This window comes from Symphalangus syndactylus, chromosome 1 (genome assembly GCF_028878055.3).
Source record: "Symphalangus syndactylus isolate Jambi chromosome 1, NHGRI_mSymSyn1-v2.1_pri, whole genome shotgun sequence".
In the NCBI taxonomy this organism is placed as follows: domain Eukaryota; kingdom Metazoa; phylum Chordata; class Mammalia; order Primates; family Hylobatidae; genus Symphalangus; species Symphalangus syndactylus.
In genome coordinates this window covers 63,465,245-63,737,500 of record NC_072423.2, presented here as the reverse complement: position 1 = coordinate 63,737,500, position 272,256 = coordinate 63,465,245, and the positions used below count along the sequence as shown (strand labels likewise).

The 272,256-nt window shown below is 46.4% G+C and overlaps 2 protein-coding genes across 20 annotated transcripts in view; both read left to right on the top strand.

Moving 5' to 3' along the window:
- The window catches only part of RBBP8 (RB binding protein 8, endonuclease), a 96,636-nt gene extending 77,979 nt beyond the window's left edge, over positions 1–18,657 (top strand). For 6 of the 15 annotated variants that reach the window (XM_055236345.2, XM_055236337.1, XM_063614959.1 and 3 more), the window contains 3 exons: positions 8,184–8,280; positions 14,337–14,478; positions 18,317–18,657. In XM_055236345.2, coding sequence (XP_055092320.1) covers positions 8,184–8,280; positions 14,337–14,478; positions 18,317–18,421 — 344 coding nt within the window. In that variant the 3' untranslated portion in view covers positions 18,422–18,657. Of the gene's footprint in view, positions 1–1,614; positions 2,003–4,114; positions 4,440–8,183; positions 8,281–14,336; positions 14,479–18,316 lie in introns of those variants that run through there. The other 9 variants (XM_063615020.1, XM_063615043.1, XM_055236353.2 and 6 more) reach the window with 5 other exon arrangements.
- A 127,000-nt stretch (positions 18,658–145,657) lies between these two features.
- Positions 145,658–270,545, top strand: CABLES1 (Cdk5 and Abl enzyme substrate 1). 5 transcript variants are annotated; one of them, XM_055236376.2, is made up of 10 exons: positions 145,658–146,776; positions 199,853–199,924; positions 205,386–205,478; positions 224,849–224,926; positions 244,754–244,850; positions 246,042–246,198; positions 247,280–247,383; positions 263,079–263,185; positions 263,869–264,076; positions 267,318–270,545. In XM_055236376.2, exons 1-10 carry the CDS (start codon positions 145,938–145,940, stop codon positions 267,456–267,458), a joined length of 1,896 nt encoding a protein of 631 aa, XP_055092351.2. In that variant the 5' UTR covers positions 145,658–145,937; the 3' UTR covers positions 267,459–270,545. The 5 variants fall into 5 exon arrangements, with proteins under 5 accessions (XP_055092351.2, XP_055092342.2, XP_055092385.1 ...); XM_055236410.2 differs by lacking the exon at positions 145,658–146,776 and adding an exon at positions 161,735–161,755; XM_055236396.2 differs by lacking the exon at positions 145,658–146,776 and adding an exon at positions 195,223–195,242.
- Positions 270,546–272,256: the final 1,711 nt, after the last annotated feature.

Below are 272,256 nucleotides of genomic sequence, written 5' to 3'. Positions count from 1 at the left end.
TTAGGTGGACAGAGTTAGGAAAAAGGTTTTTTGTATCACTTTGATTTTTTTTTTTTTTTTGAGACGGAGTCTCACTCTGTCGCCCAGGCTGGAGCACAGTGGCACAATCTCGGCTCACTGCAAGCTCTGCCTCCCGGGTTCACGCCATTCTCCTGCCTCAGCCTCCTGAGTAGCTGGGACTACAGGCGCCCACCACCACGCCCGGCTAATTTTTTGTGTTTTTAATAGAGACAGGGTTTCACCGTGTTAGCCAGGATGGTCTCGATCTCTTGACCTCATGATCCACCCACCTCGGCCTCCCAAAGTGCTGGGATTACAGGCATGAGCCACCTCACCTGGCCATATCACTTAGATTTTTTAAGGTAAACTATACTTCATACTGATCGCTCTAACTCAAATTCAGGACCACAGGATATTTATGTAAACTTCTCTATCTAACGTCTGTATTTACTTTCCCACCTACTGAAAATCTGACTTCTCAGTGCCACCAACATAATTCCTTAATTTATTTTATTCCACAATACACATAAAGCAGTTTCAGAATAATACCATCAATAATATAATTAATGAAAATAGTTTGAAAACTTTTTGTATGCTCTTTTGTCCTTAAAATATATTCTATTAGAAATGTACAGTCAAATCACTGTGTTTTTTTTAAAAGTCATTTGGGATAATTATTTTTTGCAGTTATGCCACCAACTCAGTACCCAGGTTTATTTTGCTTTTGATTTTTTAGGAATTGGGTTTTTTTCTTTTCATATTTAATTCTTTTAAAAGTATATAAAGTATAATGTATTTTATATATATATAATATATATATAATGTATTTTATATATATAATATATATAATGTATTTTATATATATATAATATATATAATATAATGTATATGGTAGACACAAAGTATGTACATTGTACCAGACTACAAGTGTATTCAGATAAATCTCACTTCTATTCTTGGCCTCTATATCTTACAGCTCCCTATCCCTATAGGTAAACATTTGTTTAAAATTTATGATTTTTCTTCTATCCTAAAAACTAGAAGCAAATACATGTATATATAGTCATGCTCTCCATGACTCATATAGACTATTATATATACTTTGCTCTACTTTGCTTTTTTAGATGGAGTCTCACTGTGTCACCAGGCTAGGGTGCAGGGGCGCCATCTCGGCTCACTACAACCTCCACCTCCTGGGTTCAAGCGATTCTCCTGCCTCAGCCTCCTGAGTAGCTGGGACTACAGGCATGCGCCACCACACCCAGCTAATTTTTGTATTTTTAGTGGAGACAGGGTTTCACCATGTTGGCCAGGATGGTCTCGATCTCTTGACCTTGTGATCCGCCCGCCTTGGCCTCCCAAAGTTCTGGGATTACAGGCATGAGCCACGGCGCCCGGCCTGCTTTTTTTATTTAACTATAGATCCTGGAAATCACTCAAGTTGTATATAGTGATATTCCTCATTTCTTTTTAGCTCCATAGTACTTCATTATGTGACTCTAACGTAGTTTATACCCTAGCAATGGACACTTGGGTTGTTGACAGTTAAGCCTAGTAGACACAGTGCTGCAGTGAATAACCTTGCACATTCTCTTTTCATATTTTTGCCTGTAGATCATGGAGATAGATTCCTAGAAGTAGGACTGCAGAGTAACAACTGTCATTTTCCAGGTGGCTCATGCCTGTAATCCCAGCACTTTGGAAGGCTTTGGCGGAAGAATCGCTTGAGCCCAGGAGTTTGAGACCAGCCTGGGCAACACAGTGAGACCTCGTCTCTACAAAAAATTAAAAAGTAGCTAGGTGTGATGGTGTGTGCCTATAGTCCCAGCTACTCAGGAAGCTTAGGTGAGAAGATCACTTGAGCCCAGGAAGTCAAGGCTGCAGTAAGCTATGATCACACCACTGCACTCCAGCCTGGGCAACAGTGAGACCCTGTCTCAAAAAAAAAAAAAAAAAAACTGTCATTTTAAATGTTTCATATTAAAGGTTCACTAGTTTTTTAGAAAATATGTATGAGTAGTTTTATTTATTCTGAAGCAATTAGATAGCTGGAGAATAAGAGGTGAATGGAAGTGTGGGGATGGAGGCATGGAGATGCTAAAATTCTCAGTTACATTGTTGCTTTTCCCACTGAGAATACTAACACTGCAAACCTGGGAAGATGGATTGTGTAGCATCAGGGACAAGAAGCTTGTTTAAGTGATGCTTTGAGGTCTACTACAGATGCCATTCTACTAGGAGATTCCCTACGTCATGATAAGACACTACAGAAGTGGAGTAGTTAATATTCAGAGGAAAGGATATGGCCAAAATGTGATCTGCATAATCTTAGGATTCCATAAACTCTTTGAAAGAAAATATAGTTGTGGCAATATTTTTTGTGTGTACTTTCTTGGTTTCCCTTTTCTAATTCACAGATCACACCAGAGTTAAGGGTTCTTGAGTTGAAACAAAAAAGGACTTAGAAATAGAGTGACTAAAACTTTTCTTTTTGAGGGAACATGCTTGCCAACTAGAGGGGCATATGTGTGATCTTTTTATTACACTTCCATTTAAGGTATACATTCTATTTCACAGTGCTTTATTGCACTTTGCAGATACTGTGTTTTTTACAAATTGAAGGTATGTGGCAACCCTGTTTGAACAAATCTGTCAGTGGCATTTTTCCAACAACGTGCTTACTTAATGTATCTGTGTCACATTTTAGTAATTCTCACAATATTTCAAACTTTTTCATTATTGTATCTGTTAACGGTGTTCTGTGATCTGTGGTCTTTGATGCTATTTTTTTTTTTCGAGACAGAGTCTCGCTCTGTCGCCCAGGCTGGAGTGCAGTGGCGCCATCTCGTCTCACTGCAAGCTCTGCCTCCCGGGTTCATGCCATTCTCCTGCCTCAGCCTCCTGTGTAGCTGGGACTACAGGTGCCCGCCACCACGCCTAGCTAATTTTTTTGTATTTTTTTAGTAGAGATGGGGTTTCAACATGTTAGCCAGGATGGTCTCGATCTCCTGACATCATGATCTGCCTGCCTAGGCCTCCCAAAGTGCTGAGATTACAGGCGTGAGCCACCATGCCCGGCCTGATGCTATTATTATAATTGTTTTGGGTCGTCATGAACGATGCCCATATAAGACAGCAAACTCAATCAATGAATGTCGTGTGTGTTCTGGCTGCTCCACCAACCGACCATTTTCCCATCTCTCCTTCTCTTCTTGGGCCTCCCTATTCCCTGAGACACAGCAACATTGAAATTAGGCCAGTTAAGAACCCCGCAATGGAAGCAGGCATGGTGGCTCATGCCTGTAATTCCAGAACTTTGGGAGGCCGTGATGAGCAAATCGAGACCAGCCTGGGCAACATGGAAAAACCCCATCTCTACAAAAAATACAAAAAAAAAAATAGCTGAGCATGGTGGCACACGCCTGTAGTTCCAACTATTATACTGGGGGAGGCTGAGGTAGGAGGATCGCTTGAGCCTAGGAGGTCGAGACTATAGTGAGCTGTGATCGCACCACTGCACTCCAGCCTGGGAGACAAAGTGAGATGCTGTCTCAAAAAAAAAAAAAAACAACTATGATGCCCTCTAAATATACAAGTGAAAGGAAGAGTTGCACATCTCTTACTTTTAAATCAAATGCTAGAAATGATTAAGCTTAATGAGGAAGATATTTCAAAAACCAAGATAGGTAAAAAGCTAGGCCTTTTACACCAGTTGGCCAAGTTGCAAATGCAAAAGAAAGTTCTTGAAGAAAATCACAAGTGCTACTCCAGTGAACACATCAATGGTAAGAAAGTGAAACAGACTTACTGCTGACATGGAGGAAATTTCAGTGGTCTAGATTGAAGATCAAACCAGCCACCACATTCCTTTAAGCCAGTGCCTAATCCAGAGCAAGCCTCTAACTCTATTTAGTTTGAGGAAGCTGCAGAAGAAAAGTTTGAAACTAGCAGAGGTTGGTTCATGAGGTTTAAGGAAAGAAGCCATGTCCATAATATAAAAGTGCAAAGCAAACAGCAAGTACTGATAGAGAAGCTGTAGCAGCAAATGATCTAGAATATCTGGCTGAGATCAGTGATGATGGTGGCTGAACTAAACAACAGATTTTCATTGTAGATGAAACAGCCTTCTATTGGAAGAAGATGCCATCTATGACTTTGATAACTAGAGAGGAGAAACCAGTGCCTGGCTTCAGAGCTTCAAAGGACAGGTTGACTCTTGTTTGGGTTAATGCAGCTGGTGACTTCAAGTTGAAGCCAGTGCTCATTTACCATTCTGAAAATCCTAGGACCCTGAAGAATTATGCTACATCTACCGTGCCTGTGCTTTAGAAATAGAACAACAAAGCCTGGATGACAGCACATCTGTTTACAGCATGGCTTACTAAATATTTTAAACCTATTGATCAGAAAAAAAAAAAAAAAAAGACATCCTTTCAAAATATTGTAATCATCCAACAGTTGTTTTTTCTTTTTTTCCCCACCATACAAATAGAGCTGATTCACTGAGACAGTGATACTATAGTAGAGAAAGAGTGTAATAATTGCAGAGTTAGTCAAGTGGGAGGACTGGAGTTGTTATTATTTAAATCACTTTCCCCTAAAATGTGGAAGCTATGGTTTTTTAAGGATAGTTTGGCAGAGGGGGAGCTGGGAACGGGGAATGGAGATTGGTTGGGTTGGGGATGAAATTATAGGGGGTCAAAGGTGTCTTTTTGCACTGAGTCAGTTTTTGGATGGGATCACAAGATCAACTGAACCAGTTTTTTGGTATGGGTTACCAGCGCAGGTGAGCCCACCTGGTCCGTCAGAATGTAGGGTCTGAAAAATACCTCACACCCTAAGGTTTTATAATAGTAATATCATTTGTATGTAGGAGCAATTGAGGTTAGAAATCCCATGACCTCTGTCTGCATGACTCCATTCCTGAGCCATAATTTTAACCTCTTGACTGATTTGCTGGTTTTGCATTAGATGGTTTAAGTCTCTGAGCAAGAAGGAGGAGTTAGTTTTGGGAAGGAGCTGATAATCATCTTTGTTTTAAAATAAACCTTGTGGCTAATTTGTTAGTTTTACAAAGGTGGTTTCAGTCCCTGAGCAAGGACAGGGCTGATTTCCAGAAGGGGCTGTTATCATTTTTGTTTTAAAGTTAAACTAAATTTTTCTCATAGTTAACTTGGCCTATGCCCAAAAATAAATAAACACAGCTTAAAGGTTAAAAGCAAGATAAAGTCAGCTAGGTCAGATTTTTTCCGCTGTCATAATTTTTGCAAAGGTGACTTCAATACTACTGTTCATTGACAAAGCACGTTGTCACCCAAGAGCTCTGATGGAGATGTACAGGGAGATGAATTTTTTATGTATTTATTTATTTTGAGACAGAGTCTCACTCTGTCACCCAGGCTGGAGTGCAGTGGTGTGATCTTGGCTCATTGCAACCTCCGCCTCCCGAGTTCAAGTGATTCTCGTGCCTCAGCCTCCCGAGTAGCTGGGATTACAGGCATGTGCCACCACGCCTGGCTAATTTTTTTTTTTTTTTTTGTATTTTTAGTAGAGACGGTGTTTCACCATGTTGGCCAGGCTGGATGAATATTGTTTTCATGCCTGCTAACACAGTATCGTTCTGCAGACTGGATCAAGTAGTAGTTTGACTTTCAAGTTCTCTTATTTAAGAAATACAGTTTGTAAGGCTACCCCTGCCATTGATGGTGATTCCTGTGATGGGCAAAGTAAACTGAAAACCTTCTGGAAAGGATTCACCATTCCAGATGACATTGAAAACATTCATGAGGCCAGGACTTCAAGACCAACCTGGGCAACATAGTAAGACCTCATCTCTACTAAAAAGCAAAAATTAGCTGGGCCTTGTGGCTTGCACCTGTAGTCCTAGCTAACTCAGGAAGCTGAGGCAGGGGGATTACTTGAGCCCAGGAGTTCAGGCTGCATTAAGCTATGCTCATGCCACTTCACTCCAGCCTGGGCAACAAAGCAAGAACCTGTCTTAAACTAAATAATAATGAATAAAATAAAATTTTGTGCTTCTTGATTGCTTTTTCTTCCCAACATACTCCATAGCATATTAATCCATACCTAGTGGCTTTGACCCTCCTAGGTTTCCGTGATTCACAGTAGGATCTTACTCATTTAAAGATAACCACAAATGATAATTATGCCTAATATTTTGAAGAACTCATGGTAGGTGGAGCAGCATAAGGTAATTTTTCTTTTTTCTGTTTTTGTTTGTTTGTTTGTTTTGTTTTGTTTTGTTTTGAGACAGGATCTCACTTTGTTACCCAGGCTGAAGTGCAATGGCACAATCATTATTCACTGCAGCCTCAGACTCCTGGGCTCAGGCAGTCCTCTCACCTCAGCCTCCTGAGTACCTGGGACTATAGGTGTGTGCCACCACACCCAGCTAATTTTTTATTTTTATTTTTTGTAGAGACAGGGGTTTTGATATGTTGCCCAGGCTGGTCTCAAACCCCTGGTGTTGGTCTCAAGCAACCCTTTTGCCCCAGTCTCCCTAAGTGCTGGGATTATAGGCATGAGCCTCTACACCTGGCCAGTAATGTTTCTCATAAATAGGATGGCAAGTGGCATACAAACAGATGAATCTGTTCTCTGCGCAGAAGAAGTTAGTCCTGAAATCTGGGTTCTTAGTACTGGAAAACAGTTGTTGTTTTTTTTTTTTAATGTTATACAATGCCAATTTATGAGTTTCATAATACAGTGTTCATTTTTAAATAGGTTATTATATTTTACCTCCTAACCTAATTATTATTTTCAGCCAGTGAAAGGCAGAAATAAGTAATAGTAATTGCCTTTCAGTATAATCCCACTTGTATATTTTTGCCTTTATTGTCTGTTATTTTGAGGTCTTATTCATAAAATCTTTTCCCAGACCATTGTCCTAAGACATTTCCCGTATATTTTTTTTCTAGTAGTTTCATAGTTTTGGGTCTTACATTTAGGTCTTTGACTCATTTTGAGTTGATTTTTATATTGAGTGAGAAATAGGGGCCTATTTTCATTCTTCTGCAAGTGGATATCCAGTTTTACCAGCACCATTTATTAAATAGACTATCCTTTCCCCAATGAAGGTGCGTGGCTCCTATGTAAAAAAATCATTTGCCTATAGAGGCATTCATTAATTTCTGGTACTCTGTTCCATTGCTCTATGTGTCTGTTTTTACGCCAGTACCATGCTGTTTTGGTAACTGTAGCTTTGTATATTTTGAAGTCTGATAGTATGCTGCCACCAGCTTGGTTTTTTTTTTTTTTTTGCTTTTTTTCTTTTTTTGAGACAGAGTCTCACCCAGGCTAGAGTGCAGTGGCGTAGTCTCGGCTCGCTGCAACCGTTGCCTCCCGGGTTCAAGTGGTTCTTGTGCCTCAGCCTCCTGAGTAGCTGGGATTACAGGCCTGTGCTACCACACCCAACTAATTTTTGTATTTTTAATATAGACATGGTTTTGTCACGTTGGCCAGGCTGGTCTTGAACTCCTGACCTCAAGTAAGCCACTGCGCCCATCCAGCTTTGTCCTTTTTTGCTCAGGATTGCTTTGGCTATTGGTATATCTTTATTGGTTTCAGCCTAATTTTAGGATTTTTTTTTATATTTCTGTGAAAGCCTGGGCACAGTGGCTCACGCCTGTAATCCTAGCACTTTGGGAGGCTGAGGTGGGCAGATCACCTGAGGTTAGGAGTTCAAGACTAGCCTGACCAACATGGTGAAACCCCGTCTCTACCAAAAATAAAAAATTAGCCTGGCGTGGTGGTACAGGCCTGTAATCCCAGCTACTCAGAAGGCTGAGGCACAAGAATCGCTTGAACCCAGGAAGTGGAGGTTGCAGTGAGCCAAGATCATGTCATTGCACTCGAGCCTGGCCAACAGAGCAAGACTCTGTCTCTAAATAAATAAATATTTCTGTGAAGAACATTATTGGTATTTTGATGGGGATTACACTGAATTTGCAGATCACTTTGGATAGTAAATAGTTCTAATTTTTTAGTTAGAAAAAATACCCATAAAAATACTTAGTGTATAGTAAGCACTTAATAAGTATTTGATGAAGCAATATTTTTCTAACGTACTGAATAAGCATTTCAAATAAAAATGAATGAATGTTTTTGGGATTATTTCTCCTCTGAACTCTAAGCTTTGTTAATTTAATTCATTTTTCCCCCAGAGAGACTAGCTTGCAAAATTTTCCTCATATTGAGGTGGTTCGGAAAAAAGAGGAGAGAAGAAAACTGCTTGGGCACACATGTAAGGAATGTGAAATTGTAAGTACTAATGTAGATACTAATTTTTTTTTTTTTTTTTTATTATAGGGTTTTAGGGTACATGTGCACAATGTGCAGGTTTGTTACATATGTATCCATGTGCCATGTTGATTTCCTGCACCCATTAACTTGTCATTTAGCATTAGGTGTATCTCCTAATGCTGTCCCTCCCCCCTCCCCCCACCCCACAACAGTCCCCGGAGTGTGATGTTCCCCTTTCTGTGTCCATGAGTTCTCATTGTTCAATTCCCACCTATGAGTGAGAACATGCGGTACTAATTTTTTTTAAGTACGGCTTTATAGATAATAAATGCATGATTTTAAAATCACATATACAAACCATATTGGTTATAGAAACCTCTTATTTGAGCCAGCATAACAGAAGGAGTAAAGAGTATTCTGGGTCGGGTGCGGTGGCTCATGCCTCTAATCTCAGCATTTTGGGAGGCCAAGGAGGGCAGATCACTTGAGGCCAGAAGATCGAGATCAGCCTGGCCAACATGGCGAAACCCCGTCTCTACTGAAAATACAAAAATAAGCTGGGTGTGGTGGTGCACACCTGTAATTCCAGCTACTCAGGAGGCTGAGGCAGGAGAGTCGCTTGAACCCGGGAGGTGGAGGTTTCAGTGAGCCAAGAACATGCCATTGCGCTCCAGCCTGGGCAACAAGAGCGAAACTTCATCTCAAAAAAAAAAAAAATGCCAGGTGCAGTGGCTCACACCTATAATCCCAGCACTTTGGGAGGCCAAGGCGGGCAGATCACAAGGTCAGGAGATCTAGACCATCCTGGCTAACACGGTGAAACCCCATCTCTACTAAAAACACATAAAAAAAAGCCAGGCATGGTGGTGGGCGCCTGTAGTCCCAGCTACTCGGGAGGCTGAGGTAGAAGAATGGCGTGAACCCAGGAGGCAGAGCTTGCAGTGAGCCGAGATTGCGCCACTGCACTCCAGCCTGGGCGAGAGAGCGAGACTCCGTCTCAAAAAAAAAAAAAAAAAATTATTTTTACCAACATTCTCAGGAAATTAGGTATACTCATAATTTTTGAAAAATAATTGGTACCAATATAAGTTCTATTTTTTTTTTTTTTTTTTTTGATACGGAGTCTCGCCCTGTTGCCCAGGCTGGAATGTAGTGGCGTGATCTTGGCTTACTGCAACCTCCGCCTCCCGGGTTCAAGCAATTTTCCTGCCTCAGGTTCCCGGGTAGCTGGGATTACAGGCACCTACCACCATGCATGACTAATTTTTGTATTTTTATTAGAGACAGGGTTTCACTATTTGGCCAGGCTGGTCTCGAACTCCTGACCTCAATTGATCCACCTGCCTTGGCCTCCCAAAATTCTAGGATTACAGACGTGAACCACCACGCTGGCCAAGTTCTTTTTTTTTTTCGAGATGGAGTTTTGCTCTTGTTGCCTAGGCTGGAGCACAATGGCACAATCTCAGCTCACCACAACCTCCATTTCCCAGGTTCAGATGATTCTCCTGCCTCTGCCTCTGCCTCCCAAGTAGCTGGGATTACAGGCATGCACCACCCATGCCCGGCTAATTTTGTATTTTTAGTAGAGACGGTTTCACCATGTTGGTCAGACTGGCCTCAAACTCCCGACCTCAGGTGATCCGCCCACCTTGGCCTCCCAAAGTACTGGGATTACTGTTGTGAGCCACCGCACCAAACATTTTTCTTCCTAAACAAGCTATAATGAATAAACACTTATATTTTTCCTTTTATACATTGGCTGTCTTGGATGTTGAAGTAGATGGTACAGACATCCCTTTGTATCTGTGGGAAACTGGCTTCAGGACCTACTGTGGATACCAAAATCACGGATGCTCAAGTCCCTGATATAAAATGGCATAGTATTTGCTATAACCTATGTACATGCTTTCATATGCTTTAAATTACCTCTAATTATTTATAATCCCTATTACAATGTAAATGCTTTGTAAATAGTTGTTATACTGTATTGTATAGGGAATGACAAGAAAAGTAGTCTGTACATGTTCAATACAGATGAAGGTTTTTTTCCTGAATATTTTTGATCCACAGCTGGTTGAATCCATGAATGTAGAACCCAAGGATATGAAGGGCCAACTGTACTGATTGTCCTTTTACTAAATAGTCCCAGGCAGGTTCTGTTTTGACCTGGAACATGCTGTTTTTATTTCTTCCCTTGTTGTCCATTAGCTCTCAGATGCCTGCCCCCAGCAATTTACTTCCCCTTTTAAATTTCGTTTTTAACATATGGGCTAGAAAATTTAATAACCAAACACATTAAAATTATATGTGAAAGTATGACTAGATTGTAATGCAGGTAAGCATTGGGTAAAAATATGCTCTTATGTACTAACAATGGGAATATAAATTGGGATCACTATTTTGAAAAGCGGTTTGGCAATACAAGCAAAAGCCTGTAATGTGAGTTTGTGAGTTTTCATTACACAAGTTGCATATATCATGATTTCTTAAAGAATATGGTCCACGTTGAGTAAATCCCTGGTTTTTAGTTATAACCATAATTCTATGATCTAGAGCTAATCCTACTAGTTAGAAAAAAGCTCTTTTGCTAGAAACACTGTTAAGTTGCATTCATTCTCAATAATCATTTCCTGTGCTTTCTGTTATCCAATCTCTGAAAACCATTATTGTATACATTTTCATTTTTCTAATTAATTTACATAGGAAGGTAAATATGTTCTGTTACTCCATCATGACCAGAAGTAGAAGTGCCAGTCCCATGTACTTAAATACTAACCATATGCTTACAGTTCTTAAATTTATCCCATTGCCTGTTCTGCAAGTGGAGTGTGCAATACTCATGTGGATCTGCGATAGTGATCTCAAATTTCACACATCCAAAAACAAACATACAATATCTGCCCTCAATTCCCAGACCTCACTGCTGAGTCTTCTATATGTCCTGAGATCTTACAGTTATTCACTACTTTTTTCTTTCACATCTCAATAACTTTTGTACCAACAAACCCCATTGACTCTTCCTTCAAACTATATCCCATATCCATCCACTTACTATCACCACCACTAATGCCCTGGACCAAGGCAACATTTTATAATTTTTTTTTTTTTTTTTTTTTGAGATGGAGTCTCACTCTGTTGCCCAGGCTGGAGCACAGTGGTGCGATTTCGGCTCAGTGCAAGCTCCGCCTCCTGGGTTCATGCCATTCTCCCGCCTCAGCCTCCCGAGTAGCTGGGACTGCAGGCGCCCGCCACCACGCCTGGCTAATTTTTTTGTATTTTCAGTAGAGACGGGGTTTCACTGTGTTAGCCAGGATGGTCTCAATCTCCTGACCTCGTGATCCGCCCACCTCGGCCTCCCAAAGTGCTGGGATTACAGGTGTGAGCCACTGCGCCCGGCCAACATTTTATAATCGTAATAGCTTCTAAGTGCTCTCCTGGTCATTTTCTTTTTTTTTTTTTTACTCTAAAACTTTTATTTTGGCTGGGCACAGTGGCTCACACCTCTAATTCCAGCACTTTGGGAGGCCGAGGCGGGTGGATCACCTGAGGTCAGGAGTTCGAGACCAGCCTGGCCAACATGGTAAAACCCCGTCTCTACTAATAATACAAGTATTAGCTGAGCGTGGTTGTTCATGCCTGTAATCCCAGCTACTCGGGAGGCTGAGGCAGGAGAATCACTTGAACCCAGGAGGCAGAGGTTGCAGTGAGCCAAGATCGCTCCATTGCACTCCAGCCTGGCCGACAAGAGTAAAACTCCATCTCAATAAATAAATAAATAAATAAATAAATAAATGAATAAATAAATAAAACTTTATTTTTTAGAGCAGTTATAGGTTCACAGCAAAGTTGTACAGAAAGTACATACAGTTCCCATGTACCTCTGTCCCCATTCTCTTACTTTTCATTCTTGTCTCTTAACAATGTATTTTCAGCTCAGCAATGAATGGCCTTTTTTTTAATAATCTTTTTATTTATTTATTTATTTTTTTTTTTTTTTTTTTGAGACGGAGTCTTGCTCTGTCGCCCAGGCTGGAGTGTGGTGGCGCAATCTCGGCTCACTGCAAGCTCCGCCTCCCAAGTTCACGTCATTCTCCTGCCTCAGCCTCTCCGAGTAGCTGGGACTACAGGCGCCTGCCACCACACCCGGCTAATTTTTTGTATTTTTAGTAGAGACGGGGTTTCACCGTGGTCTCGATCTCCTGACCTCGTGATTCGCCCGCCTCGGCCTCCCAAAGTGCTGGGATTACAAGCGTGAGCCACCGCACCCGGCCTTTAATAATCTTTTTAGAATAAAAGTTAAATCATGTCATTCCCAGAATCCTTCAATGTCCTCCCATCCCACTAAGAAAAAGAATCTAAAGTCCTTATCAAGGACAATAAACTCTGGCTCTGCACTTCCTCTCTGATTTCTGTTCGACCACTCACCCATTTGCTTGCCATGTTACAATTGCACTGACCGACTACTGTTTCTCAAGTACATTTTAATTCAGTGGCAGTGTTTTTTCCAATAAGCCCTGATTTTCTAAGGTCATCTCATCACATCCCAAAGCCCAGACTAAGGTAACAAAGGCTTATACTTAGGGCAGTGAGAATGATGAAAAAGATACCTGAATGAAGTTGTTTCACAGCTTCTTTAAAGCCTTTAATCTACGTAAAATAGAAAGGTATTAAAAGCTTTTACTTCAAACTTAAATTCTAGTTTTAAGTCTATCACTTTCAATTACCACTTTCATTTTCAGTTTCTCAAGTGTAAAGTGAAGGAATTGGCTGGATTAAATATGTGATTCTGGGTGGCTCACGCCTGTAATCCCAGCACTTTGGGAGGCTGAGACAGGTGGATCACTTGAGGTCAGGAGTTCGAGACCAGCCTGGCCAACATATAGTAAAACCCCGTGTCTACTAAAAATACAAAATTAGCTGGGTGTGGTGGCGCATGCCTATAGTCCCAGCTACTTGGGAAGCTGAGGCAAGAGAATCACTTGAACACAGGAGTGGGAGGTTGCAGTGAGCCAAGATCGTGCCACTGCACCCCAGCCTGGGTGACAGAGCAAGACTCTGTCTCTCAAAAAAAAAGTGATTCTGTCGTCTATGTTCTATTAAACCTTAAACTACTGCTTTGTTTTCATTAAGTCTAGGCCTTAAAAACCTGTACAATTTTTACGTATAATTTTTATCCTTGTGTGCATGAAGTTCAAGTTCTTTGTTTTCACAGTTGCCAAAAAATAGTAGGCTTTTGATCCTAACTGAAATTTTTTTTTTTTTTGAGATGGAGTCTCGCTCTGTCGCCCAGGCTGGAGTGCAGTGGCGCAATCATGGCTCACTGCAAGCTCCGCCTCCCGGGTTCATGCCATTCTCCTGTCTCAGCCTCCGGAGTAGCTGGGACTACAGGCGCCCGCCACAGCGCCCGGCTAATTTTTTGTATTTTTTTAGTAGAGACGGGGTTTCACCGTGGTCTTGATCTCCTGACCTCGTGATCCGCCCACCTCGGCCTCCCAAAGTGCTAGGATTACAGGCGTGAGCCACCACACCCGGCCGATCCTAACTGAAATCTTAAAGGGAGAAGTCATGGAGACTACAACATTCAGATCTAAATTATTTTTTAAAGCCGTAGAGATAGGAAAATTACTTTGAAACGCACGTTATATTCAAATAATAATTAAGAAATATGTAGACCTCTGAATTTTTTTTACTGGCCTAATAAGGATAAAGACTTTGTACCAGTGTATAAATCAGCTGTATCACTAAACACACTGTCAAGTTCAGGTGGCTTTTTTTTTTTAATTGCAAGACTTTATTGATAAAGGAAGCACTTTATTGGTTTACATTGTGATACAAGCTCCTTTTCTCATCAGTGAAGCAGGCACTTCACAGACCAACATCAGCAGTGATTACTGTTAGTAATGAATACTGTCTGTAAGAATTAATCACTAATAGTATCATCAATGAGGATTAAGTTTCCTTAGAATGCTGAATATCTTAGTAAATGGCTTTTTTAGCTTCTAGTTTATAATCAATAAGCATAACACTCCATTTATTATTCTTCAGTGAAAAAACTTACCAGTTTTTATTATTAGTATTATGCAGATATGCCAGCAGAAGAAAGAGAAAAGAAGTTGGCTTCCTGCTCAAGACACCGATTCCGCTACATTCCACCCAACACACCAGAGAATTTTTGGGAAGTTGGTTTTCCTTCCACTCAGACTTGTATGGAAAGAGGTGAGAGTATAGATTGTAACATTTTATAATTAATTTTTTTAAATACTTGGTCAGGCACAGTGGCTCACACCTATAATCCCAACACTTTGAAAGGCCATGGTGGGTGGATCACCTGAGGTCATGAGTTCAAGACCAGCCTGGCCAACATGGTGAAGCCCCATCTCTACTAAAAATACAAAAAATTAGCCAGGTGTGGTGGCACATGCCTGTAGTCCCAGCTACTCAGGAGGCTGAGGCAAGTGAATCACTTGAACCCGGGAGACGGAGGTTGCAGTGAGCCAAGATTGTGCCATTGCACTCCAGCCTGGGCGACAGAGCAAGACTCTGTCTCAAAAATAAAATAAAATAAATTAAAATAAAATAATAAAATAAAATACTGTATATGCCCAAATGTGAACATGCACCTTTTTTTCTGTGATTCTCTTTACCTTTTGCTGCAGGTTGGGTGCTAGTTTTGTGACATAAAAACATTCCAAAAGATAAAAGGACTCTTCAGTAATTTAGTTGGAATTAGAGATTGGTAATATCACTTTAATGTGATTGTGCATATATTAATTCTGGTTTACCAAATTTCAAAAAGCAATTTCTCTTTTATTCTATCATCAAAATGACCTTTTTTTATAGGGCCTCACTCTGTCACCCAGGCTGGAGTGTAGTGGCACGCATAATCATGGCTCACTGATGCCTCCGACTTACGGGCTCAAACTATCATTCTACCTCAGCCTTCCAAGTAGCTAGGACTACAGCCTTGTGCCGCCACACCCAGCACTTTTTTTTTTTTTTTTTCCCCTAGAGAAGGGTCTCACTATGTTGCTCAGGCTGGTCTTGAACTCCTGGCCTCAAGTGGTCCTCCTGCCTTGACCTCCCAAAATGCTGGGATTACAGCCATGAGCTACTGCACCCAGCCAAAATGACTTTAAAAAAGATAAATAACCTAACAAAAACTACCAGCAAAGTTATATTTAAAAAGAGAGAATCTTTTTAAATCTACTACTATGAATTTTGGATTTTAAAACCTCACTTACCCAAAATGCTGGATGTTTATAAGTTGTATCTGAATAAAAAAGATGTTTGTTAGGTTGTTGACATGCAACTAGCTTGTTTAGATATGACACTTACATTTAATATAATTTGAGAATATATTCAGCTTTTAGGCTCTTAATAAAAGGTCATGAGTAGTAATTTTTATTCTATGTTAGCAGCATAATGCTAAAAAGTATAGATCCACACTTTTCTGGTTTTATATTTTCTACCAAAGTTAAGTTAGTGGGGTATGTGATCTGAAGTCTTCATGTCATATAACTGTCTTTGGGATAGCATACTCCCATTTCTGTGCTCAAGCTAGGACTATCAATCTGGACATTAACCACTATTCCAGGCATATAGTAATTCATAGTCACTAAGGTCTAAACTTTATTGTAATCATTGGTTTAAATGAAATAAAATGCTCAAGTCCTTAGCCTTAAAAGAGCTATTTAATTAAGCAGGGTCCATTTCACAGACCCTTTGTTGTGAAAATATCATTCCAGAGGAGCTCGTAAGAGCATTTAATAGCTAGTTTTTATGAAGGGGCCTTTTTTTTTTTTTTTTTTTGAGATGGAGTCTCACTGTGAGGCCCAGGCTGGAGTGCAATGGCACAATCTCAGCTCACTGCAACCTCCATCTCCCAGGTTCAAGCGATTTTCCTGCCCCAGCCTCTTGAATAGCCGTGACTACAGGCACATGCCACCATACCCAGCTATTTTTTTTTTTTTTAGTAGAGACGGGGTTTCACCATACTGGCCAGGCTGGTCTCGAACTCCTGACCTCAAGTGATCCACCCGCCTCAGCCTCCCAAAGTGCTGGGATTACAGGCTCGAGCCACCACACCCAGCCTGAAGGGGCCTCTTTAACTGAAGATTTTATTCTCTATGTTATTGTATTCTTAGACTTTTTTTGTATGTGGCACATATAGTTCAAAACTCATTTGTTATTAAATGAATGTTGGTACAGACATTCAAACATTCTTTTAATAAGACAGTATACTCTTAGTTTTATGAAGAATTTTAATTCAAAATCATCCTAAAACATAAGAGCTAAATATTCCCATTACATGTGTACAGTTTATTATATACCAAGTATACTTGAATGAAGCTGTTCAGAAAAAAGCCATAAGAGAGGAAGAATATTAGCTAAGCAGGGACTTATTTGACCTCTTTATTATTTTTTTGCTATTTTCTCCATGGTCCAAAGACCACCCAGTTACAGATGAAGTCTTACCTTGTGGTTTAAAATACTGAGTTTTAGCTGGTCCAGAGGCAATTAGTTATCTCAGTTGATCATTCAGTTACAGATTGAACTGCTTCTTTTACTCTTTCCCTTCATTCTCACTACTGTACCTGACTCGTCTTAAAAAAAAATACTGAGTTTTATGAAAACGAGATATGTTTTCTAGTAGTGATTGAAAAGTATAGTAGTGTTTAGAATATTTATGATTTGACTTTTTAACTAATTAGTAGCCTTCAGGCTTCAGGCCTGTATTTGTCAGTTACAGATAAACGTCTAAAATTTTTACCCACAAGAAGATAAAATAGCATTAAATAAATGTCAAATGATAAAATTATACCACCTAGAATTTCAGTTCAGCCTTGCCATCTTATAGAAACTATTCTCAGCTGGGCACAGTGTCTTACACCTGTAATCCCAGCACTTTGGGAGGCCAAGATGGGAGGATCCATTGAGCCCAGGAGTTTGAGACCAGCCTGGGCAACAGAGTGAGACCCTGGCTCTAGATGAAATAAATAATAAAATTAGCCAGGTATGGTGGTACATGCCTGTGGTCCCAGCGGTAACTAAGGAGGCTGAGATGGGAGGATTGCTTGATCCCTGGAGATGGAGGTTGCAGTGAGCTGTTACTGCACCACTGCACTCCAGCCTGGGCAACAGAGCAAGACCCTGTTTCAAAAAAACAATTAATTTAATTTAATTTAATTTAATTTAATTTTGAAAAGAAACTGTTCTCAATGAAGAGTTCTGATGATTTAGCTGCACAACAAGGAGGGAGAGACCTTCTTCACTTTTGGAGACGCTCCAGATGTTTAACTGTAAGATAGTTTTTCCAAAAGATGCAGTCTCTGACAGCTTTCACTATATTTCTGCTTTCCCCATTAATAAGCCAGATTGAGTCAACTTTGATGTGATATCTCACTGCCTGGTCGCCAGATAGAATCAGTCTGGATAGAGCCTGTGACTGCACCCCTATGCGTACGGCAGAGCAAATACTTCCCCTGAAGATTACATGCTTAGAGACACCTTAGGAGATCTAACAGTCTGAAGGGTATAGAGGGATTGTCATCTATTGAAATAGCTACTGTAAAAAGTATTTTTTTGATAAGTACCTGAAATTTATAATAGTAGAGTTCATGTTTAGCACTTTGTCCCCCTTTGCAACTACCTATGGGAGGCAGAATAGGAAAGTGTTGAAGAGTTCTGGTTCTGGAATAAGAAAGAGCTTGGGCCAGGTCCCAGCTCCTCTACTTGCTAGCTTTGTGAACTTGAACAAGTAATTTAACTTCCTTGGGTCTCTATTACCTCATCTGTCAAACAGGTATAGTAGAAACTATTTCAAAGGAATGTGAGTTAGATGATGTATGTAACCATTTGGTAAATGTTTGCTGCTATCATTATTATAAATGAGGAAACTGATGCTAAATAGTGAGATCAATCATCAGCATCACACAGCTAATAATCAGAAGAATCGTGTAAACTTACAAAGCATCAAATAAATGTTTACTAGATATAAACTGAAAGAAATGCATGTTGCACATACAGTCTTCTAAGTTTATGATTTGTTTTTAAGGTTATATTAAAGAAGATCTTGATCCTTGTCCTCGTCCAAAAAGACGTCAGCCTTACAACGCAATATTTTCTCCAAAAGGCAAGGAGCAGAAGACATAGAAGTTGAAACAGAAACAGAAGGAGGGAGGACAGTTTTCCTTCTTAGTTATTTAAAGTTGATACTAAACATTGATTTTTTTTGATCTTCTGTAAATGGATTTATAAATCAGTTTTCTATTGAAAATGTTTGTGATATTTTGCTTTTGCACCTTTAAAACAAGAAGGCGCTTTCATTTTGCACTCTAACTTAAGAGTTTTTATTTACTTTATGTAGTGATACCTAATACAATTTTGAAAATACAATAGTTGTAGTCTGTGATTTGTTGCCTTTCAGTTCTTTTCTTTTTACTTCATCTTTCCTTGGTATTGACACTGAGCAGTGACTTCATGTTAGTCATTACAGATTTTTCTTCATCAGTTGCTCTTCTCTAGGTCATACCAGTGTCTAGCATTTAAGTCTTTTTTTTTTTTAACAAAAAAGAAAGACTGTATTTTAATAGCTTTTTAAACTCTCCAGCTTTTGTTGAATTGGAATCAGGTACTACGTTGTCATAAATTCCTTTCAAGGTGACCACAAATACCGACTTTTTTTCCTTTCTCATATATTGTAAACATTATTCTCTGATCCGGTCCTAATTTTCCAGCTCTTCACATGTTTTCTTTTCATCATACTTTTTTTCTTTTTTTTTTTTTTTCCAAGAAGGAGTCTCACTCTGTCGCCAGGCTGGAGTGCAATGGCACAATCTCACTCACTGCAACCTCCGCCTCCCGGGTTCAAGCAATTCTCCTGCTTCAGCCTCCCAAGTAGCTGGCACTACAGGCGTGCGCCACCATGCCCAGCTAATTCTTGTATTTTTAGTAGAGACAGGGTTTCACTGTGTTGGCCAGGATGGTCTCAAATCTCTTGACCTCATGATCCACCTGCCGCGGCCTCCCAAAGTGCTGAGATTGCAGGCATGAGCCGCCATGCCCAGCCATACTTTTTTTTTTTTCTGGTGCAGTTTTGAGGTTAAATATGTTGAGTTCTCTGCCCATTTGTTCAAATTCTATTGTATTATTTCTGTGGATTGACAAATGTTATGAACAATTTGGTTTCAAAATAGATTTTTCTATTTAGCAACTTTCTATTCCTCTAGGACCTAGTATATGAGTCATTAAGATGGCTGACGAGTCTGCCATCTTTTCTAGTGACATTTTGTTTATCAGTGTCTCTTTTGTGTATTTCTTTGATCTATATCTTGACAGTATTACATAAGCAGGAATAAAAGAGACATTGAATGGAATGTCTCGCTCAAATATAAATAACCTTATAAATACAATCTTTACTTCCCAGAGTCCTAAAATCTTCTTGCTTAGTCTGGTCTTCCTTGTTGATCAAGGTTCTCATGAATAAATGGCATTAGTTTGTGTTCTCACAGATAGGATAGGAAAAGGAATTATACATATTGATTATGTACTATATGTCAGACCACTTACGTACCTTGTTTGGCTCTATGATTCTGAATTTTTTATCACGCTATCATCACTTCTGTTCAGCCCTTTTCTTCCCTTCCCAAGTTGTTTATTCTGTTTGATTTTTGTTCTCTGCTGGTAGTCAGATAATCTCCCCAAAATAATAGTTATCATTGATTGGTCACTTACTGTGTGTCAAGAACTGTTTTATACTCTTCACATAGATGATTCTCTTTCGATCCTCAAATAACCCTGTGAACTTATCACTTAATAAATATTGTTAAGCTGCAAAGAAAAAAAATGGATCCAAAAAACAGCAGATTAAACAATAAATTACTGGCTTTATTTTTCTCACCTTAAAAAGTCTAGAGGTCAGCAGTCCATTGCCACTAGTGCAGCTCCATAATGGCCTCAGGGACCCAGATTTCTCCTGGTTTTCTGCTCTTCCATACTTTGTATTGGTGTTCATCCTGGTATCTGTAAAGCAGTCTATGCCACCTCTAGCATCATGTCCATGTTCTGCACAAAACGAAGAAAAAAAGCACATGCCATTTGTTTTTGTCCCCTATAAAAAAAAGTTCCCAGAAAGCCCTACCTCATAACTTTCCTGACTTCTCAGAGGTCAGAATTATCCATCTCATTGCTACCTCTAGTAACTAGTAGGGCTGAAATTAGAACCTATGATTGCCTAATTCCAGAATCTACTAATTCATCTTCACTATAGTATAGTCCTAAAGGCCAGGAGTTTGAGAGACACCTGGATTTGAACAAGGCACCACAGGATATGTGGTTGGAGTTATATACTTCCAATGGATTTTGCTTTTTAAGAGGCAGCCTAAGCAGAAAGAGAGGTAGGGTTTGTCCACTTGATGGTAGCTTCACAGCTATCCATCCCATTTATAGCAGTTTTCATTTACTCTTCAGTTACCCTGTGAAGTTGAGTGAGCTGAGGTCTCTCTCCCATTTTATCTGCTGTGGACCAACTTCTACCTTTAAATGGAGTAAGGAAATAGACACATTTTAAAAACATTTCAGTGGCGGGACACGGTGGCTTATGCCTGTAATCCTAGCACTTTGAGAGGCCAGGGTGGCTGGATCACTTGAGGTCAAATCCTTGAGACCAGCCTGGACAACATGACGAAACCCTGTCTACTAAAAATGCAAAAATTAGCTGGGCATGGTGCATGTGCCTGTAATCCCAGCTACTCAGGAGGCTGAGGCAGGAGAATAGCTTGTATCTGGGAGGCGGAGGCTGCAGTGAGCCAAGATCAGTCACTGCACTCCAGCCTGGGCAACACAGTGAAACTCTGTCTCATAAAACTAAAAAACATTTGAGTTAGATACATTTAAATGCAAAATGGCTGTTTATGACAGTGCACTCAAGCTTTTCTTTAAAAAGATAACGTATATTAAACGGCTTTATACATTTGTAAAGTATTTGTATAATAGACATGTTAGATAATATTTTCATAAGAATGTATGTCATTCACTGGTTACATAGTTATATATAATTTCAGGTTGCCAGCAAGCTTTTTTTTTTTTTGAGATGGAGTCTCTAGCTCTGTCACCCAGGCTGGAGTGACAGTGACAGTCTCAGCTCACTACAGCCTCCACCTCCTGGGTTCAAGCGGTTCTCCTGCCTCAGCCTCCTGAGTAGCTGGGATTACAGACATGCGCCACCACGCCCGGCTAATTTTTGTATTTTTGTAGAGATGGGGTTTCACCATGTTGGCCAGGCTGGTCTCAAACTCTTGACCTCAGGTGATCTGCCTATCTCAGCCTCCCAAAGTACTAAGATTCCAGGCACAAGACACCACACTTGGCCACTAGCAAGCTTTTTAAAGTTAGAGACTATTGATTTAAACTTTGGAAACATGCAGAACCTAAATGTCGCACTTAACATTTGACTGACAGCTTGCCTACCTTTAGTAAAGTGATATTCTGATTAAGCCGTTTGAAACCTAAGATTGTCAAATGGGACAGTCTGAATGAGTTAATCATGGATACCTAAATATGTGTAGAAGACATAATAATGTTACCTTGAGAGAAAAGCCAGATGAAACAGAATATTCCCTAAAACATATGCGGTGAAAAGTTTTCTCAAAGTCCAACTGGGAAGGCTGCTGCCAATAGGCTCAATATATTAGTAACTCAGTTTAAACTGCATCTAGGCCCAGCATGGTGGCACAGGAGCTACTTGGGAGACTGAGGTGGGAGGATCCCTTGAGTCCCGGGAGGTTGAGGCAGCAGTGAGCCAAGATCGCACCAGTGCACTCCAGTCTGGATGACAGAGTGAGACCCTGTCTCAATAAATAACAAAATAGGCCAGGCGCGGTGGCTCACGCCTGTAATCCCAGCACTTTGGGAGGCCAAGGCGGGCAGATCACGAGGTCAGGAAATCGAGACCATCCTGGCTTGATTTAGTAGAGACGGTGAAACCCCGTCTCTACTAAAAGTACAAAAAATTGGCTGGGCGCAGTAGCGGGCGCCTGTAATCCCAGCTACTTGGGAGGCTGAGGCAGGAGAATGGCGTGAACCTGAGAGGGAGAGCTTGCAGTGAGCTGAGATAGCACCATTGCAGTCCAGCCTGGGCGACAGAGCGAGACTCCATCTCAAAAAATAATAATAAAAATAAAAAATAACAAAATAATAAACTGTAACTAGCATGTATTTTTAAATGTATGTAGGGCATTCTTAGACCCTCTGAAAGAAATAACTTTGAAAGAGGGCAAAGATTTCTCCCAAGATTGTCTTTCTTTAAATTTTTTGTGTTTTCTTTTTATAGAGATGAGTTTTCACTATGTTGCCCAGGCTGGTCTTGAACTCCTGAGCTCAAGTGATTCTCCTGCCCCGGCCTCCCAAAGTGCTAGGATTACAGGCATGAGCCACTGTGCCTGGCTCCAAGATGGTCTTTCATTTGTAATTCAGTTACATAAAAAGACTAATGTTACATAAACCAAATAACACTAGTTCATTTATTTAACAAACATTTATTCAGTGCTTTATCTTTACCAGGCATAATACTAAATACAGTGTCAGAATTACACAAAATTTGACAAATATTCTCTAAAAGAGCAAGTTTTTAAAGAAACACCTAAGAATCTTACTTGGTCATCTTTGTCATCTCATAACATCCATGAGTTTAATTTTGAAAAATGCCACTGCAGAAATAAGCATTTGAACTATATCTCAAATTTTACTATCCAACTGTGTATTTTCAGCATATCTAGCAGTTTAAGTGACACCTCAGTCTTTCTCTTTGCCAAGTTGAACTGTTAGAATAGTCCTTAGAAAGCCGAAGTGTTGACTGGGCACAGTGGCTCACGGCTGTAATCCCAGCACTTTGGGAAGCTGAGGCTGGAGGATCACTTGAGCCCAGGAGTTCAAGACTAGCCTGGGCAACATGGCAAGACCTCGTCTCATAAAAAAATAGTAATAGGCCGGGCGCGGTGGCTCACACCTATAATCCCAGCAGTTTGGGAGGCCAAGGCGGGCGAATCACCTGAGGTCGGGAGTTTGAGGACCAACATGGAGAAAACTCGTCTCTCCTAAAAATACAAAATTAGCCAGGTGTGGTGGCACATGCCTGTCATCCCAGCTACTCGGGAGGCTGAGGTAGGAGAACCGCTTGCTTGAACCTGACAGGCGGAGGTTGTAGTGAGCTGAGATCACGCCATTGCACTCCAGCCTGGGTGGGCAACAAGAGCAAACCTCCATCTCAAAATAGTAATAATAATAACCAGGTGTGGTTGTGTGCCTGTAGTCCCAGCTACTCAGGGGGCTAAGGCAGGAGGATCACTTGAGCCTGGGAAGTCGAGGCTGCAGTGAGCCGAGGTTGTGTCACTGCACTCCAGTCTGGGTGACAGAGCAAGATCCTGTCTCACAGAAGAGAAGAGGAAAAGAAAAGAGAAGACAGACAAAAGAAAACTTAAGTGTCCTTACACTTGAATTCTTTGGCATGCACTTAAGCAAAGAATGAAACAGTTGTCTGCTATCACACCAGCAGAGGCCAGAAGAGAGCTATTTTTATTTTGTTTTATTTATTTACTTTTTTTTTGAGACGGAGTCTCACTTTTATAGCCCAGGCTGGAGTGCACTAGTGCGATCTTGGCCCACTGCAACCTCCTCCTCCCAGGTTCAAGCGATTCTCCTGCCTCAGCCTCCTGAGTAGCTGGGACTACACGTGTGTGCCACCACACCTGGCTAATTTTTGTAATTTTAGTAGAAACAGGGTTTCACCATGTTGGCCAGGATGGTCTTGATCTCTTGACCTCATGATCTGCCCACCTCGGCCTCCCAAAGTGCTGGGATTACAAGCGTGAGCCACCACGCCCAGCCTAATTTTTGTATTTTTAGTAGAAACGGGGTTTCACCATGTTCTCCAGGCTGGTCTCAAACTCCTGACCTCAAGTGATCCACTTGCCTCAGCCTCCCAAAGTGCTGGGATTACAGGCATGAGCCACCGTGCCCAGCCACCTGTCCCATTTTTAAAGGATTATTCAAGGTGATGTGAAGGAGAATGAGATAATCAGGGTGTGAAGGTGGGAGCAGGGAGTGAGATCATTGCAGCTGTCCTGTGGAAGATCATGGTTTTTTTTTTTTTTTTTTTTTTTTTGAGACGGAGTCTTTCTCTGTCGCCCAGGCTGGAGTGCAGTGGCGCGATCTCGGCTCACTGCAAGCTCCGCCTCCCGGGTTCACGCCATTCTCCTGTCTCAGCCTCTCCGAGTAGCTGGGACTACAGGCGCCCGCCACCGCGCCCGGCTAATTTTTTGTATTTTTAGTAGAGACGGGGTTTCACCATGGTCTCGATCTCCTGACCTCGTGATCCGCCCGCCTCGGCCTCCCAAAGTGCTGGGATTACAGGCTTGAGCCACCGCGCCCGGCGGAAGATCATGGTTTAAAATGGGAGCAGTTGAAGTGGTTATTTGAAGGTAGAGCATCAGTAGGATTTGCTGGGTGATTTTTTTTTTTTTTTTTGTAACGGAGTCTCGCTCTGTTACCCAGGCTGGAATGCAGTGGCGTGATCTCAGCTCACTGAAATCTCCACCTCCTGGGTTCATGCCATTCTCCTGCCTCAGCCTCCAGAGTACCTGGGATTATAGGCGCCCACCACCATGCCCAGCCAAATTTTTTTTTGTATTTTTAGTAGAGGCAGGGATTCTCCATGTTAGCCAGGATGGTCTCGATCTCCTGACCTCGTGATCCACCCGCCTCGGCCTCCCAAAGTCCTGGGATTACAGGCGTGAGCCACCGCGCCCAGCCTTTTTTTTTAAATAGAGTCTCACTCTGTCACTCAGGCTGGAGTGCAGTGGTACAATCTCAGCCCACTGCAGCTTCTGCCTCCAGGGTTCAAGCAGTTCTCGTGCCTCAGCCTCTCAAGTAGCTCGGACTACAGGCAAATGCCTCCACGCCCAGCTAATTTTTGTATTTTTAGTACAGGTGGGGTTTCACCATGTTGACCAGCTGGTCTGGAATTCCTGACCTCAAGTCATCTGCCTGACTTGGCCTCCCAAAGTGCTAGGATTACAGGTGTGAGCCACCCCACCTGGCCTACTGGGCAATTTTAAAGGGTGTAAAGGAAAATAAAGAATCAAGGATAACTCCCAAGTTTTTCATTTGAGCAGCTAGGTGAATGGAGGAGCAGTGGATTTGAGGTAGAGTGGCAGAAATGCGTTTGTTTAAGACAGATTAAGATTGGGATCCTATCAGACATCCAAGTAGAGACGTTAGGTGTGACCATATGACTTTGAAGTTCAGGGGCAAGGCCACAGTGGGAGATATAAATGGAGGGGGGCGAGTCATCAATTTCTAGCTGCTATTTAAAGCAATGGACCAGCATGAGATCACCAAGTTTTGATTGTAAATAGAGAAGAGATCTGGAAAGCTTGAGTTAGATTAAAGCTATATAGAACTGTAGACATAGAAGAGTCCAGTTGAGGAGGATTACCTGCAATTTAGGCTTCTAGTAACAGAGGTGTAGGGTTATAGGGCTTCAGTTCCTGACAATCCCTTAGGGCAGGGGGCTAGTCACTTGTAAATATATTCTCCTCCTTGGACTTACCTCTCAGGAAGTTTGTATTGATAGGGCGGGGACTGTTGAGAGTTGGAGGGGGGTCAACCTGAGGCATACTGAGCTTGGAGGGCCCTTCGGTCCTGCCAGGGCTACTGTTGAGGCCAGGGGAGAGGTACCCTCCACGGGAGCACAAGTAGCCCTGTTGCCCCTGCTCCAGGTGGGGTCAAGGCTGGGGGCCAGGCAGTGCTACAGGAGCAGCTCCTGCCCCTTTCCACTTTGCCATACCCATCCAACTTCCCAAAAGCCTGTACCCCCGGATGCTCCTGCACCTCAGCTGTCTCCAACAGGGAATACAATGCCCATTTTGCCTTCCTGTGCTCACCACCAAATTTTACCAGCCATTCTCTTGAGGGTCCCCACTTGGGAGGATGAGGTGGTTAGAAAGACATGTAACTTTTCCCATCTTGTGGGGCTGAAGGCAGGGATGCTGGAAAATACCATCTTGCAAAAATACCTTATCAGAGGCACCTAGGTAAGCAGCATAGGGTTAACTGCCATGGGAAGTGCAGCCAGTAGGGGGGTCTGTGAGAAGTCAAGGCAGGGAGGGTTTTAGGCCCCAGTGTATCATCAGAGCTCGACGAACGCAACAGCCTGTTGTCTGGTTTCTGGCAAGATACACCTGTAGGACAGACACCAGACCTGTCTTTCATAAGGAGCTTGAGAGCCTCGGTCCAAACAACCTCCAAACTCCAAGACTTGGTCATATTCAAAGTCCAGATCACTTCAAGGACTCTCTAAAATGTAATGTCCATCAACAAATCGCTGTCCCCTCACTTCTCATGGCTGATATGTTCCTTGAAGGAGTTGGTCGCTTGCAGAGATCCACAGAAACCCAGGTCAGCCAATCCTGGTAGAATGCTAAGGTGACAGTTTCGTCTTTCTGATCCTTCCTGTATTATAGCTGCAACCACAAGGCTTCGCCTCCCATCTTTCTAAAAACACCACGGGAAGAGCTGGTGCTTTTCCAGCTGATGAAGGCTGAAATGACAGAGTAGGACTAGTGGCCAAGGTTCTGTCACATCTGCTGATGCATCTCAACTCCTAACACTCCAGAGGAAGGACTGACACTTCCCAACCACGAAGTGTAAAAGCCATGCAGCCCAAGGGCTAGGGCCCCTTTCCTACATGCTATTTCTTGGCCTTTGTGGATTGTCACAGTCTACACCAGAATGTCATGGACATCAGGGGAAATGCACCCCAACTGCTGCTTCTGTGCCTGTGAGTCTCCACTAAACAACCATTTCAAAAGCCCTGTTGATGTGCTGTCTGCTCGGTCACCTGCTTGGGTGGCAGGTAACAAGGTAAGTTGCAGTCAAGTGCTTCTAACCTAGTAGCCATCTTTCTCCATTGCATAGATATGCTTGTCAACCCACTATGAGCTAGTACATGTTGATATTACTGTTGAACTCTCAAAGAACAACTGCATTTCTTTTCCTTCCAAGTTCTCAAAGAGGACCTCACTGTGGCCCCTAAGTCCTATCAGCTCACTTCACAGGGTTTGTTGGGAATCTCCAAGGATTCTCAGATAAAATCTTCCAGGCAATAAATAATAATAGTGATAAAACCAGGTAGTGGTGCCAGGGTAGTAGATACCTAAAAGGACAAGCTTGGTGACTTCTGCATACATACACACACTACAGCAAAAGAGAGATATGTCTTTTGGAATTGGATTGGACTTAGTTGGTGAAACTAAGAGTGATGCTTCCTGTTTTCTAATGCTTGTTCCTGAAAGAGTTACTTAGGCCATGTTGAATCATCATCACAATCAGGGCCCTTCTCCACTTTCCATGCTACTCTATAAAGGAATAAATAGCTGTATTCAAACACCCTCCCCTATGGAACTGCAATTGCTCTGAGTGGGAGTCAGGCCATGGTGCGTAAACACCAATGGCAAGGACGTCATGTCGGTGCCATTAGTGGTGCATGGTGCATCTGCACAGAGCTGTCCTAAGAGGAGGCAGGGGTTTACTTGATCCTGCATCATAAGGCAGTTTTGTGTGTGGATTTATTAAACTTGCAAAAGGAGCACCCAGGGAAGGTGCAGCAGCCCAACACAGTGCCTTAAACATAGTAGGCTTTAATGAATGTTTCTTGAATAAATATATGATGAATGAGTCTGGGAACAGGGAAAACCGGTCTAGGCTCTGCCAACATGTTTACTGTGTTACCTTGGTCAAATCTCTACCTTTTAGGACTTTAGTTTCCTCATCTGTGAAATGAGAGGCTTGGACTGTGATATGGTTTGGCTATTTATCCTCTCCAAATCACATGTTGAAATGTGATTCCCAGTGTTGAAGGTGAGGCCTAGTGGGAGGAGTTTGGGTCATGGGGGTAGATCTCTCATGAATGGCTTGGTGCTGTCCCTGTGGCAATGAGTTCACACAAGAGCTGATTGTTTTAAAGAACATGGTATCTCTCTCGCTCCCTCTCTCTTGTTCCCTCTCTCACCATGTGATACACATGCTCCCCCTCCACCTTTCACCATGACTGTAAGCTTCCTGAGGCCTTCACCAGAAACAAATGCTGGCACCATTCTTCTTGTATAGTCTGCAGAACCATGAGCCAAATAAACCTCTTTTCTTTATAAATTGCTCAGTCTCAGGTAATCCTTTATAGCAATGCAAAACTAACTAACACAAATGGTAAGAAGGAGTGGGGTCTCCAGCCCACATTTCTCCTCAGCACTGCCCTAGTAGAGCCTCTCTATGAGGACTCTGCCTCTGCAGGAGGCTTCTGCCTGGGCACCCAGGCTTTCCCATACATCCTGTGAATTCTAGGTGGAAGCTGCCAAGCCTCCTTCACTCTTGCATTCTGCACACCTGGAGACTTAACACCACATGGAAGCTGTCAAGGCTTACAGCCTGTGCCCTCTGAAGCAGCAGCCTGAGCTGTACCTGTGGCCCTTTGAGTCATGGCTAGAGCCAGAGCAGCCAGGATGCAGGGATCAGCCTCCCAAAGTGGCAAAGTGCAGTGGTCCCCACAGGCCTGGCTCACAAAACCATTCTTTCCTCCTAGGCTTCTGGGCCTGTGATGGGAGGGGATATCTCCAAGATTTCTGAAACACATCTGAATGCTCTACTTCCCTTTTAATACCAAGTTCCAACTTTAGGTCATTTCTTTGTTCCTGTATCTGATTGTAGGCTGTTAGAAGCAGCCATACCACGTCTTGAATTCTTTGCTGCTTAGAAATTTCTTCTGCCAGATACCTTAAGTCATCACTCTTAACTTCAAACTTCCATGGATCCCTAGCACATGGACACAATGTAGCCAAGTTCTTTGTTAGGGCATAACAAGGGTGACCTTTCCTCTAGTTCTCAGTGGGTTCCGCATTTCCATCTAAGACCTTATCAGCTTGGCTTTCGCTGTCGATATATTTTTTTTTTTTTTGAGATGGAGTCTTGCTCTGTAGCCCTGGCTGGAGTGCAGTGGCGCGCTCTTGGCTCACTGCAAGCTCTGCCTCCCGAGTTCCCACCATCCTCCTGCCTCAGCCTCCTGAGTAGCTGGGACTACAGGCACGCGCCACCACACCCAGCTAATTTTTTGTATTTTTAGAAGAGACGGGGTTTCACCGTGTTAGTCAGGATGGTCTCGATCTCCTGGCCTCGTGATCCACCCACTTCGGCCTCCCAAAGTGCTGGGATTGCAGGCGTGAGCCACCGCGCCCAGCCCACTGTCCATATTTCTATCAGCATTTTGGTCACAATCACTTAACAAGTCTCTAAGAAGTTCCAAACTTTCCATTGGCTTCCTGTCTTCTTCTGAGCTCTCCAAACTCTTCCAACCTTAGCCTGTTATCCATTTCCAAAGCTGCTTCCACATTTTCAAGTATCTTTATAGCAATGCCCCACTCCTCAGGACCAATTTTCTGTTAGTTTGTTTGTGTTGCTATAAAGCAATGCCTGAGGCTGAGTAATTTATAAAGAGAAGAGGTTTATTTGGTTTCTGCTCCTTCAAGCTGTGCAAAAAGCATGGCACCAACATCTACTTCAGGCGAGAGCCTCAGGTACTTTTTTATAGCAATGCAAATGGATCAACACAGACTGCATGATCTTTGAGGTCCCATCTAATTCATCAGCTTCTCACAATTAGATAGCTAGCACTTTTCAGGAGAGTGAACTGGTGAGCAGTTAAAAGCACGGTCTTCAGAGCAAGGCAAACTAAGGCTGCAATTCAAGCTCTGTCACTTAGAGTCTGGCATGGTCAGTGCACCGAAATTCTCTTAGCTTTCCACACCCACAAGTACAAGGTCCTTATGATAATTAAATGAATGATATTGGGGTTTACTACAGTTGCTGATATATAGTAACTGTTCAATAATTGATACTTGTCATCATTATTGGCAGTATTGCAGAGATAATGATGATGAATTACAAAGAAAGTCTCAGAAAAGTCAGAACCTGAGGCGGGCCTTGAAGACTAGATAAGATTTAGAGGGGCTGGGCCGGGTGCTGTGGCTCACGCCTGTAATCCCAGCACTTTGGGAGGCCAGGGTGAGCGGATCACGAGGTCAGTAGTTCGAGACCAGCCTGGCCAACAGGGTGAAACTCTGTCCCTACTAAAAATACAAAAAAATTAGCCAGGCATGGTGGCAGGCACCTGTAATCCCAGCTACTCGGGAGGTTGAGGCAGGAGAATTGCTTGAACCCAGGAGGTGGAGGTTGCAGTGAGCCAAGATCACACCACTACACTCCAACCTGGGCAACAGAGCGAGACTCCGTCTCAAAAAAAAAAAAAAAAAAAAGATTTAGAGGGGCTGGGGAAACAAGGTGGGAGAGGGAGATTTCATAAAAGAAAGGGGTCATATGAACAAAGGCCTGGAGGCAGTAGAACAGGAGGGGTGTTGCAGGTTGTGGTTGAGAACTATAAGGAGAAGACAATTGGCCTAGAGAGGAGACTCTAGTGGGGAAGTCACGACCTGTTAAGGCACACACGGATAGGTAAGTCGGGATCTCTAAGTAATTTGCTCAAAGGCTCCATAAACCAACCCCCTTTCTCAGCCCTGTATCCTCCCTACTTCCTGAATGTTCAAACTGGAGGAGGAATACAGAGAAGGTGTCACTCCTAGGCCATAGAATCATTTAAAATCCTGTTATGTTGGAAGAGTGAATTTTATTCTATAAGCATTAATTGACCACTTATAATTTTCTCATAATGAAGGCAGCAGAGACCAGAGGTAAATGTTGAAAAGTCTCCCCAGGACCAAATGAAAACCAAAAGGCCAAATTTGTACTTTTAGAAGAACACCCACAAAGATTTTTCCAAAACGTGTACAACCCTGTTTCATAATTCGGGGCTTGAAAGAAAAACCAGTTTGACCTTCTGCAGATGTAGCACACAGAACACTGATAGCTCAGCTCGTAGGTGTGCATTTCAGGTACAAGGTGTCTGCTCAGCAGTACTATCTGTCCCCCAAATTTACCTTCCTGTGCACCCCATTTGTTCCAGTCAGGTTAACCTGACACCCCCACTGTATTGTCCAAAGATGTTACTTGCCACACCCTTGCCTCTCTCTCTGCATAGGAAACAGGTAACAAACAGCCTGGCCAAGGTAGTGAAACCCTATCTCTACTAAAAATACAAAAAATTAGCCGGGTGTGGTGGTGGGCGCCTATAGTCCCAGCTACTCAGGAGGCTGAGGCAGCAGAATCACTTGAACCCAGGAGGCGGAGGTTGCAGTTAGCCGAGACTGGGCTGCTGCATTCTAGCCTGACTACAGAGCGAGACTCTGTCAAAAATGTACGACTGTCACTTCAAAGAAAACAACTGGTAGTATTTGTTGACAGAGATAAAATTTGAGCTTTTGGCCGGGCATGGTGGGTCATACCTGTAATCCCAGCACTTTGGGAGGCCAAGGCGGGCAGATCACCTAAGGTCAGGAGTTCGACACCAGCCTGGCCAACATGGCGAAACCCTGTCTCTACTAAAAAATTCAAAAATTAGGCTGGGCGCGGTGGCTCACGCTTGTAATCCCAGCACTTTGGGAGGCCGAGGTGGGCCGATCACGAGGTCAAGAGATCGAGACCACGGTGAAACCCTGTCTCTACTAAAAATACAAAAAATTAGCCGGGCGCGGTGGCGGGCTTCTGTAGTCCCAGCTACTCGGAGAGGCTGAGGCAGGAGAATGGCGTGAACCCGGGAGGCGGAGCTTGCAGTGAGCCAAGATCGCGCCACTGCACTCCAGCCTGAGCGACAGAGCGAGACTCCGTCTCAAAAAAAAAAAAAAAAAAAAATTCAAAAATTAGCTGGGCATGGTGCATGTGCCTGTAATCCCAGCTACTCAGGAGGCTGAGGCAGGAGAATCGCTTGAACCCTGGAGGTGGAGGTAGCAGTGAGCCAAGATCATGCCACTGCACTCCAGCCTGAGTGACAAGAGCCAGACCGTCTGAAAAAAAAAAAAAAAAGAATAAAAATAAAAATAAATTTCAGCTTTTAAGTGAAAATCAGAATTTTGGAAAATTTGTAACTGCTACTGTGAACTTGATAGCTTCCTGATACTTAGACTTTTGTGATGCAATTGGTGATGGTATTAATAAATGTGATTCTTATATAATGAAATGTGTCAATATCTAGAATATCTGTGTACCTCAGTGAACCTCAGTGAACCAATATTCTCCAAATGACCAATGCAAGATGTTACAAATCATGCATGGGTAAAAGATCCAAGTCGCGAGAGGGACCTATGCGTTTCAATGTAACAGAGTTCAAAAAAATTCACTGGTTTTGTTTCAGATTCTACACTGTGACTAACATCCAAGAAAATGTTACTTGTTGAGTATTGATACTGCATCAAAGATTAATATTCAAAGTTATCTGAACAGTTTGTTTTTTGTTTGTTTGTTTTGGTTTTTTTGAGACAGAGTCTCGCTCTGTTGCCCAGGCTGGAGTGCAGTGGTGTGATCTCGGCTCACTGCAAGCTCTGCCTCCCAGGTTCTCGCCATTCTCCTGCCTCAGCCTCCCGAGTAGCTGGGACTACAGATGCCCGCCACCAGGCCCGGCTAATTTTTTGTATTTTTAGTAGAGACGGGGTTTCACCATGTGAGCCAGGATGGCCTCGATCTCCTGACCTCGTGATCTGCCCGTCTCAGCCTCCCAAAGTGCTGGGATTACAGGCGTGAGCCACCACACCCAGCCAACAATTTGTTAAAAGACTGTAAGAGGCCTGATTTTTTTCATGTACTTCATATGAACCAACGTATCAAAACAGATTAAACGCAGACACAGACCTGAGAATCCAACTTTCTATTAAGCCAAACTTTAAAGAGATTCAAACATCTTTTCTCACTAATGTTTTTTATTCTGGGATATATATACTTATTTTTGATAAAATTTGTATATTTTATGTTAAAAGCTAGTGGATTTATTTTTAGATGAATAAATATTCTAAAATTTATCACTTTTAATATCTTTTATTTTTTAAATATTTTAGAGACAGAGTCTCGCTCTGTTGCCCACACTGGGATGAAGTAGCACAGTTGTATCTCACAGCAGCCTCAAACTCCTAGGCTTAAGTGGTCCTCCCACCTCAGCCTCCTGAGTAGCTAAGACTACAGGTGCATGCCACCATGCCCAACTATTTTTTTTTCAATTTTTTTTTTTTTAGAGATGGGGGGTCTCGCTATGTTGCCCAGACTGGTCTCGAACTCCTGGCCTCAGGCAATCCTCCTGCTTCAGCCTCTCAAAGCACTGGGACTATAGGCATGAGCCACTGTGCTTGGCCTTAATTTCTAATATGGAAAATGCCAATTTATATAATTCACATTAACCAAAGCTCTTTAGGATCCTCAATCATCTTTAAATTTCAAGAGGTCACAGCACCAAAAACTTTGAGAGAACTGAAATTGTACTCACAGTGTTACCGGAAAGGGGTCCCTACCCAGACCCCAAGAAAGGGTTCGTAGACCTGCAAGAAAGAATTCGGGGTGAGTCCACTGAGTAAATTAAAAGCAAGTTTATTAAGAAAGTAAAGGAGGCCAGGCACAGTGGCTCACACCTGTAATCCCAGCACTTTGGGAGGCCAAGGCGGATGGATTACCTGAGATCAGGAGTTTGAGACCAACCTGGCCAACATGGTGAAACCCCGTCTCTACTAAAAATACAAAAATTAGATGGGCGTGGTGGCACGTGCCTGTAGTCCCAGCTACTCAGGAGGCTGAGGCATAAGAATCTCTTTAGACCTGGAGGCCAAGTTTGCAGTGAACCGAGATCGCACCACTGCACTCCAGCCTAGGCAACAGAGCAAGATTCCATCTCAAAAAACAAAAACAAAAAGTAGGCTGGGTGCAGTGGCTCTTGCCTGTTATCCCAGTACTTTGGGAGGCCGAGGCAGGTGGATCACAAAGTCAGGAGTTTGAGACCAGCCTGAGCAACATGGTGAAACCCTGACTCTACTAAAAATACAAAAATTAGCCAGGCGTAGTGGCACACGACTGTAGTCCCGCCTACTCAGGCGGCTGAGGCAGGAGAATCGCTTGAACCCCGGAGGCGGAGGTTACAGTGAGCTAAGATTACGCCACTGCACTCCAGCCTGGGCTACAGAGCGAGACGCTGTCTCAAAAAAAAGAAAAAAGTAAAGGATGCCTTGCGCAGTGACTCACACCTGTAATCCCAGCACTTCGGAAGGCCAAGGCAGGCGATCACCTGAGATCAGGAGTTCGAGACCAGCCTGGCCAACGTGGGGAAATCTCATCTCTATCAAAAATACAAAAACAAAAACAACCAAAAAAACTAGCCAGGACTGGTGGCACATGCCTGTAGTCCCAGCCACTCAGGAGGCTGAGGCAGGAGAATCACTTGAACCCGGGAGGTGGAGGTTGCAGTGAGCTGACATCACACTACTGCACTCCAGCCAGGCAACAGACTAAGACTCTGTCTCAAAAAAAAAAGGAAAGGAAAAGAAAGGAATAAAGGAATGGCTACTCCATAGGCAGAACAGCAGCATGGGCTGCTGGACTGACTGTACTTATAGTTACTTCTTGTTTATATGCTAAACAAGGGTTATTTATGAGTTCCAGGAAAGGGGTGGGCAATCCTTGGAACTGAGGTTTCCTCTTCATTTTAGACCCCATAGGATAACTTCCTGACGCTGCCATGGCATTTGTAAACTGTCATGGTGCTGATGGGAGTGTCTTTTAGTATGCTAATGCATTATAATTAGCATATCATGAGCAGCGAGGACAACCAGAGGTCACTTTCATCTCCGACTTGGTTTTGTGGGATGTGGCTGGCTTCTTTACTGCATATGCTGTTTTATCAATAAGGTCTTTGTGACCTGTATCTTATGCTGACCTCTTTTTTTTTTTTTGAGACGGAGTCTTGCTCTGTCGCCCGGGCTGGAGTGCAGTGGCGCAATCTCGGCTCACTGCAAGCTCCGCCTCCCAGGTTCACGCCATTCTCCTGCCTCAGCCTCTCCGAGTAGCTGGGACTACAGGCGCCCGCCACCATGCCCGGCTAATTTTTTGTATTTTTTTTAGTAGAGATGGGGTTTCACCATGGTCTCTATCTCCCAACCTCGTGATCCGCCCGCCTCGGCCTCCCAAAGTGCTGGGATTACAAGCGTGAGCCACTGCACCCGGCCTTGTGCTGACCTCTTATCTCATCCTGTGGCTAAGGACGCCTAACCTCCAGGGAATGCAGCCCAGTAGGTCTCAGCCTTATTCTACCCAGCCCCTATTCAAGAAGCAATTGCTCTGGTTCAAACACCTCTGACAACAAGGTTAACAAGAATTACATGCCAGATTCCGGACAGAAAAATAGGTATAATTAAATGTTAATAAAGCCACACTTTGGTCCACTTCCTGGTAGCTGCTTGCTAACTCAAAATCTCCTAGCACTAGATACTGACCATTTGCATCCCCATTGTTCCTGTAGATAGGATCTCTAATGTCAGACTCATAAGGCTACAAAATCAATGTACAAAAATCACAAGCATTCTTATACACCAATAACAGACAAACAGAGAGCCAAATCATGAGTGAACTCCCATTCACAATTGCTTCAAAGAGAATAAAATACCTAGGAATCCAACTTACAAGGGATGTGAAGGACCTCTTCAAGGAGAACTACAAACCACTGCTCAATGAAATAAAAGAGGATACAAACAAATGGAAGAACCTTCCATGCTCATGGGTTGGAAGAATCAATATCGTGAAAATGGCCATACTGCCCAAGGTAATTTATAGATTCAATGCCATCCCCATCAAGCTACCAATGACTTTCTTCACAGAATTGGAAAAAACTACTTTAAAGTTCATATGGAACCAAAAAAGAGCCCGCATCGCCAAGTCAATCCTAAGCCAAAAGAACAAAGCTGGAGGCATCACGCTACCTGACTTTAAACTATACTACAAGGCTACAGTAACCAAAACAGCATGGTACTGGTACCACAACAGAGACATAGATCAATGGAACAGAACAGAGCCCTCAGAAATGATGCCGCATAGCTACAACTATCTGATCTTTGACAAACCTGACAAAAACAAGAAATGGGGAAAGGATTCCCTATTTAATAAATGGTGCTGGGAAAATTGGCTAGCCATATGTAGAAAGCTGAAACTGGATCCCTTCCTTACACCTTATACAAAAATTAATTCAAGATGGATTAAAGACTTAAATGTTAGACCTAAAACCATAAAAACCCTAGAAGAAAACCTAGGCATTACCATTCAGGACATAGGCATGGGCAAGGACTTCATGTCTAAAACACCAAAAGCAATGGCAATAAAAGCCAAAATTGACAAATGGGACCTAATTAAACTAAAGAGCTTCTGCACAGCAAAAGAAACTACCATCAGAGTGAACAGGCAACCTACAAAACGGGAGAAAATTTTCGCAACCTACTCATCTGACAAAGGGCTAATATCCAGAATCTACAATGAACTCAAACAAATTTACAAGAAAAAAACAAACAACCCCATCAAAAAGTGGGCAAAGGACATGAACAGACACTTCTCTAAAGAAGACATTTATGCAGCCAAAAAACACATGAAAAAATGCTCATCATCACTGGCCATCAGAGAAATGCAAATCAAAACCACAATGAGATACCATCTCACACCAGTTAGAATGGCGATCATTAAAAAGTCAGGAAACAACAGGTCCTGGAGAGGATGTGGAGAAACAGGAATACTTTTACACTGTTGGTGGGACTGTAAACTGGTTCAACCATTGTGGAAGTCAGTGTGGCAATTCCTCAGGGATCTAGAACTAGAAATACCATTTGACCCAGCCATCCCATTACTGGGTATATACCCAAAGGACTATAAATCATGCTGCTATAAAGACACTTGCACACGTATGTTTATTGCGGCACTATTCACAATAGCAAAGACTTGGAACCAACCCAAATGTCCAACAACAATAGACTGGATTAAGAAAATGTGGCACATATACACCATGGAATACTACGCAGCCGTAAAAAATGATGAGTTCATGTCCTTTGTAGGGACATGGAAGAAACTGGAAATCATTCTCAGTAAACTATCGCAAGGACAAAAAACCAAACACCACACGTTCTCACTCATAGGTGGGAATTGAACAATGAGAACACATGGACACAGGAAGGGGAACATCACACTCTGGGGACTGTTGTGGGGTGGAGGGAGTGGGGAGGGATAGTATGAGGAGATATACCTAATGTTAAATGACGAGTTAATGGGTGCAGCACACCAACATGGCACATGTATACATATGTAACAAACCTGCACATTGTGCACGTGTACCCTAAAACGTAAAGTATAAAAAAAAAAAAAAAAAAAAAGAATTGCTTAAGGCCAGGCACAGTAGCTCATGCCTGTAATCCCAGCACTTTGGGAGGCCAAGGTGGTTGGATTGCTTGAGGTCAGAAGTTCAAGACCAGCCTGGCCAACATGGTGAAACCTGGTCTTTACTAAAAATACAAAAATTAATTCCAGCTACTTGGGAGGTTGAGATAGGAGAATCTCTTGAACCTGGGAGGTGGAGGTTGCAGTAAGCTGAGATTGCACCACTGCCCTCCTGCACTCCAGCCTGGGCAACAAAGCAAGACTGTCTAAAAAAAAATGTTTCAGATGTTTTCCAGATCCTGCATTCAATTGGAATGGCTGTTGCCAACCAGTTTGAAGACCCCCTCAGAGGAACTGAATCAGCATAAGAATATAGTTTCTTCATGACCCTGTCCCATGACCTCACCCAGCCCTCTTCAACCAATCAACAATCCCCACACCTCAGCCCCCTACTCATCCAAACCCCTTAAGATCCCTAGCCCCAAACTCCTTGGGGTTTGAGGCTTCCTCCCATCTCCTCACTTGGCTGCCTGATGATTAACCTCTTTCTCTGCAGCAACTTGGTGTCTCAGTGTATTGACTTGTCATGCATTGGGCAAGGAACCTGGTACGGTAACAGAACCACAGGTGTGGTGTTGTGAGAATGCACATTTGACCTATGCTTTATTCCTGGCTCTGCTACTTATCAGCTGTGGCAGACTGCCACAGTCACTACTTGAGACCATCACTACAACAGTTACTACTGTTACTACTTGAGACCCTCATTACAGCAGTTACTGTTTCTGCCTGAGACCCTCATTACAGCAGTTACTACTGTTACTGCCTGAGACCTTCATTATGAGACTGAACGAAGGGACAAATGTAGAAATGATAACAAAAAACAAAACTATTTTAAGGAAAGGCTAGCACGGGGAAGAAGAAGAGAGAAGAAAAGAAGAAAAGGGGTCCCTTGGCCGGGCGTGGTGGCTCATGTCTGTAATCCTAGCACTTTGGGAGGCCAAAGCGGGCGGATCACGGGGTCAGGAGATCGAGACCATCCTGGCTAACATGGTGAAACCCCGTCTCTACTAAAAATACAAAAAATTAGACAGGCATGGCGGCAGGCGCCTGTAGTCCCAGCTACTTGGGAGTCTGAGGCAGGAGAATGGCGTGAACCCGGGAGGCGGAGCTTGCAGTGAGCCAAGATCGCACCACCGCACTCCAGCCTGGGAGACAGTGAGACTCCTTCTCAAAAGAAAAAAAAAGAAAAAGAAAAAGAAAAAAAGAAAGGGCTCCCTGCTTCTAGTGAGCAAAGGCAGCCCCTGAGCTTCTACAGCACTTGGTATTTATTGGGTAACAAGAGCAAGGAGGAGGAGGTAACGATTGGTCAGCTGCTTAATTGATCACAGGTTCATATTGTTACTACTGACAGGCTTTAATTATGCCTAATAAGAAACATTTGTGCCTGGATCGTGACTGCCCTCAGAAGTCCTTCTGGGTGGCATAAGCAGTTTGTCAGTTTGCCAACATTCTGCATTATGAGAAACGGTTTGCTGCTTACTCATATGGCCTCCAGTGGTATACCGAGTTGATCATGACCTTCACTCTTTCGGCCTCCAGCAATCAGCCATGTGACCATGGGCAAGTGGCTGGGCCTCAGTTTTTTTCTTATATGTATAAGGTAGCAAAAATAATACTTCCTTCATAGGCTTGTTGTAAGCATGAGACAAAGCAAAGGAATATGTCTAGTGTCTGTACCTAGTGAAAATGGAAAAGAAAAAGATGAGGAAGAGAACGAAGCAGAGGAGGAGGAAGGAGGAGGAGGAAGAAGGAGGAGGAAAAGGAGAAGATTTAGTGTCTTCCCTATAAAAAGATCTGTTTCCAGAATATAAGAATTCGGTGGCTGGGCGCAGTGGCTCATACTGGTAATCCCAGCACTTTGGGAGGCCAAGGCGGGCAGATCATGAGGTCAGGAGATGGAGACCATCCTGGCTAACATGGTGAAACCCCGTCTCTACTAAAAAACACAAAAAATTAGCCAGGCGTGGTGGTAGGCTCCTGTAGTCCCAGCTACTCAGGAGACTGAGGCAGGAGAATGGCGTGAACCCAGAAGGCGGAGCTTGCAGTGAGCCGGAGCTTGCAGTGAGCCGAGATTGCACCACTGCACACCAGCCTGGGTGATAGAGCGAGACTCCGTCTCAAAAAAAATAAAAATAAATAAAAATAAATAAAGAATTCAGTATTAGTAGATCTAAAGGCATAATCTTTCCAATGCTATAAGGATCATCTATCAGACATTTTCAAGTTTTCTTAGAAAGGAAATCTCAGCCAGCCACGGTGGCTCACACTTGTAATCCCAGCACTCTGGGAGTCCAAGGCGGGTGGATCACTTGAGCCCGGGAGTTCAAGACCAGCATGGCCAACATGGCGAAAACCCATCTCCACCAAAAAATACCAAAAAATTTGCTGTATGCGGTGGTGGGTGCCTGTAGTCCCAGCTACTCAGGAGAGTAGCTCACCAGAGCCTGGGCAGTCGAGGCTGCAGTGAGCAGTGATCACGCCGCTGCACTCCAGCCTGGGTGATAGAGTACAACCTTGTCTCACAGAAAAAAAAAAAAAAAAAAGAAAGAGACAGAGAGAGAGAAAGGGAGGGAGGGAAGGAGGGAAGGAAGGAAGGAAGGAAGGAAGGAAGGAAGGAAGGAAGGAAGGAAGGAAGGAAGGAAGGAAAGAAAGAAATCTCATATAAGACTTCAGGCACTAGAGAGCAATTAAGGGCTGTGAGTCTCAGGGCCACATTAGCAAGAGATCAATTCATCAACCTACAAAGTACTTAATGTTTATTCAATAGAATGACGAATGAGGAAAGACTGTAAAGAAACAGATGTGGAAGCTGAGAGCTGTGGCGTATGCCTGTAATCCCAGCTACTCGAGAGGCTGAGGCAGGAGGATTGCTTGAACCCATGAGTTCAAGTCCAGCCTGGACAATGTAGTAAGACCTTATCTTTTAAATAATCGTATTAAGGAAAAGATATATACGTGAGTGAGTGTATCTGAACACATGTATAGTAAGAACAATGATCTGAAGTCACATGAAGTTCTGAGAAAAACCTGTGGCATTACAGAATAGAACTGAAAGTTTGGCCTGGAGTTTTCCTGGCCTTATGCTTTTTAAGGAAAATGTTGTGTCTATAGCTAATGTTTTGTTCTTGTTTTGAGACAGGGTTTCACTCTGTCGCCCAGGCTGGAGTGCAGTGGTGCCATCTCAGCCCACTGCAACCCCTGCCTCCTGAGTTCAAGTGATTCTCCCACCTCAGCCTCCCGAGTAGCTGGGACTACAGGCATCTGCCACTATACTCAGCTAAATTTTTTTTTTTTTGAGACAGCGTCTCACTCTGTTGCCCCGGCTACAGTACATTGGCACAATCTCGGCTCACTGCAACCTCTGCCTCCCAGGTTCAAGTGATTGTCCTGCCTCAGCCTCCTGAGTAGCTGGGACTACAGGCATGCGTCAGCAAGCCCGGCTAATTTTTGTATTTATAGTAGAGATGGGGTTTCACCATATTGGTCAGGCTGTTCTCGAACTCCTGACCTCGTGATCCGCCCACCTCAGCCTCCCAAAGTGCTGGGATTACAGGCGTGAGCCACCACGCCCAGCTACTCAGCTAATTTTTGTATTTTTTTGGTAGAGAAGGGGTTTCACCATGTTGGCCAGGCTGGTCTCAAACTCCTGACCTCAAGTGATCCGCCTACCTTGGCCTCCCAAAGTGCTGGGATTATAGGCATGAGCCACCACACCTGGCCCTGGTTAATTTTTTTTTTTAACTGAAAATTTTAATGAGATAATTTTAATTCACATGCAATTGTAAGAAATAATACAAAGAGATTCTATAAAACATTTATCCATTTCCTCCAGTGATAACATCTTCCAAAACTATAGCTCAAAATCACAACCAGGATATCAACTTTGATACAATCTTACTCAGAAATCTCCTTTTATTTTTACACATTTGTGTGTATGTATTTAATTCTACACAATTGTATCATGTGTTAGGTATTCACCACAGTCACCTAGCAACCAACAATCTGTTGTCCATTGCTAAAATGTCGCCATTTTGGAAGAGTTGCATAGATTGAATTATACAATATATGGCCTTTTGGGGTTGACTTTTTCCAGTCAGCCTAATTCCTAGAGATTCATCTGAACTGTTGCATGTATTAATAATTTATTCTTTTTTTGTCTTTTTTTGAGATGGAGTCTTGCTCTGTCCCCCAGGCTGGAGTGCAGTGGTGAGATCTTGGCTCACTGCAACCTCTGCCTCCTGGGTTCAAGCGGTTATCCTGCCTCAGCCTCCCGAGTAGCTGGGACCACAGGTGTGCGCCACCATGCCTGGCTGATTTTTGTATTTCTAGTAGAGATGGGGTTTCACCATGCTGGCCAGGCTGGTCTCAAACTCCTGACCTTGTGATCCACCTGCCTCAGCCTCCCAAAGTGCTAGGATTACAGGCGTGAGCCACGGTGCCCAGCCTTTTTTTTTTTTTTTTTTTTTTTGAGACAGAATCTTGCTCCATCGCCCAGGCTAGAGGGCAGTGGCACAATCTCAGCTCACTGCAACCTCTGCCTCCTGGGTTCAAGCTATTCTTCTGTCTCAGCCTCCTGAGTAGCTAGGATTACAGGTGTGTGCCACCATGCCCAGATAATTTTTGTATTTTTAGTAGAGACGGGGTTTTCCCACATTGGCCAGGCTGGTCTCAAACTCCTCACCTCAGGTGATCCGCCTGCCTTGGCCTCCCAAAGTGCTGGGATTACAGGTGTGAGCCACTGCTCCCGGCCAAATAATTCATTCTATTTAATAGCTGAGTAGTACTCCATGATATAGATGTACCACACTTTGCTTAGCTATTCACCTGTTGAAGGATGTCTGACTTCTTTCCAGTTTGGGGAGTTATTACAAATAAAGTTGCAGGCTGGGCACAGTGGCTCATGCCTGTAATCCTAGCTCTTTGGAAGGTGAAGGAGGGAGGAGCCCTCGAGCCCAGGAGTTGGAGACCAGCCTGGGTAACATACTGAGACCCTATCTCTACAAAAAAAAGTTTTTTAATTAGCCAAGTGTGGTGACTCATGCCTATAGTTCCAGCTACCTGGAGGCTGAGGTGGGAGGATTGCTTGAACCCAAGAGGTCAAGGTTGCAGTAAGCTATGACTGCTCCACTGCACTCCAGTCTGGGCAGCAGAGTGAGACCCCGTCTCAAAAAAAGAAAATAAAAACAAAAAACAAACAAACAAAAAATAAAATAAAATTACTATGAACATTCATGTACAAGTCTCGTAAGAACACAAATTACAATCTGTCTCAGATAATTGTCCAAGAATGTAATTGTCCAGTCATATGGTAATGGCATGTTTAGTTTTATAAGAAACTGCCAAACTCTTCTAGAGTGGCTTGACAATTTTATATTCCTACCAACGGTGTATGAGTGATTAATCTCTCCACATCCTTTCCAGCTATTTTGTGTTGTCACTACTTTTTATTTTAGCCATTCTGATAGGGGTGTAGTGTGATCTCATTGTGGGTTGGGTATTTTTTAGATACATATTTTTAAATTTATTTTTAATTTTTGTGGCTACATAGGAGGTGTATATATTTATGGGGTACATGAGATATTTTGATACAGGCATGCCATGCATAATAATCACATCAGGGTAAATGGGGTATCCATCTCCTCAAGCATTTATCCTTTGTGTTACAAACAATCCAATTATACTCTTTTAGTTATTTTTAAATGTGCAATTAAATTATTATTGACTATAGTCTCCCTGATGTGCTGTCAAATACTAGGTCTTATTCATTCTCTCTATTTTTTGTACCAATTAACCATCCCCACCTCCCCTCCAGCACCGCCCCACCTCCCACCCCCGCCGCCTCCACTACCCTTCCCAGCCTCTGGTAACCATCCTTCTGCTCTCTATTTCCATGAATTCCATTGTTTTGATTTTTAGATCCCACAAATAAGTGAGAACACGTGATGTTTGTCTTTTTGTGCCTAGCTTATTTCCTTTAATATATTGATTTCCAGTTCCAACCATGCCGTTGCAAATTACAGGATCTCATTCTTTTTTATGGCTGAATAGTATCCCATTGGGTAAATGTACCACGTTTCCTTTATCCATTTATCTGTTGTTGGATGCTTAGGTTGCTTCCAAATCTTGGCTATTGTGAATAGTGCTGCAATAAACATGAGAGTGCAGATATCTCTGCAATATACGGATTTCTTTTCTTTTAGGTATATTCCTAGCAGTGAGATTGCTGGATCATATGGTAGCTCTACATTTTTAGCTTTTTGAGGAACCTCCAAACTGTTCTCCATAGTGGTCACACTAAGTTACATTCCCACCAACAGTGTGTGAGGGGTTCCTTTCTTCTACATCTCACCAGCATTTGTTATTGCCTGTCTTTTGGATAAAATCCATTTTAACTGAGGTGAAAAGATATGCCTTTGTAGTTTTTTTTGTTTTTTATGGGTGGAGTCTCGCTCTGTCACCCAGGCTGGAGTTCAGTGGCACAATCTCAGTTCACTGCAAGCTCCGTCTCCTGGGTTCACACCATTCTCCTGCCTCAGCCTCCCAAGTACCTGGGACTACAGGTGCCTGCCACCATGCATGGCTAATTTTTTTGTATTTTTGGTAGAGACAGGGTTTCACCATGTTAGCCAGGATGGTCTCGAACTCCTGACCTCATGATCCGCCCGCCTTGGCCTCCCAAAGTGCTGGGATTACAGGTGTGAGCCACCACGCCTGGCCATCTCTTTGTAGTTTTGATTGCATTTCTCTGATAATCAATGATGTTTAGTACCTGTTCATACACTTGTTTGCCATTTGTATGTCTTTTGAGAAATGTCTATTCAGATCTTTTGACCATTTTTCATCAGATTATTAGATTTTTTTTCCTATAGAATTGTTTGAGCTCCTTATATATTCTGGTTATTAATTCCTTGTCAGATGGGGTAGTTTGCAAATATTTTCTCCTATTCTGTGTGTTGTCTCTTCACTTTGTTGATTGTTTCCTTTGCTGTGCAGAAACTTTTTAACTTGATGTAATTCCATTTATCTATTTTTGCTTTGGTTGCCTGTGCTTATGGGGTATTACTCAAAAAATCTTTGCCCACCCCAATGTCCTGGAGAGTTTCCCCAATGTTTTCTTTTAGTAATTTCACAGTTTGAAGCCTTAGAGTTAAGTCTTTGATCTATTTTGACTTGATTTTTGTATATGGTGAGAGATAGGGGTCTAATTTCATTCTTCTGCATGTGGGTATCCAGTTTGCTGAGCATCATTTATTGAAGAGACTGTCTTTTCCCCAGTGTATACTGTTGGCACCTTTGTCAAAAATTAGTTCACTCTAGGTGTGTGGATTTGTTTCTGGGTTCTCTGTTCTGTTCCACTGGTTCATGCGTCTGTTTTTATGCCAGTACCATGCCGTTTTGGTTACTATAGCTCTGTAGTAAAATTTCAAGTCAGGTAATGTGATTTTTCTAGTTTTATTCTTTTTGCTCAGGATACTTTTGGCTATTCTAGGTCTTTTGTGGTTCCATATACATTTCAAGACTGTGCTTTCTATTTCAGTGAAGAATGTCACTGCACTGAATCTCTACATTGCTTTGGGTAGTACAGACATTTTAATAATATTGATTCTTCTAATCTATAAACATGGAATATCCTCCTTCCTTTTTTATTTATTTATTTTTTTGAGACAGAGTCTCACTCTGTTGCCCAGGCTGGAGTGTACTGGTATGATCTCAGCTCACTGCAACCTCCATCTCCTGGGTTCAAGCAATTCTTGTGCCTCAGCCACCCAAGTAGCTGGGATTACAGGTGCACACCACCACGCCTGGCTAATTTTTGTAATTTTTTTTTTTTTGAGACAGAGTCTTGCTCTGTCACCCAGGCTACAGTGCAGTGATGCAATTTCAGCTTACTGCAACCTCTGCCTCCCGGGTTCAAGTGATTCTCCTGCCTCAGCCTCCTGAGTAGCTGGGATTACAGGCACGCGCCACCACACCCAGCTAATTTTTGTATTTTTAGTAAAGATGGGGTTTTGCCATGTTGGTCAGGCTGGTCTTGCACTCTTGACCTCGTGATCTGCCCGCCTTGGCTTCCCAAAGTGCTGGGATTACAGGCGTGAGCCACCACGCCCTGCTGGTTAATTTTTGTAATTTTAGTAAAGATGGAGTTTTGCCATGTTGGCCAGGCGGGTTTCGAACTCCTGGCCTCAAGTAATTGGCCTGGTTTGGCCAAAGTGTTAGGATTCCTCCCTTGAAGTGCCGGCTTCTGGTCTCAACCACAGGCTCCACTTCCCTGCAAGTAGCAACTCTTCTCAAGAAATAAAGACCATTCCAAATGTATAGGTCTCATGGTTTTAAGTCAACAATAGAAAGTAAAGTGTTTCCTTGAATTCCATGAAATTATAGTAAATTTTCAAATCTGAGGAGGCGATTGTGGGAACCCCTGATTTTTAGCCTAGTTAGACAGATGTGTGGGTATTCTGGACATCCAATACTTGCAACTGGCATCCAAGCAGTCCTGGGGAGCAGTCCTGTGGGACTGAACCTTTATTCTTTGGGATCTGCTCTAACTCCAAGTAGTTAATGTCAGAATTGAATGAAATTTGTAGGACACCCGGTTGGTGTCCACAAAGACCTGGAAAATTGCTTTGTGTGGAAAACCCACACATTTGGTGCCAAAAGTGTTGTGAGTAGAGAAACGTTTTTCCTTTACCCCTCCTTCTGGGGCTGGTGTTCACCCCCAGCTGATTCACGCTCATTTCATTGAGCAACGGTGTCAAGCAGGAGTAGGGGCTGCCTCAGGTGAAGACATGGACTAAGGTGGTTTGTTTCAGTCCAGAGCATCTTTCCCTGTTCCACAGTGCTGGTCTTGGGGACCACTTAGGCACAAACTGAGATGATTACTCAGAGTTGATTACTGGCTCCAGCTCTAGTAACTGTGCCCAAAACGTACTCAGCTTTGGCATCTTCCAGAGAGGTCACTTGACCAGGAGATGTGGGCAAGAGTTAAGGAGCAGAATTGCAAATGCCTATAAACAGAGATCTTGGCCAGTAGGAATTACAGAGGGCAGACAGTGTGGAGGTGACTGCTGTGTAAGTATTATTGAGCTTTAGTCAGCATTCATAGTAACTTGTCATCCCTCTACCCCAAGTCTATCAAGGTTCTTAATATCAGCAAAGGCCAGCACTCCACAACCTAGGAAGCCTTTCTAAGCCTGACAAAAGATTTAAAAATTACATTTGGAAGTGCCCTTTACCACAAGCTTTGATTCCACTGTCTGCACACCTTCTGATCTCACACAAAAACATTCATCGCACTGACCTTGTCCTGTTGAATACATCTCTACCATTTGCTCAGAGGAGCCAAAAATGTCTGTTTTCTTCTTCAAAAAACAGAAAAATTTTCCCATGTTTCATTTTATTCTCAGCTTTTTGGGGTAGAAGATAAGCTGACAATGAAAATATGATGATTGGCATGTTATTTTTAAACGAATTTTTAACAGCAAATAATTTGCTCCATCTGGAAAAGGCTGATCACATTTTCAGCAACTAGGCACAAATCAGGATGGATTATTTCCAGTATTTTTTTTAAAAAGCTTATTTAGATCCAATCACACTAGCTGCTCAGTGTCAGTGGCATTTCCTGATCCTGAAGAGGGCCAAGCCCTCGGCCCCAGCCCTCATCCCTTAAGGCCACAGTCTCTCAAAATGTCAAAGTCCTTTTGCTCACCAGACACCTGCTGTAGTTTCTGTCATCCAGTTTCTGGGGCTACTGTGGCTCACGTTGTGGCACTAGTTCACACTGTACTTCACTCCAGCCATTGGCAGAAGCATCAGGCAGTGTCATGGATCAGTCGCTGAAGTTGGCTTCTCTGGGTGCTGTTCCCATAGCACACAGCCTCTTATTTGAGAAACAGGAGCAGAAAGAGACATCAAGTACTTAGGCAAAGCAAGGTTTGGGATAGTTCTGGGACCACGTTTTGATCCATCCAGCTCTCATCTGCCCTATGGGAGCTCCAGAATTAACGGGCTTCATGAAAGAGAAAGAGCGAAAAACTGTTTAAACACCCATGCTCATAGCAGCATTATTCACAATAGCCAAAAGGAAGAAATAACCCAAATGTCTGTTGACAGATGAACGGGTAAACAAAATGAGGGTGCCTCCACACAATAGAATATTATTCAGCCTTAAAAAGGAAGAAAATTCAGGCTGGGCACGGTGGCTCACGCCTGTAATCCCAGCACTTTGGGAGGCTGAGGCGGGTGGATCACGAGGTCAGGAGATCGAGAACCATCCTGGCTAACACGGTGAAACTCCGTCTCTACAAAAAAAAAAAAAAATTAACCGGGCAAGGTTGTGGGCGCCTGTAGTCCCAGCTACTCAAGAGGCTGAGGCAGGAGAATGGCGTGAACCCAGGAGGCGGAGCTTGCAGTGAGCCGAGATCCCTCCCACCACTGCATTCCAGCCTGGGTGACAGAGCAAGACTCTGTCTCAAAAAAAAAAAAAGAAAGAAAAAAGAAAAAGAAAAGGAAGAAAAATCTAACACATGCTACAACATGGATAAACCTTGAGGGGACACCATGCTAAGTGAAATAAGCCAGACACAAAAGGACAAATGTTGTATGATTCCACTTATATGAGATACCTAGAATAGGCAAATTCATAGAGACAGAAAGTAGAACAGAGTAATTACCAGGGGCTAAGGAAAGGGGGTGATATGGTTTGGCTGTGTCCCCACCCAAATTTCACCTTGAATTGTAGCTCCCATAATCCCCACGTGTCATGGGAGGGACCCAGTAGGAGGTAAGTGAATCATGGGGATGGTTTCTCCCCGTGCTGTTCTCGCTATAGTGAGTGAGTCTCACGAGATCTGATGGTTTCATAAAGGGCAGTTCCCCTGCACACACTCTTACCTGCCACCATGTAAGACATGACCTTGCTCCTTCTTCGCCTTCCACCATGATTGTGAGGCCTCCCCCGTCATGTAGAACTGTGAGTCCATTAAACCTCTTTGTAAATTACCCAGTCCCAGGAATTTCTTCATAGCAGTATGAAAATGGATTAATATGGAGGGCATAGGGAGTTACTGTTTAATGAGTACAGAGCTTCAGTCTGAGATGATAAAAAAGTTTTGGAGGTGGATAGTGGTGATGGTTGCACAAAAATGTGAAGGTACTTAATGCCGCTGAAACTGTACACCTAAGAATGGTTAAAATGGGTCGAGTGCAGTGGCTCACGCCTGTAAGCCCAGCACTTCGGGAGGCCAAGGCAGATGGGTCGCCTGAGCTTAGAAGTTCAAGACAGCCTGGACAACATGGTGAAACCCTATTTCTACCAAAAACACACAAAAAAGTAGCCAGGTGTGGTGGCATGCACCTGTGGTCCCAGCTACTCAGGAGGCTGAGGTTGGGGGATCACTTGAGCCTGGGAGGCAGAGGTTGCAGTGAGCCAAGATCATGCCACTGCACTCCAACCTGGGTGAAAGAGTGAGACCCTGTCTCAACAACAGCAAAAACAAGTTAAAATGGTAAATTTTATGTTAAGTATATTTTGCCACAATTTTTTTAAGGGGAGGGAAAATGTGCTTGTGCTTTTCACTGGCCCCAGGTCCTTTTCTAAAGGAAGTCTTCTGGGTGTCACCTTCTGGGTCTCACTTCTGGGTGGCTGAGTGAGGCAATGCTTACTAACCAAACTACCCACTGATGTGCTGGTAAATGCCTAACAACTGGCTCTCCAACAAGAACAAAAAACAACTGCATGGAAATATTGGTACACAAGTTTATTATACATTTTATCAATAAAAAGGATGTCAGTCACACAATTTACAGATGATAAAATATACAACACTCTTTAAAAATTCCACATAGCCAATTGATATTCAGGGAATGATTTAATTGACTTTTGCTGAACTCTTGTACCTGCAGCAACAATGGTTATGACTGACGAACAAATAAAGTTCTGATATGAATGCTGGTTGATATTTTTGTTTAATAAGTAAGACAAAAGTGGCCAGGCGCAGTGGCTCACGCCTGTAGTCCCAACACTTTGGGAGGCCGAGGAGGGCGGATCATGAGGTCAGGAGATCGAGACCATCCCGGCTAACACGGTGAAACCCCGTCTCTACTAAAAATACAAAAAATTAGCCAGGCGTGGTGGCGGGTGCCTGTAGTCCCAGCTACTCAGGAGGCTGAGGCAGAAGAATGGCGTGAACCCAGGAGGCGGAGCTTACAGTGAGTCAAGATCAGGCCACTGCACTCCAGCCTAGGAGACAGAGCGAGACTCCGCCTCAAAAAAAAAAAAAAAAAAAGCAAGACAAAAGTGAAACAAGGACATATGTGAGAAGGTCCACTGTAGAATGCCATAAGCAATATTTTTGATGAGTTGGATTATAGTTTTTAAATATAGTTGTTGAATACTGGAAGAATACTTCACCAATTTCTCTTTATTTCTACTCCCCTGTTCTCAATCTCTTGTGTTATTCACAATGTAACAGCTACTGACTCAACACACTTTCAAGTTTTATCTGCATTATTAATATTCTCTCTGCCATGTTGTTACATTTGGACAATCAATAAAACAATATTTTAAGCCCTGATTTATAGTGTTTGCTGATTTCTATGGTGTAAATACTCCCACCATGGCTGATTTCAGCCTATTAGTGTGAATTCACCTCAAGGTGAAGTCAGGAAGAGACATATGGTAAGGTGCTACCATGTCGCATTTCCATACAGAAGACCGGAGTAACCTTCCAAACATCGATACACAGATAGTAACATATGCTAACATCATTAGGGAATAACGAGGTTTTAGTACTCATTTTGTGTTTTTAATATCCTTTATTCAGTTGTAAGTTTATACAATTTAATTTTTAAAATTATCATGTTTCACATCTGGTTCACAGAATTCTCAAAAATTTAACAATTGACTCTCATAAGCCAGTACACCACGTTTGGCAAACCATGAAACACTCATCTCTTTGTAAGAATTGTGGAAGAGCTCTCTACCTCCAAAGCTATCCCAGAAAGCACAGAAACTGGGGGGTGGAGGGGTGTCCCTTACCAAAGGCATGGAATGAGAAGGAAAAAAAATCCAGAAATAGAAGGAAAAGGAAATTGGGAGGGTCCCATCACACTGGGCTCACGACACTTCTCTAGACTTTTCTTCCTTCTCTACTATCTTCACGCTTCCATGGATCTTGTTCTCCAGTTCTTCTCAGTGTTGCCCCTGTGGCTCTCCTTGGCATTATTGTCATTCATGTGCTTCTTTGTCCCGTTTCTTCTATTCCCATTGCAGTCTTGGCTTTCCTTCCACTTGTTTTGGTGACGCACAACTTTTCAGTCACCATTTTCCATGATTTTCTTCAATTCTCCCTCTCTTCTTTTTTAAAGTTTTTAAAATTTATTTTTATAGAGGCAGTCTTTGCAGTATTGCCCAGGCTAGTCTTGAACTCCTGAGCTCAATCGATCTGCCCACGTCGGCCTCCCCAAGTGCTGGGATTACAGGTGTGAGCCACTGCGCCCAGCCCCTCTTTTCCTTTTCTGGCATAGCAGGGGCTTACGTTGAAAATGGGGCCACAGGAATCCCTCTATCAGAGGATTAAGGGGAAATCCACAGCAGCCTCAGCCTTCTGGGGCCTTTTCTTTCTAGTTTTCTGATGCTCAGTGTTGCCTTTTCATGAACTGAATGATCAGAAAAAAGGGGGAAACTCTACAAGATGTATCTTCAGTTGGATTTTGGGGGGACTGCCCAATAAATGACTTTTCATTAATGAAGAAAACAGCATAGAAGTGGTGGAAAAAGTTAATAAACCCTATGATAAAATGAGGCAATAACAATGCAAATTTCTAGGGGGCTGATTAAGAAACTATGTTTAAAAAAAAAACTCAATAATTTGGTCATCAAATATTTAACAACTCAAGGACCCTTTAAAAGAGAAAAAATTGTTACAGATTCCCTCCCCCTGTCCCTTTTTTTTTTTTTTTTTTTTTCTTTTTTGAGACAGAGTTTCCCTCTCATTGCCCAGGCTGGAGTTCAATGGCACGATCTCAGCTCACTGCAACCTCCGCCTCCCCGGGTCAAGCGATTCTCCTGCCTCAGCCTCACGAGTAGCTGGGATTACAGGCATGCACCCCCACACCCAACTAATTTTGTATTTTCACAAAATATTTTTACAAAAAAAGACGAGGTTTCTCCATGTTGGTCAGGCTGGTCTCCAACTCCTGACGTCAAGTGGTCTGCCCACCTCAGCCTCCCAAAGTACTGGGATTACAGGTGTGAGCCACAGCTCCCGGCCTATAGACCCTTCTTAAAGAAGAAAATGTTTTCCTGTAGACCCTCAGTGTTGCCTTAAATTATTTTTATTATGTTATTTAAAGACTACAGGCTGGGTGCAGTGGCTCACGCCTGTAATCCCAGCACTTTGGGAGGCCGAGGCGGGCAGATCACGAGGTCAGAAGATCGAGACCATCCTGGCTAACACGGTGAAACCCCATCTCTACTAAAAATACAAAAAATTAGCCGGGCGAGGTGGCGGGCACCTGTAGTCCCAGCTACTCGGGAGGCTGAGGCAGGAGAATGGCGTGAACCCTGGGGGGCGGAGCCTGCAGTGAGCCGAAATCGCGCCACTGCACTCCAGCCTGGGCGACAGCGAGACTCCGTCTCAAAAAAAAAAAAAAAAAAAAAGAGTACAAACATAGGGCCGGGCATGGAGGCTCATGCCTGTAATCCCAGCGCTTTGGGGGGGCGAGGCGGGCAGATAACCTGAGGTCAGGAGTTCAAGACCAGCCTGGCCAACATGGTGAAACTCTGTCTCTACTAAAAACACAAAAAATTAGCTGGGCGTGGTGGCAGGCACCTGTAATCTCAGCTACTCGGGAGGCTGAGGCAGGAGAATCACTTGAACCCAGGACACGGAGGTTGCAGTGGGCTGAGATCGTGCCATTGCACTCTAGCCTGGGCAACAAAAGTGAAACTCTGTGTCAGAAAAAAAAAAGAGTACAAACATAAACTAGGCATGAAGCCCATATGTTTATAATCTTCACGTAATTATAAAATATAAACAAAACCACGAAAACAAATAACATTTTAATGAAGAACATTAATTTAATGTGATGAATAATGTTCTTAAAAGCACATTACTGCTGTTGGGTTAAATAGTTGGTTTGTTGAAAAAAGTAACTGATTAATCAATAAGCAAATAAATCTTGTCTTGTTCATTGGTGGAAGTAGATGGCAAATCATGACATCTCTGTTCTCCCCACTCTCCACCAACTCTTCACAACCACAAAAACGTTAGGGAGTGAAGCAAGGAAGTATTCCTCTCTCTTATATTCTCCCATATTTGTCACTATTAAAAACCAAACTAAGTCTGGGCACAGTGACTCACTCCTATAAACCCAGCACTTTGGGAGGCCGAGGTGGGCAGATCATGAGATCAGGAGTTCGAGACCAGCCTGGCCAAAATGGTGAAACCCTGTCTCTACTAAAAATACAAAAATTAACTGGGCATGGTGGTGCGTGCCTGTAGTCCCAACTACTCAGGAGGCTGAGGCAGGAGAATCACTTGCACCCAGGAGGCAGAGGTTGCCGTGAGCCGAGATCGCACCACTGCACTCCCGCCTGGGCAACAGAACAAGACTCCGTGTAAAAAAAAAAAACTAGGCTGGGCAAGGTGGCTAACACCTGTAATCCCAGCACTTTGGGAGGCCGAGGTGGGTGGATCACCTGAGGTCAGAAGTTCAAGACCAGCCTGGTCAACATGGTTAAACCCCATCTCTACTAAAAATACAAAAATTAGCCGGGCATGGTGGCAGGTGCCTATAATCCCAGCTACTTGGGAGTCTGAGGCAGGAGAATCACTTGAACTCAGGAGGTGGAGGTTGCAGTGAGCTGAGATCCTGCCATTACACTCCAGCCTGGGCAACAAGAGTGAAAATCTATCTAAAAAAATAAAATACAATAAAAAACATACTAAAGAAGAGAAACTTCTTAGAAGTTTTTACTAAAGAAGAAAGACTTTTTGCCGGCCAGGCAAGGTGGCTCATACTTGTAATCCCAGCACTTGGGGAGGATGAGATGGGAGGATCACTTAAGGGCAGGAGTTCAAGACCAGCCTGGGCAACAGAGTAAGACCCTGTCTCTACAAATAAAAAAATAAAGTGAAAAAAATTAGCCGGACACAGTGGGTCATGCCTGTAATCCCAGCACTTCAGGAGGCCAAGGCAGGCAGATAGGTTGAGCTCAGGAGTTCGAGACCAGCCTGGGCAACATGAAATCCTGTCTCTACAAAAAATGCAAAAATTAGCTGGGTATAGTGGTGCCTGCCTGTAGTCCCAGGTACTCAGGAGGCTAAGGTGGGGGGATTACTTGAGCCAAGGAAGTCAAGCCTTCAGTGAGCTGAGATTGTGCCACTGCACTACAATCTAGATGACAGAATGAGACCCTGTCTTTAAAAAAAAAAAATTAACCAGGTGTGATGGCTCACATCTGTAGTCCCAGCTACTCAGCTATTCGGGAGGCTGAGGCAGGAGGATCACTTGAGCCCTGGAGTTCAAGGCTGCAGTGCACTATGGCTGTACCACTGCACTGTAGCCTGGGTGACAAAGTGAGATCCTGTCTCAAAAGAAAAAAAAATGAAGAAGAAGGAGAAGGAGAAACAAGAAGAAGAAGAAGAAGAGGAAGAGGAAGAAGAGGAAGAGGAAGGAAAGGGAAGGGGAAAGGGAAGAGGAAGTTGGAGAAGGAGAAGTAGAAGAAGGAGAAAAAACAAAGAAAGCATATTCATCATATAGTTTATAAATGTATTTGGTATTTAATTTTATAGTCTTAAAAGTTGTCCAGGGAAAAAAAAATTTAGCTTTCCTTTCCTTTCACTGATTTTACTTCATGAGCCACCATTTCTGCCTAGCAACAGGAAATGACATCTTACCAATTAAAGGTAACCCAATGTCTCCTGCAGTAAACAGTCAACTAGTGACTCTCTCTCTCCCTCACTATTCTGGAAAATGCCTAAGCTGCAGGGACCCGTGTCTGGCAAGAGGGGGATCTTAATCCACACTCACTGGTTTTCTCCCTGTTGACTTTTTCTGCTATGGACTGGCCCCAGGGGTCTTGACAGCCCAGCCTTCCAGATGAGAGGTCAGCAATCCCGCTGGCCTGTGCACTCCGTGTCTCTGCCCATCTGGCCAATCCTGGAGGCAGACAGGAAGGCACCCTGTGTTCCCAGGCTTCACACAAGTAGAGGGAGGCATGGCGGGTGGAGTGGGAGAGAGACAGAGTCTCTTGGCTTCTCTATGCCTCCACCTGCCCTGCTGTCATTTCTGCCCATTTGACCACACCCTACTCTAGGCAGCCGCCATCCTCTCACAGAGTTGCAGGTGGGAAGTGGGACAGAATCCTCTTGGCCTCACATCATCAGCCTAGTCTGGGAGTTTTACTAAACCCATTCCCCAGTCCCCTTGGGTTCAGCCCAGGAAGCATCTCCTCCAGCAGTTCAACCTTGCTTTTTTCTCCTCCCCCTCACTCCATCCTCAGTCTGGGGGATCTTTCTCCAGATAGGGGCAGAAATTGCTCTTACAGTATCATTCATTCTTTATTTATTTGTTTAGAGACAGGGTCTCGCTGTGTTGCTTAGGTTGGTCTCAAACTCCTGGACTCAAGTGATCCTCTCACCTCAGCCTCCTGGGTAGCTGGGACTACAGACACATACCACCCATGCCCAGTCGGCCTCATTCATTGTTTTGAATCACCTGTTTGTGGAATAAAGCAGTGATATGTTGGCAAATGCTTAAAAATGGACTCTTCGGGAAAAAAGCCCTGTTTCGTCGTGTTTGCCATTTTCACGGCATAAACCTTCCACCATGGTTGATTTCAAGCTACCTCTGTGATGTCACTGGACACTGAACTGGTGCAAACCAGCTTTGGCACACCTTGGATGTTAAAGCCACTGATGATTGAGAGCCAGCGTCAAATTTTGACGGTTCAAATTCATTCTTCTCTCCCTCAAAAACCCAGCTTTTGGCTAGGCGCAGTGGCTCACGCCTGTAATCCCAGTACTTTGGGAGGCTGAGGCGGGTGGATCATTTGAGGTCAGGAGTTTGAGACCAGCCTGGCCAACATGGTGAAACCCTGTCTGTACTAAAAATACAAAAATTAGCCAGGCATGGTGGCGCACAACTGTAATACCAGCTACTCGGGAGGTTGAAGCAGGAGAATCGCTTGAACCCAGGAGGCGGAGGTTGCAGTGAACTGAGATGGCGTCATTGCACTCCAGCCTGGGTAACAGTAGCCAAACGCCATCTCAAAAGAAAACAAACAACCAAAAACCCAGCTCTTACATTGGAAAGTCTTGGCTTTCAAGACTTTTTGCTGGCCGGGCACAGTGGCTCATGCCTGTAATCTCAGCACTTTGGGAGGCCGAGGCTTGCAGATCACCTGAGGTCAGTTCAAGACCAGCCTGGTCAACATGGTGAAACCCCATCTCTACTAAAAATACAAAAAATTGGCTGGGCATGGTGGCGGGCACCTGTAATCCCAGCTCTCGGGAGGCTGAGGCAGGAGAATGGCTTGAACCCGAGAGATGGAGGTTGCAGTGAGCCGAGATCATGCCACTGCACTCTAGCCTGGCGACAGAGCAAGACTCCGTCTCAAAAAAACAAACAAACAAACAAAAAGGCTTTTTGCCTTGCTGTGCATCGAAAGACCCTATTTTAGAACTCAGAGCCAAGAATGTTTTTTTTGAGATGGAACCTCACTATCGCCCAGGCGGGGGTGCAGTGGCGTGATCTCGGCACACTGCAAGCTCTGCCTCCTGGGTTGACGCTATTCTCCCGCCTCAGCCTCCCAAGTAGCTGGGACTACAGGTGCCTGCCACCATGGCCGGCTAATTTTGTTTTTGTATTTTTACTATAGACGGGGCTTCACCGTGTTAGCTAGGATGGTCTCGATCTCCTGACCTTGTGATCTGCCCGCCTTGGCCTTCCAAAGTGCTGGGATTACAGGCATGAGCCACCGTGCTCAGCCACAGAGCCAAGAATTTGTCTCTTTGTTAGCTGTCTCCTAAGAGTAGCACATTTAGAACTCTATCCCTATGTCTCCAGTGGTGGGAGAAGGTAAATGGATACAAGAAAGCCTGGAGAAAAGAAACCTCAATTAATATCTCAAAATATTCTCCACCACTTGCTTGTAACTTTTTTGAATGGTTTGAAATAGCAACTGTACTGTCAATGGAGGCTCCACTAAGAAACCGTTACCCTACTGATACAAACTTATTATAAAATTAAAGGAAGGGTCAAATACTAGGGCCAGTGATGGAGACAGAGTGACAGAGAGAGAGAGAGAGAGAGAGAGAGAGAGAGAGGAGGCAGCAGGTGGAGACTTCCTAAAGAGAGTTACCAAAAGTATGAGAATATTTTGTTCACATTTAACAAATTGATGGTTTCAGTATACGCAGTCACTAAATATAACTGTATGCCTACCCTCATTTGAAGATGTAATAAGACTAAATTCAGGGTCATGAAGAAGAGGAGGCTCTCCTGGCCCCTCAGTTGGGCTCTGCAGCTATGCCAGGCGGATGTGAGAGGGAGGAGAGGGTGTCCAGTCAGTGTTCACTCCTTGTCCCAAGCCCCTCCCCTCCTTCCTGCCCCCTCTGAGATTATGAGAGCAGAGTTTTGTACCCACCACCACCCCCAACTCCTAATCCAGTGGGAGACCCGGGCAGTGCAAGAGTTGGGTGCAGATGCTCTGGTCCTTTGAGACCTAGACTTGAGATGCATAAGACCACAAACTGAACAATGAAAAGGAAGACAATCTTCACTATCAGGACTATCTTTTGATCACTTGGAAACTGTCTTCTTTCCCCTTTTCCCTTACTTTCACAAGTATCTCCAAGTGTCTTTCACTTTAAACAGTGAAGAATAATTCAGAGTGAGAAATTACAAAGACATCAGATTCCAATTAAACTAACTACTGATTGCTTTTGGAGTCCAGGAAAGTACAGCATCAAGGTCAAGGACTTCTCTTTTTACTATTTGTGTGACTTTGCAAAAATTACTTGGCATCTCTTAGTTGCAATTCCCTAATCTGTAAGTGGAAATAATACATTGTAATGTCGATGTAAGAATCAAGTGAAACTTTACGTAAAAGAGAGATTTGCAAACTAGAGTTCTATACAGATGTTTGTTACTGTAACTCCACATGGATCTCCTCAAAGGTAGAGACCACATTTTGTTTAGTAACCACGGCATCTAGCACAGAGCCTAACCCAGGTCTGTCTTCCATGAAGGTCAGTGGGTTGAATTTTAAAAGAGCCACCTGTGTCAGGCAGAGTGCTGTCAAGAAAAGAGAAGTGGCCAGGCATGGTGGCTCACCCCTGTAATCCCAGCACTTTGGGAGGCCAAGGCAGGTGGATCATCTGAGGTCAGGAGTTTGAGACCAGCGTGGCCAACATGGCGAAACCCCGTCGCTACTAAAAATGCAAAAATTAGCCGGGCTTGGTGGCGGGTGCCTGTAATCCCAGCTACTCAGGAGGCTGAGGCAGGAGAATCATTTGAACCTGGGAAGCAGAGGTTGCAGTGAGCCAAGATCACGCCGTGTTGCACGAGCCTGGGCAACAAGAGTGAAACTGTCTCAAAAAAAAAAAAAAAAGAAGCCATGCTATTTTGTGTAATTTTAACAGAGATCACATACAATAGCAATCAGGTAAACAGGTTTTGGAGTACTGAAAAGGTGAAGAGAGAACATGCAGTAAGGCAGAAAGGAGAGTAACTGCAGGAGGCAGCTACTACCCCTGGGGCTGGGGGAACAGAGGCCTCTGGGTTATTAGGACCTGGAGCTGGAGGAGGCGCCGGGCTGGGGCTGGTGTCTCCGAGGTTGGCCAGTGTAGGAGAAACTGGAAACTGGAACTTCTGGCTACTGGAATCCATTTCTGGTTGCTGCCAAGGTGAATTAGTATTGCTGTGGTGACAATGACAGCAAGAGCAAGAAACTTGGGAAAAGGCAAATCCTTCCCCGCTTCAACCCGTCAGTCTCCCTCTAGGGCTCTCTATAGGCAGAGCAGCCAGGGCTCCTGCTAGTGACAGAGAAATACAGGGTGCAGACCCCCGTCTCAGAATCAGGGTAGAGTATAGAGCGGGGGATTCTGCTGAGAGCCAACAGCTTAAAAACTGCCACATTGATATTTAATAAATGCAGAGGAGACTTTTGCCTATGGGTGAAGATGCCAAGGGCTGCGCTTTGAAGAACTCCCTTTTTACACTACCTTAGGGAGGAAATGGGATTGTGACAACGTGGGTCACAGGGTTCTTGGCGTTCGGAGCCCTGCAGGGCAACCCTACCTCCATCCCAAAGACAGCCTTGCCCTTCCGCGTCATTGTCGCTGGCAGGGGCGCTCCTGATGCTGCCGTCAGCAGGGACTCCCATGTACACAATCAGAGAATAATGTTCTCACTCTCCGGCCAGTGAAGGTGCAAGAAAGAGAGCAGACTGGCTTTAGCTCCAGCGACACAACTCAGATGTTGGAGACAAGATACAGAGAGGGTTCCCTTGGACTTGGAAAAATGAAAGTGGCCACAGATGCCCCCAGAGTCTTATAGCTGCAGGAGGCAGGAGATCTGGCACATCTGAGACAGGGTCTTCCTCTGTCAGCCAGACTGGAGTGCGGTGACCCGATTCGGCTCATTGAAAGAAACCTCTGCCTCCCAGGCTCAAGGGAGCCTCCTGCCTCAGCCTCCTGTGTAGCTGGGACTACAGGCGCATGCCATCACGCCCGGCTAATTTTTATGTTTTTTTGATTTGTTTTGTTTTGTTTGAGATGGAGACTCACTCTGTTACCCAGGCTGGAGTACGGTGGTGCGATCTCAGCTCGCTGCAATCTCCGCCTCCTGGTTTCAAGCAATTCTCCTGCCTCATCCTCCCTAGTAGCTGAGACTATGGGTGCCCACCACCACACCCAGTTTTTGTATTTTCAGTAGAGATGGGGTTTCACCACGTTGGCCAGGCTGGTCTCGAACTCCTGACCTCAGGTGATCTGCCTGTCTGGGCCTCCCAGAGTGCTGGGATTACAGGAGTGAGCCACCGGGCCCAGCCTAATTTGTAGAGATGGGGTTTCACCATGTTGCGCAGGCTGGGCTCAAACTCTTAAGCTCAAGGGATCCACCTGCCTCAGCTTCCCAAAGTGCTGGAATTACAGGCATGAGCCACTGGCCCTGGGCTGCTCTGGCACATTCCGACTGGTGATTTGACCTGGCTCCCTGGGACAAGCACCCAGGTGGCCTCCGTGGATCTCATGACAACGAAGAATAGAGCACCTCTGGAGATTTCCTACATCCCTCCGCCCCTTCCCCAGACACATTGATTATACTGAGGCTAAGGGAAGGCTTCCCTGTTAGTACGGCTGATTGACTTTCTGGCTCAAACTTGAAAAGGTTTGTGTTTTCCCTTTTTTTTTTTTTTTTTTTGAGACAGAGTCTCGCACTGTCGCCAGGCTAGAGTGCAGTGGCGCGATCTCAGCTCACTGCAACCTCCACCTTCCAGGTTCAAGTGATTCTCCTGCCTCAGCCTCCCGAGTAGCTGGGACTACAGGCGCATGCCACCACGCCCAGCTAATTTTTGTATTTTTAGTAGAGACAGGGTTTCACCACATTAGCCAAGATCTCCATCTCTTGACCTCATGACCCGCCCGCCTCGGCCTCCCAAAGTGCTGGGATTACAGGCGTGAGCCACCGCTCCTGGCCTGTGTTTTCCTTTTTAAGTCAGAATCTAAATGAAACTCTTATGTCTTCCATGACTCTTAGGATGATACTGAAGAGTAATGACCCATCCCTCTATCATGTTGCCGCAGACCGCTAGATGACAGATTGCCATGCAGCTCAGGAGAGGAGGATAGATTCCCTCTACTCCCTGAAGACTAACCATTTGCAGACACCTAGCTCTGATTCCAATAGGCAGGCAAGAATAGATGGAGTTGAAGTTACAGTAACTTCTTTTCTTCACTGGCATTCTCTTCCAAAGACATTGCATCTCTCTGCTCATTTCAGGACAAGCAGCACCAGTAAGCCTCTTCCATAGACAGAATCCACCCTGGGGCCCTACAGTAAAAAAGGGCAGCTTCCTACTCCCACTCCACTTTCTACCTCTTTTCAACAGGCTCATTCCCCCTCAATCTACCTGGGGTATGATGTGCTTTTTTGCTGGCCTTTGGCTACCCTAGCACCCTGACCCCCACCCTGGCCCCACCTTGCAGTCTACCTGGAGTTATGATACTTCTCTTCCCAGGCAAAACTTTGTGCTCCAGACCTTTCCCTCTCTCCCTATTCTTGCTGAAATGTAAGATATCTCAGTTTATCAGGGCTCTGTTCTCTGTCTCCCAGGAGTTTGGTTAGTTATCTCAATAGGCAGGCATGGGAGGGGATGTTGCAATTCAATGCACAACAAAAATTGGGAGTGGAGGGTTCCTTCGGGACACAGGCGTAACTTTGTGTTAAGTATTAGCACTAGAGCAAATTCCACCGAATTCTCTGGACCCACATGACAAGCCCAGCACCATGACTCTTTGTGTAGTCCAGGCGGTGAGTGTTCATTAGTAGGCATTGTGCTTTTGCTTTAGCAGCTGGCTGATGTAGCTCATGGGTAAACTGGCATCTATGGTGAATATCAATCACAATTGACGTTAACAAGAAATCAACATAAAATGGCTAGGACCAGCCATCTGCAGAAGCTAAGCACTTTGAACATGGTTGTAAAAATGGTCCAGCAGCTCTGCCAAATAAAATCAGGAAGCAAGAGGGCCTCTCAAGCTGATCAAGAGCCCAGACAGCCGCGAGATTGTGGGCCGGTTGCATCCTTGGGACTGGAACACTTTTTTTGAAGTGACCTATTTTATCACATTGTGACTGACTGCCTGATAGAAGGATGGTGCTGTGTATAGATTCTAGAACCCGGGGGTGGAAGCCACCGAGAGTAAATATTTGTTGGTGTTCACTCTGTGCTGCATCTACTATGTTTGATAGGTCACAGCATAAATAAAAGTCAACATTTACAAGACACTTACTGTATGTGCCTGGCCAGAGGTAAGTAAGTTTTATGTCCACTCATTTAATCCTCACAAGCACATTATAAGATACATTTATCCATCAGCCTCTTGTGAGTTTGGTTACTGGGAATCAGCCCCCCAAAGCCTGATTTGCTCTGGAATATCTGATGATACTAAGTATCTGACCTTGCAAAGCTAAGGGTTTAGAATGTGGTGATGCGGCCAACATAGCTACCCTGAGGGTGCCAAGCTGAAACAGATGGCTGGACTCTCTTAAACCATCTTGATTACAAGAGATCATCTGTTCTAGCCCTTGAGTGACCCCGGCAGCTTATCAAAGTCATGTATTTATTGCAAGATGTGAGACTCCAAATACGCAAAACCCAGATCTGAACAGAGACATGATATGTTGTTCAAATGGACCAGTCTCTGTGCAAACTCCAACAGCTTCCATCATACAAGCTTTACTTTCAAGGACCTGTAAATGGAAACAAGTCTGCATTCCACTAAAGACAGGTGACATGTCTCAGACAGCTTGTAGGGAGACAAAGCAGGTATGGGGTGGGGAATGCATTGGCAAGGATTCTAGCTGCCCAAGAAAGGACAGGAAACTTCCCTCCCAAAAAAGACATCTTGATGGAAGATTTGAAACTTGAGTCATTGACATAATAATAGCTTTCCCATAAAGTGTAAATATCTAAAGGAGAGAATCATAATCATTCTGACACTGTGCAGATTTCAGTCTAATCTCAGTCTGAGCTGATGACTCCGAGACAACTGAATGCCGTGTGTCTTGTGAAACACCCCTCCTCTGCCCTCACATAATCCAAAATAGCAGGGGCAGGAAAGGACTGGCATGTTGTTATTGCACCAAGATGAAAGTGCAGGCTAAGTGACTCTGATTTAGTAACAGACCCTTTATTATATAGCTCACAAAAGTAAAGCCAGGCCCAACAACTTTCTTTGATAGCAAAATATTTCTACCCTCTTCTAGACACCAATACTGACCTAAGAGGTATATGTTTATAGTAACAAAAGTATAAATTTTGGGTACTGAAGAGCAGATAAAACTTGCAAAACAGTTCATACTTAGGATCTGAAGGACAGTGAGACAGCCTTTCTATTCCTTCATCCAAATGTGTACATATGGATGAAGGAATGGAAACCCCAGGATGCTGCATGAACACAGACTTCAATAAGGCATGGATAAGAAGGGAAAGGAAGGCTTAAATATATTTTTGAATACGTATATTCATTATATATATATATATATTTTTTTTTTTTTGAGACGGACTTTCACTCTTGTTGCCCAGGCTGGAGTGCAATGGCACGATCTCAGCTCACCACAACCTACACCTCCCGGGTTCAAGTGATTCTCCTGCCTTAGCCTCCCAAGTAGCTGGGATTACAGGCATGCGCCACCACGCCCGGCTAATTATGTACTTTTTGTAGAGACGGGGTTTCTCCATGTTGGTCAAGCTAGTCTAGAACTCCCAACCTCAGGTGATCCACCCGCCTTGGCCTCCCAAAGTACTGGGATTTACAGGCGTGAGCCACCATGCCCGGCCAAAATATATTTTAACTAATCATTTTCTTTCTTGTCCATGTCTCATTGAAGTTTAGGTGGATGTAGTATCCTGGGGTCCCCACCCATTCATCCATTCACCACTAGCATGGTCATAGAGGACAAATCCCCTTTTTCCCTACCCCTCCACAATTAAATGAAGGAGATAAGATTGAACACAATGAGCATAGTATTTGTGGTGTTCTAGTTGAAGGATGTGTGGAGTGGTACAAAAAGGCAACTATTTCCAAGACTGTCTCCACACAGGAACAGCACAGTTCCAAGAACAATTCCAACTGTCTCTTTCAATCTAACCAAGCATGACGATCCCTCGGCACCCCAGTGTGATTGGAACATCTAATCCTTCGAGCTCTCTACAGTTGTGTGGACAGAGAACATTGATTAGCCTGACCAAAAGCTGCATCCATAGTCATTCTTATAATTTTTGTGATTTTCCTATTTCAATTACTTTAAGAAGCGGTTTCAGAAGAGTTGCAATGACAAATTGAATAGAAATTTGGATGCACCAGTGAGAATAGTTTGTAAGCAGAAAATATGAGTTTTTAAAAATATTTTACATTCTTTAGATTTTTTAAACTGCTTATTAAAGAAATACAGCTCATTGCAGAAAATACAGCAAAGCATAATAGAAAAAAATGAATCACTAATAACCCTGTTAGGTAACAGGGGTACCTTAATGGCGCCGGTTCCGGGTTCTTCTCCCCTCCTTGACCGGGCACTGTCTGAACCCGCCAAAGGAGGGCCAATCAGAAAGAAGCATCTCCCGCCTTCCCTTGGGCCCACCCCACGTAGGCCCAAGGGATATAAAACCCAGCACACCAGCAGCTCAGCCCTCCCCTCCCCTCCCCCGCACGACCTGACCTCTACCTCTCCAATAAAGATCTCTTGGCTGCCACCGGTATCGTCTCTGACTAGCCTGTCGCCCTTCATTTTGGTGCCATGACTCAGATCGGGATTCCCCGCCTTTAGGTGGGACCCCGATCCCCTTCCCAGGCTCAGTCTAGACCTCCGGCCAGCCTTCACCCATTTTCCTGTTCGCCGAGCTCTTCGCCCACCACCGGCCTCATCTCGGTAAGTTTTCCCCTCCCGGGCCTATCTCTCGGGCAAATCGCCAGACCCTAGCCGCTCCTGTGACGGACACATTTTGCCCGACGCCCTTACGGCAGTGGTAGACCCCTATCATTCACTTCCGCCTCTGCCTGCAGGGAACGGAGTTTTCTCCCTCTCCTCCTCGCGTCTCCAGCCTGGGCCCCTCCCCTTCGCTCGTTAAAATCCTGGTACCAGGTGACCCGCGGCCTTGCGCCTCTCAGAGGCTCCTCAGTCCTTCCGTTTCGGTGACGATCGATCCGGAGGCTCTGACTCGCTCCGCGGCAAGCAGCCAGCAGGGGACGCCCTGCCTAGCTCGTCGCCATCTATTCCTTCCGCTCATGATGGGAGGCTCTGCATCCCTGCCGGCCGACTCCCCCCTACAATGTCTTTTAAATAATTTTTCGGCCCTTGGCCTCGCCTCAGACATCAAACCAAAACACCTAATTAAATTTTGCACTCAAAACTGGCCCACCTATCCCCTAGACAACCAAAACAAATGGCCTCCCTATGGCTGTCTCGATCCTGATCTTCTCTGGGATCTCTACAACTATTGCGTGCGAACAGGAAAATGGGTAGAGATCCCATATATTCACGGCTTCTTCCTCCTACGGGACATACCTAACCTCTGCCTCCCTTGCGAACCCCAACAGCTCCTCGCCGCTCTTAAACTGCCAACCCCTCCCTCTGCCCCCGACTTCGACCCAGCAGACGAGCCCCCCCCATACCACCACCCTCTGCCCCGCCTTCCGGCCGCCGGCCCAGATCAACCAGACGCCCCTCCCAGCGGCGCCTGCCCGCCCCCCACCAACTGCACATACACCACCACTCCTCCAAACTTCCCAGCCTCCGAAGGCTGGTGCAATGGCTCCCTACACAAGTCTATCAATTCTTCCACTGGTGGCCCCTATGTTCCCGTCACTCTCTTTCCCCAACTCACCCTATTACCCTTCTCTGAAGGCTCATCAGCATACCACTTTGACCACCCTGACCTAGACCCCTCACAGATTCACCGACACGAGAGCAGTTTTCCTACCATTCATTCTCGGGCTATCCCTCACCACCTCCCTACTAGGCTCAGGACTAGGGGCTGCCTCCCTAGGTTACAGCGTGTCTCAGTTTTCCGATCTCAAGATTCCCAGTCCTTAGCCACTTTACAACGTCAAATCACATCCCTAGCAGGGGTAACACTTCAAACCGCCGAGCTCTAGATTTACTCACCACTGAAAAAGGCAGTACTTGGATCTTCTTACAAACATTAAAACTTACATAACATTAGGAAGAAACTAATAGGGGCCAACTCGTCCCCGTCATTGTCGGACACCCTAAAGACCCCCTTCTAGCCTGGATCCTCCCATTTCTAGGCCCTCTCATGGGTCCTCTTGTGCTCTCCTTCCGTGCCTTCTCAAATTCATGAGACAGCAAGTCTCATCCATCTCTAACCAAACCTTTAACCAGCTTCTCCTTAGACATTAACAACTCCTAGCAACCAGCGAAGAAGCGGCTGACTCCAGAGACAGACTCTGAGCGCCATGTCTCGGTTCCACCAGTTCCTAGACGATCTCCGCAAAGACTGCTGGCTCATCACAGACCCCTCCCTGCCCCTTGGCTGTCTACAAGGAACATTCATGGACTTCACAACCGAGGAGGTGTTCACATACAGCGCCCTACTGCTTGGCCTTATACTCCTGCTGTGCCCCGTACACAACCCCCACAGTCCTCCCATACCCCCACCCCACGACGCCCCCGCTCAGCAGGAAGTAGTCAGACGAACTACAACGCCCATTTCCCCACTTCTTAAGAAACAAAAAAGGGAGGAATGTTAGGTAACAAGGGTACCTTAATGGCGCCGGTTCCGGGTTCTTCTCCCCTCCTTGACCGGGCACTGTCTGAACCCGCCAAAGGAGGGCCAGTCAGAAAGAAGCATCTCCCACCTTCCCTTGGGCCTGCCCCACGTAGGCCCAAGGGATATAAAACCCAGCACACCAGCAGCTCTCTCTCTCTCTTCTCCTCTCTCTCTTCTCTTCTCCTCTTTTCTCTTCTCTCTCTCTTCTCTTCTCCTCTCTCTCTTCCTTCTCCGCTCGATACCTCCAATAAAGATCTCTTGACCATGACCCGTGTAGTCTGATCCTTGCCCGGCCTCTTTCAAACCCTCCTCCCACTTCGGGTATGAATGACTTTTTCACCTAAGAGGTGGAGCTAAATGAATCTTCCACAATCATAAAATATTGTAAAGTGTTCTGGTGTCTGCCCTTCATTCCTAGAGTTTCTCTTCCACAGTTCCAAAGCCAATGACGTTTACACTTCCTAAGTCAACCTTCATCTTGGGGAGAGTTAGTAGCCTGAATAAAGTGAATGTTCAAGATCCCGTAGGAGGCTTCTGCCCAGAAACATTCTTCCAATCTGCTCCCCAGAACCAGAACACGTGTTATTTCACAGTTATATTTGGCTAAATGTACATTTCCAACACCTTAAACTCATTCACACTAAAATGTAAATAATGACTGGTGTTTTTCAAGAGAACCTGCTACTACAAGAAGAAGGGGGGACACCCCGGAACACTAAGCATCTGAGTTTGGGAAGCAACTCACCATGGAGGAATGGTTCAGGAATGAGCCACTTTGATGCCAGGCAACCCTTCTTGTTAGTGACTCTTTGAAAGCCTAAATGGGGCTTACTCTAACTTGAAACACGATTCTGTGAACAAAAGCCACCTAGGGGCTGCTTGCTGTCGCCTGGGAAAGCTGGCCTGGGACACAAAAGTCAAATCACAGACATCATTTCCTTTCTACCTTTTTCTCCTTTGAAAATAGCCTCTTTTTTCCCGTTTCCCAACTGTTAAAATTAATTAAAAATAGCAGTGAGACTATCAGGCCAAGTTGTCCATGTTCACACGAGAATTTCTCATCCTTCCGTAAGCATCTAGTCTTCTCACAGTTTGTTTTCATATTTGACTTAGACATGACTTTGGGGTCATTAAACCCCGAATTGATTAAATCCCTTGAATTGTCTTTGAGAAGGAGTTTTCTGTGTGTTTATTAAATAAAATTATCTGGTGTCTTTCAGATTCCTCTGCAATGAACTAATTCCCTTGTTTCTTTGGAATTCTTTGATGTCCCAAGAGCTTCTGGAACACTTTACACGAGACTTTCTTAGGTTCTTCCTTAGAAACAGGAAGTTCGCAAAAAGCCCCGAACATTTATTTTAGTTCCCAAAATTGGGATGGGAGATATCTGATGCATTCTAAAAATAGCAAAAGCCCTTCAAACATTGAATTTGATCTTTACCAAAAGAGTAATGGATTTAAATTGAGTCTGAAATTTGTCCAAAACTCACCTAGTTGGATTTAGAGGCATTTTCAAACTCAACAATATTCTTGGCTCTGCTAATATTTTATCTGGGAAATTGCTTTATTTCTTCTCCTTGACAGGATAAATGATTATAATAACAAACATGCCAGGCGAGGTGGCTCACACCTGTAATCCCAGCACTTTGGGAGGCCAAGGCGGGCAGATCACCTGAGTTCAGAAGTTCAAGACCAGCCTGACCAATATGGTAAAACCTAGTCTCTACTAAAAGTACCAAAATTAGCTAAACATGGTGGTGGGCGCCTGTAATCCCAGCTAGTCGGGAGGCTGAGGCAGGAGAATCGCTTGAACCCAGGAGGTGGAAGTTGCAGTGAGCTGAGATCGCATCACTGCACTCCAGCCTGGGCAATAAGAGTGAGACTCCGTCTCAAAAAAATAAAAACAAAACAAAACAAAAAAACAAGTGACAAGGTGGATATGGTCCATAGACTGTAATATGTTAATTCCTTTTATAAATGAGAGAACAGAATGGTTCAAAGGGTGGTGAATTTTTATTGGCACACACCACCATGACTGGCTAATTTGTTGTATTTTTAGTAGAGATGGAGTTTCACCACGCTAGCTAGGCTCTTCTTGAACTCCTGACGTCGTGATCCACCTGCCTCAGTGGATCCAAAGTGCTGGGATTATAGGTGCGAACCACCATGCCTGAACCCTTGTTTTTCTAAACTAATTTATTGAGGCGAAATTCACATAACATAAAATTGACTTTTTTAAAGAACAATTCAGTATTTAGTACATTCACAATCTTGTGCAATCACCACATCTATCTAGTTCTAAAACACTTCCGTCACTACGAAGTAAAATCCAGTACTCACTAAGCAGTTTCTTATCATTCCCTTGTTCCCTTAGTCCCTGACAATAACCAATCTGTTTTTTATCTCTATAATCTATTATAGATATTTTATGTAAATAAAATCATATAACATGTAACCTTTTGTGTGTGGCTTCTTTCACTTAGCACAATGGTTTGAAAGTTTACCCATATTGTAGTATATGTCAATACTTCATTACCTCTTATGGATAAATAATTGTATTAGTTGGTTTTCACACTGCTGATAAAGACATACCCAAAACTGGGAACAAAAAGAAGGTTTAATTACAGTTCCACGTGGCCGGGGAGGCCTCAGAAGCACGGCAGGAGGCAAAAGGCTCTTCTTACATGGTGGCGGCAAGAGAAAATGAGGAAGAAGCAAAGACAGAAACCCCTGATAAACCCATCAGATCTAGTGAGTCTTCTCCACTATAATGAGAATAGCAGGAGAAAGACCGGCCCCCATGATTTAATTATCTCTTCCTTGGTCCCTCCCACAACATGTGGAATTCTGGAAGATACAATTAAAGTTGAGATTTCCATGGGGACACAGCCAAACCATATCAATAATATTATACTGTATGCGTATACAGGTTAGGCATCTCTAATCCCAAAATCCAAAATCTGAAGTGCTCCAAAATCCTGAACATTTTGAGCACCATCGTGACATCAAAAGTGGAAAATTCCTCTCCTGACCCCTGCAATGGGCTGCAGTCAAAATACAATAAAACTTTTGTGTCACACACAATATTTTTAAAAATACTGTATAGGGCTGGGCACGGTGGCTAACACCTGTAATCCCAGCACTTTGGGAGGCTGAGGCAGGCAGGTCACTTGAGGTCAGGAGTTTGAGACCAGTCTGGCCAACATGGGGAAACCCTGTCTCTGCTAAAAATACAAAAGTTAGCCAAGTGTGGTGGCATATGCCTGTAATCCCACCTACTCAGGAGACTGAGGCAGGAGAATCACTTGAACCCAGGAGGTGGAGGTTGCAGTAAGCCAAGATCGTGCCACCACACTCCAGCCTGGGTGACAAGAGCGAAATTCCACCTCAAAAAAAAAAAAAATGTATAAAATTACTTTTTGGTTATAAGGTATATATGAAACGTAAATGAATTTTGTGTTTAGACTTGGGTCCCATGCCCAAGATATCTCATTTTCTATATGTATATCTAAAATCTGGAAAAAAAAAACTGGAAATCTGAAACATGTCTGGTCTCAAGCATTTTGGATAAGGGATACTGAACATGCACAACAATTTGCTGATCCATTCATCCACTGATGGGCATCTGCCCTAATTCCAGCTTTTAGCTATTGTAAATAGGGCTACTACTACATGCATGTACATGGACTTGTTTGAGTCTCTGTTTTCAATTCTTTGTGGTATATTCACAGGAGTGGAATTGATAGGTCGTGTTATAACGAAGGACTCCCATTTTTCTACAGGTGGTTTCATTATTCTTTTTTCCTTCTCTCTCTCTCTTCTTTTCTCCTTTCCCCAGCTCCCTATGTCCTACTGAGCCCTTCAGAAATGCAAACATAACCTTTCACCCCTCCCCTCATCAGACATTCCACACAGAGCAAATTATTCTGTGCGCTCCAAGACAGATCTCCCCTCCAGAGCTGACAGTCGATTTTCAGACCAAAGTGGAACTGACCCAATAGTCCCACAAACAGTTTTTTTGGATAAACATAGAAATCGACCCTTCTGGTCTTAAGGCTTGAAACTTAGGTTTGTTTTATCTGAGTTCCTTCCTCAGGAAAGGACTGGCAGAACTCTCAAAATGTATCAAAGAGCTGAAACTCACCAGATCATCTTATCTAGACAATGGGGTTCCAGTCCCCTCATTAATCATGATTGCTTCCTTACCCCTTCAGAATTTCTGTTTTCTCGCACATTGTTACATTTCTTCCCTGCTATATAAACCCCTAATTTTAGTGGGACTGGGAGATGGATTTGAGACTGAGCTCCCATCTCTTCGGCCACAGCACCTGATTAAAGCCTTCTCTCTTAGCAATACTTGTTGTCTCAGTCATTGGCTTCCTGTGTAGCAGGCAGCAGGACTGAGACCAAATCGTTGGTGTTTTGGTAATAAAAGCATACCACGGCTAGGTGTGGTGGCTTATGTCTGTAATCCCAGAACTTTGGGAGGCCAAGGCAGGCAGATCATGAGGTCATGAGTTGGAGACCATCCTGGCCAATATGGTGAAACCCTGTCTCTACTAAAAATATAAAAATTAGCCGGGTGTGGTGGTGGACACCTGTAATTCCAGCTACTCAGGAGGCTGAGACAGGAGAATCGCTTGAACCTGGGAGGCAGAGGTTGCAGTGAGCTGAGATTTTGACACTGTACTCCATCCTGGGCAACAAGAGTGAGACTTTGTCTCTAAAAACAAAGAAAGAAAGAAAACAAAAGCATACCTGCCATGAAACTTTCACTTTCAGGGGGTTGCCTTGGAACTTTAAGCCACCAGGAGGGCATATGGAAAACTTGGCCACTTTTACAACTTACTTCTACCCAGGAAAGCACCAGCTCAACTGCCCCCATAAATAAGATGGCCAAATTAGCAGGGGAACCCCTGCCCTTGCTCGTGTCTTCCCTTGCCTTGCTCGTATCTTCCCCTGCGTTGCTCGTGTCTTCCCTTACCTTATAAAAAATACCTGCTTTCTGCTCTAAAAGCAAAGTAGCACATTTAACGGCAGGACACTCTATGCTCCTTCTCCAAGCTAGCTTCGGAATAAATTCACTTTTTTTGTGTCAGATCTCACTCATGTTAATGAGACTTCACATGCAGAGAGCCACTAACTAGCATTTCATTTACAATTTGGTAATTCTATGTTTAAATTTCAAGGACATGCTGAACTGTTTTCTACAGAGGTTGCAACATTTTATATCCCCTCCAGCAACATAATGAGGGTTCCAATTTCTCCACATGCTTGCTAACACCTATTTTCCTGTTTTTAAAAAAATTGTTGGGCTGGGCGTGGTGGCTTATGCCTGTAATCTCAGCACTTTGGTAGGCTGAGGCAGGCGGATCACGAGGTCAGGAGATGGAGACCATCCTGGCTGATATGGTGAAACCCCATCTCTACTAAAAATAAAAAAAATTAGCCGGACGTGGTGGTGGGTGCCTGTAGTCCCAGCTACTCGGGAGGCTGAGGCAGGAGAATGGCATGAACCCAGGAGGCAGAGCTTGCAGTGAGCCGAGATTGAGCCACTGCACTCCAGCCTGGGTGACAGAGTGAGACTCCATCTCAAAAAAAAAAAAAAAAAATTATTGTAGCCATCCTAGAGTCATTGCCTATTTTTATAAAGTTTTATTGGAACATAGCCATGCTGATTTGTTTGCATGTCTATGGCTGCTTCTGCTACAATGGCCAAGAAGGTATCGCCCTCAAGCCAAAAATATTTACCATCTAGCCTTTTAAGACAAAGTTGGCTGACTTCTGTTTTAAATTCGCTTTTCTTTTTAATTTGTCACTTTATTTCACAGCTCCCCAACGTAAGACCAAATAATATTGCTGCAAACTACAGTGAGTCAGCTTATTTTTAGTTTTAAATTTCCTTATCTATAAAACAGAGAGGGTCGTTGATTTTCAAGTTGTCTTTTGGCTGTTTTCTTTGGTTTTGTTTTGTTTTGTTTTGTGAGACGGAGTCTCACTCTGTTGCTTGGGCTAGAGTGCAGTGGTGTGATCTTGGCTCACTGCAACTTCTGCCTCCCAGGTTCAAGTGATTCTCCTGCCTCAGCCTCCCAAGTAGCTGGGATTACAGGAGCATGCCACCATGCCTAGCTAATTTTTGTATGTTTAGTAGAGACAGGGTTTTGCCATGTTAGCCAGGCTGGTCTCAAACTTCTGACCTCAGATGATCTGCCCAACTCAGCCTCCCAAAGTGCTGGGATTACAGGTATGAGCCACCATGCCCGACCTTCTTTTGGCTGTAATAGTCTACAATGGTATTTCCAAAAATGGGTATTTTGCAGTTTATACTTTTTTATGTAGTCTATAACTTGCCCAGCTTTCTTCTGGGTTAAATTAATGGTTTCTTTCACAACTCTTTTTGATTTATTCATCATATAATCAGGGAACGGTAGCCCATTCCTAGCTCGTGTTGTTCTTTCTCTGTACTGAGCTGCAGTGATTTAGTGGGATTTTCCTAAGAAGGTATGAACAAACTATCAAGTGGAAATTCCTGGCTCTTGTAGAGAGGAAAAAGGAATCCTGTTAAAGCCAAATGGCGTCATTGATGATTTCTTAAACAGACAGCTGCGTCCAACTTAAGACCAAGTCCTCCTTCTCATTCCTCAACCTGGAAAGGCAGGGCCAGGAAGAAAACAGAGAGGACCTAATGCTAAATGACGAGTTAATGGGTGCAGGAAATCAACATGGCACATGGATACATATGTAACAAACCTGCACATTGTGCACATGTACCCTAAAGCCCTAAAGTATAATAAAAAAAAAAATAAATAAATAAAAAAAAAAGAAAACTGGCAGGCTGCAAGCAAGCTACAAATATAAAAAAAAAAAAAAAAAAAAAGAAAACAGAGAGGAAAGGAGCAAGAGAGAGCAGATCATCTAATAGTACCTCACAAAAGGAATTGCTGAAACAGAAAGCTTTTACTAATAACCCGTTCACTCCATTAGAAGGTTGTGAGGACAAACAAGATAATTATAAAAGACTTTCATCTGATATCTCTGCCAAATGTTGGGTATGGATGAATCCCCAGGGATCAGTGTAGCCCAGTGTCTCATTTTCTTTTTTTTTTTTTTTTTTTTTTTTGAGACGGAGTCTCGCTCTGTCACCCAGGCTGGAGTGCAGTGGCGCAATCTCGGCTCACTGCAAGCTCTGCCTCCCGGGTTCATGCCATTCTCCTGCCTCAGCCTCTCCGAGTAGCTGGGACTACAGGCGCCCGCCACCACGCCCGGCTAATCTTTTTGTATTTTTAGTAGAGACGGGGTTTCACCGTGGTCTCGATCTCCTGACCTCGTGATCCGCCCGCCTCGGCCTCCCAAAGTGTTGGGATTACAAGCGTGAGCCACTGCGCCTGGCCCAGTGTCTCATTTTCAAAATGAAGACACAGAAGTTGTGCCTTGCCCATATTCACAGAGAGAGTTGGTTGCAGAACACAGATGGGGCCCAGGTGTCCCAACTCTAATCCAGTGGAAAGAGGTCCCAGGGCAGCATCTGCTCTGGAGAGCCAAGGCAAGGGTTCTGACCAACTTGACTAGGAACTCCTCAGGGTGAACTGCATAAACCAGCAAGGAAGCATGGGGGAATGTTCTGCTGTTTTGCCCATCTGACACCAGAGTAAATATTGATTGCTATGGTCAGGAAAGACCGGCCTGGTCCTTACGTAACTGTTGTTAAAAGAAAAACTTCAGGGCCAGGCACAGTAGCTCATGCCTGTAATGCCAGCACTTTGGGAGGCCGAGGTAGGCAGATCACCTGAGGTCAGGAGTTTGAGACCAGCTTGGTCAATATGGTGAAACCTCATCTCGACTAAAAATACAAAAATTAGCCAGGCATGGTGGTGGGTGCCTGTAATCCCAGCTACTCTGGAAGCTGAGGCAGGAGAATCACTTGAACCGTAATCCCAGCTACTCTGGAAGCTGACGCAGGAGAATCACTTGAACTGTGGGAGGCAGAGGCTGCAGTGAGACGAGATTGCGCCACTGCACTCCAGCCTGGGTGACAGAGCAAGACTCTGTCTTTTAAAAAAAAGAAAAACTTCAGACAAATGCAATATAACAGAGTTTATTTGAGCAATGAACAATTGGTGAATTGGGTAATCTCCCAGATCAAAATAGGTTCAGAGAGACTCTGATGTTGCTGCATGGTTGGAGAGGATTTATGAACAGGAAAAGGAAAGTGATGTACAGGAAACGGAAACTGAGGTATAGAAAGAGCCAGATTGGTTACAGCTTGGAGTTTGCCTTATTTGAACAATTGGCTGCCTGTGATTGGCTGAAACTCAGTGGTTGGAACAAGAGTACACTACAGTCTGTTTACTCATCCAATTAGGTTACAGTTCACTATGCATGAAGAAACCTTTAGGCTAGACTTACAAGGAAACAACTTCAAACTAAATTTAACACTGTTAAATAAAAAACTTGCCCATTTCTTCTTTTCTTTTTTTTCTTTTTTCTTTTTTTTTTTTTGAGACTGGATCTCACTCTGTCACCCAGGCTGGAGTACAGTGGTGCAATCTTGGCTCACTGCAAACTCTGCCTTCCTGGCTCAAGGTATCCTCCCATCTCAGCCTCCTAAGTAGCTGGAACTACAGGTGCATACTACCATTCCTGGCTAATTTTGTATTTTTTGTAGAGACAGAGTTTTGCCATATTGCCCAGGCTGGTCTCAAACTCCTGAGATCAAGCAATCTGCCTCCCTCACCTCTGAACGTGCTGGGACTACAGGCATGCACCACCACACCTGGCTAAAAATTTTTCTGTATTTTTATTTTTTTTTGTCAAGATGGAGTCTCACCATGTTGCCCAGGCTGGTCTGGCACTCCTGGACTCAAGCAATCCACCTACCTCAGCCTCCCAAAGTGCTGGGATTATGGGCATGAGCCACTGCACCCAACCCTCCACACACTTTTAAACAGGCTATTTCCTCTGCTGGAAACCTCAGGTCCTATTCTTTGGCCAACTTCTATAAATCTCTCCAGTCCCAAGTCAGGTACCACTTCCCCAGGAAGCCTTCCCTTGAAATTGCCTTTGCAAAAATTATAACAGTGAGAAAATCATGACAGTGAAAGAGATCGGATCTAACCAACCCCCATCTTGCCTTTAACCTCCAAACTGCCCTAAATCATTCCTGAGCTTGCACCAAACTAACTGTGGGAGACATTTAGTTTATAGTTTAAATGATAACAGCCCTTTCCCCATACCAAACCACCTTCGTAAAGCTAATGAAAGGCCACCAGGTTAGTAGGAGGAGAGGACCCTGAATCCTGCTAAGGTGTAGACATAAACGATTGCCAGCCATTATTCTGCAGGTCACAAGATTTGCAACTTCCCCAATTACTCCTGCAGATAACATCACTATTTTAAAACTTAAAATTGGTCTTTTGAAATGTCTTTTCAGGACCAGTGGCTCCACCCAAACCCACCAAGGTGGTCCTGTGGCCCCACCTAGAATCAGATTCCCTGGCCTGCCAAACTATCCTTGAAAAACCTTGGCCTCCAAATCTTCAGGGAGATTGATTTCAGTAATAACTTCATCTCCCACGTGGTGCGGCTGGCCTCATGTCAATTAAACTCTGTCTTTATTGCAATGCCGTGGTCTCTGTGAATTGGTTTTGTCTGCAGTGGGCAGGAAGAACCCATGGCGGGGGTTGCGCCCTGACTCGTGCCCTGCCTTCCTTTAACCATAGCGTTTATCATATCTAACATGCTTTTCCATGTGCTTGTCTTCCTTCACGGCATAAATCAAAAAGTGACAGGCAAATCTCAATTGATTTTGAGGTTTATTTTGCCAAGGTTGAGGACACGCCCAGGAAAAAGAGATACAAGTCACAGAAGAATCTGTGTCCCACGCTTTTTCCAGAGGGTTTTGAGGACTTCAGTATCTAAAGGGGAAAGAAGAAGCAGGAGGGAAAGGAGAAGAGGGGGGAAAGAGGGTAAAAAAGGAGAAGGGGGGGAAGAGGGTAAAAAACGAGAAGGGGGGGAAGAGGGTAAAAAAGGAGAAGAGGGGGGAAAGAGGGTAAAAAAGGAGAAGGGGGGAAAAGAGGGTGGGCAATGAGGCACGTGGTCACATTTTTGTGAGGCTCTGAGTAGCTCTCAGTGAATCTACACTTTACATGTGAAAAGAGTGGGGGGTAAATGGCAATTATGCATTCCTCTCTTGCTCAGTAGCTCCACATTTTACGTAAGGTAAAGGAAACATGTGAAATTATAGCTAGTGGCCCGGCACGGTGGCTCACGCCTGTAATCCCAGCACCTTGGGAGGCCGAGGTGGGCAGATCACCTGAGGTCAGGAGTTCGAGACCAGCCTGTCCTACATGTTGAAACCCTGTCTCTACTAAAAATACAAAAATTAGCCAGGTGTGGTGGCAGGTACCTGTAGTCCCAGCTACTTGACAGGCTAAGACAGGAGAATTGCTTGAACCCAGGAGGCAGAGGTTGCAGTGAGCTAGGATTGTGCCACTGCACTCCAGTCTGGGTGATGGAGCAAGACTCCGTCTCAGGAAAAAAAAAAAAAAAAAAAAAAAAAAAGCCAAGCTGTGCTCTGACCACCTTAAGCACATGTCTTCAGAACTTCCTGAGGCTGCGTCATGGGCCCGCGTCTTCAACCTTGGATCCTCAACCCTGCAAAATAAACTTTCTAAATTAACTGAGACCTGTCTCAGATATTCAGGGTTCACACGATAATAGCTTAGTTTAATTCTCACTCTGACCTCTCCAGAGTAGTCGGCTCTCTGGGTCTCACCCTGCTTCCGGTAACCTGCCTGTCCACAGGGACGCTTCATTCTCTGGCTTTTCTTTCCTCTTCTTAGACTGTCTTTTCTCTAACCCTTTCATTGACTCCTCTTCTACCTGCTCCTTAAATGACTGTATTTGCCAAGGTACAGTATTTTCTCCACTGTAAGCTCATCAGTTCCTATTTCTTGAACTATCATAAGCCAATGGCTCAACTTCTCTCCCAGCCCCCAGCCCTGTGTTTTCTGTGGCCCACTGACTGGATGTTTTCGTATTGCTGTCACCTAGCACCTCAAACTTAACCTATCAAATCCTCATTTTGTTATGCCCCTGGCCAAAGTTGTCCTCCTGAGTAGGGAGGGAACTTGGCCTTTGCCCCCACTAAGGAGACAGAGTAGGAACAAGACTCAGCCCCCACCTCTAAGACACGTTTTTCTATACCTTCCGATTACCAGACCTTATATCACCTCCTACCGTTGGTGCCATCCCCGCTGACTGCGAAACCTTGAAGAAACGAAGATAAGCAGCATCCCACCGTAAATCTTACTCATGGTAGTTAACCCTATCAACCGCATGTGCACAAGACCAGACGGATGACCGACCTTTACCCCTTGCCTCATCATAATACTAAAATCCCCACCCGGGAAGGGACTTTGCTGCCATTTTGTGATCCTGTGGTGTGGGTACTAACCTGCTTTCTCACTGCGCCTGTGCTCCCTGTGCTCCACGCTGCGCATGTCGTGACACTCACATAGCTCATGTAGATGCCTGCCACCCTTCCTAGAAACACCAGACATACCCTGGGGAGCCAACCGGAGAACTCTCCCTCCAGTGCCGTATCCCTTGTGTTCGAATATAAACCTGGAATAAAGTCTTGTCTGGGGAACTTGCTTGGCCTTGTGTCAACTTCTGTTGCATGGGGGCCCAAGAACCTGCGGTCGGTGACACTCCTCCTGTGTTCTTGCCTCTGTTGAATGGTTCCCACAGCTCAGTCTCCCAAGGAGAATCGTGGGTATGGCCCTTGATGCCTCCCCTCCCTGAGTTTTCACATCCCACCAGTCACCAAATCCTGGTGATGCCACCTCAACCTATGCACTTCAGTTGTCCCTTCCATCACCTACCATAGAGGAGACCCTGGAGCCCACAGATGAATTAGGAAGACAGCCTCCTGACTGCTTTTCCTCCATAAATCTATCCCCACACCACAGCATTCTCAAAACATACGTACTGCCAGAGTGAGCTTCTTTTTTTTTTTTTTTCTTTTTTTTTTGAGACAGAGTCTTGCTCTTTTGCCCAGGCTGGAGTGCAGTGGCGCAATGTCGGCTCACTGCAACCTCTGCCTCCCAGGTTCAAGCAATTCTCCTGCCTGAGCCCCCAACAGCTGGGATTACAGGCGCCCGCCACCGCACCCGGCTAATTTTTGTATTTTTAGTAGGGACAGGGTTTCATCATGTTGGTCAGGCTGGTCTGGAACTCCTGACCTCAGGTGATCCACTGGCCTCGCTCACCCAAAGTGCTGGGATTACAGGCATAAGCCACCGCTCCTGGCCCAGAGTGAGCTTCTTACATATCAATTCCACCTCCATCCAGTCTCTCTGGCTCCCTGTCTCTGGGCACATTGCAGGCTCTGAAGCTGCACACAAGACCCCTCCCAGTCAGCCCACATCCTCCCCAGGCACAGTTTGCTACACACACATGTGGTTTCTCACCACTTCCTGGATGTCTTGTAGTCTTTCATGACTCTGAGCCTTTACATGTGTGGTTGTCTTTATTTTGCCCTTCCTCTCACCCCTTGAACTCTTCTCTAGGTGGGAAATCACATGTCTAGTGAGACTTCCCCAGTCCTCTGGCAGACAGAGTCATTACCTCCCCTACCACCATTCCTGGCTTTCTGCACGCACCTGCATTATGGCACTATTAAAATGAGCCTTAACCATTTTTAGACATTTCTCCCCAGTTATGTGTGAATTCCCCAAGGGCAGGGGCCATGCTTTATTTACCTGTCTATTCTTAATAGTTGATACAATGACTAGCAAAAGAAGTGCCTTGAACATGAATGTCCAAGTCACCTGGGTTTTTTGGCCTAAAGCAGACACCACTGCCATAGAGGTTAAAGGAGCAAAAGAGACGGGACAGGAGCACAGAGGGAGGGGCAATGGTGTGTCTTCTTGGCTAGGAAGGAAAAGCAAACATATTGAATACCTACTTTATATATCAGCTGAGGATCAGCTATCTGTCCACTACTTTGCATATGAAACATAACCTCATATGAAACCCATCCTGGCCTGACACTGATCATATTCGCTGAAGGGAGAAGGGGTGGTTGGATGGTGGTAGCAGCTGGAAGGGAGGAGAGGACAGTGGCTGGGATGAAGGCAGCATGTGGTGAAATTACCAGCACCCTGGTTGTGTTCTGCTGAAGCAATCATCAACAAGCCAAAGCCCCGTCTCAGTCTGGGCAGGACACATGAATATGCCCTTCCTGGCCAAAATCTGGAAAGTATCATGTTATAAGGGAAGCAGCATGGGCTTCACAGCCATGGAGACTGGGGTTCAAGTTCCCCCTCAGCCATTGCTAGCTATGTGACCTCAAGCAAGTTACTTAGCCTTTCTGATCTTCAGACTGCTCTCCTGAAAAGGAAAGAAAAATACTTATTTCACAGGATTCATTCCCGGAGAAGATATTTTTTCAGTCCTCATTTGTGCCACCTCTCATCTAGTCAATGGGAATATAGTACTTTCAAATGTAATAGGTACTTTGCTGAGGCCAAGGCAGGAGGATATGTTGAGGCCAGGAGTTTGAGACCAACTTGGGCAACATGGCAAGACTCTGTCTCTATGGAAATTTTTAAAAATTAAAAATTAGGGCCGGGCGCGGTGGCTCACGCTTGTAATCCCAGCACTTTGGGAGGCCGAGGAGGGCGGATCACGAGGTCAGGAGATCGAGACCACGGTGAAACCCCGTCTCTACTAAAAATACAAAAAAATTAGCCGGGCGTGGTGGCGGGCGCCTGTAGTCCCAGCTACTTGGAGAGGCTGAGGCAGGAGAATGGCGTGAACCCGGGAGGCGGAGCTTGCAGTGAGCCGAGATTGCGCCACTGTACTCCAGCCTGGGTGACAGAGCGAGACTCCGTCTCAAAAAAAAAAAAAAAAAAAAAAAAATTAAAAATTAGACAGGCATAATGGCACATGCCTGTAGTCCTAGCTACTCAGGAGGCCAAGGCAGGAGGATCATTTGAGTCCAGGAGTTTAATCCTGCAGTGAGCTATGATCAGACCACTACACTCCATCCTGGGAAACAGAGCGAGATCCTGTCTCAAAAAATACTATACACACACACAACACAACACACACACACACACATAAAATAGGTACTTAATAAATATTAGTTTCCTTCCTTTCTGCTATTTGTACTCTGGGCAAAACACAGAATCCTTAGATAAGTCCTCTACACTTTTTTTTCCTCCAATGTACATTATTTTATCCTCTAAGTAAGATTATCTAATAATAATACTAAGACCTGGCCAGATGCAGTGGTTCACGCCTGTAATTCTAGACTTTGGGAGGCTGAGGTGGGAGGATGGCTTGAGCTCAGGTGTTTGAGACCAGCCTGGGCAACGTGCTGAAACCTCGCCTCTACAAAAATAGAAAACTGAGCCGGGCGAGGTGGTGCACGCCTGTAGTCCCAGCTACTGAGGAGGACGGGTTGGAAGCTGAGGTGGGAGGATCACTTGAACCCAGGAAGCGGAGGTTGCAGTGAGCTGAGATCGTACCACTGCACTCCAGCCTGGGCAACAGAGCAAAATTCTGTCTCAGAAAAAAAGAAAAAAAAAAACAAAAAACCTAAGACCTAACACTTCCTGGGTACTTACCATGTGCTAGGAACTATTCAGTATGTACATATATTTATATATTTAATAATGTAATGCTCACAACTCAGTGAGGCTGGGTTTCCCAAATAAGGAAATGGAGGTGCAGAGAAGTGAAGGAATATGTCAAGGTCACCCAGCCAGTAGATGAGGGAGCTGGGATTTGAACCTGGGCACCCCGGCTTGAGTCCACACTCTGAACCAATAGAAACCAGTACATCAGAGATCACATAGTTCAGCCCCTGTGGATGATACATTTGCAGAGCTACCCCTCTTTCCCATCCTTTCTTTTTGTTTTCTTATCTCATCTCTTCTTTTCTTCTCAACTGAGGAAACTGAAAGCCACGTTGGACAATGTTAGGTGACATGCTCAGAATGACATAGCTACTTCTGGCATTTATTCTGACTCCTATCCCAGGGCTTTTCCATGGCAGCATGGACCAATATGAAGGCAAATGGCTAAAATTAATTTTTTTAAGTAAATATTTTATATTACCTTATCCTCCTAGTTGTAATAATCATTTGAAGGTATCAGATCTGATAACAAAATATTTACATTAGATACCATAGTGCTTATTTTTGTTTAATTAATACCAATCTGAAATGTGTTCTTTGTTTTTGCTAGTGTTGTTTGAATTTCTGCCCCCATAAATATTTGTGCCATTGTCTTAGTTTCAATTAGCATTTGGTGTTTTCCTTGGACTGGTTTTTGTGATGGGATGGGGGTGGAGTATTCACAGCCTGATATGCCTTCTGTGAAACTCTGCATCCCGAAACCACCATAGTGCAGTGCAGGAGACGACGTCGATGTACAGTCAAATCAAGACTGGGAGTGCCCTGTGAGCCAGGCAGTGCTGCATCTCAGCTGCAAATGACCCTGAAGCTGAGGACACCCCGAGGCAGTCATCACATGGAGGAACACTGAAAAAACAAGCCCTTCCCTGAACCTTCCAAAACTTTGCTCTGAACTGACACAAGGTGATCACCATCCAGAACCTAATTCCAGAGAACACGTTTATGAGAGTCAACAGGTGTCATTGAGAAATCTGGATACATGTTCATAAAGGGTGGTGGAGGAGAGAAATGAGACATTGTAGACCAAAGGCACTTGCAGACAGAAGGATTTCCAAGTGCTCCTGTATGAGTCAATGAACTCCTTTGAGTTTTTATTTCCCCGTCTGTAAAATGGGACTACTAATACTCATCTTGATGATCACCAGGGACCGAATGAGGAAGTTAGGTAAATGAGATCAGTTTAAAAACTATAAAGTGCTCTGGGAATACGACTACTATTCTGTAATACATGTATGTAAGTACTGTATATATGAAGTGGAGTTTCAGCAGCATGACTTGGACAACAGTGATTTCCACTAAAACACATGAGAAAGAATATACAATTCATGATAAATTTCAAGTGACTGTTGCATTTATTTTTACTATTACTAGTTTTTAAAGACAGGGTATCTCTGTTGCCGAAGCTGGAGTGTGGTGGCTATTCACAGGTGGGTCATGATTGTAGCACACTACAGCATCAAACTTCTAGGCTCAAGTGATGCCCCGCCTCTGCCTCCATAGCTGGAACTACAGGCAAACTCTACCACACCCAGCTAGCTATTGCATTTTTTTTTTTTTTTTTTTGATACAGAGTCTCTCTCTGTCGCCAGGCTGGAGTGCAGTGGCGCAATCTCAGCTCACTGCAACCTCCACCTCCTGGGTTCAAGCGATTCTCGTGCCTCAGCCTCCCAAGTAGCTGGGATTACAGGCACGCGCCACCACATCCAGCTAGTTTTTGTATTTTTAGTAGAGATGGGGTTTCACCATGTTGGCCAGGCTGGTCTCAATCTCCTGACCTCGTGATCCGCCCGCCTTGGCCTCCCAAAGTGCTGGGATTACAGGCATGAGCCACTGCTTCTGGCCGCTACTGCATTTTTAAACCTGGGGCAAGCAAGACAGCTTTGCAAACATAACGAAGTAAAAACAATACAGTCCCGTAGTGTTAGATAGGGATTTTGCATGGGCACCGAGCCTTCCACACAAACTCAAGGCTGGTGAGGCAGGTGATACCTACAGCCTGGAGGAGCCAACTCCTCTACGCTTGCTACGCACACGGGGGTGTCGTTTCTGGGCTGCAGCTCCAGGCTGAGGAGAGTTCCTTGCATGCATAAATGTTAGAGACAGTGTCTTACAAAAATGAAAAATGAAGTCAAGTTTTCTTTGCAACTTCTATACATGTACCCAATGAAAATCAGAAAAACACAATTCCAATTCTTAGGCCAGGCACGGTGGCTCATGCCTGTAATCTCAGCACTTTGGGAGTCTGAGGCAGGTGGATCACCTGAGGTCTGGAGTTTGAGACCAGCCTGACCAACATGGAGAAACCCCTGTCTCTACTAAAAATACAAAATTGGCCGGGCGCAGTGGCTCACGCCTGTAATCCTAGCTCGTTGGGAGGCCAAGGCGGGTGGATCACGAGGTCAGGAGATGGAGACCATCCTGGCTAACATGGTGAAACCCCATCTCTACTAAAAACTACAAAAATTAGATGGGCGCGGTGGCAGGTGCCTGTAGTTCCAGCTACTCAGGAGGCTGAGGCAAGAGAATGGGGTGAACCCGAGAGGCGGAGCTTGCAGTGAGCCGAGATCACGCCACTGCACTCCAGCCTGGTTGACAGAGCGAGACTCTGTCTCAAGGAAAAAAAAAATTAGCCGGGCGTGGTGGCACATGGCTGTAATCCTAGCTACTGGGGAGGCTGAGGAAGGATAATTGATCGAACCCAGAAGGCAGAGATTGCAGTGAGCCGAGATCGTGCCACTGCACTCCAGCCTGGGCAACAAGAGTGAAACTCCGTCTCAAAAAAAAATAATAATAATAACTAAAAAAAAAAAAAGAAAAACGCAATACTAATTCTTATCGGTACTCTTTTGTCTCGGAATGATAGAAAGGAGAAAAAGTAAATTTTTTTTTTTTTTTGAGTCACAGTCTCGCTCTGCAGCCCAGCCTGGAGTGCAGTAGCAGGATCACTGCAGGCTCAACCTCCTGAGCTCGAGCAATCCTCCTGCCTCAGTCCCCCAAGTAACTGGGACTATAGGCACACACCACTACACCTGGCTACATTTTTTCATTTTTTGTAGAGATGGGGTTTCACTTTGTTGCCCAGACTGCGTCTCAAACTCCTGGTCTCAAGCAATCGTCCCACCTTGGTCTCCCAAATTGCTGAGATTACAGGTGTGAGCCATGGTGCCTGGCCAAAAGCAGGATTTTATAGTGATATTCCACAATCCTTCATCAAGTCTCATCCGAATCAATCTGTTTCTTCAAGATTTCACAAAATCATCAAATGTTGGGGTTGCAAAGGATTTTAAGTGTTATGTTCTAGTCGTTCACCAGAGATTCAGTTTCATCCCTATAGTGTCAAGGCTAAAAACTCTCGTGTTGGGATTTGACCACCTGAAATCATATCCTGGCTGTACTATTTCCTGGCTGTAGGACGCTGAGAAATTTAAACTACCTCCAAGTCCCAGTTTCTTCATCTATAAAATGGAAACAATAATAACATCTACCTCATGCTTGCTGTAATGAAGAAATGAAATAATGTACCCTAACGTCACGTCCAGCACCCAGCACGTGGCCAGTTAGTGTTCACTATTACTGTCAATTTTAGAAAAGTCAGATATAAAGCACAAAATACTCTGCAGCGGCATTAAGCCTAGGCCTCCCATTGGAGGCTCTGGCACTCTGTGCCTGCCAATAGCTAACTCCATTTTTTTTTTTTTTTTGAGATGGAGTCTCGCTCTGTCGCCCAGGCTGGAGTGCAGTGGCACCATCTCGGCTCACTGAAAGCCCCGCCTCCTGGGTTCATGCCATTCTCCTGCCTCAGCCTCCCGAGTAGCTGGGACCACAGGCATGCACCACCACGTCCGGCTAATTTTTTGTATTTATCTTAGAGACAGGGTTTCACCGTGTTAGCCAGGATGGTCTCGATCTCCTGACCTCGTGATCTGCCCACCTCAGCCTCCCAAAGTGCTGGGATTACAGGCTTGAGACATCGTGCTCGGCCGCCACTAGCTAACTCTTGATCTGTAAAGCTAATTAACTGAGTATTTATCAGAGTGGGGAAAGATAAAGGAATTTGAAGGGAGTGACAATAAAATTCATTTAAATATCGTAATCCAATTCAGTAAATCCTTTCACTCAAGAGAAGTGAAGGCAGTGTTTCCAGGACACAGACAGGTATGCTTTGTGCACATGTACTTCCCACTCCAGAAAGCAAGCCTGGCGTCCATGATCTTATGGTGTGTGGAGGGGATATCAACAAACTGGCTGCCCAGGAGCAGGGACCATTCCCAGCCTGGCATGTGTGTAAGTGAGAAAAGCAGGGGGCACCAGAGTCACAGGTTAAAAAAGTGGTTCGGCTTCCTGGAGCACTACTCTTCTGACAAAGTAAATGTTTGCATGCATTTTTTCAGACAAAATACACTACTTCAAAGAACTTTCTGGCATGCCATATTCCATTTCTAGCTGGGCCTCCAGTTCCGCAGGGACTGTGTACTCTGCTCTGCCAAGGAGGGCTCTCGGGGAAGAGCTGGTGGTGCCCTGGAGTGGGAGAAAGATCACTGGACCAGGAGGCAGCGTGGGGAATGGCTTAAGTCTAGGTTCCATCCCCTCTGCTCCTCTAACCCCTCCTACTGTCACTAAAGGCACTATCTCACCTCCTGCACTTAGCATGGCTTCCCTGAGTTACCCCAGCAGCCACCCAAGAAGGTGGCTAAGAAAGAAGCACTTCCTTCTTTCACGCAGAGTGATCTTTTGAAACCAGATCGACTCAGGCTAGAAACCTTCCACGAGTCCCTCTGGCTTCTGAAGTAAAGTCCCTGGCACAAGGCCCCTCACAGCCCAACTCCCAATGAAGCCTTTGCTATTCCACCACTCCCCATGCACCCCACATCCCTCAGCTCCCTCCCTGTTCTCTTTGCTTTTCCTGGTGCAGCTCCATCTGCCTTGTTCCCCAGTCCACTCCACCCAGGGAACCTTGGCTCACCCCTCGAGACCTCATTCATAGCCCTCCCGAGTAGGATGTGTTCCATCTCAACAAAGCAAGGTCCCCAGGTTAACTGGCAGCCCTGGTTATCAGTGTGTGCTGACTGCACTTGTGTTTGTTCCCTTCTCTTTTCCTTTTTTTTTTTTTTTTATGCGATGGAGTTTTACTCTTGTTACCCAGGCTGGAGTGCAATGGCACGATCTCGGCTCACCGCAATCTCCGCCTCCCGGGTTCAAGAGATTCTCCTGCCTCAGCCTCCCAATTAGTTGGGATTGCAGGCATACACCACCATGCCCGGCTAGTTTTGTATTTTTAGTAGAGATGGGGTTTCTCCATGTTGGTCAGGCTGGTCTCGAACTCCTGACCTCAGGTGATCCACCTGCCTTGGTCTCCCAAAATGCTGGGATTACAGGCCTGAGCCACCACGCCTGGCTGTTATTCCCTTTTCTAGTTGGCAGAGAAAACCTCCTCAAGAAGCTCTTTTGAAACTAAATCTCAGCAGATTTTTATTTCCAAACAGAATTAAAACAGGAAGTGAGACTCAAAGTGTGCTCCACTGTGACAAAAGTCACATTAGGAAATCAAAGTGTCCTCATCTCTTAGGAAGCTCAGGTCACCTTAGGGGCACAGTGAAACTCCCAGGCTTCCATCTGAGAGTCTATGGAAACCCACTTCAAGAGGTTCTCACTGGTGTTTGATTTTACTCCGAGGCAGGGCAAAGTGTTTCACGGTTTTGAACGTGAAGAAAGTTCCTGCAGAGGCAAAGTCAGACAGGGTCAACTGCAGGGGCTGCAGAGAGCCAGGCTGGGGGCCAGCTAGAGTTAGAAGAGACTTCAGTGTTTCCTTCAATTAAAAAAAAAAAAAAAAGCCCTTTTGTAGAGGAAGTCCTGTGTCTCCAAGCAAGTTCTAACTTCACTAAAAAAAGCTTAGCTAAGCTCCGCCAACTGATTCCGTCTTTTTCCACAGAGAGGGAGAAGAGGGATGGCTGTTTTCTCTCAACTCCAGAGGAGAGTGAGTGAGCAATGAATTCTGTTCGTCTTCCACATAGCAAACCAAACTGGACTCACTTTTACCCAAATGTATCAGTGGAAACCAAATTGGCGTCACTACAAAATTCCCAAGTCTCTTGCTGCTTCCGGGTTTATTCCGTGTTGTCAATGTTGTTTATTTTGTTCTTCCCACAAGTTGCAGTGAATAATGTTGAATAAATGAATGAATAATGAATAATAAGAATGAATAATATGTGAATGAATGAAGACAAAAAAGAAACTAACAAACTATCCAGGAAGCACAGAGATGTGTCATAGCCAGCAGAGAAAGGCTAAAAGACCTCAAGTTGTTTTCTGCCATTCTTACAAAGATGCTAATTTTTTTTTTTTTTTTTTTGAGATGGAGTCTCGCTCTGTTGCTCAGGCTAGAGTGTAGTGGCGCGATCTCGGCTCACTGCAAGCTCCGCCTCCCAGGTTCACACCATTCTCCTACCTCAGCCTCCTGAGTAGCTGGGACTACAGGCACCCACCACCACTCCTGGCCAATTTTTTGTATTTTTAGTAGAGATGGGGTTTCACTGTGTTAGCCAGGATGGTCTCGATCTCCTGACCTCGTGATCCACCTACCTTGGCCTCCCAAAGTGCTGGGATTACAGGCATGAGCCACCGTGACTGGCCGATGCTAACATTTTATCCCGTCCCGAACTCTACTTACAGCTCAAATTTTCGTTTTGTCATTCATCATTTATCTATTATTCTGGTACTTACTGAGTTGTTATATGTGAGGCATTGCATTAAAAGTCATCCAGGCTGGGCGCCGTGGCTCATGCCTGTAATCCCAGTACTTTGGGAGGCCAAGGCGAGAGGATCACGAGGTCAGGAGATCGAGATCCTGGCTAACATGGTGAAACTCCATCTCTACTAAAAATACAAAAAATTAGCCAGGCGTGGTGGCGGACGCCTGCAGTCCCAGCTACTCGGGAGGCTGAGTCAGGAGAATGGCGTGAACCTGGGAAGCAGAGCTTGCAGTGAGCCGAGATGGTGCCACTGCACTCCAGCCTGGGTGACAGAGTAATACTTCATCTCAAAAATAAAAAGAAAAAAGTAATCAGATATATAAAAAAAATGTGGAATAAACAACAAAAAAAATTACTGGTGTCTCCAGTGGAAAACAATGTGTTGTTTAGAGCACACTGTTCTAGATTATTTAACTTCAGCTATTTATTGTCTTTGAGCTACTTTATAACTTTTTTCTTTGAGACAGGGTCTCGCTCTGTCACTCAGGCTACAGTGCTGTGGTGCAAACACAGCTCACTGCAGCCTCCACCTTCCAGATTCTGGTAGATCCTCTCAGCTCTGCCTCCTGAGTAGCTGGGACTACAAGTGTGTGCCACAATGCCTGGTTAATTTTTACATTTTTCACAGAGATGGGGTCTTGCTGTGTTGCCCAGGCTTGTCTCAAACTCCTGGGCTCAAGCAGTCTCCCACCTTGAGCCCACCAAAGTACTGGGATTACAGGCATAAGCCACCTTGTCCAGCCTATTTTAACTTTTAAGTTGTCAAATACTGATACCAATGCAAAATAATTCTTATCTCTAGATGTAAATTCTGTTTGGTGGTGGTTGAATTGACTCCCTCTGCTCATACCCGTTAATCTCCCCCACCTCAACCTGCCTTTGAAAAGAGCGAAGTTCACATCTATTTATAAATTTATTTCAACATTCATTTTATTTTATTTTGTTTTTGAGATGGAGTCTCGCTCTGTCACCCAGACTGGAGTATAGTGGTGCAATCTCGGCTCACTGCAACCTCTGCCTCCTGGGTTCAAGCAATTCTCCTGCCTCAGCCTCCCAAATAGCTGGGATTACAGGCGCCCACTACCGTGCCCGGCTAATTTTTATATTTTTAGTAGAGACGGGGTTTCACCATGTTGGCCAGGTTGGTCTCAAACTCCTGACCTCAAGTGATCTGCCCACCTCAGCCTCCCAGTGTTCTGGGATTACAGGCATGAGCCCCCACACCCGGCCTCAACGTTTCTTTATTCCACATCAGTATGTGGTTCTTTGCTTTCTCCTTTAAATGATCATAATATCTGCCTGGTTCCTGTCTCATAATGAGGTAAATAAAATCTTTAACATGTGTTCATTATATATCTATGTGAGAGTCGTGATTTTACCTTTTCAGAAAACTTCCTTTAACAAAAGTAGCAATCTTTTCAAGTACTGTTCATGTTTCTGAGTCTTAAGAAATGATTGCTGGGTGCAGTGGCTCATGCCTGTAATCCCAGCACTTTGAGAGGTGGAGGCGGGTGGATCACGAGGTCAGGAGTTCGAGACCAGCCTGGCCAACATGGTGAAACTCCCATCTCTAATAAAAATACAAAAATTAGCTGGGAGTGGTGGCACGTGCCTGTAACCCCAGCTACTGGGGAGGCTGAGGCAGGAGAATCGCTTGAACCCGGGAGGTGGAGGTTGCAGTGAGCCGAGATTGTGCCACTGCATTCCAGCCTAGGGGACAGAGTGAGACTCTGTCTCAAAAAAAAAAAAAAAAAAAGAGAAATGATTATCTCCTGCCTAAGGTTATAAAGATATTTTAATGCATATGCTTCTAGGCCTTTTAAAGTTTTGCTTTTAGCCAGGTGAAGTGGCTCATGCCTGTAAGCCCAGCACTCTGAGGGGCTGAGGCAGGAGGATTACTTGAGTCCAGGAGTTCAAGACAAGCTTAAACTTGGCAAAACCCCATCTCTACAGAAAAATACGAAAATTATCTGAGTGCGGTGGTGTGCATCTGTCGTCCCAGCTATTATACTTGGGAGGCTCAGGTGGGAGGATCATCTGAGCCTGGGGAGCCTGAAGCTGCAGTGAGTTGTGTTTGCACCACTGCACTGTAGCCTGGCCAACAGAACGAGACCCCGTCTCAAAAAATATATAAATAGTAAAGTTTTACTTTTATTATTCAAATAATGCGGAATAGATGTTTGTTTATGGTATGAAATGGGGATGAAATTTAATTTTTTTTCCCTGTAGAGGGCCAGTTTTCCCAGGCACCATTTATTAACCCCTTTCCCCACTTCATTGGTAATTCTGCCTCTGTCATGTGTCAAGACTCCTTTATGCATAAGTCTGTTTCAATGGGCCCCATTCTGTTCCAGGGGTCTACTTTTCCATTTCTATACCAATATCATATTGCTATAATTCCTCTAGCTTTATAAGAATTTCTAATATCTGGGTAAGCCTCCTGCCATGTACTTTGTAATTAAAATTACCATGACTGGCCGGGCATGGTGACTCACACCTGTAATCCTAGCACTTTGGGAGGCCAAGGTGGGAGGATCACTTGAAGCCAGGAGTTCAAGACCAGCCTTGGACAACGTGGTGAGACCCCTGTCTCTACAGAAGAAAAAAAATATTAGCTGGGTGTGGTGGTGCGTGCCTGTAGTCCTAGCCACTTGGGAGGCTGAGGCAGAAGGATTGCTTGAACCAAGGAGTTTGAGGCTGCAGTGAGGTTTTTTTTTTTTTTTTTTTTGAGACTGAGTCTCGCTCTGTCGCCCAGGCTGGAGTGCAGTGGCGCTATCTCGGCTCACTGCAAGCTCCGCTTCCTGGGTTCATGCCATTCTCCTGCCTCAGCCTCCCGAGTAGCTGGAACTACAGGCACCTGCCACCGCACCCGGCTAATTTTTTGTATTTTTAGTAGAGACAGGGTTTCACCGTGTTAGCCAGGAAGGTCTTGATCTCCTGACCTCGTGATCCGCCCGCCTCGGCCTCCCAAAGTGCTGGGATTACAGGCGTGAGCCACCGCGCCCGGCCCGAGGCTGCAGTGAGTTGATTACACCAGTGCACGCCAGCCAGGGGAACAGAGGGAGACCCTGTTTCTAAATTAATTAATTATATAAAATAAAATTACCATGGCTATCATTGGCCCTTTACTTATCTGCATAACTTTTAGAATTAGCGTATGAAGATTGTCATAATACTTATTAGAATTTTCATGTAAATGTTATTGAATTCGCAGATGACTTTGGGAAGGATTGACTTCTTTAGGATTTCTTGGCTTTTTATCCACAAACATGATAAATATTTCCATTTGTTTAAATTTCTGAAAATATTTTTTTCATAGAGCTTTATAATTTTCTCCAGACAACTCTTGCACATCATTTGTTAGTTTAATTCCTAGGTACTTTGTGGTTTGGCTGTTATAAATGGAATGTTTCAGATGTTTATTGCTGGTATATCGTAATGCAGTTGATTCTTGATATACTGACATTATGTCTACCAACCTATATGTGTTCTTAAAGTTAGAACTTCAAAGTGTGATTCCTCTGCCAATTCTCAGTTCTTCCTGGACACCAGGGACTCCTTTCTGTGTGTGTTTTTTGTTTGTTGGTTTTTGTTTTGTTTTGTTTTTTGGGTTTTTTTTTTTTTTTTTTTGAGACGGAGTTTCACTCTTGTTGCCCAGGCTGGACTGCAGTGCCATGGGCTCACTGCAACCTCTGCCTCCCAGGTTCAAGCGGTTCTCCTGCCTCAGCCTCCCGAGTAGCTGGGACTACAGGCATGCACCACTACGCCCGGCTAATTTTGTATTTTTAGTAGAGGTGTGGTTTCACCATGCTGGCCAGGCTAGTCTTGAACTCCTGACCTCGGATGATCTGCCTGCATCAGTCTCTCAAAGTGTTGGGATTACAAGCATGAACCACTGCTCCCGGCCTTCTTTCTGTTTTTAAATCTACCTGTGGAAGATTTTCTAACTCAGTCCTTTGCAGAGTGTCAGGCACACTGCAGACATTCAATAATTATCTGTTAAATAAATAATAGCCAAGTAAAGGGATTTTCATTTGAAGAATTGTGCACTCACTCCTCTATGATCTGCAAATTCCATATTCAGCTATGTTAGCATAAGAATATGATATATGCATTTTTGCCTCCCAATTTAATATAGGTAAAATATAGTTAAATGATGAGAATAGCCCTTAAAGAAGGGAGGGAGGAGAGGAATATCAAAAATTGATATCTGGGAGGAGGTGAGAAGGCACTGTTGCTAGGCAACAAATTTTATTTCTAGCAGTTGCTGACCCCAGTTCTAGAAGGTCTCCTTTCCCTCTCTCTCCTCTTCTTCATTCCCCTCCTCTTCTCATCTGATAGAGTCAAGAAAAAGATCACCCAGGATAGTGGGAGGTGGGAGTGAAGGCAGATTTGTTTACTGAACAAATCTCATATCTGGGGCAAAACGATGATTCAGTTTTCTTTTTTTCTTTTCTTTCTTTCTTTTTTTTTTTTTTTTTGAGACGGAGTATTGCTCTGTTGTCCAGGCTAGAGTGCAGTGGTGCGACCTTGGCTCACTGCAACCTCTGCCTCCTGGGTTCCAGCAATTCTCCCACCTCAGCCTCCCAAGTAGCTGGGACTACAGGCGTGCGCCACCATGCTCAACTAATTTTTTTGTATTTTTAGTAGAGACGGGGTTTCACCATGCTGCCCAGGCTGGTGGTGTACTCCTGGGCTCAAGCCATTAGCCTGACTTGGCCTCCAAAGTGTTGGGATTACAGGCGTGAGCCACTACATCCAGCCATGTCTCTTTAAAATTGTCTTCAGTTTGAAATCATCCTTATGCCAAAGGGGCATATTTTGGGGTGGCATATTCTGCTACCCTCTATAATAATGACTAAAAAAGATGCTCAGTATCTTGATGATGTTTCTTGATGAGCCTTAGCTTCTTTTTTTTTTTTTGAAACGGAGTCTCGCTCTGTTGCCCAGGCTGGAGTGCAGTGGCGTGATCTCGGCTCACTGCAAACTCCGCCTCCTGGGTTCACGCCATTCTCCTGCCTCAGCCTCCCGAGTAGCTGGGACTACAGGCGCCTGCCACCACGCCCGGATAATTTTTTTTTTTTTTAAGTTTTAGTAGAGACGGGGTTTCACCGTGTTAGCCAGGATGGTCTGGATCTCCTGACCTCATGATCCACCCGCCTCAGCCTCCCAAAGTGCTGGGATTACAGGCATAAGCCACTGGGCCCGGCCAAGACTTAGCTTCTTTCATCTTTGTCCTTCCTCACCCAAGTCTCACCCTCAGCACTCATCTGATAATCTCCCGCCTCATATATTCATCTGAGCCTCTCTCTGTGTCTGTGTCCTTTGTGTTTAAGTTTTCTGTGAAGACCTCATTGTGACAGGAATGTGCATGATAGGAGAGTGAGTGCTTCACCAAGGCTCCCTTCCTGTGCCCCAGCCTTCTCTGCAGAGGAACCTACCCCCACCCAAACCTCAATAATCCCTTCCGAATGTGACTTGCAGTCTCTGGAAGCTGAAGGAACAAATCAAATAAATGCCTCCTACTCTCCTTAGCATGATTCCCAAGTGGAGACTTCAAGTGACCCTTCAGATTTCTCCACAGAAAGGATGCATGGTTGCTAGGAAACCAACAATAGGTCTTAACCACACCTAGCATGAAAATATTCCCAACCTAAAGCTCTGTAATTACATTCAGGATTTTTAGCTGCTGTTCCATTATCATCTTTTAAAAATTCAATTTGACAAATATTTATGGAACTTGTACGTACAAGGAACTTGCAAAGCACAGATCTGATCATGTCACTCTTTAGCTTAAAACCCTTCTATGTCCTCCCTCCTGCGTGTTGACAAAAAGAGTTAAACTCTGTAAAATATTTGAAGAGATTTATTCTGAGCCAAATATAAGTGACCATGGCCCATGACACAGCCCTCAGGAGGTCCTGAGAACATGTGCCCAAGGTGGTCAGGACGCAGCTTGGTTTCGTGTATTTTAGGGAGACATGAGACATCAATCAAATACATTTAAGAAATATATTGGTTTGGTTCAGAAAGGCGGGACAACTCAAAGTGGGGGCTTCCAGGCTGAAGGTAAATTTAAACATTTTCTGGTTGACAATTGGTTGAGTTTATCTGAAGACTTGGGATTACTGGAAAGGAATGTTCAGGTTAAGATAAAGGATTGTGGGGACCAAGTTTTATTGTGCAGAGGAATCTATCAGCAGACTTCAGAGAAAGAGCAGATTGTAAATTGTTTCTTATTGGACCTAAAAGGGTGCCTGGCTCTTAGTTGACTATCTCCTGAATCTAGAAAGAAAGGAAGGAAAACAAAGGGGGAAGGGGATTCTCTATAGAAGGTGGATTTTTCCCACAAGAGACTTTGCAGGGCAATTTCAAGGCATGGCAAGGAAATATATTTTGGGGTTAAATATTTTCTTTCTTGTCTCATGATGTTATGCCAGAGTCAGAGTGAAAAACAAGTCACAATATACAGGGTCAAATAAAACCATGAGATGAGAATCCATGCTTTGTAGCGCATAACTCCCCAGATCCCTTAGGTAGGCATTTGGGAAGATAAAAAGTCAGAGCTGAGCCGGGCGCGGTGGCTCACACCTGTAATCCCAGCACTTTGGGAGGCCGAGGCAGGTGGATCACCTGAGTCGGGAGTTCAAGACCAGCCTGGACAACATGGTGAAACCACGTCTCTATTAAAAATACAAACATTAGCTTGGTATAGTGGCGCACACCTGTAATCTCAGCTACTCCAGAGGCTGAGACAGGAGAATCGCTTAAACCTGGGAGGTGGAGGTTGCAGTGAGCTGAGATTGTGCCACTGCACTCCAGCCTGGGCAACGAGGCAAGACTCTGTCTCCCAGAAAAAAAAAAAAAAAAGAGCTTAATCCTCATGTCCTACCCTCCCAAAAATGAAAAATGAGGTCAAAACTGCTTAATCTGGCCTGCAAAGCCAGCCTCCTTTCATGCCTGCTGTAGCCTCACCTGGCGGCTGCTCACTGCCTCCACTGTATGCTCTTGGGTCTTTCTGAAATCCCATCCTGCTCTTGCCTACACAATGCCTTGTAATCTTTCCAAGCCCAGCTTAAAAGGGATGATTTATTCCAGGCTGAATGAATTGCTCGTTCCTGTTCATTAATAATTTGAGGTGTACATGATTTATGCAACAAAAATGTTTTATCTATGCAGTACTAAACATATCTTGTTTTCCTTCTAGCTCGCTCTTTTTTTTTTTCAGAGATGGGGTCTCGCTATGTTGTCCAGGCTGGAGTGCAGGGACTATTCACAGGTGCAATCAAAGCCCACTATAACCTTGAAATCTTGGCTTCAAGCAAGGCTCCCCGCCTCAGCTTCTCAAGTAGCTGGGAGAAATCACCAGTGAGCTCGGTTGCCTTCGTTCTTTATAGGAAACAGCTGCTAACTATTCTCTGTCTGCTTCTATCATATGGGTTCCCGATTGGTAACAAAACTAACACAGCTGATAATTCTTTTATTTCACAAATTATGGTCCTGACTTAATAAATACAGAGTTAAGAATTTTAAAATTTAAGAGGCAGCTAGTAATTATCCCAGAGTGGTTTTTAAAAAATTATATGCGCTCTGCTACCCAATCATGATTAGCACGGCAATGGGAGATGTCCCCATATATCCCGGCTTTGTTCAGGTTTTATTAAATTTGGATGCTCCCAGAAGGCTTCTACTCAAGAGAACAAGCATTATTTGAAGCTTCATGGTATCAAAAAGTTCATTCCTAAGGAAATAAGTGGCTTTCTGTGATAACATAAACAACTTGCCAGCTATCAGCCATGAAATCTGGATTATTAAGATAGCTAACTTCTGGTTTTGTTTAGACACATGCTTACAATTCTCTCCAAACCTTGGTGCATACACAGGCCCTGTTTCTTGCAGCCTCTGCCTTTTATCGCCGCCATTGTGACAAATGGATTTGACGGGACCATGGATCTTTGAAATGGTTTCCCTTCACCCACCCTCCTATATGTTTCCCTATATGATCATACTAGGAAAGCATTTCCCAGTATGATCTTAAATCATGCATAGTTTTAGTGTCAGAGTCCTCTCAGAAAGCAGACACTGCCAAGCCCAGCAGCGATACCGGCAATTTGGGAGGCCAAGACAGGAGGATGGCTTGAGACGGGAGGATGGCTTGAGACCAGCCTGGGTAACAGAGCCAGACTCCATCTCTACACATTTTTTTTTTCAATACTTAACTGGATATGGTGGTACCAGCACTAGCTACTAGAGTCCTAGCTACTTGGGAGGCTGAGGCAGGAGGATTGCTTGATACCAGGAGTGTGAGTTTAGAGTAAGCTATGATTGCACCACTGCACTCCAGCCTGGGTAACAGATCAAGACCCTGTCTCAAAAAAAAAAAAAAAAAAAAAAGGCCAGGTGCAATGGCTCACGTCTGTAACCCCAGCACTTCGGCAGGCCGAGGCAGGCAGATCACATGAGGCCAGGAGTTTGAGACCAGCCTGGCTAACACGGTGAAACCCTGTCTCTACTAAAAATACAAAAATTAGCCAGGCGTGGTGGCACATGCCTGTAATCCCAACTACTTGGGAGTCTGAAGCATGAGAATCGCTTGAACCGGGAGGTGGAGGTTGCAGTGAGCCCAGATCATGCCACTACACTCCAGCCTGGGCGTCAGAGTGAGACTCTGTCTCAAAGAAAAAAAAAAGAAAAGAAAAGCAGAAACCGATTTGGATATTTTAAGGGGAACTCAAAGGGGATTTATTATATAAGAGCTGAATGAGTGGAGAAGCCAAACAGAGAATAGCAACAGCAGGAAGTACTAAGGCTGGAAGACACAGAGTGAACGGAGCCCAGGATTCGGCATCACTGGGCAGATGCCGGAGCTGTTCACAGAGACACCACTCTTCCGGTAGCTTCCATGCTACGTCAAGCCAGAGAGGACAAGGAACTTGAGAAGTGTAGTTCCCTGAGAGGGCTGATGGGAGCCAGGGAAGGCAGGGAATGGGTCTGATGGCAAACAGGGCACCAAGGGAGCAGGCTCCATGACTTTCAGTCCTGGAGGTGCAGCTCTGTGGCCCCAGGTGCTCTCCCAGGCCTCCTCATAATCCATCTCATCCCAGTAAACCTCGCTGATGGGGACTGTGAAAGATGCCCCTCTCTTCTCCATGAGGGCTGTCCAGCTTTGGGGAAATACGAATCTAAGTTTTCTGTTGTTTTTCTTTTTCTTTTTTTTTTTTTTTTGAGACGGAGTCTTGCTCTGTCACCCAGGCTGGAGTGCAGTGGCGCAATCTCGGCTCACTGCAAGCTCCGCCTCCTGGGTTCACGCCATTCTCCTGCCTCAGCCTCTCCGAGTAGCTGGGACTACAGGCGCCCGCCACCACGCCCGGCTAATTCTTTGTATTTTTAGTAGAGACGGGGTTTCACCGTGGTCTTGATCTCCTGACCTTGTGATCCGCCCGCCTCGGCCTCCCAAAGTGCTGGGATTACAAGCATGAGCCACCGCACCCGGCCAGTTTTCTGTTGTTTTTCTAATTAAGTTTTAAAAATAATTTTCAAGGAAGAAATTAACACCTCTATATTAGGAGCAGGTGCCATATTTAAATTTCAAGTGGTTTTTAGTTTATCTCAAATGAGTCTTTCTTTTCAACATTTAATATTCAAATACCTGTTCATAAAAATGCATCTTCGCCCTATTTTTGCCATATTTATTCCCTTGGGGATTTTCTTGGTTTGAGTCTTACTGTTTAGCAGAAACTTCAAGTAGACAAATTGAAATTGGCTGGCCATGGTGGCTCATGCCTATAATCCCAACACTTTGGAAGGCCGAGGCAGGCAGATCACCTGAGGTCAGAAGTTTGATACCAGCCTGGCCAACATGGTGAAAACCTGTCTCTACTAAAAATACAAAATTAGCTATGCGTGGTGGTGCATGCTGCTAATCCCAGCTACTTGGGAGGCTGAGATAGGAGAATTGATTGAACCTGGGAGGCAGAGGTCGCAGTGAGCCGAGATCACGGCACTGCACTCCAGCCTGGAACGCGAGAGCAAAACTCCATCTCAAAAAAAAAAAAAAAAAAAAAGAGTTGGTGGGGGGCTGGGCACAGTAGCTCACGCCTGTACTCCCAGCACTCTGGGAGGCCGAGGCAGGCGGATCACGAGATCAAGAGTTCAAGACCATCCTGGCCAACATGGTGAAACCCCGTCTCTACTAAAAATACAAAAATTAACTGGGCGTGGTGGCGGGCGCGTGTAGTCCCAGCTACTTGGGAAGCTGAGGCAGCACAATCACTTGAACCTGGGAGGCGGAGCGTGCAGTGAGCCGAGATTGTGCCACTGCACTCCAGCCTGGCGACAGAGGAAGACTCCGTCTCAAAAAAAACAAAGAAAGAAAGAGAGAAAGAGAGAAAGAAAGGAAAGAAAGAAAGAAAGAAGAAAGAAAGAAAGAAAGAAAGAAAGAAAGAAAGAAAGAAAGAAAGAAAGAAAGAAAGAAAAAGAAAAAGAATCTCCTTTAAATAAGAAGGAAACTCTTAGTGTACTGCAGGATTCCTTTGCTAGGCTGAGCCCCAGTTGTCTGAAAGTCATTTGCCCAAAACATTTAACACGCACTCCTGAAAAATTCTGTACATGCTAAGAAGATCTTAACCACTTAGTGCAATAGGAATCTGCTAAAAAGCACCTAGGATAAGGGAAAGCAACATAGAAAATCTGTATTTCTTCTTCTTTTTTTTTTTTCGAGATGGAGTCTTGCTCTGTCACCCAAGCTGGAGTGCAGTAGCACAATCTCAGCTCACTGCAACCTCTGCCTCCCGGGTTCAAGAAATTCTCCTGTCTCAGCTTCCCAAGTAGCTAGGATTATAGGCACGCACCACCATGACTGGCTAATTTTTGTATTTTTAGTAGAGACGGGTTTTCACCATGTTGGCCGGACTGGTCTTGAACTCCTGACCTTGTGATCCACCTGCCTCAGCCTCCCAGTGTGTTGGGATTACAGGTGTGAGCCACCGCGCCCGGCCAAAAAATTGTATTTCTATTCACAATGAGGCAGGACTATTAAAACCACATGTTTATTTTTGGAAACTGTAATCTTCAGTAACTGTCATTTACAGTTCAACCACAATATGAAACCCTTTATTATTTTATATCCAATTTTTATTATAAAAATAATAAATTCCCATATAAATATTTGGAAAATAAAAAGTATAATAATTCATGTTTTTAAAGCCATAACTTCAACATCTGATGATAACCTCTGTTAATACTGCAATGCCTATCTTGTGTGTGTGTGTAAAACAACCTTGTAATCATGTCACACATACAGTTTTATATTCTGATTTTTATCATTTACCACTGTCTTATGGATTTCTCCACACTAAAATGTTCACCATTAAAAACTTATTATTATTATTAATTATTATTATTATTTTGAGACAGAGTCTCTGTTGACCAGGTTGGAGAGCCCTGGCGCCATCTCAGCTCACTGCAACCTCCGCCTCCCAGGTTCAAGAGATTCTCCTGCCTCAGCCTCCTGAGTAGCTGGGATTACAAGCACGCACCACCACACCCAGCTAACTTTTGTATTTTTAGTAGAGACGGAGTTTCACCATGTTGGCCAGGCTGAACTCAAACTCAAGCGATCCACCTGCCTCAGCCTCTCAAAGTGCTTGGATTACAGGCGTGAGCCACTGCACCCAACCTAAAAAATTCATTTTAATTGGCTCATGATACTTCATTGTTTGACAGTACTATAATTTATTAAATGACTTCCCTATTATCAGACATTTAGGAACCACACTACAATTTATGCCTTGACAATCCAACACGAAAAGACTTTTTTTTTTTTTTGTCTTTAAAAAGGAAGTAACATCATCCCGAAAGAAGTTGGTATTTCCTCTTCTCAACCTCTGGTTCTCTCTCTTCACTGTCTCTGGTTTCATATTAACTTCATTTGAAGGCTTCTCCTTTTGCTATATTAAAGAATAGGAGTGAGAAAGGCAGCTACCACCTAGAGAAACTCTGACCAAAGGAGTGGCAATGGACAATTATTAAAATGATTATTTTAAAGATAAGCTTTGTTCTTGTTCTTTATAAATTGCAAGTCATGGCTGAATAATCATTTTTAAGAATATGTGTATATTTTTAGCCAGGTGTGGTGGCATGTGCCTGTAGTCCTAGCTACTCAGGAGGCCAAGGCAGGAGTATTGCTTGAGCCCAGGAGGTCAAGGCTGCAGTGAGCCATAATGGCGCCACTGCACTCCAGCCTGGGTGGCACAGCAAGATCCTGTCTCAAAAAAAAAAAAAATGTGTGTGTGTGTGTGTATACACATATATATTCCTTTTTTAAAAAATATATATATATTCTTATTTTTCAGATGCTTTAGATGAGTCAGTGTTCTCCAGATAGATGGATCCAATAGGATATATAGAGACATGAGAGGGGATTTATGAGGGGAATTGGCTCACATGATTATGGAAGCTGAGAAGTCCCATGACTGGCCATCTGGAAGCTGGAGACCCGGGGATGATGGTAGTGTGGCTTTGTCCAAGTCCGAAGCCTCAGAACTGGGGAAGCCAATGGCATAACTCTCAGTCCGTGGCCAAAGACCTGAGAACTTGGGGCTGGTGGAGGAGGGTGCTGGTGTAAGTCTTGGAGTCCGAAGGCCAGGGAGCCTGGAGTCCTGCTGTCCAAGGGCAAGAGGAGAAGGCCGTCCCAGCTCCAGGAGAGAGCACGAGACTCTGCCTTCCCTCTGCCTTTCTGTTCTCTGTGGTCCACCAGCTGATTGAACATTGCCTGCACACACTGAGAGCAGATCTTCCCTGCTCAGTTCACCAACTCACAATCCAGTCTCTTCTGGAAACACCTCACCAACACATCCAAAATAATGCTTTACCACCTCTCTAGATATTTCTCAATTCATTCAAGTTGACACCTAAAATTAACCATCACACTTAGAAATCCCTGTTATGTTGGCTGGGCACGGTGGCTCACACCTGTGATCCCAGCACTTTGGGAGGCCAAGGTGGGTGGGTCACTTGAGGTCAGGAGTTTGAGACCAGCCTGGCCAACATGGTGAAACCTCGTCTCTACTAAAAATACAAAAATTAGCTGGGCATGGTGGCAGGTGCCTGTAATCCCAGTTAGTTGGGAGGCTGAGGCAGGAGAATCGCTTGAACCCGGGAAGTGGAGGTTGCAGTGAGCTGAGATAGCATCACTGCACTCCAGACTGGGTGACAGAGTGAGACTCCATCTCAAAAAAAAAAAAAGAAGAAGAAAGAAAGAAAGAAAGAAAGAAAGAAAGAAAGAAAGAAAGAAAGAGAGAAGGAAAGAAAGAAAAGGAAATCCCTGTTATGTGAGTGATGAGTTATGAATTCCAGAGAAGGCTGTGATTAGGTATCTGTTTTTATTTATTTGGGATACCCATTGGTTTTCTTTTTCTTTTTCTTTTGAGACAGAGTTTTTCTCTTGTTACCCAGGCTGGAGTGCAATGGCACAATCTCGGCTCACTGCAACCTCCGCCTCCTGGGTTCAAGAGATTCTCCTGCCTCAGCCTCCCGAGCAGCTGGGATTACAGGTGCCTACCACCACACCTGGCTAATTTTTTGTATTTTTAGTAGAGATGGGGTTTCACCATGTTGGCCAGGCTGGTCTTGAACTCCTGACCTCAGGTGATCGGACCCCATCAGCCTCTCAAAATGCTGGGATTACAGGCATGAGCCACCACACCCAGCCTACCCATTGGTTTTCTTGTGACCTTTTGTATTTTTGTAGTAGGCATCAATGATTTGGAGTGGGATTGGTCCAGAGAGACAGTGTGTGTGTGTGTGTGTGTGTGTGTGTGTGTGTGTGTTTATTTTGAGACAGAGTCTCGCTCTGTCACCTAGACTGGAGTGCAGTGGCACGATCATAGCTCACTGCATTCTCAAACTCCTGGGCTCAAGCAATCCTCCCTCCTTACTCCTAAATAGGTGGGACTACAGGCGTGTACCACCATGTCCAGCTAATTTTTTTTTTTTTTTTTTTTTTGAGACTTAGGCTCGCTCTGTTGCCCAGGCTGGAGTGCCGTGGTGTGATCTCGGCTCACTGCAAGCTCCACCTCCCGGGTTCATGCCATTCTCCTGCCTCAGCCTCCCAAGTAGCTGGGACCACAGGTGCCCACCACCACACCTGGCTAATTTTTTTGTATTTTTAGTAGAGACAGGGTTTCACCGTGTTAGCCAGGATGGCCTCGATCTCCTGACCTTATGATCCACCTGCCTCAGCCTCCCAGAGTGTTGGGATTACAGGCGTGAGCCACAGTGCCCAGCAACAGTCCCCCCGCTTTTTTTTTTTTTTTTTTTTGAGACGGGGTCTAGCTCTTTCGCCCAGCCTGGAGTGCAGTGACGCAATCTGGGCTCACTGCAAGCTCCGCCTGCCGGGTTCACGCTATTCTCCTGCCTCAGCCTCTCCAAGTAGCTGGGACTACAGGCGCCCGCCACCACGCCCAGATAATTTTTTGTATTTTTAGTAGAGACGGGGTTTCACCGTGGTCTCGATCTCCTGACCTCGTGATCCGCCCGCCTCGGCCTCCCAGAGTGCTGGGATTACAAGCGTAAGCCACCGCGCCTGGCCTTTTTTTTTTTTTTTTTTGAGATGGAGTTTTGCTCTCGTGTTCCAGGCTAGAGTGCAGTGCCGTGATCCCGATCTCAGGTGATCTGCCTGCCTCGGCCTCCCAAAGTGTTGGGATTACAGGCGTGAGACACCGTGCCCAGCCTACCAGTGCACCTTCTAATCTGGGGTTCATGTTACAAGTACAAAGGAAGATAAAGCAGTGAAAATTATGTCCCTTTTTAGGAGTGGAATTTGGATAGAAGACTCTTCTGCTGAGATGTTTGTAAACAACAGGTCACCTGCTAATTGAATAGAAGGATCTAAGCATTCCTTTGGGGTGCTACCTATGAGCATTGAACATCTCCTTCTTTCCACAGGAGCCATGTGCAGCTTGAGTATCCAGGGGTCATCCAGACTATTTCTTCTTCACTCAAGTCTACACTCTTTTTAAACACCCATCTAGAGGTAGAGCCAGAGAGGAGTTACATTTGGGAGGAAAAAAGATAAGGGCTATGATTCATGGAGAGAACCGGCTCAAAAACTGCAATCCAGGTCAAGGTCACGGCTCCCAGCGTAAACTGAAGAGCCAGGGACCCTCGGCATCAATGGTTTGGCTCTTAGCACCGCTTCGGGTCAGGCTTAGTGTTGATACGGTTCATCAACTTGTTTTCAGAGAGCTGCCCCAAAGTCAGCAGGGTCAGTCAGTTCTAACCAGCAGGCAATCGAATAGCCAGCAAAGGCACCCCAAGGAGGGGGAGGAAGGAAGAAAGTAGGACGCCCGACTTGATCATGCTAATCCTTTAAGAACCAATCCGGCAGAGCCCAGTGTTTCAATCTTCTGTGCATATTAGCACTCAGCCATTAACCGACCCAACACATTTTCTCCTCATTTGCAAAATAGTTCTATAGACAAAATTGAAAAGCCATCTCTTTGGTTTCCTTAAGTACTGGGATGGGAACTGTAACTCCCATCAGTTCATCAGCAGGACATATCTTTTTTTTCAATCTGCAAGACAGGCAAGGAAACAGGAGGATTGGTGAAATCATGGACTCAGAGCTCCCAGCCTGAGAGAAAGCTTTCCAGGGAACCCGAGGAGGGGTGGAAACAGACGTGCTATTCGGGTGGTGTTAAACTATATTTCGCTCCACCCGAGAGAGATGTGAATGCCAATTGCCTCATATAGATCACCAAACTAGCACAGATGAAACACAGAATAGTAACAAAACTTGCATGATCCAAACAGCTGCTGAAAGTCTCCTTCTGCCAATAACACAGAGCATCTGGTAAATCCTGAACTTGTCCTAGCATTTTTGTCAGAAGGTAAAGGAAAAAAGGAACGTGGATCTAACCCTGGAGTCAAGTCTGGCAACCCAGGAGGCAGGTGTGGGTGATATGGAAGGGAGGGGTCCAGATTGTTAAGCAAATAAAGGAAGTAAGGAAGGGTTAAGTGTTTCACCTTAACCTTTGTTGATTTAGAAAAGCAAAAAGATATCAGAAAGTTTGGCTGGGCCCAGTGGCTCATGCCTGTAATCCCAGCACTTTGGGAGGCTGAGGTGGGAGGAGGGCTTGAGGCCAGGAGTTCAAGACCAGCCTGGACAACATGGCGAAACCCCATCTCTACGAAAAATACCAAAATTAGTCAGGTGTAGTGGTGCACACCTATAGTCCCAGCTACTTTGGAGGCTGAGATGGGAGGATTGCTTGTGTCTAAAAGGTGGAGGTTGCAAGTGAGCAGCAATGGAAGGTGGAGATTGCACCACTGAACTCCAGCAGGGGCGAGAGAGCAAGATTCTGTCTAAAAAAACAAGCAAAAAAGATATCAGAGTTTATCCAAAAGGTACATGCATTTGATGATATAATGTCTATCATTTGCTTCAAAACTATCTAGTGGCAGCAGAAAAGGGGCTGAGGATAGCTAGGTGGGAGTATAGAGAAAACAGGATTAGGACTGTCAGCCGGTATGTGACAATTGGGTGGTGCGTACCTGTGGTCCCCACGGTGATGCACACCTGTGGTCCCAGCTACTTGGGAGGCTGAGGCAAGAGCATCCCTTGAGCCCAGGAGTTCAAGGCTGCAGTGCGTTGTGATTGTGCCAGTCAGAAGCCACTGCACTCTAACTCAGGCAACATAGTGAGATCTGTCTCTAATAAAAAAAATAAGAAAGAAAGAAGGGAAAAGAAAAACAGGATTGTCTATGAGTTGATCATTGTTGAAACCAGTTGATAGATTCACAGGAGTCTATTATATTACTGTCTTTATTTGTGTGTATGTTTGACATTTCCCATAATGGCAAGTAAAATGCGGCAGGGTGCAGTGGCTCACGCCTGTAATTCCAGCACTTTGGGAAGCTGAGGTGGGAAGATCGCTTTAGCTCGGGAGTTTGAAATCAGCCTGGGCAACATGGTGAAACCCCATCTCCATAAAAAATAAAAAATAAAAAAACATAAAAATTAGCCAGGCGTGTTGGCACTCACCTGTAGTCCCAGCTACTCAGGAAGCTGAGGCGGGAGGATTGCTCGAGGCCAGGAGGCTGAGGTTGTAGTGAGCATTGCTTGCACCACTGTACTCCACCCTGGGTGACAGAGCAGGACCCTGTCTCAAGAAACAAAAACAAAAACTAAGTAAAATGAAACAAAACAAAATATTTTTTAGTGTGATACTCATTCTAAGGCAAAACAAAAACGCTAAAAGGAAGAATGACTTAAAGATATGACAAGCTTTCAAAAAAGAAACTGTCTATTGATATGAGCACAAGCAATCCCCTTTGGGGAGAAAGTGTGTATTTTGGGGAGCAGGGCGGGGAGGCAGCATTAAGAGCAGGTGACTCGGCTGGGTGTGGTTCACCTTCCCTAGGGCCCATATGGGCATTTATGGGGACATTTTTGCTTGTTGTACTCATGGGTGGCAATGTTGGTTCTCAGTGAGTGGAGGGAACCAGGGATGTTAAAAGTCCTTTAATCCAAGGACACAGAACTGCCCCCACTCTGGCCCCAATGCCAGCAATGCCCCAACTGAACAGTACAGATGTAAGAAAACCAAAGTGCCAAGGCAGCCGCAGGGGGAGCCCATCTGTTCACCTGATCTTGAAAGCAGATGCTCCATGCACAGGGAGGATGCACAGTAAAGGATGAATAACAGGCCAGGCGCGGTGGCTCACACCTGTAATCCCAGCACTTTGGGAGGCTGAGGCAGGCAGGTCACTTGAGGTCAGGAGTTTGAGACAAGCCTGGCCAACATGGAGAAACCCTGTCTCTACTAAAATACAAAAATGAGCTGGGCGTGGTGGCAGATGCCTGTAATCCCAGCTACTCGGGAGGCTGAGGCAGGAGAATCACTTGAACCCAGAAGGCAGAAGTTGCAGTGAGCCAGGATTGCATCACCGCACTCCAGCCTGGGTGACAGAGCAAGACTCCTTCTCAAAAAAAAAAAAAAAAAAAAAATGAATAAGTGGATCGAGAGGCTGGGCACTGGGGTCCCTCATGCCTATAATCCCAGTGCTTTGGGAGGTCAAGGCAGGAGGATCCTTTGAGCCCACAAGGTCGAGGCTGCAGTGAACTATGAGCATGCCACTGCATTCCAGCCTGGGCAACTGAGTGAGACCCTGTCTCAAAAAAAAAAAAAAAGAAAGAAAGAAAAAAGAAAAAGAAAAAAAGTAGGTCAAGAAAGCTAAAGACTGGCTGAGTAGAGGCTTGTCAAGATTCAAGTGTCAAGGCATTGGCCAGGTGTGGTGGCCTACGCCTGTAATCCCAGCACTTTGGGAGGCCGAGGCAGGTGGATCACCTGAGGTCAGGAGTTCAAGACCAGCCTGGACAACATGGTGAAACTCTGTCTCTACTAAAAATATAAAAATTAGCCGGGCATGATGGTGGGCACCTGTAATCCCAGCTACTCAGGAGGCTAAGACAGGCGAATCGCTTGAACCTGGGAGACGGTGGTCACAGTGAGCCGAGATCGCATCCCTGCACTCCAGCCTGGGTGGCTGAGCGAGACTCTGTCTCAAAAAAAAAAAAAAAAAGCCGGGCGCAGTGGCTCACGCCTGTAATCCAAGCACTTTGGGAGGCCGAGGCGGGTGGATCACGAGGTCGGGAGATTGAGACCATCCTAGCTAACGTGATGAAACCCCGTCTCTACTAAAAATACAAAAAGTAGCTTTGGCGTGGTGGTGTGCGCCTGTAGTCCCAGCTACTCAGGAGGCTGAGGCAGGAGAATTGCTTGAACCCAGGAGGCAGAGGTTCCAGTGAGCTGAGATTGTGCTACTGTACTCCAGCCTGGGAAACAAGAACAAAACTCCGTCTCAAAAAAAAATAGAATTGGAGGCCAGTCATGGTGGCTCACACCTGTAATCCCGGCAATTTGGGAGGCTGAGGCAGGTGGATCACCTAAGTTCAGGAGTTCAAAACCAGTCTGGCCAACATGGTGGAACCCCATCTCCTCAAAAATACAAAAATTAGCTGGGCACGATGACGGGTGCCTGTAATCTCAGCTACTCGGGAGTCTGAGGTGGGAGAATCTCTTGAACCTGAGAGGTGGAGGTTGCAGTGAGTTGAGATCGCACCATTGCACTCCAGCCTGGGCGACAGAGCAAGACTCTGTCTCAAAAAAAAAAAGTAAATAAATAAAAATTAAAAGAGAATTGGAGAACAAAATGGTAAGACGGTATATAGTCAGAAAGCACCACCAGGAACTTATGCCCATAATCCCCAACTAGGCTGTACTGGGACTACTTAATCCTGAAGATTCAACCCCCACCTCAGACTCTGGGAACAATCCTGTCTCTATTCAGGAAAATGTAACAAACCGCAGGCCAGAGGGTCCATCCTGGGTGAGCAAGCCTGACCCCTGGAAATGTGGCCTCTCTTCCTGTTGCTCAGGCTCTACCCTCAAGGAGCTTATAGTCTGGCTTGGAGAAGCAAGACACATGGAACAGCAGTTCCAACAACGTAAAAAGACATCATGAGGTTAAATCCTAAATGAGTTTTATAGATGGTACCTAGTGTAAATTTAAAAAAAGAGAGAACAGCTGTGGCTGAGAGTCAGCTTTGTGAAACACAGAGAGTGTGGCCATCACTTTGTAAGAGGAGCAGGTTTTGAATAAGCACGGAAAAAAGAGAATGTGCATTAGTGGAAGGTGCAAAACTGAGGGGAGGAAGTCAAATGAGCAAAGGCCCCATTCTTTTTTTTTTTTTTTTTTTTTTGAGATGGAGTCTCATACTGTCGCCCAGGCTGGAGTGCAATGGCACCATCTCAGCTCACTGCAGCCTCTGCCTCCCGGTTCAAGCAATTCTCTGCCTCAGCCTTCGAGTAGCTGGGATTACAGGCACTTGCCACCACGCCTGGCTAATTTTTGTATTTTGAGACGAGGTTTCACCATCTTGGCCAGGCTGGTCTTGAACTCCTAACCTCGTGATCCACCCGCGTTGGCCTCCCAAAGTGCTGAGATTACAGGCATGAGCCACGGCGCCCAGCCGTCTTTTTTTTTTTTGAAACAGGGTCTCACTCTGTTGCCTAGGCTGGAGTGCAACGGTGTGAACATGGCTCACTGCAATCTCAACCTTCTGGACTTAAGCAATCCTCCCACCTTAGCCTTCTGGGTAGCTACGACTACAGGCATCTGCCACCCTACCCAGCTATTAATAATTTTTTTAATTTGTTTTTTGTAGAGAAAGGGTCTCCCTATATTGTCCCTGGCTTAAGAGATCCTCCTGCCTCAGCTTCCCAAATTGCCATCCTCTTGCCTTGGCCTCTCAAGGTGCTGGGATTACAGGCATGAGCCACCATGCCCGGCTGTTTGACCATGTCTTGATTTAGTGCTTCAACTCTAACCAAGTGCCTTAGCTGACAGGTGCCTGGACTCTGCCTTCCTGTCTTTGCTTAGCACTCTGGTATTTCTGGGCCCTCAACTTCCGTAGTTTACCCACTTCTGACTCACTGCTGTTCAAGCACTGGGTTTCCGTGTACTCTGGCCTCAGTTCCCCGCCCAGCTCTTGTCAAAGGCTACTAATGCCTTGGCCTAATACAAGGAACTGTCTGTCACCAGCCACCCTTGGGCAAACAACCCAGACTTGTTCCTAAGAAGGGGAATGAGAGCAGCTGTTTTATGTGGAGAAGGAACCAAATTCATAGGCTTGGGTGCTTTCAAGTAACCAAATCCAAGGGAAAAGTTTGTCTAAAATTTTCTGTTTTTCTCCCTGTACTTTGATAAATTCCTTTTTATTTATTCATTTTTTTCTTTTCTAAAAATTGCTACCAAACATAATATTCACATAAATGCATCAAGAATGATAGACTGGAATATTTTTGAATCATATTTACCAAAGCGTTAGAAGTGAATCAGTAGTAGTGTGGTCTCTGGAGTCAACTTTAAAAGAATTGATCCATCAGCTCCACCAAGAGTCAATAAATCTGCAGGAGTCATGATAAGACCCGTGATCAAGATAAACCTGCTGTGTAATTCATGTAAACGTTGGGGTCAAAATATTCATGGCGCCTAAAGTAAATCATTATGTTCATTCCAAATGTGATTTTTAAAAACTACATATGATAGATATTTTTCTTTCTCTTTTTATTTATTTTTATTTATTTATTTATTTATTTTTTGAGACGGAGTTTCCCTCTGTCGCCCAGGCTGGAGTGCAGTGGCGCGATCTCGGCTCACTGCAAGCTCCGCCTCCCGGGTTCACGCCATTCTCCTGCCTCAGCCTCTTGAGTAGCTGGGACTACAGGCGCCGCCACGCCCAGCTAATGTTTTGTATTTTTAGTAGAGATGGCGTTTCACCATGGTCTCGATTTCCTGACCTCGTGATCCCCCCCGTCTCAGCCTCCCAAAGTGCTGGGATTACAGGCATGAGCCACTGCGCCCAGCGTTTTTTTTTTTTTTTTTTGAGACAGCCTTGCTCTGTTGCCCATACTGGAGTGCAGTGGTGAGATCTTGGCTCACTGCAACCTCCACCTCCCAGGTTCAAGCAATTATCCTGCCTCAGCCTCCCAAATAGCTGGGAGTACAGGCACATGCCACCACACCCAGCTAATTTTTGTATTTTCAGTAGAGACGGGGTTTCACCATGTTGGCCAGGCTGGTCTTGAACTCCTGACCTCAAGTGATCTCCCCACCTCGGCCTCCCAAAGTGCTGGGATTACAGGTGTGAGCCACTGTGCCCGGCTATCATAGATCTTTTATACCTTAATTAAGTTATTGCAATTCACAGTCCAGTAATACAGGAAAAATGTTTTTATTCTACAAATTAGAAACTGTATTTCCTAGGGCAATGCCAAAGTAGATACAAATCGGGATGATGGTTGGCTGCCTAATAAAAATGCATGAAGGCTAGGCACAGTGGCTCATCCCTATAATCCCAGCACTTTGGGAGGCCGAGGCAAGAGGCCAAGGCGAGCAGATCACCTGAGGTAAGGAGTTTGAGACCAGCCTGACCAACATGGAGAAACCCTGTCTCTACTAAAAATACAAAATTAGCCAGGCATGGTGGTACATGACCGTGATCCCAGAGACTCAGAAGGCTGAGACAAGAGAATCGCTTGAACTCGGGAGGCGAAGGTTGCAGAGAGCCGAGATTGTGCCATTGCACTCCAGCCTGGGCAACAAGAGTGAAACTCTGTCTCAAAAAAAAAATAATAATAATAATAAAAAAAAATTAAAATGCAGCCCGGGCGCGGTGGCTCATGCCTGTAATTCCAGCACTTTGAGAGGCCGAGGCAGGTGGTTCACGAGGTCAGGAGATCAAGACCATCCCGGCTAACATGGTGAAACCCCGTCTCTACTAAAAATACAAAAAATTAGCCAGGCGTGGTGGCAGGTGCCTGTAGTCCCAGCTACTCAGGAGGCTGAGGCAGGAGAATGGTGTGAATCTGGGAGGCGGAGCTTGCAGTGAGCCGAGATCGTGCCACTGCATTCCAGCTTGGGTGACAGAGCGAGACTCCATCTCAAAAAAAACAAAGACAATTAAAATGCATGAAAATACAGTGCAGGCAGAGGCAGGTGAGGTGAGGGCGAGTAGAACATGATGCTTGCGTTCTTAGGTTTGTCCTTATCTGAAATCTTGTTGACACAGGCATGAATGTTCTGAATTTCTGAAGGGTGTGTGTCTGTCTGTCTGAGGCTTTTTATTGCTATGCCTGCTGGCACACATTTCTCTTAATGAAGAGTTTTTGATAAGCTGTAAGAACTTCACAACATAGAGACACTTGCTAACAACAGCGTGATTTCCTCAGGAAAAGGAACCAGAGACACAAAGCAGTTGATGCTGTTCATTTTCTGGGGTTTACTCTCAAGCACTTAAAGGGAAATGACTGGACAGTTCCTGTGAAGACAGGGTTTTCTCGAGAGTTTCTAGGAAGATCACAGGTTTTTTTGTTTCGCTTTGTTTTGTGTGAGACGGAGTTTCGCTCTTGTCTCCCAGGCTGAAGTGCAATGGCGCCATCTTGGCTCACCGCAACTTCTGCCTCCCTGGTTCAAGCGATTCTCCTGCCTTAGCCTCCTGAGTAGCTGGGATTACAGGCACCTGCCTTGGTTTACGCCTGTAATCCCAGCACTTTGGGTAGCTGAGGTGGGTGGATCACCGGAGGTCAAGAGTTTGAGACCAGCCTGGCCAACATGGTGAAACCCCATCTCTACTAAAAATACAGAAAGACCACAGTTTTGACACATCGTTTTAGCATACTAATTCTTGAGTTTCTAGAAAGGCTGTTCTCAGCTCTTTATTCTTTTTAAAAAAATTTTGTTGTTGTTGTTGTTGAGACAGATTCTTACTCTGTCACTCAGGCTGGAATGCAGTGGCGCAATCTCAGCTCGCTGTAGCCTCAACCTCCCAGGCTCAGGTGATCCTCCCACCTCAGCCTGCCGAATAGGTGGGATTACAGGCATGCCACCACACCCAGTTAATTTAAAAAAAAAAAAATTTTTTTTTGTGGAGATGGAATTTCACCATGTTGCCCAGGCTGGTCTCGAACTCCTGGGATCAGGCAATCTGCCCACCTTGGCCTCCTAAAGTCCCAGGATTACAGGGATGAGCCACCCTGCCTGGCCAGCTCCTTATTCTGAGGTTTCAATCTTTTGCTGCTCCACATTTTAATAGAGTCTAAATTGCTAAAACAGACATAAATTGATAAAGGGATTTCTTCTGAACACTAAGCTAGAAAGAATGTTGTTTTTCCCCCTACAGTTCTGGTAGTGAGATAATGAATCTCGTGTGGTTTCTCCCACCATGGTTCTTCAAGTAGTCAGTCCAAAGTTTGTTGATTGATTGTTATGCTAAAAGCAGATCAAAGACAATATGAAAAATGAAGTATGAAGCTCAGGCTTATTCAAAACCCCAAGCACACAGAGTTTCACTCATTTAAAGCAAATGTGCTTCTTTCTAAAATCTTATTTTGATTTTTTCAAATTTTTCACCTGTGTTTAGGGAATATGTTGTCAAATCATGTTTTCACGCTATATACACTTTGTTGATTTATTTTTTTTTAAGAGCCTAGGAGGAGGCTTCCAGAAAGCACCTGTCCATTCTGGTTTTGGGGAACCAGTTGACTACTGTTTGGTCACTATGCTAAAAGCAGATCAAAGACGAGTATTAAAAATGAATTAGGAGGTCCAGGCTTATTCAAACCCCAAGCACATGGAAATTCACTCATTGAAAACCTCCCTTGGTCCAGAGATGCAGGACTACTTTTCTCACTGTAGTTGGCCTTCACATTGGCCACCAGCTCCCTGGGGCAGAGGGCAGGGGGCAGGGTAGGAAGTGGCTGTGGACCTTTGGCCATGGGAAAGTGGAGTTCTGACTCTGGAGGCCCCAGCAAAACCGGGGAGGCCTACCTAGAGAGGGGGAGAGGAGAAGCCACTGTGCCCTCTAGCCCAGAATTGTTTCTTCAGAAACTTTGAAGTCTCTTCTCCTCCTGTTGTTTTGTCCCACACTCACCAAAATGCCTCATAGGTTCTATAGCTGAGGGAAGATTTCTTTCCTTTTTTTTTTTTTTTTTTTTGAGACGGAGTTTCGCTCTTGTTGCCTAGGCTGGGGGGCAATAGCGTGATCTCGGCTCACTGCAACCTTCGCCTCCCAGGTTCAAGCGATTCTCCTGCCTCAGCCTCACAAGTAACTGGGATTACAGGCATGCACCATCACATCCGGCTAATTTTGTATTTTTAGTAGAGACGGTGTTTCTCCATGTTGGTCAGGCTGGTCTGGAACTCCCGACCTCAGGTGATCTGCCCGCCTCGGCCTCCCAAAGTGCTGGGATTACAGGCGTAAGCCACAGTGCCCAGCCAGATTTCTCTTCTTTACCCATTGCAAGGTTCATACATGAGACCCCCTATATACAAAACACAGATTAGCAAGAGAAAAGGAACCAGGCATGGTGACTTATGCCTGTGATCCTAGCACTTTGGGAGGCCAAAGAAGGAGGATCAGGAGGGAGGATCGCTTGAGGCCAGGAGTTTGAGACTAGCCTGGACAATATAATAAGGCCACTGTCTCTACAACACAATTAAAAAATCATCTGGGCATGGTGGCACACACTTGTAATCCCAGCTATTTGAGGGACTGTGGTGGGAGGATTGCTGGGGCCTAGGAGGTCAAGACTGCAGTGAGCTATGATTGCACCACTGCACTCTAGCCTGAGTGACAGAGTGAGACCCTGTCCCAAAAAAGAAAAAAAAAAAAAAAAAAAAAAAAAAAATATATATATATATATATATATATATATATATATATTTGCTTATCCAGGCGTGGCAGTGCACACCTGTGATCCTAGCTACTTGGGAGGCTGTGGCAGGAGAATCGCTTGAGCCCAGGAGGCGGAGGTTGCAGTGAGCCAAGATCGCACCACTGCACTCCAGCCTGGGCGACAGAGTGAGACTTCGTCCCAAAAAGATTTGGCAGGCTAAGGAGGGTGGATCACTTGAGGTCAGGAGTTTGAGACCAGCCTGGCTAACATGGCAAAACCCCATCTACTAAAAATACAAAAATTAGCTGGGCTTTGTGGCATGTACCTGTAGTCCCAGCTACTCGGGAGGCTGGGGCACAAGAATCGCTTGAACCCGGGAGGCAGAGGTTGCAGTGGGCCAAGATCACGCCACTGCACTGTAGCCTGGGTGACACAGCAAGATTCTGGAAAGAAAGAGAGAGAGAGAGAAAGAAGAAAGAAAGAAGAAAGGAAAGAAAGAAAGAAAGGAAAGAAAAAGAAAGGAAACGAGAAAAGAAAAAGAAAGAAAGGAAACGAGAAAAGGAAAGAAAGAAAGGAAGAAAAAGAGGGAGAGAAAAGGCATACAAATTTAATTCATTGTAAGTTTTACATGATACGGGAGCCTTCAGCATTTAAGACCCAAAGAAATGGTTAAACTTGTGCATTGTTACTTTTAGTTTAATGAAAAGTGGACAGTTGTAAAGAAATAGGACTGGAAGGGAAAAGGATGTGATCTAATGAGAATAAACTGAAGGGAACCCAGCAGGACCTGTTTGTTTAGATTCTTCTGTGTGCCTGTCTTCAGAGCTGTTTTCTCAAATACCAAGGTGCCATAGTTTAGGGTAGCATGCTCTGAACCCCATCAATTCCCCCTTAAAAGTGGTTGTTTTTTGAACTTTACATAACAGTAACTTCTTGAGAAGATGGTCATGTATTTACATATATATTTGGGATACTGTTTTCTCAGAGCCTTTGAAACACTTGCAACTACCAGAGGAGTCCATTCTTTTTTTTTTTTTTTTTTGAAACGGAGTCTCCCTCTGTCGCCTAGACTGGAGTACTGTGGTGCGACCTCGCCTCACTGTAACCCAGAGGTGTCAATTCTTACAGGTTCCTAACACAGCGTGAGTTTGAAGCTTAGGGTATTGATTGGCCCTGCCTGAAGCGTCAGTGAGAAACCGTGGGCTTTGAACCTCGGTAGGGCTGTAAACCAAGAGCAGATGCTGCAGTTTTTCCCCTCAAGGCCTCCAAAAAGGCATCATGAGAAATAAAGGAAGTGTGTAGCCAGGGACAAAATGCCTCCCGCAACTCCAGGGGCGCCATTCGCAGGAAGCCAGCGTGGACGCCCCTGTGCAGGCCTCTGGGGGCAATAAAGCTTTTTTCCAAGATAGGGGGAGGGACGATTTTTCTGAGGCGCAGACCGTAGGGAGCTTCCCGGGAGAAGGGCTGTTTCCTGTCTTGGGCGTGGAAGCGGATCCGCCCCCTGAGTCTGAGAGGACGTGGCGGTCGGTAAACAGCACTTAATTCTGTTCCTCATCCACCAGAACCCTCCCTGAGGGCCTCCCTTGCACTTTGGAAACAGCCCAAGCTTTGAAATCAGGAAGTTTGAAGACTGGTTCTGCTACTTCCAGGCTGTGTAGCCTTGGGTAAGTTGCTTACCCTCTCTGCTTCAGGTTGTGCATTTGTGGAACCAGTTAACTGTATATAACCGGCTGAGTTCACGCACTGAATAAGGAGAAGTCGGTCTTTGTTGGTAGATGCCGTGCCTGCATTTGTGGGGTTGAAGGAAAGGAGGAAAATGAGAAGGCCAAGATTTTTTTTTTTTTTTTTTGAGACGGAGTCTCGGCTGGAGTGCAGTGGCGCAATCTCGGCTCACTGCAAGCTCCGCCTCCCGGATTCACGCCATTCTCCTGCCTCAGCCTCTCCGAGTAGCTGGGACTACAGGCGCCCGCCACCACGCGCGGCTAATTTTTTTGTATTTTTAGTAGAGAGGGGGTTTCACCGTGGTCTCGATCTCCTGACCTCGTGATCCGCCCGCCTCGGCCTCCCAAAGTGCTGGGATTACAAGCGTGAGCCACCGCGCCGGGCCAAGAGAAGGCCAAGATTGACCTGACTTGATTTACAGGAAAGAAGAGAGAGTTGCTGGAGGAAGAAGGACCCATCCACTGGAAAAGGATGAGAAAAAGGAGAAAGAGAGAAGTCACAGGCTGGGTTGGGAGTGAATTTGGGAGATTGTGGAGGAAAAGGGGAGAGAGATTTGTGGGGTAGCTGTAGGACATGCGACTGTATTTAGAAGGGGAGAGAGTTGGGAGACTTTGTGGGATTATTAAATTTCCCTTTAGCATTTGTAGAGGGCATTCCATTAAATACGCCAATGGTTTTATCAAACAGGTTGTTTAAAATCATTTTTCTCTGTCATCTTATCCAAGAATAAAATAAGAACAGAAATATCCAGAAGCCTGTTAGCAGTCCCCACCTTAGCTCCATTCTCACTCCCAGCTGTCAACTCCATGAGGTCAAGGTCTCTAACACAACTGGGTCCCTGGTGGCTCACAGCCGTGGCTGCTGGCACAGGAAAGATGCCGATCATATGTGTCATTGAATTTATTGCTTTCTGTGGTTTCAAGCCTGAAAAAGTTAAGAGAGAGTTACAGCCTCCTTTGACGTTATTGTCATTGGTCATGGGCCCCATGAGGTGGGATGTGGAGGTAGCCACTCTCTGGGAATCTCTGAGATGAGCACACATAAACTTTCTAGAAGCATCTGTACAGAGCCCATTTATGCCATTCAAAGCTTCCTGAATCCAAAGGAAACCTCATAAAAAGTCAGCTAAAACACTTGAGCATTTAGAAGCATTTCCTAATCTTTTGGTTCTAGCAAATAGCACAGTGGAAAAAACAAATACCTTGAAATTGAAGGAAATGTCTTTATTTATACCCACAGATCCCCCGTGGGTATAACCATGGTGAACTGACAAGGTTTAATATTTGGTGCAAGCGTCTGAACACATATTGTTAATCTTCCTTTTTTCTGTCCTATAATATTCAGTTGCTTAGTGGTCCCTAAAGTGCAGGGGGGTAGTTTTATATAGGAATTATATTTGGAAATAGTCAGAGGAATTCATGAAGATCGAATCATTGCTTTTTTTTTTTTTTTTTTTTTTTTTTGAGACCAAGTCTTGCTCTGTTGCCAGGCTGGAGTGAAGTGGCGTGATCTCAGCTCACTGCAACCTCCGCCTCCCAGGTTCAAGCAATTCCCCTGCCTCATCCTCCCAAGTAGCTGGGACTACAGGTGCATGCCACCATGCCCGGCTAATTTTTTGTATTTTAGTAGAGACGGGGTTTCACCTTGCTGGCCAAGAGGTCTCGAGCTCCTGACCTCATGATCCACCTGCCTCAGCCTCCCAAAGTGCTGGGATTACAGGCGTGAGCCACCGCGCTCGGCCCCACTGCTTTATTTTTTAGTGTTAGAGACTATTCCCATCAGGTTTCTTCGCGTGATTTTTCTGTATCCTCATAAAACTGAGAGCTAAATCAAGAAGATAAGTAAACTTTGTTTCCCTCTTACTATCCAGCTTCTCACACCCATCTGGTTCTATCCTGCAGAATGCTGTCATTCACTTCTCCACCACCCCCACGTGCAGTGTATAGAACTGATGATATCATCCCTTAATTCTGATGGGAGAAAATAAAGCACATCTGTTGGATCACTTAGGAAACAGAAATGCCCCTGATGGGGCTGGTGTGGCATTTGGCCTCCACTCCCAGACCTTTCCACGTGATGTAGACAGAAGGATGGCAAACCAGACCTATGTGCTTCAGTTCTAGGGAATGCAAAGCACCTATTCCCACAGTCTTAAAGATTGACTGCAGGATGAACTGCAAGTACAGACATTCACCAAAATTCCTCCCACCCTCCCTCTACTCTCAGGAGAGAACGGGCTGTTGTAAATGTGCACCCCTGGGGCTTTGAGATGTTTTCAAAGGAAACAGCCGAACTGGCATTCCCATCTATATTTAAGGGCCAACTTCCACACCACTAAAGAGAAATAATGGTATTTTTTTCCTTGAATAGAAAAAGTAATATAAGTGAGTGTGGAATGTTTAAAAACACATAAAAGAGACAAGAAAAATAAAATCACTCAGAATTCTAAAATTTTGGTATAAATCATTCTAGGCTGCTTATCTGCATGTTAATGTTTATGGAATATATATATGTGTGTATATATCTGTATGATGAAAAATAAAATGACATTGTACATTTGCTTGAGAATCTGATTTTTTTAAATTAGCTATATAACGTAAATATACTTCCATTTCATTAAATGTTATTTCGTATCAGCATTTGAAATGGCTATACAGTTGTTGGCTATGTAGTGTTGCTTTATAGTGATCTATTTAAGCAGTCCCAATGGCTAGACATTAATTCCAATTTTTTGCTATTAAAAACAATACTTCAAGGAGCATCTTTGTGTACAAATCTTGGCAGACCTGTGAAATAAATTCTTTGGCATGAATCTGAAAATGTCGAAATGCCAGGTCACAGAGCATGCCAATTTTAAAGGTTTCTGACATGCAACTTTTTTTTTTTTTTTTTTAGACGGAGTTTCATTCTTGTTGCCCAGGCTGGAGTGCAGTGGCGATCTCGGCTCACTGCAACCTCTGTCTCCTGGGTTCAGGTGATTCTCCTGCCTCAGCCTCCTGAGTAGCTGGGATTACAGGCATGCCCCACCAGGCCTGGCTAATTTTATATTTTTAGTAGAGACTGGGTTTCTCCATGTTGGTCAGGCTGGTCTCCAACTCCAGACCTCAGGAGATACACCCGCCTCGACCTCCCAAAGTGCTGGGGTTACAGGCGTGAGCCACCGCACCCAGCCTATGACATGCAACTTTAAACATCAATTTTCAGTTTCCCTAGTCTTGCCAACTTTGCGCCTTATCTTAACAAAAAATACTCTGCCGGTTTGATAAAAGAAAAATGTTATTTCCCTGTAGTTTTAGTATGTTTAGTAGTATGATTGCTAATGAGGTTGAAGGTTTTTTTAAATATGTTTATTAACTATTTATATTTTTCTTTTTGTTTTGATTATTTATAGCCTTTCCCTAATTTTTTAGAGTATTTATGTTTTACTTACTGATCTACCAGACCTTTTCAAATATCAAGGCTATTAACCCTTTGTTAATATAGTGGCAATTTTTTTCTGGCTTGCCTTGATTTTATTTACCATGTTTTTTGATGTCCAGAAGTCAGTCAGTCTTTCTTTCTTTCTGTCTGTCTGTCTGTCTTTCTGTCTTTCTTTCTGTCTTTCTTTCTTACTTTCTTTTTAGACGGAGTTTCGCTCTTATTGTCCAGGCTGGAGTGCAATGGCGTGATCTTGGCTCACTGCAACCTCTGCCTCCTGGGTTCAAGCGATTCTCCTGCCTCAGCCTCCTGAGTAGCTGGGATTACAGGCATGTGCCACCACGCCCAGCTAATTTTGTATTTTCAGTAAAGACAGAGTTTCTCTATGTTGGCCAGGCTGGTCTCAAATTCCTGACCTCAGGTAATCCACCTGCCTCTGCCTCCCATAGTGGTGGGATTACAGGCGTCAGCCACCGTGCCCAGCTGAAGTGTTTCATTTTTATGCAGTAGAAACCATCAATCTTCTTTATGTTTTCTGACTTTGCCTGTCCGTGCTTAGGAAAGCTTTCTCTCTAAGTCCTGCTGACTGTTGTCAGTAACTCATGATCATTGACTGCCTGTAACAGCTCTTCTGTTGTTGGACAAGATGTCAATAGTAACTGAAGGCAAGGATCAGCTCTTAGGCTTACTTCTCCCTTAAGTGTCACATATTTGGTGGATTGCAGTCCATTCATTAAAAACATGTTTTAGGGCCAGGCGCGGTGGCTCATGCCTGTAATCCCAGCACTGTGGGTGGCCGGGGTGGGTGGATAGCGTGAGGTCAGGAGTTCGAGTCCAGCCTGGCCAACACGGTGAAACCCCATCTCTACTAAAAATACGAAAACTAGCCAGCTGTGGTAGCAGGCACCTATAATCCCAGCTACTTGGGAGGCTGAGGCACGAGAATAGCTTGAACCCAGGAGGCAGAGGTTGCAGTGAGCCGAGACCACACCATTGCACTCCAGCTTGAGCAACAAGAGCAAAACTCTTTCTCAAACAAGCCAAACAAAAACCATGTTTTAGGCAGCATGCAGTGGCTCAGGCCTGTAATCCCAGCATTTTGGGAGGCCAAAGCGGGTGGATTGCTTGAGGTCAGGAGTTCGAGACCAGCCTGGGCATCATGGTTAAACCCCATCTCTCCTGAAATACAAAAATTAGTCAGGTATGGTGGTGGGTGCTTGTAATCCCAGCTACTCAGGAGGCTGAGAGAGGAGAATTGCTTGAACCCAGGAGGTGGAGATTGCAGTGAGCCAAGATTGTGCCACTGCACTCCAGCCTGGGCAACAGAGCAAGACTCCATCTCAAAAAAAAAAGTTTTAATTGAGCACCTACTATATTCCAGGATTAACTATTGATGAGCTGGATTCTGGTTCACAATCACTTCTTTGTGAATTCCACCAGCATATATTGAATAATTAATACATGTGAACAGTAATGGGACCAGGGCAGGAAGAGGGGACAGTGATTAATAAAAAAAAATCCCTGCCGTTTGAAAAATTTATAGTTCAGTATATTCTCTCTCTCTCTTTTTTTTTTTTTTAGAGAAGATGTTTTCACTGTGTTGCCTGGGCTGGTCTCAAACTCTTGGCCTCAAGTCATCCTCCCACCTCAGCCTCCTGAGTATGAGGGATTACAAGCATGAGCCACCACATCCAGCTTCTTTAAAAAGAAAAAAAAAATTTATTGACATATAAGCATTGTATATGTTTAAGGTCTACAACTTGACACTTGAGAGATTAAAGAGAGGTAAGATTTTAAAAGACAAGTGAATAACTAAGGGAGAAGGGGTGAGTAGCTGGTAAGAGGGGGTGGGGAGGGGCTGTGGAAAGGAGCATCTGAAGTGAACGTTACAGGTAGAACTGAGGGAGAGAGCATTCTTGGCTTCCTGCCCCTGTAGGATTATAAAAGATGTTACCAGCCAAATCCCCTTGAAGCTTGATATCAACCCACAATGTCCAGAGGAGGGGCTCAGTGAGGAGCTAAGGAAGAGGAATTAGCCCTTCTTTAACCTGTCTTTTGCATTTATATTGTGCTTGTGATATTTTTTGGTGTATAGATGATTTTCTTTCTTATGGATTTAAATCTTCTTTTGTTTGTTTGTTTGAGATGGAGTCTTACTCTGTTGCCCAGGTTGGAGTGCAGTGGTGCAATCTCAGCTCACTGCAACCTCCGCCTCCCAGGTTCAAGTGATTCTCCTGCCTCAGCTCCCGAGTAGCTGGGACTACAGGTGCACACCACCATGCCTGGCTAATTTTTGTAGTTTTAGTAGAGATGAGGTTTCACCATGTTGGCCAGGCTGGTGTGGAACTCCTGACCTCAGGCTATCCACCAGCCTCGGCCTCCCAAAATGCTGGGATTACAGGCATGAGCCACTGCGCTCGGTCACTTACGGAGTTAAATCTTTTTGGATGGTGTGGTATATTGTATTTTCCAAGGGTGGCTGCACGAATATATATTCCACTCTAGATGCTTTTCTTAGAATGTGACCTTAGCAGGCCTCATTAAGAGGTAGAGTTTGTGTTCCCTCCCCTTGAACCTGGGTGGAACTTTGTAACTGCCTCAACGAATAGAAGGTGGCAGAGTGACATCCGAGGCTCAGTCCTAGAAAGCAACGTGGTTTTGGGGGACTCTCTTGCTCTGTCTTGGGATGCTTCTTCTCTGAACCCAGCCACGATATTGTGAGGAAGTCCAGGCCATATGGAGAAGCTAGATGTGGATGTTCTGACCAAGAGCCCCAGCTAGATTCCCAGACAATCACCAGACAGGTAAGCAAGGAGGACTTGGGGCTTGCGATGTAACTGACATCTTGAAACGATCATTGTGGCTTCTGGAGACTTGATTGTGGGGAAGGGAACTGCAGACCAGGAGTGGAAGCAGGGAGACCAGAGAGGACTGTGTAGAGTGTCCAGGAGAGAGATGATGTGGTTTGGATTAAGGCTAAACCCGTGGAATAGGTGAAAAGTGCTCCTATATGGTAAATGTTTTGAAGATGGAGGGCACAGGACTTGCTGACGGACTGAATGGAGGATGAGGGAAAGAGAGAACTTACTGACAATGTCTAGATTTCTGGCCTGGGCAATTGGGTAACGGATACGTGATGAAATCACTTATTGAGATGAGGATGCCTGAGAGATGAGCAGCTTTGCAAGAAGGGAAAATCAGCTTGACCTGAGCAAGTTCTGTGAGAAGCTTGTTAAATCTCCAAGTCGAAATGCTAAACAACCAGTTTAGATTTGTGAGTCTAGAGCTCAGATGAGAGGCCCAAGTTAGAGATATAAACTTGGGAGTCATTACAGATGATGTTCCAGACACTATTGCTTTGTTTAAAAAAAAAAAAAAAAATGGCCGGGCGCAGTGGCTCACACCTGTAATCCCAGCACTTTGGGAGGCCGAGGCAGGTGGATCACAAGGTCAGGAGATCGAGACCATCCTAGCTAACATGGTGAAACCCCATCTCTACTAAAAATACAAAAAAAAAAAAAAATTAGCGGGGTGTGGTGGCGGGCACCTGTAGTCCCAGCTACTCGGGAGGCTGAGGCAGGAAGGCCGGAGAATGGCGTGAACCCAGGAGGTGGAGCTTACAGTGAGCCGAGCTTGAGCCACTGCACTCCAGCCTGGGCGACAGAGTGAGACTCAGTCTCAAAAACAAAAAAATTACCAGGCCAGGCGCAGTGGCCTGTAATCCCAGCACTTTGGGAGGCTGAGGCAGGTGGATCATGAGGTCAAGCGATCGAGACCATCCTGGCCAACATGGTGAAAGCCTGTCTCTACTAAAAATACAAAACTTGGGCCGAGCATGGTGGCTCACACCTGTAATCCCAGCACTTTGGGAGGCTGAGGCAGGCAGATCACGAGGTCAGGAGATCAAGACCATCCCAGCTAACACGGTGAAACCCCGTCTCTACTGGAAATACAAAAAATTAGCCAGGCACGGTGGCGGGTGACTGTAGTCCCAGCTACTCTGGAGGCTGAGGCAGGAGAATGGCGTGAACCCAGGAGGCGGAGCTTTCAGTGAGCCCAGATCACACCACTGCACTACAGCCTGGGCGACAGAGTGAGACTCTATCTCAAAAAAAAAAAATACAAAACTTAGCTGGGCATGGTGGCGCCTGCCTGTAGTCCCAGCCAGATGGGAGGGTGAGGCAGGAGAATTGCTTGAACTGGGGAGGCAGAGGTTGCAGTGAGCCGAGATCACGCCACTGCACTCCAGCTTGGTGACAGTGAGACTCCATCTCAAAAAGAAAAAATACCCCCAAACTTAGCTTAAATCAGCTATTTCATTTGCCCACCACTTTGGTGGGCTGGGAATCCAGGCAGCGCACAGAAGAAATGGTTAGTCTCTACTCCACAGTTTCTGGGACTTTAGCTTGGAAGACTCAAGGATTAGAGGCAACATGAGAGCTGGGACTGGAATCATCTGGAAGCATCTTTACCCACAGATCTGGCTGGTTATTCACTGGAACCTCAGCACAGGCTGTCAACTGGGATACTTGACAGTGCCCTCTCCATGTGGGTTGGGCTTCCTTCCAGTATGGCAGCCCTCGGGAGTTGGACTACTTACATGGCAGCTTTCCTAACCTAGCGTTGGAAATAACACAGCATCATCTCTACCCGCTTCTGTTGGTGACAAGAGAGTCACAAGTCTGCCTAGATTGAAGACCCCTTCTCTCTATGGAAGGAGTGTGAAGATCATATTGGAGAAGAGCTTATAGAATGGGAGATACTGTTGGGGCCAACTCTGGAAGACAGAATCTGTCACAGCTCATAGAGCCTTGTCATTGGATGAGATACTTAGGAAGCAAGTGTAGACAGAGAGGAGAAGTCCTGGACTGGCCTGGAGACACTCAACATTTGGAGACTGAGAGGAGGAAGGGCCAGTGGGCAGAGGGAAACCTGGAGCAAAAGACATTTCTTGCAGTGACTGCTACTTCCTGCTGAAGTTCCTTAGGGAATGGGGTCAGGATAGGTTCCTCTCTCCTTCCCCCATTGTGTGTATATGTGTCTGTGTGGTAAAATATACATAGCATGACATTTACCATCTTAGCAATTTTTTATTTTATTTTATTTTATTTTATTTTATTTTATGAGACAGAGTCTCACTCTGTTGCCCAGGCTGGAGTGCAGTGGTGCAATCTCAGTTCACTGCAACCTCCGCCTCCTGGGTTCAAGTGATTCTCCTGCCTCAGCCTCCTGAGTAGCTGGGACTAGCTAATCAGCCACCACACCTAGCTAATTTTTATATTTTTAGTAGAGACAGAGTTTCACCATGTTCGCCAGGCTGGTCTCAAATTCCTGACTTCAGATGATCTGCCCCCCTCAGCCTCCCAAAGTGCTGGGATTATAGGCCTGAGCCCCTGAGCCCGCCACCATCTTAGCAATTTTTAAGGTACAGTTAGTTGAATGGCGTTAAGTACATTCACACTGTTGTGCAACCATCACTACCATCCATCTCCATAACTCTTTTCATCTTGTAAAACTGAAATTGTACATTAAACACTAACCCCCCATTCCCTCCTCCCCCCAGCCCCTGGCAACCACCACTCTGTCTCTACGATTCTGATGACTCTAAGTACCTCATACAAGTGGAATCATAGTGTATTTGTCTTTCCGTGACTGGCTTACTTCACTTAGCATAATGTCCTCAAGACAGGACAAGTCTTGCCTCAGCTGCAAGCTGGTGCCAGAACCAGCCATCCCTGGTTCTGGGACGTCCATGGGCATGGCCTGGGGGCTCACTTGAGCAAAATTCCGTGGCCCCACAAAGACAACCAGAGTCCCTCGTACCTCTCCATCCCGCACAGGCTCAGTCTTCCAAAACACTGGGGTGTGGGAGGGGGTTGCCTCAGTCCAGTCAAAACCCATTTTTTTTAGAAAACCATTTATGCCGCTTCTTTAAGAGCTAAAGAATCCTCCAATTTACTCAACTCTAAAAAAAACCTTAACACCCAAACAGTAGCATCTGGACATAAATTTAACTGGATTTCAGAGTTTTCTCTAAGAATAGTTGGTGAATGTTGCTTTACGCCTTGGAGAATTTCCTAAACTAAGAGAGTCCAAAGATAAGGATGATTTCACTTCCAGGAAACAAAACTGCCATTTAGGTCCCTAAATGGCAGATCCCAGGTAACAGTACAAAACAAGTCTCTCTTTACAAAGCCCCTGCTATTGTAGTTAAAATAAACAGTCCATGTGTTAGAGTTGGAAACTCCATTGTTATATAGATATCTTGCTGAAATGGGTTCTGACCTCTACAAAGAGTTCTCAAGAATCAAACACGTGCTGTTCCTTTAATGTTGTTTTTGCTCATGCAAATGACATCCTATTACACCCACGGATGCTTAACTACTAAGTTAAAACAACTACATGGCAATTTTGATCACTCCAGAGTCCCCTCACTGTTTTGTGGTTTTATGTAATTCGCATATTGTGTACAAAAAGACTTGACCTGGAGCCGGCAGCAAGAAATGTGTAATTAGAAACACTTCCCGAGGAAATTAGGTGACAAGTGAAGTCTTGAGGATTTCCAAGGGAGCCTGGAGCTGCAGATATTCATTACGGGTACTTGAGAGGCACAGCTGCCCCTGCTGAAAACCATGTCAAATGCTGTCCGCTTGATGCCAGCGTGGAGGCCAGCCCAGAGCCAGAGATGGTGACTATGGCAACACGCTGCTCCATTTTTAAACTTTTCATTGCCTAAAAGGAAATTGCTTAGGCTTTTTTTCTTTTTTTCCTTTTTCTCCCTACCAATTTCAGAGTTTGTACCAGCAGTGAATAGCCTCCAAGTCTAACATTTCCTGGGTAATTAGTGACTAGCTGGGTGAAGTGCTTTTGGCCTTACCTCCAGCCTTGGCAACTCCAGCCAGTTATTAATTGCCGCACCGGGAAACACTTTCCAATCAAGCTATTATTTAATCAAAATAAAAGAAAATGAACTATTATTGCTGTCATCAGCAATAAGCAACTCTCCGCAGGAGTCTAAATGGGAACTGTGGAGGTTTTCACTGGAAGAAGTGTTCCTCTGGGAGTCAGATAAGCAGGGCAACGTGAAGTTGCGTGGAGTACCCTTGGGAACCGGTTCTCGTGGGACGAAAGAACGTTGAACTGGCAGGAAGACGTGGAAAGATTACGCACACCCTGTCCTAGATCTCGGTTATTCATGGTCAGTTAACCTGTAACCTTGCTGTTAAGCCAGTGCCCCAGATGCTTCTGTGGGAGTGTCTGAAGGGGAAAAGACAGTCCATAGAAGCATTTGGGCTGCTTCTATAAGCAATAAATAGTAAAACCTGTAACCACCATAATAACCACACTTCCTGAGTACCCCCAACGTGCCAGGCAGGCACTGTGCCCCCAGGTTTATACCCACATCTCAAGAGTTCTCCACATTGCCACTGTGGGGAGAGTACAGTCATGATCCCTCTTTCACAGGGACACTGAGACTGAGAGAGATGAACTTGGCCAAGACCCACCACACCCTGGTGTGAACAGCAGAGCCAGGGCTTGACTTCTAGTCTCTGCATCGAGCAGTTGCTTTTTTTTGTTTTTAAGTGACAATATAAACATAACATAAAAGTGACCATCTTAACCATTTTTAAGTGGATAGTTCTGTGGCAGTAAGTACATTGACACTGTACACAACCATCACCACCAACCATCTCTAGAACTTTTTCATATCCCCAGCTGAAACTCTGTACCCATTAAACACTAACTCCCCATTCCCTCCTTCCCCAAGCCCCTGGCAACCACTATTCTGTCTCTAACAGCGTGATGATTCCATGGACTTCACATGAGTGAATCATACACTATTTGTCCTTTGGTGACTGGCTTGTTTCACTGCGCGTAACGTCCTCAGGGTTCATCCATGTTGTAGTATGAGTCAGAATTGCCTTCCTACTTAAGGCTGAATTGCATTCTATCGTTTGTACACACCACATTTTGTTTATTCATTCATCTATGGATGGACATTTGGGTTGTGCCCATGTTTTGGCTGTTGTGAATCATGCTGCTACGTTTACTTCTTCTTCTTCTTCTTTTTTTTTTTTTTTTGAGATAGAGTTTTGCCCTTGTTATCCAGGCTGGAGTGCAGTGGCGCGATCTCGGCTCATTGCAAGCTCTGCCTTCTGGGCTCCAGCGATTCTCCTGACTCAGCCTCCTGAGTAGCTGGGATTACAGATGCCCACCATCACACCCAGCTAATTTTTTGTATTTTTAGTAGAGGTGGGATTTCATCATGTTGGCCAGGCTGATCTTGAACTCCCGACTTCAGGTGATCCACCTGCCTCGGCCTCCCAAAGTGCTGGGATTACAGGCATGAGCCACCGTGCCCGGCCGCTATGTTTAACTCTTAACCTCTAAGATTCATTGTGCCTGGGAGTAGTTGCTCTTCAAGGATAACACATGGCTCAGGGACTGCCTGTCACACCCCAACCTGAGAATCAGCAGAGACTACCACGGGGCCCAACAGGCCACTAGGCAGGTGCCACTCCCCTGGCAGGGAGAGAGGTGCCGGTGGCCACCGACCTCATAGGGTTCTACAGCTCCACACTGGCACGTTGCAGGAGGAATTTCAGTGTTCAATTCCAGGCTCTTTCTCTGAGTCTTAGGTTCTGGGATAAACAAGCTCCTTCAAGTCCAAACTGCTCAGATTAGACTTTACTGCTAGATTCCACACCTGGAATCCTGCTCTGGGACTTCAGTCTCATCCTACAGCTCCTGCAGGCTTCTTCTAAGCTGGTGGGTCTCAGCAGGGATGGGGGAGAGTGGTACTCCACACCCAGGGGACACCACCCACAGGAAGCTTTGTGGACATGTGAGGGGCATATGTGGTTGTCATAATGGTTGGGGGACACTGTTAATATTTATGTGAGGCCAGGGACTCAGGTGACCTGCAGTGTGTGAGGCAGTCATCCACAACAAAGAATTGTCCTGCATCCTGAACCAATTTCAAACAACTCATTAACATTTGTCTCCTAAGCTTTGTGACTTAAGTGCCACCTGCCTCCCTGGTTCCTCTCCCTCCATTCTCATGCTTAAAGATAAGTTGTTTTGGGGCCGGGCACGGTGGCTCACGCCCGTAATCCCAGCACTTTGGGAGGCCTAGGCAGGCAGATCACAAGGTCAGGGGCTCGAGACCAGCCTGATCAACATGGTGAAACCCCGTCTCTACTAAAAATATTAAAATTAGCCGGGCATGGTGGCACACACCTGTAATTCTGGCTACTCAGGAGGCTGAGGCAGGAGAATCGCTTTAACCCAGGAGGTGGAGGTTGCAGTGAGCCGAGTTCATGCCATTGCACTCCAGCCTGGGCAACAGAGTGAGATTCCGTCTCAAAAAAAAAAAAAAAATGCCTACTGTTTTCTCTGCCTACAATGCCTACTTTTCCCTTTGTCTGGTATGTGAGGGATTCTTTCTTTCTTTCTTTTCTTTCTTTCTTTTCTTTCTTTCTTTTCTTTCTTTCTTTCTTTTCTTTCTTTCTTTCTTTCTTTCTTTCTTTCTTTCTTTCTTCTTTCTTTCTTTCTCTTTCTCTCTCTCTCTTTCTTTCTTTCTTTTTTTTTTCTTTTTGAGACAGAGTCTTGTTCTGTCACCCAGGCTGGAGTGCAGTGGCGCGATTTCGGCTCACTGTAACCTCTGCCTCCCAGGTTCAAGCGATTCCCCTGCTTCAGCCTCCTGAGTAGCTGGGATTACAGGCACGTGCCACCACACCCAGCTAATTTTTGTATTTTTAGTAAAGATGGGGTTTCACCATGTTGGCCTGGCTGGTCTTGAACTTCTGACCTCAGGTGATCCATCCACCTCGGCCTCCCAAAGTGCTGGGATTATAGGCGTAAACCACTGTGCCCTGTGGGATTCTTTCATTAAGGCTCAGAATAAATGTACCTATGTATGAGACTTCCCCAGAACTTCCCAGTAGCATGTGTCATCCCCTAAATGGGACCTCGTAGCTCTCGGTATGTTCATGCATTTCAGAAATACTTTTTTCTTTCTGAGTACCTACTATGTGCCAGGCACTAGGGTAGGCTAAGAATTTAAAGATGAGTAAGACAGAGTCCTTGTCCTCAAGGAATTCTCAGGAGAGTCAGAGACAGACAGTGATCACCATGCAAGGCAACAAGTGCCAGAGAGGGGAGGACTGCAGTGTGGGAGCCACAGAGCCACGAAGGAGCCCTGGGACTCTTGGAAGACTCCACTGGGAAGAGGTGGTTTAAACTGGGTTTTGAAGAATCGAGAAGGAGAATCAGCCAAAGAAATGTGCCAAGATGCCGAGCTAAGATAATTCCATAGGGCTACAGTGTAAGAGGCAGATCCAGGAAGGTGGGTCCAGGAAGGTGGCAGGGCCACATCCTGACAAGCCACTGCTGTTAACGAGGAAGAGCAGGGAGCCTGTGCAGCCTTGGATTTCATGGGATAATGCCTCCCAAGGCCCTGCTTGGGACATTAGGCACTCATCCAGCCTCCTGCTCATGCCAGTGGAGCAGGAGTTCCCTCCAAGTCCTGTCCCGGAATGGTTCTGTTCCCAGGGAGGATAGGAACTCGAATTTGTGGAGCAGCTACTTGATGTGCCAAACACTTGTGTTCTCTTCAGCAAGAGGATACTTGCTGGTGTGCCTGGGAGACTGTCCCAGGATAAATGGGGAGTGTCTTTCTAGAATGTTAATTGCACTCAAAGATTGGGGAGGGAAAATCAATTAGTGTAAATGGTAAATAACTTAAAACATTATTTTTACATCACATCAATAGTGGATATATTATGGAGCAGAATGCTAAAGTAACACACATTTTTCTTAATTTCATTTTTCATTTGAAAAGGTAACACGAACTCATGATACAAAATTCAAAATGTATAAGAGTTTAGAATAGGCCGGGTGTGGTGGCTCACGCCTGTAATCCCAGCACTTTGGGAGGCCGAGGTAGGCAGATCGTGAGGTCAGGAGTTCAAGACCAGCCTGAGCAACATAGTGAAATCCCATCTCTACTAAAAATACAAAAATTAGCTGGGCGTGGTGGCATATGCCTGTAGTCCCAGCTACTTGGGAGGCTGAAGCAAGAGAATTTCTTGAACCCGGGAGGTGGAGGTTGCAGTGAGCCAAGATCAGGCTACCGCACTCCAGCCTGGTGACAGAGTGAGACTCCATCTCAGAAAAAAAAAAAAAAAAAAAGTTTAGAATGAAAATTTACATTTCGGCTGGCTGGGCACAGAGGCTCACCCTTGTAATCCCAGCATTTTGGGAGGCTGAGGCAGGAGGATCACTTGAGGTCAGGAGTTCAAGACCAGCATGGCCAACGTGGCGAAACCCTGTCTCTACTAAAAATACAAAAATTAACTGTGCTTGGTGGCACACGCCTGTAATCCTAGCTATTCTGGAGGCTGAGGCAGGAGAATCGCTTGAACCCGGGAGGCAGAGGTTGCAGGGAGTCGAGATTGCACCACTGCACTCCAGCCTGGGAGAAAGAGTGAGACTCCATCACACACACACACACACACACACACACACACAATTTACATTTCTGTTCTCCAGCCACCCAGCTTCACTCCCCGGAGGCAACCACTATTTCTACTTTCTTGAGTACCCTCCAAGAGATATTCTATATATAGTCTAAGTAAATACCTATGTATGTGCGTTTTTTTTTTTAAATGCAAATGATAACATAAAATACGCACTACTCCACAGATAGCTTTCTTCAGATGACACTACATCTTGGAGATCTTTCCATAACACATTCATAGATTTTTCCAGCCAGGCACAGTGGCAGGTGCCTGTAATCCCAGCTACTTGGAAGGCCGAGGTGGGAGGATCATTTGAGCTTAGGAAATTGAGGCTGCAGTGAACTCAGGTGTTCAAGTCCAACATGGGCAACATAGTGAGACTGCACAATATTTCATTGTATGAATCTATCAGAATTTGTTAACCAGCCCTATGATGGCCATTTCCAATATTTTCCTATTACTAATGACACTACAACAAATATGATCCTGAATATTTTTCATTTTTATGTGCTAGTATATGTGCAGGGTAAATTCCTAGAAGTGGGTCACAAGGTATGCTACATCGTCCGTTTGCCATCCGAAGAGATCTTCCATACTATACCATCTCGGCTGGTCTTTCCTTGCCTCTTTTTTGTTTTGTTTGTTTTGTTTTGAGATGAAGTCTCGCTCTGTCGCCCAGGCTGGAGTGCAATGGCATGCTCTCGGCTCCATGCAACCTCCACCTGCCAGGTTCAAGGGATTCTCCTACCTCAACCTCCCGAGTAGCTGGGATTACAGGTGCCCGCCATCACACCTGCCTAATTTTTTTGTACTTTTAGTAGAGATGGGGGGGGTGGTTCACCATGTAGGTCAGGCTGGTCTCGAACTCCTGACCTCAGGTAATCCACCCGCCTCGGCCTCCCAAAGTGCTGGGATTACAGGCGTGAACTACCATGCCCATCCTTCCTTGCCTCTTAAGTCTATACACAGTAAACAATAGTTTTTTCCCAATCTTTCTGACCTTTGCCAATCTGATGGGTGAAAGCTGTATCTCATTAGAGTTTATTTGCTCTTCCTGTATTATGAAAGAGGTGGAGTCTCTCTTTTTATATTCAAGGGGCCTTTGTATTTCACATTCTGGGAACTGATTCTTCATATCATTCACCCGTTTTTCTATTGTATTATTGGCTTTTTCTTATCAATATTTAGGATTTCTTTAAATATTAAGGGAAGGCATTTTTGTGATATGAATTGCAAATACTTCCCACCAATAATGTTTGTCTTTTGATTTTGTTTTTCTGCCCCATATAATTATTTGTAATTTTTTCTTTTTGTAGCTGAATTTACTTTTGTTTTTCTGGCTTCTGAGTTCTATGTTATACTTAGAAAGGCTGCTTCTTTATCTGAAGTGATTAAAAAAATATTCTCATTAATTCATTCCATCAAAAGTTTACTAAGCCCTGACTCTATGCCAAGCACTGTCTGGGTGCTGGGATTGCCAGGCTGAACAAAACAAACCATGAGTACATGTTTTGAGGGTTATTTGTTTGTTTGTTTTTTGAGATGGAGTCTTGCTCTGTGGCCAGGCTGGAGTGCAGAGGCACAATTTCGGCTCACTGCAACCTCCGCCTCCCGGGTTCAAGCAATTCTCCTGCCTCAGCCTCCCGAGTAGCTGGGACTACAGGCACACGCCGCCACGCCCGGATTTTTTTTTTTTTTTTTTTTGTATTTTACTAGAGATGAGGTTTCACCATGTTGCCCAGACTGCTCTCAAACTCCTGAGCTCAGGCAATCCGCCCGCCTCGGCCTCCCAAAGTGCTGGGATTACAGGCGTGAACCACCGCACCCGGCCAACCCCTGTTGTTTTATCTGCCCCACAGCTCCCTTCTGAGAATTCCCCACCACACACCATCCATCTGCTTCCCAGCGGGAATACCTGTTAGCTGAGACCCCGCCCACTTACGGGTCCAGGGCCTGCTCAACACAGACTTTACCAATCACAGCCTTTCTTTGTAAATCTGAAAAAGAAACCAAGAGGGTCCAATGTCTGTCAATTACAAAGGTGGGAATCCATCGGGGCCACACTTCATGCCCTATGGGCCAGAGAAGCAAAGGAACCTAATCTGCAGAGGGACTGATTTAGGCATAGGGAGAAAGTCGGGGGACATGAAAAAAAGAGTTCCCACGCGTCCATGTCCGTGTTTGTCAGGTGTGCGGGGGCTCAGGCTGTACTCCCATCTCTATGTTCCTTGAGACCCTCCTACATCCTTGAGTTCTCCTGAAGCTTTCACTTCGGTTTCTGTCACCTGCAATCAGAGTCCTAGAAAGTAGCTGAGATGCCCCTCATCCTGGAATGATTTGTCTCTGATGCCTTCTCTCTCTCTTTTTAAAATTTTTTGAGACTAAGTCTCACCCTGACACCCAGGCTGGAGTGCAGTGATGCGATCTTGGCTCGCTGCAACCTCCACTTCCCAGGTTCAAGTGATTTTCCTGCCTCAGCCTCTCGAGTAGCTGGGACTACAGGCGCATGCCACCACCACTCCTGGTTGATTTTTGTATTTTTAGTAGAGACGGAGTTTAACCATGTTGCCCAGGCTGGTCTCGAACTCCTGACCTCAAGTGATCTGCCTGCCTCAGCCTCCCAAAGTGCTGGGATTACAGGTGTGAACCACCACGTTCAGCCTCCAAAGTCTTCTCTTAGGTATATCACAAAAGTGGGCCAGGATGCTGGTTCAGCAGCTGAATGGTGTCCCAGAGGGCAAATGGAGTGTGATTATGGACAAGGTCCGGGGCTCCAGGGGCTGGCATTCTCAGCCACTCACTGTTGGAGGCTGTGTCACCAAACTGGAAGACTGTGTCAGTACAAACTCAAAGCCTGCTTCTCTTTCAATCTAATAAATACAAGTGAAATTGTGATTTTTACAAAATGAGGACTTCTTACCCTCTTCACTGGGCGCCCACGTGTAAGGGTGTAGAACAGGAACTCGGGCCCAAATTTAGCCAGCGTTTTACCCTCAAATCTGTTCTTTCCTCCCTAGGGTGCTTTTGGTTCTTTCAGGAATTACACCTGCCACCCTAGACTGCAGATCTGGAAATCAGTTTTTCCTCGTAATGTCTCTGGTACTTGACCCTTCTTTTCCATTCTCACTGCCAAGTCCAAGTTTTATTGTCTCAGGCCCAAACTGTTGTAATAGAGTCCTAAGTTAATGCCTTTGCATGGCCTGAAATGCCGTCTCAAATGTAAACTAGAATCTAAATTCAAATATTGCCCTCTCCGTGGGTCTTCTTTGTCCCCAGGAGTCACCGTCCATAGTCATTAATATCTCAGATGTTAACTATCCGGGGATCAGCTATGTGACCTGAGGCTTAACTCCACGGAGTTCAGTTTCTTCATCTGTCAGATGGAATAAACAGCAGGGTTGTGGTGAGAGTTCAATGAAACTGTGTATACAGAAATGACCACTTGCTGGGCATGGTGGCTCATGCCTGTAATCCCAGCATTTTGGGAGGCCCAGGTAGGAGGATAGCTTGAAGCCAGGAGTTCAAGGCCAGACTGGATCACCAGCTTGGGTCAAGATTAGCAAGACCCTTGTCTCTACAAAAAATTTTAAAACTAGCCAGGCATAGGGCACAGTGGCTCACACCTGTAATCCCAGCACTTTGGGAGGCAGAGGCAGGCAGATCACTTGAGGTCAGGAGTTCAAGGCCAGCCTGGCTAACATGGTAAAACCTCATCTCTACTAAAAATACAAAAATTAGCTGGGCGTGGTGGCGGGCACCTGTAATCCCAGCTACTCAGGAGGCTGAGGCAGGAGAATTGCTTGAACCCAGGAGGCAAAGGTTGCTGTGAGCCGAGATTGCACCACTGCACTCCAGCCTGGGTGACAGAGTGAGACCCTGTCTCAAAAAAAAAAAAAAAAAAGTTAGCTGGGCATGGTGGCAGGTGCCTGTAATCCCACCTACTCAGGAGACTGAGGCAAGAGAATTGCTTGAACCTGGGAGGCAGAGGTTGTAGTGAGCCAATATTGCACAACGCCACTGCACTCCAGCCTGGGTGACAGAGTGAGACTCCATCTCAAAAAAATAAAAAATAAAACTAGACAGGCATGGGGATGCACACCTGTAGTCTCAGCTATTTGGGAGGCTAAGGTAGAAGGACCACTTGAGCCCAGGAGTTGGAGGCTGCACTGAGCCATGATCACAACACTGCACTCCAACCTGGGCAACAGAACAAGATCCCGTCTCTAAAAGAAAAAAAAAGAAATGACCATTTCAGGGCTTGCACATAAATGGTAACCCACCCTTGTCCCCTTTGCTCACTTTGTCTTATTTTCTCAGCAGGCTGTTAACTCTTTGAAACCTGGAACCTTGCCTTGCCCTTAGTGCCTAGCAGAGAGCATGGCACAGAGTAGGCACTCAATGAATGTCAGATGAATAAATACATGAATAGAGGAATGAATCAGAAAAACCTTTTCCACTCCTTTAGACTTTCTCCTCAATCCTTTATGCACATTTGCCAAACTAATGCCTCTTCATTTTGACTTTCAACAGACGTGTTAACTTCTTGTTTAAAAATCATCTATGCTTCTCTAGTACCTATAGGTTCAACTTTTAAATTTTAGATTCAAGGCCCTGGTAATCTGGCCCGAGATACAGTTTTTCAGCTAATCTCCTGTTATTCACCACTACAATCCTTTTAATCTAATTGTCCTGGCAGGTCCATTCATTATTGTCAGTTACCTCCAAAAAGCCCTTTCCCTTTTTTTTTTTTTTTTTTTTGTTTTTTTGAGACGTAGTCTCACTTTATCACCCAGGCTGGAGTGCAATGGCGCATTCCTGACTCACTGCAACCTCTGCCTCCCGGGTTCAAGCAATTTTCCTGCCTCAGCCTCCTGAGTAGCTGGGATTACAGGCATGCGCCACCACGCCCAGCCAATTTTTGTATTTTTAGTAGAGACAGGGTTTCACCATGTTGGCCAAGCTGGTCTCAAACTCCTGACCTCGTGATCCACCCACCTTGGCCTCCCAAAGTGCTGGGATTACAGACATGAGCCACCATGCCCCGCCCTCTTTTTTTTTTTTTTTTTTTTTTTAAAGACAGGATCTCACCCTGTCGCCCAACTGTAATGCAGTGGTACAATCATGGGTCACTGCAGCCTCAAACTCCTGGGCTTCACTGATTCTCCTGCATCAGCCTCCAGTGTAGCTGGGACTATAGGCAAGTGCCACAATTACACCCAGCTAATTTTTTCACTTTTTCTTTTTTAGAGACAGGGGTCTCGAACTCCTGGCCTCAAGTGATCCTCCCACCTCACCCTCCCAAAGTGCTAGGATTACAGGTGTGAGCCACTGTGCCCAGCCCCTTTTCCTTTCTCATCCCTCTCTTTGCACCAGCATTCATCCTTAGGCCCCCTGCCAAGGGCATTTTCCTTCTCCTGTCTTCCCAGCCACGTCCTACCGTCTGTGGCAGAGAAAGCTAGTTATCTCCCAATATTCCTAGAGAAATGGAAAAAAAGTCCCCAATAATTCTACCACGTAACATCTGGGCATATTTTCTTCCAAGATTTATTTCCATACATTTAAAATAAAATTTCAAAAAATGTTAACTGGGAAGCAGTTCCTATCATGACCATGCACGTATTTCTATTTAGATAAACAAAAAGAAGCAAATAAAAATCACCATAACCCTAGTAGCCAGTGTTTTTTTTGTTGTTTGGTTTTTTTTTGTTTTTTTTTTGTTTGTTTTTTGAGATGGAGTCTCACTCTGTCGCCCAGGCTGGAGTGCAGTGGCACGATCTCAGCTCACTGCCAGCTCCGCCTCCCGGGTTCCCGCCATTCTCCTGCCTCAGCCTCCCGAGTAGCTGGGACTACGGTGCCCGCCACCACGCCTGGCTAATTTTTTGTATTTTAGTAGAGACGGGGTTTCACGGTGTTAGCCAGGATGGTCTTGATCTCCTGACCTCATGATCTGCCCACCTCGGCTTCCCAAAGTGTTGGAATTACACGCATGAGCCACCGCACCCAGCCTAGCCAGTGTTTTAACCTTTTGGTTATATATAGCCTTTCAATACATATGAGTATTTAGAACAATTTCATTCTTCTTTTTTATTTTTTTTTTACAAAGTTGAGATACTGTGATCAACCTAGTTTCTATTCTATTTGGTTAGCAGTGTTTCAAAAACATTTTTCACATCGTTAAGAAAGCTTGGTAAAAATGATTTTTTTTTTTTTTTTGAGATGGAGTCTTACTTCTTTGCCCAGGCTGGAGTGCAATGGTGCAATCTTGGCTCACTGCAACCTCTGCCTCCCGGGTTCAAGTAATTCTCCTGCTTCAGCCTCCCCAGTAGCTGGGATAACAGGCATGTGCCACCACGCCCGGCTAATTTTTGTTCTTTTAGTAGAGACGGGGTTTCACCCTGTCGGCCAGGCTGGTCTCAAACAAGTGATCCACCTGCCTCGGCCTCCCAAAGTGCTGAGACTACAAGCATGAGCCACCATGCCTGGCCAAAAATGATTATTTTTAAGGAAACACAATATCCCATTGTTTGAGTAAACCATAATTTACTCATCTTTTCATTGTTCCACATTTAGGGTCTCTTTTTTTCAAGTTTTCTTTATTTTAAACAATGCTGCAATGAATGTTTGTGCATAAATCTTTGACCTTGTTTCTCAATAGCTCCTTAGAATTTTTATAGTAATCACATTTCTTGAGTACTCACCATGTTCCAAGCATTTTTTTTTTTTTTTTTGGAGACAGGGTCTTGCTCTGTTGCCCAGGCTAGAGTGCAGTGGTACGACCATAGCTCACTGCCATCTCGAACTCCTGGCCCCAAGCAATCCTCCCACCTCAGCCTCCCAAAGTTCCGAGATTACAAATGTGAGGCACTGTGCCCGGCCTCCAAGCATTTTTTTTTTTTTTAATGTTACTGCACTAAATTTTCATAACACTGCTATCAGGGAGGTATTATCATTCCCGTTGCACAGATGACAAAAATGAAGCACAAATAAGTAGAGGAACATGCTCAAAGTGCCCAAAGCCATGAGAGTGGGGCCAAAATGTAACATGGTTCAGTCTGCCTCCAAAGCTCATGCTGTCAATCATGAACTTTTCAAGGCTCCTGACTCGTATTGCCAAATGACTTCCTGGAGTGGTTGTTCCAATTTATGCTACACCAACAGTATAAGAACGCCCATCACTCTCACTTCTCCTAGTGATTGCTAGGCATTTGCTCTCACCTTCTATGAGCTGTCTCTTCCTGTAGTTTGCTCATCTACGTGGGCAGCGAAGGTCACCATGGCCCACTAACTAGTCCAGCTGAACTGCTCAGTGGCAGGCAAAGTGGTGATGTTTCCCCCAGAACCTGGCCACATCCATCCCACTCTGATGTGAGAATATCTAAACAAATGCAATCACTATAAAACAGTGCTGTTATACTTGGAGACAGAGAGCCCTGTAGGCGGGACTGCCTCCTGCCCTGCCTGTCTGTGCAGAGTCTAGAGGAGCCAGCATCCGGAGGTTCATGCACACGGGCCATCTGTAAGTTGCGTGTTTATGAGCTGTAATTACACTAGGGGTGGTTTCTTCATTGTCCCTGAGCTGGTTATTCATGCATCTCAGTGCAATTTCAAAGAATATAAAACCAGGTTAATTCCAAAGAAAATAAAATCACGAGTTTGCTATGATTTAAGAATAAAGGTAATATAACAAAGAAGATTTATTCATTTCCTTTGAAATGCCAATATCATATAAATTCTGCAGTTGGATCAGAAGTGGTGTTCTGGGCATGAACGATCCCTTTTTGGAAGATTGAGGACAGCTCATGGAAGCATCTGAAATGTATTTTCCTAACACAGTTTTGATGCCAGGTTTCTTCCACGGTAGTTAATGCCTTCAGCAGCGTGACATAAGAAATATATATTTGGTGTCTGCCCCCAGTTCCTGGCACAGAGCTCCTAAAACACTCGTAATTTCCTGGCTGATATGGGTGCTAGGAACATCCTTTGTTCTAATATTTGGTCTTTAATGCCGGTTCCTGACACAGAGCTCCTAAATTCCCTGTAATTTCCTGGGTTATAGGAGTGTCTTTTTTTCTAACAAGACAACTCCTGATGGGCTCCTGAGTAGCTTCAGGATGGGGATGGTCACCAGAAAGACCAAGCCATGACTAGAAGCTTGGAACTTTCTCCCTGGCTCCCATCCTCCGGGAAGGAGATTGAGTTAATAATCAATCATGGCTACATGAAGAAGTCTCCATAAAATTCCCTAAAAGACAGCATTCAGGAAGGGCGCGGTGGCTCACGGCTGTAATCCCAGCACTTTGGGAGGCTGAGGAGGGCAGATCACTTGAGGTCAGGAGTTCCAGACCAGCCTGGGCAACATGGTGAATCTCCATCTCTACTAAAAATACAAAAATTAGCCAGGCATGATGGTGCGTACCTGTAGTCCCAGCACTTTGGGAGGCTGAGGTGGGCGGATCACTTGAGGCCAGGAGTTTGAGGCCAGCCTGGGCAACATGGTGAAACCCCATCTCTAATAAAAATATAAAAATTAGCCAGGCATGGTGGCGCATGCCTGTGGTCCCAGCTACTTGGGAGGCTGAGGCAGGAGAATCACTTGAACCTGGGAGATGGAGGTTGCAGGGAGACAGAGGTCACAGAGAGCCGAGAGCACGCCATTGCACCCCAGCCTGGGTGACAGAGCGAGACTCCATCTCAAAAACAAAACAAAACAAAAACAAAAAAAACCACAGCATTCGGAGGGCAGAGGGCTTCCCTGTGGGTGAACACGTGCACATGCTGGGATGGTGGCACCCCCAACTCCTCGAGGACAGGCACTGTTGAGCTTGGGACCCTTCCAGAGCTTGCCCTCTGTGCCTCTTCGCCTGGCTGTTCTCTGTGTCCTTTGTCATCTCCTTTCTAATAAACCTGTCAACAGAAGTGTTTCCTTGAGTTCTGTGAGCCATTATAGCAAATGATCGAATCTTGGGAGGAGCTTGTGGGCCCCGATTTGTAGCCAAGTTGGACAGAAGTGTGTGTAACTTGGGCACCCACTACCTGCAATTGGCATCTGAAGTAGGGGGCAGTCTTGTGGGACAAGGCCCTTCGCTTGTGAGATTTGACCCTCACTCCAGGGAGATGGTGTCAGAATTGAGCTGACTTGTAGGACACCCAGCTGGTGTCTGAGAGTCCAAGCATTGACTGGTGTAGGAAAATCCCCACACATATTTGGTGTCAGAAGCATTCTGTGTGAGTAGAAAAAAACAGTTTTTCAAATTTAGCAGGATATCTTGGCCAGGGACAGTGGCTCAAACCTGTAACCCCTGCACTTTGGAAGATCAAGGTAGGAGGATGGCTTGAGGCCAGGAATTCGAGACCAGCCTGGGCAACAGAGCAAGACCCCTGTCCCTACAAAAAATACAAAAATTAGCCAGGCATGGTGGTGCACACCTGTATCCCCAGCTACTTGGGGGGCCGAGGTGGGAGGATCGCTTGAGCTCAGTTCAAGGCTGCAGTGAGCCATTAGCCTGCCATTGCACTCCAGCCTGGGTGACAGAGTGACACCCCGTCTCAAAACTAAGAATAAAAATTAAAAATGTCACAGGACGTCTACCACTCACTTGCTGAGCAGCTTGGTCCTCTGGGGTTCAGTGTCGATAGCAGGCCTCTGAATCATGGTAATAGCCACCACTCACGAGTACCCACTGTGTACTCAACACTTGCTAGGAGTTTTATGCAGGCCTTGTTTCTAATCTGTATCATAACCATGTGAGGTAGATAGGATTTGCTCTAGTCTGCAGATGTAGAAGCTGAAACCCAGAGGTCCCAGAGCTGGTGATAAGTTGAATTGACAAACCCAAGCCGCACCCTTGTGCTGCACAGGATGCTCTTTTGGAGAGCTTATTGAATGGACCATTCCATTCCCGATGTGTCTCCCTTCTCCTCCATGATTGGCTGAGCTGCACGGAAGGGAGACTTTTGATGACTCAGAGGAGACTTGAAGAATAAATGCATTTGCACTATTGTCTTTGGATCTATACTCTAAAAAGACGGCGCAGATGAGGAAGGGTTATCTGGAACATCGACACGTCTTTCCAGATTGACGAGGTACTTAACATTCATTCTTGGCTTGAACTATTGTCCTTGATAAATGAGTGACACATGTTTATATGACCATCCCTACAGTCCCAAGGGCATGTCCCATCGCCTATTTCTGTCGGCTTCTCATACAAGTTATAAAAGCTGGAAGAACTGCAGTAAAATAGCGCTCTTCCTCTTTCTTCCACATAGTGTCAGAGGTCCAGAGACAAAAAGAATCCTGTCTGGTCTTATGATAGGACAGTATCAGGGGCTGCTGGTGCCAATCATTGAGGGAAGGGCAGGTTCTCGGGCAGGAAGAGGAGACTTGAAGGACAGAACTTTGGCAGGAAGTAGCAAGGACAGCATGTCCCCTTGGCATTTTCTCTTGTGTGGGGAGAAGAGGGTGTCCTGGATGGCTGGCCCTGGGGACAAAAGTTGAAAAAGCCCCTATTCTAGGGGTTAGGCTGGGGACCAGTTGAACTCTGTGCATATAGCCCTTTTTTTTTTTTTTTTTTGAGATGGAGTCTTACTCTGTCACCCAGGCTGGAGTGCAGTGGCGTGATCTCAGCCCACTCCAACCTCCGCCTGCCGGGTTTAAGCGCTTCTCCTGCCTCAGCCTCCTGAGCAGCTGGGATTACAGGCACGCACCACCACGCCCGGCTAATTTTTGTATTTTTAGTAGAGACGGGGTTTCACCAGGTTGGTCAGGCTGGTCTCGAACTCCCAACCTCGTGATCCGCCCACCTCGGCCTCCCAAAGTGCTGGGATTACAGGCGTGAGCCACCGCGCCCGGCCGGGATTTAACTTTCTTTCACTGGATTAAGGAAAGCAGCAAGTTTCTCAGGGAGACTATGCCTATGTTAGATCGACAGTCCAGTGCGTGTTCCAGTAGCCTGCGCTGGCCTGTACTGTGATGGAAAATACCGTAAAATAATCTGATTTAAGCAGGAGCTAACAGCTGAAGCTTCTCATGGTCCAGCCTGGAAGGGCATGCTAATATTTCATTGGTCTCAGGATCAGTGAAAACTATAAAAACCTAGAACCTAAAATATTCTGGCCTTTTTAATGTGCACCTTCTGTATTTTGCATTTTTCTAATAATAGCTACCCACTGAACTACAGGTACCCTGCTAGTTACATAATTTATATTGTTGGTAACCCTCACAACCCTGCAAGGTAAAATATTGCAAAACCTACCTTCATCCATAGATAAGGTAGGTGAGGCCACCAAGGAACAAAACTTATAATATCCCCAAACTGGAGACCTTGCAAGGTCGCATGTTTCTAGGAGCCTACGCTAATTTTCAGACTTCTCAGTCTACTGATTTTTAAGGGCCAGTGATTACTTGTAGGTTGTTTTTTCCTTTCTTTTTAAAAACTAACTTCCAATACGTCTCCATCAAAACAGTACATGCATTTTGAATTCATGCGTGCTAAAAAGTTTCAGAATGGGCACTCGAAAGGGGCAATATAAAAGGGAAGGGGGAGAAGGGGGGACGTGGTTGACCAGTAGAATCACATTTCAAGTTCTAGTCCTCCAGGCCTGCGATGCATGAGGAATTTGTATGCCAAACTTCCTCTTCTGCAAGGATCCTCCTCCTGGCGTCCTGAATCTCCTAGGTCAGCTCAAATCCTGGCTCTTGCCTAAGGCCTTCCCCCACACTGCAGATAAAAAACTTCTTTTCCGGCCGGGAGCAGTGGCTCACGCCTGTAATCCCAGCACTCTGGGAGGCCGAGGCAGGCAGATCACGACGTCAGGAGATCAAGACCATCGTGGCTAACATGGTGAAACCCCGTCTCTACTAAAAATACAAAAAATTAGCCGGGCGTGGTGGCGGGCGCCTGTAGTCTCAGCTACTCCGGAGGCTGAGGCAGGAGAATGGCGTGAACCCGGGAGGCGGAGCTTGCAGTGAGCCGAGATCGCGCCACTGCACTCCAGCCTGGGCGACAGAGCGAGACTCCGTCTCAAAACAAAAAACAAAAAAACTTCTTTTCCATATTCTGATAATGCTTATAGTCCAATTGCGCATTTGAAATTTAATCAGGGTTGGCTTTCCATTTTCATTTAAATGTATTTTCCATGGTTGTAACTATCAAGGTCACAAGGGCTAAGGGCCACCTTTCTTTGTATCCCTTTGTCACAGATGGTACTGCGGATGTAGAAGTTGCTTGGTAAAACTTGATCAATGACTAAGTAGTTGAAAAATAAATGAATTTGGAATAATTCAGGGACTAAGTAGATGAGGATGGTATAAATAACAGTGGACATTTTAAAAAATAAAGTTTGTAAAATGTTCCTCAGGCAGTCTCATTTGTACCTAACAATAACCCACAGAGAAGACTGACTCAGAGAGGGTAAGTGGCTTGCTCTTGAAACCCAGATCCTCTTACTCCAAAGCTTGCATTATTCCATAATAGTTGACCTCAAGTATGGATGTAAGAGTAAATCTGGACACTGCTCTCTACCATTAAACATCTTCACCAGCAGAGGGCGCAAGAACATGCACTGGTCTTGGAGGCAGCTAAGAGCTAGATGACTTGGGGCAAATTAATTTTTCTGAGCCTCGTCTGTAAGATATCGATGATAATGCTCTCACCACCACCACCACAGGGTGGTTATAAAGATTAGAAATACTCTGTGGCTGGCATACAGTAGGTGAACAATAAACCATATCTCAAGATCCCCAAAAGGGGGTCACAGAGGCAGTTTGGAGATTAGACATTGATTCTTGTTTGATGCTTTAATAAATATTTGAAATTAGTTTCATACTTCACACTTAAAGTAGACAGAAGGTTATAGAAAATGAAGGTTTAAAAAATGCATATTGATGGAAACTTTTTGGTATTTTTTAATCGATGTATCATGGTTGTAAATATTTTGGGGGATGACAGAAACATTTCAATACCCAGCAAAATTGTAAGAAAGCAGACTGAACAACCTTTATGGATGAAAACCTTAAAAATATGAAATGCCATTTGCCTCAGCATCTATTTAACCTGAGAAAATAATATTGGGTGGTAGCAAGATTTAGAAAAACAAATGAAGTCATCATCACTTTATAAGAGCAAAAGTGGAAACCACAAATTTATTAAATGCACAGGTTTAAAAGCGTACAGTCTCTCCATCAAATTGAACACTATGTAGTCATTAAAATAAAAATTCTTCCATGTAGAAAAATATTCTACATGGAAAGATAATCACAACACAGCAGGCAAAAATCACAAAAGACAAAACAGCCCGGCTGGGCGCGGTGGCTCACGCCTGTAATCCCAGCACTTTGGGAGGCCGAGACAGACGGATCACGAGGTCAGGAGATTGAGACCATCCTGGCTAACACGGTGAAACCCCGTCTCTACTAAAAATACAAAAAAATTAGCGGTGCGTGGTGGCGGGTGCCTGTAGTCCCAGCTACTCGGGAGGCTGAGGCAGGAGAATGGCGTGAACCCGGGAGGTGGAGCTTGCAGCCGGGCGAGACAGCCAGATTCCTTTTCAAAAAAACAAAACAAAACAGCCCAATTTCATTTTTATTTAAAAATACACCCAAGGCCAGGCATGGCAGCTTATGCCTGTAATCCCAGTGCTTTGGGAGGCCACCATGGGAGGACTGCTTGAGGCTGGAAGTTCCAGATCAGCCTGGGCAACATAGTGAGACTTCCTCTTTACAAAAAAATTTTTTCTTTTTCTTTTTTTTTGAGATGGAGTCTTGCTCTGTCACCCAGGCTGGAGTGCAGTGGCATGATCTCGGCTCACTGCAACCTCCGCCTCCTGGGTTCAAGCCATTCTCTTGCCCTCCTGCCTCAGCCTCCCCAGTAGCTGGGATTACAGGCATGTACCACCATGCCCAGCTAATTTTTGTATTTTTAGTAGAGACAGGTTTTCACCATGTTGGCCAGGCTGGTCTCGAACTCCTGACCTCGTGATCTGCCTGCCTCAGCCTCCTAAAGTGCTGGGATTACAGGCTTTAGCCACCGTACCAGGCCAAAATTTTTTTTAAAAATTAGCCAGGTGTGGTGGTTGGTGCCGGTAGTCCCAGCTATTCAGAAGGCTGAGGCAGAGGGAATCGCTTGAGCTCAGGAGTTGAGTCTGCAGTGAGCTATGATCACACCACTGCACTCCAGCCTGGGTGACAGGCTAAAAGAATATATATACATATCTCTCTATAAAATATATGAAAATACAAAACAGAAATCAAAATTTAAGTTTTACATTATTTCCACAGAAGAGATTGTTAGTGATACCCCCCCCTTTTTTTTTTGCTCCTCTTTGCTTAACTTATGTTCTGAAATTAGCATTTATCATTTTTGAATGATGGAAAATATATTTTACAGGAGCACTGTTGGAGTCTTTCACTTAACACTGCCTCCCAACCAGGCCAGTGGTCATGTAAATTAAGTCAATTGTCATAAAAGGGCTTGGAAGTTTCAAGGTAGTTGGCCAAAATAATTAAAATCCTGGTGAAATTTCATAGAGCTGGCCATTGAGCTTTGACTCCACTGACGTGAGACTGCTGTAAACAGACACCAGGCTCCATGTTTTCAAAAGGCCTAAAAACAACACAAAATAAAATACAACAACAATTGTTCATGTAAAGGGCCACGTGCCATCTCTGTCCTGAGCAAACGTAACCTGAAACCCTCTGTCTGGCACTCCGGGTTGGCGGCACCTCTCTGGACGGTGTATTTGCTCTCCATTACTCAATTTACTTTCCTGAACTTGAAATGGAGTGGAATTTCAATGTAGAGTTACCCATTACCTCCAGGGCTAAATTTAAACCTTTAATTAAATTAATCCGTTGATCTTAAACACACTGCTTCTCCCTCAAAAGTGTAGCAGGTTTCTTAGGTGTCACAGAGCTTAATTCAGTGTGGCAATTGTTCCTTACTGCATTTGGTGAGTTGCCCATACCGCCTGGGGAAACCCGCACACGTTTTCAGATCCCTCCAGGTGAACCCCTCTACCCTGTCCTCACCCCCGCTCCCACCCCCAACCAAAACAAGCATTCGTTGTGGGTGGGGACTGCGATTCCTCCCAGATTCAGAGCTACTGCTCTGGGAGGGTCGTCACAAACCCGTACTTATAGAAGACATGGTAGGTGCCAAACGTGTGCGTATGAAATAAACGACAAGGTAACTGTCCACACTGGTCCCAGTTTATGCGGGAGAAGAGATCATAATCTACAAAAATTTGCAAGGTGACCAGGGGAAAAGAGTGTAAGGTCATTTTAGCCCACCTCGGTCTTCACAGAAAATGGAGCATATTTCAGAGCCAAAGTAAAAATTTGCGTTGGCCTTTGCTAAGATAGAGATGAAAAGTGACAATACCATGGATTGGGGATGCGTTGAGTTCGTTGGCCAAATGGAAGATGTTCCTGCTTCTGGGCTCTTATGCATCCCAAGGCGTGCATTTATCCCGGGGGCTGCATCCTTGGCCTGGGAATGAATGAGACCCAACTGCAATGGTTGCTAGCGATAGCTTTACGGCGGGACAGTCTCCACAGGGGCTGTGGACTTACGCGTGTTATTATGAAAAGGATCTATTTACTTCTCGGGGACCAACGGCCTTGCGGGGTCCAAGTAACTCACTCGCAGTCCAAAACTCTACAACGCTCCACCTAACTGTCCTGTAGACCCACAACTCTCCCAGGGGCACAGCCCCAGGACCTAACCCACTGGGTTCTGCTCGCTCCCCCAATTCCCAGTGCGAGCGCGCGGGGGAAACGTGCTCGCCTCCCGCACCTGGCTTCTGCGCGCCTCGGGAGTCGCCAACTCTCCCAGCCGGCAGCTCCGACAACCCGGACAGCCCGGCCGATCCCCCGCCCCGCCACCCGCTCGGCTCTCGCGTCCTCCTCTTCCTCCTCCCGCGGCCCCTCGCCTCCCGCCGCCTGCCTCTGCGGCCGCCGTCTGCGGCTTTGTTTTCCTCCCAGGTCGCATTCCCCACACGTGATTCCGTGTTATTGCAAAGAGCGCTTTGGAGCGCGAGCGCGGGGCGCGCGCACCTATAAATACGGACACCCGGCCCCGCAGCCCGCGAGCCAGCGGCTTAGGCGACCGGCGGGCAGCCAGCCAGCGAGCCGAAGTAGCCGAGCTAGCCAGCGAGGCGCGCGCGTGGGCTCGGGCGGCGGCGCCCCCATCCCGAGCACCGAGGGGCGAGCATGGCCCGCCCGCGGGGGGGCTGGACCGCCGCGCACGCCGCCCGATCCCCGCGCCCTGCCCAGCCTGGGTCGCCGCCGCTCGCGCCCGCCGCTTAGCGCTCGGGCGCCGCTCGCTTCTCCGGGCATCGCGGAAATCCCGCCGCAGACGGACACAATGGCGGCGGCGGCCGCCACCACGGCCGCCTGCAGCAGCGGCAGCGCCGGCACCGACGCCGCGGGCGCCAGCGGATTGCAGCAGGCGCCGCCGCAGCCCCAGCCCCAGCCCGCGGCCGCCGCGCCGGCCCAGCCGCCGCCCGAACCCCCCCGGAAGCCGCGCATGGACCCGCGGCGCCGCCAGGCTGCCCTCTCCTTCCTCACCAACATCTCGCTGGACGGCCGGCTGCCGCCGCAGGACGCGGAGTGGGGCGGTGGCGAGGAGGGCGGCGCGGCCAAGCCGGGCGCCGGCGGCGCCTGCGGCGCGAGGACTCGGTTCAGCCTGCTCGCCGCTGCCGAGCGGGGTGGTTGCATCGCGCTCGCCGCGCCGGGCACGCTGGCTGCGGGGTTGGCCGCTGGGTCCGGCCCCTGCCTCCCACAGCTCTCGTCGCTACCGCCCTTGATCCCTGGCGGCCATGCGACCGTGTCCGGCCCCGGGGTGGCGCGGGGGTTCGCGAGCCCCCTGGGCGCCGGCCGGGCGTCGGGGGAGCAGTGGCAGCCGCCCCGGCCGGCGCCTCTCGCCGCCTGTGCCCAACTGCAGCTGCTCGACGGGTCCGGGGCCGCCGGGCAGGAGGAGTTGGAGGAGGACGATGCCTTTACCAGCGTGCAGGTGCCGACGGCCGCCTTTTTGGGCTCCGGGACCCCCGGGAGTGGGAGCGGCAGTCGGGGACGCCTCAACTCGTTCACTCAGGGAATCCTGCCCATCGCCTTCTCCAGGCAGACTTCGCAGAACTACTGCTCCCTGGAGCAGCCAGGCCAGGGCGGCAGCACAAGCGCCTTCGAGCAGCTGCAGAGGTCCCGGTGAGTATCCAGGATGCGACGCGCACCCAATCCTGCGTCCCTCCCGGCGCCCGGCGCTCCCAGCCTCCCCGCGGTCTCTGGGCTACGGGACATGGGTTGCCCCCATTTTCCCGCGCCCTGCCGGATCCTGTGCTCTGGGCCCGAATCCCAAACCACGAGGGCACCCAAAAAAGGGGGCGTCCCCAGGGAGTGCGTGGTTACACGTGTTTGCACGAGCCTAGCACTCGCAGAGGAGCACCATGCTTGTGCAGTGGGTCGGGAGTTGGGAGTTGCAGGAAGCCAGTAAAAAGCGGCGTCCGAGCCTCCCCACACGAGATCACAAACTTCCTGAAACCCGGTCCAGACCCGGAGGCGCACTCTCCCCGCGTGGGGCGAGACTCGGCCGGGCGCAGAGTGGAGCAGTGCAGGCCGGCAGCTGAGCGGCGCGTGTGAGCCTGAACTTGTAGCAGACACGCGTGACCCTCCGGAGAAGTTCTTGCCTGCGTTCCAAGTCTTCTTGCGGCCCGGGGAAACTTGGCTTTTTCCATTTGCTTTCTTGAGCAATGGAAAGTCCTTCTTACATTGCCTCCAACTAGGCCTAGGGGGGTGGGGAACAAAGAGGAAATACGGCTTGCGAGGTTTTTTTCCTATTCCAAGACGAATTTGCTTGAATTCGTTAAACGCGTGTTTTACTTGTTAGCGGAAGTTATCTGGCGGCATTAGGCATCTTAGCAAAAACATGAAATGCTGGACGTTTGCTTATTGTTCAGGAAATAGAGTTTGTCACCATGTATTATTCTGCGGGGCAGTCGGAGGTTGGGACTGTGTGAACTGAAGCTTGCAAAAGTAGTAGGCGGGAGCAGGTGGGGAAATGCAGATCCGTTCTTAGGGAATGCCTTCCCTTGTTGGTTAATAAGGCCTCTTGTGAAGTTAGCAATGGCATAAACTCTACCTTGACAAAGTTGCTTTAGCTTCTTGGGGCCTCAGTTATCCCTTCTGGGAAGAAATGACTATCTCTGCTAGAATTTCTCCTATCATGCTTATCTGAAAGCTTGATCTGGCCCAAGTAAGAAGGTGCCTATGGGAAAACTTAACTTCCTCCCGCAGTGGACAAATGGGGAAAAACGGGCCTGCCTCATCCACAAGTTTGCCCCTAGTCTCCTTCTTCCGAAGTGGGTGAAATCATGAGGGTGCTAGTTAGGCAGCCTCGCTGTTTGAGTGCGCATGGCCCGCAAGCAGGGGTGTGGGAGCCGGGGAAGCAGCCTCATAAGTGCATGGATGAATTAGCGACACTGGGCACAGGTGACAGCCCTACTCCGGTGTTTCTTGTCAGAGCATGCATCTCCCCCGCAGCAGGTGAGGGTAGGGAGGTGGTATACCTTGTTTCTGGGTGAGTCCTGCAAACTCAGCGGTTTCTGGGCAGCTCAGTATTACCGCTTGACATCGCACACTGGGTCATGATGACTCCAGACTTGCAGCCTAAGCCCAGCAGTCAAGAGGGTTATGACAGGAATTGTAATAAACGTACGTGTTATTCTAAGCCAGTGTGCAAAGCTGGCTGTGTCTCCGGATGGACAGATGTGTCCTCCATGCTAAAGGCAGCTGGAGATCAGATTACCTCGCACGCTTTCTCCAAGAAACTCATTTCAGGGGATATGGAAGATCTTGTGTGTTAGCATTTCTGAACCAAAGAATATCCAGAACTCCACCTCCAATCCTATAAATATGAACCTTTTAGGCGTTTTATTGATCCTTTCCACCTCGACACACACATTAAGATGAGTTAATCACTGGAAGATGCTTCTTTACCTGACAGTCACTTTCATCCTATTTCTGAATAATCCATATCTGGCAACCTGATAGGCTTTTATAAAATTACAGCTGTGAATAGAAACAGCTTAAAATTTATGTACAAAGGGGAAAAATAGGTTAAACTGATTTAAGAAAGGCAGAAAGGCTAGCTTAGCTGTGGAGAAGCTACAGACTTCAAATATCCCGGGATGCTTTGTTGCCAACACCACGCCGCTTGTCTATCACTAGAGTACTTGCACCTGCCTAGTTGAAGCGTGCTGAGAGCACAGACTCACTTGAATAAGGCCGGAGGCCAGCTTTTCTGGTTTCTGTTTGTGGAAACCTTTCCTGGTGTGCCTCCCTGCTAGCCTGTGTGTTTCCGTGCAGATGTTACCTCACGGATGGTCTCCTGGGATGTTTTCACATCAAATTGTATTTTCCTTGGATTCATTTCTTGCCATTAGAGGAATTCCATAGCACCTTGCTGCTCCAGATTGTGGGCTGTGCACCTTCAGCTTCACTGGGAGCAGTTAGAAGTGCAAACTCTTCCCTACTCCAGACTACGTGAGTCCAGATCTGCAGTTTAACAAGATCCTCAGGTGATGTGTATACAAATTAAAGTTCGACAAGTGTTTCCACAGTGTATCTGAAATCTGCCCTTTTAAAAAAATGAATTTGAGGTTTTATATGTTGGGTTTGTTTTGGGTATATAAAAATTAGAATGTCGGGCCGGGTGCGGTGGCTCACGACTGTAATCCCAGCACTTTGGGAGGCTGAGGCGAGCAGATCACCTGAGGTCAGGAGTTCAAGACCAGCCTGGCCAACATGGTGAAACCCCATCTTTACTAAAAATACAAAAAAGTAGCTGGGTGTGTTGTTGCTCGCCTGTAATCCCAGCTACTTGGGAGGCTGAGGCAGGAGAATTGCTTGAACCCAGGAGGCGGAGGTTGCAGTGAGCCAAGATTGCGCCATTGCACTCCAGCCTGGGCAACAATAGTGAAACCCCGTCTCAAAAAAAATAAATAAAATGTCTCCCAATCTGCAATCTTGAAACCCTTTCTTCTTGGTTACTTTCACTGGAACCTTGTAAAACCAATCACAAATAATTGCTTGGACTTCCAAACTTTACAACACACAGGGAGGAAAATTCTGTGCGCAAGCCTTGGCACAAGGTGCACAGTAAATGCCTGTGGATGCAATGATTACACCACCTCTGTTCACTGGACTGGACTCTTGACATCTATTGTATTTAGCCCTCACAACCGCCCTGAGTATAGATTCTTTCACAGGTGAGGAGACCGTAGGCTCAGAGAGGTTGAGTAATTTCTCAGACTGGCCCAGCTACTGAGAGGCACATATGATAATCTGACTTAGTTGGGCCAGGATAGGAACCTGGATCATTGATGTCCAAGCTCTGCCACTCTACCATGTCACTATGCCTTGCACACAATAGGCCCATAGATAATTTTTGAGCTGTTGGCTGTAAATGTTTGTCTGTTGTACAACCGGCCAGTCATACTGGTATAATTCAACACCCCCTTTGTTATGCTCCCAAATTTAGCCTCTTTGTTTGCATCCCCTAGCTTTGCTATTTCACCATCTCTATTCTGTTGGGGTGTCCAGGGAACCCAGGACGGTGGGCCTGAGTTCCTCCCAGCCTCACAGACGGGACTCTAGCACTGGGAAGCCAACAGGCTGGGTTTGCTCTCAGGTTGCAGTGTCAGAGGTGGGAAGCCAAAAAGATGCCTCTTAGCTTCATGCCCTATCGTGTTTCTCTGCTCCGGCAGTGAACGATGCATCTGGAAGGTGTTAATAGGTGAAACGGAGTGTGAATTTATAAGGTGTGCATTAAGGCTTCTTTTCACTTCAAAAACTTCCTTGCAGCCAGCAGTTGGCCCCAGCCCTGGGTTACTCTACTTCTTGGAGATTCTGGCTAGAGGACAGCTCCCCAGGAGGACATGAAGTTGAGCCCAGGTGAACCACTGTGCTGATGGGAGGGGTGCATGGTGACCAGCGTACTATTTTTCTTTCTTTCGTTTTCTTTTTTTTTTTTGAGATGGAGTCTTATTTTGTCGCCTAGGCTGGAGAGCAGTGGCGCCATCACGGCTCACTGCAACCTCTGCCTCCCGGGTTCAAGCAATTCTGATGTCTCAGCCTCCCGAGTAACTGGGACCAGGCTGATTTTGGTATTTTTTAGTAGAGATGAGGTTTCACCATGTTGGCCAGGCTGGTCTTGAACTCCTGACCTCAGGTGATCCACCTACCTTGGCCTCTCAAAGTACTGGGATTATAGGCGTGAGCCACTGCGCCCCATCCAGGGTACTATTAAAAAATAGCATGAGGGTTTTGCCTCTGAGAATACTTGAGTTAGCATCATGCCTTGTGGGTTTGTGGTACAGAAGAGCCCTAGGTCCTGGGTTCAGATGCTGGTGCCACTGTGACAGCCGTTTGATCCTGGTGGGTTAATTGGCCTTCTGGGTCTGTTCCTCCTGAGAACCTTGGCTTGTGTCTCCGGCCCTTTCTAGTGTAAAATGCACTTACATTTATAATTGAGGTCTGAGTGTGGGCTTGTGCTAAATGCTTCATATTTGGGCTTCTCAAACGTAAATGCATTTAGAATCACTTAATCTCTTAAAAGCAGATTCTGTATTTCTAACCAGTTCCCTGGAATGCAGAGTGGCCACCCTTTGAAGAGGGAGGCTTTACCCACTATTATGATTTGTTCCTGTTGTCAGGCCAAGGAACCCAGGGCTCAGGAGATGTTAAGTGGCCTGCCCAAGGCCAGTTGGCGATTAATAGATCTCAGGCTCACTACTACTCAGCCGACTTAGAGCTTCTGCCTGCCCCTCCCGCTGCATTGCCCCTCTTTGGAGGAAATCCAGGCTTGTGCTGTAATTGTAGTCTGTGTCTTGACTGAAAAGAAAAATGTGAGCCAACCACAGATCAAGAATCAGGGTAAGAAAGGGGAGATGGATGCTGTTTCCTAGCTTTTTTACCACCCGCTTTGTGACATCAGGCAAGTCACCAGTCTGTATGTGCCCCAGCTGTGAGCCACCTGACCCCTCGGGATTTCAGAAGTCTATAAAGAACTTTGATCTCAGCAGTGAGCAAACACAAGTTATTGCTTAGCCATTTTTCCAGCAACCATGGGTTTTGGAGGTTGGAGTTGTAACCCCAGGCCAGGCGGGGGCCTGTGGATGGCGGGTGCAGTCTGAGGCTTGCCTGCTGCCCTTGTTGCAGTCACAGAGCCTGCAACGTGGGCGAGCTCAGGAGAAGTACATAGGAAGCCTGCTCACTGCTGGCAAGTGCCTGGGGAGGCCAGTGAGCTCAAGGGTGAGCTTTTGCTCTCTGGGACGGGTGGGGAAGCCACTACATGGCTCTGCACCATGTGCTCAGTAGCTTTCCCAGGAAGTGCCGATGCCTGGACTTTTTTCTCTCTTCAGAAAGATAGCTGTGAGGTGGCAGAGGGCCAAGGGCAGGTTTTCTGGAGAGTTAAATAGGAGGCAGTGCAGGTGAGCCTGTGCTGTGACCTGATGTGGCATGAGAGGTCAAAGCAGGACTTGAGACTCCTGGGTTCTGGGTCTTAGTTTCCTTATGGAACTCAGCGGTTGGGACAGATGAGCCTGCCGCCTCTTCCGGGTCCACCATTCCACGTGTCTTGGTCCTGTGGCCTGCTGCAGGGTCTGGGGGCATGTTTAGCCTGCGGACGTGTGGATAATCTAACCTCAGAATCAGGTACAAAGTAGCATTAAGTTTGTTCCATGTGGCTCTGATGGGCAGAACATGCAACTAATGAAGGAATGAATGGATGAATGAATAGGGTTCCCCCAGTGTAAGGGAGAACTTTAAAAACTACCCTCAGCTGTGTTCCTTCAGGCAGGGGCACTATCACAGCTGGACTGACAATGTTAGGAGGCTATCCAAGCAGGAAGCCACTGCCTGGGGAGGCGGTCAGTCCCCCAGCTGAAACTACCCCCACACCAAGGACGTGATCTGTAGTAACCTCTATTGCTAAAGGGCCTTCAGGTTTACAAAGTACTGTTGTACATGTTGATAACAGACCCCAGACACCACAGGGGGCAGGAGTCCAAGGTCACAGAGTGACCAGGGGGTGACCTAGGTTGCAGTGTTATCTGTCAGTTATGTAGAAAAGGAAATTCTTGGTATTGAGACTTAATGCCTTGTGTCATTTATTCATTCAACAAACATTGAACACAATGAGTATCAATCATGAGTCACCGCTGTCCTAGTCATGGGAGATGGAGGCATAAAACATGGTCCCTGTCTGTGTTGGGTGACGTAAGTAAATGGGCGAGTTGGGAGAGTGATGAGTGAGCGGTTAGAGGTGAGCTTATTGTTTGAACTCCCCCCACCCGGGGAGGGGTGCAGGGACATTTCACACCCTTCCCTGTGGCAGCTAGCACAGGGCCTTGGACGCAGTATTTTTATTTAACAAATATGTGGCAGGCATTATTCTAAGCACTTTAATGGGACTGAGTTCATACCTAGAAACACCCTGAGACAGTACTACCATCACCTCCATTTGGAAGCACAGAGAAGTAACTTGTCTGGGGTCCTGTGCTCTGACCTGCCTCCCTCTGCTGTGCTACAGTTTACAGATCAGGCTTATACATGCTTGTTAAATAGGCTTCAGCTGAACTGAGCAGAAATTGACCTAAATGGCCTCAAAGGTTCCCAATCACTTGTGATTTCCTTGTTTCAGTTTCCACTTTTCTGTCATCTAGGGAAGACCTCTGTGCATTTGGGCCCAGAGGACAGGCCAGGTTTTAAATAGGGATTCCTGTGACTCTGGCAATTAACTTCCACCCGTTGCCTGCCTGTGCGTCCTCTCTTTTTGGCCACAGCTGAATCCCTGACACCTTTATTGCCTCTCTTACTCACCTGGTACATTACACGTCTTGTGTTATTTAGAGCATGGTGCAATTAGCAACAGGAACCTGGCCTCCCAAAGTTTAAAGCTCTGCTGGGTCCTCATCTGTGAAACGGGAATGATACCACCACCTCCCTCCTGGGCGGGTTTCCCTCTGTATCTTCTCAGCACCACCCTTTCCCCAACTGCCCCACTGGCTGTTTATAAATAATACCTTCTTGGAAAAACCACGCCCACTCGTGCAAGTCTTGCCTTTGGCTGCCTTTGTGCTACAAGGACAGAATCGAGTAGTTGCGACAGGGACCACATGGCCTATTCCCTGGCTTGTCACAGAGTGGTTGTGCTTCCCCCACCCTAGCCCAGTGCTCTGTGCCCAAGAAGTGTGCAAGTCCCCTTGGCCCCTTCCTGCCTGCACCCTCCTTGCCTTGTTTCACAGCCTCGATAATGTAGTGGCCCGAGGGGCTCCTGGCTTCTGTTTGGACCCCTGTCAATCCCTCCCCCCTGGGCTGTCAGAGGGACCCTTCTGAAGCCCACATCTGATCCTGCAGGTCTTAAATTCCTGGTATTTCAGGCGAGGCAGCTGTTGGCTTGGGTCCTGGTTGCCACTGCAACCTCCCCCCCTCCCACACACCCTCTGAGGCCTGTTGCTGCCATACTGTGTTGTTTTTACAGAGGGCACCCACGCTGCTCCGTGCCCCAGGCTCTGGCACTCTCAGGCTTCTCCTGGGGCAAGGCCTCCCACAAGAGGCCCCTTCCTTCCAGCTCCGTCAGCCACAGAGCCAGCCACTGCTCTCCCCATGCTCGTACACGCTCCTGGCTGGGCCTCTTCCTTCCCTGTGGATCTGTGCTTCAGCCCTGGTCCGACTGGAGGGCCCGTCCTCCGTGGTCTGGTCAGAGCTTGGTGATGGATTGCCCTGGGGCCAGCTTTTGTGAAACAGACCACATCTCTCCTCCATAGGAAACACAAACGAAACTCCAATTCCCTAACAGTAAGAGTAGGAAAATTTGATTCTAACTGTTCCCCCACCCCACAACGTTCTAGGTCTTTGTTTTCATCCAGCAGTTGCTCCTGACTCTTGATTTGCTAAAACAATCTGTCATGGGGCTAAGGTGAGACAGATTGTGGAGGCTGCACCACCCAGCCCATCCTACCTGTGCCTGTCTCTCCCACCCTCGGGAGGGAGGTGACTTGTATGGAGTTCTGAGTACCTCTTGTGTGCCACATCCTTCACTTATGTTGTTTTGTTCGTGTGGCAGTCTGTGAAACAGGTTGCCTACTTTAGAGCTGAGAAGACTGAGGCTGGATGGTTAAGGAAATTTGTCTAAGGCCGCATAGCTGGAATCTAGAGCTAGAATTGAACCCTGGTTTTCCTGGCTTCTAAGCTGGGTTTCTTGCAGACCCTGTAGTGTCTTGGAGCTGACTCCTACCCACTTATTAGAGACAATTGAGGAATCTGAGGTGGTTGATAACCTGAAATCGGTTGTGGTGGGAATATTTACACCACAGGAATCGGCCAATGCTACAAGTCAAGGTTTTTCTTTTTCCCCTTCCAGAGAGTTGGTTATCAGCATGTGCACCTAAGGCTTTACCACACATCCTTTTTTTTTTTTTTTGAGACGGAGTCTCACTCTGTTGCCCAGGCTGGAGTGCAGTGACGTAATCTCGGCTCACTGCAACCTCCGCTTCCTGGGTTCAAGCAATTCTCCTGCCTCAGCCTCCCAAGTAGCTGGGATTACAGGTGCCTGTCACCATGTCCAGCTAAGTTTTTGTATTTTTAGTAGAGACGGGGTTTCGCCATGTTGAGCAGGCTGGTCTCTAACTCCTGAACTTAGGTGATCTGCCTGCCTCGGCCTTCCAAAGTGCTGGGATTACAGGCATGAGCCACCGCGCCTGGCCTAATTTTTATATTTTTAGTAGAGATGAGGTTTCACCATGTTGGCCAGGCTGATCTCGATCTCTTGACCTCATGATCTGCCTGTCTTGACCTTGTGGTCCACCCATCTCGGCCTCCCAAAGTGCTGGGATTACGGGTGTGAGCCACTGCACCCGGCTCACACATCCTTTTTGTCCTGTTTTCCTCTTTGGGGGCTGTGCAAAATGTCGCTATCAAAGGAAGCATATTGAAAACCAGAAGTTTTTATAAGAATCTGCTGCTTAACATAATGATGTAAATTTTCCCCAGGGTCACCACTATCCATTTTTTCCACTTCAGAAAATTATCTGTCCCCCTCAAGTTTCAGCCTGTGTACCATTTAAACACCAAACTTTTCACAGATTCTGGGGCTCAGACCACTTAGTATTACATACGGGAATCATGAAATCATTAGCTGTTACTCTGTTTTACCAACTGTGTAATGTGGTATTTGTATGTTTGTTTGATTTTGAAAAGCCTCTAAGAACGTATAATTAATTGGAGTTTGCTAGTTTGTCTTTTCCTCTTGGTTTTAATAGTTTGGACGGCTACACATTAGATCATATTTAACGAGGTTATCATTCATTGTGGTTTGGGGCTTATTACTGTACATTTGGTCACAGACAAGAGCTTGTAAAGCAGAACGTGCAAATACCAGGGGCTTATGACTTTAGAATATTGTAATGATATGTGTGTGCAAGAGGGACCCAATCTTGTCCCTGGTTTAAAGCACAGGGTATATGTAAATCTAAGTTAGGTTTTATGATAAATAGAGGAAAAAGCATTCAACCAGAAACTAGTAAAATATTCAAGAATGCCAAAGATGTTTATGTGCCTAGCACGTTGATTTTTTTTTTAAAGCACTTTACTCATTGACCAAATTATTTATAAAGCAAAGTGTCTACTTCGATAGTTTTAGGAAGGGCTGTGTAGCGGGGTAGAGGAACAAACGTGAGGAGCTGGAAGATATTCAAAGTCTAAAGTTTTTTGCTTAAGGACAAAAACTGGCATGTTAGGGGGACAAATGGTTGATGTGATGTTGAATGGTAGTTCTTTTTTTTTTTTCTTTTGGAGATGGAGTCTTGCTCTGTCGCCCAGGCTGGAGTGCAATGGCATGATCTTGGCTCACTGCAACCTCTGCCTCCCGGGTTCAAGCGATTGGCCAAGCTTGTCTCGAACTCCTGACCTCAAGTGATCAGCCTGCCTCAGCCTCCCAAAGTGCTAGGATTACAGGCGTGAGCTACCCTGCCCGGCCTGAATGGTAGTTCTTGATGAATTATTTTATTTATTGAGTTGAATAAAGTTTGTTTTTGGAGGGTGAGTAGTGAAGAAGGAAGATGAGATTACAAGTGTCTAAAGTAATTGTAGGATTCCATTTATCCATCACAAAATGATTGATAATATTATAAGTTACGTTTATTTGTTGGATGCTTAACAGCTTAAGAAGTACTTTTTAAAAATCAAGTAATTTCAAAAAGGCAATGTGGTAGCTGTTTTATGGATTTGAAAGTCACCGTATGTAGTAGAGCTAGAGTTTTAAAATTTACATTTTCTAAGTTGAGAGTTTTAAAACAAAAACTCTACCATAGCTGTACCATTTTAAGAAAAATGTAAGAAAGAATCAACTAAGTACTGTAGAATTTTATTCTCCTTCCAGTCTCAAATCTTCTACTTGTGTGTTCGTTAACCAAAATGCTAGGGCCTCATCTGTTTCAGACCTATGGGCTGGAGTCAATCAAGGTCAGTATGTTAAAGTACAAAGAAATATTGTGCTATAGTTTTGGCTAGCCAGCGCCTTCTCATCAAGCGAGCATGCTGATTTTCACGTGATAACCTCGGGCAGGCCAATAGAACCCTGATTTGGGACCAGAGTCATGGAAAATTTTCCCAATAACAACAGCTCTCTCCAGATAATATTAATAGCTTGGTATCAGTTCCTCCCGCAGGGAGTAAGCTCCTTCTCCTTCCTGCACCCCTGCCGCTAGGCCTCTGTCTCAGCAAAATGGGTGAGCAGAAGAGTGGAAAGACCAGCTTTGGAGCTCCATAGCTCTGCCGCTTAACGGCACCTTTTGGACAACACGCTTAGCCACTCTGAACCTCATGTTCTCACCTGTAGAATGGGGATAAGGACTCCAGTCCTTTTGGGGTGTTGCAAATATTAAAATAAGAATGCAGAATGCAACACTAAACACCTAGCAGAGGTTTGGCCCTTAGTGATTAAGCAGGAAAATTGTAGCTGTTATTTCCATTCACAATTGCACTGCACCTTACACTGTCCAAGAAGCTGTTGAGAAATTCGACAAGGTCTGCTCTGATCATGAGGAGCTGATCCTGAACAGCTACCTTGCTGCATTGTTTTAGTTTCATCAGTAGTAGTGAAATCAGAGCAGCAGAGCAAAACAGTACCCCTCTGTTTGGTGCTGCATTTTGCCCCTGCTTACACTGGAATCGTGACAATTTCTATTGCCAGAATAAAGCAAGGTAGGGGGAATTCACATGTTCATCCTTGTACCTTTAGAGGAGTGAGGCTGTGAGGTGAAGAGCAACAATCAGCTTTGCCCACACTCAGGCCCAAGAAGATGCTGCCCTACTTGGAGGGTCCCGCAGCCCATGTGGGGCACATGCTGGGGGAGGGCTACCTCCAGAGACAATTTGGGAAGACACAACTTTCATCACTTGTTATCAGAGCTATAGCCCTCATTCCATGGTCTGTGTGCTGCCTGGCCTCCATTTCTTTTTTTTTCTTTTTTCTTTTTTTTTTTTCTTGAGATGGAGTCTTGCTCTGTCGCCCAGGCTGGAGTGCAGTGGTGCAATCTCGGCTCACTGCAAGCTCTGCCTCCTGGGTTCACGCCATTCTCCTGCCTCAGCCTCCCGAGTAGCTGGGACTACAGGCGCTCGCCACCACGCCTGGCTAATTTTTTGTATGTTTAGTAGAGACAGATTTTCACCGTGTTAGCCGGGGTGGTCTCGATCTCCTGACCTCGTGAACCGCCCGCCTCAGCCTCTCAAAGTGCTGGGATTACAGGCATGAGCCACCGCGCCCGGCCCACTTGGCCTCCATTTCTAAGCAGGATACTCCCTCCGATGTGAGGGCTCCTCAGGGTCTGTGTGGCCGTGACATGGAGTTGAGTTGGGTGCTACATGGGTGACTTGGCCTCACCTTTCAGCCCCGTTTCCCCTCTGCACATGGCTTCCACCTCCTCTCCTTGACCCCATGGTTAAACAGAGTTGGGTCTTTGTCCAGGGATCCCAGGTATCGCCCATTTGGCATTGGGTCAGTAGGGACTTCTGTGTCAATTCTGCACACACATCTGCATGCCAGGCAAGTGTGGCCTTGTTGTTCAGAGATAAATGGGGTCCAGTGTCCATCCCAGAAGAGGACAGCCCGGCACAAGGCAGCTGGACTCTGGGGCAGCAGGACAGGTTAAGGGCCACCATTCCTGCAGTGGGAGCAGTGGTTGTCCTGGAGATGCCCTTGGAACTGGGCCTTCAGGTCAGCTGTGACCTCACAGTGGGTGCACTGTGGCAAAGCACATTGGATGCTTGGTTTAAGACTGTGAGTTTAATCCAGAGGAAAACGGGAAGACTTTGAATAGGAACAGGTGTGAGCAGAGCTGGATTTTTTCAAAACTGGAGACAGTTTGAATGGAGGAAGAAAACTGTAGCAGTGCTCTTTTTTTGAGATGGAGTCTCTCTGTCTGCCCAGGCTGGAGTGTAGTGACGCGATCTCAGCTCACAGCAACCTCTGCCTCCCAGGTTCAAGTGATCCTCCTGCCTCAGCTTCCTGAGTAGCTGGGACTTCAGGTGTGTGCCACCATGCCAGATACTTTTTTTTGTATTTTTAGTAGAGATGAGGTTTTGCCATGTTGTCCAGGCTGGTCCCCAACTCCTGACCTCAGGTGATCACTCACCTTAGACTCCCAAAGTGCTAGGATTGCAGAGGTGAGCCACTGCACCCGGCCTCATGCTTTTTGTTTTTAACCCCTTTGGCATCCTAATTGTCTCTTCAGATAAATCAACCTGTACTCATCCAAAATTTTTACTTTTAGGAAGTTTGTCTACTTTTTTTTGAGATGGAGCCTCGCTGTTGCCCAGGCTGGAGTGCAGTACTGCAATCTTGGCTCACCGCAGCCTCTGCCTCCAGGGCTCCAGCCACCCTCCCACCTCAGCCTCCTCTGTGCTTGGGATGCACAGGCATGTGCCACCTTGCCAGCAAATTTTTGTATTTTTAGTGGAGACAGGGTTTCACCATGTTGCCTAGGCTGGTCTCAAACTCCTGAGCTCAAGCAGTCTACCCACCTCAGTCTCCCAAAATGCTGGGATTATAGGAGTGAGCCACTGTGCCCAGCCATGGAATTTTTGGAAAAAAAGCTAAACTCTATCCCGGATACGTCAGTTTTTGTTTGATTCTTTGGCGCGGTAGCCCAGTAGTTTTCAGAATGTGCTCTCTGGACCAGCGGCGGCCAGAAACTTGTTAGAAACACGATCCCCAGACCCAGCCTCAGAAGCTCTGGGGCAGGGCCCAGCAATCTGTTTCAGCAAGGCCCCTACTTGCGCCTGTCGCCTGTTCAGGCTTGGCAGCAGCCACTGTGGACAAAGCCTTGTGTACCTCCAGCTTTACTGGACCTTCTGAAAGATGTAAACAGCGTCTAGTGCTCCAGAAAGGATTTTATTTATTCTAGCACAAATCGACGGAAGTTATCCCTGATGTGGGGCTCTGCTATCCAGGTGATGCAGGGTTGAGGCTTGGCATCACCACCGTTAGGCTCGCCACTCCTTTTCTGTCCCTGACACGGCCACGCTCTGTCTCTGGTGAACTTCTAGGCTTGGCTCTGATGAGTCCCTTTCGCATTGGCTTTCCCTGCCTCCTTGTGTCTGGGGTATCTGTTCCCTCATCTGTGTCCTAAAGCATTTCCTCTCCACCTCTATTTTAAGGTTGTAGTATTGGTGTTTTTTTTTTTTTTTTTTTTTTTTTGAGACGGAGTCTCGCTCTGTCACCCTGGCTGGAGTGCAGTGGCGCTATCTCGGCTCACTGCCGGCTCCGCCTCCCAGGTTCATGCCATTCTCCTGCCACAGCCTCCTGAGTAGCTGGGACTACAGGCACCTGCCACCACGCCCGGCTAATTTTTTTTTTTTTTTTTTGTATTTTTAGTAGAGACGGGGTTTCACCGTGTTAGCCAGGATGGTCTCAATCTCCTGGCCTCGTGATCCACCCACCTCGGCCTCCCAAAGTGCTGGGATTACAGGCGTGAGCCACCGTGCCCAGCCAGGTCGTAGTAGTTTTTCAAGTATCCAAGCAGATTCATGGAAAGCCTCTGCCCTGTGCCAGGCACTGGGATACAGGGGAGCCCCAGAGGGGTGGGACCCCTGTTACCACAGACCTTAGTGGCTTGCGTTGGCAATGGGGAAAAGAGGCAACCAAACCAACTACAAGTAGACTAAACTCTGGAGGGCTCTGTGAAGGGTCGTGGGAGTCTGTGAACATCTATTAGGTGTTGTGGCTGGGAAAGGCTTTCTCAGGAGATGAGAAAGCAGTTCACCACCGAGAGATGGGATGCAGGTTTCAGGCACTGGGAGCCGTGTGTTCTAGGGTCCTGAGATGCCAATGCACGTGATCTGTTGCAGGAAGAAGGCCAGGGTGGTTGGAGCATAGTGAACTCAGGGAGCCAAGGGGGCTGAGCTGAGAATTGGGCAGATGCCTCATAACGCTAAAAGCTCTCATTGTCGGCCGGGCGCGGTGGCTCATGCCTGTGATCCCAGCACTTTGGGAGGCCGAGGTGGGCAGATCACGAGGTCAGGAGATCGAGAGCATCCCAGCTAACAGAGTGAATCCCCATCTCTACTAAAAATACAAAAAAAAAAATTAGCCAGGCGTGGTGGCAGGTGCGGTGGTGGGCGCCTATAGTCCCAGCTACTCGGGAGGCTGAGGCAGGAGAATGGCGTGAACCCGGGAGGCAGAGCTTGCAGTGAGTTGAGATCGCACCACTGCACTCCAGCCTGGGCGACAGAGCGAGACTCCGTCTCAAAAAAAAAAAAAAAAAAAAAAAGAGCTCTCATTGTCTTTATTAGAAGCCGCTGGGGAGCAGAGTGCCCTGGCCTACGTTTTTTTTGTTTTTTTGTTTTTGTTTTTTTGTTTTTGTTTTGTGAGACAGAGTCTCGCTCTGTCGCCCAGGCTGGAGTGCAGTGGCACGATCTCGGCTCACTGCAAGCTCTGCCTTCCGGGTTCACGCCATTCTCCTGCCTCAGCCTCCCGAGTAGCTGGGACTACAGGCGCCTGCCACCACGCCCAGCTAATTTTTGTATTTTTTAGTAGAGACGGGATTTCACTGTGTTAGGCAGGATGGTCTCGATCTCCTGACCTCGTGATCTGCCCGCCTCGGCCTCCCAAAGTGCTGGATTACATGTGTAAGCCACTGCGCCAGGCCTCCCTGGCCTACGTTTTAAGGTCCCGCTGACTGCCATGGATTGAAGGAGGACAGGCGTGGATGTGAGACCTCTAGGAGCCTCTTGCCTTTTGGCGAGAGCGTCCTGCTGAGACACACAGTAGCCTGGACAGAGGTAGAGATGGTGAAGGGTGGATGGATGGCAGGTGCGTCTTGGAGGTAGAGCTGATGGAACTTGTAGGGGACTTGAATGTTCCCTGCCATTGTGGAGCTTATGTCTAATTGGAGAGAGGCTCTTGAGTAATCCATCGACAGATGGAAGACTGCAGGCCTGGGGTGAGTCACAGAGCGGGGACAGCCTTGATCCTGTTGGCCTGTGATAAGTGATGGTGGATTGGACTCCACTGTGGCGGGTTAAGCAAGGCTTGCTTCAGGAGGTGACTGCTGAACTAAGGTCTAAGAATGGACAGGTATCAAGGACTTGACAAGGGCTAGAAGGATTGGGGCAGACAGGAGGAGCAGCTGGTGCAGACCAGGGCCAGAAAGGTTCATGCAGGCAGGAGGAGCAGTGGGTTTGAAGAAACGAGAGCGCTGATGCTGTGGTCCAGGCAGGACATGGGGGCCACTTGCACCACAGTGGTAGCAAAGCGGGTGGAGAGAAGTAAACGGATTCAACAGAGATGTAAGGTACAATGGAGATGGATTAGATACGGACCAGGGGGAGTGGAGGGCGTTGAGGAGACTCCGAGGTTTCTGGCCTATGGACTGATTGGGTAGCAGTGCCATCTCTGAGACAGGAGTATTAGCTTGATCCAGTGTTATGTGTTTAAAAATGCTACCAAGGTAGGCATGGTGGCCTGTGTCTATAATCTTAGCTATCTGGAGGCTGAGGTGGGAGAATTGCCTGAGGCCAGGAGTTCAGCCTGGACAACATAGTGAAACCCTGTCTTTAAAAAAAATTAATGAATGAGCTAAAATGCCACCTGGAAGAAAAATTGTGCAACTAAAGATGACCCTATTTCTTCTCATTGCCTATTTCTCCCCCTAATCCTGTGCCGTTACTGTCCTAATGGCTTGAGGTAATGTATCTGTAGGGTCATAAGTAACTTGTTGATTGAATATTTACATATGGAGTTTTTTCTTTTTCTCCCGAGGTAGAGAATGATATTTATGGTTAGATATCATCTCAAGTTTATAATCGTTTGGCCTAATTTTTTTTTTTTTTTTTTTTTTTTTGAGACTGAGTCTCACTCTTATTTCCCAGGCTAGAGTGCAGTGGCAAGATCTCGGCTCACTGCAACCTCCGTCTCCTGGGTTCAGGCGATTCTCGTGCCTCAGCCTCCCGAGTAGCTGGGATTACAGGCACCTGCCATCATGCCCGGCTAATTTTTGTATTTTTAGTAGAGATGGGGTTTCACCATGTTGGCCAGGCTGGTCTCAAACTCCTGACCTCAAGTGATCCACCTGGCTCGGCCTCCCACAGTGCTGGGATTATAGGCTTGAGCCACCGTGCCAGGCCTTGGTCTAAATTTTTTTTTTTTTTCTCAGAGTTTCGCTCTTGTTGCCCAGGCTGGAGTGCAGTGGCGTGATCTTGGCTCACTGCAATCTCCACCTCCCGGGTTCAAATGATTCTCCTGCGTCAGCCTCCCGAGTAGCTGGGATTACAGGCGCCGACCACCACGCCCTGCTATTTTTTGCATTTTTAGTAGAGACAGGGTTTCACCATGTTGGCCAGGCTGGTTTTGAACTCCTGACCTTGTGGTCCACCTACCTTGGCCTCCCGAAGTGCTGGGATTACAGGCGTGAGCCACTGCGCCTGGCTGGTCTAAAATTTTTAATGTTACTTTTTTTTTTCCCTCCCAGGCTGGAGTGCAGTGGCATAACCTCAGCTCACTGCAGCCTCAACCTCCTGAACTCAAGCAATCCTCCCACCTCAGCCACCCAAATAGTTGAGCCTACTGGTATGCACTACCACACCTGGCTAATTTTTATATTTTTTTTTGTAGAGATGAGGTTTCACCATCTTTCCCAGGCTGATCTCAAACTCCTGGGCTCAAGCCATCTGCCTGCCTCGGCCTCCCAGTGTGCTAGGATTACAGGCATGTGCCACTATGATCAGCAATATTACCTTTTAAGATTAATTTTGAACATAACAATTTAAAAAAAAATAGGCTGGGGCTGGGTGCAGTGGCTCATGCCTGTAATCCCAGCATTTTGGGAGGCTGAGGCGGGCAGATCACTTGAGGTCAGAAGTTCTAGACCAGCCTGACCAACATGGTGAAACCCTATCTCTACTAAAAATATAAATAGTAACCAGGCATGGTGACACATACCTGTAATCCCAGCTACTCAGGAGGCTGAGGCAGGAGAATCTCTTGAACCCGGGAGGTGGAGGTTGCAGTGAGCCGAGACTGTGCCATTGCACTCCAGCCTGGGCAACAGAGCAAGACTCCATCTCAAAAAAACAAAAAATAGGCCAGGCACCATGGCTCATGCCTGTAATCCCAACACTTTGGGAGGCTGAGGCGGGCAGATCACTTGAGACTAGGAGTTCCAGACCAGCCTGGCCAACATGGCAAAACCCCGTCTCTACTAAAAATACAAAAATTAGCTGGGTGTGATAGCGCACACCTGTAATCTCAGCCACCTAGGACACGGAAGCACAAGAATCGCTTGTAACCAGGAGGCGGAGGTTCCAGTGACCCGAGGTCACACCACCCACTCCAGCCTGGGTGACAGAACAAGACTGTCTCAAAAAAAATTGTAGAAACACCCCAAGTCAGATTTCATTCATTCAATTTCAGTTGAACACATATAGTTTTTTAATTAAAAAAAAAATCTAGAGCAAGATCATTAGCTTTTTCAAACAATTTCTAGTTCACCTGGCACATGTTTGTACCTGATTGCCAAGTGCTGAAGTCTGAGTGATCTCGCATGTGAAGGAGATGCCTTTTGGAAACCTCATAATCGTGTGCCGTGGTAGCTAAACAAGCACCTGGTGTGCTGTCCATTTGTTCTTGCTCGGCAAGTCAAATTAAGGCTGAGGTGCAGTCTTCACATACAGCAGCAGTTAATGTCTTTCTCCCGTTTTATTGGTGGTTTTTCATAATAGTGTGCCTGTTTAACTTGATCATCTGCTGAGCCATATGGAAATTGCACATCCCGCATCTGCCCATTCCTTAATCTCCTTGAGCCTTGGTTATCATCTGTAAAGAGGGGGAGACGTAACAATCGGGTGCCTCATAGTGTGACTGCGAAGAGCAAATCTGAGATCTCTGTAAGGCACTTAAGGTACCTAGAACATAGTTCCCAGTAAATATCCGATGTGACTCTTGTATCCCATATACTCTGCTGGTGCCGTACAGATTTTGTAGGGGCTGATGTCACCATGTCAACAAGGGATTTTAACTTCAGAGAATTGAGTTTTCTCACCAAGTCTCGTAGAGCGGGGATCCCTTCTAATGGAAGCCCATCCTCTCCCATTCTGCTCTCTTGCCTTTTGACACGTGTGACATTTTATCTAAACAAGTTTTGTGACCTTCCTGAACAAAACAGATTGTTTTTGGATGGGGCAGTGTTTCTGGACACCTGTGCTGTTCAACACTTGCACTAAGAACACACGCTGATATTCATGCCATTTACCCATCCAGACCCTGTTGGTGGGAAGCTGCTATGTGTGTACAGAATGACTAAACCAGACTTTTTTATTTGACCCTGTTTGCTACAAACGTAATTGAATAATTGGGGCCTGGCAGATTGGAAGCAATAGGAACAATATATTTCAATCCAGTACTCTGTGAGCAGCAGCATTTCACAGAGCCAGAAATAATTTAGCCTGTAGAGCTTATTAAGAAGTGCAGCGTTCGTTATGCGTAACTTTAGTTCTGTTAGAGCCAAGAAAAAAAAGTCAAGGCTGAAATATAAGGAAATGAATAAGATACATGGAGGCTGGTGAGATCTGGAATAAAAAAAAATATTTACATAGGAGTTCAGCTTTGATTTTATATTGTCACAAATTGGTACCAGATGCCTGCATTTCAGACAGACTCCTGAACTGATCCCAGAGTGTGAGTGGGGAAACAAATCACTTTGCCATTTGGAACGCTGATTGATATTTTAGGAGTTTCTTTTTGTTTTCAAAGGGAAAATAATGCATATTACAGACCTAGCAAACAGAACTTTTATAAATGGCAATTAACAGAAGATGCCCAAGGGAGGAAGTCTCCAGTTTCTTTTTATAACCCTGGCAAAAGTAATGGAGGTGACATTTTATTAGCATTGGCATCTCCCGCTTACAATGGGAGCTAGTTCAGCCTTGTGTAGCCGTGTCCAGAGCTGGTAGCTTCATTTCCATTTTCCTTCAACCTCAGGGAGAAACACAGGGTATTTCCGTCTGGGGTGGCAGAACCTCATGTGGTCTCCACGTGGCAGGATCCCAGAATCACAGGGTGGCAGTACACATTTTCCCCTATGGCTTTAAGAAAATGGCTTTTCATTTTGAGTCTTAGGTTTGGTCTCAACAGTGCTTGCTTAGCCTCCAGGCCGTTTTTCTTCCTGGTGTTTGAACGACTCATAAAATGAGTTTGGAGTGGTCCGATGCCTCTGCCTCCTTCCTTGAATGCTTTCTAAGAGGGGTTGCCACGCGAGAATATATGCTGATTTTCCCACGTAAGTTGTCAGAGGATCGCCTGGGTGACCCAGAGAGTTGAGTCTGTTTTTTTGGCTCCCACCTTTGGATGCTGACTGACGGTCTTTGTTGGAAATCGCTCTCTGAGGCTCAGCCTGGAAAAGCGGGATGTCAGTCCTGATGTGGGCCAGCAGCGGGGCTGGAGGGTGGTGTGAGTGGCATGAGGTCATCTGGAACCGGGGGGCTCCATGGAGGTTCTCCAGCCCCCAAGACCAGCCTTGGTATTTCCTACAGGGGCTGGGCCATAGGCTCTCACATGGATGAGAAGGAACCTCGGAGGCCCTGGGAGGTGAGCCTGCTGTGTGCTTCTGAGCTCCATGGACCTTGGATGGAAGGACGAGACCCTTGTCTCTGCTCTCTGGGTTGATGCTGGCCAAAGGCTGCTTGGCTATGAAAGGGAGGGAGACCTGGAGGCCCAGTGGGGACCAAGATTGTGTGTTTCCTGTTTCGCTTCAGGACCCTGGACGTCAGTGCCTGTGCTTTGTCCTCCTACGGTAGCTGCCTCTACTCGGAGGGAGTGGATTTTCATTACACAACTTTTAGTTAATATAGTCAAATCTCATTACTCCCAGTAGTTTGTTTTATAAAGTTGCTGCAAGCACTGAATTAGGAAATACTGATCCATTGCTCCTGAGGCAAATACGTGGGTAGCTATGTTCCTGTGAGCCTCTGGTCACACGTTTCCGTCGTCTGATCAATGCATACCTTGTTCTAGGTGCATTTCCATTTAAAGACACCTAATTTAATATATATTATTGACTCTTCATTGATCTCTCAAACAGCGGCATTGTAACACATGCCTGAATAAGGCTTCTTGAACATGTGTTTTCTCTGTAAGGCACGCTGCAGCCTGCTTCTTCTTAGGAATGCTAGACAGCACTTCAGCACTGTGCTTGGGACCCTTTTAAACAGTGAAATCACCAGCAAAAAGCACAAAAATGCAAAAAACATGGCACTAAAAATGCTAAGAAAAAGACAATGAGCTGAAAGAAGGCATGTAGCCTTGGTCACCTCAGCTGGGAATCTGTGTCGGGTGACTCAAATTTTTTGCCACTTTGTACTCACTCATGTCAGCGAAATGACCATGAACGTGCTATGAGTGTCCATTTTGGGGTTACAAATAAATTTTAGCAAGTAGGGCTGGGCTCGGTGGCTCACACCTGTAATGCCAGCACTCTGGGAGGCCAAGGCAGGAGGATCACTTGAGCCTGGGAGTTGGAGACCGGCCTGGGCAATATGGCTTAACCCCATCTGTGTTTTATTTAGAAATATATATATATGTTAAAAATAATTCAGCAGGTAGGCAAATCTGCAAATATAGAACCTGGGGATAATGAGGATCAGCTGTACTTTATCCAGGTAGTAAAGCGGGGGCGGCGGGGGAGCTTCTCTAGATTGAGGGGTCCTGGAAAGAATCTGCTTTCTCTTTTACAAAGGCCTGCCTCAGCCAATCTCATTTATTCAACTCCTTCCCTTGAGGTGGGAAGGGCTGGCTTTCTGTCCTCTTCCCTGTTGATCAGGAAGCCAAGAATCAGAGAGCCAATGTGACCCAGGCTTATGGCAGAAGGAAAGTGGAATATTTCAGGCTCTGAAGGCCTCTTCCTTCTCACCAGGCTGTGCTGGCAAGATAGGAAGAGCGCTTAAGTGATGGAATTTAAATGCTGACATCATATTTTAATACCGTTTTAAAAGTTATCTCTTCCTAATAATTTCTATATGATTTAATTAGATGAAAAGCAGCATAGTAGCCAGGCATAGTGACACATGCTTATAGTCCCAGCTACTCTGAAAGCTGAGGTGGGAGGATCACTGTACTCCAACCTGGGCAACAGAGTGAGACCCTGTCTAAAAAAATAAAATCAAATAGACTGCAGCATAGGATGGTGATTTGGAGTGTAAATCCTGGAGCCAGACTTCCCAGGTTTGAATCCTGCCTTTGCTATTCTCCACTTTGGGCAATTTATAAATAAAGTAAAACATTTACGATCCTTGGTTTCCTTAGTTGTAAATAAAAATAGTAATAACAGCCAGGTTCAGTGGCTTATGCCTGTAATCCCAGCACTTTGGAGGCTGAGGCAGGTGGATCACTTGAGCCCAGGAGTTTGAGACCAGCCTGGGCAACATGGGGAAGACCCCATCTCTATTTAAAAAAAAAAACAAACCCACAAAATTTAGCTGGGTGTAGCGGTGTTGCTGCTGTAGTCCCAGCTACTCTGGAGGCTGAAGCAGGAGGATTGCTTGAGACTGGCAGGTCAAGGCTGCAGTGAGCTGTGTTTACGTCACTGCTTTCCACCCTGGGCATCAGAGCAAGACCCTGTCTCAAAAAATGATAATAATACCAAACATTTGAAGTTAATATGAGACTTAATGAATTTATATTTAGTTCTTGAATCCATGCCCGGCACCCTGTAGCGTGTAGACCTTCTGTGTTTTTCAACCATGGTTATCATTTAGTGTGATCGGTACTTGGGAAATGCATGTTGAATCCATCAGTGATGACCCCAAATAAATTAGGAAAATATATAGTACGGTTGTCATTGCACCATACACAGCCAGTAAGGGATTTTGTAATTTTCCAGTTCTTTTCATCTGTTTAGGTTACGTAGTTTGGGCCTGGAAAGTGTTTTGTAGCTTTATTTATCCAGTTTAACTGTCAGCAGTGAGCAGATTAAACAGACCTTTGTCAAAGTCTGTGTCATTTTTGATGAGTAGACCGCTAAGCCAATGGACAGATATTTGTGGGCACCTGTTGGGTTGAGTAGTCCCTGCCTCGGACGTGTGAGAATTTAAGGAACAGAAGATGAGATATAAAGAGACGCTGCAAAGCAGCATAATTGGGTGAAGAGCAAATGACCATGCCACCCCTGAAGCACTATCTCAACAGCCACTAAAGTGCATTTAAAACTGCCCATTTCCCTTCCTTTCCTTCTGCTACCTAGCATCTGGTAGAGATGCTAGTAAACAGCAGTCATGTGCCCCACTGGGTTGGTGTTTGTTTGTTTGTTTGTTTTTGAGACAGTATCGTTCCGTTGCCCAGGCTTGAGTGCAGTGGCGCGATCTTGGCTCACTGTAACCACCACCTCTTGGGTTCAAGCGATTCTTCTGCCTCAGGCTCCTGAGTAGCTGGGATTACAGGTGCACACTACCATGCTTGGTTAATTTTGTATTTCTAGTAGAGAAAGGGTTTCACCATGTTGGCCAGGCTGCTCTCGAACTCCTGGCCTCAAGTGATCCACCCGCCTTGGCCTCCCAAAGTTTTGGGATTACAGGTGTGAGCCACTGCACCTGGCCTGGTCAGGGTCTTAGAATCTTCTAGGCTGGGAGTGGGAGGTGGAGCGGTGATTCTGTTACTTTCTTACAAAAAAAATTGCAGCCCAAAATTCCTATTAGTATTTTCCCTGCTGTCTTCATACTAAGCTTTGCTTCGCCTAAGCTGCTCGCACTGATAATGTAAACTTGCTGAAGTGCTGTTGTTAGAAAACTCCTGTTTTCTTGAGAGAGAAGGGCACCTTTCCTATAAACAAGTGTTTTGTGACATGTTTTAAGTAGACCTTTTACCCTAGATGGTGTTTTCTACGATATAAACTTTTAATCAGTGAACAAGTGATTCTTTCTTCTGTCTGTGTTGATTCTGCCCAAGGCGATGGGACGAGATACACTGCTAAATAGATTCCAGTCAGATGATCCCAACCGTGTGAGCTTATAAAAGACAGCTGTTAAAGTTTAAAATTAATAATTAACACACACGCACCGACAAAAGTTGTTGCTCCTAGCAAGGTTAAAATTAGTCTGCTGTTGCCGAAGCTCTTTATATCTTCCTCAAAAGAATTTTATTGTTGTGTATTTTTTCCCATTTCATCTAAAGATAAAAATTTAGGTAGAGAAAATGATAAATTGATTTTCTTTCTTTCTTTTTTTTTTTTTAAACTTGTTGGCAAGTTACACCATTAAGGTGGTAGGGCTCTTGTCTCTCCGAAGAATCATAAGTAACACTTGTCTATGGTTACTTTGAAATTACCTACGTAAGATAAAATTATCCCAAGCAAGAACTTGTTTGTTTTTTTTTTTTTGAGATGGAGTCTTGCTCTGTTGCCCAGGCTGGAGTGCAGTGGTGCGATCTCCACTCACTGCAACCTCCGCCTCCCGGGTTCAAGCGATTCTCCTGCCTCAGCCTCTGGAGTAGCTGGGATTACAGGCGCCTGCCACCACACCCGGCTGATTTTTTGTATTTTTAGTAGAGATGGGGTTTCACTATGTTGGCCAGGCTGGTCTCAAACTCCTGACCTCATGATGTGCCCGCCTCAGCCTCCCAAAGTGCTGGGATTACGAGCGTGAGCCACCGCGCCCAGCCGTGTTGGTTTTCAAATAGCTATTTTGGTAGGTAATGGATTAGTAGAGTCTTGAATTTAACAATGGAAAACATAGGCAGTTTGTCTTCTGCAAGGCTCTGCCCTGCAGGTGCAGTGGCGGGCACATGGTGTGAAGAGGGTAGACCCTGTGTGCAGCGCCTGCCTCATGGCCCACCCATTAGTCCAGGGTCCCTTCCTGAAGGGACCTTGAGCATGTCTGTTGTTTGAGGTTATTACAGCAGAAAGCCCGGCCTGGGGGGAGGTGATGATGGTCTTTCTCCCCTAAACTGTTCCCTGATGTACTTTGCAGGGGTCCACATGTTCTATCTGGTCTTTATTCCAAGACTCCCCTGTGTGGGAGGGGTTTTTAAATAAAAACTGGCCTACAGACTGTGATAAAAGTCTCACTTTGAAAATGTCAAAAACAGGCTGGGTACGGTGGCTCACGCCTGTAATCCCAGCACTTTGGGAGGCCAAGGCGGGCCGATCACTTGAGGTCAGGAGTTTGAGACCACCCTGGACGACATAGTGAAACCCCATCTCTACTAAAATACAAAAATTAGCTAGGCATGGTTTCACATGCCTATAGTCCCAGCTACTCAAGAGGCTGGGGTACAAGAATCGCTTGAACCCGGGAGGCAAAGTTGCAGTGAGCCAAGATCACACCATTGCACTCCAGCCTGGGTGACACAGTGAGACTCAAAAAAAAGAGAGAAGAAAATGTGAAAACAACTGGGTATAGTGGCTTACACCTGTAATCCCAGTGCTTTGGGAGGCCCAGGAGGAAGGATTACTTGAGCCCAGGAGTTTGAGGCTGTAGTGAGCTATGATCATCACCACTGCACTCCAGCCTGGGTGACAGTGGGAAGTCTCCGTCTCTCAAATGAATAAAGTGAGAGAGGAAGAGAAAGAAAGAAAATATTAAAAAACAACTCTCTTTATCATGTCTTGCCTATCTTCTTCTAAAACACTTTCCTGGTGTTTTGTGGGTGCTGTGTTCCAGGAAGAGTGTATCTAAGTTACAGTTGTGTTAAAAGTGAGCGACAATTAAAAAGTAGTGAATCAAGTCATCTGTAATCACATCACTGCTGAATTTTGGTGCACCGACTCCCAGGGTGGGCTCCCTCTTTCTTGCATCCATCCCTCCCATAGTTCTTGAACACATACTGTGTGACCAGCACTGGACCAAGGCACACGAGATGAACATCAGCTGTGTTCTCATGGAGTTTGAGGACTAACATATGTATGTATCTGCATTTATGTATACTTCTTTTAAAAATGATAATTGGGGCCGGGTGCAGTGGCACATGCCTGTAATCCCAGCACTTTGGGAGGCCGAGGCGGGTGGATCACGAGTTCAGGAGATTGAGACCATCCTGGCTAACATGGTGAAACCCCGTCTCTACTAAAAATACAAAAAAAAAAATAGCCAGGTGTGGTGGCGGGCACCTGTAGTCCCAGCTACTCGGGAGGCTGAGGCAGGAGAATGGGGTGAACCCGGGAGGCGGAGCTTGCAGTGAGCCAGGATTGTGCCACTGCACTCCAGCCTGGGCAAGAGTGAGACTCCATCTCAAAAAAAAAAAAAAAGTGGTGGATCACCTGAGGTCAGGAGTTCGAGACCAGCCTGACCAACATGGTGAAGCCCTGTCTCTACTAAATGCAAAAAATTAGCTGGGCATGGTGGTGTGCACCTGCAATCCCAGCTACTTGGGAGGCTGAGGCAGGGGAATTGCTTGAACCCGGGAGGCAGAGGTTGCAGTGAGCCAAGATTGCGCCATTGCACTCCAGCCTGGGCAACAAGCACAAAACTCTTGTCTCAAAAAAAACAACAAAAAAAGAGAATCATGCTTTACAGGTGTTTATGAATTGTTTCTTTTTCACGTAAGGCATAAAGGACTACAATTTTAAAGTACCAAGAAAACTTCAAGAAATTGTTTGTAGGAAAGTTTTTATATTATAGAATAAAATGCTGTGTTCTGTTTAAGCAAGACATTCATTATTAGCTTAGCCAGCCAGCTGCTTGATGTCCTGATGTCCTTTTATAAACTTAGGCAGCTGAAGGGAGGCATAAATCTGACAGTACCTGACCATGTTTTTCATTCAGTTCATTCTTTCGGGAGATGTTTATCAAGCATACACCATGTGCAAGGGGGTGGGTATAGAGGGTTGAACCAAATATCCTTGGTTTTCACCTTAAGGGAACTTACAGTCCTTGTAGGTGACAAACAAAAATATGGGTAAAGTTGTGTTAAGTGCCGTGGAAGAAAAGAACGTGTATTTCAAAAGAACAACAGAGGAGGGGAAAACAGGCAGGTGAAGTCAAGGAAGGCTTCTTGGAGGTGGTGTCTTAGGCTGCCAGAGGAGAAGCCACCAGCACATGAGAAGTGGGTAGGAAAGAGTTCCAGGTAGAGGTAACTGCGATGTGTTCCAAGGCCATGTGGTGAAAAAGAGCCCCTTTGGGGAGGAAGCCAGTGTGGCTGAGGAGTATAAGCAGTGGGGAGAGGGAGGCAAGGCTGTTCATGCCCTGTGGACTTCATCCAAGGATTTGTATTTCGTAGTTCAATGAGAAGATAGTGGGTTTGAAGGACAGAGCAACAAGTTAGAGTTAGCTCACTCTGGCTGCTCAGGAGACCAGGCAGGAGAGATGATGGCAGCTTGGGCTGGTGGGCAGGTATGTGAAGGATTCAGGTGTATTTCAGAAATAGACAACAGTCCTTGGTGATGGACTGAAGGTGGCTGTGTTGTGGGGTGCGGGGTGGTGCAAAAAGGACTCCTGGGTTTGTGACTTGGCTTCTTGGAGATCACTGGTACCATGGAGATGGGGCAGTTTGAGGGGGGCTGGCTTAATATGGAGGAGGAGGAGGAGGAAGAAGAGGTTAAGTTTGGCAGTGAAGTTTGAGCTGCCTGTGAGGATGCCACGTGGAGATTTAAGGAAGGCACTTGGCTATATGGGACCCTGGAGCTTCAGAGCGAGGCAGATTGGAAAAACAGTTTTAGGCATCATCAGTATATAGACGATGTTCAAAGCCAAAGGTGGGGAGGAAATCACCCAGGGAGCGGGGACAGAGAGATGAGAAAAGTCCAACCTGGAGGGTCTTCCATATCGAGAGGTTGAGTAGAAGAGCACCTAGCAACAAAACCAGGACAGGGTAGCCTGGATGTGGGAGGAGAAGCAGGCACAGGGTGCTGTCAGGGAAGCCTAGGGGGCTGAGAGAAAAGATGGAAGAGAGGGGCTGGGGAGAGGATTGGAGGAGAGAGAAGAAAGGATAAGTAGCATTTTGGGAGCATGGAGGGGGAGTGGATACAGAAATGTAGCAGGCTGGCAGGCACTGAGGAGTAGCCATCTTTAACTGGTGAGCGTGGATTTATAGTGACATGAAACTGCTTGACTCCGTGGTCATTTAACACCAGGAAGAGGTTTATGGTTATTTAGTGGAGGGAGTTCCTTGAGGCTGGAAGGCTTGGTGAAGGGAAACCTTCCTTCCCCGCATGGAGGAGCATGGCTCTCCCAAATAGCTTTTGCTGTATAAATGTTTTTGTTCATTAGTATTTTAAAAGTAAGAGTTTAAAAAATATTAACATATATAATCTGTGTAACAGCCTATAAGGTAGGCACTATTATCCCCATTCTACTGATGGGCAAACTGAAGCACAGACAGGTTATCGAGCTTATCAAGAATCCCAGGACTGAGAACTTACGTGGGTTCCAGGATCAGGTTCCTATCTACTGTGCCATGCTGCGCTTAGGACTCTGTGGCCACAGTGGTGATCTTTCATCACACCCCTTTGTAAAGAAGTATAATTGTTTCAGAAACTTAATGCAGTTCAAAATATCACTTTCCCCTGAAGTATCTAAAGGCTCTTTTATTATGTAGCACCCAGAGACAGCATCAGTGATTAATTTCACTTTGCAAGTTAGGATTCGGCTTAGCTCTCCGTAGCCTACAGAGTGTCGTCATCTGGAGCAAGTGTGTTAATCTTGGTTGGTCCCTCCTCAGGTCGATGTGGGCCAGTGCCCATCATCACATGGCCCTGCAGCCTGACCCTGATGGTGTCCTCCCAGGACCCCGCCATCAGCCCCCAGTGTAGGGCCGTGTATAGGCACGCCAGCCAGTGTGTTCCTTGGTATTTTTTTTTAAGTATTTGGGCCCATGTTATCAGTTACACAAGTGGAAATGCAGTTCTTTTCCTATGTTAAGTGTAACCAAAGACCACACTCCCACTGAAAGACAGGCATGATGTGATGTCAGGAAAAGGGATTTCTGCATGCCAGATGTTGCTCCATGCATCCTCAAATCAAACTGAGCAGAGAGTACAGACCACCACACTAAAGCTTTTTTTTTTTTTTGCAGGATAATTTTTTTTCAATTTTTAAAATTTTTGATGAAACATATCAAAGCTTATCTTTGATATGTTGTGATAAAACATATAAAAATTTATCTCTTAACTATTCTTTTTTTGTTTGTTTGAGATGAAGTCTCACTTTGTCTCCCAGGCTGAAGTGCAGTGGCATGATCTTGGCTCACTGCAACCTCTGCCTCCTGGGTTCCAGTGATTCTCCTGCCTCAGCCTCCTGAGTAGCTGGGACTACAGGCTCATACCACCATGCCCAGCTAACTTTTTGTAGTTTTAGTAGAGACGGGGTTTCACCATGTTGGCCAGGCTGGTCTCGAACTCCTGACCTCAGGTGATCCGCCCAACTCGGCCTCCCAAAGTGCTGGGATTACAGGCATGAGCCACCATGTCTGGCCTTAACTATTCTTTTAACCATTTTTTTCTCTTCTTTTTCAGAGACAGGGTCTTACTCTGCCTCCTGGGCTATAGAGTACAGTGGTGTGTGATCACAGCTCATTGCAGCTTCAAACTCCTGGACTCGAGCAATCCTCCCAAGTAGCTAAGACTGCAAGTGCATGCCACAACACCCAGCTAATTTTTTAATTTTAATTTTTTATTTTTTTATAGCGACGGGGGTCTCACTATGTTGCTTGGGCTGGTCTCAAGCTCCTGGCCTCAAGCAGTTCTCCCATCTTGGCCTCTGAAGCACTGAGATTACAGCGTGAGCCACTGTGACTGGCCCTTTTAACCATTTTAAGTGTACAGTTGATAGTGTTGAATACATTCACATTGCTCTGCGTCCACTCTCCAGAACCCTTTTCATCTTGCAAAACTGAAACTCTGTGCCAGTTAAATAGCCCCCTATTCCTCCTGCCCCCCGGTCCCTGGCAACCACCATTCTACTTTCTATTGCTATGAATTTGACTACTGGAGGTACCTCATCTAAGTGGAATCATACAGAGTTTGTCTTTTTGTAACTGGCTTATTTCACTTAGCATAATGTCCTCCATATTGTAGCACACATCAGAATGTCCTTCCTTTCTAAGGCTGAATATTATCCCATTATTTGTATATGCGAAACTTTGCTTAATCATTCATTCTTCAATGGACACTTGGTTGCTTCCACTTTTCAACTCTTGTGAATGATGCCACTATGAGCGTAGATGCACAGTGTGCTAAAACTCGTCCTCTTCTCCCCCATCTATCAGAAAACAATCTCTCACGTAGGGGTGAGTTACAAAGGGAAGGGGACGGCTGACTTGAATGCAGTGATTCCTTCATCAAACATGATGCCTGGACACTCACATTTCAAGGGAAATGAGTGATTTTCTGTGTGCAGAAAAGAAGCAGTTCTAGCGGGGTGTGGGTGTGCAGGCAATGACCAAGAAGTTACTGAATCACAAGTAGTCATCTTATTAATCTTTTACTGTTTCATGGCCTTCTACCTATTATGTTCAATGATGTTGTCAACTGATTCTTTTAATACTAACCAGAATACCATAATAGTATACATATATATGTATTTATATCTCTATGTATAATATGAATGCAATTTTTTTTTTTTTTTGAGACAGTTTCACTCTTGTTGCCCAGGCTGGAGTGCAATGGGGCAATTTTGGCTCACTGCAACCTCCGCCTCTTGGGTTCAAGTGATTCTTCTGCCTCAGCCCTCCCAAGTAGCTGGGACTACAGGCGCCCACCACCATGCCTGGCTATTTTTGTATTTTTAATGTGAGACTGGGTTTCACTATGTTGGCAAGGCTGGTCTTGAGCTCCTGACCTCAGGTGATCCGCCCACCTTGGCCTCCCAAAGTGTTGGGATTACAGGTGTGAGCTACTGCTCCCGGCCAACATTTTTTTTTTTTTTTTTTTTAGATGGAGTCTTGCTCTGTCCCCCAGGCTGGAGTGCAGTGGCGCGATCTCGGCTCACTGCAAGCTCTGCCTCCCGGGTTCACGCCATTCTCCTGCCTCAGCCTCCCGAGTAGCTGGGACTACAGGCACCTGCCAACACGCCCGGCTAATTTTTTGTATTTTTAGTAGAGATGGGGTTTCACCGTGTTAGCCAGGATGGTCTTGATCTCCTGACCTCGTGATCTGCCCGCCTCAGCCTCCCAAGGTGCTGGGATTACAGGCTTGAGCCACCGCGCCCGGCCCATTTTTTTAAACTATGTATTTTTTTTGTTTCTCTGGTAACAAAAAGGAATACTTGCATGAAACATTTAGGAAAAATAACAGAGAAATTGAAATTACACATAAACCTATCACCCAGAGATGACCAGTTAATATTTTAGTGCAGGACACGCACACACGAGTGGGTTAGGTTCTGTCAGTTATAATTTTTTGTGGCGTATGTATATGTATTTAGTGTTCTTAAAATTAGAGATCAAACAGCATGTACTATGTTATCAGTGTCCTTTCTTCACTAAGTCATACATTATGAGCATCCTCCCTTGTCGTCAGACCCCATTCTGCAGGTGACCATGAGTGCAGAGTGCTCCATTCATAGGAGCAGACGGAATTCCCAGGGTGGCTCCTCATCAGAAGTTGGGGTGTCTTGCAGGTTCTGTGATGCGCGTGATTTCTCTGCTGAAAGTTGTAACAGAGGAGGAAGGGTGGCATTTCCCCCGTTTTATAGCAAAACAAGCAAGGAGTGGAAGCCAGGTCTGAACGACTTAACCAGGATGAGGGGAAGCTGGAAATAGCAACCGGATCACTCACTCACTGCGTTGTGCTTCATTCACTTGATAAAACTAATCTCAAGATCATCATCAGCGGAAATTATTTCCCCTAATCTCCTGGGAGTGTGCTTTAATATTTTTGTGTTTGCTTAATGGTTATTTCAATTCTGCATCTTTTTTTATTAAATTAAAAAAAAATGAAAACTTTCCAGGCTGCTTTGGGAGACTTCCTGAATTTTTCCTCATGTGGCTGGAGGAACTCGGCCCCTCAGGCTCTTCACCTCCCCCAGTGGAGAATGATCAGCTCCCTGGGGTCCAGCTACAGGCCAGTTTTTTTCAAAAGCTGTTTGGAAATTCAAGGTCTGTTTCACCAGATGCCTCTTTTTGCAGTTTCATTAGCTCATTCAAAATATACCGTAAAAGGCTAACAAGATGTCATCCATATGGAAATCATATTAGTTAGATACTGTTGCTTATAATTTCTGTGGTGTTGATTAGGTGCTAATTATTTGGGGGAATTAGGGGGAGTACCTTGTACTTTGGTTTGTTCAGACATTCAGCAGCATTTACTGTGCACCTAATAGGAGTTACAGCCCTGGACCTAGGGAGCTCTAAATCAAGAGGAAGAGCCAGACAAGAAAATCCAACTGACAGTGCCAGGCTACAACAGAGTGAAGCCCGGGAGGCCATGAGAGCAAGGAGGGGTCTGTGAGCAGGGAGGGGTGGGTGGGAAGCGGTGGTTCCAAGCCAGGCTTGCTGCAGGTTGTTGGGGGCCTCAGCAGGTAGCTCTGCCTCATTGGAGGGAAGGGGCAGATGTTTGGGGGAGGGACCCTAGATTGGCATGGAAGGAGACAGGGCATGCAGGCGCTCACGCCCCTTGATTCATGCACACACTTAAAGGCAGCAGTCAGGTTGCTGTAACACCACGGAGCTGAGCTGACGGCTCTCAAGGTGATGCCAGCAGCTGTGTGGGAACTGTGTGGGACTGGTGGGAACTCCCGGGACTGACCCTACTCCTTTCATGCTGGAGGCCCCTCAGGGTGATCTGAGGGCAACTCTAACCCCGGGGCAGCTGATGGGATGGACACTAGTTTGCCCTTTCAGAGTAGGGAAAAAGTAGGTGTGGAATTTGCACACCCATGTTCATAGCAACATTAGTCACAATAGCCAAAAGGTGGGAGCAGTCTAAAATATTCACTGAGGAATGAATGGATAAATGAAAATGAGGTATACACCCTTAATGGAGTATGATTTAGCCTTAAAAGGGAAAGAAATTCTGACACATGCAGCAACGTGGATGAACCTTGGAAACCTGCTGAGTGAAACAAGCCAGTAACAGGACAGACAGTGTATGCCTCCACTTCTGTGAGTGGAATCTGCTCGAGTAGTCAAATTCATAGAGACAGAAAGTCGAATAGTGGCTGCTGGGGGTGAGGGCAGGAAAAATGGGGAGTATTCTTCACTAGGTGCAGAGTTTCAGCCTGGGATGATGAAGTCATCTGGAGGTGGATAATGGTGATGGCTGTCCAACAATGTAAATGCATTCAACACCACTAAGTTGTATACTCTTAAAGGTAGATTTATGCTATGTATCTTTTACCATTTTAATAAAAAACAGAAAAAAAAAAAAAACAGGGCATGGAGCAAAGCTGTGTCCCAGGCTAGGGTGGACGTGGAGCCTGACGGAAGGGTCCTGTGGCCATTCCACTTCCCTCCTGAGCTACTTGGGCCTGTTAAGCTCCTCGCTCCATGTCCCTGCTGTTGAGGCCCTGGGTGCTGGAGAAGAGCAATCAGACCTGTGTGAGTGCCCATTTGTACTAATAGGGAACCCTGTAGAATTCTTCTGAGTGTCAGAGGCATTTGAACCAGAGCAGCTCCTTCTTAAACAGGAGCTGGGTAAAATGAAGCTGAGACCTACTGGGCTGCATTCCCAGATGGTTAAGGCATTCTAAATCACAGGATGAGATAGGAGGTCAGCACAAGACACAGGTCAGAAAGACCTTGCTAGTAAAACAGGTTACAGTAAAGAAGTCGGCTAAATCCCACCAAAACCCAAATGGCCATGAGAGTGACCTCTGGTCATCCTCACTGTTAAACTCCCACCAGCGCCATGACAGTTTACAGATGCCATGGCAATGTTAGGAAGTTACCCTATATGGTCTAAAAAGGGGAGGCATGAATAATCCACCCCTTGTTTAGCATATCATCAAGAAATAACCATAAAAATGGGCAACCAGCAGCCCTCAGGGCTGCTCTGTGTATGGAGTAGTCATTCTTTTGTTTCTTTACTTTCTTCATAAACTTGTTTTCACTTTATGGAATCACCCCAAATTCATTCTTGCACGAGATCCAAGAACCCTGTCTTGGGGTCTGGATCAGGACTCTTTTCCGGTAACATAAGGATGCGTGATATGTTATGTCCACTAGGTCCCAGCCACCTGAAGACCTGCTATTATGGTTAAACATATGACATGAAACACCAGACATTTCACAGAGAAGCTGCCTGGTCTGTCAGCAAAGCAGTTCTTTCTTACGTTAATAGTGCCAAGAGGGAAGCCCCTTCCCCCAGCTCAACCAAGGCGTTAAACCCAAGTCATTCCTCCCCAGTGGGTAAAACTTTATTTCTTTGGCAAGATAACATTCATTTGAAAATAAACTTTGAAGCTGTTTGAAGCTAAAAGAGCTTGCTTTCAAACACAGCAGCAGAAACGGTGAAAGAGCCTCACTTCCTTTGAAACAAGCTTCTGGAGACCTCATCAGAATTTGAAAGGCTGTGAGATAGGTACCCTGTTGCTTGGGATGAGGGGTCTGAAGTGGTGTGTGGGAGCTGCTGAGGCGCTCCTGAGGTTTGTTTGAAAACCTCGTGTTTCCTGTAATTGGAGTCCTCCACTGTGTGGGGTCATGGGCAGCTGGAGGGCTGGGGTCATGGGCAGGTGGCTCATGCTTGCCTGGACTTGGTGGGGGCTGCAGCCGCGTGGGAGGGGGTAGGATTGCTCAGCAATGCCCTACCCCTCTCAGCTCCCCCTGCTCTGGAAGGGCAGAGATGCCAGACTGCTGTCCTTCTAAGAGCAGGACCTCAGAATGTCTAGCAGAGACCTTGTTATACGTATCTGCCATCCCCCAGCCATGTGGATGTACATATTGTGTTGGAACCTCAGTTTCTCCATCTGCAAAAGGAGTCAGCATAGTACTCATGTACGAGGGTGTTGTGAGAATGCCAAGATGTTTGTAAAGCCCTTAGCAGAGTGCATAGTGCAAATTGTTCCCAAAAGGAAATATAAACATGTAACAAGGGCCTGCCTGTTTTTGATGTGGCCTGTTGTCCTTCCTAAGGAGCCTTCGTGCTGTGCGAAGGAATGTCTGACCACACACAGAACAGAGTCCCCTTCCATCCACACCTGCCCTCTGGCTTCTGGGGGGTTTGGTGGCAGGGTTGCTTCTGATCTTGACGTATTTCTGGGTTCCAAGACCACACACCCTAGCCATCTCCAGCAGCATGTGCGTGGGCCTTGGGTCCATTTATGCCCCTTATGCTTTTTATTGGTCTCATAGCAGAAGCCAGACTGCTGGGTTTTTATGAACCCAGGAAAATGGGCTCTTGATGACTATGAGGCATTAAATCTCAGAGCCAATTTCATAGTCACAGTTCAGCCTCAGAATGAGCTTTGCACCTCCTGATTCTTGACAACTTCAGCTTCAAAGGGCATTGTGAAAGTCTGCTTTGGAAAGAATAGGTTAAGACTGACTTCCCACAGTGTTGGCTGCAAAGAAGGTTGAGGGTTGTTTTTTTTGTTGTTGTTGTTTGTTTTTGTTTTTGTTTTGAGACAGAGGCTTGCTTTATCTCCCAGGCTGGAGTGCAGTAGTGCAATCTTGGCTCACTGCAACCTCCGCCTCCCAGGCTCCAGCAATTCTCATGCCTTAGCCTTCCAAGTAGCTGGGACTACAGGCTCCCGCCACCGCACCTGGCTAATTTTTTGTATTTTTAATAGAGACGGGGTTTCACTATGTTGGCCAGGCTGGTCTCAAACTCCTGACCTCATGATCCGCCCGCCTCGGCCTCCTAAAGTGTTGGGATTACAGGCGTGAGCCACTGTGCCCAGCCTGTTCTTTCCTTTAGAGATGAAGTTATTGGGTGGGGGGGGTGCTAATGGGTTTCATTAACATGTGATCTGTAGATCCAGGCCACATCTCCTTCATGGCCCCATCCTGGGCTGGGGTCTTCCATTATTGTTCCCGTAACACCAGTCAGTGCACTCTTTGTTTTATAATGAACTCTTAGTGTGTCTCCTCACCGGATTGTTCTTAAAGGCAAGGCTTTTGCTCTAGTCATCCTGGATTCCACAGCGCCTTGTAGTGGGTGCTTAGCAAATGAAGGGCGGATGACTGAATGCATCAATGAGTGAGTTTATAATCTGATGAGCTCTGTCTGAGTGATGCAGGATAAGGAGGGGCCCTGTGCCTTGAGCCTTTCCATGGTCTGCACTGTTCTCATCAGCCCTGCTTATCCTTAGCCATGCCTCATGTCTTGGTAAAGCTTTACAAAGTCTGTTTTGCATTGCTTTTTTTCTTTTGGATAAAGTGGTGGTATTTCTCCTTGAGATCTTTAGGAATCTGCCCGTTTTTCAGAGCAGGACCTCTTCTTTGATGTTGCTTTGACTGTCGTCTCTTTTTTTCCAAGACCCTTGCCACACTCTGATAACCCTCGCATCTAACGGAGCCACAGAGTCCACAGCTGCTCATAGGTCACTCACCCATGACTTGCATCCTCAGAGGAACTCTGCTTCCCCATGACCCCATCAGCCTCATATCCCTGCGAAACCAGGCGGCTCAGAGCTCGCCTGCATCCCAAACTCTGGCCTGTGAGTGTTGACCAAAGGGTTAACCTTTCTGAGCTGTGTTTGTCCTGTCTCCGTACTAGCTCATGAGCCACCTAGCACAGGGACCAAGCCTTATGTTTCTTTTTTTGTTATTATTTGAGACAGAGTCGCACCCAGGCTGGGGTGCAATGGCATGATCACAGCTCGCCGCAGCCTCGACCTCCCAGGCTCAAGTGATTCTCCCACGTCAGCCTCCTGAGTTGCTGGGACTACAGGCATGTGCCACCACACCTGGCTAACTTTTTGTATACTTTTTGTAGAGATGGGATTTTCCCATGTTGCCCAGGCTGGAACATTTCTTTTACTTCTTTGTATCCCTGACACCTAGGACTGAATATTTATATGTGGGTGATGATAGTGACAGTGATGACAATGACGTCTTACTTAACACAATAGAGACAGTTGGATCTGAACCCTGCCCTTCCTGTTCCTGTGGTTACCTCTGCTAACCCATCCTCCATCCTTTGCATTCTCACAGTGGATTCTAATCTTATCTTAGGATACTACACTCTGTTTCAGATAAGAGGGGAAATGGACACTTATACACACCTTGCATCTGATTTCAGAAGGTCCACAGATCCCTAAGAGGTCCGGAGATCCCAGTTTAAGGATCTTGCTCTAAAGAAGGACACCATTAAACACCCTTAGGAAAATCAGTGGTAGTAGATTACATTTATTTTACCCAGTCACTTTCTGAAAACATTGGTTGAAAACAGTGTCTCCCCTACCCTTCCTAGTTGTTAAGAATATATTGTTTTCCACAGTAACCAAAGCTTTGGTATAAAGGGTCCATTCAGACCTCTGACATAGACTTTTTTGAAGAGTCCAATAGCAGTGGAATCCACATTACATCCAAGTGAATATTCACGTGATTTTAAGCACCGCTCTCATGCTGCAAATTCACTTTGGAAAGCCTTCCTAAACAGCCTGGTAATTAGAACTGTGGTGGCTAATTAGGAATACGGTGAGGCAAATGCACTAATAATATATTTCCAAGCGAGCTGTTAAAAAATTAAACTTCCTCTGCTAAGGCTGATGGAAGCACCTTGGATTGGGGTATTGTCTTCCCTCTTGGATGACTGAAGTGCTTGTGAGTTCTCCTGAAAACTGGATCAGGCTTTTTAAAAGGGAGCAATTTGCAAGGATGTCTTTCGCCAAAGGTTAGGGAGATATGGGAGGTTATGGAAATGGAAGTCTCAGAGCTCCAAACAGCACCTTGATGTGTGCAGTAAGGAGGTTTCCTTTTTGTAGAGATGGAGAGAGAGGGTGGATGAAAGGTGGCTGTCAGCAGGTGCTGGGTGATGTGCGGCACTGGGACAAAGCATTGCGATGGGTGGCTGGGGATGCAGCACCAGGTAGCCTGTGCTGGAGCATCTGTCGATGTGCTGAGCAGGCCCTGCTCTGGGAGGGTTTGCCCAGGTCTCTGCCTTCAAGCCTAACCTGCTGCCTGCTGCACACAGACACCTACGGGACCTCTGTAACCAACATTTGAAAGGAAAGGGAATGGCTCTGAAATGACAGTGTCTGGTCCCCAGTTCTTGCTCTCCTGGCCATCCAGCTCTGCCCTGGACATGTCTTTGAACCTCTCCAAAGCTTCAGTAAAAGGAAATTGAACCAGATCCATAGTTTTCGAATTGTATTATCTGGAGCTCTAAGGATCTTAGCAAGGGCTTAGGAGGTCTAAAAACAGTTCTAATCTGTTGTATATTTTGGGATTTGGTACTTCATTATTACTGTATCTTTTTTCCCAACATATGTTTTTCTGCATATGTAAACTTTATATATCATATAAATATTTTAACAGCTTTACTAAGATAGAATTTGCATACCAACCATTTAAAGTTACTATTTTGGCTGGGCTCAGTGGCTCATGCCTGTAATTCCAGCATTCTGGGAGGTCGAGGTGGGTGGATCGCTTGAGCTCAAGAGTTCGAGACCATCCTGGGCAACATGTCAAAACCTGTCTTTACAGAAAATACAAAAATTAGCCGGGTGTGATATGGCATGTGCCTGTAGTCTCAGCTATTGGGAGGCCAAGGTGGGAGAATCGCCTGAACTCAGGAGTCAGAGGTTGCAGTGAGCTGAGATTGCACCACTGCACTCCAGCCTGGGTAATAGAGTGAGATTCTGTCTCGAAAAATAAAAATAAAAAATAAAGTTATTGTTCAGTGGTTTTTAGTACATTCACAGACTTGTGCAGTTGTCACCACTATCTAATTTTAGAACATTTTCATCACCCTCAAAAAGAAATCCCATGGTTATTAGCAGTCTCTTCCCATTCCTCCCCCCCGCTCAGATCCCAGCTTCTGGCAACCACAAATCTATCTTCTGTCTCTATAGACTTGCCTACTCTGGACATTTCATATAAGTAGAATCATACACGACGTGTTCTCTGGTAACTGGCTCCTTTGGCTTAACATAATGTTTTCAAGGTTCATGTTGTAGCACGTATCAGTACTTCGTTCCTTCTCATGGCAGAATAATACTGCGTTTCATTCATTCATCACATTTGGGTTTTCACATTTTTGACTATTGAGAACAGTGCTGCTGTGAACATTGTATATGTCTTTGTGTGGATGTATCTTGGCATCTTTCTTCGATTATATTTAGGAGTGGGATCGTTGGTCATATGGGGTAACTGTGTTTAAAACTTTTTTTTTTTTTTTTTTTTGAGACAGAGTCCCGCTCTGTCGCCCAGGCTGGAGTGCAGTGGCGCGATCTCAGCTCACTGCAAGCTCCGCCTCCTGGGTTCACGCCATTCTCCTGCCTCAGCCTCCCGAGTAGCTGGGACTACAGGCACCTGCCACCACGCCCAGCCAATTTTTTTGTATTTTTAGTAGAGACAGGGTTTCACCGTGTTAGCCAGGATGGTCTTGATCTCCTGACCTCGTAATCCGCCCACCTTGGCCTCCCAAAGTGCTGGGATTACAGGCGTGAGCCCACTGTGCCCAGCCTGTGTTTAACATTTTGAGATGTAATTTGTATGTGTATACATGTTACACCATATATATATGTGTGTGTTTTTTAAACTGCAACAAAATAAACTCGATAGCTTTCTATAGCAAAGCCTGACATACTGGTGACTTATGCATTAATTAACTAATTATCCATTAGTTAACTCATGCTGCCAGACTAAGTTGATTTTGTGCAGTTAAGCTTCACCTGCCACATCCGTTAAATTGAATTGGGCCTTCATATGTTTAAAAATGGTTACCACAGGCACCCACTTATCTCTTTCAATGGTGATTGTATCCTTACTGTACAACCAAGACCAAAAGAAACAAATTAGATTCTGAGATTGACCTTAGACTAGAAATGTCACCAAGAGCTTCTGGTTTTAGATTTGTTTGTACCTCAAAACAGCTACACTGCTCTAACAGTGATTGAGATATAAGTCAATATTATACGCTCAAGTTTATAAAATTTATGATTGTTCTAATCTGATTTATATTTTGGGATTTGGTGTAAGGTTTAGTTTGGGAGAAAAAAGCATTCTGCTGCTCAGAAGTTTGAACATCAGTGTTCTAGATTATTTCTAAGGTCCTGGCTTTCGTTTTTGACCTCATTCCTGGGCTTCTGCTGGCTTGCCGAAGGTCTTGGAGTAAAAATGGTAAAATGACTTACCTGGAGCTTTTTCTTTTCTTTCATTTTTTTTTTTTTTTTTTTTTTTTGCATTGGGTCTTACTTTGTCACCCAGGCTGGAGTGCAGTGGTGCAAATACAGCTCACTGCAGCCTCTACCTCCTGGGATCAAGCGATCCTCCTGCATTTGCCACCACACCAAGCTAATTTTCATAGTTTTTGTAGAAATGGGGGTTTTGCCATGTTGCCCAGGCTGGTCTCAAACTCCTGGGCTCAAGCCGTCTGCCCACCTTGGCTTCCTAAAGTGTCAGATTATAGGCATGAGCCACTGCTCCTGGACCCCTGGAGCTTTTAAGGTACACCCTTGTTCCTCCTGAGCCAACTCTGTGGAGTTGTTCCTGCTTTGCTTAAGCATTTATTGAGCACCTCCTATGTACCAGGTAATGTGCTAATCATTGAAGGGGTTTCAAAGAAAGAAAGACATAGTTATTTGTCCTCAAGGTACCTGCAGTCAGGCTGGAGATGAATAAATGTCAAATAAAAAGAATAAAGTCAACCAATCTACAAGTATTTAGATATGAGTATTTCCAAATGTAATAAAGATACCAGATGTTGTAGGAATTCAGAAGGTGTCAGGGACAGCTTCACAGAGCAGGTGGAGGAAGGTAGGATTTGGGTGGATGATGAGAGGGTGAGGCAGATTCTGAATTTTCTTTTGAACTACGATTTGGCCACGTTTAGGCATTCCTCACGCCAGTGGTCCTCAACCTTTTTTGGCATCAGGGACCTGTTTCCTGGAAGACAATTTTTCCATGCACTGGGGGTGAGGGGATGGTTTCGGGATGAAACTGTGCCACCTGAGATCATTGGGCATTAAATTCTTAGAAGGAGCGTGCAACCTAGATCCCTCGAGTGCACAGTTCACAATAGGCTTGGTGCTCCTATAAGAATCTAATGCCCCGCTGATCTCACAGTAGGCAGAGCTCAGGCAGTAATGCTCGCTTGCCCACCACTTCCCTCCTACTGTGCGGCCCCCATTCCTAATAGGCCCTAGACCCCAGTTCTGGTCCATGGCCTGGGGCTTGGGGACCCCTGCCTTATGCCATAAACCCTTTATTTGGAGGCCACCAATTTAGCTGTACCCAATCCCCATTCAGCTTCCAGTGAAAGGAATAAACATGGGTAGCCAAGGAGAAGCAGGCATTTTTTTCAGCAGGCTTCCAGAAAGGAATTTGAGGTAATTCGGATAGACAAGGAAGAGGCATCAGTCTTTGTTTCCATAAACCGCTATTGAGCGTGGGCCACGGTTAACCTGAAAAACTCCTAGAAAATAAGGATTCACAAAGCCCCATCAATCCGATTTTGCTATAGATAATTGCATGCAGTTTCTGAGCTGTCAAAATCGACTCCTGCTGAAGGCGCTTCAGAACAGAGGAATGTCACGCTGGACACCAAGGGAGAGACAACAGGGAGCGTTTTGCTGGCGTCCTCCCTAGGAGGGCAGACCCCTGAAGGGTCCGGTAAACAGCAGCTTGGATGTGAGGACCCCTGCCTGAGCCCCTGCTGGTTCTAATGAAGTTAGCTCCGTTCTCTCCTGACTGGGGAGGAAGGGACAGGAGTGTGTCCCTCCAGCAGGGTTCGGTTCTCCCCCACCTTCTTCAAATCCCGCAGAGCTAGGCACAGAGGGTCCTTGTCTTACGTTCGAAGGAAAAATAAATGCATATCTGGCTTAGAAAGTCTTTAGCAGGTAAAGGCATTCTTCCAAAGCACCAGTGAGCCCTCACAGTGACTGGGGAGGAAGCGAGAGGGCTCCAGCACAGGCCATTGTCAGGCTCGGGGCCCCATCAGACCAAGTCTCAGGAACGGGTTCTGCTCAGCCTCTGTCTAAGGAGGTAACTCTGGCCCTTTGCACCACACCCTTGCTCTCCCATGTAAGCCCTGAAGTGTTCCTGGTCCTGTACCTCCTGTGTTCAGATGTGAGACTGAAAGGTGGTATGTGTGAACACATGTGTACATACACACACACACACACACACGTTCATTGTGCTGTGATACCAGCCCTAGCCCCGCCGGTCTATATGTGGTCAGCTTGTCCACTTGGCTGTTGGGGTCTCTGTCCGGGTCTTCCTGGAGCCAAGCCTGGCCCTCTGATTGCGAGTCTGTCTCCTGGCTCCTGCTGGGCTCTTCTCCTGGGGCTGGACTTTGCTGGAAGGAATTCTTCCTATGCCTCACTGAGTCCCAGTTCTGTCCTGTCCCGTTGGGCTCTGGGAAAGTGCATGTAGGAAGCCCCTCAGACCCCCTGCCATGGCCTGCCTGCTCCCTCTGTTAGAGGTACTCTCTTCTCCTCTCCCAATTAAAACCTTGGCTCTCCCTGGCTCCCCCATGTACTCCACACCTGGTTTGGCCTCCAGGTGTGGACACACTTCACAGTGTCCTTAAACCATGGGACCAGGTGCTGCATTCCCAGCCACCCTCCTTGCCCGGCTCAGGGAAGCCCTTTGCAGAGAACACCTGGATTTGATTCCTTGGAGCGTGACACCCATTCAGAACATAGGTAAGCTGGCCCCAAACTCCTTGGACTTGTATTAGATGTGTAGGGCGCATTTCTGTCTAGGGTGAAACTGGCTCTTTTATTTCTAGTGGTTTTCCCTTTCCAATATTCCCTTCCCACCCATATCCTGTCCTGACTGGGCCGCCACTTGTCTTCCCCACCCACTCCATGAGTATCCAGTGTGTTCTGTAGCAAGATCAAAGCTGTTTATCTCATCAGCCACACAAAACCTTTTCGGATCCTGATTTTTTTTTTTTTCAACCAGTACCCAGTACCTGCTTCTCCTGGTTCCACCCTTCTGCGTATTCCATTGTGTGCCCCTACAGCAGCAGGGCAGGGCCCCTCCCTCTGGGACGAGGCCAAGTATGAATTAGAATGCAGCACTGCCACTGAGCCAGCGACCCTGGGCTGGTCGCCTGATGTCCTGATACCCTAAGGCTGTCCAGGGACCCTGGGCAGGTACCTTCATGGTGGCCAGGTGTGCTGTGTCTGCTGCTGTGTTCTGACCTTCCCTCTAGACCCTTTGTCAAAAGAGTTTGAACTTGTTCCCAGGGGGTATCACTGGATCTTCAAGTAGGGACTGACATGAGGGAAAGAGTGTTTTTCAAGATTAGCAGGACAGCAGTGGGCAGGGTAGACTGGGAGATCTTTGGGGATGAATTTCTGGCCAGTTATTAAATCCTAGCAGCAGGTCCTGTCTGCTCTAAATAGCCCCACATACCAAGGTAACCTCACACCTTGATTTTTCAGGATTTGCCAAGTCTGATGAGAGCCCTTGAAACAAAAGTAAACTCAGGCAAGCCAAGCGCCTTTTGTATTCTCTGTAAACATTTAGAGAGTCACTTTCTTGACCCGCCTATGAAAATGTAGAAACAGACCTTATTTGAACAAGCTGATTGGCAACTCTGGTGTATTGATTTTAATTTGGTTTTTGCCTGATTCATCAGCTGGAGACTTTAAAACATAGCCAGATTCAAAACCAGTTTCTTGGCCAGGCGTGGTGGCTCACACCAGTAATCCCAACACTTTGGGAGGCCGAGGCGGGCAAATTGCCTGAGGCCAGGAGTTCAAGACCAGCCTGGCCAACATGGTGAAACCGTGTCTCTACTAAAAATACAAAAATTAGTCGGGTATTGTGGCAGGTCCCTGTAATCCCAGCTACTCAGGAGGCTGAGGCAGGAGAATCGCTTGAACCCAGGAGGCAGAGGTTGCAGTGAGCCGAGATCGTGCCACGGCACTCCACCCTGGGAGACAGAGCCTCTGTCTAAAAAAATAAAGAAAAAGTTTCTTAGCATTTTGTCTAATCTAAAAAAATCTAACCATCCCTCCTTTTCTTCAAGATAATCCTATCTTCCTTCCTTTACAAGAAAAATCCCAGTGACCCCTTGGGGATTTTGAATTCCTTTGGTCTGTATTCTGGGTATGGATCTGGCTTTCAGCATGTTAGTTGAGGCCTAGGGAGGAGGTTTTCCTTCCAAGCCAGCTGTGTGCCCTGTGCTCAGAGGTATGGATGGCATCAGGCTGACTGGTCAAGACCAAATGCTCCTCCAGTCACCCCAGCCTGGTGACCTGGCCTGGTAGTGTCAGACTCTGTGGCTCTCCTCTTGGAGTTCCTCCACGGTCTAACAAGCAGCTGTTGCCAGGTGAGCAGTAAGGGCCATGTTTACTTTCATCAGCACCTTTGCTGCTGGACAAAGCTTTAGATCCGTGGCCAACAAAACTAAGCATGTGTCTAATGAATGTGTCCTCAGGCTGAAGGGAAGGCCATTTTGCTTTAAGGGTCTGTGTATCTTCTGTTAAGAGGTAGCAGCTGACTTTTTTTTCTTCATCTGTGAACACGTGTACTAGGGTGAAACAGTTTTGTTTTTTTGTTTTGTTTTTGTTTTTATTTTTGTTTATTTATTTATTTTTTTGAGATGGAGTCTCGCTCTGTTGCCCAGGCTGGAGTGCAGTGGTACGATCTCAGCTCACTGCAAGCTCCGCCTCCACCTCCAGGGTTCACGCCATTCTCCTGCCTCAGCCTCCTGTGTAGCTGGGACTACAGGCGCCCGCCACCATGCCCGGTAATTGTTTTTGTGTTTTTAGTAGAGACGGGGTTTCACTGTGTTAGCCAGGATGGTCTTGATCTGACCTCGTGATCCACCCGCCTCGGCCTCCCAAAGTGCTAGGATTACAGGCGTGAGCCACCGCACCTGGCCAACAGTTTGTTTTTTAAGTGAGCGCAGTCTGATTGGACTTCTGCTGGAGGAGCATCTGGAATCTTGGCATTAAAGTTTGCCAACTCACGAACAATGTTATCATCACTTATTTGATGAATGTGAGGAGCAGGCTGATGGTGCTGTGGCAGTCAACAGCTTAAGACGCTGCTAGGGAAATGAAGGAAATAACAGGGTGATGGAGGGGCATTTTCCTTTAAGAGAGCCTAGTATTTGAAAACCAGCATTTCACAAATGACATACAGATGATAGTACAATTCTTGGGTTTATTTGTTTACTTATTTATTTTTAGAGACAGGGTCTTGCTCTGTCACCCAGGCTAGAGTGCAGTAATGCGATCATAGCTCATTGCAACCTCGACCTCCTGGGTTCAAGCGTGCCTCAGCTTCCTGAGTAGCTCAGACTACCAGTGCATACCATTAAGCGCAGCTGATTTTAATTCTTGGGTTTATACATAGTTTTTCACTTTAGGGCTCCTTTAAGTAGTAGGCTTCCATACTCAATCAGTTACAAACTACAGATTTGTACCCTATTTTTTAGGACACCTTTTCTGCATGAGCTGAACACCATTTTGAGAGCAAAAGATTATGTCTGTGGTGGGGGCGTGGAGGGATGCAGAAGCAGGGGATGGAGGCTTCTGCCCAGAAAGTCAGAGATTCTATAACATTTTGTGAAGGGATTTTCTAGTTGCCTCAAAGGCCAACCCTGCTTTCTAGGCTAATGTGCCCCAAGCCTTTTCTTGCTGGGTCCTGATTGGGCTCCTTGAGGCTTGGTGACTAAGTCGGTAAAGGAGGCTAGGACATAGAGGTTCCCAGAGTCTATAAGGTTGAAGTGGGACTTCTTACTGTCCAGCCCTGACTCCTTCCCCATAACCTCCTTGCCCCGGGGCATTGGGAAGCTGAGGAGGATTTCTGGACTCTGTTGACCAGACTGGGAATGCATGTATTAAAGAGAGAGGCCCTAGGCCAGGCGCGGTGTAATCACAGCTCACGCCTGTAATCCCAGCACTTTGGGAGGCCTTGGCGGGTGCATCACCTGAGGTCAGGTGTTCAGGACCAGCCTGGCCAACATGGTGAAACCCCATCTTTACTAAAAGTACAAAAAAATTAGCCGGATGTGGTGGTGTGCGCCTGTAGTCCCAGCTACTTGGGAGGCTGAGGCAGGAGAATTGCTGGAACCCGGGAGGTGGAGGTTGTGGTAAGCCGAGATCACGCCATTGCACTCCAGCCTGGGCAACAAGAGCAAAGCTTCGTCTCAAAAAAAAAAAAAGACTACTAATAATTGTGTAGAGAAAAGCATTGAACGGAAGGTCAGGTGCTCTCTGGGAAAAGTCCAGGAATACCCACCTACCTGGTGAGGGGAATTTGTTCCTGTATTCAGCCAGCCATGATTGAGTACCTGCTGTTGGCCAAGGATGGTCCCTTCCTAGGAACACACAAGCTGTGACAGCATGGCCCCTCCCAAGCAGCTCGCTTCTAGAGTGTTTCCATTTTGTTTGGGAGAGGGAGGTTGGTCAGTGAGAGAAAGACATAAGTACCAAAGCAAATAATGACAAGCTTTCGGGTGTCTTATGACTGTGTTAATAAGTTGTTTCTATGCTTGGGTTTTTTTGGTCATAATAACTGTCTGGACAGATGTGAAGTAATCATTACCTCAGCTCCTTCCTCACCTGTGTAATTGAGGTATCCAAGACACTCTCACCTCTTCCACACCTGTGAAGAGGCAACTGTACCATCCAGTGGCCCAACGTGCAGCCAGGAAGAGGGGTACACCCATAGGGAACACTAGAGCCATTAAGGAAATTGCCTTTTTTGTGAGCAGAGAGGTGGTTGGCCCAGGTGTTTACCCAAGTTGTTTTCTGCTCTCAGAGCTCATGTTTTGCTCCCAGAGAACACAGAACTGGTTCTTCACACCCATGTAACGTGCATATATTATACATATCATCCACCTGTTTATACTTGAAAGCCTTTTGGTCTTTTGCTGGCCTCAGTGCTCCAGGCTAACTAGCTCTCTTTCCTCTTGCTTGTTGAACCTTAAAAGTTTCTCATTCAAGGATAAAGGAGACCACTTATTATCTGGAGGTTGGTTATGATCATTTCCATCCCAAGTTTGCTGATGCAGGAAAGTAAGGTAAATAAGTGGAATGTTAGGAGAAGGTTCTCACCCGCCTTTGGCCTGCGCAGAACACTGGAGCTATTTCAATGGGACTCAACTGTCCTTCTCACTAGAATCCCCCGGGAGTGTCTAAAACCCCATTTATCCAGCCACACCCAGACCAGTAAATCAGAATCTCAAGGTGGGCTCAGGCTTCGGTGATTTTGTTGATCCCTGGGGTTTCTGATGTGCAGACAGCATTGAGAGCATTAGTCTACCCAACTTTCTCATTTCATACTGGAAGCAGGCTGAGGCCAAGGGTCACCTTCCACGAGGTGGGCTCTTCCTAACTGTCGGGCCAGAGCTTTCCCCTGGGTGCCCACTGCCTCACATTGTCCTTCAGGCTGAGCTGCTGCCCCAGGTGACTACATAGGGGATTGGCCTTGACCAGCTTGCCCCACCAGACCCCAAGATGACACTGCTGCACCCTCACTGGTTAGCAGGCACAGCAGCGAGGCCCTCACCTGTCTCCCAGCGCTTTCTTCAGGGCAATCTGCTTACCAGGCTCAGGAGAGAGGAGCTCTCAACAGAGTTGAGGAGGGTACCCGGACCACACACAGCTCCATTTTGCCTCTCACTCTCCAGGGTCCTCAGAGTCGCTGCAGATCAGGATGACGACAGAGCATTAGTGAGGAGGGCCTTCGGGATGGTCAGGCCTCTGGGCCTGCGTCCCCTCATCAGTGTGGATGGTTGGCCTCTGTTCCTGGCCTGGAAATAGGTCCAATGACCCTTTTGTGCATAAAAGTCACTTTAGAAATGCTGGCCCTCGGGCCTGCCTCTCCCAGTGCTTTGTCACTCCAGCCATGGGTTCTTCTGTGTACTTTTTTTTTCCCTTCTCTTGACTTGTCTGACAGTTACAAGTTAAGGAAATAATGTGTGTGTGTGAATTCACACCTGTTCAGCTCCTGAGGGGAATTATCGAATGTGCTGGGTTTGAGAAAAACCCTTATAACTGTAAAGAAAGGTATATTCGCATCTGGTTCTTTTCCAAATGAGTCTTTCTCATTTCTGGTGCAGGAAGAGGTGGCTACGGCTTTGTGAGAGGGGAGTTATTGGGTCATGTGCTTTTGTGGATGGGCCTGATTTTCTAGGGTGAAACACGCTGATGGATGTTGGAGGAGTCTGTGCTTAAGGAAAGTGACCTTTCCTTAAGCTTTCAGAGTAAGTGGACTTATTCTAACAGTACCTTTGTGACCAGCCCTGCGTCCCAGGAGTATACAGTGATTTGCACCCACAGAGGAACCGTTATCCCTTCATGATGAGTGGATTAATTTGGTCCACATAGGAATATCCAGATGTGCAATCGTGTCGTCATGGATTATGACTTCCTTGCTTAGCATTCCAAGGATATTGTAAAACAGGCGTGGGTGCTTTCAGGAGGCTGCCTTACGCATGAGCATTAAGCATGAACCAAAGTGTGGCCAGTGTGGAAGGATCTAACTTGTAACTGTCAGACAAGTCGAGGAGCCCTGAGTGTACATTCAGTCTGGAGACTAAACATACACACTTCCATCTGATGATGTCAGTGCATAATACTCTTGCTTTGAGCCCCGCCAGTCTCTTACCATATGTCTACTTGGTCAGCCTGCTATTTTGGTCCAAGGCTAAGTATTCTTTGTCAGTCATTAAAATATGCAAAGACCTCTGCTTGTTAAGTCTATAATGATAAGGAGTTTGCATAGTAATGGACTTAATTTATGAGGGAAATTACAGAGTGAAAAGTGGCTGTTTAAGATTGGCCGCCCGCCCTGAGGCTTTTCGTTTATTCCAGGCTTTCTGGGGTTAGAAGGTGAGGGAGAAGGCACCACGACATACCTTGGGAGGATCCAGCAAGGTGTGGGGTGGGGCAGAGATGAGCGCTGCTGAGTGACACTACCAGTTCACAGGGCAACCCTTGAGGCAGGGAACAGGTCCTCATCTTAGGCTGGATGGGCAGACATCCTTTGCTGTTTGGTGGTACCATAGGATGGTTTCTTTACAGTGACTGGTGGTAGTTCCAAGTTCTCTTCTTTGTCTCAGAATATACCAGTTGGTTCCATTCACAAAGAAGGGAAGTACATCTGCTGAAGTTAAAGGAACAGGTGGGCATTTGGGTGTGGATTTTTTCCCCTTCAAGGAGTCGTCTGATCAGAAGTGCCCATGCATGCCCTTGCATACCGGCACGTGTGTGTGTGTGTGTGTGTGTGTGTGTGTGTGTGTGTGTAGGTCCGTCTGAGTTCAGACTTCTATAACAAAGTACCAAAGACTGGATGGCTTATAAACAATAGAAATGTATTTTCTCGGCCGGGTGTGGTGGCTCATGGCTATAATCCCAGCACTTTGGGAGGCTGAGGCAGGCGGATCACTTGAGACCAGTAGTTCGAGACCTGCCTGGCCAATGTGGCGAAACCCCACCTCTACTAAAAATATAAAAATTAGCTGGGTGTGGTCGCGCGCACCTGTAGTCCCAGCTGCTCGAGAGGCTGAGGCACAAGAATTGATTGAGCCTGGGAGGCAGAGGTTGCAGTGAGCCAAGATTGCGCCACTGTACTCCATCCTGGGTGACAGAGCGAGACTCTGTCTCAGAAAAAATAAATAAAAAGTAAAGAAATGTATTTTCTCACAGGTCTGAAGGCTAGAAGGTCACTATCTGGGTGCAAGCATGGTTGGGGTCAGATGAGGGCTCTTCCAGTTACAGATGACCAACTTCTAGTGTCATCACATGGCAGAAAGGGAGCTAGAGAGCTCTCCGGGGTCCCCTTTACAACGGCACTAATCCCATTCATGAGGGCTCCACCCTTATGACAAATCACCTCCCACAGACCCCACCGCCTCATACCATCACAGTGGGGGTTATGATTTCAACACATGAATTTTGAGGGGACAGAGACGTTTAATCTGTAATAATGTGTGTGTGTGAATTCACACCTGTTCAGCTCCTGAGGGGAATTATCGAATGTGCTGGGTTTTAGAAAAACCCTTATAACTGTAAAGAAAGGTATATTCGCATCTGGTTCTTTTCCAAATGAGTCTTTCTCATTTCTGGTACAGGAAGAGGTGGCTACGGCTTTGTGAGAGGGGAGTTATTGGGTCATGTGCTTTTGTGGATGGGCCTGATTTTCTAGGGTGAAACGCGCTGGTGGATGTTGGAGGAGTCTGTGCTTCCCGGCAGGGCCTTCTGTGCTGTGGGACTCAGCTGGAGTATTCTCCACACCACAGCCCTGAAGGATGCAGGGGCTTCAGGGACTATTAATGGGGCTTCCTGGTGGCCGTCCCATGGATCCCCACGTGACTCTGAGCCCCTGAGGACAGGAGGCAAGCCTGGTTCAGCTGTGTGTTCCCGACAGGGCTCATGGTCACGTTGTTGAGTGAGTGGGGGTGGATGCATGGAGAGGTGAACCTGCCTGGCTGGGCTCTGGGCTCTGCCAGATGCTGCCCAAAGAGCCCACCCAGGGCCTCCCCAGGGCTCCTTAGGGTACCTGAAGGAGGGCAGCCTTCAGCTCTTCCCCTGTACGATCACCTCAGTTGCCTGGGTGCAGGTTGAACAAAACATCAATTGCCTATTTACTGGTCACCTGAAAATGCTGTTCTACAAAGGAAGGCTCAAAGTGTGACAGAATGTGTTGAGATTCTCAGGATCCAAAGCCTATACATTTATCTCTGTCTGTGCAAGTTATCTCTAATGACAATTTAGATGTGCATACTTAATTTAAGTAAATACGTAAATGAGTGTTTTACTTTGGATTTAAAAGCTCAGAGCATCATACGGAGATAAACAGTAAATCTTTTAATCACTGCCTTCTGGCTGTAGGGAGACCTGAGAGCAGTGCAAGGAGACCTGGGGGCCACTAATTTTATAGGTGGCCAACACATCAGTGAGTGTGACTTGTGCTTCTCGGTGCACCCCATTGTGTACATGCAAAGAGTTAGTTGTGATTTGAAGTGGGTATAGGTGTGGAAGGAACACGTACACATCTTGGGGTGGGCTCAGGCACAAGGCATTTTGGGGTGACCCTGCCACTGGCAAGGCCTTGAGTGGGGGCCAGAGCCTAGAGCTAGGACCCTCAGCCTGCTCCTGGTCAGCTGAGCTGGAGTGCAGGTCAGGGTGCAGCCTCAGTGAAGGAAACTGGAGTGTCAATCAAAAGCCCAGTAGCTCCCGTTCATTAAGAACTGCCGTGGGCCTGGGACTTGACATGTGTCCCTTTCTTAGTTAATTGCTGTTTCCCATTTCATAGATGAACAAACTGAGGCTCAAGGATTAAGGAGCTTGCTTTCTTTTCTTTTCTTTTTTTTTTTTCCCCCGAGATGGAGTTTCGCTCTTGTTGCCCAGGCCAGAGTGCAGTGGCTCGATCTCAGCTCACTGCAACCTCTGCCTCCTGGGTTCAAGCAGTTCTCCTGCTTCAGCCTCCCGAGTAGCTGGGATTACAAGCATGCACCACCACACCCAGCTAATTTTGTATTTTCAGTAGAGATGGGTCACCATGTTGGCCAGACTGGTGTCAAACTCCTGATCTCAGGTGATCCACCCGCCTCGGCCTCCCAAAATTCTGGGATTACAGGCGTGAGCCACCACGCCCGGCCAGATTAAGGAGTTTTCTCAGACCCCAAAGCCTTTGGATCCCAGGATTGCAATTTGAGTGTCTGACTCTAGCCCCTAGGTATTCTCCTGTGTAGAATTACACCACCCTGGATGGGTAACATGGGGTTTCTGCCGCTGAGATCTGCAATGGGCAGGTGTGAGTCTCCCCCAGGCCAGCCTGGGACTCAGCACCTGGAGAGAGGCTAGGCCCGCTGCTCACCTGCCTGCTTTCCTAGGATTAACTGGGATTTCAGAGGGCTGTGCCTCAACCCATAGCACAGACACTTCAGAGCTCCAGCTGCAGGTGCTGTCATGGGGGCCTAGGCAAGCTCTGTCCCCTGAGTTACAGGGCTGTGCGGGGAAGTCCTGTCTACTCATGAACTGGCTACCTGTAAAATCAGTTCCCCACCTCCTCAGCTCACCTCTGCACTGCTCTCAGGTAAGACTGGTGCCTCCTCCACAGCTCTGGCTGACTCTTGGAAATCTGGCAATATTATGGAAATGGAAATTCACTGTTAGTTAATTGCAGAGTGAAACCACAGTTTCTGTAGAAAGTCCGGTATGTCATGAGCACAGGGGGTGATGTGTGTGCTTGGTTCACACACATTGATGAGTGAGGAGCTGAGAGTGTTCTATGTTCTACTGTTTTACAGTTGGAGAAGAGACAAGGAGGCTGTATGACGAGTATTTTTTTGAGACGGAGTCTCGCTCTGTCGCCAGGCTGGAGTGCAGTGGCACCATCTCAGCTCACTGCAACCTCTGCCTCCCGGGTTCACGCCATTCTCCTGTCTCAGCCTCCCGAGTAGCTGGGACTGCAGGCGCCCGCCACCACGCCTGGCTAATGTTTTGTGTTTTTAGTAAAGACGGGGTTTCACCATGTTGGCCAGGATGGTCTCAAATTCCTGACCTCAGGTGATCAGCCTTCTTCGGCCTCCCAAAGTGCTGGGATTACAGGCGTGAGCCACAGCACGCGGCCACAAGTATTTTTTTTTTTAAAGGATTTGAGTATCAAAAAATTAAGAAAGGTGGAAAATTGATGAAGCTGTTGAAGAGTTTGCTACAAAAATGACCTTTCTGATTGTCTTATAAAAGCCAAACAAGTCAAAGGTATCAGAGTAGTTGGTCAGAAAAAGTACACACAAAATTAAAAACAAAAACAAAACAAAAAAACACCAAAAAGTCATTTCATTCTTTGATCATTAGGGCAAAGTAGAACATGGTTATGACTGCATGTTCCTAGGCTATGTTTTGCCAAACGTAGTAAAAAATAGACTTATCTTAATGTTTTTAGTTCCATTTTAAGGAACAACCCAGTCAAACTTTTTCAATCGATCCCCTCTCCACCAAATCATTTACTGTCAGATGATGATCTTTGTTCAAGTAGATTTATTTAAAGTTACCACCACCCTACCCTGCTCCTGGTACCTGATATTCTTAGTTAACTAGGACCCGTTCTTATTTCAGCCTAGCAAAAGAAACTGGTAGACTAGGGAGGTTTTAGCAGGCAGTTTGCAATTCCTTAGCAGCCCAGAAGAGTTAATGTTTTGCATAATCATGCCACATATTTATTCTTTCTACCCGGTCTGTGAGAAACTCTCCCAAAGGAATAATTTTTTTCTTGTTTCTAGTTGCTTTTGAAATCATGGCCATCCAGGGAGCATAACCTTTTTATTGCATCCTAATGATTTTGAAGTCGTTTTTAATAGGGTTTTAGATTTAATATTTATCAGTTACCGGGTTCAAATCAGTGATAGTGGAATACTTAACAGTATTAGCTAATGCCTTAGAAAAGCTGCACACAGTGTTCAAGTTATCCTGTATATTACAAGAGGCACCTTGTCTTTGTGTGTGTGTGTGTGTGTCCTTGGGGGAAATGGCAGCATCAAAAGGATCAGTCACTTCCTTAATCATCACAAAGAGGCCCTCTAACCAGGGAGAATGCTCAGGATTCAGCCAGCAAGATGGGCCTGGCGTGCAGGGTGGGAACATGGCAGCCTCTTAGAGACAGCTTTTGTCTGATCTTTTCTTAATGGACTTCATGTTTTTGTTTTGGGGCAGTTTTAGATTTACAGAAATGTCTGATCAGTTCTGCAATGCAGTTTTAACTCCCAGATTTTTTCCTTCTTTCTGCAGACGGCGCCTCATCTCCCAGAGATCTTCCTTGGAGACCCTGGAAGATATTGAGGAGAACGCCCCTCTCCGGAGGTAATTTTCTGTTTCATTTATGTATATGCAAACAGTACACCATGACAGCCAGAGATTGATTTTGGTTTTGTAACTTCTTGATCTATAGAATTAAATTTAAAAATAACTATCTGAACTCCAGGGACTATGGGACATCTCCTGGTGTCCAACCCACCTCTGAGGACCATTACAACTAGACAACATTAAATCCACTTAGGTGTTGGAATAGCCCAGTTTGCGTGCTTTTCTTTCCGTGGCTCCTCTTCATTTTGTAAGCTGCTGCTTAATGGAAAAAGAGCCCAGCATTGTCCCGGCCCATCCTCCAGGTTCAGTCACACAGTAGGTACAGTCCTGGACTTCATTCTTAGCAGGAGGGGCAACAAGAACTCCTCAGGAGGTGACCACGATGTCGCTCCTTGGCTAATTGCTGGGAAGCCCAATTAGGATAATTGTGAGTGCTCGCTGGGGTCTGAAAGTGTTCTGTTTCTCCCTCGGGATTAGAAAAGTGCTTGCAAAAGACGTCTTTTTGGGTGACAGCCATTGCTGAGCTGTGCTGTGCTGTGCCGGCGACTGACAGGTTCCTCTCCTCTAACCCAGCTAGGCCCTCATGGAGGAGAGTGCACTCAGGTACTGCACCCCCTTCCATCCTCACTGCAGCCCTGAGCTGGGTGGGGCAGCATGTGGGAGTGAGCCAGGAAGATGGGGCGCAGGGGCTTCCCGGGGAACGCAGGGCAGGCGGCAGCAGGGAAGGCATCGGGCGGAGGTGAGCTCCTGTGGACTTGCATCAGCTCCTGCTCGAACCCGCATCTGCACCGTGCGTGCCTTGGCCAGGCCAGGATTTGGGAGCACCTGGCTCTTCCTTCTTAGCCTGGCAGGGTGCTGCTGTGGAGGGCGGCCTCCCCCTGGATCTGGCTCTTTCCCCACCTGAAGCTTCACTCCCAGGGCAGAGCCCGTGTCTACAGGCTCCACCCGCATGAAGAGCGGAGGGCAGAGTGAGCACAGACAGCCTGGGGTCAGAGGGGAAGTGTCCGGCGACTGTGAATTTTGTCGCTGACATCATCCCAAAGAGAAAGGGCTGAACAGTCCCATCTCCACTTTTGGAGCCTTTTTCTAAGCGTGGGTAACCTCCAGGCAACTCCTAGGATGTGTGGTATGTGGCTGTGTGGCAAACACGGCCTGGGAACAAGTGTTACCCTGTGAGGAGCAGTTAAGTGGGAGTTAAATGAGGGAGCTGGCCTTGGTCCATGTACTCAGCGAGCATGGAGGAGAGGTGTTCGCAGGTGCACTGAGTGGCTTTGGTGTTAGAGTGAGTGACGTCGCGATCTGACCGAGGTTCTCCCTCACTCCTGCCACAAATGGGAAAATCCATGAATAACATTGAGAAGCCCCTGGAGTTTCGAGAGGCTACTAGAAGCCATGGTCCTTGGAACAACGTGGCCACTGTGAGCCGAAGGAAACCAGGCGACTCGGGGTACAGGCTACAAACGGCTCTTCCCTCTTCAGGAATTCCCAGGCAGGGCTGTCAAGCCTCGGGATGCAGTGTCCTTGAGTCTTGAGGTGTCGAGGAGAGGCCAGAGGAGGACGTGGGTTCTGTGTTCCCGGTTGGTGCGCTGTCACCCCTGTTCACGGAATCCACCCAGACTGGTCCTCAGCCTTGTGGTAGCACAAATGAGTGCAGTAAAAATGCTTGTTGGCCTCAACTGTGACTTCTACCAGCTCTCACAGAATACTGCACTAAACCTCAAATCTTGTTATTATAAAATTTTAAGAATGTCAGAAATCAAAAGAGTTTTAGAAATCAAGTGTTTATTCCACTAAGGGACCTTTTTTTAATTTAAAAAAGTTCTCAACCGGGTGCAGTGGCTCACACCTATAATCCTAGCACTTGGGGAGATGGAGGCAGGAAGATCGCTTAGTCCAGGAGTTCAAGACCAGCCTGGGCAACGTAGTGAGACCCCCATGTCTGCAATCAATCAGTCAACACAAAAATACATAAATAAATAAGGTTCTCATATTGGCTGGGTACAGTGGCTCACACCTGTAACCCCAGCACTTTGAGAGGTTGAGGCAGAGGGGTTGCTTGAGGTTAGGAGTTTGAGATCATCCTGGGCAATGTAGTGAGACCCCATCTCTACAAAAAAAAATTAACCAGGCACATGGATGTGCACCTGTAGTTCCAGCTACTCAGGAGGCTGAGGCGACAGGATCGCTTGAGCTTGGGAGTTAAGACTTAAGTGAGCTATGCTCAACACTGCACTCTAGCCTGGAGTTTCTTTAAAAAAAAAGAGAACTTAAAAAGCATAACTGTTCTCATATTTACTTAGAAATTCACTTATTCCTAGGAGTTATATTAGCATGATGTAGAAGAAGAGACATTAGTTTGAGAGCCTGGGAACCTGAGTTCTTAGCCTGACTCTAACTGGGTATGTAGCATTAGAAATTGACTTAGTGTCTCTGGGGCCTCAGTTTTCCCATCTATAAAATGGGAAGACCAATTGGCTGATCGCTGAAGCCTTCTCTGGTCTGTGAAATGGTAACGCAAATAATGATGCCGAAGTATTTTGGGAACTGTGGGGGTGGAAGGCTATTAGCCCAACTTGCTTTTAAGCTTAGCAGAAGAACAAATGGCTCCAAGGCATCTATTAGACCTTTTGCATAATTAAGTATATCCTGTAATCAGTGCTGACAAGAAAGAGCTAATCTTTCATTAAATTAGTTTTTAATTTAATTTTATGCTAATTTAATTTTGCATCACTTAAAATGTATGTTTTTAAATGGATGTTTACACGCTGTTGCAGGCGGCTTTGAAATTAATTCGTTCTTTGCTTAACCTGGCACAACCTGAGCACCCGGTATTCCAGTTCCTTGGCAATTGTTGCCAACGCCACAATTCTCTTAAAGCATTTCTTAGATTCCCTGGTGATTTGGTTGAATGCTTAAAAGAAAAAAAAAGCAAGACAACAAACAGCTTGCTTAATGAAGGGCTAGATTAGTAGGGTGTATGTGCAGTTAGAATTGGGTGCTGATATGGGAATAAAAGATCTTTGTTAAGTTACCGTGTTAAAAGTTCTACTTTCCTCTAGCAAATCATGGTTTGTTAGTGGATTTCCTGTATCTACCTGTTAACTCCAAGAACTGAGCATGTGTCATGAGAGGACTTGGGCTGAGAACTTTTGCACCTGCCTAGTGGTTACCTGGTGTCCAAAAATAAGGAGTTAAGCCGTCTCTACTAGTTGTCAAGAAAAACCTCTATTTGTTTGCAGCAGATGTGGCCGCCATCAGCACCTGCCCTGGTTTTCCAGACTGTCTGGGTGGATGAATGCTGGTGGCCGCAGCTGTTAAAGTGATTACGGCCTCACCTCCTTCCTTTGCTGGTACAGGCAGCCACCTGTGGCCCTTTTGTGGATTTCCACTTCCAGAAGAAGGCTGAGGAATCTGGGGCCCCTCTTTCTGCAGAGAGCAGCTCAGGCCATCCTTCCTCTGTGCTGGCATCAGTCCCAGCTTCCTGCAGCTGGGAGGTGGGAGGAAGGAGCCAGAGTTTGCTGAGGTGGCAGGATCTGCGAGCCGCCTGAACCCGCACACTGTCTAGCTCTTGGCCTGCTGCCCTCAGATTGACTGGCCCAGGAAACTCTGCTCCTGGGAAAGGAAGCCAGGGAAGTGATATAAGGATGCTTCTGAACCCTTGGCCCTATCCAGAAACCACTTTATGCTTTCAGGGATTCTCCTCTTTCCAGTGACTCCGTGTTTCAAGAACCTTCTTTGCGTGTGTGTGTGACAGGTGGGAACTTTGAGTGGCCTGCAGATTCGAGCAGTCATTCTGGAGGAAGAAATGAGGCCATTTGGAGTTCTGGATCTGCTCCCAGAGAGCAAAAGGCAGAGTGAGGCCCTATCTCCTTGAACCTTAGCCAATTAAATCTGGGCATAGTGGGCCAGGCGCAGTGGCTCACACCTATAATCCTAGCACTTTGGGAGGCTGAGGTGGGAGGATTTTGAGGCTGCAGTGAGCTATGATGGCACCACTGCATTCCAGCCTGGGCGATAGAGCAAGGCCTTGTCTTTATTTTTAAAAAATTTAAAAATCTGGGTTTGGAGGCCTGGAATTGGGTGGGGGAGTATCAATCCCATCCCCACTCTAACCCCTCCTGAAAGCCACAGGAAGCATCTACTAAATGTCCTCAAACAGGGCTCTGCAAGCCTTTAAAAGAATCTTTCTTTCTTTCTTTTTTTTTTTTTCCAGAGTCTCACTCTGTCGCCCAGGCTGGAGTGCAGTGGCACGATCTTGGTTCACTGCAACCTTGGCCTCCCGGGTTCGTGCGATTCTCCTTCCTCAGCCTCCCGAGTAGCTGGGATTACAGGCACCTGCCACCACGCCAGGCTGATATTTGTATTTTTAGTAGAGACAGGGTTTCACCATATTGGCCAGGCCGGTCTGGAACCTCCTGACCTCAGTTGATCCACCCTCCTCGGCCTCCCAAAGTGCTGCCATTACAGGCGTGAGCCACCACGCCCAGCCCAGAATCTTTCTTTAGAGTCAAGAATCAGGTCACAGGCACCCACGTCCCATGGCAGCAGCTGGCTCCTGTGGCCAGGTCAGAAAGGTTTTTCAGTAGCAAAACCCAAAATCGAAAAGTCACAGCCCCTTTTATCTAGAATAAACTTGAGACTCTTGTTTGTTGAGCATTTTGCTTTTCTGTCGTTGTGATTGTGGTTTTGTAACTTAAAATTTGCCAGGTGGAAAACACTACACACAAATAAGGTCTCCTTGGCCTATGGTCTATTTTGCCAGTCCTATGGTACAGGCAAATGTTGTATACTCCAGCAAAATAAAAATTAAAAAAAAACTTGAATCCAAGCCATTTTAGTTCAACAAATGTTTATTTAAAATTTATCTTAAAAACAAAACAAAACAAAAACAGCAACTAGCTGGGCCTCTGATTTCTCATTCAGTGTAAAGCTGTGACCTCCCAGCCATAACGGGTCAAGTTGAAACTTAAGGCAGCTGTCCAGGTAATTCAGGCCAAAATCTTGTTACAGAAGTAAAATGATTCAGGCTTGTTTTTGAACTGAATTTTCCGGTGTTTCCCTACCCCCTTTAAATGTACAGTTTTTGGTTCCCTTCCCCTTCGTTGATACAGGAGGATTCTTTTTAAGATGACAATAAAGAATAATGTCTTTGGAATCTGCATAGGTTTTTTTGTTGTTTTTTTTTTTTTTTTTATGTAGGGGACAATATTCTTGATTAGTTGGCTTTTTAAAGACCCATGTAAAATAATAACAGTATTATCAAGAAGTTGTCTATTATTGGGCCTTTTTTAAGCTTCCTTGCTTCCAGCCGTGTTGTCTTCAATATCCTCGCAGACTCCTGCCTGCTTTGGGGTGACTCAAGCCATTTGTCTGGTCCTTCCTTCCTGCCTTTATGTGGAGACATCTCAGCTGTCCAGCAGGCAACTGACTGTGTTTTTGAAATGACTTTATTTTTCAGATGTCGAACGCTCTCAGGTTCACCCAGACCAAAGAATTTTAAGAAGATTCATTTTATCAAGAACATGCGGCAACACGATACCAGGAATGGCAGGTACTACATTCACACAAAAGCGGCTGCCAGCAGCAGTGGGTGGAGACAGGAATGGGAGGAGGGGACAGTTTTAGTGGCCAAAACTCAGCAAACGCAAGCCCACACTTTTAAGATGAGCAGGATCTCATGGAACCTTCCTGACAATTTCCACCCCACTCATGCCAGAATCATCAAAAGCAATCTGTAGAGAATAATGAATTCTCTACAGTCGAAGTGAGATGTTTAGACCAGAAACAAACTGAGTTTTTGAGAGCACACGAAAGGATTTTTATAGAAACCTTTGAACAGAAAAACAGTTGAGTTTTGGGGAGTTTTTGTTTTTTTGCTTGTTGGTTTTGTTTTCGTTTTTCACTACCACTGTGTGCTCTGGTCAATAAATGCCCTCCCAGATCTGTGCCTGAACTTAGTTTGGGTCCTGGCTTTGACTCTCTTTTTAGGAGAGTAGAATCATGACTTTGCTGGCAGATTGTTCCTCAGTGCTGATCCCGCTTCCTGGGCCAGCCAACATCTGGAGTGTGTGTTTCTCCAGCTCTTCAGCTGCTCGTTTGGGAAGCACCATTAAATAAAACTGGTTGAAATTTATATGACCGTGATATTAAAACCTTCCAGACAACAGATAGATCAGAATCATTGTTGCCAGCATGCTCATGATTGGATGGCCAAGTCCATTCATCTCAGCTCCAATGGTGCATGGGAACAGAGTCCAAGACCTCTGGGGTCCCTGATGCTCTGTAACCCTTGGGGGCGGTTGCTCCCCGCTGACTTGAATGGGTGAGTTAGAGACGCCATCCAGAGCTGAGGTCCTGCTGCAGAAGACTCTCTTGTTTGATCTCCTAATTTATAGAAGACCATATGGGCCCCACTAATACTCTCTAATCCATACAAAATGAAAATTGCTAAAAAGTCTTTTAGTTAGACTCATTAAGGCCCAGCATGACTGTAAGTCGGGTGTAAAATACTCTGTACAGCCTGTATAATAACACACAACAATTACAGTTTTTACAGGCTTGTTATCTTGAAGTTTATGCCTAGTTTTAAAGCCTCATAAGGACAGGGAACAATAGCAGTGGTTTCAGAATAGCAAAATTGAGCTTTCCAAATGATTTTCACATCGTCAGTATATGTTCATATTTTAAGTACAATGCTTTTAGTTTAAATTTACCAAGTTATTTGTTAAATCGAATACTCTGAACTTCTCTCTCACCCTTATTTTCGCTGATACTTAAGAATTATTGTGCTTTATTTAACCATTGCTATTGTTTTCTTTTGAGGCTTTTACTTACAGAATACAGAGCTTACTCATGCCATTTTAGTGCAATTATCTATCATTGATTTACATTTATGTTTTTGTTCATGATCTCTTTAACCGTAACATAAATGTAGAAAGCCCTTAATTTCTCAATGAAATCAATGACAAAGCCAAAGGAATGGGTCAAGCGAATAGTGTTCCCACCTCTGATGCTAGCTGGCAGGGCACAAAGGCAGATAATTACCCCAGCATGGTTAGGTAGTGAGAGGATACAGTTAATAAAAGACTTGGATTAATGAGATTTCCAAAGAACATTACGGAGCCACCTTCCCCAGCACACTCTTGACCTAAGAGAATGTAAACAGCAAAGCCGGCAATTGCTGGCAGTTTTGCTGGGGAGTTTTCAGGGGAAGCCAAGAGGATTCTTAGCTTATCTGAACATCTGAGAATTAGAATTTAGGGCAGGAAAGAGAGCTCTAGGGCCTGTGTGGGAACCGCAGGCTGTAGGCTGAGGCCATGGCCAGTCATGCCCAGGTGAGAGCTGGTTTTCTTGTGCAAAGGGCAGTTGAAAGGGCCGGCAGGAGGGGCTGGCCCTCCCACTTGAGGTTTATTAGCAGGGAGGGATTGTTCTTAGACAGATGAAAGCGAGAGCCTGGAAGGAAGCCAGGAAGAAAATACGATTTCTGAGGTGACAGAAGGAAATTGTAGTCAAGAGCTGATGAATGAGAGGATGTGACCCAGCCTTTCGAGAGAGGAACGCAGAAGCTCTGCCCCACGGCAGCTGGGCAGCAGGAGTGGAATCCTGCTGGAGGCAGCCGGGGCATTGGGTGAGCCCAGTCCCTGAAATGACAGGTAGGAGGGGTTCTGGTCGTGATCTCAGAGGGAGGGACCCCTGTGCTGGCTTAGGGGTCTCCGATCCCCCCACCTCAGAAATGGGAGGTGAGTGTGTGGCACCTGCACGTTCCCCAGGGCCCCTGCAGGCTCCCTCCCTGCCTGCGCACTCAGTCACATCTGTGCATCGGACTGTGCCCAGCTCCTGGGTCCCCTTGGGACCCCTGACCAGCACAGCCCAGCCTCTCAGTCTGAAGGCCAGATCCACGGCTCATTTGCTCTTCTGACCCTGAAAACCCTGGCATAGAGGCTCCCGTGTCCCCAGACCTGCTGACCGTGTGATAGAGGCCCCAGTATTGAGGAGGATTTGGACTTCTCATCTCAGCAAGGACCAGAGTGCAGCTCAGGAAATGAACAGGGAGCCGCTGTTGTGATACTCACGTCTGACCTAACCAGGAGTTTCAAGCACATTTTGAGACAGAAAGGGGAAAACATGCTTTTAAAACTGAGAACCCGATATAATAAAAGACAATACTTGTGGCATTGAAAAAAACAAAACAAAAAACTTAAATATACCTCGTGATCAATATCAGAGTAGCTGCTTAGAAATAAACCTTGGGGCCTGAGACAGCTCCATGTTCACCCGTGAGGAATCACTTCACCCTGTGACACTGGACCACAAATCCCAGCCGGCATGCAAAGTGGAAGTGAACACCTTCCGCGGAAGTACGTGGTTGTGATGGAGGGTGGAGTTTGCCTTCTGTAAAAACTCTCTTCATCTCTCTGGCATCTGAATTCCATGAGGCTGGCATTGGGACCTTCTAGAGGGCTTGGTGTGCAGATACAGTGCGGAGGAGCCAAGCTGAGGGTGCTTTGGGGTCATGCTGCAAATCGTTGGGCCAGGTGGAGGCTAAGAAGGACAGTGCCCAATGGATCGCAGACCAGCCAGATGGCAGAGGGAATGTCAGTACTGCTGCTAGAACCAGAGCATGGCAGGAGCTCTTGGCTGGCCCTGCTGGGTGTTTCGTCTCCTAGCAGGTAGGGGAAGCCATGAGGGATGCTGCTCTCGGCTCCAATTCTGCCTTAACACAGAAAGAAGGCAGGCCAGTCCTGGAGGGAGGTCATGTTGGACTTCATAGCTGGAAAAGAATACTGGATTTTAGGAACACGGTCGCAGAAAGTTTAGACTAAGAAGTAGATTCTTCTGGCTTGGAGCATATTTCCAGAAGAGATGATAAAGTTACAAGGATGATAAGATGGTAATAGGTGCCTTGATTGAGTGCTTGCTCTGGGTGCCAGGCTCTAAGTTTTTAACATGCATTGTATTGGGCCAGACGTGGTGGCTCACACCTGTAATCCGATCACTTTGGGAGGCTGAGGCAAGTGGATCGCTTGAGCTCAGAAGTTTGAGACCAGCCTGGGCAGCGTGGTGAAACCCTGTCTCTACAAAAAGATACAAAAATTAACCAGGCATGGTGGCGTGCGACTGTGGTCCCAGCTATTAGGGAGGCTGAGGTGGGAGGATCGCTTGAGTCTGGGGGATGGAGGTTGCCACGAGCCGAGATCACACCACTACACTCCAGCCTGGGTGACAGAGCAACACCCTGACTCAGAAACAAAAACCCAAAATATAAACATGCTTTGTTTCATTAACTCAAAACTCAGTAGGTGTTCATCAAATAAATGAGTAGAGATGCCTTTTAAATGAGTTTGTCTTCAGGACTAGATCTCGAGGAATGGAAAGAATTTAGAAATACAAATAATCCTAGAAATACAAATAATCCTTGAAACAACCTGAGTAGGGCATTACTGTCTTGTGGCAGGCAGAGTAACAGCCCTCAGAGATATCCACATCCCATCCCTGGGACCTGTGACTGTGTGTTAGGTTACATGGCAAAGGGGAACTAAGGTGCAAATGAACTGACCTTTAAATGGGAGTTTATCCTAGATTATTTAGGTGGCCCCAATGTAACTACAGAGCCCTTAAAAGTGGAAGAAAGAGGCAGGATCGTCAGCGTCAGAGTGACGCAATAGGAGAAAGACTCCTCTGGCTTTGCTGGCTTTGAAGGTAGAGGATGGAGCCATAAACCAGGAAATGCAGGCAGCTGCTAAGAATCTGGAAAAGGCAAGAAAACGAATTCTCCCTACAGTCTTCCATGGGAACCAGCTCTGCTAACACCTCGATTTTAGCTCCATGAGTCCCATTTCCAAGTTCTGACCTCCAGAAATGTAAGATAATATGTTTGTGTTGTTTTAAGTCACCAACTTTGTGGCAGTTAGTTCTGCAACTGTGGAAACTAAAACACTCATTATCTCAGTTTACAGAGGAGGAAACTGGAGCTCACAGCTAGAGAGTGGGAAGTAGAATTCACATCCAGGCATCAGATCGCAAAGTTCATTGTCTCCACTGACAAGAATGTGGGAGATAAAAACCCATATGCAGTAAGATAGTGTGTCATGGTGGACTTTGAGAAAATTCCCTCTTGCATTCTGATTTTTTAAAAATCATTAGCTTAAGGCCAAGGATTAATTTTTAAAATGGCTTAAGCAAACTTACAAGAGTGGGGTGAGGGAGACTAAAGTCTAGATGAACTCAAGATTATTAAAAAGAAAATAAAATTAGAACTGTCATACATTGTTGATGGAATATAAAACGGTGCAGACACCGTGGGAAAGTTGGGTGGTTCTTCAAAAAGTTAAACATAAAATTACGATACAATTAATTAATTGCTAGTTGTAATTAATTACCTAGCAATTAGTTGCTAGTGGTATACCCAGAAGAATTGAAATAGGTATTCAGACAGATATTTATACACCAATGCAGTGTTATTCACAACAGCTAAAAGGTGGAAACGACCCCAGTGTCTCAGCAGACACATGGATAGACCATGTGCTGTATCCATACAATGGAATAGCATTCGGCCGTGAAAAGGAAACAGTACTGATACATGCTACAGTGCGGAATCTTGAAAATAAGCTGAATGAAATCAGCCAGTCACAAAAGGTCAAATGTCATGACTCCATTTAATTGAAATATCCAGAATAGTCCACAGAGACAGAAGGTAGGTAAGAGGTTACCAGGGGTTAGGGCAAGAGGGAATTATTGCTTAATGAGTACAGGGTTTCTGTTAGGGGTGGTAGAAAATTGGAACTACATAGTGATGATAGTTACCCAACATTGTGCATGTACTTAATGACACTGAATTGCGCACTGATTAGATGGCATTTTATGTTTTATATATGTGTATATATATTTTTATCCCACAATAAAATAAAACACCAGTAATAGCCATAGGCTATTAAGACGATGGTCAGAAGCAGAAGGGAAAGGATGGTGAATTTCCTGGGATGATGGTATGGGGTCAGCAGATGTCAGCTGCTGGCCTGCTTTTAACTTCCTCACCAAGTAGAACTGGAAGTGTAGACTCTAAACAAAGCCACGTGCCAGGCACACAGTAGGCACTCAGCAAGTGTTTGCTGAATAAACAGAGAGGCCTTTTAAGTGAATTGTAGTCATCAGGGCTAGATCCTGGAGAATAGAAAGAATTTGGAAATACAAATGATCTTTAAAGTGCCCTGGAGAATGAACGAAGTTCTAAGTCTGATACTAAGCAAAAGTTGCTTTACAGTGGAAAAAATTGTGAGGGTAATGCGAGAGGGTAGATTTTTTTTTTTTTTTTTTTTTTTTGAGATGGAGTCTCACTCTGTCGCCCAGGCTGGAGTGCAGTGGCATGATCTCGGCTCACTGCAAACTCTGCCTCCTGGGTTCACGCCATTCTCCTGCCTCAGCCTCCTGAGTAGCTGGGACTACAGGCACCCGCCACCATGCCCAGCTAATTTTTTTGTACTTTTTTAGTAGAGACAGGGTTTCACTGTGTTAGCCAGGAAGGTCTCAATCTCCTGATCTCGTGATCCGCCCGCCTCAGCCTCCCAAAGTGCTCGGATTACAGGTGTGAGCCGCCGTGCCCGATCGGGAGAGGGTAGATTTTAATAATCATAGACTGCAAGCCTAGAGGTGATGCTTAGCAGAGTTTGAGAACGGACGGTTTGTGTGGAGGTTGCTAGCAGTCAACATGAGTTCACTAAGAAAAGGTCATGTCCCATCAGCTTCGATTCCTCATTGATGGAATAACTTAGTAAAGTGAGGAAGTGCCATGGACATTACATTTCTAGATTGCGGCAAAATGTCAGTTTATTCCTCACTATCGCATGTCCCTGTGGATAGAGCAGTGAGAAGGGCCAGGTGATTGTGAAACTGGAGTTTCTGCAGGTGGCTGAAATTTGTCAGCTGACCATCATCAGCCTGAGGGTGAGTTTGAATAGAATAGCATGTGGTATTCCCGCCAGCGTTATCTCCTGCAGTGCAGATGAGTGATTGGTGTAAAGGCCCAGAAGCCTGGTTGTCAGCCACGTGGAAAGCTAAAAGCAGGGAGAGCAGAAGCAGGAAGGAGCATTACAGATGAGAACCAAGATCCAGATACTTCATTCACTGGAAATACTAGAGCCAGTCCACCGAGATTAAACTGAGCAAGGATAAATGTAATTCAGGTGGACTGTTGATTATAGCACAGGATATAGATTTTTTAGTACACGTGAAAAATATCTTGGCATTTAGGACAGTGTGTTCCACCCCAGGCTCACAATGCAATGCCAATACAGAGGGAGCTAATTTAGCTTGTCCTGATGGAAGGCTAGTATCGCGGAAGGCTGGTGTCGCCTTTGTACCCAACCAGGGCGGGTCCCATCTGTGGTGTTGCCATCAGCATGCATGTCATGTCATAGGAAGCTAGATGTGTATTAGGATGGTCCCCCAGCAGTGGACTTTGTGGAAGGAATTGTGATGAACCTTGAAAATAAGCTGAGTGAAATGAGCCAATCACAAAAGGTCAAATGTCATATGACTCCATTTATATGAAATAACCAGAACAGTCTATACAGACAGAAAGTAGATAAGTGGTTACCAGGGTTTAGGGCAAGAGGAATTATTGCTTAATGACTCTCCAGATACAAGGTGCCCAATAATAAGGCAGTTCCTTAACTACATGCACTGTAGGAACATGCGTCCTCAGTCCACCGCACACATGTTTGCTGGCACCTACTCTGTGACTATTGGGATGTGTCCATGAATAAAACAAGTTACATCCCAATAGGGAGGGAAATGATAAATGTGCACAGGTGAAAGGTGAGATAATGTGCCATGGAGAGAGACTGAGGCAGCCAGGGTTGGGGAAGGACACTCTGGGGCGATGGGGAGACCTGGGAGTGGAGGTGTGAGGGAGGTGAGGGAGCCAGCCCTGGGGCTATCCCAGTGGGGAAGTGCATTCACCCTGATGGAACAGCAGTCATGGAGACACTGAGGCGGAAGGGACGGGGTGTGTTTGAGGAACTCTAGGAAAGCCCACATGGGGGAGGTGATTGAGAGGAAGGAAGGAAGGCAAGATGAGCTCTGAGAAGTTGGTGGTGACTGCAGAGGTCTGTCTGGTTGTGAGCAAGGTGGGAACCACGCAGCGTGCTGAGCAGAGGTGCGAGTGATCTGACTCGCCTTGGAACACAGTCACTCTGGGTGACCAAAAGTCAGGGGTAGGCATTGCAGGTCATTTTGGTAACTTATCTTTCCTGTAGAAAATGAGAGAGAGGGTGGTTGAGTATTATCGTCTAAAAGAGTTCATTTTGATACGATGTTCAAAAGCAACTGGAGATCTTTTTGAAAAGCTGGTCACAAATGTCCGAGCAAGCCTTTTGTCAACAAGAGAGGTGGCTGGTGGCCCAATGCCGCAGCATCTGGAACGGGCCTTTGAACCTCCTGCTGAGGAGGGCAGTTGGCAAGTGGAAGCTGCTGCTTATTGTAAGAGGAGAGCCAGTCACCATGGGCTCTAACCTGCATCTTCACTGAAAACCCTACTTGTGTGCCGCAGTGGAGGCTAAACAGAAGTGAAGACAAATCTCAGTTCCCAGCCATTAGATACACCCTTGAAGAAGACAGACATTTACACAGCCTCGCTCATTGCTGGCCAGGAAGGACTGACGCATCAGAAGGACAGCAGGGATTCTGAGCATAAAGACTGGAGACACTCGGCCGGGGCGTTGTGGCTCACGCCTGTAATCCCAACACTTTGGGAGACTGAGGCAGGCGGATCATGAGGTCAAGAGATCGAGACCATCCTGGCTAACGTGGTGAAACCCCGTCTCTACTAAAAATACAAAAAAATTAGCCGGGCGTGGTGGCGGGCGCCTGTAGTCCCAGCTACTCGGGAGGCTGAGGCAGGAGAATGGCATGAACCCGGGAAGCGGAGCTTGCAGTGACCCGAGATCACACCTCTGCACTCCAGCCTGGGAGACAGAGCAAGAAGACTCCGTCAAAAAAAAAAGACTGGAGACACTCAGTGGCTTTTGTGACATTTGTGTCTAGTGACCCTCAGGGTCCTGTTAAGAAAGGACCTTTCCTCTTGGTGCTCCCAGTTCTTGAGACTCATGAACCTCTGTCTTGAAGAGTGACAGAGCCCTCGTTTCATGTGGGTGTCTCCTTCCTCTGTCACATGCCCGCGTGGGCTTTACTGGGTGTCCTTTTGAAGTCATCTGGGTGTCGAATGTTGGCATGGCATGCAGGAGATGGCTTCATGTGTCCTGGAAGTGCCGCCTCCTGGGTCTGCTTCGAGAATCATCTCATTGTGAACAGGTAGAGAAATGTACTCTGCAGTGAGTTGACTGAACTATCTTCTCCCTTGGGAGAAATTTTCAAAGAGATGTAAAAGGATTTGAGATGGGAGTGGTTAAAGAACTGAGCCAGAGTGTTTAAAGTGTGAACTCAATGGGATAACGTTAAAAAAAAAAAAAACAAACAAACAAACAAAACACACACACACACGTAAAAGACTTCAGCGCCCTTTATCTGTATTTTAAAGGAAGATGGTAAAAGTACAGTGACTGAAGTCAAGCTGGAGCCTTTCCTTGTTGCACCAAAACATTTTGGAGGGAAAAAGCGGATGGGTCATAACTAAATTAAGACCTTGTTTGTGATCTCATCAGTTCCAAGCTGTCAGCCTAATTTAGTTTGAAAAACGACTTGGAGGAAGTGGCATGTTTCAAAAAAGAAAACGGCTCGTTACCAGCCCCAGACTGGCCTTTTTGAAAGAAGAAAAATGTCATTGCTTTTTCTCCCTGAAATGAACCCATCCAGTTTGATAGAAGTCAAGCATCTTCTGTGGGGCACCTTGCAACACGGACCCTTTCCTGAGCTGGCTTTTTTTCCTCTCAGAGATTTTGTTTTTCGTGAAAAGGCTAGCACCTGCCATCCCCTCAGTGGCAGAAGGCGGCAGGAAGCATCTTTATCCTTGTCATCATCGGTGTTTATGATCAGTTCTTAACAAAACCCCAGTCTAGGAGGACAGGGAGTGGACAGCCTGAAGAAGCCTCCAGGACTCTCCAGATGTCACTGGGGCTCCGGTTCCAGGCTCTTCCTTCACTGAGATGGCCCCTAGAGCTGCTCACAAGTCTCACTGACCATCACATTTCCTTGGCTTTATTCGCCTGGCACTAAGTGGCGGGAGTGGGGAGAGAAGCTGGCATGCAGGGCAGTCACTCGGCACTGAGAATACTGGTGCCCAGTTCCCGGCGGTGTGCTGGGTCAGCACCACACGCACCCGGTTTTATTATTCATGACTCTTTAAATAGCATGGAGGTGAGGCTGGCTGCTTCTGTAGTGTTGTTGCACGAGGCTTTTGAGATAAATGATTTTGGCAGCTGTGCTCAGTGCCTTGCGCTTGTGTACATGTTTGCGACTGAAAAGCTCACAGCCCGCGGGTACTTGTTGCTGCTTTTCCACCAGTTTGATTTGAAGAAATAAAAGCAGTCACAGAGGAAAGGTAGAAGAGTTGGAAATTGTTTCAGATTGGACAGAACCTTCCCTTGGTGGTTGTATTCGTCTCTTCTCACGCTGCTGATTCATCTGTTCTCACACTGCTGATAAAGACATACCTGAGACTGAGTAAAAAAAGAAAAAGAGGCTGAATGGATTCACAGTTCCATAGGGCTGGGGAGGCCTCACAATCATGGCGGAAGGCAAAAGGCACATCTTACGTGGCAGCAGGCAAGAGAGAATGAGAGCCAAGCGACAGGGGTTTCCCCTTATAAAACCATCAGATCTCCTGAGACTTATTCACTACCATGAGAATAGTATTCTCGAAACTGCCCCTATGATTCAGTTATCTCCCACTGGGTCCCTCCCACAACATGTGGGAATTATGGGAGCTACAATTCAAGATGAGATTTGGGTGGGGACACAGCCAAATCCTATTGGCATTTCTGTTTTAATCTTCTGCTTAGCCTGGGAGCCCAGAGGAGATGTCAGTCCTTGGTCTACACCATTGATCTGCAACATATTGAGAAGAAAAAATAATTATAGCTAGCAGATGACTCGGGGCTGGACCACACTTCAGGATGCAGCTACCAGGGCTGTTCTGGCTGAGCAGGGGAGGGGATTCCAAAAGGACTTCCTTCCTGACTTCTTTTTTTTTTTTGAGACGGCATCTCCCTCTGTCACCCAACCCAAGCTGGAGTGCAGTGGTGTGATCTTGGCTCACTGCAACTGCAACCTCCATCTCCTGGGTTCAAGTGATTCTCCTGCCTCAGCTTCCCGAGTAGCTGGGATTATAGGTGTCTGCCACCACACCCAGCTAATTTTTGTATTTTTAGTAGAGACAGAGTTTCACCATGTTGGCCAGGCTGGTCTTGAAGTCCTCACCTCAGGTGATCTGCCCACCTCGGCCTCCCAAAGTGCTGGGATCACAGGCTTGAGCCACCATACCTGGCCGGACATTCTCACTTCTGTGACACCAAACTCTTCTTGTTTTCCCCTTACTTTAGCCCCCAAAATTCCTGTGTTGAGGTCCTAACTCCCTGTACCTCAGAATGTGAGTTTATTTGGAAACAGAGTTGTGGCAGATACAATTCACTAAGATGAGGTTATACTGGAGTAGGATGGACCCTAATCCAATATGACTGATATCCTTACAGAAAGAGGAAATTGAAGCCAGGTGTCATAGCTCACATCTATAGTCCCAGCGATTCAGGATGTGGCCGAGGCAGGAGGATCACTTGAGCACAGGAGTTCAAGGCAGCAGTGAGCTAATATCATGCCACTGCCCTCTAGTCTAGGTGATGGAGCAAAAGCCCCACTCTCTTGAAGTAAGGGAAAACTGGGGTTCAGAGGCACACGAGGAGAATGCTGTGTGAAGATTGGAGTGATGCTGCCACAAGCCATGGAGCCACCAGGTGACAGGAGACAGGCCTGGAGCAGACCCCTCCCCAGCATCTTCAAATGGAGCATGGGCCTGCCGACACCTTGATTTTGGACTTCTGGCCCCCAGAACTGTGAGACAATACATTTGTGTGGTTTAAGCCACCCAGTTTGTGGTGCTCTGACTTCGTGAGCTTTTCTGCCCATCTGACACCGCCTGCCGTCCTCCCGCCCCGTCCCAGACCCTCCTCGCTCCTCATCCCACTCCACTTCTGTGAGTGCTCCTCCACACCATGGCTGCAATCCCCACCTTAAGCTGGGGACTCCCAAACCCCGACTTTCCCACGGGGCTCAGGAGGTCTTTCTCCAGCCAGCCTCACATTTGGACTAATGCTTCTCCCCCATGCCACCCTCAGCTATGCTGAATTATTCACAGTAATCGCTTGGTTGGGGAAAAGGTTAGTAAATGCCAAAGGAAATACACACAGAAATCTCCTACACAGCTTAGATGTTGTGCTGGCATTTAAGGCCCATGAGTGATGGTCCATTCTGCAGCTTTTCGTGCCGTGCGTTTCCTTTGTGTGGGGGTCCACAGATCAGAGTCTGTCTGTGGCATGGACTTCCTTATGTCCTCATTGTTCCCACCCATTGCTGGGATGTCCACATTGGACTTCTCGAAAGTGGCCCAAGAATCTAAGTGCAAAATCTGTTTGGATTTTTACAGTTTTTACAATTTTTTCCTAATCTTTTACAGTCTTGCTCATACCTATTTCAACTGCAGTTTTTTTCAATGACTTGCCTTGTGTGAATATTTTTAAAGCATCCAGTATTAAACAAAAAATTTAAACAGCATTTCTGTTTGTTTTCCACATTCTTTAGTTTGTGCATTCTTTTTTTCTTTTTTTTTTTTTTGCGCAACAGGGTCTTGCTCTGTCACCCAGGAATACAGTGGCACAGTCATAGCCCACTGCAGCCCTGAACTCCTGGGCTCAAGCAATCCTCCCACCTCAGCCTCTTGAGTAGCTGGGACTACAGGCATGTGCTACCACACCCAGTTGATTTTTTTTTATTCTTAGTAGAGACAAGGTCTCATTATGTTGCCCAGGCTGGTCTCAAACTCTTGAGTTCATGTGATCTCCCACCTCGGCTTCCCAAAGTTCTGGGATTACAGGCGTGAGTCACGGTGCCCAGCAGTGCACAGTCTTTAATAAACAAGTGCAAATATAAATAATAATACAACTGACATAAACAGGATTAGGCCATATATAAGGGACCCTTAGTAAGTGCACAACTCAGTGGGGGTTGGTGGCGAACAGCCTACCAGGCTGAGTTTTGCCTGAGTCAGGGGTGTTGGTCAAGGGGTTGTACAGAGGGGAGTGGAAACGCTGGTGAGTCAGGCACGTGGAGGTCCGTGAACATTTATTATTCACTCAGTTCCTTGAATAGGCTGAATGCTCTTTCTCCCAACCTTGACTCATGCCAGTTTTCCCGCCAGCATATCTTCTCACTGTAGACTGGTTGCCACTTATCCCTGAGGTCTCAGTTATCACTTGCTCCAGGAAGCCCACCTTGCCTCCTTTAGGCTGGGTTATTCTTCCTGTGTGCTCAGTAGCGCCTCCTAGTTCCCATCAGAGAACTTAACACCTCTGCATGGAGGTATCTCCCAACCACCCCTAAGCTTTGCAAGGAGGGAGCTCTTAGCTGGGCCATTCATCATCAGATCCCCAGCACCTAGTACAATGTCTGGCATGGATTAAGTGCTCAGAAAATATTTGTGTGAGGGAGGGAGGAGGAGAGGAAGATTATATAACTTGTTTATCAGAAATTTGCCACTCCCTAGGTTGTAGGATAAGCTGTGCCTCCTCAGCAGGTGGGGAGGCCTGCCTGCAGTATGTCCTATGGTAGCAGTGATCTTAGTGGTCATGGAAGTGTGGTGGTGGAGGTGGCAGTCATAGTCATGAAGAGAAGACTAATGCCTCCACCAGTAACAGTACCACCATGTGGTATTTGTGGGCTACTTAGCACAGATTCTCAGATGCATCAGACCATTTAACTCATGCCCCCCAGTTCCCTGGCTCCAGACGCCCTGTGCAGCTCCACACTTTACAGGGTTAAGCCATGCTTCCCTTCCTCCTGTTCCCACCTGTTAGAATCCCATGCCTCCTCCTCCTAGGCCAGCCCCAGCACTTTCAGCTCCTTGTTCTAGTGCCTTCTTGTCCATGGGACCCCTTCTCTTCCCAGCTCCTGCCCTGGAATAGCATCTGCTTCCAACTCCAGGCAGAAAGGAACAGATCGCTCTGTGAAGAATGTTCTTGGAGCCCCTACCAATTCTCCGCTTTGCCCTTGTACCCAGATGAGGCACATCCAACAGTGAGGGGAGTTGTTCCTAAGGAGGAAAAGCATCCCCCCAATAGCTCATGAGCATTTAAATAGAGTAAACAAGAACATTTTGTTGGTGGTGGTAGTGTTTTCGTTCGGCTCTCATTATGCCATTGCCAGCCCTTCAGAAGAGACGGAAAGGGGTCAAGTCCCCTTCTTCCAGCTTTTAATAAAGCATTGTGAGAGGAGGAAGGAACGGCTGTGGGAAAAGGGGTCAGAGTGGAGCTGGGAAGAGAACGAGTTTTCCAGATTTCATAATATTCATTTGTCTCCGGACGTTGGCCTTCACGCCTTCACCGTCTCTGTGCACAGTGCTCGAAGTGTGGTGTGCAGAGGACCCGCTGAGCCAGGGTGCATGGCCCGGACCCATGCCAGGGAGAGCTGTGTCCTTTTCCAGGGCTTCCCCACAAGGTGCCACAAACTGGATGATTAAGACAACAACAAGGAGTTCTCTCCCTGTCGTGGAGACTGGAAGCGTGGGGCCATGTTCCCTCTGAGCCCCAGGGGAAGAATCAGCTCTCAACTCTTCAGCTTCCGGTGGTGCTGGTGAGCCTTGGTGTCCTTGGCTTGTAGCTGCATCACTTCCGTCTCTGTCTCCACTGTCACGTGGCCTTCTTCCCTTCGTGTGTGTGTAGGTATCTCCAAATTTCTTGCCCCTTGTAAGGACATCAGCCATTGGATTGAAGGCCCACTCTGACCCAGTAGGACCTCATCCTTACTTGATAACATCTGCAAAGACACTGCAGCAGTCCCTCCTTATCCGCAGTCAACCACATGGTCTGAAAATATTAAATGGAAAATTCCACAAACAATTCATAAGTGCTCAATTGCATGCCATTCTGAGTAGCATGGTGAAATCTCTCGCCCTCCCACTCTGTCTGATCTGGGACATGAGTCAGCCCTTGGTCCAGCATATCTACACGGTCTCGCTACCTGCCCTGTATGAAATGACTGCAAAGGAAAAAACAGTACATACAGACGTCATGCTATCTGTGGTTTCAGGCATCCCCTGGGGGTTTTGGAACACATCCCTTGTGGATAAGTGGGGACATCTGTATTTACAAATAAGGCCACAGCCGCAGGTACTAGGGCTTAGGGTTCCAACATGTCATTTGGGGAGCACAGTTGAACCCCCAACATCGGCTTTGTAGGCATATTCTTTCTTGCTTCCTGGGCGTGGAGGGAATGAACCACAGAATTTTTACATGTGTGCCTAGTGCCTAATACCCCTGGGCTGTGGACACCCCTGGGCTGTGTTTGGCCTTCACTATATTCACCCCCCCGTTACTGCAGATGTGATTTTCTTTCCTCTGCCTCTTGGACTTGGTTGCTTGTTTTTATGTCCTTAAGAGAATATTTATGTTGTAATGGAACATTTCACCTGTAAGAGATGAGACCTTCTCACAACGAACAGAGACTCCCCAGGTGGCTGGAAATAGAACAAGGCTCCGGTTTTTTGGCAAAAGAGGAAATACTTGAGGATCATGGCTGGTCAGAGACATTGCCTTTTTAGACGTCGCCAGTGCTGGGCTGAGGGGGTAAAAGCAGATTTGGTGAAAAGTGGCCTGTGGTGCTCTGTCACCTGGGGGGGTGTCCTTGTGCATCTCCTGGCTGTTCTGGACACTCAGCGTCTTGTGAACTAACTGTGGCTGCGGAAGCTTTGTGGTCTGAAGCTGCAAGATCCCTCATACCAGAAGCACTTTCCTGAGAGCATGGCAATGAGGCTACGTGACGAAGAAAGCTGGATGGGGCTCCTTCAGCTTCCAAGCTCTCATGAGCATCCCTGGAAGTTTCAGGAAGCATTGTGTATCCAAGATGCTTTGTCCATGTGGGCTATAGCCCCAGGGAATGTTTTCCTTTGCTATTTTTTTCCTCTGGCAGATGTTCATGTGGAAATGTGACCTTTAATTCCTTAAAGATCCATCTCCCTGGAATTAATTCCTCTTCTGAAGTCATAATCTTTCACGTAATATTTTCTGATCATCTCAACTCCAAGTAAAGTGTTGTATGTCACAGGTGGGGGAAATGATTTGGGCTTTTTGCATGCCATCTGAGTGTAAGAGAAGAGAGCCGCCGTGTTTGGAGGCAAAGACAGGAGGGTGGTCAATGTCTGACACTGGAAGTGGACTGTGCTTAAGTCATCTGATTGAATTCTTCCTCAAATAATAGAAGTACCTTCCAGGAGGCAAACATCTGATTCTCTTCTTGTGTATCTCCATTACCATGGACATTTCCCTCATGTTTATCAAGAGAAAAGCTGCAAATTCACATGAAGCCCACAGGTTCTAAACATAACGGTTGATCACACGGGACCTGTTGTCAGAACCATGCTGTTCAAGGTTTCCCAGTGTAAGGAGTCAAGAAGATGGGAGCCATCACTTGCTGCCACTTGCCTGCTGTGGTTCATGCCTGCAGTCCCTCCCAGATGCCAGAACTACTTCTGGAAACACGTGTGATGTGTTCTTGGAAGCTCCATTGGCAAACCGGCTGCAGAGCCTCTGTGCGGGTCTCTGCTGTGAGTTCCCCCTCTGGCCCCTGCAGAAACTGAGGGTCCATGAAATGATTGGAGAAGGGCGGGGAAGGGCCCAAAGATGTGATACTCCCTCCTCCTTCCTCTAGCCGCTTGATACTGGCCAACCAGGGAGGAAGCAACCCTACTGGAATTGTTGAAACAGTCCATATTCATAGTTGCTAAACTTGACCTATGTGGTAAAATAACATGTTTTTCTGGAATGAGTGGCATGTTTTCAGCCTCTCCTAGACATAGTGGTGCGGACCACCCAGAGTGAGCGCTCACTTAATAGAACAAGCAGCCCATTTACTGATAGGCACCTTGTGGTTGCAAGATTGGAAAGAAGACTTGGATTGTCCTTGCATTTATATTCTCTCATTTTCTTGTTCTATTAAAAACGTCCAAACAAATTTAGTGTGTGGGAAGGAAGGACACCTTAGCATGAGTAGTGAGGAAAATGCAGCATTGCTAAGCCGGTGGAGTTTGCTCAACACATTCCTGCCACTGTGTTGCAGAGGACATTGATGCCCAGTGACATATGAATGAGTTGCTCCAGGCCTTTGTCCTGGGTAGATGGCAGGGAGTGGCAGTGAGTGTGTGGAGAGCCTCTGCCCTTCCATCTGGGAAGGGGTCCAGGCTGAGCGGGCCTCCCCTGGCTCCAGCAGCTCCAAGATCAGGGGTGTGTGATCTGTCACCCTCTTGCCCCTCCCTGCACTGGGCATGGTGACCCACAGGCCAGGCTGAAAAGCCGGCCTAGAATACCTGGATGAAGGCAGACTTATTAGTATCCCAAGAAGTCCATGGGTACCCAGTCACGTCCCCAAGGGGCAGGCTTTTCTAGTAAGGTTTAGGGAAGAGCATTCTTGGCGGTAAAGAGCTCAAGTTGCAATCTCCACCCTGCCCCACCTACTGGTCCATCTCCTTTGGCACGTCACTGACTCAACCTGCCTCATCAGTTAAAGCAGTTAGAATTTGGCACGTAATCAATACTTAATAAGTATTGGCTGTTATGTCTCTGTAGGTAAATTTACAGAGGCATTGCAGCATAAGAAGCTCTGTTGCTGGGCTCCATGCAGGCGAGCCCAAGGAGCCTGGCTGGTGTTCAGCAGGGTGTGCTCATGATTCATGTAACCCCTGGCTCTTCAGGCCTTGACAGTCCACTCTGGACACGATGCTCTGTCCTCGACAGTGACCAGGGTGTGGGCCTGTGGTATCTGATGAGCAGCATCTCCCTTCAGCAGCATCTCTGTGTATATCTCATGCTACACCGATGTAGACAGCCATGCGTGGGGTCTTTCAGCTGTCCTGGCAGCACAGCCTTTCAGGTCTGAGCAGTCTTGGGTATTTAGCACAGAGGTCTGAAGAGGATCTGAGTCCACGGACTAGGTGGAAATCCTGAATCCTAACCCAGGCAGCTGGTCTGCAGTAAAGATGGTTCATATTTATTATTGAGTGTGTACTGTTTGCCAGTTGTTCTTCTGAGGGTTCTCCAAGTATGGACTCGTGCTCTTATAGCATTCCAATAAGATAACTAATTTTATCCCATTTTTTAGAAGGGCAGAATGAGGCTCAGAAGCGTTAGTAAGCTGACCAAGGTCAAACAAAAGTGACAGCTGGTGTTCGAAGCTGAGTGTGTTACTTTGGTCCCATCCCATTAACCACTGTGGATATGAACTGCTATGGAACTGACAACAAAAGTGTCAAAAGCCGAAAGTGGCTTTTGATTGCATAGGATGCCTGCAGCCCTGCCCTCCCATGACGGATACTCAAATGTTGCTGCTCTGAGGCCCACACTGCATTTCAGTGACATCTAATACCCATACATAGATAGAGGGGCCACCACGCACTAAACCCCTGCCTGGATTCACCCTCTAGTAAAAGAGGGAGGCAAATGATTAGCAGCGTGGATCACATCCGTGCTCTCCTGGACGTGTGAATGGGGAATTGGAGACAGCACCAAAAAGAGAACAAGTAACTCCATGAAGAGGGGCAGGAAACACTCCGTGGAGAGGGGATACTTCTGAGCTAGGTTTGGAAGAATAAATAGGAGTTCATTAGGTGTTTCAAGGTGGGGCATATAGGCAGAAGAAATAGCATGCAAAGAACACAAGTATAAAACAGCAGGACTTTTTTTAGGGTAGGGGTGCTGTAAGTGCTTCAGCACAGGTAGAATGGTTAAATCGGGGAAATTCTGTGGGTGTTGAAACCGGAGAGACAGAAACCAGGAGACATGGCCTGGTTTGCCATGCCAGGGAACCGGACTACATCCCAGGACGATTTAATTTCATAGTTTTACAACAAAGTTGAAATCCCCAAACCCTGATGCATGTAGTAGTACCATTTGCCCTGGTCTTCTTATGGTTGTCGAAGGAAAGGATGACAAAAGTAAATAAGCTTCCCCATATGATGTGCATGGACTTTGTGCTACAAAGAATGTTGTTTTTAAATCTCCTCCACTCATTTCTCCAGTTTTTCATCAGCAATTCCCTTTGGCAAAAGTTATTCTCAGATGCCAGGATAAGTGCTTTTGAGGGTTTTTGTTTTTGTTTTAATGTGTTTTTTTTTTAAGTGGCTTTTGATTGCATAAGACCATCATGTAGAACTGTTTCCAGTAGTATCTTGATAGCAGGAATGGAGGCTAAGACTGATTATGTAATTGTTCCCTTAATCTATTCTCAGAACCTAACATGTTGCCAGCAGATGAAAAAGCTAATGATCATAATGGCCTCTGAGTGTCTTTCCTGCTCATAGTTTCTGGCGCTATTGCTCTTGCATTGTTCACTGCAAAAGAGAAATCAATGGTTTAAATGTGGCACGACTGCTCACCCAGCCTTGGCCACCCCGAACTCAGCTCTGTCTGCCCCCTCTTGCATGTGCAGCCCACAGCAAGCAGGTCTTGCAGGAGAAGGGGTGCAGGTGTACTCATTAGTGACCCTTGCTGGTGTCTCACATGTTAATATTGGGATGAGGAGAGGCAGCCCACTTCTGCCACGCTGGGGTTGCATTTTGCAAGGAGAGCAGAATACCATCTGCCAGAGGAGGTGGTGGGAGCGTGCAAATACTGCTATGAATGCCATGAATGCTTAATTGCTATAGATTTTGTTTTTTAGTTTGAGTCTTTGCATTTAGTGTGTTTGTTGTTTGTTCTTTTTTTTATTTTTTAGAATAGTCCTTATCAGTGGCAGAAGATCCTTCTGTAGTATATTTTCAGTGCTGCCGTATCGCGACAGTACCCAAGTCGGGTATGTATATGCATGCATGCTTTGTAGTTCTCTGGGTGAAAAGTTCTCACACCAATGTACATAATGTGGCCATCCTTTCCATTTTCAAGAAGTTGCCTTGCTTTGACACTGCAAACTCAGTATTTGTACACTGGAACAATAAAAAGATGTTCCACTTTCTTTTCAGCCAGAAAGCTTCCTCGTTGTGTGTGTGCATGTGTGTCCCCATCCTATTGCCTGTTCTTTCTAAATCTACATTTTGTTACCTTATCCAATACTTGCTTTAGCAAGAACATTACGGGGCCCACCATATTCCACAGGGCCATGCCAACCTTTGGAAAAAAGGTAGGTCAAGGAGGGAATTGGAACAAACCCTGTGACCATCCCACCTCCTTGCATCTCGGGCTTGGGGTTGGAAACTGACCAGCAAGCTGGAGCTGCCACCACAGAGAAACATCAAAGCAAAAGGGTTCCAGGACCAGAGATTAGGTAACTAGCTACAGGCCAGAGGAATGCTTCCCTCTCTAGATCAACAAGCCCCTCCTTTTACTCTGAAAAAAGTAAGTACCTGAGGGTCTGTCCTTGCAAAGCCTCCGCTCTTCATCGCCATGCCTGAACCCTGTGTTCCTTCCTCCTCATGCTCCTTTTGCCTTTTCATGCAACCAGTGTCTGTCATCAGGCTGCCGCCGGTAGCAAAGGCAGGACAGTTCACTGCATAAGATGTCGAGCATCATGGGATGTTGGCTATGGCGTCTGGTCATTGTGCCAGCCACACCACAGACATGTGACCACTGTCCCCAAGGAGGGCTGTATGCCCACTGGTGCTGATTCGCCATGTGTTCATCTTCCACTGTCTCTGTGAGCTCTACCCCAGGCCTTCCTGCTCACCATGACCTCCCCTTTCCCCTATAGATCTGCTAGACTTACAGCCTGTTCGATTCACCATGGTCCTTATCCGCACTCTTCATTGTCCGCTCCATGGGACAGAAAACACATCTTTATTCGTGGAATCCTGACTCAGTCATTGATGAAATGTGTGCCTTAAGGAGTGATCGTCATGGCAGTGTTTGTTAAGCACACACTTTGAGCTGGTCTTTTTCATTATTTACATCCTTACAGCCAAACCTTGCAAAGTAGATGCTCTAGAAAAAGTAGCAGCAAATCCTGCAGCTCGGAGGTTTAAGGACCATCTAGTGGCCAGTGGGCTGCCCAGAGAGATGTTGTGGGGCAGCTCTCTTCGCCTGACCTACCTGCCGTGGCCCCGGTTCTGGCTACATTGGAAGAGCAGGCTCATTCCTTGACAAAATTAGCTCATACCAGCTCACAGACCTGGTGTGACCCCAGAGGCCAGTTCATTCATCTTATTACAAGTAGTAGCCCAAAGGCCCAGAATGTTTGAGTGTGACCAGCCTGGGCACACGCCTCCAGGGTGTCTGTATTATCAGTAGCAGGCTCTTTGCCGGTAGGTCCTCTCCTGGCCAGAGCTTGGATGGTACTGTGGCATCAGCCCTGTTTCTCTGGGTTTCCCTGGCTGACCTCTCTAATTGACACATTCTTTCCTTAGCTTCATCTCATTCATTCATTTATTGAGTGCTTGTCATGTGACCAGGTGCCCGGGACAAAGGCAGAGAAGGATGGATTGAGTTCCTGTGCCCCTGAACTTAACAGCTTAGCAGGGAAGACACACGATTAACTACAACTTTTTTTTTTCTTTTTTCTTTTTTTTTGAGACAGAGTCTCGCTCTGTCACCCAGGCTGGAGTGTAGTGGCGCGATCTCGGCTCACTGCAAGCTCCACCTCCCGGGTTCACGCCATTCTCCTGTCTCGGCCTCCTGAGTAGCTGGGACTACAGGCGCCCGCCACCACGCCCGGCTAATTTTTTTGTATTTTTAGTAGAGACGGGGTTTCACCGTGTTAGCCAGGATGGTCTCGATCTCCTGACCTCGTGATCCACCCGCCTCGGCCTCCCAAAGTGCTGGGGTTACAGGCGTGAGCCACCGCGCCTGGCCAGCTACAACTTTTCATACATGCCGGAGATACCCAGTCAAGCAATCCTTGAATCTTCCTGGCTGCGGACTCATTCTGTTTCTTTAATTTGGCGTCTCCACACTTGTCTTTGAAGTGTCCATATTAGTTTTATTCTCCAAGGTCTGGGGTAAGGTACCCCTCACTGTGGTACCCAAGTATTCATCCCCATTTTGTAGATGGCATCACTGATTGATCCTTAAGAGTTGAAATCTCAAACATCAACTTTGGGCCAGAATGGGGATTTAATCGCCAGTCTGTTCAGCCGTAAGTTTTTCCGTGACCCACACTGGCAGACAGGCAAGATAAGTTCTGTATCTGCAGAAACCTTGCTGTGAAGTGGAGCTTTTCTGATATCTGCCTCCAGAGGTTAACTGCAGCTCCCAGGAGTGAGTGGATCCAAGGTTTCCAGCATGGCACCTGGCATGCAGAGAAGTGCTAGGGCCCACTCAGCAAGGACCCCATATTTCTGACAGTTAAAAAGAATCACTGTGAAGAACTTCGGAGATTTAGAATTTTTATTACTTATTAGCTTCTGTGAGCTTCCATTGGATCCTCTGTAGAATGGGGAAGTTACTACCTCACATCATTAATTTGAAGATAATGGCATTTCTGCAAAGCCAGTAGGAAGTCGTTTTAACTTAAATTACCCAGGAAGAGGGCACTCAGACCATCTCCATTGGACATCCTTGTGGATATGCGTGGCCCTCCACTCTTTTCAACATCTCAGGGAAATGCTAGGTGGCAGCCAGTTGGTGCTAGGAAACTGTTTATGCCTGGGTCTCCTTGCTGCTTGGGAAGGCCTCCTGTGTTGCAGAAAGGGCCACTGCATAGGGTGTTCAGCAGATTTGGCTGCTCTGTTGGCCCTGGACAGAGAAGCAAAATGGGTGTGTGGGATCCCACCTTTTACATCCTAGGTGTGAACAGATTCAAATCCACTATTCTTCCAGATTTTATAGATGAGGAAACCAAGGTGCACAGGAGGGATTTTTTTGTTTTGTTTTTTGTTTTCATTTGTTTTTGAGACAGGATTTTGCTTTGTTGCCCAGGCTGGAATGCAGTGGCACAAACATGGCTCACTGCAGCCTCAAACTCCTACGCTCAAGCCATCCTCCCGCCTCAGTCTCCCAAGTAGCTAGGACTACAGTTGCGCGCCACCACACCCAGCTAATTTTTAAAATTTTTAGTAGAGATGAGATCTCGCCATGTTGCCCAGACTGGTCTCAAACTCCTGGACTCAAGTGATCCTCCTGCCTTGGCCTCCCAAAGTGTTGGGATTACAGGTGTAAGCCACTGTACCCAGCTGGAAGAGGATTTTTTCTGTAACAAAAAAAATCATCAGGTCCTTTGTCAGACCTAACAGAAAAGAACATGTTTGTTTCTGCAGCACAGTCTACCTCTGTACTCACACAAGAAACTCTGAGCACAATTCCAAATATCGTGATGCAGCAGCAGGATTAAGAAGCAGAATGCTTTTTAAACTTTTCAATGAGCAGACATTGTATTTATAAATAACCCACTTACCATAGTTATGATTTTTCAATTTTTTTTTTTACTAATTGGGAAACAACTATGCTCAAATAAAAAGGTACTAGTAAGTAAATGCTAGTAAAAGTTTACTAGTAAATATACCAATAAATATATACACATACATATTTTAAACAACTTCAGTTCACGTACATATTAACTAATAACTTTCCACAGTGGAAAATTCCGTTACTTTTACGCTGAAGCTCTTTTTGTGACTGGGACGTAAGTCATAGAATTTCAGGGGTGGAAAGGCCTTCCTGCTTCGCAGCTGAGGCACAGCGGGGCGAAGCTCGCCCACAACCCCCTACCTGGCAGAGTCAGCAACACTGGAATTCGGGACCCGGGCTGCCCCAGCCTGCCGGGCCGTGCTTTCTGGCCTCCGTGTTTCCATTATACTCACGCACATGGACCCAGCCACTTGGGCCTGATTATTCCAAACAAGCACAACACCCCCACCACCCCACCGATTAAGGGGCATAATGTGTACAGCTCCAACTTCATCACAAGAAAGTTGTAAAAACAGGAAGCTCATAGTTCATCTGCTGGGTACTTGAGCCTCCTTCCCATGGAAAGCATCTGTCAGGGTGGCCTGATCTTTCTGGGGTTGTTTTCTAGCCACTTGCACTGCACTCAAGCTTCCCAGCCCTGCCTCCCACCATGGCCTCCACATTTTGTTCTTGGTTTTAATTTGAACACTGATTCTGGATTCTGACATTAGTTGATCAAAGCAGACAGACCAACCTTAGGAGGGCTTTCTATAATACTATCTATTCATTCATTCTTTTATGCATTAGGTCACTTGTTCCGCTCCCAGCGAATTAAGGCCCTGATAGAGACTGGGGAGGGGGTGAGGAGGAATGAGTTACCAATCCAAGACAATGGAGGGTGGGCCGGGAGGCACTGGAGAACACTTGAACTGCCCACAAATCCTCACCAACACCCACATTTATAGTAAATGTACATACGGTCTTAAGTAAAAGCAAGGTGTTTGCCATGTAAAGTTGCTTTATCCCCACCACCCCCCAAGTGCCTTGTCATACCAGCATGCCACCTATGTGGAGGTTTAGGGGCTACGATTGTACAGCAGAATTCACTCACCTGCAGCCTGGTGAGCACCTACTGTTTGCTGGGCACTGCCACCCTGCCTTGGATACACTGGTGAAAGAGATAATGTCTATGTGTGGAGCCTACTCTCCGTGCCATTCCTCTGGTCCTCTGTCTCAGTGAGAGACGGGAATAAGCTAGTAAACCAATCATCAAACAAAATAGCAAAAACATTGCGTCCTAAGCAATGTCTGATTAGAGCAGAGGAAGGAGTTGGGTGAATTCAGATGGCAGGATCCATTGTAGTGCCCAGCGAAGGCAATTCTTCAGTTAGACTTGGAAGCGTGAGACCTTAGAACACGAGAAAGGATATTACATCCTCAGCGTTGACTTCTGAGGATGCCAGCGGATGATCCAGCTCCTCGTGAACTCTCAGGCAGGGCCTGCCCTGTTGAGAGATTTAGTGATGCCGTATTCAACCTGGAGTCCCATTTCGCAGCCACACTCAGCATCCAGACCACTGTAGTGAGGGGCAGGGGAGAGGGCTGGGGACAGGAGTGAGCTCTGACATATGGGTCCATCACTCAGCCCTCCTGAGTCTCAGACTCCTTATCTATAAAATGGGGATGTTTAACCAGACACTACAAGGATGCTGTGAGTGCAAAAGGTTGTTCTCATTCTTGTCAGTGCTGCTGCTGCAGAAGCGGTAAGCTGTGTTGAACAAGGAATTTATGAATGAAACACACTGTCCACACTCCCCATCTGTCAACAATCAGCAACTTCTCAAGCGCCTACCTGAATATTAATATTCATTGAGTTTATTAAAATTGAGATTTTTTTTAAATGGGCAGATCTGGTGGCTCCTTGCCACTGTATCAGGCACTTTTTTTCCTGGTGTGGGCCACGAAGCTAGGGGCTTAATCAGCCTGGGCTTGGGAACACTGGAAAACGTGTGGGGTCATTTTGCATGCCACCAGGTTTAGACCAAGCCGATAAGGGATCGGCCCCACAGTGATCTCTAGAGCTGCTACTTGAAGCAGACTGCCCGAGTATCTAACAACCACCGCAGTCTCCAGCATGCTCTTCCCTACCGTGATGTATGGGTGTGGATATTTGAGAGAAGAGCACATTTCTCTAGGATTAATGAAGGGTGCAGTCAAGCATGTGTGTGAACGTGATAAATAGAGCTAATAATAGAAGCTGATCCTGAATAGTGCTTACAGTGTATGGCATCCCAGGCACTGGTCCACGTGCTTTGTATACGCTCACTCATTTCATCTGCCCAACAGCCTCATAAGGTAGGTGCCAGTATTACCATTTTACTTGAGGCTAGGGGTCGAGAAAGGCTTAGCAACTGCCCAAGTGCTAGTAGGTGGGGGCAGGCAGTGTGGCCGCAGATCTGCCGTGTTGTGTTTGCTGCTGTGGAGCTGGTTCAGCCCGGGAAGCTGGAATGCACACTTGAGAACCAAGTGTGTTTCCCTTCATAATCACGCCTTTGGGGCTGGGCGTGCTGGCTCGGGACCAGTACAGGCAGGCAGCACTGGCTGACTGGTGTGCATTTTGGTGAAGATGGAGCTTGGAGGTCACAGCTCTCATAGGTGTGCCTCACACGGACTGCCCTCTGGGGACACCAGCTGCTGAGCTGATGGGTTATAGCTTTCAGAAGGCTTTGGAGCTTGCTGGTTCACCCTGCAGACTTGGATGCTCCCAAGGCAAATACCAGACATCTCTGGGTGGAGTCTTAAGTGAAAAATAATCTATGTAATTTCCCCATCTGGGTATTTGTCTTTAGAATAGGAAGGTGTGTGGAGAGTGTGGAGCTGGTGAAATTCTCCTGGTGTCTGTATGGTGTTGATGCACTGGCTGTCTGCAGAGGTGTGGGTGTTGCTAGCTCATGACCCTGAAGTGCTGCCAGCTCGAATCTCCCTAGCACCTTTTCCCTGATACACCCAAGTTGCCCCCTGAGCACCTCCAGGAAGCAATTTAGGGAGCAGTAAGGGTCTTTCTCATGTCCTGATACCATACGTGAAGAGTGCTTCTCTTTGAGAAAGGGTGCAGCATAGTTGCATTAGAGGATTCCTAATCACAGTACCAGGCATGTCTTCACTTCACAAAAGGATTTGTGGCAGGGCCACAGAGCTTTCTTAACTGCTCATAAAATATTGTTTGATTTACAGAGTTTGCTTGCATACGATAGGAAATCATCTGCTAGATATAATGAGATGCTTCTGATAACTGTCTGTCTTCATGTTCTTTTACTTTAGGAATTCAAAGCCTTGCCTGCAGCATGAACCCCTAGTGGCTCTGAGAGACACAGAGGCTTGGAATAGAGGGTAGTGTATGCTGAGTGTCCTGAGTTGCAGACATTGGAGGCCCCTCTGATGGTTGGGGTGTGGGGCCGTGGTTTTCAGGTACCTTACAGGATTTCCAGGACAGACAGAAACCAGCACAGACAGACACCCAGGACCAACACAGTGAGGGCAACACAGCCAGGACCCACTTACAGCCATACCCTGGGGCTCTTCCCATGGAAGTGCTGTTGACGCTGCCATCTGGGGCCCCCACCTTAGGCTTGCCAAAAGTTCTGATCTCCCCAGGTGTTACTTCCACCTCCAGGTTTCCCATGAGTGCTTCCACTTGGCAGAACCTAGGCCTCCTGTGGGAGCCTGGGAAATGTAGTTTTTAACAGCTACATGAGTATCATGAGCTAGTCTATGGTCTCTGCCAGTGGGTTCACCAGAAGATCTGCCTGTCCCCAAACTGAACCTGGGGAGACTGAAGAACCCCAGATCAAGGAGAATTCAAGCCCCTGATCCAAGCCTGGCCCAGGAGGGAGCCCTCAGGGAACCAAGGATCCCTAAGAAGCTTAGAAGGTCCCTTCCTTCCCCATAGATGTGCTCCCATTAAGGACAAGACAGTGTCTAGTGAGACTGCATAGATGTCCAAATGGATTTACAAAGCCCAGGAGCTCTGGATTCAGCCAAGCCTAAATTAAAACCTCCTTTGTGGTCCCCCAGACTTAACAGAAACAGGGCCCTTGAGTCTCTGGGCTCGCTGCTCCTCTCCAGCCCTCTCTCAGCACAGCCCCTCTCAGCCCTAGCAAGCTACCTATAGTTCCTTAACGCATCAGGCTCTCACCTTTGGGAATACTCAGCCATCCCTCCAGGCAGCTTTCTCAGTGCCCCCCCCAGCACCTGTCCCCCCACCCCCAGCTCCACTAAGAGCCCCTTCATGTCTCAGGGCTTATGATGTACATTTTAACTTATTTTTCACTTGTGGGTGTGGATTGTGTGTTAATCCTCAAGGTATCTGCAGCACTGTGCACAGAAAGTAGTGGCCACTCTGGTTCTATGTGTTGGGTGAGTAGAAGCAAGGTTTCTGAGACGTCTGAGAATTGCTATGTTTATGAATATAGAGCTCATGTTTCTCTCTCTCTCTCTCTCTCTCTCTCTCTATATATATATATATATATATATATGATTGCCCCAACAAAGGACAGCTGGACTGCTTCAGCAGAAGCAAGTGCATCTCTCAGGATCCCTCAGCCTGGCACCTCATCCTTGAGGGCACCTCCATAAAAGGATGGAGCTGGATGGTTGGCCATAAGGAAGGCCCTAGAAGGTGCTAACAAGGATGAGCTGACATGGACCTCAGGGTCGTGCTTCTCTCCAAGTGACTCTGTCCCACCCATGGTGAAAGTGAAAGTTGCTAAGCCCGAAGTGACAAAAGAGGGCATCGAGCTGCACCCAGATGCAAGTGCTAAGCCCCAGCGAGGCCCCTCCCACCCATTAGCCAGGTGACTCCCCCTGCATTAGCCTCGCAGCCTGTGCAGTTCTCTCCGATCACGAGTGCTGCACCTGCAGAGCCACTTACAAATACTTGCACCCTGAATGTTAAGCCCAAGGATGCCAGGGGCCTTTAGATAAGGTCACACTGGCTTCTGCAGTCTTTGCCCAAGCCCTATTGGAATTCCCTGGCTTTTGGCTGGCAGGTTTACCTAGTCCTCTATCAACTCAGGTTGTCTGAACATCTCCAAACCAGCAGCATGTGAGCTACATTTAAGTGACACAGCCCCATACTGAGCAGGACATATTCAGATTGCATCTAGCCTAGAGTAAGAAGAGGGCATTTTTGGCTGGGTGCGGTGGCTCACACCTGTAATCCCAGCACTTCGGGAGGCCGAGGCGAGCAAATCACGAGGTCAGGAGTTTTAAGACCAGTCTGTCCAACATGGTGAAACTCTGTCTCTACTAAAATACAAAAAATTAGCTAGGAGTAGTGGCAGGCGCCTGAAATCACAGCTACTCGGGAGGCTGAGGCAGGAGAATCTCTTGAGCCCGGGGGGTGGAGGTTGCAGTGAGCCGAGATCTCACCATTGCACTCCAGCCTGGGCAACAGAACGAGACTCCGTCTCAAAAAAAAAAAAAAAAAAAAAAAAGGTGTGGTGGGGCATTTTTCCCAAGCTCAGTTCTGTAGAGAGTGGGATGCTCTATCCTGTCCCTGGAGCCCCTGTCTGTGTCTAGGGTGGACTGAAGCCCCTGCCTGCGTCCTCCCTGCCACCACCCACCCACACTCATCCACACACAATCTACTCCTAATTGCCAGGTCCTTCTGAAGCCCAGCATGGCCATCTCTAATCAGGTGCATGTGTTAGGAGGCTGTCAGGACTTACTGGCATGCATTGAATAAAGACTGGATATGGGTTGTGCCCACGCCTTTCAAATAACACAGATCCCAGAGTCCCACTAATCATTACCAGGGATAGATTGCATGGCCACTTCTGCTTGGGGTGGCCCTGAGCTAATTCATTAAAGAGTATGTGAAGTGGAAGATAGTTAAGGTAAAGGTAATGCCAGACCAAAAATGAGTTCCGTAGTAGGGATCACTCTTCGTAGTCTTTTAACAGAGCTCTTCTGGAGAATCAGGAATGGGCACAAGTAGCCCATTCATCCCCACTCCCGCCAGCCACCTCCTTTGGTGCCTCCATTAGGAAAACCACAGCCCTTACCCATCCTTGCTATCGTGTACCCGTGGGCACCTGTGGCCAGGGAGGCAGTGTGGTGCATGGGAACGAGCTGGCAGGCAGAAGCCTCAGTCCTGGGAAATGAACTAGCCTTACTGACCCCAGCTTCACTCATCCGTAAAAGGACTATAATGTCCACTTCAGGGAGATGAATGAAATAGTAAATAAAATATTATATGTGAAAGCTCTGAGCACCCTGACAGGCTGTAGTAGATATTCATTAAGCATTAGTTTCACTTCCATTTTTGTCCAGTCACAGAGCATTTTTTTTTTTTTTTTTTTTTTGAGACAGAGTCTCAGTCACCCAGGCTTGAGTGCAGTGGCAGGGTCTTGGCTCACCGCAAGCTCCGCCTCCCAGGTTCACGCCATTCTCCTGCCTCAGCCTCCTGAGTAGCTGGGATTACAGGCACCCGCCACTACACCCTGCTAATTTTTTTGTATTTTTAGTAGAGACGGGGTTTCACTGTGCCAGCCAGGATGGTCTCGATCTCCTGACCTCGTGATCTGCCTGTCTTGGCCTCCCAAAGTACTGGGATTACAGGCATGAGCCACCACACCCAGCCTTTTTTTTCTTTCTTTTTGAGACAAGGTCTCACTGTATTGCCCAGGCTGGAGTGCAGTAGTGCAATCTCAGCTCACTGCAGCCTTGACCTCCCAGGCTCAAGCGATCCTCCTACCTCAGCTTCCTGCATAGCTGGGACGACAAGCATGCACCACCATGCTCAGCTAATTTTTGTATTTTTTGTAGAGTCAGGTTTCACCATGCTGCCCAGGCTGGTCTCAAAATCCTGGGCTCAAGCCATCCTCCCACCTCAGCCTCCTAAAGTGCTGGGATTACAGGTGTGAGCCCCTGCGCCCGGCTGTCACAGAGCTATTATGTTGCTCTTTCTAGATCTACTTGAACTTAGCAATTCCCAGTCAGGTTCACAGTGAGTTTGTCAGTGGTGCAATTCTGCAAACAATGGATTCACCTTGAGATCTGGTTTTATTCAGTCTTTTTTTCCTCAATAGTACATGTTTCTTAAAGACTATTTGAAAAATGTATGAAAGTAAAAGGAAGATAACAATTATCGAGCCTCACCTCCTAAACAAAGCCACCATTTACATTTTGGTCTATTTCCTTCCAGTCTTTTTTTTTTTTCTTAATGCATACACTTTATGGAATGTGAGGAGACCATTGTTTTCCTTTGATCTTTCTTGCTAAATCCCACCTTTCAAAACAAGCCCATTACAGAGAAGAGGAACAGATGTTGCCCAGCTTTTTCACTGTAACTGTAACATCAAACCTTCCCATAGCTGTAAACACTCTTCTCAGATGAAGCTTGTAAATTATGCCATTTTCTGGGAAGAGTCCCAGCCTTTAAACCAGCTCCTTTTTCCTCAACTAACACTTGCCAAGGCCAGCCTGAATCTTTCTGCCTTTTATCCACATTAGTCACGGCCTTCTCTTCTCTAGTGTGGATTTGTGGTTTGGCTTGGTGACCCTCAGCTCACAAAATGAGTTGCAAGCAACTTTCTCAACTTTCCTAAATAGGCAGACCCCACTTAGTAAATAGCTTGTCCAACACTTCTATCCAAGACCACTTCTCTTCCCCTCGCTTTCCAGCCCCCATTGTGGGCTACTGTGCCACCACCATAGGGCCAGGAGTGGGAAATCTGGGTGCTGCAAAGGAATTTATGGATTTACATGTAGAGAGAGGGAAGGAATTGTGAAAAACAGGAATAGCTTAGGGGAAAGGCTCCTGGAGTCCTAAGAAGGAAAGGGAAGTTCAGAGAAGAAGGTGAAATAATATAAACTTGACCTTTAAAATGTTGCTCAGCCGGGGCGCAGTGGCTCATGCCTGTAATCCCAGTACTTTGGGAGACGGAGGTGGGCGGATCACAAGGTCAGGAGTTCAAGACCAGCCTGGCCAACATAGTGACACCCCATCTCTACTAAAATTACAAAAATTAGCCAGGCATGGTGGCATGTGCCTGTAGTCCCAGCTACTTGGGAGGCTGAGGCGGGAGAATTGCTTGAACCCAAGAAGTGGAGGTTGCAGTGAGCCAAGATTGTGCCACTGCACTCTAGCTTGGGCAACAGAGTGAGACTTCATCTCAACAACAACAACAAAAAAAAGTTCCTGACGGTCAAGCCTGGACCAGGAAACCAAGAGAGAGACTCAACTTCCTCCTATTTTTTTACCTTCATACACCCTCTGACCTTTTGCTTCTATGACCCGAGCTCTTGTTTTTGCTTTTGGGCTGATGCAGTTGCATTACAGGCTCAGAGAGCCTTGGGTAGGCTCATCTCCACTTACTGCATCAACGAAAAATGCATTCTGAGTTCCAACTTGCCAGCCCAGGAGCTTCTAGAGCACAACCCACTGGTGAGTGAGAGACTGCAGGTGTTGTATGGAGAACTAGTCCTAGAATTGTCCCTATGCATAAGGGAACTGGCACCAGCCACCAAGTGCTCTTTATTTCCTGAGACCTGGATGTGGGTTGGTATTTCTGTACACGTGGATCTGACCAGAAGAAAGTAGGGGTGAACCTAGTAAACTTGAGATTGGAGGTTATGTGAAATCATCAAATTAGATGATTCCAGCAAAAAGAGTTTCTGTGATGTGTGTGTAGGTTCACACCCCTTAAGATAACCATACTTGATTGTATGATAGTCGCAGGAGTCACTTACTACAGATGCATCAGAGACCATGTGATGAAGAAGATGGCCTCCCAGTGGAGTTGCAAGGTGCCTCTGGGGTGTGTTTTTAAATTGTCAACAGCTTCCACATGGTGTTTATATCCTTAGCTTTTGGCATTGGGGGCATTCAGATGAGGTCATCCACTTGGGTCCATTTCCTGAGTGTTGATCATTCTGTGACACAGAGAACAGCGTCTTCTATTCTTAGAGCTTTCAAGCCTAAATGCCCCTTGCCTGGCTCCAGGCCCATGCCCACTTCCTCCCCACCCACTTTCCCAGAAAATTTTTGTTGTGGAAAATTACACATTCACAAATTGTGTTTCTTTCCTCACACCAAGCATATTCCCACACAGAGACAGATTCTGGAATGATCTCATGGATGACTCATGCCATTATCTGGCTGTTTATAGGAGCTGCCTTTAGACAAAGATTTGGCCATAAGCTACGTTAAGACCCCTTCATTGTCTGCCAGTTGCCCTTGCAGGGGATGGCTTATCGATGGAGTCCTGAGTGGGAGTGGGAAGGGACTTCTAGACTAAAAGCTGCTTTTGACTTCACTTTTGTCCATCAACTGTGGACCCTGTTCCATTGTCTCTGAACTGTGGAGGCACCTTCTGCTTGATGCCAGCAAGCAGGCCTGGTCCAAGATGGACGCTGCACTGTATCGGAAGGGCAACAAATGGGACTCTTAAGCTAAGGCGAAGACTTGTGTCGTCGACTTCCGGCCCGTGTGTAATCTCTTAATTAAAATTTTGCTCACAAGTGGTATTTCCTTTCCTAATCCAGCTTTCAGGCTTTGCTTTAGGTGCAGGAAATCTCTCACTCCTTATTCTTTTTGAAGGGTCTGGAAATCCTGTTAATATTTAATTGGCTTTTAAATTATTGACACATCAAAGTGTTCAACCTATTGTTGTCCTTTGAAGAGCTAGCGCCTAGTGGAGCTCCTGGCAGGTGTTCCAAGTTCTTGGGCTTAGAGCATCATTAGAGAAAGGATGGTGGAGAGAAGTCAGGACCACTCCATTTTGGAAACATCTAGTTTCCAGGTGTTAGATATTTAAGTCATGTCTTTTTTTAAGAGAGTAATATTAGTTCATTGATCATGCTCCCTGAGGAAAGGGCCATAGCTTGAACTTCTTGTTATCTAACAGGGAATCTTGTTTTCCTGTCAGAATCTATTCCATGCATTATGGCTCAGTGAGCAGCTGGCTGGGCCTCTGCCAGGGAGCCACAGAAGAGGAAACTGAAAATCATTTTGCCTTTTACAAAAGATGAAGTCCAGAGTCGGCCGTTTTATGATTAATAATGACCCAGGTATTCCCCTTTGGCCCCAAGACAGCTAGATTAGCCACCTGCTTTTGATCAGATGACTCCACAGCTGTACGTGTGTGCTTTGTGCTGAAGAAGCCAAAACTAAGACAGGGGTCCAGGGGTTTCTAACAGTGAAATTACAGACATTCAAGGAGAGCTGCATTAAATTAATTTTGGTGCCATCCTATGAAGGATGAGTTTACACTCCCAAAATGGACCAACCTGTTTTTCTGCTCATTGCTTAAGGGTATAACTGCTGCTTGGCTGTCTCCCCAAATGTACTTTCATCTCCTGTTTTAATCCCCACCCCCCATCTTCTGAGTCCCTCCCTTTTACCCCCTCCAGTCACTCCCACTCCCCCACCCCCATGGGCCAGTTTTAAATGTCAGCCTTTGTAAAAAAAAAAAAAAAAAAAAAAAAAAAAATACGTATGTATCTTTGTGCTGGATTTTCAGTGTGCTTGTTGCCTACAGCCTCTGCAGAAGTTCACAAACTTGCACAGAATGTGAAAGCAGCTCCTCTAGGTACATGTGGCTAAGCTGCAGTGCTACCCAGGACTGTGGAGAGAAGGAATCACAGCCTTGCATCATCCACAGTTCCTTGCCAGTAGTTCAGTTAGGGTGTCTGTAGAAATGAGATCATTTCCTATAACCTGACTAACGATGTTCACCTCTCAGTAAAAGCTGCAGCATTTTAACCTAATATACACACCTTTAGACAATACTCGTGTGTAGTATTTGAACTTGCCTCTATGCCATTTTTAAAAGGAAGTGGAATATAAGTAAATTAGTAGGGCCAGGCGCGGTGGCTCACGCCTGCAACCCCAGCACTTTAGGAGGCTGAGGAGGGCGGATCAACTGAGTTCAGGGGTTCGAGACCGCCTGGCCAACGTGGTGAAACCCCGTCTCTACTAAAAATACAAAAAATTACCCAGGCGTGGTGGCAGGCGCCTGTAATCCCAGCTACTTGGGAGGCTGAGGCAGGAGAATCGCTTGAACCTGGGAGGCAGAGGTTGCAGTGAGCCAGGATCGCACCACTGCACTCCAGCCTAGGCCACAAGAGTAAAACTCCATCTCAAAAATAAAAATTATTAAAAAATAAATTAGTATTTGAACACTAGATGTGTCTGGGAAAAAAATCTTCTGGCTTTTCAAAGAAAGTGAAAACTTCAACTACAGTTTGCTTTTAATTACTTTCAGCTGCAGTTCCACATTCTCTAGCGCTATTTCCTGGTGCTGGAGGGTTAATGTTGGCATTTCAGCCAAACAGATATTTCTATTTTTATATACCATTTTAATGAGAATTCAGAACAATGATCTTAGAAAATACCAAGATTTCATCACACTCCACTGGGACTTCTGCTTCATTCTTTTTCACTGGAGTTTTTAAAAGATTCTTTTGGGGCAAATCTACACCATTCAGAGTTCCTTTCTGCATGCAACTCCAACGTTCTAGGCTTCCAAAAGAGAGGGACAGCAAAGACCATTGGTGTTACGCTATGTGGCAAAATGTGAAACTGCTGTTTATGGGGGTCAAATACGACCAACGAACAGCAATTTCATGTTTCATGTTAATATCAGAAAGATTCCAGTAACATTGATCAGAGCCCTTAACTAAGAAGAATGAACCTGGAAGAGTTTGTCAGCCTCTTTGTGAAAGATGTATTTTTTAGATCCCAAGAGTCCTAACATGTACAAATTCAAAAGCTATGAGAAGGGCCGGGCACGGTGGCTCACGCCTGTAATCCCAGCACTTGGGGAGGCTGAGGTGGGCGGATCACAAGGTCAGGAGATCAAGACCATCCTGGCCAACACGGTGAAACCCCGTCTCTACTAAAAATACAAAAAATTAGCGGGGCTTGGCGGCAGGCGCCTGTAGTCCCAGCTACTTGGGAGGCTGAGGCAGGAGAATGGCGTGAACCCAGGAGGCGCAGCTTGCAGTGAGCGGAGATCGCACCACTGCACTCAAGCCTGGGCGATAGAGCAAAACTCCATCTCAAAAAAAAAAACCTATAAGAAACTGACATTGTTAGAAACGAGATCTGTTTTGTTTTCTGTGGACAGCTGACTATGCCCGTTACTGTACACGTGCGCTCTTAATTCCAGCCCACCAAAATGGTAGCCCTGAAGTTAGTGACAACCTCTCCCTGAATCTGGGGAGGAAAAGCATGGAAAAGTTGCCCTCTGCCATCATGAAACTGTCAATGTTCTAGAGCTGTGATGATATTTATTACTATATCAGCAAAGTTTTGAAGTGTCAGTAGCTTTGGCGTACAAGAAGTACCTCGTTTCTTCTTTTTAAATCTACTTAATATGAACTATAAACCCCCCTTCTACAAGGCTGAGGGGAGATTGAGACTCATTTTTCAATGAGCATCCCTCCCTCCATGTTAACAGTATTGTGCCAAGAAGGGCTTGGAACCTACTGTAATGCCTAGGATTTGGGGAACACACGCTGGTTATTGTTCCTTTGGTTGCCCTAGCACTGCCAAAACTGTCACACCCGCCCCGTGACCCCTCCAGGCAAAAAGATGGGCTGCTCTGTGCCAGATGTGAGTTACGAATTTTTATCATGGCCGGGAGCTCTGTTCTTGGGGTGCTGATGGTGCAAGGCATGGGTGCCCTTTGATCGTGGACCCCATGGTCATTTCCCTTCCAACTTAGGTGAATCTTGCACTGCTGCTCCCTCTGCAGTGGCCTGTAATTTAAACATCCCCAGAGGCAACAGGCAGAAAATAGGCCACTCTTGGGAAGAAAACTGGGAGACCAAATCCACGTCACTGAGTATCTATGACTATATTATCTTGCCATAGGAACTTATAAAATAAGGGTAGCAAAAGTCCTGCCAAGGAAGCACTGGGTCTTAGTAGCCACTAGCCACATGTGGCAATTTACATTTAAATTAATTAAAATTAAATAAAATTAAAAATTCAGTTTCTCAGTCAACTGATCACATTTCAAGCACTTAGTTGCCACACGTAACCATCGTATGGGACAAGGTAGATAAGGACCATCTCTGTCATCACAGGAAGTTCTATTGCGTGGCACTCGTCTGTAACGAGCCTCACGTGTCTCCAGTAGCAGTTGAGGGTGGCCCCACTATTCTTATTTTCTTACTCGGCTTGGCCTTAGCAATTTAGAAAGTAGAATGACGTAAGTAGAAAGCCAGGGGGAAGTGGTGACTACAGTGAGTCACGTTATTTCTCGAGGGACCAGTTCTGTGAGTAGGGTTGGTGGAGCCTTGCCCGTCTTTCGTGTGGTCCCAAGTGTCGCTGAGACGCTTGGACAATCCACTGGGTCTAAGAATCCCTGTTTCTTTAAATGGGTTTGGGTTTTATCTCATGGAATAGAATCTTGGACTTTATATGAGCACATGACTATATTTTTTTGTTAGGGCTTCGTTTCCTTTGGAGGAAATGCCAAGAAGGGGAGTGTGGAAGAGGCACGACTGCTTTGGTTCTGTTAACTGTGATGTGTGATGTGCACATTTGGCGGCAGGCAGACAGCTGGCCAGGACAAGGCTGCCCCGGGGAAACAGTGAGCCTGTGAGCAAATTGAAGACAGATGAAAAGGGGCACAGTGGAAAATCACCCAAGTTTCATGCCATCTGTATGTACCAGTACCAGTGAGACAGCAAAGAGCCACACTAGCTCAGCTCAGTAAATAGTTTGTTATGTGTCAGACATTGTATAGACAGGATATGAAAATGGACTGAGACTCTGCCCCTGCCTGCAGCCAGCTCTCCATCTGAGAACCCTCTCAGTATGGGCTTATTCGAATTCTCCTGATTTCCCCTGGCCTACTCACTCCAAAAAGATACTCCCTACTTCTCTATTAATTTCAGCCCTAAGTAACATTCTCCATCTGGCAAAATGGAAACAAGGAGAAAATTATTTGGGAGCTGGGAATTTGGAGACCATGCTTGCTGGGTTTGGCTTTGGAAAAGTAGGAAGCCCGTGGAACTGAGATGCTGGTCCTTGAATGAAAAGGAAGACACTGCTATTTTTGTCCTGCTCTGCATGTGGTCAGTCCCCTCCCTCCCTGCCCACCACAGGTATTTTTGCCTCATTGCCTTGTTCACGTTTTTGCTTTGTAGGCACTTCCCTATGCCAGTGCCCCTGTGCATTCATCATCTCCATCCTTAATTGCTTTAAGAAGCGTTTTGAGAATCGCCCTGGGTTGCCTGCATAGCAGGTGCAGCAGTAGGGCAGATGGTCTTGTGGGTGTGAACAGAGTTGGTTGTTGGCTTTCTTCTGCATGACTTTGGTGTCGATTCTGAACGGGACTCCAGAGATGTTTTGAGGGTGGCACTACCATGGCCTCCCAGGAAGCCTGCTGTGGAAATTCAGCACTTACTGGGCACAGAAGGTCTTGGGCATTTCTGTTAATCAGACTCCACATTATAGGTAGGATAAGGGAGCTGGCTCATTCATGTAATGCCCAGAGACTAGGATGATGGCTCAACAGAATCAGAGCATTCCTGGTTTTTTTTTCTATATTTGAGGACAGCTTTCTTCCCTTCTCTTCTCGCCACTTGCTTGGCTCCCTCCTCTCTTCTTACCTGATGACTTTGTCTTTGGCTGGGAGCAATTTGCCCCTGCCTTATATTCGTTCTTGCATAGGTTGTAGGATATGACCCCTGAATATGGTCCCTCCATCCAGGCCACACAGCAAGTATGCTGTGGGTCTGAGGTGGCTTTGACTAACAGGCACCGGGTGTCAGAACATGAAGACCTGGTCATTCCCAAACATGGCTGCAGTTTAGAATCGCCTGGGGAGTGTTTACAACTCCTGATGTCCAGGTCACACCCCATGCCAACTGTCTGGGGGTGGGAGCCAGATAACAGTTTGTCAGAGATCCCCATACAATTCTGATATGTGGCAAATTTTAAAAATTACTGTAGGGGAAGGGTGTGGTCCCTTGAGATGTGAGCAGTTACACCTGAGCATAGTCACAGCGAGTCCATCTTGCATCTCCATGGCAATGTGATGTACTAGAAATGACATTGGATGAACTCTCCAACTTACCATCCTGGTGACCTTGGCAATCTCCCAAGGGCCTCAGTTTCCTCCTCAGTTTGATCTAAATTGGATCAAAATAGTGGTACCTTTCTCATAGGGTCATCTTAAAGAACCAAAGAAATGATGTGTGAGTCTTTGGAAATAGTAAAGTGCTAAATAAATGTTTGGCCAGGTATGGTAGCTCACACCTGTAATCCCAGCACTTTAGGAGGCCAGGACGGGAGGATGGCTTGCGCCCAAGAGTTTGAGGCTACAGTGAGCCATGATCACACCACTGTACTCCATCCTGAGCAACAGAGCAAGACTTCGTCCCTGAATGAATGAATGAATGAATACTTGTTATTACTAGAGATTATTCTTTTATTAAAAGATATTCATTTTCTAGGTGGTCTGTCAAGGTAGTAGAAGTGACTACTGTGGCATTAATTCTTTCATCACCAACAGTAAACCCAGTAGGTGTTTAGGATAAGAATTCATTTCTCCTAAGAAAGGGGAGCAGCAAGGAGAGGTGGTCTCATGCAGCATTAGAAGGAACCCAGGCCGGCCGCTGTGGCTCACGCCTGTAATCCCAGCACTTTGGGAGGCCAAGATGGGTGGATCACCTGAGGTCAGGAGTTTGAGACCAGCCTGGCCAACATAGTGAAACCCTGTCTCTACTAAAAATACAAAAAATTAGCCGGCCGTGGTGGTGCGTGCCTGTAATCCCAGCTACTCAGGAGGCTGAGGCAGAAGAATCGCTTGAACCTGGGAGGCAGAAGTTGCAGTGAGCTGAGATCGTACCATTGCATTGCAGCCTGGGCAACAAGAGTGAAACTCTGTCTCAAAACAAAACAAACAACAAAACAAAGAAAGAAAGAACCCAGCAGCTAGATCCCAGCAGACTGTGGTCCCACGATGCTCAGGGAATGCTCTCTGGCCTCATGTTCACTGGCCGTCTCTAGGAACTTAAGGGGCCTTGTGGAAGAGGGAGGGATGTCTGTAAACATCAGCTTCATCTTCAGGCTTTCTGTTCAGTTGGATTTCATTTATGTCAAAGTGGTTGCAACAAGGCATCACTGGCAAGCCCCCGAGGAGGGACAAAGGACCGTCCCATCACCGGGGCTCACCTGGTCATTTTCGTCGATGTGACTGTGTTGTCTCATGCAGTAAGCATCTTCATGGCTCTTTGGGGTGCACACAAAAGCATTTTTTTTTCCTCTGGCTTGTCCTCCCAGGGACTTGAAGTTGGACGGAGGAAGACAATCAGCTGGCGCAGTGAGTTTGAAAGAGATCATTGGTCTGGAAGGTGTGGAACTGGGTGCTGACGGGAAGGTAAGGCTGCCAGGCCGCCAGTCACCAAGTTGTGCTGAAGGCACAAGGGTCAGGAAGCAGAGGAGGGGGACAGCCCACAAGCCTCTCTCGAGGTGGAGGACTCGAGGTCTGGGGCAGATCCAGGCATGTGATGCCAGCCTGCCCGGCTCCGCTAGTGTGCAGCCGGTAATTGAGTGGCAGCATGGCAGGAGTTCCCACAGTACGTGTATTTCTCTGCCAGTGCTGTTTACAACTGAATGTGCAGTTTTGAGTACCTCACACACAGGCATGTTCCAGGATGGAATGACGAGTGGATTGAATATCTATTAACCGGTGGTGTCAGCAAGCAATATTCAGGCTACTAGAAAGTGTCATAGCTTCCCATGGTCCTGGGAAGCTAAGAGACCCTCAGTCTTAACACTGTGACCACAGAGCAGCAGGGCAGTCACATTCCTCTTCCATCCACATGCAACGAGCTGTGGGGTTGAAGTCTCAGGAGTGAAAGGTTGAAAGATGACCCTGCCCTTTGTGCAGGGTCCAGACGGTCTTCATCAACCCTTCCAAAATCTGTGTATGGCAATGACGCAAGTGTTTCTAGGGGAATCTGTCCTGGGGTAGTTTATTTGCCGATGAGGCCGCTGGGAGCTCCAAGTGTAGATAGAGTGCATGTGAGATGCTTGCCTAGGCAGGTGAAAATCAATGCACTTGCTCTGTTCACCCCCAATGAGGAAGTGTTCCCACAGGAGCCAGGAAGGATGGGATGGAGTGGAGGGTCATATGTGGCGTCTGCCAGAGGAGCAGGGTAGGAGGCCACAGCCCTCACCAGGGACTCTTGGGGCCTGAAGTGTTCTGGGCTTCTGCACTTGAATTATAAAAAGCAATGCAGTGTGTACCTTGTGGATTACACAACACCACAGCAGGTCCTGAGATAGTACCTTATTGTCAAATACATTCACATTTCTTCCATGTAATAGGAATAGTCAGACTCAGTGGGATAAATTAAAACTATGTGTAGCCTTATGTCAGTTCAGGTTGGGTGTTGGCACCAATGAGTACCAAAACAAATTTCATTTTTCAGATCTCATTGGATTTCAGAATTGCAAATAGGAGAAAGTGGACCTGAATGTGGGGTGACAACTGTAGCTTGATCAGAATGCAGAGCCAGCAATGCCTGGGAATAATCACTGGCCTGTTTTTGTCTTCACCTTTTAGACTGTTTCCTATACCCAATTTCTGTTACCCACAAATGCCTTTGGAGCCCGGAGAAATACCATAGACTCCACCTCCTCTTTCTCCCAGTTCCGTAACCTGAGCCACCGCAGCCTCTCCATAGGCCGGGCAAGCGGCACCCAGGGGAGCCTCGACACAGGTAACCTTGGCCTGGCTGGGTCTGGTAGCTGGTGGTGGGAGGTGCCTTCATTTACATGGGAATTGAGTCTCCCTGTGATGCAGAGTGGAAGACAGGCCGCAGGTGACATGACTTTTAGGAAAGCCTGATCTCAGGCCATGCAGGCCCACAGTGAAGCCACAGGTGATTTCTCTCTAATCAGATGCCCCAGTCGTTGACAGCCTGAGCTTCCACGTGGAGAGATGCCAAGGCCGTGCACACCATGCAGAGATGGCTGTGTCTCCCAGTTTCCCTGACCACTCAGCTCCCCTCAACAGTGACCTGGTTCTGTCCTATATTTTCATGGTGCTCAATTCGGACTTAAAAAAAAAAAAATCTGGGCTCTGAAGTGCAGGTTCAGGTGTGAGAATTTCCTTTGTGCCTGTCTTGGTGGGTGAGCAGAGTTGGCGGCTGAAGGAAGACTTGCATGCTTCCAGCTTTGCTGATCAAACCTTTTTAAGAACTGGCACATGGAGAAAACACTTTAGGAAGCAGTGCTGTTTCTACTCTGAGGGAATTCCAGGTGGATGTGAAGTTCCCTAGGTCTGCCCAAGTGCTGAGTTCTGAATCCCTATCCTAGTGTTCCGGCCACCTCTGATCGTTCGCAGCTGTGCCTTGGTGGCTGCTCTGATTTGTATTCATACGGACACAATAGCCTGCCTGGAAGTATTTGCACCAAATCGTGCTGCACAGGCATCTCCAAATTTGATCTGCAAGTTTGAAAAATAAACCTCTTCGGGGCCACACTCTGAGAGTGTCCTCTGCATCTTGCACGCTGTGTGAAGTTTTGCTCTCCTGGCTCAGGGAGATTGATACATAATTTTCTAAAATGGAAAAAAATGTCAGGATGTTAAGAATTTGGTGAACCCTTTTGAGAGGAGAATCCACTTCACTGGCATGCGGAGATGTCTAATAAAAGTCAATGAGTGCCGTGACGTTGAGCTAAGTGCCCTAAAGCCAGCCTTTCTTCATTCCAGCTATACTTGGCATTCTCCTGGCTGTCTCTGCTGGGGAGGGTCCGGAGCCGCTAATTATCATTTTGTATTTTGCATGTGATCTTCAGGTAGTGACCTGGGAGACTTTATGGACTATGACCCAAATCTCTTGGATGACCCGCAGTGGCCTTGTGGCAAACACAAACGCGTTCTGATCTTCCCTTCCTACATGGTGAGTAGCGTGGAATGGAGGTTCCGTTTGCTGCACCTCGTCAGTTGCCCCGCCTGGGTTGGTGGTGGCTGGGGGCTTGTTCAAAGACTGCTCTGCCTGGGGGACCTTCCTGAGGAGCTCCCCAGTGTGGGTGCCCACGGGAGGACCAGTATTGCCTTCTGTCCAGAATCCTGCTGGCCACCTGGCCTGCAAACACCACTTTCAGGATGCTTGCGAAGGCTGGGCTGCCAGTGTCCACAAAGTTACCAGCTCAGGTTGGGGGACCCTCTCCTCTGAAGGGGGATGTCCGAGCTTATACCTCCACAAACCCCAGTGGAGAGGACCAGGCCCATCCCTGGGAGCGCTGAGTTCAAGTCCAGCTCTGTTTGGAGTTCCTTGCTGGCTGCAGGCCTTCGTGTGCACGCTGAGCAAACATTTGGCCCCAGGCTGGGGATGACAGAATTCTTTCCTGGGAAAGTGAAAGTAGGACACTGTGGGTGTTACATGCAAAACCTTTCTCTGCTGTTTTTATTTCATGGACTCTTCCTGTTTTTCCCTGTGTGTAATTTTGGTTTCTGCTCTCGGCTGACCACTGTTTCCCACCACCAAGGGCTGCCATCTCCTCTGCAGACACCAGAGGGGCCTGGCGGGGCCCCGGGTGCTTTCTCTGGGCCGACTTGCCCTGACTCTTGTGGCAAGCAGAGCCCCGCCTGCTGTGGGAGGAGGGGGAGCTGCACTTTCAGAACAGTCGATTGGCCAGGCCTGCCATGCACAGCATCAGGTGGGAGACATCCACCCAGAACGCCCCCACCACCTCCCTGCCTTTTGCAAGTCCTGGCCCATGAGCCGGGCCTGGCTGGGCCGGCACAGCCGAGCACTTCCTCCTCTGGTTCCCTCCCCCCTGTGCTCCCAGCCTGAGCTGTTCTCAGGAGCCCCCGCCTTAGGAGTAAACCAGGGGATCTTTTTTCTCCTCTCGGCTTTTGTGTCTGCAGTAGCCAGAGTGGAAACCAATCCCCCGTACGCAAAGGACACCCAGATCTTCATTTAGAACTTAGGGTTCTCCGCTGTTTGTCAGAGAAACACCAGGCAGAACTTGGGGCCTTGCCAGTTACTTTCAGCATTTGTCCTCTTGTTCTAGCACATAGTTCAGTGGTCATTTTTGTACGCCACATGGCATCAGAATGCATTTAGTCACTGGAGAATGCATTCAAGTCAAAGGCATTTAGTTTGAAATTGCCCCTACTCCTCACTCTCCCTCACTCATGCCCCAACTCCTAACACAGAAAGCAAAACCAGAGCCATGTATAGTTACTTTTCTTCCACTCTATGACCTGTTTATTTAAAAAAAACCAGGGCATATTCATCTTTGGCAGAGGCAAACACATAATAAGTGTTCAATAAATGACCAGAATGATTGCCCTGATGTCAAGGAGGGTGCAACTGGTGTAAGAATAAGGATGCTTTATGTGGTTCACTGCCTTACTTATTAAAATTCACTTTATTTATTAAGTAGTGTGGCCAGGAAACTGGCTCAGGGAGTCCGAGTGAGGCTTTCCTAGTTGATAGATGGGAAATGGGAGATCCGGGCTAGAACTCCTGGCTCGGGGCTGTTTTCACGTTGCCCAGCTGTCTCTGAATTCCACATTCCTCAGCAGTCAGCCCCACAACTGCTGACCTCGGGGTTGGACATGAAGATCATTCTTTGGGCCAACAGTGTAGCAGTTTTCTAGGTAACCAAGAGAATAGGAAGGTGCACTATTTCTGATCGATGTTGGCGGGAGCTGTCCTGAGAGACATGTTGTGCCTGGTGATAATGCCGACCTCTCCTTTATAGGCCTAGTCTTGGGCTGGTGCTAGATCTGATCTTTTTTATCTGATCTTTTTTGTCTTTAAATGATTTCATTGTGAGCCTTGAGGTTACGGGCCGCAGTATGTGTGTATGTGCGTGTGCACGTACACACATACAACTTTTCCTCCTTAGACTGTGCTAGAAGACTTGCCAAGTCAGCATGTATGTCCTGCCCTCCTCATTTGATGTTCCCAAGTGGATCATTTTTAATTTCACTGCATGGGCTCTGCAGTCAGTGCTCCCGGGAATAGTCCACGCTATAGGGAATGCAATTGTGCACGGACTGCATTTTCCTGGTCGGCACCTGGAGCCATACATTTCCTATTCTAGCCACAGATGTTGGCACTTTGATAAAATGTGGGAAACCCACGTTTCAGCATTCTCTTCTAAGTTCTTGACAGTGTGTTGTGTATTACAAAGGGCCTCAACCCAGCTCCCTGGGGACTTCTTTCCTAGAAGCCAACATGGGTTACAGGCCGTTTCTCATGCATTTGCACTGAACTTGTAGGAATCAGAGTGGGGCAGTTGGGGGTAGGGGCGCTGGGGTGTTTGCTTTATTTTTGTGTGTTGGGGAACAGGTATAGAATTCACCTATTGAACAAGTATTGATTGAGGCCTTATTATGAGCCAAGCTTCCTTACCCAGTAGAGAACTAACCAGCCACAACCCCTCTTCTCCTCCACCTTGGAGTGAGTGAGGATGTCAGAGAATAAACAGTAAACAAGGAGACAGAGCACCATAATCGTGAGGAAGGAACCATCTTAGAAAAGCAGCAGGAGACCAGGCATGGTGGCTCAGGCCTGTAATCCCAGAACTTTGGGAGGCCAAGGCAGGGGGATCACCTGAGGTCAGGAGTTTGGGACCAGCCTGGCCAACGTGGTGAAACCCCATCTCTACTAAAAATTAAAAAATTAGCCAGATGTGGTAGTGCGTGCCTGTAGTCCCAGCTACTGGGGAGGCTGAGGTGGGAGAATCGCTTGAATCCAGGAGGCGAGGCTGCAGTGAGCCGAGATTGTGCCACTGCACTCCAGCCTGGGCAACAAAGCAAGACCCTGTCTCAACAAAACAAAACAAAAACAGCGGCAGGAAATGATGGAAGGGTTGGACGTGGGCCCCAGGGGGTAGGCCTCAAGGAAGACTTCCCCGAGTAATGGCACTGAAGCAAGCACTGAGGGCTGAGAGCGGTCAGCCCCACCAGGTTTTGGTAGGGAGAGCCCAGTGGAAAGACCCCAAAGTAGGAAGGGGGTTGGTTTTGCATAAAATAGATTTTTCTAACCGTAGAAGTCGTTGCCCTTCCCCCTACGCACACAGAGGCAGGAGGCAGAGCCCACAAATGATGCTGACAAACCCTCCCTCCCCACTGACTTGGCCCCAGGCACAGGGAGCTGCCGCTGAAACAGGCCCTGGCTCCGAAGGCCCTGGCTCCTTTGAGCCAGGTTGTGGAATGCCCTCTTTGAGGGCCTGAGGCACATTTGGCCACTAGGCTGGTATGGGGATCTCTGCCCAGACAGAGGGCAGATTCCTTCCTGGGTGGGAATGCTCAGTGATTGGGGAAGGAGCAGGCTTGCTGGTCACAGGCCAAGTATGCGGAGCTGCTCACCTCCCTTAGTATCAGCTTCCAAGGCCTCGGAGTCCTGCTGCCTGTCCCATCTTCCTCAGGCCCCCAGGGCAGTCCAGTGTGGCCAGTCCAGCAGAGGCGCCCGCCTGAAATCCTGGGACTGACCTCCCCTGTTTTGGGATGTCCTGTTCCTGTGGAAATCAGGCTCTGAGATGCTTGTGTAGCCTCTGCTGAATGAAGCAGCTCTCAAAGTGATGAGCTAATCCTTTCACCCATCAAATCCTGCTGCAGCCGCTAAAAGGAGTAATTTACAGACAATCAGATGCACTTGTTTGTTTGTGCATTTCCATGAATTTTTGTAACCACTGCTCTGATCCAGATATAGAGCATTTCTGTCCCTGCAGAAAGTTCCCCTCCCCATCCACTCTTCCCATCCCCTTCCTGCAAAGGCTATCACTGTTCTCACTTCTGTCACCATAGATTAGTTTTACCTATTCTGAAACTTCATGTGAATAGGATCATGGCATATAGTTTTTGGGGTCCATCTTCCTTCATACAACTTAACATGTGAGAGTTCCCCATGTCATGTGTATCAGTAGATTTTTAATTGCTGAGTGGGCCACGTGTGATGGATCACGCCATAAATCCCAACACTTTGGGAGGCCGAGGTGGGTGAGGTGGGGGATCACTTGAGGTCAAGAGTTTAAGACCAGCCTGGCTAACATGATGAAACCCTGTCTCTACTAAAAATACAAAAATTAGCTGGGCATAGTGGCAGGCACCTGTAATCCCAGCTACCCCGCAGGCTGAGGCAGGAGAATCGCTTAAACTCGGGAGGTGAAGGTTGCAGTGAGCCGAGATCGCACTATTCACTCCAGCCTGGGTGACAAGCGAAACTACGTCTCAAAAAAATAAAAATTGCTGAGTGGTATAAGATGTAGTACAGTTTGTTTATCCCTTCTCCTGTTGATAGACATTTGTTCATGCGGCTGCCATGAATGTTCTTGTGCGTGTCTTTCTGTGGAAATACTTTTTCATTTCTCTTGGGGTAAATACCTAGGAGTGGGACTTCTGAGTCCTAGTGTAGGTGATATTAACCAGCCATGATGTAGCTGTTTATCTTTGTGCGTGTGTGTCCTAAGTGTAATATAAAAAGGCCCTTCATCGCCACAGTCAGGACATGTCTTAGAGTGGGAAGCTTCCAGAGGTGAAGCCTGTCATTTAGTATGCAAGTGGCACCCTTTTCAAATTAGCCTTGCACCCATATCTGTATTTTTAAACTTTGATCCATGCAAGTCACTCCTGCTGTTATCTACTGTAGAAGGTCAAGGGTGAGATTTTGAACTTAAAAAAAAATTCCGGGCTGGGTGCAGTGGCTCACGACTGTAATCCCTGCACTTTGGGAGGCCGAGGCGGGTGGATCACCTGAGGTCAGGAGTTCAAGAGCAGCCTGACCAACGTGGTGAAACACCATCTTTACTAAAAATACAAAAAAGTTAGCCAGGTGTAGTGGCGGGCGCCTGTAATCCTGGCTACTCAGGAGGCTGAGGCAGGAGAATCACTTAAACCCAGGAGGCAGAAGTTGCAGTGAGCTGAGATCACACCATTGCACTCCAGCCTGGGTGACAAGAATGAAACTGTCTCCAAAAAAAAAAAAAAAATTCCTGGGGCAGGTGTGCAAAACAAATTGCAGCTGGCCCGGTGGTTTGGTCTTCAAGTTTCTAGAAGGTGCCCACAGAACAGGAGAGCATGTTGAGCCACCTGGCTACGTGCAGACTCTTGCTGGGCAATGGTGTGTCTCGGGGGAAGGCGGATGCTTCCAGCTCTCTGCACCACTTGGCATATAATTAAAGCTTCATGAGAGAGTGGTTATGTATCATTAGAACCTGGCAGCCCAGGTTGGTAGTGGGTTTTTGTGTTTTTTCCCCCTCTTTATGGGTGTGGAAAGCACTTAAGAGGAGAAAGTAAGCGGGAGAGCTGAGATAATGCCAACAAAATTCAGTTACCTGAGTGGATTTCTGGATTCTTTTCTTCTGTAAGAAATCTCTCTTGCACCATGTTTACATCAAAAAGAAAACCGACTAACATTGTTTGTGATATGCATAAGCATGTAAACCTCAAGAGAAACCTCTTGGATTGATCTCCATTATAAAATGCCTATTTTTTATTTACCAAATATTAAAATCTAAGTACTTGTAGAGAAAGCCCTCCCTTTACCCCCACATCTCCCCAGTGTTGGGGGAATGTATCATAGAACTTAATTTTTCAGTATAGCATGAGATGCTGAGCAGTGGGAAGTAATTGACTCAATGAAAGAAAGACTAATTCTGCCTTCCATGAGGTAGGTGATTAGATTCTGCCTGTCCCCCGATATATATATTTATAAATATATATTTATAAATATATAAAAATTATAATATAATTTAATAACAGTCATATATTTATAATTTATATAGAATATAGAACTATATTTATATATCTCTATTTCCATTAAAAGTTACCTGGATGATTTAGGCACTTGTTACCTGTCTGCAGGGTGGATTTGTTGGGAAGCTGATGCAAGACCCTTTCCAAGGCCTCAGGTTTCAAGGTGCCTGAGGCCTATTCAGTTCTGGGAAGGGGACCTCTTTAAGAAAATGTCACATCACATTAGAATCACAGTAGCTTGGCACTTCCCTATTGTGGCACTTCCCTGAGGCTTGAAGGGCGCCCTCAGGCGCACAGGCCTGGGCAGTAGCTGAGGAGCATCCTGCCAGCTTTAGGTGTAAGTGTTCACATCAAGGCCTGAAATGCTTGATTGTGCTGTGTGGGGAGGGAGGGTTGTTTTGGGTGTGGGTTTGGTTTTTTTTTTGGTCTTTTTGTTGTTGTTAACAGCACTATTAGAATTCCAACACCATACAATTCACCTCTTTAAAGCCTCTTTTACAATTCATTTTTTTCTCATAAAACTAATACTTGGCCTCGGTGGCTCACACCTGTAATCCCAGCACTTTGGGAGGCCAAGGCGGGTGGATCATCTGAGGTCAGGAGTTCGAGACCAGCCTGGCCAACATGGCAAAATCCCGTCTCTACTAAAAAATACAAAAATTAGCCAGGTGTGGTGGTGGGCACCTGTAATCCCAGTTAATCAGGAGGCTGAGGCAGGAGAATTGCTTGAACCCGAGAGGCGGAGGTTGCAGTGAGCTGAGATCATGCCACTGTACCCTGGCCTGGGTGATAAGAACAAGACTCCATCTCAAAAAAAAAAAAAAAACTAATACAAAATATGAGTTTGACATTTCACCCAAGATTTTGCAGCATCTGCTCTCTTTCTGTGTATTTGTCTCGGATTTTTGACAATCGCTTCGTGATTTTGACATTTCACCCAGGATATTGCAGCATCTGCTGTCTTTCTATGTATTTGTCCCGGATTTTTGACAATCACTTCGTGATTTTGAACATGACGTTCCACGCAGTTTGGCTCATTCTCTACTGCCACTGTTTCAGCAGCTTGCATTTAGAAGTGCATCCAAATACTCTCTGGGTGTGGGTGATCTCAGGGCCAGTCACCTGGTGTCATCTCAAGTGGATGGAGACACTATTCCAGGAGTCCTGTAGCACCAGATAAATAGTTGACAAATATCTGACACTGAGCATGCTCTGTGCCACCCAGTGAATCCCCATGGCTATGTAAACCTGAAGCAGAGGGAGCTTTTCTTCCTGTTTTCCTCTCCGTGTGCAAACCCTTTCATTTCAGTGGGCGGGAGAGTCGATCCAGGATTCGGTATTTTGAATTCGATGGGTAGAAATAGCAACAAATGCAGCCCTAGGCTGCGTAGGCTACCCGTTTATTTCCATAGTTTCCTTGTGATTTACTGTCCTCTGAGGGAAAGGATTAAATGCCTAGAACAGCTGAAATGCCCATCTGTTGGTGGTTAGATAGATTTAGTCGAGGGTCACTGTCGCTTAATTACCTTAACAAGCACGGAACATCTGCTTTCCAGTGCCCAGCTGAGCCCGAATGCTCATATACAAGTGTGGCCAAAGCAAAAAAAGCCTGATTTCGCAGTGGCTGTTGGCGCTGGAAGGAGCTGTGTGGATCATTGCCTTGTATCCTTCCTTCCTTTCACAGGCGTGGTGTGGAACCAAGGCTTGCAGCGGCTGCATACCTGCCCCAGGTCTTACAGCTAGCTCCTAGGGTGCAGGCAGCACTAGGGCTGGCAGTAGGTCAGAGAACAGTAGCCGAGTGTACGGCAAGCTCACATCTGCTTAGAACTGCTCATAAGAATTCCTGGGGAGACTTGGAAGACAGAAGAGTAGGAAATGAAGGAGGCCAGAGCTTTATCAAGCCCTACAGTGGAAGTACCTTTTCTGTTGTTTCTGTTGGAATCAGACCAGCAACCTGTCTGCTCTGAGGCCCTCACTGTTCTCCAGGATTGTTGTTGGGGCGTGTGTACCTCCCATCCTCTCCCGTTACACCCCAGCCCACCTGAGGGGCGTTCACTTCACAACATTGTTACTGTGGGCCAGGATGGGGCCCAAGTTCTGTTCCATGGAGGCCCCTTCCCTCTTCTCGTGACAAGTCAAGACTTTGTTTTTATACAAAGCAAAGAATGGGCCGGGTGCAGTGCCTCATGCCTGTAACCCCAACGCTTTGGGAGGCTGAGGTGGGCGGATCACTTGAGGTCAAGAGTTCGAGACCAGCCTAGCCAACATGGCGAAACCCCATCTCTACCAAAAAATACAAAAAAAATAGCCAGGCATGGTGGCATGCACCTGTAGTCCCAGCTACTTGGGAGACTGAGGCACGAGACTCTCTTGAACCCGGGAGGCGGAAGTTGCAGTGAGTGCTCCTGTACTCCATCCTGGGCAACAGAGTCACCCATCCTGTCTCAAAAAAAAAAAAAAAAAAAAAAAGCGAAATAGGTATCAGTGTTTCTGCAGTCGATATGGGAGACTTTTCATCTAGATAACCAAGTTGTGGTCTTCTCTCTTCCTGTTATCTCAGAAGCAATTTGTCCACTCCCACTCTAGGCCTTCCAGACTGTCTCTAGCAGGGCAGGCCAGGCAGGGCCTCCTTGTGAACTGTGTCTCTGGACATCTGTGTTGTGGACAGTCCCTTCTATCTGACCTTCCCCTTTCCCTGTACGCAGCTGTGCACACAGCTTCCCTGCAGCCAGGCATTCAAGTGACCTCTGACTCCATGAACGGAATGAGCACCCTTGCAAAAACACAACTGCCTGCTGCAGGGTTGGAACCCCCCATCCATCACACAGCCTGGGCCTGCTGCGGGCCACAAGGAGCGCTTCATCTGGTGAATCCCATGACCTGGAATTAGGTGGCATTGAAAACAGCGGTCCTGGCGGGGCGCGGTGGCTCACGCCTGTAATCCCAGCACTTTGAGAGGCCAAGATGGGCGGATCACAAGGTCAGGAGATTGAGACCAGTCTGGCCAATGGTGAAACCCCGTCTCTACTAAAAATACAAAAATTAGCCGGGTGTGGTGGTGCACACCTGTTGTCCCAGCTAGTCAGGAGGCTGAGGCAAGAGAATTGCTTGAACCTGGGAGGCAGAGGCTGCAGTGAGCAGAGGTCACACCACTGCACACTTCAGCCTAGGTGACAGAGATCACACCACTGCACACTCCAGCCTAGTGAGACTCCATCTCGAAAAAAAAAAAAAAGAAAAAAAGAAAACAGTGGTCACTCATACTGTCCCAGGCCAAGAAGGAGTCGCTGCTTATTTAATTAGCACTTTGATTTACAGTGGCATGCACTGGCAAAACCCAGGCATTGCAAGTTTTTTTTTTTGTTTTTTTGGTTTTTTTTTTTGAGATGAAGTCTTGCTGTGTCGCCCAGGCTGGAGTGCAGTGGTGTGATCTCGGCTCATTGCAAGCTCCGCCTCCTGGGTTCATGCCATTCTCCTGCCTCAGCCTCCCGAGTAGCTGGGACTACAGGCACCTGCCACCATGCCCGGCTAATTTTTTGTATTTTTAGTAGAGACGGGGTTTCACCATGTTAGCCACGATGGTCTTGATCTCCTGACCTTGTGATGCTCCCACCTCGGCCTCCCAAAGTGCTGGGATTATAGGCTTGAGCTACCGCACCCGGCCAGTTTTTTTGTTTTGTTTTTTTTTTTGAGACAGAGTCTCACTCTGTCACCCAGGCTGGAGAGCAGTGGCACCATCTTGGCTCACTTCAATCTTCATCTCCCAGGTTCAAGCGATTCTCCTGCCTTAGCCTCCCAAGTAGCTGAGACTATAGGCATGCACCACCATGCCCAGCTAATTTTTGTATTTTTAGTAGAGACGGGGTTTTACCATGTTGGCTAAGCTGGTCTCGAACTCCTGACCTCAAGTGATCTGCCTGCCTCGGCCTCCTAAAGTGCTGGGATTACAGGTGAGAGCCACCACGCCCAGCTTGCAAGTTTTTATGATTCATGCAGTTCAAACCTGAATAAAGCGTTGGCCTCACTTTTCATTTCTTCAGTCCCACACCAGAAAGAATGAGTGGCTGGGGGGCTGTGGTAATCCCACTGCCGTGGCTCAATCTCCTAGTACCGCCTCCCCAGCTCACCCCCAGCACTGAAGAGAGGATGCCATCTCTTGGCATGGTTGGGAGGCCCGGCCTTTAAGGGCCACCATCAGGCTCCCTCAAGACAGGATGTGCTGGAGAATCATGACCTCCTGTACACCAGAGAGTGTTTCTCAGAAGGACCTGCAGCTGAGAGGACATCGAGGACTGTCATCCCCTCTGGAACCTGCCTGGAAGGGGTGGCCCTGGGCTCAGAGTGATCCATCCAGTTTCCACACTCTGGACAGTGTGGGGCTGGTGCAGAGCAGTGGCCTCAAGATGCAGCATATGTGCAGGGCCCCTTCCGAGCCAGGATCTGGCGGCCAATGCCACTTTGGGGGTTGCCTGGTCCGCTGTGGCAGTTGTATATCCCACACAGCTGAGCCAGAGCAGGACATGGAACAGCCCCGCAGATCAGGTGCCTGCCGCTGTCGACATCAGGTGGATGCTGGAGAAGCCAGAGGAGCAAACGGAGGCACAGAGCTCCCAACCAGTGTACACTGGGCCTCCGGGCACCACGTGTCAGAGCTGGAGTTTGAATCCGGGGCTCTGGCTCTTGAGCCTGTGTTCTTCCCCACTGAGCCGCAGCTCAGAGAAGCAGGGACAAAAGCAAGATGGAAGAGAGCACAGCAGACAGGAGGCCAGGACAGAAGGCTGGGATGCAGAAGAGTCTGTCACCTAGAAGATGACTGGAGAGCCTCGTCCTCCTGGTGCTGCTACATATTCCCCACTTACACGGGGCCAAGCACTGGGCTCCCTGGGCCAAGGGTCTCGCAGCATCTGCTCATGGGCCCTCGCTGCCCACTCCCTGCCAGGGCCTAGCTTGGATTTTTCCCCGCCTCTCTGTCAGGAAACGGAGTCCCCAGCTGCAGATCCCAAGAGCTAGGACAAGGCTGCTTGTAAAAAAAGACAGAGCCTCTCCTGCAAGACCCGGTCCAGAGTGGCCTGGCGCCCTCTGCCACCCTTGTCCCCTCCAGAGCCGCAGGCTGAGCTGTTGGCTTTCATGGGTCCTCTAAAGAAGAATGGGTCAGGAAGTGTGGCTCAGGGGCGGGGGCAGGACTCAGAGCTCAAGGGATCGGATATCGTCGGTGCCTTTATGGGGATCAGAAGCTCTTCCTCTGTCCCCGCCTTCCCCAAGCCAGGTTCAGTTTCAGTAGTGGTAAATGCCATCAGCAAAGTACAGCGTGTGCAGCAGGCACGGTTCAGTTCTGAAGTGCAGCATCCACTCTAGCAAGTTTAAGAAGGAAGAGGAGCCGGTGCAGGGGCGCAGGTCTGCAGCCCTGACCGCTCAGGAGGCAGAGGCAGGAGGATCACTTGGCCCAGGATTTAGAGTCCCACCTGGCAATGTAGCAAGACCCCATGTCTTTTTTTTTTTTTTTAAAGGCTGGGCGTGGTGGCTCATGCCTGTAATCCCAGCACTTTGGGAGGCCGAGGCGGGTGGATCACTTGAGGCCAGGAGTTTGAGACCAGCCTGACCAACATGGTGAAACCCTATCTCTACTAAAAATACAGCTGAGTGGGTGTGGTGGCGCATGCCTGTAATCCCAGCTACTTGGGAGGCTGAGGCAGGAGAATCGCTTGAACCCAGGAGGCGGGGTTTGCAGTGATCTGAGATCACACCATTGAACAGTGGCCTGGGCAACAAGAGCGAAACTCCTTCTCAAAAAAAAAGAAGAAAGGTATCTAATAAACACCTTACTTACTAGAATCATTGAGGAGGCTGACAGAATAACCTAAGTTGGCATTTCAGGAATGATCCCCAAGCCACACTGTAGAACTGTGCCACCCAGGAGGCTTTGGACTCTGGCTTTGGACTTGGGGAACTGGCACTGGCTGCTGGCTCCAGATCCATGCTGCCCTGCTGTGCTCTACACCTGCCAAATGAGGACCCAGAAGCTTAGTGACAGGACTTGAGGATTCCTGCCCTGAGCCTCTTGGCAGCAGAAACAACAGAAGCACAGCCCTTGCTCCAGCCCTGCCTTCACGTACCAGAGCATCCAATAGGAGGAGCCAGAATTGTTTTTGGAATCCTAGCTGCAAAGGAGTCAGGGAAGTGTAACCGTTAGCTTTCCAGCCTCCTTAGCACAACAGGGCATCCCAGGAGGAGGTTGGATGTTCAGATCATAGAGTAGAATGGAGGCGAGTCCCAGGGAGAAGCAGCCTCAGCCCCGGCGGTTTAGGAGGAGGAGCCTGCAGAAGTGGCCGAACCAGGAGTGGGCAATAGCCAGACAAGGAGAATCTGATTTGGAAGTCCCGGGTCTCTGGCGCGTAGAAATCAGCTGGAAAACTTGTCATGGTGCAGGTGCGAGGCCCCGCCCTCAGAGACTGTGACTCAGTGGGGCTGGAGCAGAGCCCAGACTTGCTGCATCTCCTGCTTTGTGCTCCTAATGAAATTTTTCAGCGTCTTTTACGTACATTTTGTTCTCTTTGATCTTCAAGATAAACCTGGGAAGCAGCCCCATCAGGTTTTCTCATCTCGTTTTGGAGGATGAGGGTGAGGCTCAGGGAGGTTGAGTGACTTTCTCCCTGTTGCCTGACTTGCTGAAGGTGGACCTGACCGCCTGCCCCCGACAGCCTTTCCACTGCCAGCTATCTTCTCGGACATCCTGGTGAGAGCCCTTGGGTAGGGAGCTACTCTGTGCTGCTTATTCAGTACCATCAAGGAGAGAAAAGCAGGAAGGCAGTGCATGGTCGCGAGCTGGAAGCAGCCACTCTGGGAGACCAGGATCGCAGCGCTGGCCCTGCCTGCGGCTCACTGAGGTCTGGGGTGAGCCTTATCACTTTTCTGAGCCTCTGTTGCAAACAGAGGTGGGACACATTTGTCTATTTGCGCATTTAAGCAGTAAGAGCCCTCTTTCAAGGGAAGTGTTGTGTGTATCTACAAATAAGATGGAGCAAAGCAGAGCTGCTGTGGTTGCTGCGAGGAGAGATCCAGTCCCCTCCCACAGGCACTTCAGCAGAATCCAGCCTGAAAATCCACATGATCGTTAAGCAGCAGGATATCCTTGCTGGTGCTTACAGGGCTCTAGGCCCCCAACAAAGGCAGATGACTTTACTTGAGCCTGCTCACATCATTGCAAACCTCATGACTTTCCTCTGTAGAGGAAGAGTAGAAGTGTCCTGTCTCTGGGAGTTCAGGGTGCCTGGATGGGGGATGAGGGGTTGAGAAGCTGGAGGAAGGTGCTGATTACTTGAGAAACAGGAGGGTTGGCTGATGGGCCCTCCCAGCTTGAGGCGAGCATGTTAGATGTGGCCCCCATTCTACTGCCTGTTTCCAAAATGAAATCTTACATCCCCTTCAACCCAGAGATTCAACCCAGAGGAGACATTTGTTGGAGAGGAAATAGAGCCTTTCTTAAAAGTAGAAGGGAAATAAACCTGTCTTGGAGGGCTGCCACAGGGGTCCACTCTGCTGGACCTTGGCAGTGAGAGCAGTGTCCAAATACTGTGGCCCTGCACAGCTGGGCTGCCCCTTTCCTGGTCCTTGTAGGGCATGTGGTTAGCCGGGACCAGAATGGCCACATCTGGACCAGGTCAGGAGAGCTTCCTGATTGGGCCAGAAAGACTATGTATCAGAGGAGGAAGACGTGGCATTGCATCCAGCAAGTCCTCTTCCAGCCAAGTGTTCAAAAACTCTGAACAGGTCTGGTGGAATTGTTGGAGTTAATATTGCTGTGCTTTGCCTTTATTCACCAGAGAAGCAAAGAAAGAGAGGACCATTAAGATCACGTGAACTGGGATGTGATGGCTGCTTGCCTGCTCCTTGCTACTGACACCAAAGGCATTGTACATGTCTGTGCTAAAATCCTGTGTCCTATAAACGGAGGTGTCCAGAGAAAGCCACCAACTTTCGTTAGAGCTGTTAAGGAAACCTTTGATGGGCTTTGCGGGCATGAGTCATCTAGGGAATTGACCTTCACATCAAAATCTGTCGTTTCTTCTTTCCTGAGCTTTGACTGATTAAGATTATGGCATGTGGGCCAGGCACGGTGGCTCATGCCTGTAATCCCAGCACTTTGGGAGGCAGAGGCAGGTAGATTACCTGAAGTCAGGAGTTAAAGAGGAGCCCGGCCAACATGGCGAACCCCCATCTACTAAAAATACAAAAATTAGCTGGGCAAAGTGGCACATGCCTGTAGTTCCAGCTACTCGGGAGGCTGAGGCAGGAGAATTGCTTAAACCCAAGAGGCGGAGGTTGCAGTGAGCCGAGATCGCGCCACTGTACTCCAGCTTGGGCGACAGTGCATGACTCCGTCTCAAAAAAAATAAAAGATTATGACATGTAGTCAGCCAAAAAAGACCCAGCCTTGGCAAGTGTACTCTCGAGGAGGGATGAGATGAACTGGAGGAAACCCAGAAAAAAACTGTTTGAATTAATTCAGAGTTCACAGTGCAGGGTACAGAGGAGCAAGGAAGACCAGGGTATTCAGAAAGGACTCCAAGGATCCTTTAAGGATTTCTCCAATTTAGAAAGAGGGAGGGAGGGAGGAGGAAACTCAAGTTTCCAAAGACTAGCTACCATTATATACATACGGTGGAATGTTGTTCAACCTTAAAGGAAATTCTGACACGTGCTATAATGAGATTGAACCTTGAAGACTCCATGGTAGGCCAGGCGCGGTGGCTCACGCCTGTAATCCCAGAACTTTGGGAGGCCGAGGCAGGCAGATCACATGTTGTCAGGAGTTCGAGACCACTCTGGCCAACATGGTGAAACCCAGTCTCTATTAAAAATACAAAAATTAGCCGGGTGTGATGGCGGGTGCCTGTATTCCCGGCTACTCAGGAAGCTGAGACAGGAGAATCGCTTGAACCTGGGAGGTGGAGGTTGCAGCGAACCAAGATTGTGCCACTGTACTCCAGCCTGGGCGACAAAGCGAGACTCCATCTCAAAAAAAAAAAAAAGACTCCATGCTAAATAAAATAAGCCTATGACAAAAGGACAACTAGACGATTCCACTTACATAAGGCAAATTTATAGAGACAAAAATTGGATAATGGTTGCCAGGAGCTGGAGGGAGCGGATGAGGAGTTGGCATTTAATGGGCACAGAGTTTCAAATGGGAAGATGAAAAGATTCTGTGGACGGATGGTGGTGAGGGCTGCACAATGATGCACATGTTCCTAATGCCACTGAATGGTACGCCTAGAAATGGTTAAGATGGTAAATTGTATGTGATGTATGTTTTACTACCATTTAAAAAACTAAAAGAACAATAGCTAACATGTATTGAGCACTTGCTGTAGGCCAGGCACTGTACAGGGCACTTCTCATACAGTTCTCAGAAAGCTGTGTGAAGTAGGCACTGTTACTGTTTTTTGTTTACAGACATGGGACTTGAGATTTGGGGTGAAGTCTCCCAAAGCCGTCGGACTAGTGAATGGTCAAGTAGAAATTGAACCCAGGTCTGTGCACATCCAAGCCCTACGCGCTTAAGCCCTGTACCGTGTGAACAGGCTGACACCTGGTAACTGACGCAAGCACCCCTCCCTCTCAGGCACTGACTTCTGATGGTCTACAGGCCAGCTTTCCTAAGTGTCACCTCATCTTAATAGTGGTGACTTGTTTTCCGTTCACCTCCAGAAGGCCACGGCCCCCTTCAGGCTCCTGGATTCCGCCGAGCCCTTTTTGTAGCTCCAATCCAAGTTTTCCCATTGCTCATGGCTTTGGGAGTTGTAAGTTGGTCGTAGTTGGTGCATAATTACTACATACAACCCTTGTTTTAAGGAGTGATCCGTGTTCCCCTGTCTGTTACAGACAACAGTGATTGACTACGTGAAGCCTTCGGATCTCAAGAAGGACATGAACGAGACCTTCAAGGAGAAGTTCCCTCACATTAAGCTGACACTCAGCAAAATTAGGAGGTACGGGAGGCTGGACTTGCCTGTGACCTTTCCCTCCAAACCCCTCTTTCCACACACAGTAAGCTTGTTATCTGTCCTGTGGTCCTTTCTGTGGTTACAGTGATTGAGTCATTGTCACATTCAGCAGGAAGGACAGCCAGGCACGGTGGCTCACACCTGTAATCCCAGCACTTTGGGAGGCCGAAGTGGGTGGATCACCTGAGGTCAGGGGTTTGAGACCAGCCTGGCCCACATGGTGAAATCCCGTCTCTACTAAAAATTTAAAAATTAGCCAGGCGTGGTGGTGCATGCCTGTAATCCCAGCTACTTGGGAGGCTGAGGCAGGAGAATTGCTTGAACCCAGGAGGTGGAGGTTGCAGTGAGCCAAGATCGTGCCGCTGCACTCCAGCCTGGAAAACAGAGTGAGACTCCATCTCAAAAAAAAAAAAAAAAAAAAAAGAGAAAAAAGTAAACATGTTTTATATGACCTGACCAACAGAGAAGAGTCCAAAGCCCAGCTCTGTAAGTCTGCTCCCCATGCATAAAGCAGCCTTCACACTCCCAGGGACTTAATCCCAGTCCAGGTCACCCTCTGGGAAAGAGAAAGAGAAAAAGCATTCAAGATGGGGGAATCATTTTCTTTGAGGTCCACTGAAACTCTTAAGTTTTCACAAGACTGTTCCCTCCTGCCTGTCTTTCTCCAGTCTGAAACGAGAGATGCGGAAGCTTGCACAGGAGGACTGTGGCCTTGAGGAGCCCACGGTGGCCATGGCCTTCGTCTACTTTGAAAAGCTCGCCCTCAAGGGGAAGCTCAACAAACAGAACCGGAAGCTGTGTGCTGGGGCATGTGTGCTGTTAGCAGCCAAAATTGGAAGTGACCTCAAAAAACACGAAGTCAAGCATTTAATTGACGTAAGTGGCCTTTTTCCTGGTGGCTGGAGGAGCACACGCTCCTCTCTCAGAAGGATTCTGATCCTTAGTGAGCAATTGAGGTGAAGGCTATGAAGTCTTTCCCATAGTGGGAATAGTCAGGCTATCTTAGAACATAGGAATGATCTACTTTGACAAGACCAAAGCTCTTCAGCATTGGGCATTGGGTCTGGCCCTCAAAATCCATTCTCAGACACCATGTGAGATGCAATTATTCCCACAGCCATAGAAGCCACTGTATCTGCAAGGGATTCCCCCAGGCAGTGTGACCCACAGAACATTTAATGTCAAACAGGTTGCTTCAGTAAGACTTTGGCTGCCTACTTCCTTGGCTGGCTCCTCTTTGGGGAAGGGTGTGAGTTTGACAGGGTGGTATCTCTGTTCTTTTAAAGGAGAGCCCTACCAAAGCAAGGAAACATCGATCTCCTTGGATGGCTACATGAATGCCTGTTTTAGAATTCAATATATTAACAGAAAATTTGAGGTACAGTAAAGCCAACTGATCAGAAGACAGATCCATTGAGAAGATAGTTTGTTACAGTTCCTAAGGGAAGGAGTATCTTGGCTGGTGCTGCCATAACAAAATACCATAGGCTGGATGTCTGAAATGGCAAATTTATTTCTCATAGTTTTGGAGGCTGGGAAGTCCAGGGTCAAGGGACCAGTTGCTTCAGTTCTAGTGAGATTCCTCTCCTTGCTCGTGGGCGTCTTCTTGCCCATCCTTAATTGCAGAGACAGACAAAAAGCAAGCCCTCTGGTTTCTTCTTCTAAGGCTCTGAATCCCTTCACTCCATGCCCAGGACCTCATCTAGACCTAATCACTCCCAAAGGCCCCACCTCCTAATACCATCACATGAAGGATTAGGGCATCCACATACGAATTTGGGGGGGACACAAACATTCAGCTCATAACAAGGGGCATGCCATGCTGTGGGGGCTGTGCATGGAAGCCCTGGAATTGGTCGGGAGGCAGAGGGAGCCTTGATTGTGATTTTCACAGAAAGGAATAGGTAAGGCAGGGTTTGTGGGTTTAGGATTGGCTAGTTTGAATAGTTTTGATGGGCTCTGGGGCCTAGGGTCTGTCCCTGATTGTCTGGTGCCTGGCTCTGGGGTGATAAGGGCAGGTGGATAGTGGCCTGGAGTGTGAGGCCCATGGAGGAGGTGGTGGGAATGTGGCCGCTAGATTGGTTGGTTTGCATTTGAAAAGCAAAAAGGGTCACTGTGGAGGATTTGGCTAACCCTGGGAAGGACAGTCCCTCTAGAGTCAGCAAGTCCCCAGATATCAAAGCATCAGAATACAGAAAACAAAAGACATGGTTAAGTCAGTGCCCCATATGTCTCACTGTCTAGCTGTCTTCAGTGGCAAAGGCAAAAAAGCAGAAAGGGCACTAAGGTAGGTACTCCCCAATTGAAAAGAATATTTTTTAGGTCGGTGCTTTACAGATTTTAAGAAATGGTACAAAATCATCTAGCTTATACAGTAAATACATGAACCCAGAAGTGACCATTGGACACCAACTCTGAGCTAAGAATCAATAGGCTTATACAGACATCTGCTGAACTAATGATTTTTTTTAATTATTTTTTTTGAGACAGGGTCTCACTCTGTCACCCAGGCTGGAGTGCAGTGGCACAATCATAGTTCACTGCAGCCTCCACCTCCCAGACTCAAGCAATCCTCCCACCTCCACCTCCCAAGTAGCTGGAACTACAGGCATGCACCACTGCGCCTGGCTAATTTTTTTTATTTTTTATAGAGACCAGGTCTTGCTGTATTGCCCAGGCTAGTCTCGAACTCCTGGCCTCAAGCTATCCTTTCACCTCAACCTCCCAAAGTACTGGGATTATAGTCATGAGTCACCATGCCTGGCCAAGAACTCATGAATCTTTAGATGCAACAGATATTTATAAAATTATAAATAATACACACATTTAATCATAGTTAAGCAATATACCACACAGCAAAAGCTGACAGCTTTACCTTATTCAAGGTGTCTCCATCGCCTGAACTACAAAATGCCCTTGGCCTTCCTTAGACGGGGTGAGGCCTTCCTCGCTATTGATGCAGAATATAACAGTAATGGTTTGACCAGCCACTTACGGTGGCAAGAAACCTAACTCAAGATCTCATCCCAGTTACAGTCTGAAAGCAGTCAACATCTGCTCTGTGGGTGGGATTTATTTTATTAAGACAAAAGCTGGGTTAACGCCAAGGCAGAATGTGCCTAAGCAAATATGAGGCCCTCCCTGTCCATCCCCACCTTGGTGGTTCTCCTTTTCCAGCTCCAGCAGCCCCTCCAGTTGGGTGGGCACGCAAGATACTACCAGGCTCAGCCCTGTTTAGATACACACCAACTGTGTGGCACTGTGAAAGTGGAGACTTCCCGAGGACTTAGATCATTGTAAGATGAAAGGACTGAACTACATAGAATCAGTGCACTCCCTTCTGAACTTACCGCGTGGTTTTTATTGTCGTGCGTGGTTTGCTTTATTTATTTATTTTTTGAGACAGCATCTTGCTTTGTTACCCAGGCTAGAGTTCAGTGGCACAATCTTGACTCACTGCAACCTCCACCTCCCGGGTTCAAGTGAGTCTCCTGCTTCAGCCTCCCGAGGAGCTGGGATTACAGGTGCCCACCACCACGCCCGGCTAATTTTTATTTTTAGTAGAGACAGGGTTTCACCACGTTGCCCAGGCTGGTCTCAAACTCCCGACCTCAAGTGATCCACCCACCTTGGCCTCCCAAGGTGCTGGGATGACGGGTGTGAGCCACCACCGGTTTGCTTTATTTTCAGTCTTCCCTTTAAACCTGAATCACTTAGTTGTCACAGGTAGAGTTTGAGTCCCAGTTAGGGTGGAATCTTAGTGCTGCAATTTGCTGCCCATGTGACCCTGGCTAAGCATTTTGACTTCTTGGAGCCTGTTTTCTCATCTGTAAAATAGAGATACGGAGCATGAACCATGTCATATTCCTGAGAGGATGAAATGATGTCATAAGATGTATGTGTGGTTCCGGGCAGCCCCCTGGGAAAGGAGCAGCTCCTTCACAACCAGGACCGAAGGCAGGAAGCACAGCCTATGCCTCCCTTTCTTCCTCCACAGAGCTTTGCCCAAAGTGGAGTTCTCCTAAGCACTCACTGGCTGGTGGATGGAGAAGCTGCAATTGCAGAAAGACTAGGATTTTAATTTCAAAATGAACATGCTTTTGATTTTTTGTTGCAGAAACTGGAAGAGAAGTTCCGGCTGAACAGGCGAGAACTGATTGCCTTTGAATTCCCGGTGTTAGTGGCCTTGGAATTCGCCCTCCACTTGCCCGAGCACGAAGTCATGCCCCACTACAGACGGCTGGTCCAGAGCTCCTAGCACCAGCCCCGAGGACAGCCAAGGACCATTTATTCTCAGCTTGGTGGAGCAGCACTTACTACTGGAAATGAAAAAAAAATAGAACTCAAAATACCAGACTTTTCTTCCTCTCGACATAGTTTGGGGAGAAGCAGTACTACAAACTTTCCAAGGAGTCTTGGGTGTGTAGCCAAGAGGAGCCATGAGCTCTGGACTCCTCAAGCAACGGAAGAGGAGGTGTGTGCTGAGAACAGAGAGGCCCTGCCCTCTGTCCATTAGCAAGAATCCCTAGCTGCCCCAGTCCAGTCTTTATCCCCGGCATTCACAAACTTTGCAAGCGTGGTCCAGGGCCTTCTCCAGATCTGTTCCAACTTAGAGTGTGAAGGGCTTGAGCATACAGGGGGAGAGAGTCTGCAGAAGTTGGGGGAAAACTTTTAAAAGATACCCTCATTGTGTCAGAGTGTGCCAATCTATTTTTGTATCAGCATTGGAAGTGCACTTTCCCCTGGGGTATGTGGGTGTGTGAATGTGCAAGTGTCTGACAGATAACTGCATCAGCCCTAGACCCCCAGAGCCAGTCCCACCCTTTACAGAGCAGCCCTCAGCCTGGGGCCATGGGCCAGGGCTGACCTTCGGCAATTATTTCTAGATGATTTCTGGATAAGAATTGCTCTCTCGGTACCAGTTTGACATCCTCCACTCTTAGAAAATGACATTATTTTGTTACTGCTCCTACCCACCAAGGGGATAAAGAAGGCAAGTTCTGAGTGTTGGATGAGTCAGTCGCGTGGAAGGGCGTGGAGCGTGGCGCTCTGTAACTTCCCGCCGTCTGCCACCCCACCACCACGTGTATTTAACCCTCGCACTTTCTCCACTGTGGAGACGGCTGGGGCGGCGCCCCACAGTGTGTATTCCTGTCCTCTATGTTAGAGTGCATCATAAGCACATTTACTGTGCTATCTATATCTCTATATAAAAGTGTTTTATAAAAACCCAGAATAGGAGCACGACGCATGATTGGTGTTTGAGGCGTTTGCCAGCTGGGACAAACTGCATTTGGAGCCGTGGTTAAGCTGACTAAGGAGGCGGTGGCTCTTACCATTCCCACGTGCCCAGGGCTGTTCGTGCACGATTTTAATGGTGACTTGTCCTGGCTTACCGGGACAGTCTGTATGAGGCATGTCACCACACTGTCGCCTCATAGCTGCAAGAGAGAGGCACCAGCTGAAGTTCCCCTGACTGAAGAGAGCCTGTGGCCATGTAAAAAGAGAATTAAACTCTTGTTGCTTTTTGTATACCCGTATGCGTTTGTGTAGACGTGTGTCTCACCAGTCACCTTTGCCCTGCATTGCTGATCCCCTTGCGCACACTGATTCTAGTGAGGTCACAGATTCGGAGCTTCACACACCAGCCCAGAGAAAGGGCGATGGAACCGAACCGAGGGTCTGCAGCTTTCGTTAGCAGAGCTGTCAGATTCTTGACAGTCTTGGAGGATGGAGAAATTCAAGCAGCAGCTGGTGAGGGCCAAAACAGAATACTTGGCTTCTTCAGAATCTTAGATTGCGCTGAGTTTAGTCCTAAATATTTTGCTAACAAATTTCCTTGGCCAGAATCAGTTGTAAGACAGTGATTTGGGTGGTGGGGGGAGGGAGGAGGGAGAGGATATGATTAATGTGGTCTCTTTAGCTGATTGAAAACTAGATCAACTAATACTTAGGGCACTTGCTGTTTATAAAGCAAATTGAGAAAATATTCAAGGTGCCTCCATCACCTGAACTGCAAAATGCCCTTGGCTTCCTCACATGGGGTCTGTCACCTTGCATCTCTGACAAGCCATCCACCTTCCTGGTCAGTGCATACAGGGGGAGAGCCTTTCTGAGAAGCAGGGCCCATGGCATCTGGAAATGGTCCAGAGAGCTCCCCACTGCCCATCTGCCCCCGAGTTTCCTGCCAAGCTCCGGAGGGTGGGGTGGGGGGAGGGACGTCCGATGGATGACAGGCCACCAGGCCAGACATGGGGAGAGACGCCTGAACCCTTTTCTGTGTGATAAAATCAGGCTAATTTACTTGGATCTGGGGTGATGTGTTTGGTTTTTAGCATTTATGAGGTGAGCCCATGAAGTTAGTGGTTCATTACTTTTTAAAGATGAATTTTCATTTTAAACTCTCTCCTGGCCTGTGGATTTGTGGAATGGACAGTTTTGTGGGTTTTATTTGGGAGGAGTCAGGGCTGAGAAGGCATTTTATCAGGAGGTCTCCTTTTGCACGTCCATGACATGAGCTTTTCAGAGGCAAAGAAAGATGACGAGGGTGAGAGACGCAAGTCACTGCCAGAGGCACCTCTGTGACACGAAACATTCCAGACATGTGGCAGCCTTGGGCTTAGGCGAGAAGGAAGCCTGTGCCTGTGAAGCGAGAAGGCCAGGCAGTAGACTGGCTGTGAGGTTTTGCCCTTTGACCTCCACAGAGGGCAGCTTCAGCCCCTTGTAAGCCCTGCCCCCTCTCAGGACTGCCCTGAGGCCTCTCCATCCAGTCCTCCCCACACTCAGATCTGTGGGGAAGCCCCGCCCAGCCACACTCCTTGGGATAATACTAGCCACTTGGTTCTGCCTGATTCCGTTTCCCTGGAGCCAGCCTGGGGGGCCCGGGACTCCTCTAGTGAGCCCTGACTGTTAGGTAAGAGACAGGAAGCAGACAAGCCAAGAGGTTGCTGCAGCTGCCCCCAGGAGGAAACGGGCAGCAGGGAGTGTGGCCCAGTCCCCCACTGTACCCCGCCAGGGACCTGAGCCCTTGCCAGCCTAATGACACTTAGAAGTCACCACTTTTCCTTTCTTACCTGGTAATAAAACCTATTTAAACAGGAAATTCACACCAAATGCAAATGGGTTTTGTTTTCCTTGGCATTTTGTTGTTGTTCTGATCACAGATTTCCCTGCCAGGGTGTCTGTGGTCATCAGCTGCAGGCTCAGCTTGGGGCGGCCGCTTCACACAAACCACTCTGTACCACATGCCCTACCTTAGTGACGGGAGTCGGGAGCTTCCTTCTCCTCCATGTCATTCCTTCCTGTTCCCTTCATTCCCCAACAGCAAATAAAACTGTTGAATGCTCTGGCTGCTGAGTTCTTTATCTCTCGCTCAGACGTTTCCGGCTCAGTGCTGAACGGCGGCCCCTTGCCCTCCCCAGCTCTGGCTGCCTCCCGTGACTCCTGAGGGCCTGAAGCCTTTCTGCCCCGCTGCAAGCTCAAGTGGGTGGGGTGGGGGGAGGCTGGAGAATGAAGTGCATTTGAGGCAGGTGGTTTTGTTACCTGTTCAGCAACAAAAGACATCTTTCAAATCAAGGGGGATTTTTTGGGTTGGGGATGGGGGCGCGCCCTGACGTCACCTCCCCGGGGCCGTTGGCACAGTTGGGTAAGCACAGTGCTGAGGGCCAGCAACAGCAGGGAGTAAACTTTGAGTGTAAATCTGGAATCACATCACCAACACCAATGTCAATAAAAAGCGGCTTCCAGTCATGCAGCTGCAAAGCAAAGCTGAGATTCAAAGCTGCAAAAGAAGAAAAATGGCAGGTGAAGGGGAAAGGTCCTCTTGCCACCTGCACACAGCCCAGCTGAAGGGACCCAGGCCAGGATGGGAAGGGGTGCTATCTAAGAGCCCCCATCCCATAAAGGGCCCTTTAGACTTCTAAATAGTCCAGAAAGGCTGCAAACCTAAGACTGGCAAAACCACAAAGAAATGCCTCACGAGTACTGTGCTTCCTCACACAGAGACTTCTTGACTTCAGATGACACATCATCTATGCAACATCAATACACCTAATATGGCTAGGTGTGGTAGCTTGCACCTGTAGTCCCAGCTACTCAGGAAGCTAAGACAGAAGGATCACTTGATCCCAGGAGTTCAAAGCTGCAGTGAGCAAGGATCATTCCACCTTATTCCAGTCTGGGCAACAGAGCAAGACCATGTCTCTATTTTGTTTTTTAAGGGCTGGGTGGGGCGGGCACGGTGGCTCACACCTGTAATCCCAGTACTCTGGGAGGCCAAGGTGGGTGGATTGCTTGACACCAGCCTGGGCAACATGGCAAAACCCTGTCTCTACTAAAAATACAAAAAATTAACTGGGCATGGTGGTACACGCCTGTAGTCCCAGCCAGTTGGGAGGCTGAGGTGGGAGAATCACCAGAGTCCAGGAGGTCAAGCCTGCAGTGATCGCACCACTGCACTCCAGCCTGGGTGAAGGGAGCAAGACCGTGTCTCAGAAAAAAGAGAAAAAAGTACATCTAACCTACTAAACATCACAGCTTAACCTTTCCTACCTCAAATACACTCAGAACACTTTTGCACAGTATTCGATAAATTACATGAGATAGTCAACACCTTCTTACAAAATAGGCTTTACGTGAGATGATTCAGCCTAGCATCTCCAAGGGGTATCATACGGCACATGGCTAGCCTAGTAAGGATCAAAATTCAAAGTACATTTTTACGGAATGCTTTTGCACCATCGTAAAGTTGACAGTTGCACAAGTCAAACCATCATAAGCTGGCGCTTCCATATGCCATCTCTCACCACCATCTTGCTACTACGAGCACGGCCCAAGGATCTGCAGCATTCACATCACCTATGGGCTTATTAAAGATGCAGAATCTACATCTTACCATTCCTCCTTGGTGATTTGTATGCCTGTTAAAGTCTGAGAGGCACCATTCCTCCATATTGGCATAGGACATAAAACTGTCTAAGAGAAAGATACAGAGAAAAATCTAGATTTTTTTCTTTAATACCAAAAAGAATAGCTTCTGAGGTTGTTTTGACATGTGT

Coding starts and splice junctions, on each gene's coding strand:
- CABLES1 (XM_055236376.2), top strand. CDS start 145,938: ATGGCGGCGGCGGCCGCCACCACGGCCGCCTGCAGCAGCGGCAGCGCC. Junction 146,777..199,852: donor GAGCAGCTGCAGAGGTCCCG/GTGAGTATCCAG, acceptor TTCTTTCTGCAG/ACGGCGCCTCATCTCCCAGA. Junction 244,851..246,041: donor AACTGGGTGCTGACGGGAAG/GTAAGGCTGCCA, acceptor TTCACCTTTTAG/ACTGTTTCCTATACCCAATT.